The sequence below is a fragment of the Bradysia coprophila genome, chromosome II, assembly GCF_014529535.1.
Source record: "Bradysia coprophila strain Holo2 chromosome II, BU_Bcop_v1, whole genome shotgun sequence".
Taxonomy (NCBI): Eukaryota; Metazoa; Arthropoda; class Insecta; order Diptera; family Sciaridae; genus Bradysia; species Bradysia coprophila.
This window is the reverse complement of record NC_050735.1, coordinates 12,815,758-13,097,784: the sequence shown is the minus strand read 5'-3', so window position 1 is coordinate 13,097,784 and position 282,027 is coordinate 12,815,758. Positions and strand designations below refer to the sequence as shown.

Sequence of the window (282,027 nt, the reverse complement as noted above, 5' to 3'; positions counted from 1 at the left end):
AAAAAGAGAGAGATGTTGCAATAACGTGTTAGAAAATCAATAAAAGCTCGAAGACAACGTACATGCAAAATTCTTTTTGCCATCGTAAGACTTCACTGTGACGATGATCGATAAATAAAATAAACATTTTTTAACCTTTTTTTCTAGTTAATTTATTAATAAAACTAAACATGTGAAAAAACGTAGTTTACAAAGGGGTAACTATTCCTTTACTCTGATAGCGAATCTGGAGTTGTCGCATTGCAGCAGTGTTCACTTAAGCAGATTTTCTAAAAATTCTAACAGACTGGGAATATCCGGGTTTTCGGGAGCTGCCTGATTATCAGGAGTATTTAGATTTGTAGGATCTGCCGGTGTTACTGGAGTCGCTGGCGTTGCAGGAGTTGCTGGCGTTGCAGGAGTTGCAGGAGTTGCTGGCGTTGCAGCAGTTGCAGCAGTTGCTTCTTGAGCAGATCTTTTCACTTTTGCTGCAGGTGTAGCCGGAGTTGCTGGGGTGGCTGGAGTTGCTGCAGTGGCTGGTGTTGCAGCTGGTCAACGTATGTTCAATTAAATTACTTTGGTTTGAACCCATTGCAAAAAATTCGGACTTACCATGCACCACAGATACCAAAAAGTATCACGGCAGCGAACATTATTATTGTTGTATTCATTTTGAAGAGCTTTGGAATTTGGTTTTCCTTTTAGACGTTGTCGTTTCACAGTTAACAAATTTCTTAAAGTTTGGCATCGTTGCAGCCAGCTTTTATACAAAAACTGAACCTCTGGTTTGTGCTGTAGTATTAGTAAACAATTTTACAAAAAAATAAAAAATTTACATTGCAGTCTTTTAACTTTTGAACAACAACAACATATTTGTCACGGTACTAATATAACGTACAATGATACATTTTCCACAATTATTTCTAGTAGTGGTTACAATAGTTTAGGGGCCGTACACAAATTACGTCACGCTATTTTATTGAATTTCAAATTGGAATTTCTTATTCTATCCCTGAGCTGGAACTTTTTGTCAATTCTTTACAAAATGTTTTTTTGGTAAACGTTTTTGTTTGCTGAATGAATCATCAGTTATATCAGTTACTATGCTAATAACCTATATATTTGTTTCTCAATTTGTTATTTGAAGAAAGTTTACAGTTTAAATTAAACCTGATAATTGTAATTGTAACGGTCTGACATTATTCAAAACAAAACTAATGACGAGGTGAACCCGGGATGAAAATGGGCGCAAATCGAATATTTTGGGAAGTTATGTAAAATATTTTCGTTTTCCAAATTTTCCATCAGACCATGAGACACGCGTATCTTTGTTTGCAATTTTAATCCAATTTATGCAAAAACAAGTGTAAGAAAAATTGTTACACATTAGCATAGTCCACTGCTTAAGTGCAATATATGTTGATTCACTCAGCCAAACAATACTTTTTCTAAAAAAACACCCATTCTTTGCAAAATATCCCCAGCTTTTTGATCATTTTTGTTGATGACACAATTGGAAAATGTATCATTCCACGTTGTATGCTAAAGTACCGTAACAAATGTGTTGTTGTTGAAAAGTTAAAAAGCAGCAATGTTTGGATTTTTTTGTGAAATTGTTTACTAATACTACAGGCACAAACCAGAGTTATAAAAGCAGGCTGCAGAGATGCCAAACTTTAAGTAATTTATTATCTGTGAAACGACAAAGTGTTAAAAAATAGGTCTTCAAAATGAATACAACAATAATGATGTTCGCTGTCGTGATAATTTTGGTATCTGTGGTCCATGGTAAGTCTGAATTTTTTGGAATTCGAAAGAAAATAAATTTAATTGAACATGAAACGATTGTTTTGAATAGCTGCAACTCCAGCCACAGCTGCAACTGCAGCAACTCCAGCCACCGCAGCACCCGCAGCGAAGTTAAACGATCTGCTCAAGCTCCTCCAGCCGCACCAGCAGCTCCTGCAAATCCGGCAAACCCTGCAAATCCAGCTACTCCAGGATTGTTAGGATTGTAAGAAATCTGCTCATATAGGCATTGCAGCAACTCTGTTCTCGCTATAAGAGTTCAGAATATTTATATTTATGCCTCTGTAAACTACGCTTTTTCATATGTTTAAAAAACAGACCCTACTCCGACTGTTTTATTAATATATAAACTAGAAGAAAATTTTTTATTTTATTTATCGACATCGATCATCGTCATTATGAAATTTAACAATTGTCAAAACAACTATTTGTTTTTACCTTAAATTCGCCGTAACTTCGTCACACTCATACTTTAAGGTTGTTGAGAATTGTATCTCACAATCACTCGTGGAAATACTAATCTAGACGGCCATTAGAATGAATCACATCAGAGTACACACGAACGGAGGAAAGAAAGTAAAAGGTCAGTTACAATTGTACGATCGATCAATAAAAGTGAATTCACGGGGACAGTATCCCCAATCGATAGTGTTTCAATTCATTAGTGAAGTAGAATTCCCAACAAGTGGCGCAGCCTGAAAACAACAGTAAAATAATCCTGTCAGTGAAGCTCCGAACAACTACAATTTGTGAATGTTTAGTGAATATTTAGTTGTGTGTCGAGGACGATTTACACTAAAGCGTCGCGCCGATGAAAAAATTTGGTCGCCATCATCGCTTGTGAATACCGAAGCAAGATGAATATTTCTATGGACGAAGCACCAGGATACAATTTTTGAAATGGATTTGTTGAAAAAAAAAAAAGAAAAGAATTACGCGAAAGCTTAAGCCAATGGTGGATAAGGCGTCAGCATTTTGACGGAAAATATAAGGAACGTCATTACAGCTAGTACAGAAAGAGCCTTCCCCAATGTGGTTACATCAGTCGTTGGTTTGTTGGTTGCTTAAAATCCAGTCGTTGGTCGCAACAAAGTGGAATCGGTGATTCGACCGTATACGTTGGTTGGTGGCTTATTTCGAATCAGTCGTTGGTTCGTTGATTGCTGAAAATCCAATCTTTACAATATGGGTTGAGCGTCGCACTATGCATTTGTTGGCCATGATACAGCATAGAAGCAATCTACATTATTGGCTGCAGGATAAGTTGTGCTCGGAGGTTCGCTGAATAGTTCATTTTCGACCAGGTGAGTGACTCTAGGACGTTATTGGATTTAGTTTGTGGCTACGGTTGAGTGAGATGTTCCTGTTGAGTAGAGTCTGGGTGTTGAGGTCGGGCTTTGAGAGACGTGGAGCTGCTTGCTGTTTGAGTTAGATTGCTGTTTTTCAGTTGCTTTCAGAGAAATGGAAAAGTTCATGCTCACTTCACAGCGGTTTTTTTTGTAATTTTGCTGAGCTCATTTATGTTCCGTGGATATTGTTTTACAAATCTGTAACTTGAGCGTGAACGATTTAGACATTTCTTAGGTGGAGGGTTTGAGTAGGGGAAATCGGTAGAGAGGATGAGATGTAGACAGCTTGCAGTTGATGAGGACGACGTTTTCGTGTGGGAGTTAGCGCCTAGGAGGCTGGGGAGTGGACGTTGTTAAGGAGAGGTGTTGCTGTGATTTAGATTGACAGTGGACAAAGACAAGCGGTCGAGAATGAACTGTTTTAGCGTTGTGGCAACGCGTACAGTGATTATGAACATTAACTGGTGCGAGAAAGATTGTATGCGGAAAACAGAGCCACTGCAATGAGATAAGTTTGTAACACACAATGGTTACAAGCGGCAACGGACACGAAAAGTAGCAACTAGTGCATCAATGTGATTGAGAAAGGCAAATTGGTAAAGTTCTTGAAGGCCTGACCATTGATACCTTGGAAGTCGAACAATGTTTGATAAGAGTAGAGGTGATAATATTTACTGGGGATGTGGCCGGAGTCAGCTCACCAGAGTGTGGATTGGACACAGGCAGTAAATATTCTCTCAAGAAGCCTTGAAATTTATCTTAGCAGATCAAGCGTGGATTCCAATGACAAATAATTTTGAAGCTGAAAATCGATAGCAGAGAATGCTCAGTAAATCAATGATTCCGTTATGCATAATCGACATAGTTGAGCGGCACTTATTAAAGCAAAGATTGCCACTTGAGCTGGAAGATGACGAGCTAAGGTGTGGAGGTGACAGCTGTTTTGAGAGAACTGTTTATGGCTACAGTCAACTACACAACTAATGTAACGTAAAGGACGGACGTTCAAATGGTTATCGCTGCTGAGTAGTTGTTGTTGTATTGAACGACTAGTAATGAAAATGGAACGACGGAGGCTTACAAAACATCAAGTCCAGATGGTCTCAACGAGATTCGTAGTGAACGACAGCTGCAGGAGTTACGACTAGGTCGTTCGTGGCGGACTTTTCAATGCATTGGGTGGAGTTTGCTAGAAAACCAGTCGGCGGTTGCAACAACTTGAGCGTTTGTGTCATACATTTCGGTACAATGGATGGTCGAGCCGTAGTGGTCGACGTCGAGTGACAGCGCAAGTTTTCACAGAAATGTATCAAGCCGTAGTGGTCGACATCGAATCACAACCCAAATTCACACGGTAATGATGATCAAGCTGTAGCGGTCGATATCGAAATTCCTTAGTCAGTGGAGACTAGCGACATCCGATAATGGCAAGCCAGTGGAAATGTGGATAGTTTACCAGTGGTTAATTCTGTCCTGACAGAATACCAAGTGATTTCTCAAATTGCTAAAATTTTTGAAGATACTTCATCTGAAATTGGTTTGGTCAGTAGCGGTCTGACAACATGCAGAGCGAAATCGACGATGTCTATGTCTCACGACGAGAAGAATGGTGATACTAAATCAAGTTGGATGGTGGGAGCGACTGAGTCAGCGAGAGAGAAAATGCAACGAAACTCGAAATTCGTTAGTAGCGTACTGGCAGCATGTAATGATTAGAACGAGCAACGTACCCGTAAGAAATGACTTAAGTTAACACCATGGTCGGTCAAACTGTAGAGGTACATAACATATGAGAGAGCAGAGAAACAATTCACGTGATAATGTAAGGTCGAGCCGTAGGTCGGCAGCGAAAGATGGCGCAGAGGTACATTGCGCACAGTAATGGCCTGCTGGTCAAGCAGTAGTGAACAGTAGCGGACTGGGAACATCTGACGGTAGAAAGGAGTTGGCATCAACAGTGGGCTGAACTGACAGCATTCAGTCATGCAGAGAAACACAACGTCGAAATAAGTTCAGACAGTGGTGGACTGTCAAAGAGTGGCAACATTCAAAGCAGAAATAAATCGACAGTATACAACGATCACAACGATGAAGAGAAGCGCAACACCAGGAGTAGTAACAGTGACTAGAACAACTTTAAACCTGAATTGGTCAGTGGCAGACTGACAACATGCAATAACAAACAAGCCGAGAAATTGCTCAGTGGAGTAGTGGCAGCAGAGATGAGATAAAAGCAACATGTAAGTGTACTGGACGACATCGAAATGGAAACGCGCTGATGCAATCCACACCATGTATGATCGAGACGTAGCGGTCGACGACGAATACTCACAGATACGAAATTCACGTGGTAATACATGGTCGAGTCGCAGTGGTCGACAGCAAGAGAAAGTGTAACGATACACAACGCACGGTAAATGATGGTCAAATCGTAGTGGTTGCCATCAAATTGGAAGCGCGAATTCACGCAATGGGTGAATGGTCGAGCCGCAGTGGTCGACATCGAATGAACACAACACATTCAACGAAAAAAGCTAGTAAATTTCATGAATTGGTTGGTCAATGGCGGACTGAGATGGTGTTGATGAACAAAATTCAACACCGAAACTGGCTCGGTCAGTAGCGAACTAACTGGCAACTGTGACGAGGGAAGCTCCCAATTGGTCAGTATCGGACTGGCAGTAATATCGACAAGAAATCTTGGCAGCATGCAATTACAGAAAGAAATCATGATTGTTTTGGTCAGTGCAACATTCAATGAAGACAGTACCGCAGTGGGAACAACGAAAAAGCGAGGAACATGGAAGTATGTTGAGTAGGTGAACATTTTGGAATCAGATTTTCTCGTACCCCTGGTGAAATGAACAATTTGGTTGACCTCAATAACAAGGTTATGGAAGGTCAAGGTGGGAGTATGTTGAGAATTGTATCTCACAATCACTCGTGGAAATACTAATCTAGACGGCCATTAGAATGAATCACATCAGAGTACACACGAACGGAGGAAAGAAAGTAAAAGGTCAGTTACAATTGTACGATCGATCAATAAAAGTGAATTCACGGGGACAGCATCCCCAATCGATAGTGTTTCAATTCATTAGTGAAGTAGAATTCCCAACAAAGGTCATACCCTAATGATATACGTTAACTGCAGAAAACGACATTATTCAGTGTACCCATCTTCACAAATACCGTCTAACTTCTTGCCAAACATGATGATCAAGCTTTCTGACTATACTGCGAAAATGTTGTCATAAGTCATATTTAATAATGAAAGTATAAAACAGGTGTGGCTGATCAGTTTCTTCATGTTCAACACCCTCAATGAGTGTGTTCAAAAAATCGCTATGTCCTGCGTACCAACATTATACCATATCTGTTTTATACGTTCATTGATATTTAATAAATATTATGCACGTATGACAAAGCGGTCGAGACGGCTTGTCATACGTGCATATGGGTAATTCCAGCTAATTTGTGCCTGTTCGAAATATTTTCACCAATTGAAATGCGATTTCGGCAAACTTTTTAGCCCCGTACGAAGTACGAAGGGGCTTATAGGATTACGATGCCGTGTGTAATTGACGGAATTCGAAGCAGACGGTAAGGGCAAAGTGTTTGCCTATGTTCATAGATGACGAATCCGCAATAAAAATTTGGGCCGTCTGTCCGTCTGTCTGTCACGTCGATATCTTGAGTAAATCAAATCCGATTTCAAAAATTTTTTTTCCCTGAAAGATAGTCAAAATAGTGAGGCTAAGTTCGAAGATGGGCATATTCGGGTCGGCCCTTCGTGAGTTAGGGCCACCTAAGTGATTTAAGGTCTTTTGGTGATATTTATGGCAAAATAAACGATGGAAATGATAGGTATTGTCAATACCAATCCAGGAAAAAAAGTTTTTTTAAATCGGGTGAGTGGACCGTGAGTTAGGGCCTTAGAAGTGAAAAGCTACTAGGGCCCTATGTGTATTTTACATAGAACTCAAGTAAATTTAATCCGTTTTTCGTAATTTTTGTTTCATTTGAAAGATAATCGAACACCGAATAGAATGTTGTTGAAAAAAAAAAAAATTTGGGTCCTTGGACTAAGGCCGTTACTAGGGCCCTATGTGTATTTTACATATAACTCGAGCAAATTTCATCCGTTTTTCGTAATTTTTGTTTCATTTGGAAGGTAATCAAAGGCCGAATAGAATGTTGTTGAAAAAAAATTAAATTTGGGTCCTCGGACTAAGGCCGCTACTAGGGCCCTATGTGTATTTTACATATAACTCGAGCAAATTTCATCCGTTTTTCGTAATTTTTGTTTCATTTGGAAGGTAATCAAAGGCCGAATAGAATGTTGTTGAAAAAAAATTAAATTTGGGTCCTCGGACTAAGGCCGCTACTAGGGCCCTATGTGTATTTTACATATAACTCGAGCAAATTTCATCCGTTTTTCGTAATTTTTGTTTCATTTGGAAGGTAATCAAAGGCCGAATAGAATGTTGTTGAAAAAAAATTAAATTTGGGTCCTCGGACTAAGGCCGCTACTAGGGCCCTATGTGTATTTTACATATAACTCGAGCAAATTTTATCCGTTTTTCGTATTTTTTGTTTCATTTGGAAGGTAATCAAAGGCCGAATAGACGATTTTATACCCATTAATACTAATCAAACGCTTCTTACCACTAGACAATCAACGAATGTGAATATAACTGTAACAAATTACACAGGATCAAAATAAGTAAGTTATGCCACGACCAGAAATATTAATTAAATTAAACATTTTAATGTAGACGTATTCGTAAATTGATCAAATACGTGCAGCTGTTTTTGTTTGAGTATTATGTAAGAATCTACGACTTACATCAATTCTGGAGAAATATTTTTGGATCTGTTAAAATCACTTGGTTAAACATTTGAAGAATTTTCTGACAAAAACAATAACTTTGTGGTTTCAAAAGATTAAATTAGATTAGATTAGCGATGTCCATTGAGAATTATTTTTTAATTCATTTGCTCATTCTTTGATTCACCCAAAGATTTCCACTTCCAAGGTTTTTCACTTGAGATAACTTTCGATTACACCGAACTTTCTTAATCACGAGTAAGCGAGCAACTTTCTTGTAAACTGCCTTTAACGCCCAATGTCCAAGAGGTGTCCGCTTGTAAATTTCATTAGACTTCTAAAGAAACGAAAGCCAGAGGAAAGCTATAGGCCTCATAAGTTTGTAAGCAATGTTATGCTAGAAAGCTGCCTTGGTCCCAGCGATTGGCGTAACCTTTCAACACACAACCTTCAATCTGACAATACTCTTTGATATTACAATAGCACCCCATTTTCTTAAAACTTTCGCATAATTAAGTAGTATCCAGGCACCTTCAAAAAATATTGGCGATTTTGACATGACCAAAACTTAAGAGAATATACCTCAAAGTGTGTTCCAATCAATTTAGAATCTCATTTAATGTTATGTTACAATAATATAATTTTTTGTCAATTATTTAACCAAATCGAATGTGAATTACTTTTGTCACGACTTGGTTGTGAGCCTGGGTTGGCTATGATGATGTAAAATCAAAGAAAAATTAAAATTGTTTTCAATTAAGAGGCATTGTTGCTTGCTGAAAAGCATACATTTGGGCGATTTTTAAATACTGGATTTTAGTTTACTTTTGATGATATCTTTCCATCAGTATCCTTTTTGAAAAATGTACGACCGCAATTCCGACCACGAATTTGGTAGCTTTCAACAGAAAATACATTTTCGTCGTCTGCTCCTGCCTGGTTTACGTTACTCTGTCGTGCCAAATGTATACAAGTTCGAAGCAGGCAAAACAAATAATTTTCAATAAATTTTCCGCCGACCAGCAATACAACGAATAACAAATAAACTAAAGTGCTTCCGTAATTTTTAAGATTGCTGCCGACATTTATGTAAAATGTAAAAATGTAAAACGTTGAACACTTCTTGAATTTGATTCTGTAAACGATTCCTTTCCGAATCATCATCTTTGTTATGTTACATCTGTTATTGTATGCTGTTCTCTCATCATGTTGTGTGGTATATTACCTATCTTTCACTTTGAACAAAGCTTGTTATTTTCTGGCTATAGATGGTTTTGTATTTGTTTCGTATTTGCAGATGTCTGGTATGGTCTTAGCCCTTGTTTGCATCTATTTTCGTACGAGTGTTGTGTAATAACTAACTAGCACTTTGCTTAGACCGATTTTGTCATGTTGTTTTCTTTCAATGTTGCGTGTAATATTATCTAATTCCAGGAACGGACTGACCATCCTGTGAATTGGGGCGACTCCCCAAGGACCTTCAGGATTTTCGCATGTAAAATTTTAATTAACTTTTAATTTTTGGGCATTTTACAAATGTTTGAGAGACTTTTTCGTGTTAGTCAGGCCATTCCTGATTCTTTAGCTTGAATAAGTTTGTTCTTTTGTACCGTAGTTTGTGCAATGCAGCAGGTTGCACATATCGTTGATTTGCTGACATGTGTGAGGTGTAAAAATGTCTATTGACTAGAGTTAATAGCTGAATAATGTAGCTTTAAAATGGCACTAGCAAGTTGGAAATCGACCGAGAAATCATGTTATGGACCCGTAGACTGTATACAAATTAAAAGACGGATGATTTGCTTCGTGTGTTTACCATTAATTTTAAATCATGACTAAAGCTGTGGACTGTAATAACCAATACTAAATGCCTGAATAGAATCCACGCATTAGGAACACGATGGCGTAAAATTAGGAAACCTTCCGTAGAAGCCGATTTTTGGTATATTCCGCCGAAATTATTCAACTCCGGCGATTGCTAAAACGCTCATTCCAAAGTTGGAGTGGCATTTATATTAACTAGCGCACGGCTCAACAGCATCGGCAGAAAAAGTCATCTTCTCACACTTCTTGAACAAACCGCATCCGACCGATGTACATCCAACCGTACATTTCAAGATGCAAGTTTTTTGACCAGTAATCAATTTGCCATGAGCATCGCAAGACAGTAACTCACTAGCATCACTGTTGGCCAATTGAATGTGAAGCCAATGCAACCACAAGTAGGAGGTAAACAATCTTTACTGAGAACATTTTTTTTCACTAAACAAAGCTCAATGTACTGAATCACATGGATGCAAGATAATGGGTAATGACCTTTCTGCATCTAAATTAGCCATTTTAATGTATTCTTTAGTTGATAAAGATGGTCAATTGCTTCAATTTTTCGAATAAATATATTAAACAAATGATAGCAATTACATAAGTATACCTACGACCTACATCAATACCAGAGAAATGTATTTGCATCGTTAAAAATCATCTGATTAAATATTTGAAAAACAAGTGTGTGATCAAATGTAAATCATTTAAAATGCTTTTTTGCGTTTTGTCTTTGATTTTAGAACTTCCGAAGATTCAGAAATAGGACAGATTAAGACACCCAAAAAAGCTGGCCGAGTGTCTAGTTTCATTGTCATGTACGTACATAGAACAGGTATTCAAATTTTTATTTTGACGATGGGCGAGGTTATAGGCCGACCCTAATAATATAAATTTGGAAGCCCGTACGTACTGTATTTTAGGTGATTAAATATGAGCAAAACCAACGCACTGTCTAGCACCGAAGCTGACTTTGACGTCACTCAAATAGAGGACTGAACCGATCAAAGTTGGCCATTCTTTTTCATACAATGGCTATCAAAAATTTAAAAAAAATAGTCAACAGGTGTGTTTTTGGCCTTCTAATTGAGTGATGTCAAAGTCAGCTTCGGTGCTTGACAGTGCTTTGGCAAAACGAATGTAAAAAGCATCTACCTATATATGATTTATAACATGCAATGGTTATTTGGATCACAAGGGACGAAAGTAAAAAAATTCAACCGTGTGCGAAGTTTGCAGCCCGTGGCCGAAGGCCTGGTAAAAGAAATAGTTATTTGTGTATCTGTTTTGGACGATTGTTTTTAGGCAATTTCGTGAGTTGTAGCCCGAACGAAGTGAGGGCTACATGCGAAAGTGCCTAAAAACAATCGTCCAAAACAGATACTCAAAAAATTTTTCATGTAAGGGGTCGAAAACCAGAGAAAAATCTCAAAACTCCCTCATTTTCGGCCCCGACACATGAAAAATTTATAAATTATTGGCAACGTTCTTTTCTATCACAACAATCACAGTGATCACAACGACACCAGACGGAACACATGTTGTTGCTGTCATTTACTTTCGCATCCTCGTTTGAGGGGCGAAAGTACTTTCGCTCCTCTGTTGGGAGGCGAAAGTATTTTCGCACCTCTTGTGATGTCGTGGCTAACTGAGAGCTGAATTTTCTCATTCGGGAAGCGAAAATTACAACTTTCGTAGTTGGTGTAATGAAAACATGATTGATCCACTAGTCAACGCTTCAAGGACGCTAAGACGGACGTAAATACGTAGGTTTATCGCACTGCTCACATATATCATTTTACAATCATAAGTCGACGTTTTTCGTCACTGCACCTACGATCGAAAAATTAAATTTTTCAGTACTTCTCAGTTATGCAACCGAGGTGCCAAGTCATCGGGAATACGATATTTCTATTGTTTAAATTAGCTAAAATCGTTCAAAACCGGTTTTAACAATAGAAATATCATATTCCCAACTGACGCTAGATGCTAGTGTTTGTTGGCCTTCATCACTGGCCAATTTAATGGATTCAGAATTTTTTGAAAGCTTTCCGATTCCGAACCTTCAAGTAATTATATCGTTAAGCTTATTCCCTTGACTGAAAGTCAGGGTCTTACGCCAGAAAATACCGAAAAATGTCTGTAACCATACATGTACACTTTGATTGAAAATGTATGAAATGTTATGAAAAACGTTAATGTCTGTAACCGTTTTTTTCTTGTGGGCAGGATAACTCGAGTAATTCTTAACCAATTTCAACAATTTTTTTTTTAATCGATGTGGAATTAAATTCTCGAGGCTAAGTTCGAAGATGAGCCATGTGGGATTAAGAATCTGGAAGTTATTCCAGAAAAACCTGATTTTACACTGTTGATAACTTCTCTATTAAATACGATACGATTACTTTGATGAAATTTGATTTTTTTTGGATGTGTGTGTAAATCATGTGAATTTGTTTTCGCCAACGATTGATATTAGAATTTATGGTAGACTATCAACTTGATAGTTGACTATCAACTTGTGAAATGTTATGAAAAACGTTAAATGTCTGTAACCGTTTTTTCTTGTGGGCAGGATAACTCGAGTAATTCTTAACCAATTTCAACAAATTTTTTTTTATCGATGTGGAATTAAATTGTCGAGGCTAAGTTCGAAGATGAGCCATGTGGGATTAAGAATCTGGAAGTTATTCCAGGAAAACCTGATTTTACACTGTTGATAATTTCTCTATTAAATACGATACGATTGCTTTGGTGAAATTTGATTTTTTTAGGGTGTGTGTAAATCATTTGAATTTGTTTTCGCCAACGAATTATATTAGAATTGATGGTATACAATCAACTTGATAATTGACTATCAAATTTGACAGTTGACTATCAACTTGCTTGATAGTTGACTATCAAATTCGACAGTTGACTATCAAATTTGATAGTTGGCTATTTGAATATCAATTATGAATTTATGTATAAAAAGAACGCATTAGCTATGTCTTTTGTCACTCCAGAATCATCTTATAAAGAGTACACATCGATCTAATGATCTATGATCTAATACCATAAAATGTTTGTCGCCTAACAATGTACAATTATCAAAAATTAAAAAGTATCACATTTTTGTTTTATGTGTGTTTTACCTATTGAAAACGAAAATGTGATACTTTTTAATTTTTGATAATTGTATGAAATGTGAAGAAAAACGTAATTGTTTGTAACCTATTTTTTTTTTGTCACCACGATAACTTGAGTAATTCATAACCGATTTTGATGATTTTTTTTTAATCGACGAGGAATGGGATTCCTGAGGCTAAGTTCGACGATAAGCTATGTGTGATCAACGCTTCGGAAGTTATGCCAAAAAATAGAAATGTAATAAATGAACAATATAGTTGATTTTCGATAATTGGTATTTGATAATTGCTATTTTATATTTTATTAATTAACAAGCAGCATATACCTAAAATTACATATACACTACAGTGAGTATATAGTATTACAAAAGTCAAGCAATTCTAACATTAGACAACTTCGACGAGTTACGGTATCGTAATGCAATATTAGACAGCTCGGACGAGCGATAAGTTTGATATTAGATCAAACCTAATATTGGACAACTCTGACGAGTGTGAAGTTTGCGGCCCGAGCGAAGCGAGGGTCGTAATTCACACGAGTTGCAGTATCGTATTGCAATATTAGACAGCTCGGACGAACGTTAAGTTTGCGGCCAAAGCAAACCAAACATTAGACAACTACGACGACTGAAGTTTGCGGAGCGAAGCCTGGGTTGTAATTCACACGAGTTGCGGTATCGTATTGCAATATTAGACAGCTCGGACGAGCGAGAAGTTTGCGATTAGACTAAAACTTATTATTAGACAACTCTGACGAGTGTGAAGTAATTCACAAGAGTTGCAGTGTCGTATTGCAATATTAGACAGCTCGGACGAGCGATAAGTTTGCGGCCAAAGCAAACCAAACATTAGACAACTACGACGACTAAAGTTTGTGGAGCGAAGCGAGGGTTGTAATTCACACGAGCTGCGGTTATTCCCTTGACTGAAAGTCAGGGTCTTACACCAGAAAATACCGAAATATGTGGGTAACAAAAAAGTTTACTGTGCTTGAAAATGTATGAAATGGCATGAAAAACGTTTAATCTGGGTAACAAAAAATCGTTCAAGGCACGATTTTTTTTTAAATATATGGAAGTAAAATACCAACGCTAAGTTCGAAGATGGGCTATGTGGGACGAAGGATCTGGAAGCTATGCCATAAAAACAGGATTTTACACTGTTGATTATAGCCTCAATCGAAAAAGATTACTTTGATGAAATTTGAATTTGTTGCGTAGTGTGTGTAAATCGTATAAGTATGTTTTCGATGATGTGCATGAAACAAATAGGAAGAAAAATTTCGTCAGTACATGCCCAGCCTCTAACCGGTAAACATCTCTTGTTAGTGAACTGCTAACAACTTGATAGTTGACTAACAAATTTGATAGTTGACTAACAAATCTGATAGTTGACTAACAAATCTGATAGTTGACTAACAAATCTGATAGTTGACTAACAAATCTGATAGTTGACTAACAAATCAGATAGTTGACTAACAAAAATCCGTCTACTAAATACCAAAGAAAGATGTTTTTACTGTCTTACGGCAGAAAAATGCCTGCTTTCAAATGAAATGTGGTACATGTCGCGAGAAGGCGTTTTGTTCGTTCCTAGGGAATTCATCCTTCTACGAAATGTAATGAGAAGGCGTTTTGTTCGTTCCCAGGGAATTCATCCTTCTACGAAATGGGTTTTTTTTAAATTTTTTACCAAAGTGAAAAGGCCTCTCATCGTTCCATATTCGTTAAACTTCGCATCTACTCTGATTCAATTCGACAAAATGGCAATCAAACAGAATAATACATAGCTCATACGAGTTTGATTGGTTGATTGAAAATCTTGCTGCAAATTTATAAGAAACATAAGAACTCAAAGATCATTCGGTCTTACGTTCAAAGATTTTTTGAAGAATTTTGTTGTAATGTATAGAGTAATCGATATATTAATGTTCTAAATTTGACAATTTTTTTAGGAATACAGCATATGTAAAAATAAATTAGGATCAAATGTAGGCATTTGTATCAGTGATGCTTCGGAAGTTCAACAATGAAAATGATCAAAAAGATATTGAAAAAAATTATCAGTCAAGGGACCTGACCCGCCCAAAAGGTGGGACCTAGTTTGATAATATATTTCTGAAACATTTGATTGATTTTTCAATAGAAAAAATGTTAGAACGCTCAACCATCTTGACACTATCAAAATTGTTTGAAGCTATTAGTATTTGAGTACTGTTGCAAAACGTGTTAGAATCAATAAAAGTCTCGAAGACTACATGCAAAATTCTTTTTGCCATCGTAAGACTTCACTGTGACGATGATCGATAAATAAAATAAACATTTTTTAACCTTTTTTTCTAGTTAATTTATTAATAAAACTAAACATGTGAAAAAACGTAGTTTACAAAGGGGTAACTATTCCTTTACTCTGATAGCGAATCTGGAGTTGTCGCATTGCAGCAGTGTTCACTTAAGCAGATTTTCTAAAAATTCTAACAGACTGGGAATATCCGGGTTTTCGGGAGCTGCCTGATTATCAGGAGTATTTAGATTTGTAGGATCTGCCGGTGTTACTGGAGTCGCTGGCGTTGCAGGAGTTGCTGGCGTTGCAGGAGTTGCAGGAGTTGCTGGCGTTGCAGCAGTTGCAGCAGTTGCTTCTTGAGCAGATCTTTTCACTTTTGCTGCAGGTGTAGCCGGAGTTGCTGGGGTGGCTGGAGTTGCTGCAGTGGCTGGTGTTGCAGCTGGTCAACGTATGTTCAATTAAATTACTTTGGTTTGAACCCATTGCAAAAAATTCGGACTTACCATGCACCACAGATACCAAAAGTATCACGGCAGCGAACATTATTATTGTTGTATTCATTTTGAAGAGCTTTGGAATTTGGTTTTCCTTTTAGACGTTGTCGTTTCACAGTTAACAAATTTCTTAAAGTTTGGCATCGTTGCAGCCAGCTTTTATACAAAAACTGAACCTCTGGTTTGTGCTGTAGTATTAGTAAACAATTTTACAAAAAATAAAAAATTTACATTGCAGTCTTTTAACTTTTGAACAACAACAACATATTTGTCACGGTACTAATATAACGTACAATGATACATTTTCCACAATTATTTCTAGTAGTGGTTACAATAGTTTAGGGGCCGTACACAAATTACGTCACGCTATTTTATTGAATTTCAAATTGGAATTTCTTATTCTATCCCTGAGCTGGAACTTTTTGTCAATTCTTTACAAAATGTTTTTTTGGTAAACGTTTTTGTTTGCTGAATGAATCATCAGTTATATCAGTTACTATGCTAATAACCTATATATTTGTTTCTCAATTTGTTATTTGAAGAAAGTTTACAGTTTAAATTAAACCTGATAATTGTAATTGTAACGGTCTGACATTATTCAAAACAAAAACTAATGACGAGGTGAACCCGGGATGAAAATGGGCGCAAATCGAATATTTTGGGAAGTTATGTAAAATATTTTCGTTTTCCAAATTTTCCATCAGACCATGAGACACGCGTATCTTTGTTTGCAATTTTAATCCAATTTATGCAAAAACAAGTGTAAGAAAAATTGTTACACATTAGCATAGTCCACTGCTTAAGTGGCAATATATGTTGATTCACTCAGCAAACAATACTTTTTCTAAAAAAACACCCATTCTTTGCAAAATATCCCCAGCTTTTTGATCATTTTTGTTGATGACACAATTGGAAAATGTATCATTCCACGTTGTATGCTAAAGTACCGTAACAAATGTGTTGTTGTTGAAAAGTTAAAAAGCAGCAATGTTTGGATTTTTTGTGAAATTGTTTACTAATACTACAGCACAAACCAGAGTTATAAAAGCAGGCTGCAGAGATGCCAAACTTTAAGTAATTTATTATCTGTGAAACGACAAAGTGTTAAAAAATAGGTCTTCAAAATGAATACAACAATAATGATGTTCGCTGTCGTGATAATTTTGGTATCTGTGGTCCATGGTAAGTCTGAATTTTTTGGAATTCGAAAGAAAATAAATTTAATTGAACATGAAACGATTGTTTTGAATAGCTGCAACTCCAGCCACAGCTGCAACTGCAGCAACTCCAGCCACCGCAGCACCCGCAGCGAAAGTTAAACGATCTGCTCAAGCTCCTCCAGCCGCACCAGCAGCTCCTGCAAATCCGGCAAACCCTGCAAATCCAGCTACTCCAGGATTGTTAGGATTGTAAGAAATCTGCTCATATAGGCATTGCAGCAACTCTGTTCTCGCTATAAGAGTTCAGAATATTTATATTTATGCCTCTGTAAACTACGCTTTTTCATATGTTTAAAAAACAGACCCTACTCCGACTGTTTTATTAATATATAAACTAGAAGAAAATTTTTTATTTTATTTATCGACATCGATCATCGTCATTATGAAATTTAACAATTGTCAAAACAACTATTTGTTTTTACCTTAAATTCGCCGTAACTTCGTCACACTCATACTTTAAGGTTGTTGAGAATTGTATCTCACAATCACTCGTGGAAATACTAATCTAGACGGCCATTAGAATGAATCACATCAGAGTACACACGAACGGAGGAAAGAAAGTAAAAGGTCAGTTACAATTGTACGATCGATCAATAAAAGTGAATTCACGGGGACAGTATCCCCAATCGATAGTGTTTCAATTCATTAGTGAAGTAGAATTCCCAACAAGTGGCGCAGCCTGAAAACAACAGTAAAATAATCCTGTCAGTGAAGCTCCGAACAACTACAATTTGTGAATGTTTAGTGAATATTTAGTTGTGTGTCGAGGACGATTTACACTAAAGCGTCGCGCCGATGAAAAAATTTGGTCGCCATCATCGCTTGTGAATACCGAAGCAAGATGAATATTTCTATGGACGAAGCACCAGGATACAATTTTTGAAATGGATTTGTTGAAAAAAAAAAAGAAAAGAATTACGCGAAAGCTTAAGCCAATGGTGGATAAGGCGTCAGCATTTTGACGGAAAATATAAGGAACGTCATTACAGCTAGTACAGAAAGAGCCTTCCCCAATGTGGTTACATCAGTCGTTGGTTTGTTGGTTGCTTAAAATCCAGTCGTTGGTCGCAACAAAGTGGAATCGGTGATTCGACCGTATACGTTGGTTGGTGGCTTATTTCGAATCAGTCGTTGGTTCGTTGATTGCTGAAAATCCAATCTTTACAATATGGGTTGAGCGTCGCACTATGCATTTGTTGGCCATGATACAGCATAGAAGCAATCTACATTATTGGCTGCAGGATAAGTTGTGCTCGGAGGTTCGCTGAATAGTTCATTTTCGACCAGGTGAGTGACTCTAGGACGTTATTGGATTTAGTTTGTGGCTACGGTTGAGTGAGATGTTCCTGTTGAGTAGAGTCTGGGTGTTGAGGTCGGGCTTTGAGAGACGTGGAGCTGCTTGCTGTTTGAGTTAGATTGCTGTTTTTCAGTTGCTTTCAGAGAAATGGAAAAGTTCATGCTCACTTCACAGCGGTTTTTTTGTAATTTTGCTGAGCTCATTTATGTTCCGTGGATATTGTTTTACAAATCTGTAACTTGAGCGTGAACGATTTAGACATTTCTTAGGTGGAGGGTTTGAGTAGGGGAAATCGGTAGAGAGGATGAGATGTAGACAGCTTGCAGTTGATGAGGACGACGTTTTCGTGTGGGAGTTAGCGCCTAGGAGGCTGGGGAGTGGACGTTGTTAAGGAGAGGTGTTGCTGTGATTTAGATTGACAGTGGACAAAGACAAGCGGTCGAGAATGAACTGTTTTAGCGTTGTGGCAACGCGTACAGTGATTATGAACATTAACTGGTGCGAGAAAGATTGTATGCGGAAAACAGAGCCACTGCAATGAGATAAGTTTGTAACACACAATGGTTACAAGCGGCAACGGACACGAAAAGTAGCAACTAGTGCATCAATGTGATTGAGAAAGGCAAATTGGTAAAGTTCTTGAAGGCCTGACCATTGATACCTTGGAAGTCGAACAATGTTTGATAAGAGTAGAGGTGATAATATTTACTGGGGATGTGGCCGGAGTCAGCTCACCAGAGTGTGGATTGGACACAGGCAGTAAATATTCTCTCAAGAAGCCTTGAAATTTATCTTAGCAGATCAAGCGTGGATTCCAATGACAAATAATTTTGAAGCTGAAAATCGATAGCAGAGAATGCTCAGTAAATCAATGATTCCGTTATGCATAATCGACATAGTTGAGCGGCACTTATTAAAGCAAAGATTGCCACTTGAGCTGGAAGATGACGAGCTAAGGTGTGGAGGTGACAGCTGTTTTGAGAGAACTGTTTATGGCTACAGTCAACTACACAACTAATGTAACGTAAAGGACGGACGTTCAAATGGTTATCGCTGCTGAGTAGTTGTTGTTGTATTGAACGACTAGTAATGAAAATGGAACGACGGAGGCTTACAAAACATCAAGTCCAGATGGTCTCAACGAGATTCGTAGTGAACGACAGCTGCAGGAGTTACGACTAGGTCGTTCGTGGCGGACTTTTCAATGCATTGGGTGGAGTTTGCTAGAAAACCAGTCGGCGGTTGCAACAACTTGAGCGTTTGTGTCATACATTTCGGTACAATGGATGGTCGAGCCGTAGTGGTCGACGTCGAGTGACAGCGCAAGTTTTCACAGAAATGTATCAAGCCGTAGTGGTCGACATCGAATCACAACCCAAATTCACACGGTAATGATGATCAAGCTGTAGCGGTCGATATCGAAATTCCTTAGTCAGTGGAGACTAGCGACATCCGATAATGGCAAGCCAGTGGAAATGTGGATAGTTTACCAGTGGTTAATTCTGTCCTGACAGAATACCAAGTGATTTCTCAAATTGCTAAAATTTTTGAAGATACTTCATCTGAAATTGGTTTGGTCAGTAGCGGTCTGACAACATGCAGAGCGAAATCGACGATGTCTATGTCTCACGACGAGAAGAATGGTGATACTAAATCAAGTTGGATGGTGGGAGCGACTGAGTCAGCGAGAGAGAAAATGCAACGAAACTCGAAATTCGTTAGTAGCGTACTGGCAGCATGTAATGATTAGAACGAGCAACGTACCCGTAAGAAATGACTTAAGTTAACACCATGGTCGGTCAAACTGTAGAGGTACATAACATATGAGAGAGCAGAGAAACAATTCACGTGATAATGTAAGGTCGAGCCGTAGGTCGGCAGCGAAAGATGGCGCAGAGGTACATTGCGCACAGTAATGGCCTGCTGGTCAAGCAGTAGTGAACAGTAGCGGACTGGGAACATCTGACGGTAGAAAGGAGTTGGCATCAACAGTGGGCTGAACTGACAGCATTCAGTCATGCAGAGAAACACAACGTCGAAATAAGTTCAGACAGTGGTGGACTGTCAAAGAGTGGCAACATTCAAAGCAGAAATAAATCGACAGTATACAACGATCACAACGATGAAGAGAAGCGCAACACCAGGAGTAGTAACAGTGACTAGAACAACTTTAAACCTGAATTGGTCAGTGGCAGACTGACAACATGCAATAACAAACAAGCCGAGAAATTGCTCAGTGGAGTAGTGGCAGCAGAGATGAGATAAAAGCAACATGTAAGTGTACTGGACGACATCGAAATGGAAACGCGCTGATGCAATCCACACCATGTATGATCGAGACGTAGCGGTCGACGACGAATACTCACAGATACGAAATTCACGTGGTAATACATGGTCGAGTCGCAGTGGTCGACAGCAAGAGAAAGTGTAACGATACACAACGCACGGTAAATGATGGTCAAATCGTAGTGGTTGCCATCAAATTGGAAGCGCGAATTCACGCAATGGGTGAATGGTCGAGCCGCAGTGGTCGACATCGAATGAACACAACACATTCAACGAAAAAAGCTAGTAAATTTCATGAATTGGTTGGTCAATGGCGGACTGAGATGGTGTTGATGAACAAAATTCAACACCGAAACTGGCTCGGTCAGTAGCGAACTAACTGGCAACTGTGACGAGGGAAGCTCCCAATTGGTCAGTATCGGACTGGCAGTAATATCGACAAGAAATCTTGGCAGCATGCAATTACAGAAAGAAATCATGATTGTTTTGGTCAGTGCAACATTCAATGAAGACAGTACCGCAGTGGGAACAACGAAAAAGCGAGGAACATGGAAGTATGTTGAGTAGGTGAACATTTTGGAATCAGATTTTCTCGTACCCCTGGTGAAATGAACAATTTGGTTGACCTCAATAACAAGGTTATGGAAGGTCAAGGTGGGAGTATGTTGAGAATTGTATCTCACAATCACTCGTGGAAATACTAATCTAGACGGCCATTAGAATGAATCACATCAGAGTACACACGAACGGAGGAAAGAAAGTAAAAGGTCAGTTACAATTGTACGATCGATCAATAAAAGTGAATTCACGGGGACAGCATCCCCAATCGATAGTGTTTCAATTCATTAGTGAAGTAGAATTCCCAACAAAGGTCATACCCTAATGATATACGTTAACTGCAGAAAACGACATTATTCAGTGTACCCATCTTCACAAATACCGTCTAACTTCTTGCCAAACATGATGATCAAGCTTTCTGACTATACTGCGAAAATGTTGTCATAAGTCATATTTAATAATGAAAGTATAAAACAGGTGTGGCTGATCAGTTTCTTCATGTTCAACACCCTCAATGAGTGTGTTCAAAAAATCGCTATGTCCTGCGTACCAACATTATACCATATCTGTTTTATACGTTCATTGATATTTAATAAATATTATGCACGTATGACAAAGCGGTCGAGACGGCTTGTCATACGTGCATATGGGTAATTCCAGCTAATTTGTGCCTGTTCGAAATATTTTCACCAATTGAAATGCGATTTCGGCAAACTTTTTAGCCCCGTACGAAGTACGAAGGGGCTTATAGGATTACGATGCCGTGTGTAATTGACGGAATTCGAAGCAGACGGTAAGGGCAAAGTGTTTGCCTATGTTCATAGATGACGAATCCGCAATAAAAATTTGGGCCGTCTGTCCGTCTGTCTGTCACGTCGATATCTTGAGTAAATCAAATCCGATTTCAAAAATTTTTTTTCCCTGAAAGATAGTCAAAATAGTGAGGCTAAGTTCGAAGATGGGCATATTCGGGTCGGCCCTTCGTGAGTTAGGGCCACCTAAGTGATTTAAGGTCTTTTGGTGATATTTATGGCAAAATAAACGATGGAAATGATAGGTATTGTCAATACCAATCCAGGAAAAAAAGTTTTTTTAAATCGGGTGAGTGGACCGTGAGTTAGGGCCTTAGAAGTGAAAAGCTACTAGGGCCCTATGTGTATTTTACATAGAACTCAAGTAAATTTAATCCGTTTTTCGTAATTTTTGTTTCATTTGAAAGATAATCGAACACCGAATAGAATGTTGTTGAAAAAAAAAAAAATTTGGGTCCTTGGACTAAGGCCGTTACTAGGGCCCTATGTGTATTTTACATATAACTCGAGCAAATTTCATCCGTTTTTCGTAATTTTTGTTTCATTTGGAAGGTAATCAAAGGCCGAATAGAATGTTGTTGAAAAAAAATTAAATTTGGGTCCTCGGACTAAGGCCGCTACTAGGGCCCTATGTGTATTTTACATATAACTCGAGCAAATTTCATCCGTTTTTCGTAATTTTTGTTTCATTTGGAAGGTAATCAAAGGCCGAATAGAATGTTGTTGAAAAAAAATTAAATTTGGGTCCTCGGACTAAGGCCGCTACTAGGGCCCTATGTGTATTTTACATATAACTCGAGCAAATTTCATCCGTTTTTCGTAATTTTTGTTTCATTTGGAAGGTAATCAAAGGCCGAATAGAATGTTGTTGAAAAAAAATTAAATTTGGGTCCTCGGACTAAGGCCGCTACTAGGGCCCTATGTGTATTTTACATATAACTCGAGCAAATTTTATCCGTTTTTCGTATTTTTTGTTTCATTTGGAAGGTAATCAAAGGCCGAATAGAATGTAGTTGAAAAAAAAAATTGGATCCTCGGACTGAGGCCGATACTAGGCCCTATGTGTATTTATACTCAATAAATTAAAATTTTAGGGCTATTTGAAATTTTTGTTTTATTTGAAAGGAACGTCGTACGGGGCTTCGTAATTGCGCTATGCGCAAAACTGAAAATCGGTGTCATTCGAAAGCTACAGCATATGACTTCACGACAAAAATAACTTTGAGTCAATCAGGTTAGTTGGGTGACTAAAGTAGGTGAAAACAGCTTTCCAGCGGTGATAAAAGTCATCCTCGAATTTTAATTCGTCGAGGTTATCTCGAAAAATTTTGTAACAGCTTTTTTTAACCGGTTTTGAGCCAAAGCAACATTTTCTGTGGGGTAACAACCACCAATTGTAAAAACAAAAATTGCTGGCTATTTATGACCTCCGAAAAATATCACTTTTTTTAGACATATCTCTCCCAAATTTTGGGTTACCAACCTCATATTGAGCTTAAACTGCGCGTCTTGACCATAGCTTTCAGGAAAAAAAAAAGTTTACTTAAGTTTTTATTTGGTGAAAATATGTCGAAAAGTCACAAACGTGTAACGCAACTAACCACCGACTTTTGCGATCACACAAGTCACACTTCGCAGGCTAAAAATTCCAATTCTTGTTGGTATGAAAGCCCTATGTCTCCTGAGTATTAGAAAATTTATAGACTGCTTTGTTACCGCAAAACATAGCCAACACAATTAACTTTATGACTCACAGATAACGAAATTTGTAACGCAACTAACCATGGAATTACCCATATACTTTTTTATCGCATAAGCGAAAACGAGACAACAAGATATGCGAATGACACTTTGACAATTTACAGAAGTATAATGTTTGTTTATATATCATAGGTGAATAATTTTTTTGGGGAATCACACCGCGTATGCGATAAAAAAGAATATGCACGTATGACAAGCCGTCTCGGCAAGCTTCGACCGCTTTGTCATACGTGCATAATATTTAATAACTTTTTGAATAAGGGTTTATCTAAGACTTAATTAATAAAAGTCGCAATAACATGTATCCGAAATCCAGTTTCACGGCTACTTACATACATTTTCGATTATCTGAAAACTACCATATTTTTCCCAGTTCGCATATTTTCGCAAATGTTGGGTTATCAAAATGAAGTAATATTTCAGTGGAAAACGATTTACACTCAACTAAAAGTTCTTAGCAATATTCATGCGACTCTATGATTTTCTTAGTTCCACTGGATATTTTTTCAAGTGCACAGTGGTTGACGGCTCGCAAATCGATCTATAGCTTGTTCATTGTAATCAGAATTGCACAAATAAAAAAAAAACGGGAAGTACTTCGTGTGAGCAGACAAATATAAGACAGCGGAAGAGACAGTAACCTACGAAATATGCTCAATGCGTCAAAAAATTTCCTCAAAAGATACTCGTGAATTTGATGGTGTTGAATAATTTATTTCGTGCTCGGCCCAGAGTCTGAGCTCAGTAAAACACTGTTTTAGATCATTTGTGAATCGTGATTATACTAAAAAAGGTTGTTTCTTGTTTAAGTTACAGCACCTTCCAATATTTCTGATGCATGTTCTTACTGACATCCCCCACTTGAGTGTCAAACAAGCGATATATAAAGTATGTCTGACGCATTTATGACGAATTTAAGGCAAAAACAAATAGTCGTTTCAACAATTGATATTATTCTTTTCATTTTAAAACTTCCTAATGACGATGGTCAATTTAAAAAAAACTTTATTCTTCTCGTTTATTTATTAATAAAACTGTACAGGTGGAAAACATAGTTTACAAAGGCATAAATATTCTTTACCGTTATGGCGAGGACAGAGTTGTCGGATTATAGAACTCCTATTTTAGCAAATTTCCTAACAATTCTAACAAACCAGGAGTAGCCGGATTTGCAGGAACAGCTGGATTTGCAGGAACAGCCGGATTTGCTGGAACAGCCGGATTTGCAGGAGCGGCTGCTGGAGCTTCTTGAGCAGATCGTTTCACCTTCGGCGCAGCAGTTGCAGCAGTGGCTGGAGTTGCTGCAGTTGCAGCTGTGGCTGGTGCAGCTGTTCAAAATAATGGTTTTATGTTCAATTAAATTTCTTTTTCGCAATAAGTAACGAAAAGTATGACTTTATGTTGTCTTTATTGCGAATGTTGTGTACAACTCGATGATAAATGCTTTTTTAGGCATACGATGTGTATTGTCACACACGGGCTACGGCCTCGATTGACAACCTACAAATCTAGTGCCTAAAAAAGCATTTATCACTCGGTTGTATAAATAACTATTTCCTAAGTGGTGTTGAAATATCGTGACTTCGTCGCTTATTACCCACGTCGTTTAGGAAAAAAGTTGTTCCTAACTTATGCTAAAAGGCTTTTTTAGCGAATTCGATTTCACGAATTCCAAAAAACCACACTTACCATGCACCAAAGATACCAAAAGTATCACGACAGCGAACATCATTATTGTTGTATTCATTTTGAAGAGCTTTGGAATTTGGTTTTCTTTTTAGACTTTGTCGTTTCACAGTTAACAAATTACTTAAAGTTTGGCATGTTTGCAGCCAGCTTTTATACAAAAACTATAACTCTGGTTTGTGTTTCGCTGAATTAGTAAACAATTTTCCAAAAATTTACATTGTGGTCTTACATTTTCGACAACAACATTTGTCAATGTACTTTAATATACAGCGTGCAATGATACATTTTCCAGCTGTGTATTGTTTGCTAAGTGAATTTTATTTTATTTTCATGAATCAACATGTGTGTTTTTAAAAGTATAAAATTTTCTAAAACAGCATACACTCTACTTTCTTACCACCCTAATTTTCCCAAGGTTCTGAAAGTACAGGTTAAGACACTTACGAAGTTTTACGAAGTCATTTGAAATGAATGAAAAAAAAAACGTCGTCGAAAACTACCACTAGAATAGAGACCTATTGAATAAGTATTTCATTTTTTTTTATTTCTGTCAGATGTGAAACTTCGTAAGTGTCTTAACCTGTACTTTCAGAACCTTGGGAAAATTAGGGTGGTAAGAAAGTAGAGTGTTTCTACAGTGGGTTTTCTTGCGTTCTGAACATATTTGAGATTTTTTAGAGATTTAAAAGTCATCGATGAAAGTCGATTAACCGTGGATTTACATAGCAACGTAAAAGTGACAGATGCAATGTTTTTTAAATACTGCAACCCGAAATTTCATTCATAAAATTAAAATTATGAATGAAATTTCGAGTTGCCGTATGAGAAAATTTTTGCATCTGTCACTTTTACGTTGCTATGTAAATCCACAGTAAGTGTTTCCAGTTTGTGATATTTTGGCGCAAAATTTGAATGCGCCTATTTTCGATTTCCTATTTTCATCACATCATTTAACAGGCCTTGACGATATCAGTCTAACGAGCATTCATTTGCAAAAAACTGAATAGTTTCTTACGAAATATTAGGATACTTTCGTAGTTTTCTTTAATCACTTTTAGCGCTTTTTTTCAATTTTTTCGCTAATTTCCTTTTATTTGATCTTATGTCCTAGAATTCGACAAGACCTTTCCAAACAACCCGCATTTGTTGAAATTAAACCAGTATTAGATGAAGTTTGAAATGGTTAGATTTTATCCTTCGGCTCGGATATGCAATCTCTACAAAAAACTATTGACGAGGTGAACCCGCGATGAAAACGGGCGCAAAACGAATATTTATGGGAATTTATATAAAATCTTGTCGGTTTTAAAATTTTCCGTCAAACCATGTGACACGCGCATCTTTGTTTGTAATTTCAAACAAATTTATGCGACGACAAATGTGAGAAAAATTGTTATTAGCATAGTCCATTGCATAAGTAATAAAATGTTGATTCATATAGCAGACAATACATTTAAAAAAACACCCATTCTTTGCAAAATATCCCCAGCTTTTTAATAGTTTTGACACAACTGGAAAATGTACCGTTGCACGTTGTATGTTAAACTACCGTGACAAATGTGTTGTTTTGTTGTTGAAAAGTCAAAAATCCACAATGTAAATTTGTTTTTCGGAAAATTGTTTACTAATTCAGCGAAACACAAAACAGAGTTAAAGTTTTTGTATAAAAGCTGGCTGCAGAGATGCCAAACTTTAAGTAATTTGTTAACTGTGAAACGACAAAGTCTGAAAAGAAAACCAAATTCCAAAGCTCTTTAAAATGAATACAACAATAATGATGTTCGCTGCCGTGATACTTTTGGTATCTGTGGTGCATGGTAAGTTTGAGTTTTTTCAAAATCAGAGAAATTTAATTGAACTTAAAACGTTGATTTTTCATAGCCGCAACTCCAGCCACAGCTGCAACTGCAGCAACTCCAGCCACAGCTGCCACTGCAGCACCTGCAGCGAAAGTAAAAAGATCAGCTCAAGTAGCTCTCCCAGCCGCTCCAGAAGCTCCTGCAAATCCTGCCAATCCGGCTGTTCCTGCCAATCCGGCTACTCCTGGAATCCTAGGATTATTAGGAAATTTGCTTAAGTAGGATTTCTGCAATCCGACAACTCTATCCTCGTCATAAGAGTAAAGCATATTCATGCCTTTGTAAACTAAGTTTTCTCACCCGTCTAGATTTAATAATAAATAAACGAGAAGAAAAAAGGTTAAACAATTTTTATTTTATGATTCAATCGAATTAAACGAAGCTTTTACCTTAAATTTGTCGTAACTGCGTCTTATTATCCTTACGTCGCATCGAGAGACACATTTCGACTTGAAATCTGATATGAGTGTGATGTTTATGTGACATCACAGATGGCACTGTAAGTTACAATTGTGATTGTATATGCATGATTTTCATGCATGAGAAATTGCTATGATTTCTTATTGTTTTTACGACTTTATTACGGTCGAAAGAGCCTATTGGCATTGCTATTGCAATAAATAATTACACTTTGATTAGAAAATACAGTATGAGCAAGTTTACTCCGGGACCCATTATGAATCCATGCTCTCAAGGGGTAAACGACTGGCTAAAATAGTCAGCAATTTGAAGAACTCATTGTTGCTGAAAACAGTGAAATCTACGGAAAAGATAAATGCGGTAAAATCTTTTTCCGGGGTGTATGGCGTGGAGCTACTTTTGAAAATTCGGCAATTGTCTCCGATCGGATTTTAGAGAAAGTTAAGAGAATGAAAAACATGTGCAGTGCATAAGTGGGAGCTTTGCGCATTACGTGTGAAAGCAAAAGTTGAGACATAAATGAGTAAAAAAATCTTCAGTATGAATTTGCTCCACCTGTTTTTTCAGCTGATCAACACAAACAATCAAACCTGTTTATTACTATGTTGCTGTTTTTCACGGTAGAATTGCATCGTTTTTTGAACTCGTATATCAATGTTCACCGTTCAAATTCTCATCATTCAATTGACATAATTTTTAGTCACTCTTTCAACGGTAAAATTTGCAAATTTCATACCTACCACTTAGTGTCATTACTCGTTGTTATAATTCGACAGAGAGTTTAATTGTCTCACAACTAGACATTTTTATCGTACTGCTCATTGGTGGAATAATATGGCAAAAAGAATTATGATCGATAAGTGTGTGACCAGCAAGAATAACAATCGAATCAACAGCAACGTTATGTTCAAAAATTTTTAATTATTTAATTTCAATTCGATCTGTTGGATTTGGTATTTCGAGTAAAATTACTTTTTCATACCTAGGACCCGAAAAGTGCGACTTCCTCCCACTTTTTCTCCGTCCAATATGAAAAATACTATACGTACCACGGACTAGAAGTCTTATTTAGCGTATTCGATTCCAGACCTCGCCTTCGGCTCTGTCTGGAAACTTCTCACACGCTAAAAAAGACTTTTAGTCCTAGGTATGAAATGTATTATTATAACCGGAGTAAATGTTCAATGTTCATGTTCTTCACGTAATATTGGCGTTTGTTTCGCTAGGACTTTACTTGCATTTCACTTTATGCAGTTTATATAAACTGGCCGACACATAAAAAAATACCAAGTAGTTGACAGCTCGCAAACCGATTTATAGCTTGTTAGGTGTCCGTAAGAATTACACAAATAAAAAAACGGGAAGTGTGGCGTGTGAACGCTTAGCGACAAATATAAGACCGTAGAAAGTAGTCTCCGAAATATTTTCAAGACGTCGAAATTTTTTCCTCAATACTTGTGAATTTGATGGTGTTGAATATTATATTTCGTGCTCTGAGGCTCAGAGTTTGGGCTCAGTAGAACACTCTTTTAGATTAAACATTTTTTAATGTTTTTTCTTCTCGTTTATTTATTAATAAAACATAGTTTACAAAGGCATAAATATTCTTTACCGTTGTGGCGAGGATAGAGTTGTCGGATTGTAGGTAGGACTTCTACTTAAGCAAATTTCCTAACAATTCTAACAATCCTGGAGTAGCCGGATTTGCTGGAACAGCCGGATTTGCAGGAACAGCTGGATTCGCTGGAACAGCTGGATTTGCAGGCGCGGCTGCAGGAGCTTCTGGGGCAGCTGGAGCTTCTGGGGCTGCGGGTGCTTCTTGAGCAGATCGTTTGACTTTTGGTGCCGCAGTTGCAGCAGTGGCTGGAGTTGCTGCAGTTGCAGCTGTGGCTGGAGCAGCTATTCAAAAAAATCGTTTTATGTTCAATTAAATGTATTTTACTATACGTGCGAGAGTGTATGATGTGAATGTAATGGCGATACATAATAAGGAATGAACATCACATAAGTAGGTAATGAATATTAGTTGTCGGTTGCACCAACATACACTCGCTTTTCTAATAAAATATAACACAGCTAATGATAGTATATAACTCGAAATGTAGTACCACTCGGGTAAGTCCTCGTGTGCTTGCTTATATGTCTCGTTACATACTTCATGTAGCTGTAACATACGATTCTTTTTTAAGCGAATTCCAAAAAATTCAAACTTACCATGCACCACTGATACCAAAAGTATCACGGCAGCGAACATCATTATTGTTGTATTCATTTTGAAGAGCTTTGGAATTTGGTTTTCTTTTCAGACTTTGTCGCTTTACTGTTAACAAATTACTTAAAGTTTGGCATCTCTGCAGCCAGCTTTTATACAAAAACTATAACTCTGGTTTGTGCTGTAGTATTAGTAAACTATTTTACACAAAAAAAATTACATTGCAGTCTTTTAACTTGTCAAAACAACAACAACATATTTGTCACGGTACTTTAGATACAACGTGCAATGATACATTTTCCAGTTCTGTCATCAACAAAAGTTATTAAAAAGCTGGGGATATTTAGCAAAGAATGGGTGTTTTTTTAGAAAAAAGTATTGTTTGCTGAGTGAATCAACATTCGTAGATATATTATTAGTTTTGCAGTGGACTATGCTAATGTGTAACAATTTTTCTTATATTTGTTTTTGCATAAATTTGTTTAAAATTGCAAATTGTCAATGAATTTTCCATACTAGTTTTCGGTTAAGTATTACCATAGTTTATGTTGCAAACTTAAGAGCAATCTTCACTTGGCAAATTTGTAGCCTAAATTTGGACACAAAAATGTTACATTTTTGACGATAATTTTGCCCTCGCATCCTTTCTGGAAAAAGAAAAAACATCATTTGGTGTTGAAATGTGTTAGCTTTGAATAAAAAATAGAAATGTTTGTGGTGATGTAACTTAAGTCCGAGGAAACTCAAAATTTGTGTCAATTTTCGTGAACTATTGAGTTTTCTCTTATTTAGGTTACATCATCACAAACCTTTCTATTTTTTATTAAAACCTAACGCATTTCAACACCAAACTATGGTTTTTCTTTTTCCAAAAAGCACGCGAGGACAAATATATCATCAACAAAAAAAACATTTTTGTGCCCAAATGTAGGCTACAAATTTGCCAAGTGAAGATTGCTCTTAATATGTGTACCTTATGAGGTATTTGGATGGAAAATGGGAGCAAATCAAGTATTTTCGTAATAGAATGTACGGTCAATCACAAAGTATTTATATTATAAATTTCTTATTAATCTTATTTCTCTTCGAGGGGTCACCGATACTTCTTTTTAAGATTATTTGGGAATATTATGATGTGACACATTAATTACATCACAAACCTGTATGTGATTCTTATGAACGTTGACGGGAGATTGTCCAAATAAGCTTTCGTGGATCAGTCTGATTATACTATACAAGACCTAGAGAATAACCGATGAAGAATTACATATTGACTGTATTGAGGGAAGTGTATGAGGTCTGAGGAATAGTATCAAAATCGTGCTATTTAATGGATTTTCATATATAGATTGCCGCCATATTGCCGGCAATTGACATTTTTAAAAAAGAAGATCCCACTGCTGTACATAAAATCTTAATCCTAACTTGTTCCTTATTCCTTCACTGGAATTTTATGCATACGATGTGTTTCACATCTTTCACGCATACTTTTTCATGAGGGCACAAGTTAGAAAATAGCTATTACGCACTATTGGAGTGAATTTTTTTATTTACTCCTGAAATTTAAGTAGCACAACAAATTGTGACCTGACATGTTGCGAATGTAGCCTTTTTTTCTCTCTGGTCTCTCTGGTTTCTAATTTCATAGCCAGGTGTTAATTGATCATATTATCAAGTTAACTGTCCAAAAGTTGAACAAATCTGCGTGTAAGGCGTCGAAAAAGTTAAAAGGCTTTTGAAAAAACCACATTTTCGGCCCCGAAACACGGAAACTGTTTTACACGCTTTATGTCCATCGGTGGGACGTTAATCGACTTACTATTTCATTAAATACACAACAAAGGTGTAAGGTGAAAATTGCATCCTTTCGCATAATTCGTTTATTGGAATTATTATGCGACTATTTTCCGACATTTCTCCATATATTCGTTATGCTCAAAACAAACGAGGCATTGAAAACGTGTTTTGGTCCTAGTTTTCATTGACAGATGCAGCAGTCGCGATTTTGAATAGAAAAAATTCTAACTTCATTTGACAGTTTTGAAAATTTCGTCATGAAAAATAGGACCAAAACACGTTTTCAATGCCTCGTTTGTTTTGAGCATTATGGACTGTAAAATCGTATCGGTTTCAACATATTCCGTCAAACTATGAGACACGCGCATCTTCGCAATTTTAAACAAATTTATGCAAAAACAAATGTTAGAAAAATTGTTACACATTAGCATAGTCCATAGTCCATTGCATAAGTAATAAATGGTTGTAACTGTTGATTCATTTAGCAAACAATACATTTTCTAAAAAAACACCCATTCTTTGCAAAATATCCCCAGCTTTTTAATAATATTTGTTGATACCACAAGCGGAAAATGTATCGTTGCACGTTGTATGCTAAAGTACCGAGACAGATGTGTTTTTGTTGTTGTTAACTTTTAAGCCGCAATGTAAATTTGTTTTTCGGAAAATTGTTTACTAATTCAGCGAAACACAAAAATGAGTTAAAGTTTTTGTATAAAAGCTGGCTGCAGAGATGCCAAACTTTAAGTAATTTGTTAACTGTGAAACGACAAAGTCTGAAAAGAAAACCAAAGCTCTTCAAAATGAATACAACAATAATGATGGTCGCTGCAGTGATACTTTTGGTATCTGTGCATGGTAAGTCTGAATTTTTTACAATGTGTTCAAACCAAATAAATTTAATTAAACTCACAACGTTGCTTTTGAATAGCTGCAACTCCAGCCACAGCTGCAACTCCAGCCACTGCAGCAACGCCAGCCACTGCTGCAACTGCTGCGCCAATTGTTAAACGATCTGCTCAAGCTCCCCCAGCCGCACCAGCAGCTCCTGCAAATCCAGCAAATGCCGCTGCTCCTGCAAATCCGGCTGCTCCTGCAAATCCGGCTACTCCAGGGTTGGGATTGTTGGGATTGTAAGAAAATATGAATGTGCCTCCAGCAACTTCAGCTGCGCTGTGAGAGTAAAGAATATTGATGCCTTGTAAACTACATTTTTACACCTGTTCAGTTATATTAATAAATGAGAAGGTAAAAGGTTAAAAAAAATTATTTAATCAATCAATCATCGTAATGTTGAAGCTCATAAGATTATGAGCTTTGTGGGCGAAAAATCTACGCCTTGAAAAACTTTCCGATAATACGTTCTGTTCCTCTGTCTTATATTCAAATGTTTGTAAAAAATCCACTACGATCTTTCGGAAAATTCTTAATATATTGTCAGGCCTGCATGGTGATCGTACAAAATCCGGAGAGTTAAAATCCGGAATTACAAAATTCAGACAAAAAAAATTCGGAAGCCTCATAATCTGGAAACTTCAAAATCAGGAAGCTTCAAAATCCTGATCGATGTAAAGCTTTACGGATTTCGTCCGGATAACTTTGACGAAGATGTTGGCTTGGTGAAGATGTTGGAACTTTGTAAAGTTCTGAAAATTGCTATTAGTGATGGTATTGAAACTACAGTGTCACATAATTGGCACATGGCAGTGAAAATTCAAAAGTCGTCGGAGGCAATTAATTCTCTGTGGATGACGATTGACATTTCCAACGACCTTGGAACAACCCTATTGCAATTTTTTAGAATCATATTTGTCAATGTACATAATGATTTAATTAATTCGGTGTATACTCTAGGCTTACGGATACCGTTCAACAATTTTTTAAAGAACTGTCACTCTTCGATCTTCACGTAGAGATCATTTTGATAGTATAACTGTCGAGAAAAGAGAGAGCTATTTCCACCTCGGAAATTTTTCTAAAAGTTCTAAAAAATGGCGTCCAAAACTGTAAATCCTCATCCACCTTAGTAGGACCCGCCATTTCTAGATATTTGTTTGATAAACGAGCCATCAGAACAATCGGAGCGTTTGCTGCGACTGAGCCCCGTACAAACCCGTATATCTATTGCGTACGTGACCCTAGTGCGTCTGTCACCCTACTTTGACCGTAAGCCTATGCGCCGGTTAAAGTAGTTAAAGTAAAATTATTATGTAATGTGTACATCTTAGAAATTGCGCATAGCGCAATTACGAAGCCCCGTACGACGTTCCTTTCAAATAAAACAAAAATTTCAAATAGCCCTAAAATTTTAATTTATTGAGTATAAATACACATAGGGCCTAGTATCGGCCTCAGTCCGAGGATCCAAATTTTTTTTTTTCAACTACATTCTATTCGGCCTTTGATTACCTTCCAAATGAAACAAAAAATACGAAAAACGGATGAAATTTGCTCGAGTTATATGTAAAATACACATAGCGCCCTAGTAGCGGCCTTAGTCCGAGGACCCAAATTTAATTTTTTTTCAACAACATTCTATTCGGCCTTTGATTACCTTCCAAATGAAACAAAAATTACGAAAAACGGATGAAATTTGCTCGAGTTATATGTAAAATACACATAGGGCCCTAGTAGCGGCCTTAGTCCAAGGACCCAAATTTAATTTTTTTTTCAACAACATTCTATTCGGTGTTCGATTATCTTTCAAATGAAACAAAAATTACGAAAAACGGATGAAATTTACTCGAGTTGTATGTAAAATACGCATAGGGCCCTAGTAGCTTTTCACTTCTAAGGCCCTAACTCACGGTCCACTCACCCGATTTTAAAAAACTTTTTTTTCCTGGATTGGTATTGACAATACCTATCATTTGCTGTGTCATTTACATTTCCATCGTTTATTTTTCCATAAATATCACCAAAAGACCTTAAATCACTTAGGTGGCCCTAACTCACGAAGGGCCGACCCGAATATGCCCATCTTCGAACTTAGCCTCACTATTTTGACTATCTTTCAGGGAAAAAAATTTTTTTGAAATCGGATTTGATTTACTTAAGATATCGACGTGACGGACAGACGGACAGACGGCCCAAATTTTTATTGCAGATTCGTCATCTATAAACATAGGCAAACACTTTGCCCTTACCGTCTGCTTCGAATTCCATCAATTACACACGGCATCGTAATCCTATAAGCCCCTTCGTACTTCGTACGGGGCTAAAAATTATAGATTTTTCTTTGCTGAGATATGGTTTTCGCTGCAGGAAAAAAAACGTACTAAAACGTGAAATGCTGTCAAGAATTGACAGAAGGGATAAGCAAAATAAATACAGAAAAGACATAAAATATGGACGCTACCGAATGTAATTGACACAGTTGCATTGAAAATTGAATATTGCTGCAATATCAAGTGTGAAAATATAAGAGGTTGTTTCTGGTTATTCTTGAAACATATTTTTTAATTGCTAGGTTTGGCTTAGTAGTTACCGTGTGATATCAGCGCCGCAGGCCTTGGGGTGTTTTTGATGTGTCTGAAGTCAGCTTAGTACAGATTTTTTATGATGAATTAGGTACAACTAGAGACAAATTTTATACTTGTCACAACTATATGGACTTATTCTATTTCTATAAAGAATAGTATGTTGTGTTACAAGTATAGATTAAGATTGGCTCATCTAGTATGCGTATATTACGTAGATGGAAGCACGGGGTTTCAGTGGGTTTCGAACATTTAGTTTTTTCATGTTGCAGATATTGCAGTGTCCAAGATGTGACATATTTGCAAGGTATTGGGCTTTTTCACAAAGTATAATCAGCGTAACCTTCGTAAAAACAATCTTGAAACAAATTCCATAACCTATTGTAATGTTGATTTTTTCAGCACTAGACCCAAGTTTTCCTTACGAGCGGAGCGAGTAAGGAAAATTGGGTCGTGTGCTGCAACAATCTCATTACTATACGTGTAACACATCATGCTTTGTGCCAACCGAGAATTGAAATAGACAAATGCCCAAAAAATCATAATTTTCATTGTAAACAATCACTCTTCAAATTTGATCGATCACATTGCTTTGCATTTTCTCAAACGAATGCTGTAACAACTCATACAAATTCCATATCAACACTGCTTTGAGTGTTGTAATATCACATCAAACGGGCGCTGAAATAAGTCACTTTACAACACTAAAATGAGTGTTGAAAAGAGTCGTATTTCAATTCTCGGTGGCACAAAAGAGTTGTACCACACGGTACAGCTTTTTCCTTCCATCTTGATTGTTGTCTAGTCGTTACAGCTGCCATTTCTTTTAAGAAAGGAGTATTACCTACTCGGTACAGCTTTTTCCTTCCATCCTGATCTTTGTACCGAGTCGGTGCAGGCACATGTGCTTTTGCACCAAATTTAACCTGGATTTTGTAATTTGGTATTTTGAAGCATCTGGATTTTGGAGTTTCCGGATTCTGAGGCTTCCGGATTTTGAAGCCTACGGATTTTTTTGTCTTAATTTTGTAATTCCGGATTTTAGTTCTCCGGATTTTGTATGGGACTTTTTGCAGCTTTTATTAATCAAGTGTTCGGAATTGAATTTGCTAAAGAAACCTTTAAGCATAAGTTAGGCAAATGTTACCGCTACTTTGACTATGGTTTTTTGACCTGTACCATGTACCATAGATGAAAGAGTGACGCATATAATCTCTCATTCATGTATGCCTCTTCTCTGTTTCTAAAGAGCACACTTTAAACGAAAAGTGGACCTTTTGAATGATTACCTCTAGTTTATGAAACATATGGTGTGGTGAAGTACGTCAACATATTGGAAAATTTATGGGATTATGTCGGAAACATTCATTTAGGTCTCCACCAGTAAAGCAGTTGAAAGATAACATTTTTGGATTTGTTTTGTAATTTTTATTGAATAAATCAACTGATACTCTGGATCGTAACTAAAAAAAAACATCAATACAAAAAAGCCCACTCACGATAACTTTGAGTATGTGAAGACACGTAACGTTTAGACATTCTGAAGTGCACTCATTCCAAAGTTGCAATGGCATTTGTATTGGCTAGCGTACGGCTCTACTGAATCGTCAGAGAAGGTCATCTTTTCACACTTTTTGAATAAGCCGCAACTAACCGATGTACATCCAATCGTACACTTCAAGATGCAAGTTTTCTGGCCAGTAATCAATTTGCCGTGAGCATCACACGACATCAGCTCCGTGAAATCACCGCTGGACAGTTGAATGAAATCTTGAGAATCCATTCCTGCAGCCAATGCAACCGTTACTACGAGGAAAAAGACCTTTACTGACAACATTTTTCGCAAAAATTTAAAGTTTTCACTAAATGGAACGTGTAAGCGACAGAGTCAAAATGTTATTGTACAGTCGTGTCGATTGTCACAAGGTTTTATACCCTGTGGCGTGGCTACATGTCGCAAATACTTTTTATCGTTTAAATAAAGTAAAACAATGTAATAAGAGATAGGAACGCTTAAGTAAAGATGACCTTTTCCAGATCAATTAAATTAGAAAATTGGTTACTATATTGTTGCCATTTAGTCAGTGTGTATCTCTTTCGTTTGCTTATTTACTAAGAGAACGATAACGAATAATATTTTGTACCTACTAAATCTACGTACGTCAATTCGATCGTTAAAGAACTGGAGTGCTTTCAACAAACATTCCCGTGAGATATCGTCAAAGTCAAATCGACAAAAAATAATAAATCGCAAAAGTGTGAAGAAACGCCCAGAAACATAAAGAATGGAAATTGGGTCTTAAGAGCGTACGAGGGTTTAACTTCGGACAAGAACCAAAATTGCGCGAAAAATAGGGCATGTTTAGGAACATAATTCTCAGGATGCAATTGATGGAATACAACAAAAAATGGATGAACAGTTCATTTGAATCTTACTTAACAAAAATGTGTTTTTACATTTATAATATTGTTTCATTTTCGCGAATATTTTTCACAATTAAAACACATCTGCAAGGCAAAATGTTTTTCCACTTTAGGTAAATTTTTTCGGCAGTACATACATCGAGAATAATCACATAAGGTACTATATCAAAACCGTTTCTTATGTTACGAACCACGAAATTATGTTTTCAATTTTTTGAAATAAGTTTTTATTTCTAAGAAATTAACCAAAATAGTTATTTACGTATCGATTGAGGAGGTCGAAAGAGTTACGTATTAAGTTTTTCGCAATTCCGGGCCATAATCATCACCTTTCCATGCATCCATTTAATGTCGTTTTGAAGGTATTTATTTCACAGTGCGTTTTTGATTATTTTTTCGCACTTGGGCTTTTTCACATTTTTTCGCACGCTACATAGCTCAGTACCTTTAAGAAAGACTAAATTTTATAAATAAAAACTTTGCACAGACCAGGATTTGAACATCCAACACCAAAATTCTTCCAAACACCAAGCAACGACCATAGCCATTCGGCTACAGAGTCACACAATCATACAGAACATATTGTTGAAGCATTGATTACTTGATTTTATTTAGCGCGTCTCTATACATCACATTGCAATGTGTATATAGTGCAGGTTGCTTGATCGTTCAAATGAATTCATGTTTGCATGTGAATGTTTGGTAGAAATTTTGGTAATATTTTGCATTGGAAAGGTGATTATGGCCCGAAATTGCGAAAAACGTTGTATCTACCACGGTAGGTATGAAGGTATTTTTTCGCACACGACGTCTTGTCGACCCCGGCTTCGCCTCGGATCGACAATCGACATCTAGTGCGAAAAAATACCTTCATACCTACCTTGGTAGATAAATAACTATTATATGCTGCCTACTGGGGACGAAAGTTGAAAAATGTAAGCCCAAGGGCCGAAAGTGACAGAAAAATGTAAGCGAAGCTTTCGCCGCGTGGGCTAACATATCTGTCACTTTCGGCCCGTGGGTTTACATTTTTTCTTTCGTCCCGCAGTAGGAAGCATATAAACAATTTTGTTTCTATCACGGCGGCCATTTTGTTTTCACTATATTTCTATGATGGGTGTCTTCGATGTTCGATTTTCTACTGTTATTGAAGACACAATATGAGTTTCATTTCAATTAAAAGAGATGACGCTATAGTATAAGTATTTGGTTTTTGTCCGAAGCTAAACCCTTGTACGCTCTTAATGGCGTTTCTTTACACTTTGACGTTTTTTCTTAGCGTTTCTTCACACTATGCTGATTTTTCTTTGCGTTTCTTCACACTCTATCGATATTCCGTTGTGATTTAACAAATCAACGAAAAATGAAGATCCCAACAAAAATCTCTTCGAGAAAAGTGTGATACAGTCTTTGAAGTACAATTTCTAAAATGAATGATATCGCTAGAGTTGACGCTTTCAGCTTCGTTACTCAAGAATTAAATTTTACACCCAATTTTAGTTCAAACAAGCTGGCTTAGTTTTTCTCATCATGTACCAAATAATTTTTACCAAAAAAAAATTGACTGGAAACAACCAAAATTTTACCAAAAAAATCTGCGTCGCATGTGGCAGATAAATTTTCTTGCTGATAATCTGCCACTTTGCGACATAGATTTCTTTGTCCTTTTTTTGGAAGTTAGACTGCGTCAAGTCTTCCGCTATCGCTCCGGACATGATCTTAGTGAATTTATCATTATACGAAAGGTAACGCACGTTATGTTCGATGGTAGCGAATCATTTTTTTTTACAAGAAGTGACGAAAAGTTGTTTTGTTCGGTCCAAAGAAAATGATACTTTAAAGAAAAGTTACGTTAAAGTGTCATGTTCGATGCAAGGGAAACTATCCTTTTACGAGAGGTAACGTAAAGGCGTTCGATCTCATATACAAAATGTAAGAAATGTAAGAAGTTTTAAACGATTTTTTAGTGATTCATATCTTTCGAATCATTAACAAATCGGTTAAAACTTCTTACGCATACTTCAGTCTTTGTCAAGCAATCAAAAGCGTATTTTCACTATGGCGTTTCTTCACACTCTCCAAATTTAATCAACCAAGAAAAATAGCAAGAGTTTGAAGGCACGCCAAAATGCGAAGAATCACCAAAAAAAAAATCCGATTCGACCTTACAACGGCTGTTCAACAAACCAACATCCAATCAATTTCACCATTTGACTAGGTCTGTCTCTCGCCTCTTCGTTTGCTATGTATCTGTATCGGGTCAGTACGAATAAAATGGGTATTTACTGGTAAAGTCCGTATATAAACTGTTCACCGAATGCATTTACTTGTCTGTACCAGTAAAAAACTCAATTAAAGTCGTTGGAAAAGAAATTCACATCGTAGATGCGCTCAAGCAGCCTTGACATAAATTTTTTGTGACCTTCAAAGTTCATTATTTACCAAGTTCAAACTCTACACTTGTCAAAATAACACTCTCCACAGCTTGTTGCTCAAACCCCAGGAAATATTTTTGGGAAATCATTTTCCAATATTTTCCTAAGTCTTTCGAAATGTTGCTACATTTTGCAATTCACGAAACCTGGGAGAATCTAGGAAAATTGGGGAATGTTCAAGAAAATGTGGGGAAAGGTTTTCCAAAAAATATTCCCTGTTAAAACCACACTCGTGACTTCGGCTCCTATCACAAAATTGATCCTTAATGCAATACATCAACGCACTGCTACTAGCATGAACACTCATTTGACATACGTCAAATTTGGAGGCTTTAGTGATACGAGCTACAGTGTTTATAATTCGTGATGAGAGTCAAAAGTAATTTGAATGAGAGTCGGCATTAGGCGCATTTTTTCAAATTAAATAATTTTCTATTTTATTTTCAACTAAATCGAAACAGTACCTGATTCTTATGAGCGATTTATGTGCGTATAGAAATGAATTAAATGAGATTAAACATGGTTGTTTTGGGATTAAATTGGAAGTGTTGGTCCGGAAATAAAAAGACGAGAATGATTAGGGGTTTTTAATTTATTTTCTTGTAAACACTGGCTTTTCTGTTCATTTTTGAGCAGTTTACAATATTTTTCTTTTGTTTTTTGTTATCAACAACAACAACATCATCATCAACAACGTCACATTTTCTTTTATTATTTATTTTAGGATTTACTTTCTCAGTTGGAATGTTATTGCTTGAGTTAGTTTTTTTTCAGTTTTGGCCTTCTATTTATTAAATTTTTGTAGGGCATTGAAATCGTTAATTTTTTTTCTGTAATTGTTCAGCAAAATGTTAGCATATGAAGACAATAGTGGAGAAAACAAATCAGAATACTTTTTGCCGCACAGGCATTCATCATCCCAGTCAACAACGAAACTCCTACTTTCAGAAATTGCTTGTGTTGTTAGCGATATCAAAATATTGCTCGGCTCGTGACTGAGTTGAAATTTTCTCCGTTTATCAACGTCTGACTTCAGTTTCTCAAAGAGAGCATTCATATGAAAGAGGATCATAACACAATTCTCAGTAGGAACCATCAAGCCTCCTCGTTGCAGATAGTCAAAATAATCGGTTTCTGATGATTCTCCCTTCGACGTTGCGATTAGATCACAGCACAATTGACATTCCAACTTTCCAATTTCTTTGAACACTGCGTAGCCACAAACATATAAGAACGAACTGTGGTCGAAGTCTTTGAAAACTTGCAGGTAGTCCGTGTAGATTAAATCGGTAAATTCTGAGATGCATGTAGTCTTTGAATCGGGGATACTACTTTTGCTGCGCTTTAATTCATGTGGGTTATTCGAAATTAGACTTTTAAGTCTCAATTTCTTCTCTGATTCAAAAATTTGTTTCACTGAGACATTATAATTGCATCCACTGAGTCCACGGTAACGTCCAAAACGTAGCTCGAGATCGTTTGTCTGAAATCTGCCAGGCAAAAAAAACTCAATTCGGCATGACATAAATGATTCAAATATGATCTGAATAATGCCTTTGGTGCAAACAATTGCTGCTGTCGATGTGTCTTTGGTCAATCCGCCGACGTGTACTTCTTCTGTAATATTGCTCCAAGCTTTTAACCACTGCACAAATTTTTTCAAAAATTCAACTTGATACGCATCTGAAGACTTTATTGGTTCTGCCCACCGATTTCTTTCTTTTGTTCATCTTTCTGATTCACCCAATTGTTCCGTATATTTTTGAAAACGTGGATTGAGTCATAAATGAGATGAATCGTCCGCTCCTCGTACGACGGATTTTGAAAACGATACGATCCATCGGGAGCAAGCAATGAAAACAAATTCTGGTTTACACGATTGTTGTCTGTTATCACCGATAGAACAATCAATTCTAAAGTTGAAGAAGAGAGTTGGGGCGTAATTAGCGTAAGACTTTCAATAATTACGAATTTTTGTATTCTACTTACCAATTGATTGAAGACTGTTGACAACTTCCTTCACGTAGCGTTCCAAATCTACTCCTAATGGATCTTTTGTAGGTATTAGGTTGACAACCTCTTTCATTCGACCGAAGCTGGAACTAACTAGAACCCCCATTACAGTTGTCGCCACTTCATCCTTGTTTTCTGCAAAGCCAGTTAATTCGTGCCAGAAGTCTACTACAGGATTGCTGTAGATCTCATCAATTTGGACCACAACATACTTTTCTTGTTCTGGTAAATTTGCAGCCACCGTTTTTATATAGTTCAAATTGGAAGACTTATTATTTGGGTTTAAATCTTGATAGTTCGCAATTCGTCGCAAGTGAACAGGGTGAGGTAAAATCAGCATACTGGAATCGCGAATCAAGTCATACGTTTTACTGGACTGTATAAATATAGTGTAGGCGTTCAACAACGTGTTCATATTGTATTTTCTTCGTTTCGACGTCAGTTGTACTAGCTGATCATGAATCATTTTCACACAATTGACATACTCAAAATCATCTTGAGTCTCAATCACTGAAAGAGCGGATGTTATATTATTCAACGCCTGTTTGAACAATATCACTATATCCTGTTTTGCCGGTTGAATTTCACTTGCTAATTTAACTAAGATCTGGTTCAACTGCGTGAATAACGTTACATGTCCATGTTGAGGTAACAGATCGCCATATCCTTCAAGATTTATCAGTCCATTATCATTGAAACTTTTTATGCTCAAATCACTCTCAACAGTAACGCTTATTTCCACTATTAAATTATTATCTGCCTGTCGTTTCAACTTATAAAATGTTAAGCAAGTCTCGGAAATCAATGTCAGCCATTCTTGTAGATAAATGTGGTTCGAGTAGTTGTCCTTCAAGTTTGTGAAATTTCGTATTAGATCTTCATTGTGGTCTTCAATATTTTCGATAATTTCTGGATCATACACGAACATATCTGGAATACCGTCGACTGCAAAATTAAATATTCTTGGAATCGCATCCTTCGTCAACCGTGGTGTTTCCAATAGGATTCCAAGTTTATTACGCGTAACGATATATTTTCTCTCAAAATGTAAAATACAGACGCCAGAGTACTCGGTGTTGAATGTATCGTCTCTAGGGATTGCTTTAATCCATTCCTCTTTTCTTTGATCATCAGATGGGAATCGGAAACAACTTCCAGTTGTCTTTGAGCTTGAATTAGTCGTACACCACGGAACGCAACATTTTCTCACCATCTATGTTGTGTAAACACAAAGACAAATTTTCGATTTTACAACTTATTTAAAAAACTTTCGCTATATGGACGCGAAATATATACTTACTATGATAGTTTTTCATTTATTTTCATGAATATTAAATGACAAAATTGAATTGAAACAAAAATTATTGAAAAAATTACGTTCGATGTAGAGTAGATTTTAGACAGATTGCTCCTATCTCTAAAATATTTGGATTTGTCAATTTAACAAATGAAGTACATAGACTACTCGATTTCATCAGCCTCCGAATATTTCTTGTGTTCATGCTAGTAGCAGTGCGTTGAATACATACTTCCGCAGCACCACCCACTCACAATTCAAATTTTGAGGTGAATATGACGAATTTATGTAGGGTCTTATTACTTATTCGCAATTTCTTATTGCATCCACTGGAGGTGTTATTTTATTCCAGAAATGATAATCTGATGATATAAATCCATGCAAGATCCCCAGCAACAAAGAAGAGGAAAAAATGATTTGTTTTTGTTTTTATTACAATTATCTTCTGTTTACGAAAATAAAAATAGCCGAACCGACTTTCATAAAATTAATCATCGAAAGTGTGTGCGTGAAATGGAAATGTTCAATTTAATTAATCCAAAAAGGTCAAGTGGTACTCACTTACTTGCTTTCATTTGATTTGTTACATTGAGTCATATTTTTTCTTGCGGTTAATTATTAGTGATAAGAAGTGTTCGCACGATGAATGCAAGGGATATAAAATCCTGTCACAACCAAACCGACAGCACAGAAAGATTTTGATTCTTGAAGCGTCAACAAAAAACCTAAACTCTCGTAAAAATGTTGTCAGTAAAGATTGTTTTTCTCCTATTCGCGGTTGCAATGGCTGCAGATACATCGGAAAATCGAGACTTTATTCAATTGGCCAGCGGTGATGCAACTGAATTACTATCTTGCGATGCTCATGGTAAATTGATTACTGGCCAGAAAACTTGCATCTTGAAGTGTACGATTGGATGCACGTCGGTTGGTTGCGGTCTGTTCAAGAAGTGTGAGAAGATGACTTTCGCCGCAGATGCAGTAGAGCCGTACGCCAGTCAATATAAATGTCACTGCAACTTTGGAATGAGTGCGTTTGCATTCGCTGCCGGTAATGTGTAATTTCGGTGGAAAGTCTTTTAGACGATAAATCGGCTACTACGGGAGTGTGCTATCGTGTTCATATGAATTAAATGTATACACTTTGAAGTTTGGGTAGTTGAATAAAAAAGCAATAAAAAATATAAATTTTTTCTTCTAATATTTTCTGATTTAGTGATTTTATGGCATCTCATAACCCTACTTTCTAAAATCTGAATCACTTTCCGGTCTTCCAGAAAAAAGAAATTCTTCGCATCACAACTCCTATTATAGCACGGTTTTTGCTGCTTCGTTTAGCAAAACTCTCGCTCGATAAAAAGTCTGCATTTTTATTCGCTTACTCTGGAGCATCCGCTATAAATAATTTTTATAGGGATATTACGACGAATTGGACGACTTTTAGCTTCGCATCATTTTAGACCAGCCAGCGTCCGATGGCATAGAACTGAAATTAATCATTCGCGATTTCACGATTTTGAAAAACTTCCATTGAGCTTTAGTTTCCGCTCACTGGGCGGAAATTTTAAATGGTACAGCTCAAAAGTTCTTAAAATCGTCATAGTCTCACGTTAAAAATTATTTTACTATGCTGGTGCATGTAATAAGGCTATTACATGTATAGGCAATAACCTTTACATCACTCGCATAGTAAAACGTCGTACTACACACGGGAAATAAAGTGATATCTCGTATCACGATGAGTAAAAGTACCTCGGGCTGCCGCCCTCGGATACTTTTTCTCATCTGGATACGAGATATCACTTTACTTCCCTTGCATAGTAATGTACTATGAACTATCGACAGGCGAACCAATCACTTTTCAAAGCTCACACGATATTCAATGAGGGACGAGGGATCGTAATGATTTTCCGAACAGTATACAATGACGAAAATTGGCTTGTGAAACAACTTAGCCATAATTATCTAGCTACCAGAGGATACAATAATTGTTGCAGGTACATACAACCAGAAGCGAGTTCAGTTTTATGGGTTAATACTCGCACAATAAGTTGTCATTATTGTTTTATTCAAAGTTTATGCTTCTTGACAAAATGCAGTTGGAAAAAATTCAAAATATTTGTCAATACACTTGAGTCCTTCTTGACAGTCAATGTCTTCATTACAAAAATCGTCCCTCATTCGCGATCGAATTTCTGATCGACATCTTCCTTCAATGCAAGTCTGTTCACCCTCACACACAATTGTTATGCCTTCTGTGGTTCCACAAGGTGCATCGAAATTGGTCATACAGTTGCCATTCGAAACACGTACTGGATAGTCTGGTGCATCCTGAATTAAGCGCAATGGTTTTTCACACTGACATTTTCCTTGTTTGCATGCTATTTGAATTTGATCTCGGACCTTCGCATTTGATGAGTATCTACAATCGTAGTCACTAGTACATGATCTTTCGAATGTTACTGTCGCTCTAGTTGAATCGATTTCAGTCGCTTCTATTGTTGCAGACGACACACATTCTTTACACAAAATACTTAACACAGCGAAAGTTAAAACACTCCCTCTGAAGCAGTTCATCCTTTAAGACCCTATCCTGTGTGGGAAACACTTTTAATATAGAATTGAATTCGGAATACCCATTATTACCTCTCCAGAAAGCAACAAGAGTGTCCAATTTAATAAAACTATAAATTGATGGTGCAGTAACTAGCTGCAACAAAACTGACTGTTTATATCGACGGAAATGATTGTAGATGTTTCTTCTCTTATAACATATCTAACAGCGAATACTAGTCCTTTCTTTGTTGGTTTAAGAATGTCACATAATATCAATGACATTATTTATGTTGAAATGATTGGTGACGTTCATAAAAGAAGTCGGCTGCACGAAAAGCTTTACGTCAAAGCCGAGTTAAGTAAACCAGTCGGGAACGCTTGATTTGACTAGGGACCTGAATTATCTAGAAGCTGTTGTGTTTTGGCAAGAAAATTTTTCAATTTATGTCATTGTTCATCCGAGTTCATTTTCATACTAATACACTGTTTGATGTTTCGAAAATGAACCTCTTCTGCCTGGTTTATTTTACTCTGCCGTGTCTACGTTCTTCTTATCATATTCAAATACCTTAAGTGTGGCATATCACAATCTCACTCTATAAGGCAAGTGCAGGTAGCTAGTGTAAATAAGCAATCAAATCAACAACATCATTTGCCATACAAGAGAGAAATTTCCCGTTTTTGCACTTGCCTTGTTCCAAGGCCATACGAATTGTATATTATATCCATAGAGATATAACCTCGTCAATTATATGAAAACCGAGATGAAATCGTGTTCGTTCGGTCCGGTCAGTGAAAATTCGTGTTTACTTATGGGAAACCTATTGTGAATGAGAACTGGAATTGCAAGTTCATTTCGAAAGATAATTGACTGTGATGGAAGAGTATCGAAAGAGTGAACTTATTTTGTAACGTAAGTATTATACGAACATGCCCAGTAACGTACGTATTAACACTCGACAGAGATATGTTCGTTTTTTTTATTACTAATAACCATCAAAACTCGTTTTCTAGCTTTGATAAATATGTTAATATGCTAAGAAACGATCGACCAATGTACAATGTGGGAAGTTTCCTCTCGTAAAATCTGCACCGAAAAAACACATCCAAATCGTTAACAACAACACAATAACGGAGACCTTAGGAACAAAAACACGTTTCTTAATTGATCCTATTTTTAAACTGATGTGACCACGCAAATTCAATTTTCATACGTGAGGCGTGAATGCCTTTATTTTCTTCCCTCAAATTCGGTTATTTTTTCGTAGATAAAAACTGTTATCCTCGGTATCCACGCCACACGCGTATAAAAAATTATCACCTCGGGAAGAAGTGGGAAGTTCCAACTCGACCGAATTAAGACCGTCTCTTCGCTCTGGTTGAATACTTTTGATCTTGCTCGATTTTCCCATTTTCTCTCCCTGGTAAACAAATAACGATCGATAATTGTGACTTTTCTGCTTCTTCTTGATTTTAAGTCTATATTGTATCCACTGCTGGATATAGGCCACGAATTCAGTCTTAAAACACCACGCTAGCTGGATATGGCGGGTTGTTGAGTGGATTCTTAACGTGACTTCTGAATAGGGTGTAGCCGAGGGGTGACGCACTTCCATTTAATCCATTTAATCCACTAAATCCATTTAATCCATTTAATCCAAAAAAAATTTAATAATTAGGCTACACACCTGAAAAATTTGTAAATTAATTACGAAAATTAGATTTGCACGATCCCCAGGTCGTTTAAGTACTCGTGAGGTATAGGAAAATTTTTTTTGTTAAAAATGGTATTAAATTTATTTAATCCATTTAATCCATTTAATCCACTTTACACCAAAAACTCCTAAAAGTGGATTTTTTCGCTTTTTAACATTGTAGTATGAGTTGTAGTACGTGGTTCGATCAAAATCAACCATTTTTAAGACTTTTACAGTATTTGGTAAAATGAACTTTTTTCCTATTTAATCCATTTAATCCAATTTTTATTCCATTTAATCCATTAAATCCATTTAATCCATTTAATCCATTTAATACCATTTAATCCATTTAATCCATTTAATCCATTTAATCTAGAAGTGAGTCACCCCTCGGGTGTAGCGGTTTTTACAAAATGTCTTATTTCTTTTAAGGATCAGCCGAAAATCCACCCAGCTGGTCCATCTGATCATTTTATGAAAAAAAAACAAACTTTAATTTTGCTCTGCCGCCAGATCGATTTTTGAAAATTTCGTCGGTTTTGGTCCACTTCACATATGGATTTTTTACGGCTCAGTGTACATAAAAAGTTGGGTCCATTTGGTAATCAATCTCTAGACTTCACAGATTATTTTATAGAAAAGATCGAGTCTAAAAAATATTTTTTGAGTTCGTGACTGATTGTCAAAGTTCCCCGATGGTGATTTGGAGACTTTAATCTCGCTGCAAAATTTGATGAAAAGGTGCAAAAGTGTAAATTGAACGTTAAACATGCTAAATGGACCGCTGTGAGTCAAACAAAACATCTGATTTGATTTGGGATATGTAAATTTGATATTTATCTGATAAAAAGTTGTGATTTTGGTACATGGAATATTGGCAACGAAAGTCGGATTACCTCAAATCAATAGTTTTTAGCTTAGAATGTATCATGGCCCTACGTTAGTGAAGGGCCGTGACGCAAGTCCGTTCACACTGAAAAATTTCACAAAAAAGTTTTTCCGCAGGACTGAGGAACATATATACACGAACTTTTTGACTTTTCCCCCTTTGCTCCTACTACCCCCAAAGTATTTTATTCGTAATCTGGGCGTCCATACGAGTTCAACGAGCTATCACACGCCTCATAAGGTTAAAATTTGGCCGAGATATTAAATTTCAAAACTTGGAAATTTGCAGAAATTTGTATGAAGAAATTCATTTTCATACATTTTGAAATTGATGAATTTTACCAACCTTTGTCACTCTGTCACTTTGTCACTTTGTTAACCGAAACTTTTGAATTTAATGGCGGATTTGGCTGAAATTTTCAGGGTATGTTAAGGACGTAATTCTAAGAAACTAATTTGTAGGAATTTTTATAAAAGCTTATAATTTCGGAGTTATGAGCGTGTTAAGCTATTGAGCTATGGAACCTATAACTCGGAAAATATGGCAGATATAAAGTTCTTTTAAAAGACAAATTTATAGTTTCAGATTTCATTCGACACGTGTTTCATGGTTTTCCTAAAAAGTCGTCTATTTGGGAGCTATGAGCGTTTTAAGTGCGAGCTATGTCAGCCATAACTCGGAAAATACTGCGGATAGAAAGTTCGTGTAAAAGACAAAGTTATAGAGTTTTAGATTCTAGTCGATACGTGTTTCATGGTTTTCCTAAAAAGTCTTCTATTTGGGAGCTATGAGCGTTTTAAGTGCGAACTATGTCATCCATAACTCGGAAAATACGGCAGGTGGAAACTTCGTGTAAACGACAAAGTTATAGAGTTTTAGATTCTAGTCGATGCGTGTTTTATGGTTTCCCTAAAAAGTCGCTTATTTTGGAGATATGGGCGTTTTAAGTGCGAGCTATGTCAGCCATAACTCGGAAAATACTGCAGATAGAAAGTTCGTTTAAAAGACAAATTGATAGAGTTTCACATTCTATTCGACACGTGTTTCATGGTTTACCTAAAAAGACGTCTATTTGGAAGCTATGAGCGTTTTAAGTGCGAGCTATGTCAGCCATAACTCGGAAAATACAGCAGATGGAAACTTCGTGTAAAAGACAAAGTTATAGAGTTTTAGATTCTAGTCGATGCTTGTTTCATGGTTTCCCTAAAAAGTCGCTTGTTTTGGAGATATGGGCGTTTTAAGTGCGAGCTATGTCAGCCATAACTCGGAAAATACAGCAGATGGAAACTTCGTGTTAAAGACAAAGTTATAGATTTTTAGATTCTAGTCGATGCGTGCTTCATGGTTTCCCTAAAAAGTCGCTTATTTTGGAGATATGGGCGTTTTAAGTGCGAGCTATGTCAGCCATAACTCGGAAAATACAACAGATGGAAACTTCGTAAAAAAGACAAATTTATAGAGTTTTAGATTCTAGTCGATGCGTGTTTCACGGTTTACCTAAAAAGTCGCTTATTTTGGAGATATGGGCGTTTTAAGTGCGAGCTATGTCAGCCATAACTCGGAAAATACAGCAGATAGAAAGTTCGTTTAAAAGACAAATTGATAGAGTTTTACATTCTAGTCGACACGTGTTTCATGGTTTTCTTAAAAAGTCGCTTATTTGGGAGCTATGAGCGTTTTAAGTGCCTCAAATTTTCGATTTTGGTCAAATTTTCGATATTCGTGAATTTTTCGATTTTAGACTTTTCGATTTTCATCAAATTTTTGAATTCCGTAAAATTTTCGATTTTCGTCAAATGAAAGCTGGAAGGTTGAGATCAAAGAGGAAGTTATACAGTTTTCTAAGAAGAATATTTTCGTTCAAACTGCATAGTATAACTGTCTATTATCTTCGACCCAATTCTAAAAAATCACAACTTACAAAGGAGCTGATATCGCCCAAAACCACACGCAAAAAGATATGCGTCACAAATGGCAGCTGATGAGCAAAGTACGCGAAAGTCTTATCAACAAAAATCTTACCAGAAAAATTTTAGGAAGAAAATTATAATAAAAAAGTTTGCGTCACAAGTGGCAGATGTTGAGGAAGGAAAATTTTTAAAATTGTGAAATACATTCCTTTAAAAAATGGAATTCAAACGGAAGAAAGCCGAATCATCTGCCACTTGTGACGCAAACGTTTTTATTATAATTTTCTTCCTAAAATTTTTCTGGTAAGATTTTTGTTGATAAAACTTTCGCGTACTTTGCTCATCAGCTGCCATTTGTGACGCATATCTTTTTGCGTGTAGAATCTGTAAGCGTCACCTACACCGATATCAGTTCTTTTGTAAGTGGATAACAGGACTTGCGTCACACCTCCACTGCAAGTGGTTTTGGGCGATTCCCAGGTTCTGACAATACGATACCTTTAATTTCAAACGTTTTGAGCCTTAAAAGAAATAAGACATTTTGTAAAAGCCAATACACCCTACTTCTGAGCCACTCCGATAGGCTGGCAGGCTTTTAGGATTTTTGTCTAGTACTAATGTCACCGGGATTTTTTGATTTTCATGATACCACTGAGCCACTGAGTTATAAAAATCTGTGTATCAACATACATTCAGAAAACTGATGACCAGAGGTGTACTCTTCCATTGTGTCAATGAATTTTGTATTGATTTAGTCAAGACAATTCGGTGTTCGGGTTTTGATTTTAGGTCCTGTATATATTCTTTGGCATCTTAGACAAATCATGCCTGTCTATGTATGCACCTAGCAGGGTAAAAGAGGTTTTTACTCGTCAACCACTTAGATCATCGAAGTTACAATAATGATTGCAGGTACCTGAAGCCAGTTCAGTTTTATGGGTTAATTAATGCTCGAACGATAAGCAGTCATCGTTGCTTTATTCAAAGTTTATGCTTATTCACAATATGTAATCGGATAAAATTCAAAATCTTTTTGAATACATTTCAGTCCTTCTTGACAGTCAATGTCTTCAAAACAAAAACCGCCCTTCGTTTGCGATCGAATTTCTGATCGACATCTTCCTTCAATGCAAGTTCCAGCCTCACACACAATTGTTATACCATCTGTTGTTCCACAAGGTGCATCCAAACTAGACATACAGTTGCCTTTCACAACACGTACTGGATAGTCTCTTGTATCCTGAGCTATGTGATATGGCTTTTCACAGTGACATTTTCCTTGTTTGCATGCTATTTGAATTTCATCAGTCGCACTTGATGTGTATCTACAATCATATTGACTAGTACATGATCTTTCAAATGTTATTTTCGCTTCAGTTGAATGGAGTTCGGTCGCTTTTCCTGTTGCACACGGCACACATTGTTTACACAAAATACTTAACACAGCGAAAATTAAAACACTCCTTCTGAAGCAGCCCATCGTTTAAGACCCTATTTTGTATAGGAAACACTTTTAATATATAAAATTAATTCGGAATATCTTCGTACAGAAACAACGGTGTCCAATGTAAATACATCTAAATTGAAGGTAGTGTTAACCGACTGTTTATATCGACACTTTGTCTGGAAATGATTGTAGATATTGCAGATCTCTTATATATAACAGTGAATGCCAGTCCTTTCCTCACGTAGTTTCACTGACAATAGCGAACATTATTTATGTTGTAATGTTTGGTGACGTTCATAAAAAAAGTAGGCAGCACGAAAAGCTCTACATTCTTCCATCCAGATTTTAATTTCGCTCTGTAGATATGAAAAATTACACATAAAAACGGAGTTCCATGAAAAGTACTCCTAAATTTTGCTTACGAAGTGCCTCCGCTTCGTCTAAATCGAAAGGTGAATTCGGGTTCAACGATTTGTTTTTTTGTTCAGTGATAGATTTAGAAAGTTGAAAATCATGAATTAGCAAAGAGAATCTTAGTTTATAAGGCAAGTAGTGCAGATTGCAAAAGATAGTAAGCAATCCAATCAAACAACGTCATTATTGTCATACAGGAGAGAGTTTAAGCAAATCACCGTTTGGTGATAGCTTGATTTTCGTTGCTTGATTACATTTCTTTTTATCTTTTTGCTTTGTGATCTGTTTTCTTGCATTTAATTGATAATTTTGTTATGTAATGCTTTTTCCTTTATTTTATTGAATTTATTTTTATATCCTTGATTTACTCATGTCTGCCTTACACTCCTGTTTTTACACTTGCCTTATTGTGAATGAGAAAAGGAATTGCAAGATCATTTGCATAATATTATGCATTGTGATGGAAGAGTATCGAAAGAGTGATTTGGAACGTATTATACGAACATCCCCAGTAACGCCCGTATGAATACTGGACAGAGAAATGTTCTTTTTTATTACTCATTACCATCAGAACTCGTTTTCCAGCTCTGATAAATATGTTAATGTTTTTAGAAACGATCGACCAATATGCAATGTGGGAAGTTTCCTCGCGTTGCACTGAAGAAATACATCAAAATCGTTAACAACAAACACAGAGACACGTTTCTCAATTGATCCTATTTTTACACTGATGAGAGAGCATTGAAGTTTAATGATTGAAGAGCTAACTCTTAATTCCATTTAAAGTTTAAGATAAAATATTTCGCTCTAGTGACGCAATCAAATAAATTTGAACGATTGATATTGGGTCTTTGGTCTTCTCACTCACATCATAACGAACATATTGAAAGAGAAGGAAATGCTTTGACAAGTTCCACAAGGCAAATTATAATTAGCTGGTCTTCAGTTTTCTCGCTCTGACCATAACACTCTATGAAAAGCTTGTCAAAATTCACTGTTTAAACCGTTTAAACTTAACGAAGTACGGTAAAAATTATTTTTGATAAGCCGAAAACGAACGACAGCATCCACAGAGCCATGACCTCAACGCTTTTGCGAACAATTTGTCAACAATATTTAATTTTTTGGTTATATGGCTCTATGGATGACGCTTTGACCAATGCTGTAAACTTTGGGGTGGTCACGCAGATACAGATACGCGGGTCACACCAAGGCTGTACACTTTGGGGAGGTCACGCAGATACAGATACGCGGGTTACACACCACAGTTGATGATAAAATGGCCGATTTCATACAAAAATTCACCTACTCTGATGATTCTCGTCGTCTTGATGATGTGGTGAATTTTTTTACATGTAAAATCATCAGAAGTGGTGTGTTCCCGCGTATCTAATAAAATGGCGGTCTGCGTGACCTCCCCAAAGTATACAGCCTTGGGTCACACCACAGATGACGATAAAATGGCGGATTTCATGCAAAAATTCACCTACTTTGACGATTCTCGTCCCCGTGACGATGTGGTAAATTCTTTTTGTATGTAAAATCTTCAGAAGAGGTGTGTTCCCGCGCATCTAATAAAATGGAAATCTGCGTGACCTCTACAAAGTTTACAGCCTTGTCTTTGACAGCTTAAATAACCTTGGAACAGGCCTATTACTGCACGAGCTCTTGGTACATAACATGAATGTTATCATTTTCATTGTGCAAATGAATTTTGTGTTGATTTAATGAAGACCATTTGGTGTTTGAATCTTGTGTTTTGTTTTTCGTGAGTAAGATTTCGATTTTAGTTCATGTTAAGAGTCATATCGCCAAGACTTCAGGTGATTGGGGAACAAGCTGTCTCCGATTTTAATGAGTGATAGCTCGTTGGATTCGTCTTTCAATTCTAGGAAACACGTATCTTTCACTTTTTCTAAAAAAAATTTGTTTTCTGTGAAAAGTGTTTAAAAGTGATCACATGTCAGAGGGTACCGAAAACAGTTTTTCGACAATAACTCAAGAAAAAATTATTTTAAATTATTGTAATGTTGTACGAATGTCGGCCTTGGAAAGACCTACAGATAGAGTATACGCACTGCTTGGTGCGTGTTTATCCACGAGAGTTATGACTAAAAATATAGTGAATGTTCGGAGAGTACTCCTTCTCTGCAGCTTCGTTGTTCCGCGGAACTGAGTATGGGGTGTTGTAGTTGGCGTCACCCACTATCGTTCCACATATAAATGAACCCAGTACTTTTGTGCTGCAAGCCCACAGAAGTGTTGGAAAAAAAGTTGGTGCCAAAATGCAAATTTTTTCCTTCTTTCCGAGGGCTCTAGAGCTGGAATAGCATCAGGAACGGCACTATGGCAGTCATTTTTTATCGTCTACTATGCTTTTACGTTATCAATACAAAAACGCGTCGCTATGTCACGAATATATCTGATTCCGTGTTAGTAATATCAAGAAAAAAATTATCAAATTTTTCTCGGAGGATTTTAGTCAAATAAAGTGTTAGCGTATAGCAAATGACCTCAGGACTCCGGAACAGTAATCAGTTTTTCAATCGGACCAATATTTGCTACGTGATAGGAGTTTGGAAAACCGTTCGCTCCCACTTGATCATATCGTTTTTCCAAACTCTGTCACGTAGCAAATATTGGTCCAATTGAAAAACTAATTACTGTTCCGGAGTCCTGAGGTCATTTGCTATACGCTAACATTTTATTTGACTAAAATCCTCCGAGAAAAATTTGATAATTTTTTTCTTGATATTACTAACACGGAATCAGATATATTCGTGACATAGCGACGCGTCGCTCCATCCCTGGACGTTTTCACCACCGTGGTCTAAAACACACCTTTTTGATCCGTGGTATGTATACTATTTTTCTTCCTGGAGTACCAAAGTCACATTCCGAACAAAACAACATACAAAAATTTAATGTCGTTGTTTTCATTTGTTGACCGTACAGCATTTTTCGTTCAGCGCGTAGCAATACCAATTAATGCATACGCGCGTAGCATTATCATTTAGTGCATTCTTTATAACAAGAAAATCATATTTAATACTCTTCGAAATTCGAAATGTAGTGAAGCAACGCTTAATATTAATACAGAATGAATATTGAACATAAATTAGTGTATGTTATTGCAGTTCACACAATAAATTGCTGGATTTGAGTTTAAATTGACTTCATTATATCACATGACACATTTGGGAAAGAATAAAGATAGGATCGAAAATGACATAAGCGGGAATGAAAATTGAGAGAAAAAAGTGTCGGAGAATGTAGCTCTTTCGGTACTAAATTTGGTGAGTGAATGTGACGGTTTTGGTACTTCAGGAAGAAAAATAATTTTTTCTTGAGTTATTGTCGAAAAACTGTTTTCGGTACCCTCTGACATGTGATCACTTTTAAACACTTTTCACAGAAAACAAATTTTTTTTAGAAAAAGTGGAAGATACGTGTTTCCTAGAATTGAAAGACGAATCCAACGAGCTATCACTCATTAAAATCGGAGACGGCTTGTTCCCAAAGTTAAAAAAATCACCTGAAGTTTTGGCGATATGACTCTTAATATTTGTGAGTTTGCATTTATCACAAAACTCTTTCCCTAAGTAATGAAATACTTTCACAGCATCCAATGTAATCTACTATTAATAGGATATTTAGACCACGAATTGAACAATAAAGTATGGTTTCCACTCAACAAAAAGTATTCTGTGTGAGAGCTAGCTGTCAAGTAAACAAAGCAAAAATTGAAGAAAATCAATTTTGTCTCTCACACGAAGTACTTTTGGTAAGTGGAAATCAAGCATGCTCATGAAAGATTTCACTATTTTAAAAAATTTCACAACAAGAAAGTCCTCAATAATTTTTAGTCTGTTCTCACCGTTAAACAGATGTGGCAAAATGTATTTGAGATACATACAACCGGAAACGAGGTCAGTTTTATCAATGAAAGTATAAACCAGGAATGGTCTGTTTATACAAACCAGAGGACATAGAGATTTCGTATAAACAAACTCATCTCTAATGAGTGCTATACATACAAAGTGTGACATTCAACCATACCTTGTGTTGTCGTTCATTGAGCTTTATGGGTTAATTAATACTCGCACAATAAGTAAGTTGTCATCATTGTTTTATTCAAAGTTTATGCTTCTTGACAAAATGCAGTTGGAAAAAATTCAAAATATTTGTCAATACACTTTAGTCCTTCTTGACAGTCAATGTCTTCATTACACAAATCGTTCTTCGTTCGTGATCGAATTTCTGATCGACATCTTCCTTCGATGCACGTTTTTACACCCTCACACACAATTGTTATGCCATCTGTTGTTCCACAAGGTGCATCAAAACTAGCCATACACTTACCATCCGAAAAATGTACTGGAAAGTCTGTTGCATCCTGAAGTAAGCGCAATGGTTTTTCACAATGACATTTTCCTTGTTTGCATGCTATTTGAATTTGATCTCGGACCTTCGCATTTGATGAGAATCTACAATCGGAGTCACTAGTACATGATCTTTCGAATGTTATTGTCGCTTCAGTTGAATGGGATTCGGTCGCTTTTCCTGTTGCACACGGCACACATTGTTTACACAAAATACTTAATACAGCTAAAATTAAAACACTCCCTACGAAGCAGCGCATCGTTTAAGACCCTGTCCTGTGTGGGAAACACTTTTAATGTAGAATTGAATTCGGAATATATCTATTATTCCATCATTATTTACCTCTTTGTAAAGCAACAACGGTGCCCAATGTAAATAAAACAAAATTGAAGGTGTGTAGTAACTAGCAACAACAAAAGCGACTGTTTACGTCTGGAAATGATTGTAGATGGTCTCCACTCTTTATACTTATAACAGCTAATTCTAGTCATTTATTCGTTCAGTTAGTTTAAGAATGTCACATAGTTTCACAGACATTAGCGAACATTATTTATGTTGAAATGTATGGGGACCATGGGGACGTTCATAAAAGAAGTAGGCAGCTCATGAGAGCTCTACATTCTTCCATTGCGTTTATCAGATTTTCCAGGTCTGGAAAAAGAATTCAGAATCCAAGTTTATTGTAAATGAAAAATTAAACTGAAAGTTCATTTCTATAGTAGGTCCTGTATTATTCTGTTGTGACTGGAGGAGTATCAAAAGAATGAGATTATTTTGTAATGTAATATACGAACATACTCAGGTAGATGGTTTGCCGGAGAAATGTTTGTTTTTTTATTAATCAGAACCAGTCCTCGGTTTTCTATCTCTGATGTTAATGTGTTTAGAAATGATCGACCAATATGCAATGTGCTACATTAAACAGTCAAGTGGTAAGTTTCCGCGCGTAAAACCTGCAGCGAAGAAACACATCAAAATCGTAAACAACAACACACCAACGGTACCTTATGCACAGAAAAAAATAGTATTTTTCGTCATAAGTGACGAAAAGTAGAATTTTTCAGGCTTCGCCTCGTTAGGACAAGCTTAAGACGTGTCCTGAAAAAATTGTGCTTTCGTCACGAGTCACGAACTACGTTTTCTGTGCCGTAAGGATCATAATGAGACGAAAAACAAAATAAAAACATTACAACAATTTCAGCTTTTCTTAGCAATCACTTTTCGATCGTAGGTGCAGTGACGAAATACGTCGAATTATGATTCTAAGGCACAGAAAAACATTTTTCCATTGCTCATATTTTATGCTGAACAGCTCGATCTTAATTCCATTTCTAGTCTAAGATTATATTTCCATCTGTTTACGCATTCAAATTCGAATTCGCCTTACTTTGAATGTTATTTCGAATAAACAAATACCGGTAGCCGGAATAGTCTTAACTGACATTTGGGGAAGCAAAAAGATGTTCCAGATGCTTTCTAGACTAGGAGGTTTTTCCATATTCTTGAACAGTATAAATTTACGATAAAAACATCTTCATATACGTGGAACCTCGCGTGGAACTTACAAGCTGTGATTTCCCAAATAAATTCTCTTGTTTTCCCTAATGTAATAAGCCATTTTCGATCCTAGGGAAATTAAAAACAAGTAGATTTCTATTATTTATCAAGTAGCTTGGTTCAAGCTGATCGTGAGCGAATAAATCAGATATTGATATTGGTCAGAAACCTTTCGGTCTATGTCTCGAAGAGAAATTCCATACATAATAGAAAATTGGGTGTAACTATTGAGATGGTCATGAATCAAACGAAGGCTGCAATCTCAATGCTTACTAATATCAACCGACGTCAATCCTTCGGTCAATTTCATAATGTTATTGTTTGCATGGTTTCTTTCTTCGCAAAAATTATCAAACTGGTTATAATAATGTGGATTCGGTTGAGTTGTTTGTTATGAAAACACAAAGTTGCGAATCTCTGAGCTTATTTTTGAAAAACACATCATCTTTTATAAAGTTAAATTATCTGACTGGTTTATTTGTGTACACAAATTGAAATGTTCTAATTGAGTTGACTGCAAAAGGTCATCTTTACCTCCTTCTTATCTTGCTTTCACTTCGATTTAGAACATTGAGCTGTTCTTTGTGCTCTCTCTGTGATAAGAACCTCGTTGTATATGGTGTCATTGGTCGGGTCATTATATAAAAAACCAAACCAAAAAAAATCGAAATTATCTCACCTTTTCAACGGAATAAGGTATTTATAGAATAGTGGGGCAAGAGATCGCTCAATGAGCATCAGAATGCTTTGTCTCAGTCATTTCCGGACGAAAAAAAATCTGATGCTCATCGAGGGATTTGACGGTGGGATTTAGGTGTTACAGATCATGTGGGTGTACAACAACAAAAAATGAAAGGCGTGCTATGGCAAAGATTTTTTTGTGACACCCACACCTTTAAAAATTCATGAAGAAGTGAAAATAAAATGTATTTGCGGTGAATATAGAATTTTCCGGTGGTTTGATGGGTATAATTCCATCACAAAACTTCATAGCAAACCACTTTAAAACTACCAACATTGATAAATATCAGTGGCGTGGCGTATACACACATATGCCCACCTGCGACATGAATCCCGAATCGTAAATCGTTATTTGGCAGGATGATATGAGATAATTTCCAGTTTATACTTGTCAAAAATTGATATGAGAAAATTTCCGTTGTGTATTGGCAAAGCAGATCTCTACGCAAACACTTTGTATACAAAATCGGACAGTGTAATAAAATAAATTGATGTCCTCAAAATAGGAAAATACTTTGTGGTCGGTCAATGATCCAGATTTTTATTTTAGCTAATCAGAACTTTGTAGTCCGAGCCAATGATAACGTACTATTGCTGTTTACTTCGAACTAAGATTTATCTTTGCTTTTAGAAAACAAACAATTTCTTTTTTGCGGTGATCATCTTGCGGGGTTATCAAAACCATTATTGGTGATGTTACCTTCCTATTTAGAGTATTTATTGACAATTAAAGGGGCCATCAAAATATTTTTTTGGGGTTATCACTTTAATCTATTCCCGTTCAGAACGCTTTTCTTGTGCCTACACAAATTACTAGCTAGTCATGTTGTTCCAACTTAACCTACATGGGTTGTTCGTTATGTAGGTAGACAACGCACTAAATGAGTGGTACTTTAAATAATAGTATTTTAACGACAGGCAACCGGTACGTTGAATTAACATCTAATATGCAATGCACTCCCATGTCCAATTTACATTGTCTCTGCAGTAATCTACTATTACTTAACTAGGGAGATAATGTGCCTTTTCTCTCACTGAGAAAAAGTTTTTTGTTTACCGGTGGAAGAAAATAGGAAATTCCAACACGAGCGATGTTTGCCTCAATTTTCCTCGAGTTGGAATCTACTATTTTCTGCAGAGGTGAGCACAACGTTTTTCATGCGTGCATGTTGTGTTTTGTCGTTTTTCTCCACGAAAAGAAAACATCGATTCGTCATACCATTTACGATAACATAAACGAAGTGACAGTTCGAATGAGAAAAGTTTTATATTCTCCCCACGGTAGAGAAAGTGCTGGACTTTTCTGACTACAAATGTCATTCGAGCATTCGTCAAGAAAACGCAATTTCCTCATAGCCTATTGAGCGACTTTCTCTCGCTCGTAAAGTGAAACACCGTACTATGCACGTGAAATAATTTGATATCTCGATGAGTAAACGTATGTCGGGCTAAAGCCCTTGGTTTTTTTTTGCATGAATTTTGTTGGGTAGCCGAGTACTCTATTTGACAGCTGTTGACTACGATCACTTTTGCTTGAAGTGTGTTGATGTAGATTATATGTAACAAAATTGTCATTGTTTGCCTAATAAAGCAACAATTTACTTACGAATAAGAAGAAATGAAAATTTAATTGCAAAAGGTCAGTTCATATTTATCTTGTTTTCATTAAAATTGCAACATTGAAGGATTGTTTTCGGAGAGAGTTTTGCGATAATCAGTCTTCGCGTTATATGGTGTCAGAAGGTATAAAACCTTGTGACAATCAACTGAACAGTACAGTAAGATTTTGACACTATCACTTGAAGACCATTATTTTTACAATTTTGAAAAATGTTGTCAATTAGGATCGCCTTCATCCTATTCTCCATTGGATTGGTAGTTGCCGACCGGGACTTCGTACAACTGCAAACTGATGATGTTGCTGAAACATTTGCGTGCAGTGCTCATGGTAAAATAATTACGGGTCAAAAAACGTGCATTTTGAAGTGTACGATGGGCTGCTCAACGGTCGGCTGTGGTCTATTTAAGAAATGCGAAAAACTTGCCTACTCAGAAACGGACGGCTCAGCAAGATCTGTAGAACCATACGCTAGTAAATATAAATGTCATTGTAACTTTGGCTACAGTGCCCTGATTTATGGTTTACATTAAAATGAAAAATATTTGAGATCGACTACTGATTAATTTTGTTTTACTTAGGTTTGTTTTCACTAGGTTTGAAAATGGCTTATTAAAACCCTAGGGAAAGCAAGAAAATTGGTTTAAGTTTCAAAAGCATTACATAACTCGGGATAAAAATGAAAAGTCTCGGCTTCGCCTCGGATCAACAAAATTCACACTAAAACTTTACTTTTCATCTTTTTATCCCTTTTTATGTAAAATACTAACTTTCATGATTATGTGATTTTGTTGGATTTTATTTTTGCGAAATAAATGTAGCATTAGACACTCATACTGTATGCACACTTTACCTAGTTGATCTAGAATCAATAAAAAAAAATATTTCACCATAAATCACAATATCATTTTTGTTTGTTTGATTTTCGTTCTTCTACAGCTCGGTGAGCTTTGGTATCAGCTTGGCTCTTGAAATCAGGACTGGAATTTATTCTCAATCATCGTTTCAACACAAATTTTTCCACTGAAAGTAAATAATTTCCATTGCATTTCAACTAGCCCTCAGACGAAATCAAATCTCGAATAGGTGCCGAGTTTCTTAGGCGATAACATATTTCAGAAAATGCAATTAGCCGAGACAAAAATTAAGTTGGTAGCGACATCTAGGACATAGTTCATACAAATCTTTGATGACTTCGGTTTTTGTATTGGCTTGGGTGGGTTATATATAGTTTTATGTACAGAGAAGAAAAGCTACGAGAAACTTACATGTAGTCGGTGGTGTAGTGGAACAAATTTATGCATCATGTAACAGCTAAGCTAGAACCTTGGAGCAAATCTTTTATTGGGTATGAAGGAACTTATAACGATTTTATAAAGAAACCTTTACCGAAGTTTTATCATCTTCAGTAAGTGGGTGCCATCTTCTAAGGACAAACGAGGAAATAACCTCCATTCAAGAAAATTACAATCTCTTCGGGGAATAAGAGCAAAGCGTTGAAAAATATGTCAAAATGGCACGCTACTTAGCAAGAACATAGAAAATATTCGAATGCTTTCGTAAAAATAGATAACTTGGTCTCTTGCCTATATCATCATAGATGACCTTTTCGTTGTATGAGTTAAAACATGATTCTAGGTAGAAAATTGTTTTGCGTTATGCACCTAAAATCTTTGGTTTTATTTTTAAAACTGACGTGAAGTACCGAAGCGCGTGCCAAAATTTAGGACTAAGTTGTCGGTATAAATAAAATCACACACCGCAAGGCACACAGTAGAACGATTTTTCACATTAGAGTCATGTTGTCCATCGATTAAAAATAAAGAGACGATTGTCTGGAAAATTTCAAAAATGTATGGAGATGACTCGTTTTTGTCAATTATTTTTAAAATTTACCGTTGACATTGCCTTGTCCCGGAACGAAAAAGTTCTGTCTCGACCCCACCCCACAAACATTTTTGCAAATAGTGGGAAATACTAGGCTGGGAAATACACTAGGATCGTGCAAATTGAGGTAAAATTGATTTTATGATTTTATTATGATCTGTATGGAATGCTGATTCCAAAATCATCAGGGGCAACTGCAACAGCTCACTCCTTCCGTCTGGAGCGGCCGTTGTCACTTTAGCTTCACTGAATTTTCTTGCCCATTTCCAAACAGATATCGATGTGGAATAAGCTGAGAAAATATTCTTAAATGTTCAAAGTTTTTTTAGAATTATTTTATTGTTGACAAAAAAAATTCAAAATGATCGAAAAAAAATGGCGGAAGTTTAAGGTTAATTTTTTTTCTGCTTAAAACCTTGAAATCCTATCGAAATACTAAAAATCCCGAAAACTTTCTTCGGAAGTTTGCAGTTAATTCAAAATCCTATACTTTACGCGTTAAAAAAATTTCAATCGGTCAAAAACTTCAAGAGATATCCCGCCTAGAGTGCACTTTTTCATAGGGTATTTAAAAAGTGTCAAAAATAATTTGTCAATTTTTTTAGTTATTTGGTTTTTAAATGACATGTAATGGTAACATAAGTATCTCCTGCAATTTTTTTTTTTATTTTCGAAAAATGTTTAGGTACCCAGAATACGAAAAAACCGAAATATCTCGGCGAACTTTGAACCACCCTGTAGCGCACTCAATTTATTTTACTGCCCAAAATTTAATTTTATCTGAAACTGTATTTCATCACCTTTGCAACGATACACCACACGACGTATTTGAACATGAATTGGTTTTTTGGCTGAACCTGAAACGACCCAGAGTCGTGCTACTCGAAAGGAGAAAGCACCTCAATAGTAATCCTTGCGGAAGACGCAATTCCTGTTCAAAAATGTGCAGTTTTGTATTGTTTTGAAGGAAGTGGATTAGGCTGTAAGGAAAAAGATAAAAAAAAGTGGTTGAGTGATCAATTCAGGGCGGCACAGGACCCTCAAAACTTCGGTATAATTTTGATTTCATGAATCCTCAGAAAGAATGTGCCTGAGGTGTGGAAAATACAAGACACACGAAATCGAGTTTGTAGTGAATATGTATATGCAGGACCAGACAGTGCAATATATCCCTATAGGGACAAAATACAGTCGCCCTGTTTTAGAAAAAGTCATAAAAATATTTTTTTTTGTACGCGCCTGTAATTTTTCTTTATTGCCCAGTCTGGTCCCTACTCTAGGCGGGATACGTATTGAAGTTTTTGACCGATTTAATTTTTTTTAAAAGGATTTATAGGATTTTGAATTGGCTGCAAACTTCCCGAAAAAAATGAACCTCCAACTTCCGCCATTTTTTCGGCAATTTTGGATTTTTTTTGTCAACAAAAAAATTATTCTAAAAAAAATTTGAACATTTAAGAATATTTTACAGCTTATTCCACATCGATATCTGTTTGGAAATAGGCAAGAAAATTCAGTGAAGCCAAGGTGACATAACGGCCGCTCCAGGCGGAACGAGTGAGCTGCCGGAGTTGCCCCTGATGATTTTGGAATCAGCATTCCATACAGATCATAATAAAATCATAAAATCAATTTTACTTCAATATGCACAATCTTTTGCCTTAGCGGACACACTAACAGGAAAAGTGAATTTGCAAGAGCTTTTTTATTTAAAATTTTGTCAAGCTCACCGTTTTCAAAAATACAAAAATTGTCTTGGTCATTATTCGCCAATAAGATAATGTGCTGTTGTTGAATGGAGGGTGTTTAGCACGAGTTCTTTTACTTTACAGCAGGATGAATGAAATGATGTTTCTCGTGGGTGAAACTAGTAATAAAAACAGGCCGTCTCCCCTTATTAATCACCTCTCAAAGACATTACTTGCTCCAATGCTCATTTTGTAGTTTACCTCATCATCTGCCATTTCTGACGAATCTTTTTGAACGATGCTAATACACCTGATAAGTCGAAGTACGTCTACTATCAACGTGATTCAAGCAAAAGAGATCATAGTCTACACTTGCGATATAGAGTGTATGCAATGGTTTTTTTTACATTGTTTTAAAGTTGGGTTTCGCACTGCCAAGTTTCAGTACCCCATTCAGAGTACCACACATTCATGAAGTGCGTTGGTACTATGTATTTGTATTTGAAGTTGCGTCACACTTTAATTTTCCAACGGGCAGTCATCCATATATATCAAAAACGAAAGCTCAATTTTCGGATGACATGAGAAACTCAGTATTTACTCAAAGAGGGAAAAACCAGTCATACTTCAACAAAAGGACGACTTAGCGGCCCTTCATTTTATTTTTCTCTTAAACTTAAAAATCAATAAATGCACGTTGTGTGTGTGTTCGAAATGGAAGATGTAGGCAGCCAGCAAAAAAAATCGAATTTACTTCATTGTTGGCATAGCTACAGCCGCATCGGAGTGTGTAACGTCACCCTCTCGCCACAATTGCGTAACAGTCTTGGTTTGTGTATAAAATTTGATTCCCTGCTTGCCATAGAAATGATTGTCGCCCAAGAAACTGCCACGTGATCCAGTAAACGAGAACATCGGCAATGGAACTGGAATCGGTACGTTGATGCCCACTTGGCCCACATCGATTTGATTGACGAATTTTCTAGCTGTGGCACCATTGTTTGTGAAGATGGCCGTTCCATTACCATACGGATTGTTGTTGATCATTTCAATGGCCTCATCGAATGTGTCCACGGTTAAGCATACGAGCACCGGGCCGAAAATTTCCTCTGTGTAACATTCCATACTGGGTTGAACATCGGTGAGAATGGTCGGACCTACGAAGTTGCCTTTCTCAAATCCAGACACTTTAATGCCACGACCATCCAGCACCAATTTTGCGCCTTGTTTCACTCCTGATTCAATCAATTTGTAAATTCGCTCTTTCGATTGTGGACTGATAACCGGTCCAATATCTGTGCCGGGCACATGACCAGCATTCACCTTCAATTTGCGCGCTCGTTCAACGAGATCTGGAATCCATTTCTTAGCATCACCAACGAAAATTGCTGTTGACAATGCCATGCATCTCTGGCCAGCCGCACCAAAAGCAGCGCCAGCCAATTGATTGAGCGTATGTTCTTTGTTCGCATCAGCCATTATAACACCATGATTCTTTGCTCCCATGTTACTTTGGACTCGTTTTCCATTTCGGCCGGCTCTTTCGTAAATGTATTTGCCTGCTGTGTCGGAGCCAACAAACGATACCGCTTTGATGGCGGGATGATCGCAGATGAAGTTTACGGAATCGTGTGCTCCATGAATGACCTGGGAGAATTGAATAGAAAATGGATTAGTTTTGTTCCATGGCAAGAGTTGGGGTACGCAAGCACCAAGTAGACGCTAATTGTATGAATATCATTTGTATATAGCCGGAGGCAGTGACCGAAGCAACAGTTACGGAAGCAAGAGTTACCGAAGCAACAGTCAGAGAAGCTACAGTTACCGAAGCAACAGTTACTGAAGCAACAGTTACTGAAGCAACAGTTACTGAAGCAACAGTTACTGAAGCAACAGTTACTGAAGCAACAGTTACTGAAGCAACAGTTACTGAAGCAACAGTTACTGAAGCAACAGTTACTGAAGCAACAGTTACTGAAGCAACAGTTACTGAAGCAACAGTTACTGTTACAAGTGCAAGCTGCTCAAAACACATGAGTGTTTCCGAAGTAATGAATTACGAAGCAGCCTGCAGCATGTGAAAGGAATTCACGTAAAATAAACCGAAAATATTCTTCATGTAATGAAGCCTTTTCGCTATGTTTTGGTCGCCTTCCGCAGCGCATTGGGCAGCCAAAAAGATATTTTTTAGTAGCTTACGGAACCCCACAATGAAACTAATTTTCTGACGAATTTTAACTGTCAGTAATGCCTCTATCTCTCTTTCTCTTAGTGTAGCACAGCAAAGCTTCAAGATATTTTTCTACTGCAAATTTGCACGACCCTACCCTTAAGCCTAGCCTTATAACTCGTTGCAGTCTTATAGTTTCATTCTTTTGCTTTAATTATCGAATGTGACCAGCAACATCTCGTCGGATTTGGTCAAGCGAATTTTCAACATCAGGGCGCTTACTCTAATACGTTCCCCGATAGCAAGTCTAATCACACTTGACCCTCAAATTGATAAAAAATAAAATATTTTTTTCGAATATCTACGCAAAGCACACATGTGGTATTGGATTACGAGATGATAAGAGAACATTTTCGTTTAAAACAAATCCGTTTTTATGTAACTGCCGACTGTTTTCTTTTTCTCATACTCCAGCGACATGGAGATACCGACAAGATGCTTACAGTAAATGCATAAATGATTTGGCATCTTAACTGGAGCCATACGAAATTAATTCTTCCATTAAACTCACATTCACAACACCCGGTGGACAACCAGCTTGATTCAACATTTCCATTAACATCATTGTCGCACCTGGATCCCGTTCCGATGGCTTAATAATGCTGGTGTTGCCGCATGTAATGGCAACGGGGAACATCCATAACGGAATCATTGCTGGGAAATTGAATGGAGTAATTCCGGCAGTTACACCTATAAGAGTCAAAGGGAAGAAAATGTGTCACAGACTTCCACCGTTTGAATTGACCGATAGAAATTTCGAATGACTAACATACCTAATGGCAGCGTGTGTGAGTATGTGTCCATGTCTTTGGCGATGTTTGGCACAACTTCTCCCATTTGCAGACTTGTTATGCTGCACATATGCTCGACGACCTCTACATATTTGTTAATTGATCTGTGTTAATGCGGATGGTGGATTGAGACTAAAATTCCGTTAATTGAACTTACGTAGTCCACGCAGTACGTCTCCTTCAGCATCGATTAACGTTTTTCCCTGTTCGGATGTTATGCTCTTCGCCAGTTCACCCATATTGGCTCGAATAATTTGTTGCAACTTAAACATTACTTGTTGGCGCGTCAGAATCGATGTTTGACTCCATGACTGAAAAAGAAATTAGAAATTGGATTGCAAACAGTATCGAACCATCCGATTGAGTGAATCTCACCTTGTAAGCCTTTTTCGATGACTCGACGGCCTGTTCCATTTCGCCTTGTGTGCATTTTGGTACGCGAGTGATCACATCGTTTGTGGCCGGATCATGAAGATCAATCCATTCTGTGGCTTTGGATTCGACGAATTTACCATCGATGAACATTTTCGTTGTGGGAGCCGTTGAACTGGAATAGTTCCGTTGGATGGCATGGCGAAGCTGTAAAAAATTCGCATTGCATTTGATGAATGCATTTTCATTCAGGTCTTTTTACAAAACGATTGTGACGGTTGCAGGTCAGCTGCAAGATATATTGAACGACTCTTTCTAATTGGGATAGGAATGAGGTCAGGTGGAATTGAACCTGAACCAGAATTTGACCTAAATAGATCTGAATCCTGTCAATAATATGGGAATCAACTGAAACCAGGGCAGGATTACCTGGCAAATTTCATCGAAATCTCACGAATTTCTGTCACCTAACCTGGCAGGCTTTTCAAGAATCAGTCAGGTGATGAAAGGTTCTTATTTCTAGAAATCTGATCTCGAGAGGAACTGAATCAGATAAGTCATTTGAGGTTCAAGTCAGATCCAGTCGACCTATTTCCATTCAGAACTCGAGTTTTTCGAGCGCCATTCTCATACAAAAGTTAAAGTGTTCCCATAGTAAGGTGCGGACTCGCTGAACATATTCGCAAATGTTCTTGATTCCAATAAATTGGCAATTATTTCATTAATAGCATTTGCGCTGTATGTAGCCTTGGAGGTTTATTCTACAACAAATTGTAGTTAAACTTGAATTGTTGATTGAAATGACGACGATGCGACAAATAAAGAGCAATATAAATCTGTTTCGCGTGGTATGTAGTGGTGTACGTGGATATATCAGTCGAGACATCGTTTTATGATAAAAAGGAAATTGAAAACAGGAAACTATATTTTGCAGTTTTCCAACGAACCACACAATACAGGCTGATACTCGTGAGTATGGCGTGTGTGTAAACACATTACATAATTCCGGTAAATTACATCCATATCATCAATACTCATCAGAAACACCTCATTCCACCACAAAAACGTATTATCTAAACCAGCTGAAGTGATAAGACGCAGGCTATTTATAGATCTGTTTTGTTGGTAAAATTGAATGGTAACACGAGATATTGTTGCCAACTCGCCGTTTAATTTATTCGATTCGAGTTATTTGTTCGAGAATTTTTAATACTCAAAAGTTCTTTTATAATGCTTTGATGTGGCTAAATCGAGAATATAATCATGGTAATATTGTCTAGTCACTCACCTCACTGCTTACGATACGTAAAAGTGACATTTTGTTTAGTTAAATTTGAATTGAAATTTTTTTACAAAATGCAAAACAACTCTGCGACGTTTATAAAACTAAATAAAATTTAATTGGACGAATCCACACTATACAATTTATACGTACAGCACAGCGAACGACCGAACATACAATAAATTGAAATGATAAATGTAATGACTACACTACACACTGCCGGCGGACGATATCGTTTTTGAATGTGTGTGGATAATAAGAACAAGCAAAACAAGCCTCCAAATCCACAAAAATGCAAGTGTTCGTTTTTCTTCACGACGACGACGCGACGTAGTGTTAGTTAAGCTACACCGAGAAACATCAAGTCTTAAAGAAAACTTTGTAGTATTAGTAAGTGTAGCGCTCACAGTTAGTTAGTATTATAATGTAAATGAATTTAATCGCTCAAACTAAAAACTTATACGCAGATTGTGTAAAATATGATTGAAAGTTCATCTATACATATAAAACCCAACGTCGGTGCACCACGACGCCCCTTGGCGCACCTCGGAGCACCTCGGAGCACCACGGAGCACCTCGGCGCACCTCGGAGCACCTGGGGGCACCCAGCCTCCGAGAAGTCAGCCAGTCAGTCCTACGAGGCCATTTTTTTAAATCAACCTCTGAGGGGTCGGCCGGTCAGCCCTCAGAGGTCGTTTTTCAAAATCGACCTCCGACGGATCAGCCGGTCAGCCCTACGAGGTCGTTTTTCAAAATAGACGTCAGACGGATCAGCCGGTCAGCCTTCCGAGGCCGTTTTTTAAAATCGACCTCCGACGGACCAGCCGGAGAGCCCTACGAGGCCGTTTTGCAAAATAGACGTCCGACGGATCAGCCAGTCAGCCTTCCGAGGCCGTTTTTTAAAAACGACATCCGACGGACCAGCCGGACAGCCCTACGAAGCCATTTTGCAAAATAGACGTCCGACGGATCAGCCGCTCAGCCTTCCAAGGCCGTTTTTTTTAAATCGACCTCCGATGTATCACCGATCAGCCCTCTGAGACCGTTTTCCAAAATCAGAGAATTCAACCGGTCAGCCCTCCGAAGTCGTTTTTTAAAAACGGTATCCGACGGCACACCTTGTTACGCCGCCGAGGACGATTTTGAAAAACGCTCTCCAATGCCATTTTTCGAAAACAGTATCTGGACCTCATTCGGTTTGTCAAAATTGACCTCAAATAAATTAGCTGGCAAGACATCAGAGTGCGTTTTTCAAAAAGTTTTCAGGACATAAATATCTTTTCTCCAAAGTGTGCTTCATAGAGGGATAAATTACTAAAACTCTATCAAACATTAAAATTCAATTCAAAGTAACTGAATAAAACAAACCTTAAAAATCAAATTCTTAAGCTGTGAATCATTGTGTGCATCTCTTACCCTTTAGCATTAATTTATTACAGAATTTTCGGAAATTTTGTCTGAAAGAGTGAGGAGAAGTAAGATGAAGGAAACCGTCTTTTCGTGAGAAATTTCTTGACCCGAGGATTAGTCGAAGTCAAAAATCAAACAATAACTTACGATGAGTTTTATAACAGATTTATATGCTTCGCCTCGGTACGTAAAGTTCGAAAGGCAGCATACGTAATTCTCGCACGCGTCAAAACAAAATCTAAAATTATTGCTAAATGTTTGTCCAACGTCAGATATTACTATAAGTAATAAAAATATCTAAGCATTTTAAGGGGTCATTCAAATAGTGCCCAAACTGCAAAGGCCCCTTATGTAACGATTGTCTTGAATTGAACGTTGTGTTTGGTTAAGCTTTGACACATTTAGCTATGAATATTTAAATGAAATTATGGCGCTTATTTGTAGCGCCCGATTGAAGGATTTAAATCATGTCAAAGATACCTGTCCCGTCTTAAAAAATCTTTGTTTAAAACTTTTATTGAACATCTTATGCAGAAAACCAACAATCTCTGCAAACTATTACATAAGAAAAAATAACTTAAAAACGAAAAAGTAAACTAAATCAGTTTTCAGAAAAAGTGTACAATTTTTTGAACAATTTCATGTAGACATTGATTGATGATTTTGGTATCAGTAAAATTAAGAATAACAGAACGATTGCTGGTAATTACAGGAATCGGAATGTTAACGCTACCTAAAGTATTAGTACTATTTTAAATACCAGTTGAGTTATATCAAAATAAATACGGTTGAAACAGTGCATATATCAAGCGAGAAAACAGTGCAGTACGACCCGGCCGAATGTAGTGCGGGTAATTGTCAGATATAAGAGGTGAAAAGGAAAGCCGATGTGAGGGAAAAAGTTTTATTTCATTTTATGACAAATGCTATAGCTAACTGCAAAATCAAACATGGCGTCCTTGTACATTTTAATCGATGAAACTTTGTTTAGTCTAGAATTTACTTAAAGAAACGATTGTTGATAATTTTCGTTTGTGTGATTAAAAAGAGCAAAAAAGAAAGTAAGAGAGTGATAATTAATGAAAATTATGATTTTGAAAGAGAAACGAAATTAAGGATTGAGATTATGATTACATTAAAAATGTAGAATTCAAATTCGAAGTTTGGAAAACTGGAAGCGTAGAGTTGAATCTCTGAATGCAAGAACTTTGAGTTGAATCCCGGAAAGCTGGAAGTGTAGAGTTAAATATCGAAACACGATAAGCGTAGAATTAAATTTCAGAACGCGAAGCCAGAATTGTAAAGATAATTTCTAAATACGACACGTAGGGTTGATAACCAAGTAAGTAAACTTTATTTTGATAAATAACCCTGGGAACAGTACGACCCGGCCGAAGGCCGGGAAACAGTGCTAGTTTGGTTATAAGGCAAAAAATGATTGGAATATCTCAGAAATTGCACACTATAGCGCTATCATCATATAAATTCGCTTTAATTTTCGAGAGGGATTTTATTACCGTTTGTATAAATAAAAACCTACCTCGTCTCGTGCACTCTATGAATGCACCGTAGCATCCAGGACGAGGGCATATTAGTAATTTATTTTAGGAATTTTTTACAGATTTTAGGAACTTCAATAATTTTTAAAGAATTTCAGCTATTTTTGGAATATCTTAAAGAGTTTGGAAAATTGAGGTCTTTGGAAAAAAATGTTTTCAAGAAGTCATGTCTTTGAAGATTTGTCAATAGTTTACAAAACAAAATCCAATCGACGCTATTCATTCAAATGCATTACCAACGTTACGACATTTACGTATGGAATGAATAACGTCGATGGGTTTTGATGAAAGTGCATGGTTTGACCGTCGAAACTGATCGCCAGCACCAATGTCAACATTTTCTTTTTGATTTTTCACTTCAATGATCTATTGAAATTGAGATATAGACTCAATAAACCAATTTATTCAACGTATACTACATGCCTGAAACATTGATAGTTTCACAAATTGTGTATTTACTGAGCGTCATAGACCTGAAACGTCATTCTTCTCCCTCTTAAAATGGCGAAAATCACAACCCACAGTTCGTGATGAAAAATGCATGCAAAATCGACCTCTGCAAAATGCTTGCAAAATATGACACAAAATGTATGAGCTATCTGTCAAATATTTTGCAAGCACAGAGTAAGCGTCAGGTTTACACCGAGCTTGCAAAATATTTGACAGATAGCTCATACACAAAATGTATGAGCTATCTGTCAAATATTTTGCAAGCACAGAGTAAACATCAGGTTTACACCGAGCTTGCAAAATATTTGACAGATAGCTCATACATTTTGTGTCATATTTTGCAAGCATTTTGCAGAGGTCGATTTTGCATGCATTTTTCACGAACTGTGTACTAGCCTGTATTGTAATTGTTGAAAATGAAACTTCTTATATTTCTTCCACCGTATATGAAAATATGATTAATTAGATGTAGGTCACGGTACATTTTATGCCCAAGTCAGTGTTTAAACTGTTTTACAAATCTTAAAATTTCCAAAATTTGAGAATTTTTAGAAATTTTAAGAATTTAGATTCTTTAAAAATTCTCAAACAAAATGCGACTAATAAGACCAAGTCGAAGACGATTGTAAACAAGAACTCTATTGTCAGAAAGCGACCGCTTACAGAATTTTTTTTTTTTCGTCAGAAAACATTTACGTGCGTACGATATCCAACATTGTCGCCCTCATAAATCTGAATAAAAATACAGCAACTACACAACACTTTATTATATCGTAACCTAATTGATTTCTTAAAATACTGCATGTTGATTTGCTATGATATACGCTAGTAAAGGTTCTTGTTTTATACATAATTAAAGTTGCTGCGCTACATGCTTGGACGTTGAATTGTGGTATTACAAAAGGGCATTCTAAGCGGTTCAATCTGTCTCCTGATTTGTAAGCTAAAGTCATTCCATGGGAAGACATTTTGGCCTTAGGAAAATGTCAGGATTCAGCCCATCCCAAGTTAATGCGTTGTCATGTTTCAATTCAACACAACACAATCATAGCAGCTCTCAAGCACTGACCCAAAACAAATATATTTTTTCACTTAGAAGTCTTGATATAATTTTTGTGTTGTGTCGATGCTAGATAGCTGCTATGATACAACATGTCGGACTACAACACATGTTGCTGAGTACTATTTTGTGTCAATTCAGCGCAGAAAGCTAAACGATAAATAGAGTAATACAGTTGGCAGGCCAGTCCACACACTAATTTTCTCAGCTATTCATATACCGCGTCTTAATGGTTGTCTTAGCATATTTGGTAATAGTATATTACTTCCGAGGTTCCAAGTTGTGTATTTGATAAGTGGGGTGTTACAGCCCGACCCGAAGGGGAGGGCTGTATTCCCCACTTGTCAAATAACAACTTGGAACCTCGTAAGTACAATGCTTTACGTGATTAGGCAATGTAAATGAAAATGAAACATGCCGTAACGCGTAAAAATAATTTTACTCATCGTGATCGTAGTGTTTCCCTAGGGAGATAAACAGGGCATTATTTTATGCTGTCAAAGTTGACTTTTCTTTGTCGAGTAAAACATATCTGATTCACTCGGTGATTGTGTTCCTTGCTGGGCTCAGTAACCTTAACCATACAAATTTGAACTCCATCACAGATTTTGTTGTGTGGATAATCTGTGGACTGTTGATATTCGATTCCACAACCGAAAACAATATAAAATTCACAGTACAAAAATTGACTTGCAAGAGTGTTGTGATAGACTTATTTCGGTGAAAAATAATACCAAAATCTGTGCTTACATAATAAATTGTAAGTTGAGTGTGAGTCACGCATTGCTGGTTTAGGCAATATTCCTTTGATCATTTAATATTTATGGCCATTGAACAACTGCAACAATATTCGGTCAAATTGACACCATTCATAAAATATAGTCAATAGAATTTATTAGAATAGGACAGTCGAAAATAATGGAAAATGAAAAGAATTTTTCCACGTCCAAACAATAGGCAAAACGGAAAATGTTTCGAGTAAAATCAATTAATTAATAATAGATAGTCAACCGTTGAAGTATTGTCTTGTTACCGGTCAGTGAATGGATGTTAAATGCTTAGCGAAAAGCTATCGTTGCCTAAAAATCTGAATAGAAAAGGCATCGTAACTTTAAGATCAGTTCAATAGTGAAAAAGCTTTTGTAATGGCTTTGAAAATTTTATGCTTTTTTCATTTATGGCTGGTCTGTGCATTCTCTTTTATGGTAGAAGAAAATTTGCATTTAATTGAGCAACATACTGCAACGACCATAATGCTTTCTAGACTAATTGAAGAAAGCAAGAGAACGACATTGCTTGTAATTAAGTTGGACAGTGAAATTCTGGATTATTTTGTTAGATCTCACAATCTACAATTAACAGTGATAGTGCACGACCTGAAGACACCATTGAATTTGGAGGAACGTAAAATCGACGTATCAATTTTGCATTGCGGAAGTTTCGTTGAATTTGAGAAGTTTTTTGTCCAAATCCAACCGGAACTCTTCTTGTACGACGGACATTTTATTATCATTTATGATGTGATTGATGCACAAGAACTTGAAAGTGTGTTCTCAACATTCTGGAAAGCATACATCTACAACGTAAATGTTCTGGTTGCCAGTCCGAATTCGTCAAACTTGGTGTCGCTTTTCACTTACAAACCTTTTTCCAATGGATCGTGCAACAACACAAATCCCATTCGGGTCAATCAATTCGATAAAACCATAATGAATTGGACAACAAACGAATTTTTTCCGAAAAAGTTTAAGCAACTGAATCGTTGTCCGCTACGGTTCGGATGCTATGAGAACAGTCCCGGCGTTTTAGTTAATAACAGTGAGAGTGGATTGAACAGATTTACCGGAATGAATATCGATTTCTGTGTAATGTTCAGCGGTATATTGAACTTTACTTTAAACATTTTCGAGTACGAAAAGGCTACCGGTGTAATTTACCCGAACAAAACCGCAACGGCGATGCTTAAGAGAGTGATAGAGAATGAGATTGATTTTATTTTCGGATCATTGCAACGAACGAGAGTCGAAGCGATGAGCGCTACCCGAATCGTTCATTCCGATAAACTTATTCTCGTTGTGCCACCGCCGTTTTTGATTGATCCGATGACGAAAATATTTCTTCCATTCACGTTCGCTTCGTGGATATCAATCGGAGCGGTTGCATTGCTAGCGTGTTCCATTGTGAAACTGTTGGAATTTACGCCGAAGGTCGTTCATGACTATGTGATTGGTAGTAATGTAAAGGGCAGCGTGTTAAATGTGTTCAACGTTTTCCTGGGTGGAACGCAAAAAATCTTACCGCGGAGTAACTTTCCTCGATTTCTGCTGGCCAAGTTTTTGATCTTTACGCTGATCATGAGAAGTTTGTATCAGGGAGAAGTGTTTGATATACTGAAAAGGGACGTGAGGACGGTGGAACTGACAACGATTGACGAATTTATCGAACATAAGTTCACCTTCTACATTTATCAATCATTGGCCATGAGACTGGAAGGATCGAAAATTATGCAGAGGTTCGATGAAAATCTCCATATCAAATCGACCTAAGGCAATAAAATTAATCGCCATTAAATTCCACAGGCACGCAGTCATAAGTGAGCCTGCAATGATCGCATATAAAATGAAGACCCTAAATTCGTCGTTCAAAGGCATTGTCTTCGACTACATGGGTACCGTAACCTACGAGAATTTTATCAATCGTAAGAACTTCACATTAAGGATTTGCCGAGAAGTCCTAAACACAAATTCCTTCGTGTTTTATTTCACGAAACATTTTTACTTAGTCGACGAATTCAATGAACTGATACACAATTTCGAAGCTGCTGGCATCATCGATTTCGTTACGTCGAAATATATCGATGTGAATTTGGTGGAGACGAGTCAGTCGAGTCTTCCATCCGCATTAAGTTATCAAAATATCGAAGGATTTTTTACGCTATTTTACTACGGATGTGTGTTAGCGCTTGTGAGTTTCATTTGTGAAATTGTCTTCGTTTATGTGAGAGAACGAACAAACATCCAACGGCAATGGCAGCAATCAGCTGATGTCTGATGTGCCTTAATGGGACAGGCGATGGAATCATTTTAGAACTGTGAATACTTGTGTCATTAGGTTCAGAACTTGAATCTCATCAACTACAGAACGAATCGAAGGCAGAAAACGCACGATTTGGCGTTGCTGAGATGATCGACTTCCAACTTATGCTACAAATCGGATTACATTGTAAAACGTAGGAAAATTGTCGATTCCATCAAGTGCAAAATTGCCCATGTGTTTTGAGCTTAAGGCAACAGAAAAGACAGCATAATTGTCGATCCCAGCAACGCAAAATTGCTCGTGTGTTTTCGGTCTTACCGAATTTCAAAGCTAAACTAAATGTTGGAAAATTAAAGGCGTTGTCACCCTAACTCTGTGACATTTGTTGTCACCCTAACAGTGTGACATTTTGAAATAGTTGGTAATAGTGTCTCAAAGGCTATGTCTCAGTGGCCTGGAAGTTGGTCCCAGCGAATATCAAAACTCCTCTGCTATTAAGTGGTCTAGCCAATTTTTAATGTTTTTTCTCGTCGCCTTTCAATTTCCCATCGTTCAATCACTTCCGACACATGATAGATGCAATAGGAACAGAAACTTAAGCTAACATAAGTGCCACAATTTCCCGTCAAATATGTCCGTTTCACAAACACATTCCCCACATCAACGCCAGCGAAAAAATAGAAATTCGATATCACCGCCGGAATGAATATCTGCGTACCGAGCACTGCTTTGATTCGATGCCGATTCGATGGACTAAAGTGTCGTTCAAATCGATCCCGTTGCGTTCGGCCCATGTACCGTCCCAGTTGTTCCAATTGCAGGCACACGAAATTCATCATCGCCCAGATGAACACAAATTGGTAGACACCGTGCCAGAGGTAGATGAATGCGAATGTTACAAAACTAGCGAATACTTTTCGGTACACAGGTGATGTCTTCTGGCAGAGTGATGTGTATATGTAACTGAAAATATAAATAAGAAAAATTCCAATCTCAAATATGTTTCCTTCTTCTGATGATGATCGGAAGACTCAACTAGAACAGAAACTCGTACAGTCCCTGATCGAAATACTTCCACATGTTCGAATACAAATGTATCCTTCCGATACATTTCGGCAGTCCCGGCGCATCTATGTTTTCGTACCTTGCGATCGCCATCGGTAGGCCGTAAAAGACCACGTACTTGTTGTGGAAAAATTGACCCATCAAGTAACCGAATGTGTACAGGGACCAAGGGCTCAAGATTTTCACGACCTTGAAGAAGTCTGTTTATTATTATCAACCTCAAATCGAGAGTTGCAGATGATTTCGATTAGCAGAGTCGGACTGACTCCAAAAAGCGCTTCGGGCGTTGTATGAAAGAACAAATGCAAAAAAACCTTCATTGCCCTTCTCGCTCACACAAAAACCTTACCGCCGTCGAGCATCGCCCGAATGCCCATAGAGGGCCAATCCGAACCTATTGATCAGTACTTACGTCAGTATTATGCTGAAGATTACCCAGATAGATGAAGTGTAAAGCGAAATCGGTGAATAGTAGCCAAAAACATGCCCTGCTCAAGTCAACGATCAGTCGCATCAATCTGGCGATGGCGTTTTTACCATTCCACATCGGAGCATTGTTCATCATTCCGTTGTACCGACCGAATATTATAAATGGTCCGAGTAATAGATTCGGAAAGTATAGGACATATCCATAAATATTGACCAAACCGAACACATCTGTGGTTTGTTTATTCTTGTTGCTGATGTAGTCGACTGAAAAGCTGATTGACTTCAAAACGTTCCACGATAGGATGATAACGAGCTCGTAACACTGGGACTCATTTAAATCGAGCAATTTTCCTATTTGATCGTGTTGCTCCCAGTACTTAAATAGGATGATCACAAGCAGCCAAAATGTTGCACACAACCAGACAACGCGTTTTCGATTGAAATGCATCAGCAGAATGAAGGAGAATGTTTTCGCCAAAAGAATCGTTAGAACCTTCAGATTAAAATGTACGAGAATGAAACAAGCACCGATGCCCATATGAGCTCTGGATACAAACTGAAAATGCATCCATTCTATTACACATAAGGCCCATCCAACTGCCTCTAATGAAAATTACCTTCGGCGCAATCCATCGTACCGTTTCCGTCAATATCAAATGGAAACTGAACCATAGGCAATTGTCCCAAACAAAATACTTCCATGATTCCCACTCAAAGTCCAGGTCGTCTCTCTTACGGCCTAGCAATTTCCAACCGTTCGTAAAGCCAATGTACTTTGATTTACTGGAAATAACTGGAGGTATTTGGGAATTTGAGTGGTTAGTGCAATATGGAATGACTTTGTAAATGCTCTGTTGTAACTTAATAGGCTGCGTCAACAGGAGGGCAAGGGTCGTGACATAGGTCATTTATTATGCTGATCTAAGAAGTTCGTTGATTTTATTGATTTTTGATTAGCTAATGCAGCGTTGAATTATTATCGACATTCAAGATATTTGACGACAACGACTCGTTGAAGTTTCATTTTCTGCCTTGTTTTCTATTAATTTTGAATTGGTTAATAAAGTTAATGTGTCACATGCGGCTATTCATCTGTTATCGACAAAAATACGACGATAAAAATAACGACAAGCTTTAGGTAATATGGTCTTGTATAAATAGTAAAATGCATGTAAAATGAAGTACAAGATTTGAAATCAACAGAATAAAAATATTTTGATCGATGGAAGTAATAATTGTTTGTTGTGTATCTTTGCCGTTGGTTTCAAAACGATGGACGTAATAGACCAGATAATAATACTGGTCGTATGTTTGCCGTCGTACGTACTTCTTCCCGTTAATGTACTAGGTCCTTTCACTTCTTTTCTTAGCCTTTTACCGACTGTAACTGAGAACCTCGAATCTTTTACTTCATTTGTTTAAGATAACGATAGCTCCATCTCTAATAATGGTTCAATTATTATAGTACGATGACAAACAGATTATTACAATAGCCTATATAAAGGGTGGAAAGACGAACTTACCATCCGATAGCATGTAAATCTGATAAATGCCATATAACAGAAACAAAACATAAACAATCAAATACACTGCAATTTCCGGTTTCGGTAAATACATTTCGATTGTCTACACCAAATTTTCTCCACATAGGAAAACGCTCTCTTTACACACACAGCCTTGCTCAAAACGAATATCTTACACTAAAAAAGACACACTCGCTGTCTCGTTCTCGGTATATTTATTGTGTGTGATGTCACAGTTGAGATGTTTGTAAATATTGCAGCCGGCAACAAACTGATAAGGAACGGTTCAATTTAATTAACTAAAGAGAAGTTTTTATTAGCTTAAAGCGCACTTTTAATTCTATGGTTGCAGTGTGTTAATTATGTGAGCCATTAATTAAGAACAATTTAAATCCACCGAACGATGTCCATGCTCGGTGTACGGAATATATTGTAATACTAAATAACACTGTAAACATACAACACACACATACTGCTTAGGAATAATAAATTCAAATTATACGCAGAAGACATTCAACATTCTTAGCCTGTGTGCTAAGCAAGAGATGGAGTCACACATGCTTTATGTTTGAAAATAAAAAATTGAGTATTTGTCTTCTTCATTTTAATTTGGAAGGCGGTATGACAAATTAGAATGAGGAAGTATGTTCAGAAGTCACCATGTTATGGCCAGTAATCGTAATACGACCAATGACATAAAAATATAGAAGACCGGTATTTCATACACTAAAAAATGACAAAAATTTTAGTGTAAAATTAAAGGTAGTTTTAAGGTCATCAGCTGGTATCTTCGAAAAAATGAAGATGTTTTTTTGAAGTGAATAGAAGAATATTTATTGAAACAATAAATGAGCTGCCCACTTAAGGTAGGCTGCTTACATACACAGCATATCGATCGGTCATAAAGATATTTGAATTGATAACAATAAGTCGAATTTAGATTTTCTTCTTCTATAAATTAGTTAAATGTGGTTATGGATTATATGATTTGTGCTACTTAAAATTTCTTCGGTTATTGACTTTAATTTTGACTTGTTAAGTTTGAAATGGTCGAAAAATTGTAAAAAACTCTTTCCAAACGTTCCTCTGCTACCGAACCATAATCCTTTCACGGTCCAGTCGTCATAATCATAATCGCCTTTGTATTTTTCCTTATAAAACGGAATACACTTTTCGTAAATCACACGCTTCTCTTCGACAATTTTTGAATCTTGATCGGGATCATTGATTTCGTATCGGATTGTTGGGTCGATGATATATGCTTTTCTTGCTTTTGTATCGAATGCGATCATGTCACTAAATCTCAACTAATTCTAAACTAATTTGAGTTAAAATGTCTTGTCTCGGTAACACGGCCACGACCCCAACAAAGTATGTAAACACTGAAGGTAATGCAAATACAAGAAAACAAACGGGACCCTACTTTGTGGTGAATTTATTGTATATAGATACATATACGTCCAGCGTGTTGCAAATAAATGTATTGACATCGTAGGAAATTCACCCGAAGTTGGGTCGCGTAATTTCTGTGATCCACTGAGCACTGGCATTACCTTCAGCGTTTAAATACATACTTTAGACCCACGACAAAGAGAGTTTGAAACTCTTTGAATGGCGATATTGGTAGAGCATTACATGCTTCAAAAGTTGTCTCATTTAGAATATGAAAAAAAGGAAGAGGTGATGTCGTGACCTCATTTAAGTTATTTTCAAACCCATTGTGTGGAAGACCCTTGGAAGATTTATTATTGACCACTAGCTCTGAACTGAAATTTTAAGGATTATAGCAATGACTTGAGACTACTTCATCAAAAAGTATTAAATAGACAAAGATGTAACCCAGCAACGCGCAGCAAATAGCAACACTCTGTGCTTGTCATACATGCAACATCTTACACTACACAGGTATTCATTGAAATTATCTCATCAGATACATTATGGTCTAAAAATCCATACAAACTGTTGGTTAATTTTCCTCTTGTCCATCGTCGGTCATTCCTCTTTCGTTTTGTTTTCATTTTCATTGACCATACGAAATATAAAAACGCAACAGCCAACGACACATTTGCACATTCAATCTTGAGTTCTTCAGTGGTGAACAACTAAGAATAAGTGAAGAATAGTCGGGGAAAAGAAATCAATTTCAAAAGATATTGACATCCACAAAATTAGCACTATGCTAAGAATCGTTTTATGTGAGTAAGAAAGTGTTAATTAAGAAAAAGAATTTTTAGTAGTGAAACGTGACTACTTGGAGTTATTTGTGAACAGTTATTCATGTTCACTGTAAGAGTGTTACTTTTACAGTGCAAAGTCACATTTCGAAGACTTAAGTATTTATCTATTCAAACCAATGTGAATTTAGAGATTGAATTTGGATAAAACTTCAGTTATTGATATGTCGATTTTGAAATATTTGTCGATAAGATCCATCGATAAGTTAGTTCATTTAAAGCACCCTTACAATAAATACGCAGAGTCTCATATACCCAAGCTAATTCTTGGAAAGTTCAGAATTGTCATCAGTAAGATCAGATGATATTTGTGCAAAGTAATTTTTGTCTCATTCAAGAAACTACTTTTGCTCAAACATCTTACTGCATAATTTAAGAATTCCAGCACTTGAGTTCTAGCGGGATTGAATAAGTTCTGAGTAGACGTAACGGACTGCTTTTATTCCACATAAGTACGTTGAACTTCGGATGGAAAATTTTGAAATCTCAACAACACTGATGGTGCATTTTTATCCATCCTTGCGATAAATGGCAAAAAAGCATCAGCCGTTCCTTAGTTTTCAGAACTTTTTTTTAGGACTTACGAAATCTCGTTATCAGTAACTTCCGGTCAAAGCTCAGCCTATAAACTATAAGCTGAACCTATAAACTTCCAAAGTTTGAAATTTACGAATCGTCCCCTTACTGAAACTGTAAAATGGTATGTCCTGTAGAGGCACCACAATTTTTCTCAGTACTTCATTCTTTGCTATGTATCTTCTGGCAAAATAACTTCACTCTGGTTAATATCCACGAAATGTCACAGAAGTGAATTAGGTTCACATAAAGTTGAGCGCTGAGCTTCTGCTTCAAAACAACATTTCCCTATCTCATATCGATTAAGAGTTTACCGCATCATGATCCGAGATAACCATTTTTAAGAGTAGAGTGACTAATACTGCACTATGCACTATGCATGCCAGACAATTCCGTTTAAGTCGGAAAAGTCCAGAAGGGACACAAAATAGTCATGTTCGGGACCGTTTATTTCGGAAAGTTTTCTCTTCTGTTTTTAATCTACTACCAAATGTAAGTTTAGATGAATCTATTACCAATCTTCGCTTCAGAATACTAATACAAATTCTAGAAAGCTCTAACGCTTTCTAATCGCATATCATGCCAATAATCTACAAATTTGCTGCAACGATCTTATTACTTTACTCATAAGCTTCAGAAACCGAATCCAACCCAATTCGTCGTCTATAATTCTTTTATTCTGCAACCAAGACCAACCTATAACACTAAACCAAAGCGATCAAGAATATTATGTATAATAACGGTACATTATCAAGATGGTCCAAATTAATATAGCGACCCGTTTTTATATAGCTACTCTTCGGTGTATTTTAGCTTTAAATAAATAAATAATTCAAGTAAAAAAGAGTCTATAATCGTTCACAACATTTTATGCCGGAGATATATAACATTCTCAAACGCATTAGCATAATACCGACAGAGTCGCATACACAGTTTCTGACATTGGTGATGAAGGAAATTGAACAACAACAGCAAAAAGAATACATTAGTCGATTGATGGTTCTACTCTTAAATTATCAAGATTTTAACGGTACATTTACCTTTATATTATATATACACACAGTCTCTCACGGTTAATTAATAAAATTGTGATTGTCAATTCGTTTTTTCTTTTTATTTTGTTTTGATTATAGTTCGGTTGGACTACAAAATCTGAATTTAATTGGAACGAAATTGATAAATGAACCGTTTCTAGACAGCTTATTGTCGGTTAGTTACTATATTGGCAGACGTTTGTTATTTTTAGACAATAATGCAAGAAGTAGAAGTGATTTCATGCGATGGAGTTGAAGGACGTCACCTTAAAATGATGATAATAGGGAAATCCTGTTTGAAAACTATAGCTCAAATGGAATAGATTTTTGTTAATTCTACTACATACATTTCGTCATAAAATTATTGATGTCAGAGCTCAATTTTTGTGTACCTCCTTGACTCTATGATGGCTTGTCCTTGTCCTTTATAGGAAACGTCGGTTGGTCTGTAGAGGCGCCACAATTTTTTTCAGTACTTCATTCTTTGTGCTCTGTTTTCAGGTGAAATAACTTCACTTTGGTAAATTTCCATGAAATGTCATTGCAGTGAAGTTAGTTCACAAAAAAATAGATCTCTGACATCAGTAATTTTATGACGAAACGTACTAGAAATGTAGTAGAAACTTACGAAAATCTATTACATTTAAGCGTCAGTTTCCAAACATAATTTCCTTATGATATTTCATGGTCTAACTCTTGGGCTAACTGTTTATCTCGATATATCGGTTCTCGACAGATTAAATAGTGTATACACTTCCGTCCTAAATGTTTATTTTGACGATTTGGATTATGTACCACGTCTTCGGCTCAATACATAACTTCCAATTCGACAAAAATAAACATTTAGGACTGAGTTGCATAATCTAATATTAATCACTCTCTAAAAGTGGGAAGAACTCGTTCCTGACTCCATCTGAATTTAAACCGTACCAATGTTCTCCAATATGAGAATATCGATAATGTGTGCAATTAACCGATTCGTTGATTCGCCCGTTGATTTTGAATTTTAATTCTCTTTTGCAGACCTAGTGCTCACTTCCCTGGCACAATTTTCATATGCACATCCGAACAATCGGCATGAACGAGACACGTCCCAAAAAAATATCATCGCCACTGCCACAAATATATTGACAACAAATGTGCTAAAGGTTCGAGAATGTTAAAGAAATTTGGTTTTGCATGAAAATTGGAAATTTTTTCTATTCTGTAGGGTAATGCGGACCACAACAGAAACTTTGTCGTTTCACCCCTAGGATATGCATCGATTTTGGCAATTTTAAGCGAGGGGGCCAAAGGCGACACTCTGGTAGACATTTCTTCAATGCTGAAACATCCGGAAGAGCGTAGTCGAGGTTGGTGAAACAATAAGTTTTTGTACGATATTAACTGATCTGAAAATCTGGATTCACACAGTACGGTTGGCCTATAAAAATTTCCTGAATGGTCTACAGGGCGACAATCCATCGATTGCTCCTCAATTTAAGACATGGTTCTACATATACAAAAACAATACCGTCGAAGATGACTTCAGAAAAAGCATTCACGACAACTACTTCGTTGAAGTGAAGGATATCGATCGACAAAATGACGATGAAGAGGAATCCATCTCAACAGTGACCGAAACTGAAAACTCTGATCTAGCTTACGTGGAAGATGCAAAACAGAATGAAAAAGAACGGGAAATAAAAGTTTCGGTAACAATAGCAGCAACAAACGACACAACGAACAGCAAAGACATTCCCGATTTCGAAACATTGAAGAAAACCCATCCGGCCGAGACACCGGACGAGACAAGATTGATTGATGAGCAAGAGGACAGCTCTAAATTCGATGAGGTGGTCGAGGATCGACAGTATGTGGAGGTGCCAGTAATTAAGGAAGAGATTTTAAAGAAAACACCGGCAGTAGAAGATGTTAAAATTGTGGCGAAAGAAGCTGAAGTTGTTGAAGATAAAAAGGAAATCTTTGTGAAAGAAACCGAAAAACTTGAGATCATGCAAGCTGAAGCTAGAAATTTGGGACAAAGACAGGTACTGTATGGACGTGTAATATTGTTCTAATTCACACTGAACAATTCTCACCAAACAGTTCGGCTCAACCAACACCGGTGAGGTTGCGTCAGCATTAAGTGGAAACTCAATTGTTGGAAGAAAAACCAACTCACGTCAGCCAGACAAAGAAAATGAGTCGAAAATGTTGCTGTTCAACGGACTGTATTATAAAGGAAATTGGGCGATTCCTTTCCAAGTAGACCGACACACACATAATTAGTATAAAAATTCGTTACTGACCGTATCTATGTCTGTTACAGCAACTACGATCCGATACGGAAAGCGTTTTTTACACATCGGATTCGGAAAAGATTCCAGTCAAGATGATGAGAGCTCGTGGATTTTACAGAATTGCCGAGTGTAAAAATCTGAAAGCAACAGCCATTGATCTGCCGTACGACGTGAGTTATGACTGAATTAATCTTAAAGCTAACGGAGTGTGTGAATCGAATCCGGTTTTCCCTTTCTCTCTCTCTCCCTCTCTCTTTGCAGAATGAACGCTACTCTTTCTTGGTGCTATTACCGAACACACGTGATGGCCTTAAAACATTGTTAGATGATCTGTCCACGGACGCTATACCTGACGTCATTGCACAACTTCAAGAAGAGTCTATCGATATTTCCATTCCGAAATTTTCCATCGATACAACCGGTGGAATAGAGAAAAACCTGGCCAAAAATGGACTGGCCTCAATATTCACATCGAAGGCTGATCTGAGTGGCATCACAACCGAACAGAAACTGCATATCGAAGAAGTGCAGCAACATGTTGCGTTACGCGTCGACGAGGGATCGAGCAGCGAAAACTTCTTAACCGCCACGAATGCTCTGCGCTCAAACGCACAGCCCGAACAATCGATCGTCGTAAATAGACCGTTTGTGTTCTTTGTGCGTGATGTGACCGATGGCGTTATCATTATGGCTGGTAAGGTCACATCACCACCAACCATGGACGAACCGATCATCTAGAGGAAAATGGATTCTGTTTTCCCAATTAATTTATTTTCTTTGGATTAAGATTGCAGTTGATTGTGATAATTTGTTACAGAGGATGACATTTAAGGACTTTTTCAATTAAAATTAATTTTACAATTAAATTGGTGAAGTTTTTGTTTTACAATGGGCCATGGATCTTGTTGGCGTTGTTGTCACCACTTGTCAGCAAATCTTCTGTGACTGAATATGGCGATGTTGTAGTTTTCAGGCGATAAAAATTTAAGAAACGACCGTTTTCAGCTAAAACAAACAAGGATGACTCTTTTGTAGTTTTTAGGGTGCAATAGAACGTTGGGTTTGCATCACAGAATCCTTTAATCTATCTCTCTCAACAACAATAGGTTAGAAAACGTTTAAAATTAAAGGTATCGTATTGTCAGAACCTGGGAATACATTCTAAGCTAAAAACTATTGATTTGAGGTAATTTTCTTCCATAAATTGATCAGATGGACCAGCTGAGTGGATTTTTCCGGCTGAGCCGTAAAAGAAGTAAGACATTTTGTAAAAACCGCTACACCCTATTGTAGAAGAGAGTGATGCTTACTTCTACAAAGTGTATGTAGAAGATAGTTAGACTCTCTTTTACAGAACGTTTGTAGAAGAAAGTGTTTGTGGAAGAGAGTTATTCTTCCTTTTACAAAGTATTTGCAGAAGAGTGTGACGCTTCCTTTGACAAAGTATTTGTAGAAGAACATTATGTTTCCTTTTAGAAAGTGTTTGTAGAAGAGACTGACACTGGACTTTTACAAATGGTTTTTTTTAGAAGGGGGTGATGTCAAAACTTAACCTTGATTTCTACTTACGCCGTTTACGCTCCGTTTGTTTTCCGTTTACTCTTTAAACAATTAAAAAGAATCGTGGCTTAGCTAAACGGAGGAAAAACGACGTAAGTGAAAATTAAGCATTAAGCACAAAATTGAACATCGTGACCGTAACATATCAACAGCTGGTGCCTGTGCACATACCCAGTAGAGTTTGAACGTTGAACGATTGAACCACTGCATGGCCGGACTGGCTACCAAAAGGCGAATTGGCTGAAAAAGACTCAGAGGCGCCTAAATAAACTTTATTGGTCTGAGGAGCGCCAAAAAGCAAAAGGCGCATCGGGCATCGCCCGATTGCTCAGTATAACCAGTTCGGGCCTGAGCCACTGACAGTATGAGTTGTCCAATTGGAGCCCCCTCTTTACTCTCCGGTTCATAGTATATTAAACAAATCACGTTTACCGTGAACAGCGCTGGATCGCTACTCGAGGTTTGTTGAAACTTAATCTAACAACAATTACCGTCGCTCGACAAAGTGATCGGAGTAGCTACTAAATGCGGATGCAACTTAATTTTTGTCTTTTGTCAATTACCTCTTGTCTGGCCGCGGCGATGAATTACCTGTTTATTTGTATCTCACTCATTTTCACATTTCTTTATTTTACTCCATCCTCATGCAATCAGCCAATCACACGAGCACAATAGCACAATACCAAAAACAATACATTTTGATTCACTGGCTTTTGTTAAATTGTCATCTATAAGGATGAAACGTTTTCTAAATGGAGACAGTGTGATTTGTTTTTTAATAGCACGAATAGCACCTACCAATTTTAGAGCCTTAAATATAGAAATTAGGTCGACCTGTGAGGTCAGATTTCAGGTTGATCTGAAAATTTTTACGATTATGTAAGTAAATTTCGAGGTCAACTTGAAACTTGACCTGCAATTTTATTGGGGTAAAATTTAAAGAGAAATTCTAAAGGAAAGACTTTAAAATGTATATCGTTGTTGAGTAGTTTCAAGGTACACATTATATTCCTACGGGCTTCTCATGTTTCTTCTTGGCAACCGCTTTAGCTAATTTCATTACGCTGCATTTATATGCTAATAAGCTGAACCAAACATTGCAGACGCTCGACTTAAGTATAATGCACTTTAAACCATATAGGGCATATAGGCTGAAGTACTTGGTAAATTGTCTGGCACTCCTAATCATCATCGTTGTCGATAAAAAATTTTTCTCAGTCAAACGGATGCATCGTCAGTGAAATCATATTGATATACGCGTCTTAATCATCAATTCATTTTATCTTATGCTCTTCATCAGCTTATTCATGCCCCATAATTCGCGATTATTGTTTTACAACACAACTACTACTCTTTCATCAATTAACCGCAAATAAAATATCTTATGAATCCCATCAGAGCAGAGCCGAATACAATTTCATTTATCGTACACGCTACTGTGTACGGATGTGTCCATATGGTTTCATGTGCGTACTCAACATGAAAAGCATAAGTGTGTTAGCTGCCAAAAGAAAAACAAATTAAATTTTATAAATCCCGATGCGCAAATAAAACCGAAACGAAAAGTGATTCCTAGTTTTAATTTTGCGGCTTTGCACTGCACTTGGATTTGATCATTCATTCGTCGGTCTGAAGAAAATTTATATTTTTAGATTAGTTTTTTCTTTCTGTTATTGAAAATGGAAAATTTAGTGCGTTCAAATTACTAACAGTGTGTGGTGTTGACGCAGTGAAATTGTTGAAATGCGTTTTCAATTTAATCGAGTAATTGATACCAAAACAATTACGTCACCATTGTTCAGTGTTGTAACAACGATTTTAATTTAAATATTTGTGACCGCAGATCGTTGGTCTGCTAACTACAAATTCGGAGTATAAATACCACTAGCGGTGCGTCTCCGCATATGTGGATCTAAAAAAATCAATCAATAATTTCACGATATGACTATGAGTAATTGGTTTAACCTGTTCTAGTCGGATTTCAATTGATTTATCCACGTTTTCAATCAATTTTTGTGAAAACGTGATGTACGCAGAAACTATAGGTTTCTTTATCGCAAAACAAAATAAATCTTTCGAATGCCAAGATGAGCACTGATAACTAATCGTAAAGTGACAAAAATAAACCCAATCATTATTTGCAGTTTGAAAAGTGTACTTATTACCACAAGATAGATGGTATCGAAACGACGAGTATCTTATCATCGGTTTTTGAGAGTCAATATTATAAATCAAAATGAATTTTATCTAATCCGTGGAGGTATATTATATCTTTTTGCATAAAAATCAAACATTCAATGAACTTGAATAGCCGGTCAGCCGGCCAAAAAGAAGTCTATGTGAGAGGCTTTAGAAGAATTCTAGGTGCCGACATTAAAGACGTTACAGCATTGGATATTTGCAGGTGACATTACCTGTGAAGAGAATAGACGGTCTTCGCAGGCAATGGTGCAGATATGCGTCTCAATTATGTTTTGCGTTTTTGATTTTGTTCTATTTTCGAGTTGAAGAATTTCAAGAATTTTTTTTTCCATTGAACAGCATTGATGTTCTATGTATGCCACACATTTCGGTTGGCGCTGAACGAGTCTGATGTATTACATATGGGATCATTAATAAATTACGAAACGTTTCTTCAGTGCTGCCATCAAAATTAATTGTCAAATAACTCGACAAATACAAGCTCTGCGAAGTTAGGACTATGTTAAACCCCTGAAATGGGAGTGAAGGTGCAGACGAAAGTGTTAAATTCGCAGAGCACGTATTTCTCGAGTTAATTTAAGATTTTGTTTAGATGACAGCACTGAAAAAACGTTTCGTAATTTATGACTGAATCCAATGCCACTCGTCAGTGAACAAAACCTGTGTTGAATGGTGATTTGTTACTTTTTGATCCATCTGTTCAATCTACTGATCTATCAAAATTAAAATTTTTTCTCCAATTGTGCAGTTCTAGCCGCGGATGACAATTCTATATTAGAATTGTTGTTTTGATAAATTTGAAGAAAGAAAAAAATCGGAAAATTTTGGTAAACTTGAAGATTTGAAAAACCGATTTCTCAAAATAGTCCCTGACTCATTCTGTAGCTAGTCGTACTTTCGAAGCCTAGTCCTTTTATTTCTCCTACATAATTCTGTTCAATTAAAAACCCATACAACTGCAAAAGCTACACTCTGGTAACCTTTTCTTTTATCACGGATCATCACGCTACGAAAAGTTATCATGAACACACATCCAGACCTGTGCGCCATTTATTACAAGCACGAACCCGTTCGATACTCAAAAATAAAATAAATTTGCAATTTAATCACCGAAAATCGTTTATATGAGGGCAATAATGTCTATAGGGAGATGAAAATATAAACGCGTTCAATGCGATAAAAATGAAATAAAATATGACTGTGCCACGAAGAGAAGAACAATTTTTCTTATTTTTACTTCTTCCTATAAAATTTATAGTTATCCACTGCCTAAACGGATATCCATACGAAAAGGGTCACCATCACCATGCAAACCAGAAAATATTTCCTCTTCTCCGTATACCTTTACAATCGTCGATTTCACGTCGATATTATTTTGCAATGAAACATCGGTCAGCACTAGGAATTATCCTAATATCATAGTGCTTTCAACACAATACCATAAATGGCTCCGGGGTGCATCATTACGTTTCGTATTCGGCTTTGTGATAATACCACTTATTACTTATGAGAGTTATTTATAATGCTTAGAACAGAGGAGCAGTTAAAATAATATTAAAACGGCAAATAGCACAACAGTAAAACGATTCAACCATGGGTCTGATTGTATTTACTTTTAAGCACGTACGTGTTAGGTGTGCTTTAAATTGATTTGTGATTTAAAAATTAACTTAAAGTTTTCTGAGTGAAATGGAGATGAAATAGTCATTTACATAACTAGGGATGAAGAGATGGATTTTAAATGCTGATAGCGTCGATAGTAGTGCTTGAAACTTGAAAAGTACGGTTTTCGACATATGTAGCTTGCAAATAAGCATTACCTTCCTCTACATGAAAGGTAGCCGTAATCCGTACTTTTCATGTTTTTAGAACTACTTTGAGCATGTACAATCCATAACTCGAGATAAAAAGTTGAAAAGTCTCGTTTTCGTACGGTTGTTGACCTCGGTTTCGTCTCTGATCAACACAATTCACACAAAGACTTGACTTTTCAACTTTTCATCGCTCGTTATGTAAAATACTATTCAGAAGACACATCCACGTTCCACATTCCACAATCTTATCAGTCTGTACAATCTGTGAAAACTCAGACAAATTCCAACTCCAACTATTTCAACTACTTGGTCAGTTGATACCGCTATGCCGTGCACTTGAAACTTTAGCGATTTTTACCGATGAACATTGCGTTAAAACTTGCCTTCTACTCGTAGCACAGATGCCTAATTTAATTGGGAGCTGTAACCGCGCACATGTCTGTCTATTACTCTCCCAAATTTTTGTTGTTTTTCATTTGAACGTAATATGTTTTTATAAAATACACTGATTAGGTGAAGTAAGTATATGAGTTGCCATAGATTATATATATATATATGTGTATGGCTGCGTTGTGGGTAAAAACGCAGTTACAGAACGTTTCACAGCCAAATCATTTTCAGTAGGTGAACAAAGTGCTACTGAAAATAAAGTAAACAAAATTATTAAATAAAGAAAAAATAAAAAAAAATATTTAAAAATAAAAAGTGTGTTCTACCGTTCTACGTGTTGATACGAGACTTCCATTCGATGATTTCATTAAAAAGATATGTGAATAAATAAGACAATCAAGACGAATATACACCAGGGACAATATCAGTTGAGTTAAGACGGTTTTAGTTTTATGTAAAAGTGCTTACCAAAAACACTTGATTGTTTTGATCATGACAACTACAGAAATGACAACTTCAGCAGAAAGGCGAGAGGCGTTTTCGAGACGAGCGGAAAGCTTAGTGGAGAGGGTGAGAATTACAATGAGAACTATCTAATGTGGAATCAATATAACCAATACTATTATATTCCGTTTGTCAATGCGTTTACGGATTACTTCAGTTAACTCACGGCAGAGTAAAGTTAACCAGGCAGGAGTGGACGTCTGACTAGGGACCTGAATAATCTAGTAGCCCTATATTTTTTGCGAATAAAATTTTTCAATTTATGTCAGTGTTCATTTGAGTTCATTTTCATACAGTGTACCTATATTTGACGTTTCGAAAATGAACCGCTACTGCCTGGTTTATTTTACTCTGCCGTGGTTAACTGCATGACTAATATTGCAGTGTGCAATTTTATTGGGACATTTTGTTAAGACAAAAAATGCGATCAAATGTGTGTAATTCTTAAATCGTCTTTATCGCCAAGCGATAATTTGTGTGCAACCAAACTCACTTCGCTCGGCAAGTGCATGCACACTATATATGCATTTACCATCGGAAAGATGATCTTCTTTCATACTCATTTTATTTCCGTTTGTTCTGAGATTCATAAATATAATTTCGGAATGCGCGCATGACTTTTCGAGAATACGTTAGTAATGTGATGTACATTTCCCCGAAATAATTTCAATTGTCATTGAATATGCATATAAAACCTCGCATTAACTTGGTGTAATGTAAACAATTAAACATATTTTGCTCGAGAACTTGTACAATTGAACAGTACAAATTGTGGATTGTGGCAGTGGTCACAATTGATTTTTTCATTAGAGTTAAAATTTAAGTCACATTTCTATACAAATTGACGAAATCATATTGTACAGTATCAGTACTCGTGGCTTACGGCCATAAAAACAGCAGCAATATAATCTGTATCGTACGTTTCACGAAGTAGTCAGTAGTACTAGCTTGTTAATTATTATTGATGGATTTGTCTGGTTGGGAAAAACAGATTTTATCATTAACGCGTGACGGTTGCTAAGAAGTTCATATGGTGTGACGTCATTTCTTTTTATCTAGTCTAGAGAGATAAATCCATAATTATTCCTCACTTTTTTGTTTATTGTCTCATTACACTTTCATGATAAAGTGGGTATCAGACCGAATCTTGGCACAGTCTAGCATATGTAAATAATCTAGTATTATGATCTCTTGCTGCAGAACTAATTGTTCGACCTATTTTATCTTGAAAACCTTAACTTTGGTTTACCTTGCAATGAAATTCGGTTAATCCATTATAGAAAACAAAATGTCCCTGCCTGTTCGATGAGTGACGAACTTCTAGAATTTATAGATTATATGAAACAAATGGTATAAATGAAGTGCGCGATCCCTCGTCCTGAATAAATAAAAGATTCAATGATTTGATATATAGCTCCACAAAGCATTAAAAACTTTTTGTGAAGGTGAGGGAGTAAGTTTATGACAAAATTGTGTATATCTTTGGTACAAAGTGTTTTATACGTTGTTGGGCAGCAGTGTGGTATATCACATTGAAATTAATTGCGGCTTGCCAACTTTCGGCACCCTGGACTTTACTTAAATAGTCGTGGAATGCCTCCAAATAAATTTCTAAAAATTCAAAACTAAATTCTAAATTTTTAGAAATTTATTTGGAGGCATTCCACGACTATTTAAGAGTGATTTCGCCAAAACTTGAACCAATTTGAAAACAAGGGTTCGGCGATCCGGGCGAGCTATAGCGCGTTGGATTCGTCTTTCAATTCTAGACAATACGTATCTTTTTTTTATTAATTGTGTACTCTTGGTGTAAATTGGTAAAATGCAGGCACATGCCATAGGGTAGGGAAAACACTTTTTTAGTATTTACTCGAGGTAGACGATTTTTTAAAAGTTGAAATGTTGTGTGAGTGTGCGCCTCTAAAAGACCTATCATTAGAGTATAGGCACGAGTCGGTACCACTGTACGTTAGGGAGTAAACAATGAAAGTATGGTCGATTTTCGCACAGTACTGCTGGCCTGCAACAGAACGTTTCCGTGAAACCGACTATGGGGTGTTGTAGCTGGACACACTCACTATCATCCCACGTAAACTAAACCTCAGAAAAATTGTGTTGCAGGCCAGGAAGTTGCACGAAGTAAAAAGTAGCCCAATCTTAAGTAAAGTCCAGGGTGCCGAAAGTTGACAAGCCGCAATTATTTTGAATGTGATATCATAGAGTTTTTGTTACTTTGTTAGTTGTAAATAGAGTGTTTGTTAAGAGGCATCGGTGCTTTGCTGAAACGCATACATTAGGGTGATTTTTCAATACAGGATTTTTGTTTACTTTTGACGATATCTTTCCATCAGAATACTTTTTCAAAAATGTACGACCGCAATTCCGACCACGAATGTGTTAGCTTTCAACAGATAATACATTTGGTTGTAGTCGTTTGACCAGCTCTGAGAGAAGTGAGCAGTTTAACGAAATTTTCACGTTTTTGAAAAAAGTATTCTGATGGAAAGATATCATCAAAAATGAGATACACATGTAGTCTACAATTTTAGCTAGTACCGAGGCCTCTTAAAAATAAAATCCCCAAAAGGTCGAAATGAGCAAACTCACTCCTGGTATTCTATTATGTTTTGTGGAGGTTGCTTATTTCACATTTTGAGATTATTTTTTTTCACTAGGGATCGGAATTATCTGAAGTGAATCCCAAATTCAATGTGTAGATACTATTTGTACTCGGGTGTATTTAAGTATTCTTTCCAACGCTATTCATACAACTCGTTGTTTCAATCGTTTAGTATTTCCAACGCTAAAAAGCGAAGGGCTGGATATTACAATATCATTGCGACTATTTGCACCAGGGTACTAATAGCATTTACAATAACACCGACACTTTTTGCACCTGGGATGCAAACAGTCCCTTCGAATTTAATGAACTACGAATCAGAAAATAAAAAAGAAGTATTTGTCGGGTCTGAAACCGGGCTATCGTCTTTTATAGGAATCTGAAAGGTGACCTTCCCGTTTTGCAATATTTACCCAACTCGCAAACTGTTCAAATAGTACAAAAATATGGTCTGAGATGATGGAACAGAGACGTTCATTGCAGACTGTAACCAATTATTCGTAATTAAAACTCAATTCATATTAATTTAGTTCAATTAAATGTTTATCCATAAACACATCTAATAGCGATTGCTGCAGACAGTGATATGTGTGTGTGGAACATCAATGAATGCGATAAACAAAATGTTTCAATTCAACGGCAGTTATTATGATTTGAAAAAATTTAATCAACCGTCAATGCGATATATAATTCTCAATTTGTTGATGTTGTTGTTATCATACATTTCACGTTTGCATAACACTCAGTTTATTTATGCAAAATTCAACAAAAGAAAATGGAAAGAATAATCGAACATCTTCGACTGTGGCAATATATTATTACGTGCTACAATCTGATCCCCCCCGGTCCCATTAAATATTTGCGTATTTTTGTTTACCTTCCCGAATGTGTCTTTTGCTCTTTAGTTTGAAGGGTTGAGTCTGTTATTTATTTACCGAATATTTTGTTTACTCCTTTGATTTGAACAGAACTAGGTATGTCTGTCATGCGAGCGACACCAGTGCAAATAATGGTCAAGTGTTTTCAGTTAGTTCTTTCGAAGTTTGGATATTCCACAGAAAATCATTCATCTTGAGAATTCCATTTGTCAGAAATGTTTCAGCTCATACGAATGCGAATATTTACGAATCTCAAACCTTCATCTCCCTGTCCACGATATTTTGAGAAAATTTCGAAAATGTGTGAAACGTACGGCTTTTGTCAGAATAGCCCTCTCCTCAGAGCCGGTCTAGTAGAGCGTGTATTTTAGTTGGTGTATTGTCAGTTTATTACTAACTGGACAAATGTAAGGACAATCATGGAATCTTCACCACCGAGTATGTGCAGTGAATAGCGAGGAATCTCACTTTAAAATCTTGGAATCTTGGAAATGGTATATGAGTACGATTAGTGTGATTATTGAGATTCCATTGTGATTCTCTTGCCAAGATTGGGATTCTATAGTGATGACTGGGATTCTCTTGCTAAGAATGGGATTCTATTGTGATGATCTAAAAATTGACCAGAGTCGGAAAACGGACGTCATGGCTCAGTGGTTATAAGTCTAGCCTACACCAGAAAGGATTCGAGTTCGATTCCTGTGTCAAACAATTCCACGTATGCGCATATGTCCGGCCTTGGTGAGACATTAATTAAGCACCTAACTTCACATGTGTAGAAGTAAAACGGTAGATGGAAACGAGATGGTATTTATAATTACGGAGGTAGTTTCATAGTTCTAGCAATTTCTGGAAAGAATTTCCACCGAGGCGTTATAGTTGAAACGAGTCGCAGACGCAGCAAAATCTCGAAAATCCTCTTTTACAATTATTTAGTTTTCCATTCATTATTTAACGAAAGAATTTTACACAACAGTTTGGTCAATCAGTTCAAAATGCTGCAATCAGAATTTTCATCTTACTGAATTCGCTTGCAATTCCCCCGATCTCCGGACGTCTTCACTTTGCGCTACTTCTACTCTCGATTGAAAAATCTGGGCTCGTCCGTGCCGAAATAGTTTTTTTTATTTAGAATTTTGTAGTCAAGACAGCCTCAAAATTAATTTGATTTTTTGATTTTAATTTTTGAATTATTCGCTAATTGGAATGCTTCTCAACGCACTGTACGTCTCCAACCAGTGCAATAACTTCTATCTCCAGTTTAGCATCCAATGCCAGTTTTGCTACTTGCACCATAGAACGGGCTGGTGGGTGCTTCTTGAAAACTGAAACAACGGAAAAATGTATGACTATCATCATCGCTAACACTGGGAAAAAAGATTTGAAAATCTTTTGGTTCAAACTGGGAGAGGATCAAACAAGGTGTAGAGGAAAAATGCTGCTCAAATTGCATGTGAAACCTAGGTGAAAATAGATAATCAAATTGACGAAACGAATTTTTAGTGAGGTTCGACATTTCGACACTTTCGTTGGTCTCTTTTTCACTGGGGAATAAAAGGAAAATTTCTCGACGTCTGACTGCCACTTCACTATCAACAAAGAAAACATTTCGATTTACAAACCTTTGGCATACTCCTCGTTGATAATTGCGGATTCCTTCAAATCAGTTATAAATATTGTCGCCTTAACGACATTGTCCACACTGGAACCAGCTGCTTCCAAACAGAAAACCATATTTTCAAGAGCTCTACGCATTTCAGGACCAGCACCTCCTGGGACCAACTTTATGTTTTTGTCGATACCAAGACATCCCGATACGTAGACCGTACGGTCGGCTATAACTGCTTGGCTAGCAGTGAGCAAATCGATTTTTTTCCGTTTATTTCTGTTGGAAAAACGAAACGAAAAATGTTTACCTCATAAAAGGCGGAAGCTTTACAGCCTTTTCGGAAATCACAACTGTTTTCTTCAATGAACTCATTTTTCAATAATTGCGTAGACTATTTTCAAATGCGGCTTTTCAGTCGAATAGATTTTTCTGAACTAATCAGAGTAAAGTAAAGAAATGCAGTCGATTGCTACGATTCGAGTATTTGATTTTATTTTACGCGCGGATTACTTCGTTTACCAATGCTTGTTCGAGCCAACATAAAAAAGAAATTGTGAAATTTGACCATCAACAACGCACTTCAAGCAAAAGTGGTACTCTAAATAGGGTACTGAAACTTGACAGTGCTCCATACAAAATTTTACACGGTAAAAAGAGTGGGGATAAAATTTCATACAAAATAGTACTCTATTTGGCAGCTGTCATTAATAGCACTTTTGCGTGAAGTGCGTTGCCATCAATCATGTTCTGTAATACACGCCGAGTGAAATATTAATTTATTATTTTTAGGCAATTTTCGAGACCGCACGGCGACAACACACATAACATATCAAACTTGCGAGTTTTACTTTTAAAAAAATATTTTGGTCCAGAGAGATCATCAAAAAACGAATAATTTTCTGAATCTAGGCTCTTAACAATTGCTCTTAACTCTGTACCGACAAAGGGTGCGATACAAAAAAGTCAATGTCTGTATTGTTCATGAAAAGCACGATGAAGTGAGCACACAATTTTGAGTAGTCGTTGAGACCCATCGAATAATAGTGAAGAAGTCTCTCTCACTACATTTTACCGAGAACTTGCGTCACAGTTCCATTCACCATGGCCCATGGGCATGAGTTTCAATCGTTTCTTATAGTTTATGAATTTTCTAATCTTACCCTGAAAAGTCTTCATTCTTCACAAACGCACACACAATGACAATTTCAAGCGATCACAATAATTTCTCTATTATACCTAACCGGAGGCATTTTATTACCATCGTCTGTATACCATAGCGAAACGTATACAAAGACAAAAACATTTATATTTATCGACACAAAAAAATCCCTTTTTGAATCTGCGACGTCGCCATCAGTACCATTATCTTCAGAGCGAGCGGTTACTATAGCAATCGGGAGCCAGAAGAGTAAAATAAAGCGCAATAGAAGGAAGGAAAATTTGCAACTGAATGTAATATCTCCGATGTAGAGCGGGTTCAGTTCATTTCAATAAATTGTGACAAAACGTTGCATTGATTTTCTCGTGTGTTGTATATTCAATCGGAATTGTTTTAATACCGCGCCTAAAATTGAATCGAATAATTGATAAACAATAATTTGGTGCTTTTCCATTCGAAATAACAGTTAACATTGTTGCATAAAAACGGTAAAGAAAGAACCAACCGAAATGGATAGCAAAAAGCTCAGTCCAATTTCCAATCATTCGCATCAAAGTGAAACTATTAAAGTTAGTATTTCGACGAAAAGGACTTTTCGTCTTAATTTTTTCCCGTAATAATATGCGTAGCTAGAATGGAACTGGGTATATATATATGTTTTCGCATAAATGAAGCCTCAGTGTGGTATAGTGAGACAATGTTGTTGTCATTTACTGTTGTGTAAAAGGATTTGATAATTTTTTACGTTTCATTTGATTTTTTTTTAAAGACGTCCATTGTAGTCGATTATGGATTATGCAACCAGTACTGCAGGTACCCTATGTATGAAGCGTTGCATTATCCAGCATCGATTCCGGTGAACATTTTTTAGAAATTTAAAATTTGTTGAAAAAATTAGCGAAATTCAATAGCGAAAGCCATCTACTTTACAGCTCAATTAACTCTTTCAGCGATTGATTTCTCTTGTAATTCCCAATTAATAGGAAATTAAGTGATCTGCTTCCGCAAGTTGTTATATAAATCGATGTAACATCAGCCTGCATTTTTTCTTCAAATATTTCTATAAATTCCGTAGAATCTGTGTCCATTAGTGAAACGTGATGCCATTGGCAAAATTCAATGAAATTTCGCTCGCTCAAATAAATCAGAGCATCCCTTTTCGATGCGAAGCCAAAAGGATAAAATAATAAGATTTGTGCTTCATAAAACATTTATACATTCAGTTAAAATGATTCAATTCAAAAGCATTGTCGCGAATAAAGTTTGAATAAACAAGGAAACGCTTGCGGCACTTAGGGATATACTTGGAAAAGTTTATGGACTTTAACGAGATCAAAAGAACCGTAAACTAAATATGGGTGTTCATTGTTCGTGCCAATTTAAATAAAACGAAATTTATTGTGTCATTAGTGGAGTGGGTCGTTGTTTTTTATTGATATATTTTCATCGGTTAAGTTGTATTTGTTGCATTTTTGATTATAACGTTAAATGAAAGAGAGATTTTTTAACGGTTTATGCGACCTTTTATGACCTTTGTGTACAAAAAGTGAGAGAAAGAACTTAAGAAAGGATAAGAAAATTAGCTTCGACACCTTTGCATAATGGGAAAAGTTCAATCAATCACACATTACTATCTCTAAATGTGAGAAGTGTCAAGTTCGATAACCAATCCTTATAGAAATGGCTAGGAATCAACAACAACGACGACAACATATTAGGGATGAGCTCTGGAAGATTTATAGATAGTGAAATGTATGATAAAAACATTGAAGTAATAGATTCTGTAAAACCAACTAGGACATAGTTTACACAAATGAAGTACCTAACTGATTTTTTTTTTTGCAATACACTTGCAGTTTCTAAAAGGTTAATAGTCAGGACGTTATAACTTAACACATTCAAAATAATTGCGGCTTGTCAACTTTCGGCACCCTGGACTTTACTTAATTAGTCGAGGAATGCATCCAAATAAATTTCTAAAAATCTAGAATTCAGTTTTGGATTTTTAGAATTTTATTTGGAGGCATTCCTCGACTATTTAAGTAAAGTCCAGGGTGCCGAAAGTTGGCAAGATGCAATTAATTTCAATGTGTTAAGTTGCTCGAAACATATCGTTATAAACATTTCTATTACAGTCGAAGAAAAATAGATTTCGTAACATTGGTAATGCATGTGGGATAAATATCGGGGTAGGGTAATCTCGCACACCACACAAATTCATGGTGTGCGAGATTCACCTCTAAGTGGTGAATCTCGCACAGTCATGACTTTTCGTTACATGTCGTAAAAGGACGCATACTATGATCGCGTGTGCGAGATTCCCCGACACCTAAATATCATTGATTGGATTGTATTGCCAGTTTCTTATTTTTCTTCGACTGTAGAGCTAACGTGTGAGCCTTTTTCTCGTAGCATAAGTAGCTTTTACCTTGTGATATGATAAAAATATTAATCTTACGATGGCACGTTAAGATGTGAGTTATCAATGTCCTTTCCCAGCGACTATTTTTGGGAAAGCATTCTCCAAATAATGTGAAAATTTTCCTCTTGTTTCCCAAGTTCCTCAAAACCACTTTTCAGGAAAATATGGGTCTTGAAAAATTTCGGAAAACTTTTGGGAAAAATTGTGAAAACGATTTCCGAAGAATAAGTTCCTTAGAATGAATTTTTTGCAATTTTCGAAATTTCCGTTGACATTTGCGATAATTTTTCGCAGGGCTTCGCAAGTAAAATACCTTACGTAATTGTTTGAAGATTGATATTTTGTCAATAGGAATTATAACCCTTGCCTTCGGTTCAGGCTGCAACACTCCCTCTCGGCGGAATAAAAATCTATAAACAAGGACGTAACGTCAATGAAATTTATACAGTAATTTGTGTCACCTGTTTTTCAGCTGGTCCACTCATAAAAACAAAACGCTTGATAGTACGTCTTTATACCAGCTGAGTGGAACCAGCAGAAAAACAGCTGAAGTAATATCGTGTCTAAATCTAACTGACGTCGACTGTACTCGATCCAATCATGAATCGAGTGATTTGAATCTGGATAAAGTTAAATTGTTTCGTCTGAACAATTTGTATAAATACACTCAAGGACATGCGTTGATAAAGTTAAAAACATTCATTTCAGCCACCAGAAAACATGAAAAGCTTTATCTTTGCTCGAAGTCAAATGGAATATTAAAATTAGAGCTGATTTCAGTTAACGAATAGCACATGACTTGCGGGATGTCTTCGAGTCAATTTTTCATTCCTTTTTTTCCGGCGAAATTGAGAAGTGTCCTTTAATGTAAATTTTATGTGATAATAATATTTGCAATGCTTTAGCGTTTGGTGAAGAAAATTCAAATCGAAACACAAATTGCGAACGACGCGAGAATAATTTTTCGATCAATAACACCGGCTCTGTATAGCAACTAAATAATTTAAGAAACATGAAATTCTTAGTTGAAACAATGTTAAGTAATGAAATGTCGAGAATAGGAGATAGTGAATAGACAATCTGCATATTTATAGAATCACTTCAAACCATTTTTAGACGAAAACTAACATAGAAATAAATAACATTCACCATTACGCATAATCAAAATATTGCTCCTATTTTTTTTAAATTAATTAAAAAGATTACTAAAGGAGTAAAGTGTGACGTCATACTCTAACGAGCATTTATTTGTAATATATCCACTAACACATCGGTAAATCATCAATGACGTCATTGTTTCTTAGTTTATCAGTCTACCAACTTTAAAAATCAAAAAGTAAACAAACGAATGTCATGTAAATGTGTAATAGTAGGTTACAGTGCATGCTGCGAAAATGATTCATTACATGGGGGAACAATTTTGAGATACGAGCAACTCACAAGTGTGTGTTTAAGCGCCAAGGTTTGAAAACTGTTATTTTGACAAGGGTATAGTTTGCATATCCGAGCCGAAGGCGAGGTATGTAACTACCCGCGTGAGTTGCGAGTTTCAAAATTGTTTCCCCAAGTAATGAATCATGGCAGCAGCTTGCACTGTATTCTATTTTATTGCTTGTCCAAGCGAAAATTGATTCTTACATATCAATTCCTTAACGCAGTAACAACGAATCTAGTATACCGCCGAACCCTCCGAAATTGGCTCACACGTCTACGAAGAAAAAAATCCCGAAAACAACACTAATGTTATGTTGGTATTGTTACAGCAGTAATCTCAATACACGTCACAACGGTCACAACAGTCGGCTTGTCACTGAATTGTTTTTCCGTTTCAGGATAATGCATTAATTTTGTTGTTTTCGTTATTTAGAATAAAAATTTTGCAGTGAAGTGAAGTGAATAATGTCTAACATAAGCAAAGTGTTTAGTGTTCTCGAATATAAGTGAAAAATACGCAACTAAAAGTGTTTGCCATGTGTTCATTACAAACATTGAATTTATTGCTGGAGCAAAAAATGGCTGACACTTTCAGTTTTGTGATTTTCTTTTCGAAATAATTCAAATGCTTTTGCGACATTCAACTCACGCCACTGGAAAATTTGTGTTCAAAAACACAAAACATCAATAATTATTTTCTTTTTTTCTGTTGGAAGGCATTAAATATTTCAGATGATGCATTCTCCTTCATCTGGCTGCACCCCGCGAAAACTCGTTTTACGTGAATGACTGTGCACCCCGCGAAAACAGAGATTCCTTGACGATAGTGTCACACAAATATCCCTCATGTAATCGACCATTTTCGCAGGGGCCAAATTGATATGTAAGAATCAATTTTCGCTTGGGGCAAGCAATAAAATTACTTAATGCCGGTTGTGTAATCGTTTTTAAAAATGAGCAACGTGCAACAATTTACCAGAAGTAGATTTTGAAATGTTTATGGATTTCATAGCAAACTCAGTGAACACAAGATTGGAAACTCAAGGCTGGAAAATGCAAAAATCACACCTTCCGGACTTTTAGAATGAATCGATCCATTGCTTTTTGAAACGAACGACGTGAATGAAACAATGTTGGGTGAAAGATTGTCCAGACGTTTTAAGCACGGAATGACACCATTTTTGAGTTTGGATTTCGATGATGGATCTGGATTATCCTCGAGGTCTTCATCGATCTGTAAGGGATAAAAGGATTTAATAATCTTTTCGTGTTGATCGATGAGACTTGAGGTTATGTTTTTACATTGAAATGATCTTCGCAGCAATAGGCCCTTGAGTTAATATCCATACTTTTTACATTGCGTCCAACTGAAATACACCAATTTGTTCTTGTAGATACATTTCTCGGCACGTTAAAAAAAGTTTATCTGGATTTTTATTTGAATTATATCTGCATGAAAGCACAAAACAGTATTTCGGTGACATTTTGTTTAAGTTTTCGTTTTTTTGTGTTACGTTGGTGGTACTGATTTTAACATATTTCATTTTAGTCAAGTGTTACAGGTCGAATATTTTTTTGATTAAAAAAAAGGGAAATTTGAGTTATAAATTTAATTTTTTTTGTTGTTTTCTTAATATTGTTAATATTTGATATTTCATAGTGAAACATTGTATATCAAAAAGGCAGATGTGACTAAGTCATATGAAAATATGTACCGTTTGAGGTACCCAACTATAACTTATTCATGTCCACTAACACTTTCAAACAAATCCAACTACAACTTTGCGAAAATGATGACGTCAGTGACTCGCGAAAACTTTAACAGCTAATTAAAAATATTAATTAACATCATTGAGCTATAAAACTTCGTATCTATGGGTTTTGAGACCTAAACTATCAGAATAAAATAGTTTCAAAAACTCATGCAGATTGTCTATTTAATCAAAGAATTGATATGTTAAGTATATAGCTCTGCTGCCGTATAAACTAAACATAGGGTCTATAGTTATGCAGTACCTATTCACTGGAATTATCAGTGAAGTTTTAAACTTTCTCAATGTTTTGTACTGTTAACAATAGCAATCTCGTCGGTTATGAAGAGTTGAGAAAAAAGGGGGATACATGAGGGATACAAAATTGAAAGTAGTAGAGTTTTTGTGTGTATTTTATTGATCCGAGGCGAAGCTGACTTTTCAACTGTTGTCACGAGTTTTGTGACGACTTTTCATCATTTATGCGCTCCTTTCGACCTTCCTAGTATGTCTACTTCATTACATAACAAGAGATAAAAAGTTGAAAAGTCGAGTTTTTGTGTGATTATTGACCTCTGCTTCGCCTCGAATCAACAGAATTCGCACGAAAACTAGAATTTTCAACTTTTTATCATATGTTATGAAAATAACTAACAATAACACAATGAGTTGATTAGCTATCCGATGCCGAACGACAGAGTAAAGTTAACCTGACCTTTGGCATGCGTATGTGAGCTTAAGTTTTTGTCTGAATTTGTGATTTTTGCTTGAATTATTGTTTTCGCTGCTTTTTTTGGGTTGAATTTCTTAGCAGTTTTCCCACAACTTTCCAAAGTTTCCATCAGTAGATGGCAATTTTTAGTGAGTTTTTCAGCAACTCGTTCAACGTTGCAGACTCACGGCTGTCTTGGGAAGGGATCAGTGGAAGCAACTGATGATGGCTTGATCACGCTAGCCTCAGACCGCCACTGAATCCCGTGGTCGAAACAGCGTCTTTGCTTCATTGTTTTCACTTTACGTGATCCATGTGAGCTTTCTTAAGAGCTTTCTTGCTCTGTTGGTTTTTGGATTTGTAAGGACTGTAACTGTTGGCTCTTTGAATTTGTAGACATTTTTCTTTTAAATTTGTAGACCTTTAAATTTGTAGTCATTTTGCCTTTGAATTCTTGTATACCTGTTTCACTTTTTATTTGTAAGCGTTTCGGCTGTGAATTCTTAAGACTTGATTCGTAGGCATTTCAGCTTAAGTTGTTTAAATTTATAGGCATTTCAGCTCCTTTCAGTACCTCTTTGTAGACATTTCAGCTCTGTTATTTTGTTCAAATCTATTCAAAAATTCTTTTAATATTTTTAGTCTAATAGCTTCGCGCTGTGGATGAGTTCTACTGTTGCATTTAGTCCGTTGCTAAATCGCAACGTAAAAAAACCCGGCGCGCCCGTTTCAGTCGGTTTATTTTACTCTGCCGTGGATGCTGTCATAGATTACCGAATGATAAAACGGAAAGAAAATCCAACTCAAAAAGGAAACGTTTGTAGATCAGTGAAAACTATTTCACTTCTTCTCACTATAAAATTCATCTGACGTTGCGTGGTTCACTCTATGGAGATATTTTCCCTAATCGAACCCACATATTTCACTGGTCATTAATTTTCGGGAAAGTAACCCAATACAAAGAATGATTAGATAACACTGTATCTGATAACTAAATCGGCCATATAACAACCACTCTCTTTCCAAATCAGTGCCACACAAACTAGGTCCCACCTTTTGGGCGGGTCAGGTCCCTTGACTGATAATTTTTTTCAATATCTTTTTGATCATTTTCATTGTTGAACTTCCGAAGCATCACTGATACAAATGCCTACATTTGATCCTAATTTATTTTTACATATGCTGTATTCCTAAAAAAATTGTCAAATTTAGAACATTAATATATCGATTACTCTATACATTACAACAAAATTCTTCAAAAAATCTTTGAACGTAAGACCGAATGATCTTTGAGTTCTTATGTTTCTTATAAATTTGCAGCAAGATTTTCAATCAACCAATCAAACTCGTATGAGCTATGTATTATTCTGTTTGATTGCCATTTTGTCGAATTGAATCAGAGTAGATGCGAAGTTTAACGAATATGGAACGATGAGAGGCCTTTTCACTTTGGTAAAAAATGTAAAAAAAACCCATTTCGTAGAAGGATGAATTCCCTGGGAACGAACAAAACGCCTTCTCATTACATTTCGTAGAAGGATGAATTCCCTAGGAACGAACAAAACGCCTTCTCGCGACATGTACCACATTTCATTTGAAAGCAGGCATTTTTCTGCCGTAAGACAGTAAAAACATCTTTCTTTGGTATTTAGTAGACGGATTTTTGTTAGTCAACAATCAGATTTGTTAGTCAACTATCAGATTTGTTAGTCAACTATCAGATTTGTTAGTCAACTATCAAATTTGTTAGTCAACTATCAAGTTGTTAGCAGTTCACTAACAAGAGATGTTTACCGGTTAGAGGCTGGGCATGTACTGACGAAATTTTTCTTCCTATTTGTTTCATGCACATCATCGAAAACATACTTATACGATTTACACACACTACGCAACAAATTCAAATTTCATCAAAGTAATCTTTTTCGATTGAGGCTATAATCAACAGTGTAAAATCCTGTTTTTATGGCATAGCTTCCAGATCCTTCGTCCCACATAGCCCATCTTCGAACTTAGCGTTGGTATTTTACTTCCATATATTTAAAAAAAAATCGTGCCTTGAACGATTTTTTGTTACCCAGATTAAACGTTTTTCATGCCATTTCATACATTTTCAAGCACAGTAAACTTTTTTGTTACCCACATATTTCGGTATTTTCTGGTGTAAGACCCTGACTTTCAGTCAAGGGAATAACCGCAGCTCGTGTGAATTACAACCCTCGCTTCGCTCCACAAACTTTAGTCGTCGTAGTTGTCTAATGTTTGGTTTGCTTTGGCCGCAAACTTATCGCTCGTCCGAGCTGTCTAATATTGCAATACGACACTGCAACTCTTGTGAATTACGACCCTCGCTTCGCTCGGGCCGCAAACTTCACACTCGTCAGAGTTGTCTAATAATAAGTTTTAGTCTAATCGCAAACTTCTCGCTCGTCCGAGCTGTCTAATATTGCAATACGATACCGCAACTCGTGTGAATTACAACCCAGGTTTCGATCCGCAAACTTCAGTCGTCGTAGTTGTCTAATGTTTGGTTTGCTTTGGCCGCAAACTTAACGTTCGTCCGAGCTGTCTAATATTGCAATACGATACTGCAACTCGTGTGAATTACGACCCTCGCTTCGCTCGGGCCGCAAACTTCACACTCGTCAGAGTTGTCCAATATTAGGTTTGATCTAATATCAAACTTATCGCTCGTCCGAGCTGTCTAATATTGCATTACGATACCGTAACTCGTCGAAGTTGTCTAATGTTAGAATTGCTTGACTTTTGTAATACTATATACTCACTGTAGTGTACTCACGGCGATTCTGCAGAGTGTTTTTAGGAAGTTAAACTGGAGTAAAATGGGAATAAAGATAAATGGAGAGTACCTGAGCAATCTCCGCTTCGCTGATGACATTGTACCGATAGCAGCGAATATAGGTCAGGCTCAGCTTATGCTACAACAGTTAAGTGAAGAGGCAATCAAAGTTGGCCTCAAGATGAACTTATCGAAAACAAAAGTCATGACCAACATCAGGGACGATAGAGAAATCGAAATTGGTGACACTGTCATTGAACGAGTCGACAGCTATGTATATCTAGGACATAAACTGAAGTTAGGTCTGGACAACCAGACTGCAGAAATAAGACGTAGGATTGGTCTTGCATGGGCAGCGTTCGGAAAACTCAGACTAATTTTCAAAAGCAAAATGAATAATAGTCTGAAACGCAAAGTTTTCGACACTTGTGTCCTTCCAGTGCTCACTTATGGAGCGGAAACGTTAACTTTAACGAAAGCATCCGAAGATAAATTGAGAGTGACACAAAGAGCCATGGAACGGAGTATGCTTGGAATAACACTCAGAGACAGAATGACGAATCAATGGATTCGACAACAAACCAGGGTCGTTGATGTCATGGAAAGAATAGCATCTCTGAAATGGAGCTGGGCGGGACATATTGCAAGAAGGACAGACGAACGTTGGACCAAAAAGATCATGAACTGGCGACCATATAAAAGACGAGCTATAGGTAGACCACCAGAGAGATGGACAAACGGAATTAAGAATATTGCAGGTACAAACTGGCAGCAAATGGCAATGGATCGTACGAAATGGAAAGAAGTTGGAGAGGCCTACATCCAGCAGTGGATAGAAACAGGCTGAAAAAGAAGAAGAAGAAGAAGAAGAAGTAGTGTATATGTAATTTTAGGTATATGTTGCTTGTTAATTAATAAAATATAAAATAGCAATTATCAAATACCAATTATCGAAAATCAACTATATTGTTCATTTATTACATTTCTATTTTTTGGCATAACTTCCGAAGCGTTGATCACACATAGCTTATCGTCGAACTTAGCCTCAGGAATCCCATTCCTCGTCGATTAAAAAAAATCATCAAAATCGGTTATGAATTACTCAAGTTATCGTGGTGACAAAAAAAAATAGGTTACAAACAATTACGTTTTTCTTCACATTTCATACAATTATCAAAAATTAAAAAGTATCACATTTTCGTTTTCAATAGGTAAAACACACATAAAACAAAAATGTGATACTTTTTAATTTTTGATAATTGTACATTGTTAGGCGACAAACATTTTATGGTATTAGATCATAGATCATTAGATCGATGTGTACTCTTTATAAGATGATTCTGGAGTGACAAAAGACATAGCTAATGCGTTCTTTTTATACATAAATTCATAATTGATATTCAAATAGCCAACTATCAAATTTGATAGTCAACTGTCGAATTTGATAGTCAACTATCAAGCAAGTTGATAGTCAACTGTCAAATTTGATAGTCAATTATCAAGTTGATTGTATACCATCAATTCTAATATAATTCGTTGGCGAAAACAAATTCAAATGATTTACACACACCCTAAAAAAATCAAATTTCACCAAAGCAATCGTATCGTATTTAATAGAGAAATTATCAACAGTGTAAAATCAGGTTTTCCTGGAATAACTTCCAGATTCTTAATCCCACATGGCTCATCTTCGAACTTAGCCTCGACAATTTAATTCCACATCGATAAAAAAAAATTTGTTGAAATTGGTTAAGAATTACTCGAGTTATCCTGCCCACAAGAAAAAACGGTTACAGACATTTAACGTTTTTCATAACATTTCACAAGTTGATAGTCAACTATCAAGTTGATAGTCTACCATAAATTCTAATATCAATCGTTGGCGAAAACAAATTCACATGATTTACACACACATCCAAAAAAAATCAAATTTCATCAAAGTAATCGTATCGTATTTAATAGAGAAGTTATCAACAGTGTAAAATCAGGTTTTTCTGGAATAACTTCCAGATTCTTAATCCCACATGGCTCATCTTCGAACTTAGCCTCGAGAATTTAATTCCACATCGATTAAAAAAAAATTGTTGAAATTGGTTAAGAATTACTCGAGTTATCCTGCCCACAAGAAAAAAACGGTTACAGACATTAACGTTTTTCATAACATTTCATACATTTTCAATCAAAGTGTACATGTATGGTTACAGACATTTTTCGGTATTTTCTGGCGTAAGACCCTGACTTTCAGTCAAGGGAATAAATTCCTCCCATTTATCAGCATAAAGCTTTAACCAAAAAGGTCAAGAGCAACACCGCATTATTTTTGGTATTTTGATATTGATTGTAATCATAATTTTGGATCGAAATAGTTCGCATTGAGTACTTTCAAAACAGACACATAACATTCGATAAAACCATAAACATTTTTCACTAAAATATTTCACCTCAATTTTACAGAAATATGTTGTGAACACGGACCAAAGTGGCGAAATTCATGTCGTAGTACAGGTAGGTTGAAGATTTTTTTTTCTTGGTTTTGTTAAACGGTAATCGTCAAATTGCTTCGTATATAATTCAAGGGTGACCTGACCCAGCAAGAGAAAAGGGCTGTATTCATGACCGTTCACGATTTGGGCTGCAATCACAACTCATTTCAAGAATTCGTCAACAGTCCGTGCATGACCGAAATCAAGGAGCGTTCATGTTTCATTCACATCGATGTAACGGGCCATGCGGACAATGCTGAAAGTCTACCCGATACGTAACTATCCTGAACATAATTTCCCCTACAAATGTTACGAATGGTACTAAACTAAAATTTCGATTTCCAGCTTTCAATTTCCGTCGCTGAAGACACTCGGTGAAGATCTGGTAACTGTTCTCGATTTTTTGCATGTAAAATATGTCATTGGATTGGGAGAAGGAGCTGGAGCCAATGTTTTGGCTCGTTTCGGTATTGCCCATCCTACGAGATCTCTTGGACTAATACTAATTAATTGCACCGGAAGTGCGGCTAGTGTGGTCGAGACATTTAAAACAAAGGTAACAGAGTTCAAGCATCAAAGGGAATAGAATTTAGGTTGGTCAAGAACGATTTCAATATTTTCAGTTCATCAATTGGAAAGGAGATGAAGTTGCTTCGTCGGCGGAAAGTTTCTTGGTTTTCCATAAATTTGGACATGTAAGTGAATGGTACAAGTAGGCAGTTTCTTATAAGGGACTCCTCCTTCAGTGGTGATTGAATTGGTCGCAAAATTAATTCAAATTATTTTACAGCAAATATCTAGCGAAAACAGTCCGGACAAGGAGAAGATTATGGCGGAGTATCAGTCTCGTTTGCGCACAAATCTGAACAGCAAAAATGTCGGGCTCTATTTTAAGTCATTTATGAGGTAAGATCATCCAATGCTAAAAACTATTTGTTGACCCGTAAGTGCTTTGTTTCCCAAATACTCAGTCGCAAAGATCTATCACTGAAAGAGTGCAAAGTTGATACGCTACTGATCACGGGCATGCTGAGCCCATATGCATCGATGGTTGAGAAACTGCACCGTGACGTGGAAAAGGAGAAAATCACCATGTTAAAAATTGAACGCGCTGGTGACGTACTCACGGATGCTGTACGTTTCATTCTTTAAAAATCGCAATTTTTTTGTTGAAATATTTTTTTTCCGTTTCACCAGCCATCGAAGGTTGCCCAGTCAGTGTTACTATTCTGCAAAGGACAAGGTCTTCTCACATCCGTAGCTATGCCCGGCGTAGATCGTGGTCGTGCGTATTCAACCAGTTCGGGAGGATCAACGGATGGACAGTTAGCGAATCGATTGTCGCGTGGAATGTCGATGGAAGAGTATGATAAGCCTAATATTCGACGGCTCAGTATCAACGATGTTAGCCGTAAATGAGATTTGTATTTTTAAATTCATTTTTGATTTGCGGAAAGTTATCGCTTTTGTAGATGAAGTAGTCAATAATAAGGACCGTGTAACCGTATTGCAGTAGAAACTATCCACAAATCAACATTATTATCCCAACGGCTCTGTATGGATGTTAGAACTGTGCACAGGGCCCTGTCAGTATTTTTTGTTCATCCGGATTTTCATTGGTCCGTATTTTATCAAACATTCAATTTTGTCTCTTTTCCTACAATCGCCATTGCTGCATCTCAAACCACCGTCTTAGTTAACTCCCTTGTCTCCCTTCATCTTCCTTCGTTTTTTTTAAAGATCCCTGATGCACATACATTTATACAGAGCCTCATAATTTTATTTAAATAAACTCGAGTCTCTTTGATTTATTTGCAATGACATGCTACACTCAAAGATTCGAAACCAAACAACAAAACAAAAAAAAAGCAATTGGCAATAGGCCAAAAACAATGTTATAAGACTTACTCTATCGTATAATATCTGTTGCTAAATGACACCTTACATAATACATGTTATAAACACATCGTCGATAAATCTCTGAACCAAAGCTCTAACGTTTTCAGAATTACATAGTTTCTGGGAATTAGCTTTTGAGATCAACCAATTTTTATAATTAGAAATTGAGCTCGGCATGCAACATAAAGTGGTATGTAGTTTCAACAGAAAATGTGTTGACCTTTTTTTTGTTTTAATCAAACACTGTTTGAGTGATTTTAAAGTCCATCTAACTTCGGCTTTGTATGCACAAGGTGTGTCCGCTCCGATCGCCTCTGTTTAAAGTTCCGACAACCGGAAAAGAGTTGAGGTGTCCGTAAACCTTCTATGTTTGTGTGTCCTGGTGAAGACAATCTGTGAACGATACGTTTCGTAATGTAGACATTCTTACCCGCGGATGATTGTGTATGATATTGGCGACCGTAAATTCTTTTTAAGAACAGTTATGTATGCGCTGCTGTTTTTCCACCAATTTTCGCACAATTTTTGTTGGGTAAGATTTCTGGCTTCCAGGGCAGAATGCGTCACAAAAATTGATATCACATCTTTTGGAAGTTGGACAGGATCCAATATGCGTCCCCTTATTCCTCTTTTTAGGTTTTTGTGTGATATCCGTCATTTTGGAAGTTTCGAGGATGGCTTAGTGTTCAACAAATGTACGGTTTTTGATTTAAGACATGCGTTAGATAATGGACAATTCAATACAAAATTCATAAAAGGAACACAGGAAATTCTCTAAAATTCCTTAAATTGTCACTCTGCGAAGATGGTTTCATACAACTTTTTCCGCAGCTCTGATACCTTAAACAATTCTTAGTACAGGGACTCTTCTAAGTCGGGCGGAGATGGAGGAGAATGGAGAAACTAGAAAAGTTTACTGATACTACTTTCGCAACAAACATAGGCAGTCTACCTCTATGCACACACATTAAGGTCAAACTAGAACTTCCAGTGTGAACAAACAGACCAAAGATTTTTTTGTGTGAAAAATTCATTTCGCTTTATGTTCTATGCCGAGTTACTACTGAGGAAAAAAAGAGGAAATGTTTTCGTTATATTTATCCATGTAACGATGGAATCAGAGACATTTAACATAAGTTTTTTAAGGATTCTTTTAGAGAAATATTTTTACACTCAAAACTAACATATTTCTTGTCGCATATACACTACAAATGGAACACACAACTTTTTCTACAACGTATATATACAAATTGATTTCTATCAAATTTACAAAAGAAAAAATTAAATTAAAAAAAATAGTAGAAATTAGAAACAGTAGAATAATAATCGAAAGCAAAAAAACATTCACCTCAATGTCGATCTTTATGTTTATTATATCACACATAATCACGAACGTAAATACTTCATTCTATTACCTGCATTAATGGCTCTACTCGAGATGCTACAACAGTACTGGTCACCTCTGGAGCTCGAGTGAAACCCTAAGTAAATAACAACAGTCCAGGCCATAATTTTATGCATAGTTTCACAGGCCGAATACATAACAAAGTGATCTTCACATGACCATTACGTGATAATATAACCTAAAAGTGATAATAAACCGAAAGACCACATGCATATCTGACCCTCGTAAGGCCACTGTTTGAGACCTATGTCATAATGTTACATTACCCGATACGAAAAACATTTCTTTTTATGACTTTGTTTTGAGTGCAAGGGGGACTCTAATGATGGTAGACCTAGTGAAAAATTACACGGGCAAACATGTTTGAAAATGACAGTGGCACCATGTTATGCAGTGTAACTCTATGACTGACACACTCGTTAAGACTCTTTCTTTCAGCGTTCAACACTGAGATTCAAAAATCAAAGATTTTTTGTTGTATCGGGTAAAGTAACAATATGCTTTCAAACCGCTGCCTTAGAAGAGAGTGATAGTGATATGCATGTGGACTATCAGTATCTAACGATTATCACAGATTAAAAAATGACCCCTTGACGGGGCACAGATTACACTCAAGGAAATAACGTCTAAAAATCACCAATTCACCAATCAACGACATTCAGTTAAAAAAACTCGAAATTTATTCATCAGCTGATTTGTCAATTCATGCGAATATTTCAAGAAATACAATTCCGCATCAGTTTTATTAACAGAGGCTCAGTATTCAGTACATATTGGTTGTGTGTCAATTATACGTAGCTTAATATACGGATATTTCATGAAGTAAAGGACTACACACACAACTAGCGCCATCTTTAGCTATGAGAAAATTGCTGACAATAAAAGAAGTGGTGAAAAGAAGCACACTTCCACAACCAATAATTATTATGCTGAATAGAAATGTGACATTGGATTGACTTTGTTGCTACACATCAAAAACGTTTTAAGCTCACCTCGTAACGATAGTTAACTCGCAATTGTCGCGTGATTATGAAAACACAGTCTGAAATTTTGGAATGGTATTCCTTTTTTGTGGAAAACTGATGGAAAAACATTGTCAATTTTCGGAAAGGAAAAATTGTGTTCAGTCGAATGAACTTCGTTTTTCTTTTACTTTAAATCTGGATAATCCCAACTAACTGTCATATCATCTGTCTATTGAAAGCGTTAAAGGTACGAAAATCAGAAGTTTTGTGTTTGACCAATAAATTTACAAATTTGGCTTCGATTCTAAAAAAATATATTTGTAGAAAGTCATCGTTGAAATTTCTAGTTAAATAATACAATTTTAAAAAATAAATTTGAAAAAACAAAATTATATAAAAAATGAAACCTAAAATTAATATTTTATTTAAAATAAATATTTGTAATTGCAAAATATATTCGCGTAGAGTTTAAACTTTTAACAGTTATTTATCTTACAAAATAAAAATAATCAATTGAACGAATCGATGTTTTTCTTCAGCAGCTGTTAGAAATTTTATTATAATTTCACAGACGGCTATCATATCGCAACAAGTTGATGTACAAAATCTATTACTTCGTTTTGAATACAGTAATTGATACGAAATCTATTACTTCAATAATTGTACCATCCAAATCGCTTTAAAAAAGACCACTCAGGGTGGCTTATAAACGCGCTTGTTAGTTGGAAATTGAAAGCGAGAAGCACATAGTTATGAGGAGGGTCTACCTGACGCAACGTTGAATTAGCCAAATCCTTAATTCAGGATATTCTGTATAATCGAGGGGCCACAGAACATCCTGTGACCATGAAATGGGAGGAGAATCTGTTGGTCGTTTTCGGTGCAGTTTGGTGCACTGATTACGAAAAGTTCGGGTGCTAGGCTGAGTTCCTGGTCATTCTCGAGATATCAGTCAGTTTTTGGTCCAAATTGGTTTTTTTTTTCAGTCTTTGCTGTATCGACCCATGAAGATCAAACTTTAGACTAAAACGGTCTTTGAGAAAATTATAGGATATTAAATTCTTCTCTTTGGACGAAAATTTTGTAGGAATTGAAGTAACGGTCGAAAAAATCGATCGAAAATGAGGTAAAAATCGTTAAAAATGAACAATTTTGCTCTAAAATCTAAGAAATGTGTATTTTTCAAGTTTTTCACCAAAAAAAAAGTGTTTAAAGAAAAGTAGGTCGACTTAATGAACAAAAATAGTACATTACTATGCAAGGGAAGTAAAGTGATATCTCGTATCCAGATGAGAAAAAGTATCCGAGGGCGGCAGCCCGAGGTACTTTTACTCATCGTGATACGAGATATCACTTTATTTTCCGTGTGTAGTACGACGTTTTACTATGCGAGTGATGTAAAGGTTATTGCCTATACATGTAATAGCCTTATTACATGCACCAGCATAGTAAAATATATTTCAAACCTGATAGCATGATTCCCGAACCGTGTTTAGCCGAGCACTGCAATTCGAAGTCTGTGATATGGCAATTCAGATTTTTTTTAATGAACTTTCTTGCATCACAATCAAAGATCGTTTTAGTCTAATGTTTGATCTTCATGGGGCGATACAGCAAAGACTGAAAAAAGCCCGAATTTGGGTCAAAAACTGACTGATATCTCGAGAATGACCAGGAACTCAGCCTGGCATCCGAACTTTTCGTAATCAGTGCACCAAACTACACCAAAAACGACCAACGATTCTCCTCCCCTTTCATGGTCACAGGATGTTCTGTGGCCCCCTGGACTAATAAGGTGAAAGTACTTACAGTTAATAGCAACTGAATCATGTCTCTCGAAACTAATCTAATGGCTGAAGTGTTATTTTCAATAATTTCAGTTAAGTAGAAAGTGATTGCAGAGATAATTCATTCAAAGCAACGCCGACGGTGTTGCAAAGCGGTAAACTTGGGGATGCCAAGCGAGCCACTATATTTTATTAGATGAGTAGGATCACACCTTTAAGGATCACAAGGCTCACAAGGAATATTATTTTACATGACTACTAGTCATTGACTAGGGATAAAAGTATGAAAAGTCTCGTTTTCGTGTGAATTTTTTTGATCCGAGGCATATCTGAGACATATCTGGAAACGAGACTTTTCATTTTAATACCGAGTTATGTAATGGATTTTACCAAGGTAAATATATGGGCGGAGGTAATGCCATTTAGAGGATCGGTCTAGCACAATAATTCGATGCTAATGATACCTTTTTTCGAAATGATTGACTATGATTTACTTGTGTTTCACAAAATGTTGTGCTTATCACAAAACAAATGGCTCAGGTTTCTAAGCAATTTTGTGTTTTTAAAGAAAACGTCGCATTACCCCTGCCCATATATCTACCTTGGATTTTACATTCTTCTGAAGCCTAAACCAATTTTCCCTAGGTTTGTAATAAGCCACTTTCGACACTAGGGAAAACGAAAGCATGTAAAAGCACTTTAATACCTGTGTGGAACGGATAAAAAAATTAACAAAAGATTCCAGCCGACCTGTTTCATACAAAACAACGTATCTAGCAGTGTGCTCTAAAGCTCAAGGTCAATAGCGGATCGTTCCCTTCCGATCTTCATCTTTTTAGACACATATAAATATTCAGAAAATGTCCGCGTAAATACCATAATTCACCATCTATTCATCAGCCTATAGCCTTGAAAAGCCTTATATTACCACAAGACTTATTTTCTTAGTTATCTTTAGTTAATAGCTTGAGGTCGACATATAACTTGTATGCCCTACTAAAGTAAAACAACAAGTGAGCTCTGAGTACCATACGGAGGCTAAGAATCACTCGCAGAGTCGGCACAAAAATTGTTATTTGACATACTAAAGTTTGTCAATTTCAATCGCCCTCCTTATATTGTAAATCGAAGAACGTGAACGCCGCTTATATTTCTTTAGTCGATGAACGCACCTTCTCTCGGTTCGCTCGGTTCTCTCACGTTTCCATTCACATGGCTCTCTCACACACACACATATTCCAATATGTCAAACATAATATCTCTTCAATAACATAACCGCAACTTTGTCGTGTTTATTTTTTGAGTTGTTTCCATTCGGATTTCGTTACCTCTTGTCATATTTTTGGACTTAACAGTCAACACCATGACTTCAACCATCAACATACGACTTGCATCCAACAGGGTGAATACGTCTCTAATGACGGAAGATAAAATTCCAAGATTATTTACACCAGGGGAGGTGATCACATCACAACAAAATTTTATGAGGTAGGACTTGTTGAATCGTGTCTGACCAAACTTTGTGATCTGACTCTTAAGTTATTGTCATCCAGGGGTCATGGAACGTATGGCGACGACGATAACATAAAAGCATCGTTGGCTGGTTGCTTGGAACAGGTGAATAAATTGATTTCCATAAAGCCACTGAAGAGCCGGTATGTGGGTGAAGTGGGTGACGTTGTTGTGGCTAGGATAATTGATGTGCAACAAAAACGCTGGAAAGTAGACACCAACTCTCGCTTGGACTCGGTGTTGTTATTGTCATCAGTTAATTTGCCAGGAGGTAAGTGTAGTGTGTGGGAAACAGTCGGACGTGGAATTTTCTCTATTGAAATGGCACGTTTTAGGTGAGCTGAGGAGACGATCCGTTGAGGATGAACACATGATGAGAAAATATTTACAAGAAGGTGATCTGATCTCAGCCGAAGTTCAGAGCATATACGATGACGGTAGCGTCTCACTTCATACACGAAGTTTGAAATATGGAAAAGTAGGTCGAAAGCTAACCATCCGGCCTGCATTACAAACGTAATCACCATTATTCTTACCATTTCACAGTTGTCACAAGGAATCTTGGTCAAAGTATTCCCATCACTGGTCAAACGACGCAAAACCCATTTTCACAATTTAACCTGCGGAGCGTCGGTTATTCTCGGTAACAACGGTTTCATATGGATATCACCGACCGTGAACAGTGAAGTGGAAGGCGATGGTGGCTTTACACAGAATTTGACCGAACCAGTTTCGCAAACGGAACGTCAGGTCATTGTACGATTGAGAAACTGCATTTTGGCGCTGGCAAATTGTAAAATGATGCTGTACGATACGAGCATATTGTACGCCTACGAGGAGTCCATGAAATATGAAGTGAATGAATTGTTACATCAGGAGGCAATTTTCGATGTTGCTTTCTTAACGCAACATCGTTTACGATTACATGATGAATGAGTGGATATGAGTTTTGCGTTTTTTTTTTTAGTTATTCGTTACTGTTGTTCGATAATCGATGTGAGATAAGAAGATCCTAGATGGGGAGTTGTCAATGTTCCCCATCGCGCTAGTAGCTTTAGTTAAAGTCTCAAGGAAAACTGTGAAGACATTGCATTTTGGCTATGTTGTACAAGCTTGTCCTCTAAAATATTTCGATAAAAGTACGTTTAGCCCTTCATGTCTATTAAGAGCAAATGTAAATTTCTATATATTGGTTGGGAGTAGCAACCCAAATTGACCAAATTCAGACAAATTCACAAATTGTAGTACTGCATTCCAAAAGAACAGAATTCATGGAATTGCATCTAATCAACCAAATGAACTAAATTCGGAAGATTCCGAGGTGCTCTAAGATAAGTCTGATGGATTTCGAGCTATTAATTTGAATTTGCTCTCTCGAAATTCATTTCTCATTTCAGAAATTTTTTTATTCTGAGACTCAATGTTTCTGGAAACTCGGCGTGGTTCAATGTACTTTAATTAAAAAATTGAAGATTTTTGGACATATCAGCTCATCATCCGGATTCAGCATATGACAATTTTCATACAAAAATACTATACTGTTCGAACCATTGTTTCGCTCGTACAGATCACTTACAGTTTGTAAACCAAAGGCTTATGCAGAATCAGCAACAGCTGAACATCTCCAGCTGGTCTACAAAGACAATACCTTTGTATCGAAAACAATTCAAAGGCAAAGCGTATCACTGTTGTAAGCTCGTTGTTTAGAATTTGTTTTGATTGTACATTATACAGAGTGTTTAGTGTATATGGTAGAGTGTGTCAGCTGGTGAAAATCAGCTGTTGCTGATTCTGCATAAGCCTTCGGTTTACAAACTGTAATTTCTTTTCTTTGATTATCTGAAGACTCAATACTAAACGTGTTACTCACGACTATCTTCCGAAAATTGTAATTTCTAACCATCAGTTTTCCTTCAATCAATCCACTGCATCCGACTGTACGGATGAAATTCAAAAAAAATTTTGTGGAGCCTGGTTCAAGGTTCTGATCAGATCGATGTCTGAAAACCTCAAATTAGCCTAAAATGTGCAATTCATCACCTAAAATCGAAAATACCCTTCTCTTTTGCCTATTGATGGCCTTCTTTTAAGAAATGATTTCAAGAAATTCAAAAGAAACTCGGGAAATTTTAAGGAATTCGAGAAAATTTAAGAAATTCACGAAAGTTCGAGAAACTTGATACAGCCTGGGACAGTCAAAAAAGTGCATTTTTATTCTATACGTGTTTCATCGATTTCAGCTGTTTTGCCATTGTAATTTGTATTGTTAAAACAGCTGAAATCGATAAACACGAAAATCATAAAAATGCCCTTTTTTGACTGTCCTTGGCTGTAAATTTGCGAAAAAAAATTCTCAAGAGAAGGCCCTGGTTTGATGATTATGCTACGATACAACGGAACAATTGACATTCAACAACGCACAGTATGTTGTATGATTTTCTACTAACCTTTTCTATAGTAGTCGATAAGGTCAAACGTTAACAAGACATCAACTGATTCAATTTCTTTCAAGAGATTGATGCAGCTGATGCCTTGAAAACGAGAAATCATGTTATAATGTAGGTCGATTTGACCATCCATCGGATTTCGTAGGCTGACAATTTTGTTCTAAACCATAGTGTCATCGATCAAAATTAGAGCTACACTCAGAGCTATTACATCTTTCTAGTGTATATTGTATATGGTAGGTGTGGTGTAGAGATGCTATTTTACCTATTTTAATAATACATTGCGGTCAAATAAATCCAAGTCTCTGTCTACACTTCCCACTTGAATCGAAACGAAGTCCGACTGACTATAAAATCAGAAAATAGTTGTTGTACAGTAAAGTTTTCCTTTGATTTTACATCAAAAATATCTCGTTCGTTTTGTTGTGTTTGAAATAAATTATAATGAAGACACCTGTGCAACACCTGCGTTACATATATCAATGAAATGGAATGTCTCGATGGAGGATTTTATTTATCTTCTTATTTTCATCGAGTTATTTTCTTCGGGGAATTGTTTTGGCTTCTTACCACTCAGATGAATGAGAATAGGTTTTCAGACTCATTTCGTGTCAAAATTTGTATATTTACCACAATCTCTACCCGAAGCGATATCATTTTCCTGTGTCAATTTGACGAATTGTTGACATGGTGGCGGAGAATATTTTGGTAATCGTAAGGAATCTCCAAATAAACATGTACCGTTTATACGATGGAAAATCTCCTCATATAACAGTTTTCATGGAGGGACTGGGACATCATATACACATCGTACATACATATTGCTATATTGGCATGTAAATGCGCTGTAGTGGGGATCGCTACGATTCGTGCCAGCGAAACGAAAAACCGACATAATACAAATATGCAGGAGAGGATTGTAAATGCCATTAGTTTTATATATAAAAGAGTCGGAAGACGATATTGTCGTCTTATTACGAGAAAAGCCAGCATCAAATGAAGGATAATAACATTTCGATATCGGGTTCTTAATTGCGGTACATGTATAATGTGCACAGTGTTATTGATTTGCGGTTCGTCGTGATAAGTAGATTTTTCTCTTAAACCAATAAACACATTCATTTGTTTGTATATACTAAAGATCGTGATCCAGACGATGTTAACGCATCGGTGAATTCTATTATAAAGCATACACAGTGAATTTACAAAACTTTGTTTATTTTAAGAAATAAAAAATTATAAAAAAACAGAAACGAACAATGAAAGCGATTTCCGATGCATCATGTGCAACAGGCGTAGCATCCGTACCATCCACACATACTGGTCGGATCGGCCGGCAACGGGTCGGCGAAAATGCTGAAATTCAAATGTACCTGTCCAAACTGAAAGATCTAGTGCCATATATGCCAAAGAATAAGAAATTGTCGAAATTGGAAGTGATAGAGAATGTCATCGATTACATCTGCGAACTACAAAGTGCATTACAGAAAAACACAAATTCGGCAGGCATTGATTTCGATGCGAGTGCGGCAGCAACATCGTTTGTTACACGACAACCTCTGGGTGTAGTGAATGGTAAGTTAAATTGAAATCAGTTCATCAGGTCTTAATAGTTCAGTGGTTATTAAGAATCTAATCGGCAGTTGAGATGTATACGTGACCGTCACTATTTTGATAATTTTTCTGGGGGAACAGATATTCTAAATAAATTTCTGTAGGACAGACGATGTCACTAGATTCTTTGAGTATTTAGATTAGACGCAGAATTTCCTTTGCTGACTTATTAATGCAGTTGAAGCATTTTTGTCTTGTTGAGTGGATTAGTGCAATCATTTCATTACAAATATCGGTCTATACTGCTCTACTACTATAATGTATTTAACGAATAATGAATATGTACACAAAGTGTTCGTCTGTCTTCTATTTTGTAATCTAAACTAAAAATACAAAATAAGAAACGAAATTCACACACAAAATGTATAAATAAAAATAACAAAAAAAAATATCTGAACATTGAAAAGCACACCTGCATCGCACTCATTATAAATGCTTTGTAAAGAGAGGTTTTTCGTTGAGTTTCTGTGTTGTGATATATTCATTTTGCAACAGAAACTGATTTCGAGGCGTGTCAGAGTGTGTATGAGAACAGCGATTATATTAATACGAGAACGGACTGTGTCTGTGTATAACTGCAAAAGTAATTAGAAACATTTTGAATATTTATATGAAGGCTTTTGTGCGGAACACCTGTGCGTGTTATTTTAAAACTATTCGAAATATGTGGCAACAATATATCGAATTTGATTCTTGTAATGTGTGAAGCATCACATACGAAGAGTCACACTCGATGAGTTTGATTTTGACGAATAAATTGTGTGAAATTTTTTGGTATTGTCAATAGATGTATAATCAACCGAGGATCAAATAAAATCCACAGAAAATCCTTCAAAATACGAAATAGAATCCTTAAATTCACAGAAAACCCTCAAAATTGTAAAAAATTCTTTAAAAAGCTAAAGAAAATAAAATAAAAGGAAGAAAACCCTTGAAAATTGAAAAAAAAATCTTTGAAAATCCGTCCAGATCCGTCTGAAATTTCTTAGAAAACGAAATCCTTGAAAATCCACAGAGAGTTGTCTTTTTGAAAAATTTTTGTCATCGAAATTTACAAATATCTTCTTCCCAACTCTTCGTCCTCAACTCACTCTCGTATTTCAATGTTTTCAATTTGGTTGATAAAAATCAATACAGTCAAAGGCAGTCAATTTTCAGCATAAATTTGCTTCAGCTGTTTTTCAGCTGATCCACACATACAATCAAAACTGGTTTTCCTTGTTCATACGGTTGAAGCTGCTACACGCACGCGCATGATAGTGGTAAAACCGTATAAAGACGTATAAACGGTTGTGATTGTTTGTATGGATCAGCTGAAAAACAGCTGAAGCTAATTTATGCTGAAAATTGACTGCCTTCGACTGTATGAAAAACTGTTTTCGTTAAACCAACACGAACCGTTTCAGTTCCCTTTCCAATATTCAGAAGGAATTTAGAATCGGGTTTTGAATTTAATTGGAAAAGATATTCATTGTACGAGTCGTCAGGCTTTTGAAGAATTAGAGAAATCAAGAACCAAACGAATTCGGCATAACCCTGACCTTTAACCTAAGTTTTATCTGATCTGACATATATCTGAGTTGACCTGAAATGAAATATTGTAATTAGGTAAATCTGTAAGGTCAGGTTTCAAGTTGGTTTTTAAAAATTTGTAAATTTGCCCAAATTTCAGATCAACCCTGACAGGTTTAAAAAATTCAGTTTTCCTGATTTAATCAGGTGACCTGAAATTTCGGTTCAGGAATTTTTTTACCATAGTTCCATTTGCAGGACCTGTCCCTAGCCTTAATTCGGCAAGTGACTTCGATAGGTGAATCTTAGTTTTTTTCCCAGGTGAGAATTAAACCTGAGGAAGCTGCGGGAATTTGCTCACAGATATAGTCTAACAGTTAAAACAATTTCGTGAGTGTGAAAATCAACTGATTCGATAACACAAACTGTTTCGACGACAATAAAAACAATGAATTTGGTTTTGGAGACCGAAATGACGCTCACTTTATGAGCAGATATTTGTCCATAATTTTCGTCAACAACGTTTGGAAACTTTGGGAACACTTTGACTCTAATAAATACCTCTTTTGAGGTAATTTTACAGAAAATGAATAATGTTTAACTGAGGATGTCACTTCAAAATTTTCCAGGACTAATGAACACTTCATTTTAATTCACATACGTACGTTACATTTCTATTCATACAATCTTTCTTTATTTCTTTTCAGGTTGCGGTGAATCTTTAAATAATAATTGTTGATTACGCAGCGCAACAACGTCATCAATGTACGACAATATTTCTGGTCGGAGATTTTAACCGGACAATTTCCGGAGAGAATTTTAGATTTTATTTTCATGAATGGAGTCACAACAAAATAATTATTTACAAGGAAAATGTAATTTATTCATCTTATCTGAGTCCTTTAGATCAACTGCTCAACCCGAAATATTTTATTTTTGTTTGTTTTAATATTCTGTGATCTGTAGAATTAATTTTTGTACAAAATGTGTCAATTGAATCTTGTCAATCTTGTATTGGAGAAATCGACACAAAATAGATGTAAAGAGTGCAGAGTGCATATTATGTGTAATTTTGTTAATTTTAACCATAAAACTATTGTAACAGACGTAATACCTAACCAATCACAAACAATTGCTTTTAATTAAAAACATTTTTGATTGAACAAAATAATCTCATTGTTTTACAATATGCATGGCTGACCACCGAGATCTAAAAGAGCGACAAGATAAAAAGCTACTTTGAACCGTAACAACTGTTTTCAACAAAGCAATTAGGTCAATCAGAAATCAGAACGTTGAATAGTGAGTAGTGAATAAGTACTAAACACTCACACTGTTAGGCATTCTTAGGCTTTTTGCGAAGAAAAAGAGAATCTATAGACATCAATACATTCGCGGTTACAGACGTCGTTTATATTATGGCTATTTCTTGGAGTTGGGACGGGTTGTCCCTGTCATAATTGTACGGTTTCCCATGTTAGAGTCCCTCGTCCATAACCGGACATTCAAAAAGAAAAAAGGAATTCCATTTCCGGGATAACTTGAAATGAAAATTCAGAACTCTGCCAACTGAATTGAAAAAATTGTCTTCGAATGACGCTTACAATCTTCGTTGTTGTGTACCAAAATTTCGACACTATCCAACTCGGTAACCGTATCCATATATTACCTCATTCTACGTCGTTTTATCTCACTAAGTCAATTTACAAAGCTGCAACTCGATCATACCACATTTTGAACGTAACTTATAGAGCGTGAATTGTGTAGATGTAACACCAACACAGATCAGGCTTTTACGGGCCGAGTTACCTTTTACGGGCCTAAGCAAATTCATGTCTAAATTTCACTCATGTCTGCTGTAACCTTTAGTCCTTAAGTAGCCAAAAGTTAAAAATAAGTCAAATTAGTGAGAAAATCTGATACTGAGAAGACAGAAGAGAACGAAACTAGAACGATCGTATAAAACCTGATGATTAGAGACGCAGGCAAAACCAATACAATAATTCGGGCAGGTAACATCTAACGTCTCCTAATTTTAATTTAAAATGCAGTTCATGTCCTAAGTCTATGTTTGATGTAACTCTTTTAAGAACTGGTGACATCACACAGCTTATATGCGTACTTATATGGTTTGTCTACTTCCACGCGTGTGACGATGGAGCTAGTATTAAAGACCATCTGGTAGAAGAGCTAAAGCAAATTTCGACATTTGGTATGAAGTTAAGTGAAAATCGTTCAAAGAAATTACAGCTGAGTCATTAGTGACCCTAATTAAGGCTTCAATCAACTAATTACATACTTCAAGTGGTAATTTTCCTTGGAAATCGAAATTACTATCAATGTAGAGCTGTCAACTGTGAAGTCAGCTGAAGGATACACATAACAACGCGAAGGAGACCTAATTCAAATATTTCTTTTGTTAATTGGTCAAAACTGAGAGAACAAAAATTTTAATTAGGTCTCCTCCGCGTCGTCATGTAGCTAGTGTTACGCATTTAATAAAAACTCAAATGAAATCTGTAAACAAAGCTCTCGTAAAACAATTTGCGCCTCTTCAATTTGAATGACAATTGAAAACGTTTGAGCAACAAAATTAAATTAATTTGCCGCACAGAAAACGAACCATACGACTAATTAACGAGAAAAACAAACTGCGCCTCTTATGGGAATTTTGGAATTTCCTTTCGTCATTTTCATTAATAAATTCTATCTCGACACGTGCTCAAATAAGTTGATTGCTTGTTTTATATCCCCCCTTGGTCTATACGATATTAGAATTTTATCCGTGGGTACGAATATTACGCTGGTTGTGTGTGCATATATACACACAATGCTTGTATAATATGATACCAATATAGCCGGAACGAGGGTCGTGGATTAAAATGTGTACAACAATAATGCTACGAACATTATATATGCTGCCATGTGATAGGTAATGTAAGTTGGTTCATTGTGGGGTGTATGTGTTCGAAAGTTAAAATAGATTTCGTTGCATGGCTTCATTTTATTAAAAATATTTTCCTTAATTGCAACAAAAGTCGGAACGTCTGTCGTCCACGTGTCTGCGGAGTTATTAATAACATGGGAAAGTTGTATTTACATCGACTATTTATTTCGATTGTACAGTTTTATGGGAAAATATGCTTTATGGCAGTGATGGTAATCTCAAAATCCTAGTATAATGAGTGAAGCAGAAGCTGTTCTTTTCGATTTGGATGAAGGGCAGTACACAATTGATATTGTCGTGTGTAGTATGCAACGGTTATATCGATACTACATTATCATGTCCTTCCCGAATAAAAGTCTCAAAGGTTCGAAAAGGAGACGTCTCCAGGTCTCAAATCCTTTGTATTGTGAGACGTCTCTTTTCGAACCTTTGAGACTTTTATTTTTACTCGGGTTAACCATACAAGAACGTTTATAGTCCAAGTATATAACAGAACTTCCTTTGACCATCTTCACATTTTATTCGAAAATCTCTTTGTCGTCGTATTTTTCTTTCCACCCAAATATTTGTTTCCTTCCGAAAATAAATGCTCGACACGCGTAATAACGAACAGAGAAAGAAAAGCACCTTCGACAACATACACCGCTGAATAACGTACAACAAATTCCAATAAAACATTTGGTGTATTTCATTTCATTCCATTCCATCAACTTAATGAAGTGTACGAATAACATATAGGACAGGGTTGTACATCGACTTATATTGTGGTGCAAAGGGATTTATTTCCTTTCAAAGAAATTACAAATTTTTTTTATTTATGAAACGTTTCGGGTGCGTTCTATTTTTCTTGTTGACGACATGGTAGTATAGAGACATATTTTGGAGGGTATACCTCCGTCTGTCTAAATTACCGTAAGATGTATACGTGCAGTTATACATTTAAGAGTAAAATATGTGCAGATGTTGAACCGAACATATTGTAGAGAGGGATGACTCTTACGAAAAGTTTAGTAATATTGCAGGAGATGAATACTTTAGTCCCCAAGGAGCAAGGCAGTCAATGGATAATTCGTGCTGTTCATTTTGTTTAATATTTATACATTTTTATGGACACCTTCATTGTTGTGAATGAAGACTTCCTCCCCAATCTGACTACTTTTCATACTCAAAATTAAAGGTCCAAATTGGTGCTTCAATTGGTGTTACATTTTTCACATCAAAGAGAAACTTCCTGAACATAAGGTCTAGGAAGTATTTTGCTTCTCACTGACAAAGCGTGTTCAATAATTTCAAAGTAAAAACTTGTTGACGTTGCTGCGTTCAATTCAGGTAAATGAAGACTTGGCTAATTGTTGTCTAAATGAGGGGTCTGAACTTCTATAAAATTGCTTCTTTGTCCAAAACACAATACTTATTTGTTAAACGATACAGAAGGAAAAGTGGGACCGAAGTTACAGCTGAGGTGAGAAAATGACCAGCGGCATAAAAATTGTTATTTGTGCAACAGGGAAGAAAAGTTGGGAATTGTATGTGTTGTCTTCACACTTCACTCGAGAAAATACAATTTCCAACTTTTTTTTTCGAGTTAACGACGCTTTTCACATCAAAGGCTTCTGAAGTTTCAGCGAAGGACGAAGGAGAAAAAAAACGATTTTCTAACATGCGTTGTGAAAAACCCTATTTTCCCCACTCATATGAAAGTGACGTTTTGTCTGATGACATTTAGGCATTTTCTCTAGTGACTGTCACTTTGAAAATAGAGTAACAAATTGATGCGTTCGTTTCGTGGAGAAAAATGCCTTGCACAAATGAAAAACGTTGTGTTCACTACTTCACTCTGGCCGCAAAACTTTTCTCTTGTTGGGATTTCCAGTGGTCCCACTAAAATTTTCGTGTCCTACCGCAGGACATGAAGACATTTTTTTGAGATTTAATAAAGAAAATAACAGACATTCCAACTATGGTTCAAAGTAAGTATTTATGCCACTACAAACTTTAGATGCCTCTGTGGCATAAAGTGTTGTATTTGACTCAATGCAAAGTTTATTATGCTCACGATGTGTATTATGACAAAAGCCCTATTTTAAATTCTAAAATATCAACTAGATAGGCCTAAGCCCTTTAATAAAGTACTTTGCACCTCGATTGCATAAATAACAATTTTTCTATTTACGGTTTCGGTTTTTTCAATTCTTCGATTTTCGTCTTCGTTCGCTGGATTGCAGCTGTTATAACTGCATGTGCCTTAATCAATTCACTTATTTCCACGGTTCCGTTCGAATTTACAAACGTCAGAGTAAAGTAAACCAGGCAGGAGCTCTTGATTTGACTAGGGACCTGAATAATATAGTTGTCTTACTTTTATGTCAGTGTCCATTTGAGTTCATTTTTATACAGTGTAATTAGATGCTTGCTTGCTTGCTTATTTGACGTTTTAAAAATGAACCGCTCCTGCCTGGTTTATTTTACTCTGCCGTGAATTTACAGCTTTGCTCAAACATTTGTTACTGTCGATCAACAATTTTTCCGCCACATTTAGCGTTAATTCCTGAATCCTGACCAATCGATCTATCGATTTCCCTTACATTGTCTTCCTTTAGAATTTTTGAAGGTCTAACTAAATAAACCTGATAGTTTACGACAAAATGACAGCAGACGATCCGTTATGGGAATATTTATAACACCCTTATATGCATCAATAGCATCCTTGACTGGCTGTTGTTCCTTGTATCGACTCTTTATTTTGCAGAAGGTTTGTGCTGAATACAGAATTTGCGTAGCTCAAACAAAAACACGCTTTTGCAAGTAGTGCAAAATAGGAAAGTAGGACACTGTGGCAGGCCTCTCACTCTAAATTTGGACTCCTTATAAAGGAATTAAGGAGGTTTTAGCACAAAAATAAGGAGAAATAAGGAAATTGTTAGTTGAAAATAAGGAAAAATGAGGAGACATTTTTCGATAAAAATCGAAATTATTCTAAGATACAGCAATTAACATCGGAAGTCCGCTTCAACTTTAAAATAAAACGCATTATTGTTTATTTTGACGTATCGCTTTTTTAAAGTTGTATCGTAAAATTCACTTTTATCACGATGCAAATTTGAATATTCTGGGCGGGTTTAAGGTTTGAATTAGATTTTAAGCAAAGCTTAGCTTCACCAATTATCACTGTAAGTGCGCTTCAAAATTCGAAATAAAACGCATCATTGTTTATTTTGACGTACCTATCGTTTTTTTAGGGTAGCAGTTTTCAATCAGTTTTCGATGCGACAAAATTTTTGAAATTTAAAACGTACTTACGGAATGAATTCTTACTTGACCTCACCCTCAAGTTTAAAAGCTTGCTGGATTAGATTTTGATCTCGTTAACTGTAAATAATGCTAAAACCTTGAATTGTTTGTAATAAGGACGCATGCCTAAGACAATGTTAAGGGTGATTTACATGTTAAATCAAATAGTTCTACTCGAGACTCTCGAGACGAGAGGCGACGTGGAACCACAAAAATATATGTTAAACCGGTCATTAATTATCTAACGATTAGCCGTTGACATCTGAAGTATAAATGCTCAAATCTATCAAAAAATAAGAAAAATTCGATTTTGGTACTGACCACCCTGAAGAAACTATAATTTAATTTGTATTTTGTAAAAAATACAATTTTTGAGGTTAGGATGCCCATAACCCGAGAATTTCCAAAAATCAAGCCTATCACCCAAACTATTCTTTATCAGTGACCTATTTGCCATAGATTCCAGCAATAACATTTTGTCGACCTACCCGTTCCCACACCTTGTTTCATAGTGAGTGTACTATTAGAGTTCTTTGTGTTGAATACACACAATTTTTATTTTTGCCGCGCAGCGAATTTTTTTTTCTTAATTTTGATTTCCGTCTATGAAATATGCGAAAAATAAGCAAAATAAGGATTTGTTAATAAAATAAGGAGGAATAAGGAGGTTTTTATAAAAATAAGGAAAAATAAGGAAATAAGGAGGTGTGAGAGGCCTGCACTGTGGGAGCGCTTGATTTCCTTTTATCTACCATAGGTTAACAAATTACTATTTTTCTTCGTTCTTTTGTATAGTTGTTTAAAATACTCTTGTAAAAAGACAAGTCTTACCATTTTCACCATGACATGTAAAACTTCTTCACCTTAAAAATGATGTGACAACAATTTATGAAAATACTCTGTCGTTTGACTCAACTATCCTGAACAACAAACTCTGAATCTGGAATATATTTTAAGCCTTTACAGCTCCTGGCTTCTATTATATTTTTCTGACCTAGGTTAGTGTTGGTCCTGTATATAAGTCTGTTTACTTCATAAGTCGCTCACAAGTCCCCCGAGTTTCTCACAAGTCCCCCGAGTTTCTCAAAAGTCACCCGAGTTTTTCACAAGAAAGGCTCACGAAGTTTCAGCTGAGGTTTGAAAATGACATTTTCCTCGCCTGCGTTGTAAAAAAAAACTACCTACCCTGACGATCACCAATGCTGTGATGAGGCGATGAATTTGTGTGTATGTAAAATGACGTTACCTTCTAGTCGGTATATAGCATTATTAGTCCCAATCGATGGCAGAGTTTTAATTACTTTTTTTTAGTGAAAAGAGTTTTTGGTTTTCTTTGTTCTTAGAAAAAGTTTTGTGAATTTTATTGACAAAAAAAGTTTTTTTGTTTTACATTGTAAGTTCTTAAGTCAAGAGTGAAACACCATTATTTAAATAATAAAAAAAAACATTACCGGTAATTGTGGTCTAGTTGTTGTTGGCAGAGATATTATTAATCACCCCCTGCAAACGATAAAACAAAAATCCATTACTCTAACTGTAATCATCACTCAACATCACGAAACTCATTTCCATCAATATTCAAATTGAATGCAAAATCAGTTCAATGTTGTTAAATCAAAGTTCAATTCATAGACCTTAACCTATTTGAATTTTCATTGAATTGTCATCATTTAAATCGAACGGAATTTATTTACTCGACCGAAAGCATTCTTAACAGATGATGCGTGTAGTTGGTAAGCAGTTGATGTGCCTGAATCTGAATTTTTGAGTCTACGATTTGCTTAGGAGTATAGAAAAATGGAAGGGAATCAACGTTCAGACTCAATTTCATTGCTTAGAAAGACAAGCAATCAACGTAAGGAATCGCTGCAAGGACGGATGCATATTAAAGGTTTAGAAAAACGGGCAATCATAGTTTGAAGTCACTACACGGACTTTATACCAATAGTCAAAATCGGAAAGGTGATTTGTGTGGGTTGAGTTAGACTCATAACGGACAGACGGACGGTAGAAGAAATATTGATCTTCCCACTATAGTGATGTATGATGTAAATAAATCTAGTGAATCACTGTTTGCTTCGTACTGGGTTCAAATTTGTAAATTAAAATGGTTGCAGAATTTTATAATTGTACGAATGGTGTACACGCATCACACAGTACAAATGCAATGGGAAGGTTCTTCAAAATATAATCCAAAAGGTCTTATTGTTTACCTGTTATTAACGCAGGGTCATCTCTTGTCGTCACAACATCATATAAACGGTGGACGCGCACAGAACTTCCTGTAAAACCGGAACAAAAGAGAAATGTTAGTCGACTGGTTCTGATGATAAATTGGTGAAGAATTTTGTTTTGTTTTTAAATTCAGATTTAAGTTTGGAATCACAGTGGTCATAGTCTAACATGTGTAAAAAAGGTAGGTTCATCACTATGTATCAGATTACCGGATGATGTGGAAGAGGCAGTCAAGTAGGTTGATAGATTGACTTTCGCATCCCAAGCATTGGAATCGATCAACCTAACCTTCTACCACATCATCAATTGCCACTAAAATCGACTCAAAAATTACCTTTTAAATTACTGGTTGTGTTGGATGTACAAAGTTCAGTTGTTTTGGAGAAGAAAAAATCACATCTGTAAAGAGAGAGGAAAACATTTCTCGTTAGCGATCGAACGGTTAGCTCAGGTCAATTTAGTATAAACGTGAACGTTTCAGATTATTGAGTAATATCACTTGACGTCAAAAGTGTCCCAAGGCATAGGTAAATATCATCATGAAAATACAACTCGGAATGGCATGAGTGTCAATGGAAACGGGTTCCGACTTACCTTATAAATTAGAACGCATATCGGGTACGAATGTCTTCCAGCTTTTTGGCCACTTCGTTCGGTGTACGTCCCAGATCGGTGGCAATTGTTTTCTGTTTGCCAATATCCAGCGAAGTGAATTGTTCGCATAGATCACCGTCCATTACGTTCTGCAAGAATAAAAAATTTGGAAATTAGTTTTCGTTCATCCCGATTCGGTCATCAATTAGGTTTCGATCGAAGCGAAAAATGTCGCATGAACCCGTTCGAAAATAGATCACCATTTTGGTGTGAAATATTTTACAATCGACGAGCGCATTCGTTGCTTTAGCATATCGTACCCCCAATTTAAAATATTGATTGAATTTTGAAATTGGTCAACTAAAAGATATGCCTACAGTCAGGTCACACAAATAACAAAAGAATCGCTCACCTTAATCGGATAGTAATAACTCCGGTAACTGATGTGATCTCGTCCACACAACGGTGGATTCTCGTTTCGCATATGCATTTCCAGATGCTGAAAGAAGTCATAATCTTCGCGACTTGAGAACGGAACCAATGCACCGACTGCACCACTGAGTGTTGTGTACAACAAAGCTTCCGAACCACCCGGAATCAACGTTGCCTTTTGCAGCGACATGACAATTTCGCCAATGTGTACAGTTGCAATGTTTTCGGCCTTTTGGGATGCACCGCTGAGCAGACCACGATCCCACAGTGATTTTGTGCCGGTAGGATCTTCATCGACATCGTCGGTTACGGAATGCGGCAATCGGAGAATGGAAACGTTTCCGAATTTGTCGGCCGTTGCAATAGTATCGTAGTCCAGAAGTGTCGTGGCGGTGATCCATCGTGGGTGTGTGTCATCGGCGAAAATTATTATTTGATTTTCAGGTCGTTTGTATCGGACGAAGAATACCGATTCTTGCACGTCAGATACGTAGATGCGCTGGCCCATCGTTTGTATGTTAACAATTTGATTGGGAATGTGTTTGTTTTCGCACTTTCGCAGCAGCTTCTTCTTTCCCAAATCGTATATTCTTAGAATCCTACCAATGCCGGCAATTAATCGTCCCTGGAAACCACACAATGCACCGGGAACCTCATCCATTTCAGTTCGATGAATAAATTCCAGACTTGAACACGTTGGATCAACTCTGTACACATCAATTGCTCCACCACCATTCTGTCGTGGATTCAAATGGAAATCTTTGGCAACACCGACCGCTAGATACCAGCGACCATCCATTACAGCGTGAAATTTCAGCAAAGCCATCGACATAATGGCGTCATTTTGAGCCAATCTGTATTTGTTCAGTGTATGGCCGTGTACTGGATCCATAATTCGAATGTGACTGGCCCACATTGCATTGCCGGCTTTGGGAGCGGAAAACACATCCTCGGGAAGAATTTCATTGATAAAGGCGTCAGCCATTTCATTGGCCAATTCTTGTTCATCTTCACCGGCAGCCTCTCGCATTTCATCAGCCATTTGAGCCTTACGTACTGTCTTAGTCTCTTCCGTGTATGCGTTGTGATCCGTTTCAGCTATGATTAACCTTGCCGTATCTTGATGCACCAACATACGTCTCGGAGTGTATTCCAACGGAAATGTAATCTGATTGAATACGGCGCCCAATTTTTCCAGTGCCAAAATTCTCAGAGTGTTTGTCGAGATGGCAACAATACCTTCGGCACACTGTTCACTCGAAAATCCGGACGCATATTCCAATGTTTCATAGGACAATGGCGTCAAATGGAATCGATTTTGGTAATAGTAACTCAACCACGTACGACTAGACATTGCCAAAACTGCTTCTGCCCCTTGCATTTTGATTCGAAACAGTTTCACCGGTCGCGAGCCAAGATATCGCGTTCGTGTGTCAGCCAAATCACCGGATACTGGATCTAATACTGTTCGCAGCAGGACACCGTTGTTCAGACCAATGTTCAAATACAACGAACCGATGCTGTGCGTTTTTCCCTCTTCATTGCTGTCAGACGTACCCATCTCGACCAAACACAACGATTCGGCACACGACGGTAACGCTTGCATCGATCGTGGTGCCAAACAATCAGATGGATCCAACGATATGATTCGAACGGTGTTGTCAGACAATCCTACGGCGAGGAACCATGAACGTTGTTCGCCAGATGGCACGGTTCCCAATGCCATACACATCACATCTGATGGCATCTTTTTCCGTTCGGTATATTCGTTCAGTTGACCCGTCTGGAAGGAATAAAATGTGACTCGTTAAGTATCGGCTTTTAGTGTGGAAACGATCAGAGTTTTTGGGTAGTTAAATCAGTACTGCAGGACACAAGGTCCGTCTTCATAAATTATTCTAGTGACATTTTTCCTCATTTTATGAATCGAATTTCTTCTTGAGTGTAAACTGCTGGTGTGAAGCCGTTGAATGACTCTTCGTGGTACAGTAAAGGACTACAACTTTACGGAAAGTCATGGCTTACTTTCCAGCAATTCACATTGCGTACAATTGAGAAACTGTTCGAACTTACCGGATCCATTTCGAAATAAACCAATTCTCTGCCAGATAAAGCAACCACAACTTGACGCTGATTGACAGCACATTTGGTAATCGTCTTCTTCCCAGGTGCCTTCCATTCGTTGACACGCTTGTCAGCTCGGATATGACGAATACCATCCGGATAGACCTACCAACACAGAACAAATCGGTTTTTCTCTCTTGTTAGCACAAAACACGGATGTGATAAGCACATCCAGATTCGACTCCGATCCAGAACGAATCGGTGATTTCGCAAACGAAAAGGTCGCAAATCTTTCAAAGTAAGCCCCATTGAGTTAGTGTATCCTAATCATGTCTATATGTCTGGCCGATTTGCATGACATTCATCTTTCTAGCAGATCAGCCACAAAACCCTTTCGGGCCCCGATGACCTCACATCCGAAAAACGAGACAATCAAGCAATAGATGCATAACGCATTGATACTTTCTATCCTAGGCCCGGGGACTTTTCCCAGGGTAAATGTGAGTTACCAGGAACTCGTATGTGACCCCGTGAATTAGGCTTGAAAGATTCGCTAAATGGATTCTCGTGCAACACAAGACTCCATGACGCAATTCAATTTGTTGTCACCGGACGTTGCATTTTTTGGTTTGAATTGACAAATTAAAATACCTGAACAAGAGCATCGTCTCCCAATGACGAACAGCATAGTGTCGGTGTTGTGCCTAAGAAACCACTATCCGTCACTTCTTCGACCGTGTCGCCGATACTCAGTACTAAAGTCGCATTGACGAACGATACGATAATGTAAGCGTCGAACTCATCTGCAAAGAAAGAGAGAAACCTCGTTAAAGCAGAAAGTGATCTGTGTGCGCCGAATGACGTAATTGTTTTGGACGGGGCATATTTTCAGATAATAAATTCTGGTTGTAATCACAGTATATCAGTTGAAACACGGATATAAGTAACATCATTAAAAATGCACAGCGCGAGAGCTACCGTCTCGGTTTAACTTTGTCGAGTTGCATTATTCGGAGTCGGAACGTTTGTCGCTTACCTTAGCCTCCCCCGGGGTTCAATTTTTTATCAAATCCGATTTACATTTTGTCATCGCAACAATTTATTAGCCAGATTTAATCTGAAAATAGAAAAACTGGTGTTTGATACATCATTTTAAATCAATGGGCACCAGTTTTGATTAGTACTGTTTGACTGATTGTTTGGGTTCAATTCAAATGGGAGTGACCCGTGTCACGTCACATTTCTGATTCTTTCTTGATTCTATCTAGTTTGTCAGATAATGTTAGCATACGAAGGGCTTAAGGGTAGTTAGACTCCTCTGAACAAAAATGTCGCTTCCGAATTCAACACGATTTTCAAAAATAAATTCAAATTTAATAAAGGACAAATCGAACCGCGCTGGTCGTTAAAATCTTCGTTAATTTAAATCACTCAGAACCCTGAGTCAGGCTTTCCATATTTTTCATCGTTTTTCTCCGGTTAAATCAAACTGTCGCTTGTTTGTGTGGCACCCCAATAAAATCGATGTTTGTTGAAGTGGATATTGTAAGCATTTTCTCTTCTTTCATCATTGTTAGGCACCGACTGTTACATCATCCATTAACAGCCAGTGTGGTTAAGAAAGGGAAGTGAGAAAAACAATGAACACCAGCCAGGTCACGGTAATAATGAACAACAATTTACAGTACTCCAGACGCAAAAGGCGCAAAAAGAACAACCGGACTTTCGTCGTGGGTCTTAATCCTATGTCATCAATCTACCAAACAAACTATTGACTCTCATTTCGAACGCAACAACGGCTTCGATAGTGTGTACCTACCATCAATTCTTTTCTTCACTGTCCACACAGCATTGGGGTTGCCGGGCAATTCTGAGACAGCCATTTCGGATACTTCCAAACCGTGACGCAAAACACGTACCGATGATCGGGGTCCACGACCGCATAACAGATACACTTGCGGTGTGTCTTCATTGGCCAAATCGGCGACATGGGATCCTGAAATAGATAAGAATTTTTCGTTAGACGATGCGACAATAACTTGGCAAATTGATCGTTGAAAGACGTTTTAGTTGTAGCTTCTTCTTGGCACCCCATATGAAATGGAGTTTCTATTGGGGCTTCCTATGTCCAAAGCATTTTCTATTCCCTTAACAAAAAAAATGTTCTTTTTTTTTGGCACTGATCACCCCATCAAAAGTAGGCATCAGCGTGGCGGAAAGGGGTAGTCTGTCTTTTCATCAAAAAATTCAAAAATGATGTGAAACCTACCCAAAATTGGCGCGTACGAATGTAGCTCATCGACCATGACCAAATTTTTCAGTGCTCTTGGTGCGAAGAAAAATGTATCGCCTTCTTCCAATGGCATAGCGGAACTGAACTCGGGTTCATCGTCGTCATCACCGAGATGGGCGATTTGATACAAGTAACTGAAGTGAAAATTCGATTAATAGAAAACAGAGGCCGCAGCGAAAACATTCATTTGAGACTCACTGGTTGCCGAAATCCGAAGCGACAAACAGGAAACCCGTTTTCATCACACACATTGCTGTGGCTGGCGGAACCGTATCGAAGTACTTTAATTTGATTTCCGACACCACTTCATCGTCCGTTTCCAGCGTCACCTTGAATATGTCACCCTGTTCGGTCTGCACCAAAAAGAAATACATCGATTTGGTGCGATGCGTAGCCGACGCAATGAATATCATTCCACGCTCGGGATCGTCCAGATCGTTACGTCGCCGAGGAATCGGGCAACGAATGTCGTGCTGATCGCCGAGATTTTTGTAGGTCAGATAATTTTCGGAGCAAATTAGCACGCCGGATGGTCCATCATTTCCACCAGGTACGGAGATCAGAAAATTGGCGTGCTCTTCCAATGGTTCGAAATATTTGCGCACGACGTGATTCAGACCCAGATCGAGTTCGTAGAACGTTAACGTCTGTTGTGTTCGTTGAGCTGCTTCGCCTATTGAAAGAAGGTAAAAAAGAAATTTAATTCCATGTTTGTCAAGCGGACCAAACTAGGTTTGGATTGGAGGAAAATGTCGTACTTCGATCAGTGAGGCACACCTATGGAAAAGGTGAATCAATGGTTCAAAGACTTTTATCTGGCACATCAATGAAAAAATTTCGGAATTTATTTCAACAACGAAACAGTGAAGTGTGCCACACACCATCCCAACTCTCAAGCAACACATTCGAATCTCACCTGTAGGATCTGCATCGGCTTTCTCGTAGTCAATCTCCAAGCACGCAAACATTGGATTCTCGAAGCCAACATCGACGCCAACCATGTGATAAGTCAACGTACTGGATTTGTGAGCTTCCAGTGGCGACGAAATGGTCAACCGAGCCTCGTTGTCTCTGTTCAGAATGTAGACCAATTTCTGCTTTTCGATCGCTCCAATCATAACAGCACGACCCTTCGGATCGATGGCCAAATATTGACCCGGCACGATGCGACGACATCCGGATTTGCCGAACGTTTCCTGATGGACTTTTTCCAGAATATTTTTTGCCGGAATATATTCCAATATGACAATACGACCGGAATCGGAACCGACGACAGCATAATCTAGAAATTGAAATTTGTTTTCGAAATTTTAATCTAGCGATTCGGATTCGTTTTTTTGTGAATTTAATTTGGCGGAGGAAATCTAAGTGTTGTTGCTTCTTCATGGCACCCCATATAAAATGGTTGTTGTTTATTGGGGCTTCCTATATCCAAAGCATTTACTCTTCCTTCGGTACAATAACTTGTATTGGCACTCATCGTTAAATTGGATCAACAACAAGCGTGGCGAAAAGGAATTGGTGTGTGCAGCTGTTACTTCATTTTAACAGTATTTTATCAGTCAGGGAGGGAGGGTACTATTCGAGGATATAAAATCCTGTTTTTTCAATTTCCTCTTCGTATCCAAGTCATCAGCAATTGAGCTGCTCTTTGACGTGTGTTCCTGACTATTTTGTCAGACACAGGTCATCGATCTGTCCATGCCCAACAGGTTTGTTCCAAGTAACTGTAAACACGAACTTTGACAACCCGAACAACGACAATTTCATCCATAGCAACGTCGCTTACGTGATATTTCATACAAATCAACCAACGTCGCCTACGCGATTTACACAGAGGTATTATTGAGGTTATGGTTATATGGATGAAATTTGACAATTCATATGGCCTTGGAACAAACCTACCCCTTTAATTGCGGTTGCCTTGCCGATATCTTGATATTCAAGTCGATTGTTCAAAATTCTCTAAAATTAGTCTTGGTGACTAGAGGGAGATTTACTGGTGGAAAGCACATGGCTTGAAAGTGACGGAAAAAATTTTGCTCGAAGTTCCAAAAGTCCTGACAGAAATGTTAAGTGGACACACCGAAAGCATTATTGAGCATTCATTGGTCTATTAGTTTCCTTTACTACAATGGCTCGGTAATATTGAGTCCTTAAGACTTGATCGGAATGATCAGAAAATAAATTTTGAAACGAGTTGACCACACAAAGCGATCGTGTCGTCAACGTGGCTACTATCAAACATCCGGTTGTGCAATCGTAACAGCACCATTTTGTGCCGTCTTCGGATCACGTGTTTCTCTCTAGTTTCAATTCGTTCAAAAATGAGATTGTGAACGAATGCGACTAAAGGAATTACAAATTGTTCCTCTTTGCACTCGTTACAAAATGTAAATTCATCAATTCGTCATGGATAATGGGCGAGCTGATGTTACCACAGAGTGCAATCAAATTGTCAAATCAATCAATCAAAAAATGCTCACCTTTCGATCCGCCCGACAATCGGAATGACATCAACGATCGGATGACGCCAAATATTTCGGTGGTGAGCAGTGTGTACACTTTGCCGGTATTTGGATCGGGTCGTAGCAGTTCCAAGCTTTTGCCTCGTGATATGAGTATTTCCTGGGACTTTGTCCCAGAGAAACTACCGTGGACGGCATGTGTGATGGTGGTGGAACGCTGAAGAGTGAGATTATATAAGAACATGATTTGATAGCTTTTTGTGTATGTTTTTACTTCATCTGGAAATAGAGAGAGAATGCAATGAAAATTGAGGTTATGTTTCACGAAAAATGCAAAAGTTTGACTATCGTGGAATTGGCGGATTGTGTACTGTTCGGAATACCATGGTCACAGTGTGGTGCTTAGTGTGACCAAACGATGAATGAACAGAACTCAATCTAAGCATTACTACGAGCAGTAACCTGAATTGAATATCAAGCTCTGAAGATACCTGAATGCTCAATAAATTCGTTTGCCGAAATGAAAAATTCTACGATCAAATTGAAGTTTACATCAATGCTACTTACTTTTCACTATTATTACTAGGTTTTACTAGCGGATGATGTCGAATAAAACGAATTTTCAAGAGAGCGAAATTGTTATACAAATTTTCCGTCTGCTTGCAAGCGGCTTTTTAGCGGAAATGGAAGACATGACTTGTGTACGGTTTTACCAACCCAATAAAACTAACAGAGAATGTCACCGCCATTACGATTATGTGGACCGACAACCAGATGGCGGTATTTGGTTTTTGGAGGGAAACAGCAGCATTTTGCAATAACCATGTTTAAAAGACATTTTTTAAATGTTAGAAACTTGGTTATTACAAAATGGTGTTGTTAATCATTTACGACCGACATTATTATAAAAATTCAAGTGTTGATAAGGAAATGATATTTCGATACTAAATTTCGTCTACTTAGAGCCAAACCACATCGAAATTTTCTGTCGTGAAGTGACAGTCTTGATATTGACATTTTTGACGTTTTCATTTTTGACATCTGAAAAATTTCGTCATAACCTCAATTGCAAACGTAAACTGAACACTTGTCTTTAAACAATTTATTTTGAACAATATAACAGTATTATAGTAGCCTTATTGTAGTATTTACGATAATACTGTAATATTATTCAAAATTAATTGTTTAAAGACAAGTTTTGTGTTCAGTTCACGTTTTCAATTGAGGTTACGACGAAATTTTTTAGATGTCAAAAATGAAAACGTCAAAAATGTCAATGTCAAAACTGTCACTTCACGCCCAGAAAATTGCGACGTGGTTTGGCACTTAAATTTACGATGTATTTTCTTGTGAACTGACTTCACTGCTATGACATTTTATGAATATTTACCAGAGTGAAGTTATTTCACGTGAAAATAGAGCGCAAAGACCGCAGTACTGAAAAAAAAAAATGTGACGCCTCTATAGGCCAACGAGGCGAACCGAGGAATCCTATAGAGGATGAGCACATCTTGACGATGAACAACATAAGCAACTTTCAACAATGAATGCAAAATACTTGGTATATGAAACCTCCGTTGACCTACAGATGCACCACCCTTTTTTAAGTACTTCATTCTATGCGCTCTATTTTCTGATATAAAAACTTCACTTTGGCAAATATCAACGAAATGTCATAGGCTATGACCAGCTGTTTCACAAAAAATATCGCTAACATTAGCAAAGTTATGATGGAATGTAATATAATTATACAAAAACTATTACTAGTTTCCAAACAGCATTTTCCTATGGCAAAATGACAAAATTTAATCTGGCAAGATCAGATTAAGTAGAACGTACTCGAAATTGTACTCGTTGGACGAATTTTCAACATAACTTTCAGTGAGTACATTCGATTCGAAGCAAAAACAAGCACAATCCGTGTGTGTATGGTTTGGTAATACTTATTGTTTTATATTCAATTCATTGACCGATTTATCTTCAACGCACTTGGAATTTATGTCAAAATAATATGTAATTGAGTGCTTTTCATGTCCTCTGGATCAACAGTAGCCCATACCTGTTTCATGCTTTCGTTGACCTTCACTTTGATAGAAAGTGTTTTTGTGTTATCTAATGTTACCACGGAGGACCGAAATTGGTCAAAATTCATCGCTTTTCCCAATGTTCTGAAAGAACAGGTTAACACACTTTCGAGTTGATCACGAAGGCGGTGGAATCAAAATTTTCCTGTGGCGCCAACTAGGTTTGAGAAACGTAATATGACAATTTCAGCTTAATATAATTTTTTTTTTCAAGTTGACTTTTCACACAACTTGTAATGAGTGCGTTTGACAAATTTAATTTCACCCGCCTTCGTGAGTGTCTCAACCTGTTCTTTCAGAACCTTGGGTTTTGCTTGTATACAAACAGCAAAATTTGTTAAAGTGGCCATGACTGTTTTATAAGTTCATTGATCTGAGTATATCACGAAGGCGACAGCAATCAAATACTGTTCTGTTAGAACTTTGTAGTGTGCCACGTAGTGTGCCAATATGAATAAATTCTGCGTCCTTAAATTTTGATAAAAAATGACCTAGTCGCGCATGTTTCCGTATTCCTAATGGTCTTGTAATTCTAAAACCCTGACAGTTTCCAATTGTTATTTTCTTGATGATGAGTTTTGTTTATATTTCGCACTCCATTCGAATTTCAAATATTCCCGCTCAAAAGACTCAAAAGTAAAGTAGTCCACACTCTCAACGCATTCTTGATTATTGGCGCTGCAGTTGCTCATACTCATAGTTGTCATAGTTCTTCTGTCTGTCACTCTGACATACACATTCTAATTTTGCTACACTTGTAATACGACTTTGGTAGCCATAACTTCTAATTGACATTTTGTCAAACATTTTGTATATTTTCATATCACTAATCGAATTCGGTGCAGGTGTCAATACTTTAGAAGCTCGCTTCAGTGAAACGCATTCCGGCATTCTTTCCCATAACATAAAACAAGTCATGAGCTCTCCGTTACCAAAAGGTAGCGACAAACAACGTAAAATGAAAGCTACACCAAAATCAACAACAAACAATTCGGATTCGCGCACAGAGCTTGCCGAACTGGTGAAACGAAAAGCTGAAATATCGGTGAGTTCAATCAACTGTTGATCGGAAATTCATTTCATTTCATCGGCTGAATGAACCGGTAATTGGAGAAACAATGAGATTTTAACTGAAAATTGCACGTTTTTAGGAGACGCTGGCCAATCTCGAGCGTCAAATTTATGCTTTCGAAGGTTCGTACCTGGAAGATACTCAACTATACGGCAACATAATTCGTGGATGGGACCGATATTTGGCATCAAACAAAAGCATCATATCGAAAGCGGACAAACGTAACCGGAAATTCAAGGAAGCCGAACGTTTGTTCTCGAAATCATCGATAACATCGTCAGCTGTGAGTTCAAATCAATGTGTTTCTGTTGTGATTCGCCCTTATAAATCCTTAATTCATTTCTCAGGCCGTGACGGAAATGAATGATGGACACGAAGTAAAAAGTGAGTTAGTCGACGAGCCGTTCATTTAGATCAAAATGTGACAAAATGAATTCATTTCACAGATGAGCGCAGCGAATCCGAATCGTTAAACGAAGACTCCAGCGATAATACCATTGGCGGTAACAATAACGTTACAACGTCGCACGATTTACCGATGTCATCGCTGCCACTGAGTAGACTTGCTGGAAAGAATCTCACATCTACTCCAGATATGCGAACCTGTAAGGCCTTTGGATATATTTTTCCAATCGTTGACATTATTGAAACAACAAAAAACTTAAATTTCCAGCTCGTCCGAGTACGCCCACATCCAAAGAATTGAGCAAAGAGTCGACTACCACCCCGCTCAGTTCGGTCAAACATAAGCTGGCTGTGAATTCGACAAAGAAAGCTAGTGCCAACAAAAAGATACGCCATCGATAGGCGAAACGATAGTAGATTATCTCCTTGTTTGAAACTTTCTATTTTGTCAACAACAGTGTGGTTACCACGCCAGGCAAAATACAAAGTTTCAAACAAATACTTAAGTTATTTTACGCACTAAGCCCCCGGGAAATGGGTTCTAACATTCATGTCAATGCAATAATGACTGATTTACCAGGGGCTTAGTGAGTAAATATTTTTGAATTTAATTGTGTAGGATGTGTGAATTTATGAAATTGTATTTGTATTATGAGTTTTGTTCGGAAATAAAATGTACAAAAAAAAACAACAATCGTGAGCTATTTTGGTACATCAATTGAGCTGCGTTAAATTACGACATCTAAATGAACAAAAATGGCTTGGAATATAACTTGTGACGTTACTCAGCATAAAATTTTCTATTTAATACGGCTATTTCAACATCGTCGATGCTGAACATTATTCTATTTAACAAAAAGTTGGATGGGTGCACCAGTCTCCGGACATGTACTTCAAGATATTTAAATAGTTTTCTCTAAAATATATTTTCATCCGTCAAAAATGTTAACGCGTTCCCATTTTTAAGAATGCATCCGCGACGTAAACGGACAAAAAAATATCCCGAATGAAAATGGATAAAAAATTTCATAGACTGGTGCGCCCACCCTACAGTCATAATAATTCGTAATAATATTACACCCAACACAGCTTTAGGGTAGGTACATTTTCAATTAAGGGATAAATCACAAGAGTGACGTCATTTTCCAGGGAGATTTATCTCCCATAATTGAAAATAGCAGGCCTCCCACTAAATTTTGCCTTGTCCGAAATTCGGACATTTCGGACAATTTTTCAGAAAAATTTCGGACATTTACTGTAAAGATTTCGAACAATTTTTTTTTAATTTTCACAAAAAAATCGCAAACCGAGGTGCTCTCAAGTCATTTGAAACCATTCAATCAACAAAAACCAAGGTTTTAAATGAAATGAGCAGGATATACACAAAATTTGCTGAAGTTTTTTTTAAAGTAGAAGATTTTCTCAACGTGAGACCAGAATAGGGACCCGAAATCTAACAGCTTTCTACAAAAGTTAGTGTTAAATTCTTTAATTAACTGAAGCCTGGCCGAACATATTCAAGATTGTCCAGTGCCGAACTGGCTACCAAAAGGAGCTTCGGGGAAAACATGAAAAAGCCCGTCATACCGGGATAATAATAGTTTCTGCCGAAAGCATAAAGCGTATTTTATGTACGATTTTCAATTCTTTGATCAAAACATATTTTCTCTGAAATTTTTCGCAAGAGTTTGCTTCGTTTAGTCAAAAATTATTAAGAGGCACCGGTCCTTTTTGAAAAATGTACGACCGCAATTCTGACCACGAATTAGTTAGCTTTAAATAAAAATTAGTTTTGGTTGTAGTCGTTTGACCAGCTCTGAGAAAAGTGAGCAGTTTAACGAAATTTTCATAAACAGCTAATTGTTCTCAGAGCTGGTCAAACTGCTACAACCAAATCTATTTTCTGTTGAAAGCTAACACATTCGTGGTCGGAATTGCGGTCGTACATTTTTGAAAAAGGAATCTCGTGGAAAGATATCATCAAAAGTAAACTAAATTCCAGTATTTAAAAATCGCCCAAATGTATGCTTTTCAGCAAAGTACCGGTTCCTCTTAAGGAAGTCACTTATTAGTCACTGAAAAAAAATGTGAAATAACAAGTACGAGCGAAGCGAGCAAAACTTATTTAGATCCAGAAATTTTCTCATTGTAAAAGAAAGTATGTCTCGTACTTAAAACTTCAAGGAAAAGATTTCAAAAAAGAACAAATCAAGAACTTGGTAGAATTTTAGATGTATTTAGTAGTTTGACAACTTTTAATATTAAAAAAGTCAGCCAAAATTTGATGCAGGAGCAGGGTTTCCTCAATGTTACTGTTTTCAGAAATTGATGCAAAATATTTATTCAAATATTTATTACGATGAAAAGTTCGGTAGAAAATATTGTTAGATTGAAAGTACAATTAAAAGTTTGTGTAGCGCGCCGCAGGCGATTTTTTTTTTTGTATAGACGGTTTTATAAATTTTAATATGTCATTCCGGTCAAATCTTGAAGAAAATTTCGGACATTTCGGACATTTCGAACAATTTCGGACAAATGTGTAAAATTTCGGACATTTCGGACAAGTGGGACGCCTGGAAAATAGGTACCCAGAGGACTTTCTTTTAAGAAACACTTCATAATTGGCCAAAATTACAAAATTGTTCTTTAGCCTGGATGTATTGATCAATCTAGGGATGGTGTACTCTAACATAGGCTTATGACAATTCGTCAGTAATTCTTAACAGAGCTGTTGCTCTTCCCTTTCCCACCTTTCTTATTGTAGAGATCATTTTGATAGTTAAACTATCGAGCAAAGAGAGAGCTGTTTCGGCCTCGGAAATTTCTTTGTACTGGCGGCTCATCAGTTGTTCCAATACTTTTCCTTTACAAGACAGCAACACGATGAAATAAATCAATTTGTCATGCGATGCATGAAAAGGGCTACGCATTAACACTAGAAAGCATTTTGAATTTTGAAACCCAAAATTTATAAGCAACTCAAAAGTAAAAACAAAATAAAATAAAAAATGTTCAAGTAAATTAAACTAAAATCAAGGGAATATAAAGCTTTAAGTTCTCATTCACACGCACCTTACCAGAACCGGGAGGCATTCTCTCGTGAATTCCAATAGCACCTTCATTCCCATTAACAAATCAGTAAACTCGATGACAATTTCTTTATCCATGCAGAAAACTTTCCGACAAAGAAAAACATCGTTTTCAGGGGCACTACATATGCCTGGGTAACATAACGGCACTTAATTCTGCTGTACGTACGGGGTAACATTAAAGGCACTTAATTCCGCTGTATGCACGTTTCAAATCGACGGCCTTCATATACTGAAACACATCTCCAGGTCTTTTAGTGATTTCAAGGCCGGGATACTGTTTCACATGCGTTGACATTTCCGATCCTGGATTCAGTAAAACGTGTTTAATTGATCGTTCCACATCAAGATTGAACGTGCGATAATACTCTTTGAAGTCTCAATGGCCACAACCTCAACTATGTCAATTTTATGTCAGCCGAATTTTATGTTAACCAAACTATTTTCTTCCTCCGTAACTGAGTAAATGCAATTCCTATTTGATTTGATTGTCTTCGGAACCACCTGACATCTCACATTGTGACATTTCGCCCTTCCATAAATTGCTTTATTATCACACGGAAAAGAGACGACCCGACAGTCCGGAATATCTTCGGACCATTGAAACCGCGCTTCACAGAAATCTCGTTCTTCTTATCGGCTATAATTCTGGACCTTATTGCAATTTCCGCATCAAAATCAAAATTTTTGTCAATGAAATTTATTAATATCCGTCCCACAACCTCAACCCTGCTGTGTGTATGCTTGCTTCATTCTTACTGAGTCGTCAGAACAAAGCTAAACGGAAAGAGTTGAAGGAAATTTTTTCAAGCGAAAATCGCCTGAGTCAGACATTTTTTTGTCTTCTATCCGCCTGGGTCAGAGCAATAGCTGGATCCGCCCATGGAATTGGATAACAACAATTGTTGCAATTCAATTGTAACGTCTGTATCGAAAAAAATGGCCCATGACCTTCGTTCAGTGCAGATTTAAGCGAATGTATAGATTAACCAAAGCCCTGACAGTGCGTTGGATTAACCCAAGATGGGCTTAGATGGTTGCTAGGAATCTCGCGCCGCGTCATTCACAATAATTCACATTTTGACACATTTTGTATAAGGAAGATGTCACTTTGTGAGTTATTGTGAATGACGCGGCGCGAGATTCCCTCACACCGCTTAGATACGAAAGTGGACCTTTGGATTTTTTTAATTAGCTTTAGAACGATGACTGGTGAGACATCTTGTGATGAAATTCTTTCTGTGAATGGAATATTGGAGTACTCACCAGGCCTAACTTTGAAAAATGACCCCGCCTCGTCACACATCATTCCTTTATAAATTTCTGTTTATAAACAATAAAGAATCTACTCATCACATCGAATCTTTCCTTCCATTCTTGTCATCGTATTGTGGATAAATGTTTGCAATAACCGTCAATGGTTTCATGTCACTTAACTTGGACGACGATTTATTCCAATGTTGCTCCTCAGACGATCCGAACAACAAATAGACTATCCATGTTCTAAGGACATAGCATATGATATGAAAACACGTACCTCGGCACCTCCATTGCTGAACAGTTTGCTGGACAGAAGGAATTTCCATTGTTAATATTTTTTGATTCTTACATAGACGGTAAACAATCAATACCATCTCTAGCAAAGAAACTTCGTTTTGATGCTACCTGCGTATAGGCATGGGCGATAATGAAAATGATTATCGATAATTATCAATTATCGATAATCGATAATTATCGACTTTTTTTATCGAAAATTATCAAAAAAAATATCGATAATCGATAATTATTGATATTTTGATAATTATCAAGATATCGATAATTCGATATATCGATATTTCGGTCCGAAAATCCGATATTTATCGATATATTCCGATATATCGGTATATTATCATGAATTTTCAGATAAATATCAAAATATTGATATTTTGATAATTATCGAATTTCGATATTTTGATAATTATCGATAATTATTAAATTATCGATAACGATATGATTAATCGATTATCGATAATTTCTTTCGATTGATATTATCGATAATTTTGAACGCCTCCCATCCCTACCTGCGTATGCAACCCTATAATTATAAAAGATGAGAGTTTGCGATGTACTATATTTTGGACACACATGCTCCAGTTGTTGACAGTATTTTGGTTTCGAGATAATTAAATTAATGAATAATGATTGTTTATTGACAAATGTCCATTTAAGAATATTATTTGTGTGAGATTTCTACAAATCTGTTTGAAATGACCTATACTTGTCTACGTTCTAAAGTGAACTAAATTTTTTAAATGTGTGCCACTTTAGAGCTCTCATTAAATTTATACTTGTGGTGGTTCAAAAAATGTTTCTTATTTTGTGGCGGATCATATTAGAGAGGCTAAAATTTAGTTTAATCTAACAGGTTTGTTCCAAGGTCATTTCGAAATGTCAAATTTCATCCATAGAAAGCAACATAACCTCAACTTTCAGGTTGACGTAAATTTTAACGAAAAATTTACAAAGAAATTTGTTGACATTTAGGTTATGTTCATCTCTGTGGATGAAATCTTCGACGTTCGTGTTGTCAAAGTTCGGGTTTACAGTTATTCGGAACAAACCTATATCCGTTAAAAAAATCTGTTCAGTGCCATGATATAATACGTTAAAACATATTTAATTAATTTGACTCTTATCACTAAATATATCTACATTTTAAAAAGTACTGCGTATGTGAAGCTGTTCCACAATTTGTGACTACATTTACAATCTCTATTACTGCGCTGTGCTTTTCAAAATATTGAACATACTGTAAGCTGAATGTGAAATCTGCAACAAGGGTTACATAATAAACAAAAATCTGTTCAATTAACGCTCGATCCTAACCCTATTAAAAGTTTCCAAAGTCAACGGAAACAGTTTACCAATCAACAGCTCATGTGGTTGCTTTAAATATTCACCAAAAATGATAATGTACTTGTTGGTCGATTGTGGTTGATCGAACCAATTCGATTCAAACAAACTATAGGAGACAGAAGAGCTCGACAGCATCATCTCGTTCCCGAAGTACGTAATCATGAACAATTCGGCAATATTGTACGCAAACATATAGACGTTAATGAAGCGTTGTATCATGTTGTCACTGCTATCCTAGAAATAATTGAATGTAAGCGACAACAAAATCCTTATCAATTCAGGTCCCATTTTTTTTTAGAAATAGACCCGACGGCTGATTGAATTCATATACAAATGCCAGGTTATAAGTTGATATGCAGATGCATACACCACTGGTACAAAATTGAAGAAAAAACATATTCGATGACAATGATCCGAATTCGTCGATTAGTCTTTACAGAAATGAAAATTTGAAATATTTATGGAATTGCATTGATTCGACATGAGTATACTATACCCTCTCAAGTTTAGGTGAGCAGTAATCAATTCCTTCAAGTCCTGCATATAAACGTTGTGTAATTCCTTCTCTGTCATTGTCTCGTTTTTTTGTACGGTTATTCGTCCCATGATTCGTGCATCTCCTGCTAGACCTTCATATCTTAACGAGCATTGCATCAATAAATACCAAATTATGATCGTAAATAGTACAATCACGATCGTTAGGTACGTTTGACTTATAATAAAAGCATTTGCCAAAAAAAGGCAAAGTTATCGTTTTTCCAATCCAAAGGGAATGCAAAACGGAAAATAAACATTCTCTCTTTTGCAAGAAATGGTACCACAAAGCTGGCGAAAGTTGCGGTAACGAAAGTGGCACCATAGAATAAAACCGCAAATTTTATGAAACTTTCTAGCTTGTTACTGCAGATGAGGAAAGTTTCGGTGTTTCGAATCGAATAAACACTAATGCGTTTCAACAATCCCAGAAAAATCTCTTGCTTCCATAAAAGAATGTTAAGTTTGACTTGCAAAACTGCAATGATAACCGTCACAGACACCGTAAACGTGGACTCGTGTATGGCGTTAGAAGTGGAAATGATTCCGCACAACAATGAAACGAAGAACATAGAATAATAGATGAGGTAGAACCACTTGATACCAAGTTCTCCAACTGTCGGTCTATCGCTACGATGCCAAAGCCCGATGCGATAAAAGAAAGAAATCAACAGATTTATTGCTTTATGGACTTGAATTTTATGCATTCTCGAACGTTACTTCTACTTCACTAAACGTTATGCGACTAAATGATTCGGTAAGGAAAATGCACTGCATTTGATTTTGATAATAAAAGTTGTTAACATGTTCATTGTCAATAAAAGCGACAAGGACAATTTCAATTGTTATCGTCGTTCTTCGCCGGAAAAATTGATATATTGATTACTCGGTCGCAAGTACAATCCTTATTGCTAAGGTAACACCTCAAGAAAGGCAAAGCATCGCATTATTTATTGAATGGATATACATAAATGTCACAAATTACAACATAAGTCCTGAAAATTTTAAATAACTCTTCCATACAGAGTATATGGTGGGTCAACTTAGATTTTCAAGTTTTCACGTCAAATTTTAATTGTAAGCAACGCACTTCAAGCAAAAGTGATCATAGTCGACAGCTGCCATATATAGTACTATTTTGTAAGGATTGGTTTTTTACAATGTTTTGCAGTTGCGTGACACAGTGTCACTGACACACTGTCAAGTTTCAGAGTCCTCTTTGCAGTACCACTTATGCTTGAAGTGCGTTGCTGTAAGTGGAAATCGGAGTCTCCCTACTGTATGACAACTGTTTTACATTACTTACGTATTTCTTTATTGATTTTCAAATGTTAGAGATAATAAGTGCAATTACTCTAAATCACTTCGATGCATTTTTTATCATTTTCAGCTATAAAATTGTTTTCAAAAACGATGTGGCACGAGTTATTTATTTATTTATTGATCATTAAGCAGGTCCTTCGACATATTCATTCCAAAATTTAGTACAAATATAAAACAAGAGAAAAATCACCAAAGTGTGTAGAGACGCCAATTAACCCAAGGTTCTGAAAGATTGTTTTAGAATTGGTTTTACTTGCAAACATCGTTCCTCAGATACTGATACATTCCCAGCATTTTAAGCGTTAGACACATTTTGAATACCGGTATTACTCCGCCAGCGTTACGATGAAAACAAGAAAATCTTGTTGAGAGAAATTCACTGAAGTTCACCGAGCAAGTATTATACTTGTCATCTTCTGTTGCAAGATTCCAAATTAATACTTGATTGACACTTGATTGAGGATCCTGTGTAGATCAAACGTTGCATCCTTCCCCATACAGGACGTTTGGAATATCTAAATTAGATGTGTTAGCACCCTTCATCAATTTGGTGATGAATCCAGACAATCATGTTTCACGAAAAAGAAAATAAAATAAATCGAAAGGTCAATTCTTTTGTCATGGTCAAGACAAGTTAAAATAGCAACAAAAACATAATTTGTCATAGTCACATTATCCCTAAAGTATCTAAAGATTCCGTTTCGTCCCGCAAGTTTCAAAAACCTCGAAGTTCATCTTTACAACTCCCGTGAATTGTAAAGTGAAGACAAACACATTGGGGGAACTCATCTTTCAGAACTTTGAATTAACCGTCTTTTTTTACATTTCTTCACACTTTGACCGCTTCTTGGCGCCTTTTTGTACTTTGGCGATTTTTTCTGGTAAACAAAAGCTTAAAATTTTGTTAGTAGAATTGTAAATGGCCCGAAGCAGGGTCGATAATGGCTGCTAGGAATTTCGCGCCGCGTCATTCACAATAATTCAAAGAATGACACATTTTGTATAAGGAAAATGTCACTTTGGGGGTTATTGTGAATGGCGCGACGCGAAATTCCTCAACACCAGAATTCTCAATAGCTCATTCGTGAATCATAAATTATGAAACGTTTTATACCGAGTAGAGTTTTCAATTTTTTACATGCTTATGCAATGTAAAGTGCACTTAGCGTCACTTTTTGCGACAATGAAATGCGCTTACCGTACACAAGCATGTAACAGTAGATTACATACTTGTGCGGAAAATCGTTGTTTTGAAGAGTGTGGAGTTTGTATGCTGAGCCGAAGGCGAAATGAATGAATTTTCGCAGCATAAGATGCACATTTCGTATAATTTTACACCAATACATGTATGCGTTGACGCTTTTTCGCTTTTGATAATTCAATTTGCCCTCTTAACTAAGAGGGTAAACACACATACCAATAAACATTTCGTATTTCATGTTGGGACTACATATTTTACGTAATTTTGTTCGAAATTTCCTCTCTAGGTATAATTACTCTTAGGTTTTCGCTTGTGATTACTCCAGTCGACTTCGGATCGTTCCGCAAAGCTCACACTTGCCAACCCAAAACAACAAACTAACAAGCCTTACAAGAAAGAGAAAAGGAAATATTATGCACCTGTGCCCAATTGTTTATTTTGACGAGTTGGTGATTGTGATCCTAAGGCGAAGTCGCACACTTTCACACTTTAGGGATTTTTCTTAGCGATTCTAACACTTTGAAGATTTTTCTTGGCGTTTCTTTGGCGATTCTTTTCGTTTGCCAGAAGATATACGGTTAGCCAGAAGATATCCGGCTTGTCTACGTCGATGAAGAGTGAAATCCACAAATCCCAACTTTGCAATGAGCGGTTCGATCGGGCCCTAAAATTTGGAAATTCTACTAAATCCACCAAAAAATTCCCCAAATCTCCTTAAAATTCCAAGACTTCTTAATTAAATATTTCTGAATAAAATCATGAATTAACACAAGATTGGATGGTGAAATATCTTTCGATCAAATCAACTTCCGCGTGCACGGAAGTCGCAAGAAAAATTACTCCACTTCGTTACACTATATTCTTTTATAAATTTCTGTTTATAAACAAACAACAATCTACTCATCACATCGAATCTTTCCTTCCATTGTTGTCATCGTATTGTGGATAAATGTTTGCAATAACCGTCAATGGTTTCATCTCCCTCTCCTTGGACGACGATTTATTCCAACGTTGTTCCTCCGACGATCCGAACAGCAAATAGATTATCCCTGTGCCAAGTGACATAGCAGATGATATGAGGAACACGTACTTCCATTGCTGAATAGTTTGCTAGACATAGGGAATTTTCATTGAAAATATTTTTTGATTCTTACATAGCCGCATGGCTGTACCAACTAACATTGTTCAATGTCAATATTCCAACGATGTACGATGAAAATGTTCCAGTTAGAACACATACTGTAGCGGAAATTCCAAATGAAATTGAAGAAAAATTCGATGCCAAATCTACGAAGCTTGACAGTGGACCGCAAGCTTGAGCACCTAACATTGCCATGGCCAATGAAACGGAGATAATAGCAATGATATGATCACAACCGGCATATGCCAAAATAATTGTGAATATTCCGCAAATAATGCAATTGCAGAACACGGCAAGCTTCCGAACATTAGTCCTAGTCATTTTTTTAGACCGTAATAAGTAGTCCAAAAATATGGACAAAACATACGAAAATATCATGCGAAGGATATGAGGAAGACCGGACAAAAACCCTGACATTCGATAGTCCAATCCGTGAATGAACTTGAAGTAAGTGGGCAATTGAGTCATCAGTGTGAATAGCACCCAGACGCCACCTGTTGAAGGGAGACAACCTTCTCATTATTTAAAAATTAATCAGAAAACATTTTTAGCCCGACCCCATTGAGCAACAACAGTTAACCAAAATGGTATGCTGGTCAGAATGGCTATCCAAGGAATTTTGTCCTGAAATTGGTGTTCCAAATAATTGAACATTTCTTCTCTTCATGAAACTATTACTTTGCTGTCATTATGACCCGAATGGCCCAGCGACTCAGTGATGAATTGAAGCTCATCAGAATCGATGCGAGGATGTTGGGATGGTTTGTCGTAGACTAAATATTGCCAAAAAATGAACCAAATTATCGCAGCGACAGTGGAGAAATGAAATATCCATTCCCACGACGATATCGATATAATGAATCCAAACAGTGGATAACAAACAGCTAGCCCAACGGAACCTCCCATATATGCGCTGACAAATTGACTTCATAGGAAAAGTAATGATTAGATGAGAGTAATAAAGAAACGTTACGATTGTGGAACGGACCTTCTTTCATTTGGTGGTATCCATTCGGAAATAATATTGTGCATAGCTGGCCAACTGAAACCCTAATACAAAGGGTTGACGGATCATTTATAAAGCATGTCACGCACAACGACTATTTGCATCTCTTTCTATCACATTTTCAACCAATCTAAGAATAGAGAAAGTAAAAATGTAAAGACTTACATTCAAGAATCCCTGCATCGTTCTCAAAAATAGAAGTGCGTTAAGGTCCAAGTAGGCACTAAACGGTATCAGAAAACTGGTGGCGCAAGATAGAAAATTGGACCAACCAAATATAAGCTTGGTGCCGTATCTCTTCGCCAAGAAGCCACCTGGAATATGCGTTATCCAATACAACCAATAAAACGATCCAAGAACTAAGCTTTGCTGATATTCGTTCCACTGGAATCCAGCCCTATTATAGTCTATCTGCCATTATAGATACGGATATTACCATTCCTCTCTGTATTTCATTACTAAAAAGTGAAAGTGAACATTACGCCTAAATGATCCATCATATTTCGTTCGATTCGGAACGTTTTGTCGTCTTCGTCACTCATCACAGAAGATGTGTTTCGCAATAAGGCCACTGTAGAATGGTTAAAACATTCCGACACTTTAACATCAGTTTTGTTCGTAGTTATTCTCGGTATGACCATTGAAACGATGGCCATATTGATGTTGCATCTGACCATATAATTTATAATGAATCCCCAAAACGTAACGTGCCATAGAACCGAACGACATTTGATGGTTTTTTTAGTTGTTGGCTTCGCGTTGACGATTTCTGGTTGAGGTTGATTACCATTTAATAGGTTGTCTTCTTCGGTAACATATGTCGACATATTTCCTTGTGGATTTTCTGGATTAATGGAATAATGTGTAGGAATAGAAAGGAACGGACGATTTGGGTAATGGGGGCTCAAAAGCAGGTGAATCTAATATATAATGGATTAAGTAGTGTACGATATTATCCAACTGCTATCCCGACTTCACTATACCGAGCGAGCGATGTATTTCAATCGTTATGCTCCTCATTGGATGGAGGATTTTGTGTACGAGATAATATGTGCCAAATTATTTGAAAGTGGAATGTGTGTGGTAAAAGTGGAATGCGTCTGCTAACTACTAAAAATAGCATGCCAAATGTTGAAAAGTGTGCCAATTAACTATCAACTATGCGCCAACTTTGTGATAATGAACTTTTGCGTGGGATAGGTAATAAACCAAAATACATTCGATGCTGCTAAGTAATTCATTAATTCGGAAATAGCTTTGTGATTCTCCTAAATTCACTCGTGTATTTTTGTTACCCCATGTAATGGATTACTTTCGGAGCATCCAATGCACTATTACTATTGGCAAACAAATTCTACTTTTTGGCTGTGGCAAATTCAACATTTTTTTAATTGAAATCTTGAATACACGTAGCCCTGTGCACCTTTCTACGGCTCAATAAAATCTAGAATTCTATGTCGTAGAGATTCTGTGCAAAATAGAAATATTTTTTGGCTGACTTCAATATACAGCTTCCTTCGAAAACTCGCACATTTTTCGTATAGTAGATCCTGCGGGTCGTGCTAACATTTAGTTTTTTTTTAAAGAATTTTGCCGTCGATTATTTCTCGTCGAATGCCTCGAATGCACAGAACGAGGGATCAATTCAAGAAAACGTCGATACCGTCACATCCCAATGTCTCCTCTCACACACTTTTCAATAGTTGGCATAGTTGCAGTGAATAGAGTGGGTGAGTCAAAATTGGTCCTCGCATTAAATTCTAATTTGCTGTTACTAAAATTAAACAAACCGAACCACTTACAATCACTTAAAATCTAGACTGTTGTGTGCCTCTTTTTAAGCTAAACTAAAGTTAATGTAAACTAATTTGTGACAGAGACAATCCAAATGTTTGCTCTGAAGAACTTATCTCGACGGTTAATGCAATTTTCGATAAACAGAAACAAAACTTTAAAAAAACCTCGCAGACACAAGTGAAGAGATTAGTGTAATATACGATGTCTTGTATTTCTCGTTGACATTATTCGAAAATGTTTCAGATTTTTGTGCGCTAAAACATTCACCGTAAGTAGACACATTAGTTTAACCATATGGAATTTTTAGAGGCGAAGATCATGTTTCAAAAAATTGTTGTACATTAATTTGCTGCACGTTTTGGAGCAATATTTTCTTCAGATTCCATTCCTCTATCTGCATTTGAAGACAAGAGACAAAAACCAGTTTTTGAAATGATAAGACGAGTCTATGACTCCACGATCAGGAGAGGTATTACGGCATCAGTTCTCTTTTCTCAATTCTATTTTAACTCCACCGATAGAGTACGATTCACTATTTCACTGAAAGATGTCGCTGCAACGAAGAGAATGTCAAAAATAATTGGTTCTTTACTCCATGATTTTAGTCAAATAAAATGCCTTCGTAAAGCAAATATGATCTCAGGACTCTGGACCATAGTAATTAGTTTTTAAATCGGCCCTGTATCAGCTTTGCCACAAGAGGCAGAAGAGTCTTAAAAAGCGATGAAACAATAGCAAACGTTTTCTCAAACCCTTATCTCCAAGGAAACATAAGGCCGATTGAAAAAGTAACTACTGTTTCAGAGTCCTGAAGTCATGCGCTGTACTATGGCATTTTATTTAACTAAAATCCGTCGAATAAAAATTAATTATTTTTCTGTTGAAATTGTCTTCGTTGCAGCGACATCTTTCAGTGAAATAGTAAATCGTAGAGTTGACATAGAATAGAGGAGAATCTCAAGGTTCTGAAAGAACAGGTTAAGACACTTACGAAGGCAGGTGAAACACATTTATTGACAATTTAGACATGCATATTGTTCGAAAAGTCAACTTGAAAACAATTTTTTTTTGTTGAGTTGAAATCGTCATATAAAATTTTCCAAACCTAGTTGGCGCTACAGGAAAATTTTGATCACACTGCCTTCGTGATCAACTCGAAAGTGTCTGAACCTGTTCTTTCAGAAACTTGGAAAATCTTATGAAAATTACGGCAGAGTAAGTTCAAAGAACTGTCACACATCAATTTCAGTGCACATGTAACATAGCCGAGATATAGATATTGTAGTTATTTTATAGTTTGCCAGCAGATATGAGCCTACGACGAGGTTGCTAGGAATCTCGCGCCGCGTTATTCACAATAATTCACTTTTTGACACATTTTGTATAAGGAAGATGTCACTTTGTGAATTATTGTGAATGACGCGGCGCGAGATTCCTTAACACCTACGACGAGTGTAGGTCTAGGTCATCCATAAATTCTAACTTTTCGATGAGTGATGCAATCGGGCTCTAACATTGGGAATCTAGTTCTACACAAATAAACAGGTTAGTACAACCACGGAGGCGGGTGACACCACATTTTATAAACGCACTCACTACAGATAGTGTGAGAAATCCAAGAGTCTGAAAGAACAGGTTAAGACAACCCTGAATTGATCACGAAGGCTATTGACACACAATAGCGTCAACGGGTGCGAAGTTTATATGTAAAATGGAACTTAACAAAAACAAAATTCTGAATTTTCGAGAAAAATATTTTCTTCAAGTTGATTTCTCCCAATAACTGTTTATAAAATTTGGTGTCAACCGCCCTCGTGGTTGTCTTAACCTGTTCTCTCAGAACTTTGGAGAAATCCGCTTAAATATTTTTTTTAGAAAATTTAGAATTTTGTTTTTATTAAGTTGCATTTTTCATATAAACTTCGCAGCCGTTGACGCTAATTGTGTGTCACCGCCTTCGTGATCAATTTAAGTTGTCTTAACACATTCAAAATAATTGCGGCTTGTCAACTTTCGGCACCCTGGACTTTACTTAAATAGTCGTGGAATACCTCCAAATAAATTTCTAAAAATCTAGAATTCAGTTTTGGATTTTTAGAAATTTATTTGGAGGCATTCCTCGACTATTTAAGTAAAGTCCAGGGTGCCGAAAGTTGACAAGCCGCAATTATTTTGAATGTGTTAAGACAACTTAAATTGATCACGAAGGCGGTGACACACAATTAGCGTCAACGGCTGCGAAGTTTATATGAAAAATGCAACTTAATAAAAACAAAATTCTAAATTTTCTAAAAAAATATTTAAGCGGATTTCTCCAAAGTTCTGAGAGAACAGGTTAAGACAACCACGAGGGCGGTTGACACCAAATTTTATAAACAGTTATTGGGAGAAATCAACTTAAAGAAAATATTTTTCTCGAAAATTCAGAATTTTGTTTTTGTTAAGTTCCATTTTACATATAAACTTCGCAGCCGTTGTCGCAATTGTGTGTCACCGCCTTCGTGATCAACTCAGAGTTGTCTTAACCTGTTCTTTCAGAACCTTGGTCTTAACCGGTTCTTTCAGATCCTTGGTTCCACAAACTCCTGTACCCCAAATCTCCTTAAAATTCCTAAAATTTATAAAAATCCTTATACCAAATCCCCAAACTTAGAGTCGCGGCGGAGTGCAATGATGACCTTTTTTTGATTTTTTTTGAAAGTGTGGTACTAACATACTGTCTTCATGGCTGAATTCTTTTTTCCTTACATTTATTCAATACAAAAGCGCCTCAAGCAAAATTGCGTCAATTTTGAAAAGTTTTGCTTTTTGTGGTGTGCGTGATATGTAAGTGTGGCGTTCTTAGCGACAGTAACGACTCCCTGTGTATGGGCTACTGACAGGTGACGCAATTGAGAACTAGAGCCAATATATTAAATGTATTTGACATTAAAGGTGTTCGACGTGCCGCAAATAAAATATTTACGAAAAAATTGCACAATTCGGTGAAATCTTCGAATAATAGAAATAACAACAAAGATGCAACCATTTACTTGCTTCATGGTGAATATCAATTTGGTATTTTATGATTGCTTGCGGATTTTAGCCCGCGTAATCAAACCTATTTAACCTCAAACGTTATGTGACATTAAATTGGGATTTTTCACAATTTATCCGAAAATATTACTGATTTTCGTGGTCAAACAACCATCGTTGAGGCTTGTTTCAATTAGTACGATAACGAACGTTCAGAACTATCCAGTGATATGATAGCCATTCGCGTCGATTTGATCCGTTTCACTATACCCACCGATCAAATTTTTGTATGCAAATTTATGCCCTTATTTGATTACAGGACGTTGAAAACTCTAGATCGTATGTGGATGTTTTATACAGTGCTGACTATGTGGAAATACAGGACGCATTGATAACGTTGAAAAATCAAGTTATTGGCAGCAATAAACAAAAGGGATCGGTCATATCACAAGGACTTTTGCCGAAATTAATTTCATTCATTACCTTAGACGAGGTGCCACTCAGTGTTAAACTGGATGCAGCAATTGTTATTGGTGAATATAGAACACAAACAAGATAGTGTAACGATTGTGTGACAATTATGTGTTGTGTTGCTCCCACAGGATCACTTGCTAAAGGAACAGAGTCTCATGTTAGTGCGTTAATTGACTGTCGAATCGTTGATATTATGCTGGCAATAGTTTCAAATCCGAGCACTGACAAGCGACTGGTTGAAATTGCATTATCCGTGCTCAGGTCAATATTTCAGCATCCTCTTGCACCGATCGTCGAAATAAATACAAACACCAACTTCCTCAAAGACATAATTGGTAATATCGACAAGCGGCAGTGTCAGGCAATCCACTCGTAATTAATATTAACAAAAATTGTCTCTCCAGGCATTGCAGCGTCAGACAACTCCATTCATTGTCAGTCCTGTGTGGCGAATATTTTGGTGCCGTTGTGTCACTCGTTCAACGAACAAATGATTTTGTGTCACACCGGAGCGATTCCATTTCTGGCCAGGCTAATCACAACCGACTATTCAATTCTACAAATTCCCGCCTTAAAATGTCTTGCCGCAATGTGTTTTACAAATCGATCGGTTTCGGATGTTGTGTGCGGATTTACGTAAGTGTTTTGGGCTTTAAACATCTAGCGATTGACGTTGATTCCTCTTAACGAATAATCTATAATCAGTAGATCAGAAGATCGAAATGTTGATAGGTCGAAAGTTCCGAAGAACCAAGTGTTCAAAGGACTAAGAAATTATGGCAAAATCAAAAGGCCGCATTCGAATGACGGAATATGAAAAAAAAAACGTGAAAGACAAGAATCAGACTCATGAACCTCGCAAAACTTGTGTTCTGCTTTGGCCTAATCTGTCTGACCGATTTGTGTGCCTAAATTTCTATTTATTTTTCAGCTATGAGAACAAGCAATTACCGGACATTTTAACCGCTCTACTGTCTCGGGTTAAGTTATCTGATATTCAGTTAGCTGCCGCCAGATGTAATTGCAATGTCTAATCCTCAAATTTTTCAGTTTGTTTAATTTTCACGTTTTCTTTTCACCCACAACAAACGAAGGTCTGACCTACATCCATCGTTCTGATTCGCTGACATCAACCGATCCACGAATAGTTTATCGCACGCTTCCATGTCTTGCTCGACTTTGTACAAATGAGTTCGATGAAGAAACTAGAGCAACGGCCGCCGAAACGCTTGCCTACTTAGCAGAGGTACTGTAATCCATTCGTTTGGCTGGCATATGCCATAACAACCAACGCAATTTTTTCCAGATCGATTCCGAACTGCAAAGGCTAGCTGCAATATCCAATCATTTGATCAGTTCGTTATTTGAATTACTGAAAATTAAATCGTCGCCTCTTCCACGCGTCGGTGCCTTTCGATGTTTTGCGTCGTTAGGCGCGAATGACGAAGACATCCGTAAACGTATCATTGAAACGAAAGGTCTAATGGAAGAAGTTTTGTTTGGACTAGGAGATCCCAGTGCAGACGTTAGTTGATTTTTTTTAGAAATTTTGGTGGATCTTTGCTAACTAAAATGTTTCGTTTTAGGTTCGTCTAGCGGCCGTTCGATGTTTGCACTCGTTATCAAGATCTGTACAGCAACTTCGAACGACTTTTCAAGTAAGTGATCAAAGCCTCCGAATACAGGTAGAAAATTTCAATTGATTCGCCTGTACAGGACCACTCAGTCTGGCGACCGTTAATGACATTATTGCAAGGAACACCATCGAATGAACTGTTGACCGTTGTAACATCAACCATTTGTAATTTACTACTGGAGTTCAGTCCTTCCAAAGAGCCAATGGTTGAGTCCGGCTGTTGTGAACTACTCTGCGAACTAACTAAAAGTCCGGACGCGGCGCTTCGACTAAATGGGAGCTGGGCTCTGATGAATATGGCTTTTCAGGTTTTTATAAAAAAATTGCCAGCCCAAGCAAAAGAATGGTTCGCTTTCAAGTTACTTCATTTACAGGCGGACGAAATTATAAAAGACAAAATCATAAACACGTTAGGCACGGACCGAGTATTGAAATTGCTGAGCGATTCCGATTCACGGGTCATAATGAAAACGTTAGGATTGCTACGAAATTTGCTGAGCAAATCAATGGACATTGAAAACATAATGAAGAAACATTCGTCGCAACTTATGCAAGCGGTAAGAAGAGGCGGACCAATTGTTAGGGAAGATTGAGAAACATGCTCGGTGTCAAAAATGTTTTTTGTGATTACAGGTTAGTTTGGTGCTGGACTCCACTCATTCGTCGGAAGTGAAAGAACAAGCGCTTTGCATAATTGGCAATATTGCCCATGCAGCCATTTCCACTGACTATATTATGGAAGATGAAAGTATTTTGAAGAAAGTGTTGGATTTTGTCGTAAGTACAATCAGTCATTTGTTTCTGAATTGATTTGATCAGACCCCAAGCACCCCTTTGAGACCTCAGTAAAAACAATCACTAGCATCTTCGATTTACTCTTCATTTTATCAGCAAATTTTCCTAGACCTGAGGGTAGTTGGCATTTATTTGATTGCAATGACACGAAAAACTAGTTCGTCTTTTATCGAACGTCGTGGACGTGTGAAACCATCTTAAAGCTTATTCAACTCCTTATAGGAGCCAACATGCATGTCTGTCCCTTCTAAGGCTAAGGTTCAAAACCTGTGCTAAATCGTTACATTAACCCATACGAAAAGCACTTAAAAGGACCCACTAGGACCCTAACGAGAGTAGTCATAACACCATCATCGCAGAAAGTCCAAATTCGGACAAAATAAAGAATTCAATCGGTAGGTCTGGAGTGCCTGATACGTCAACTTGATGCTGATTCATATTCACAGTTTATATGTACTGGTCGACAGAACCGGGCTTATTTGCCGGTTCGTGATGCAATATTGTATATTGCTCTGGCATCCTGATCACCTACACTTCACTTGCATGGCTTGTCTGTCAATGTTTCATAACATATTCTTTCACTCTCACTTCACTCCAGTATCAAGTCCATACTACCGAGTCCGTCGCCTGCCATTCACCGTCAACACTAATCCATGCCCACATAACATTGTTGTAATTTGTTGTTCATTGTTTCTCTTCCAGACCCACAAAGACTGCAAACTCCAAAAGGGAGCCGTTATTGCCATCAAAAATCTCATAGACAAAAATGATTTAAACACATCCCGTCGATTGATGGTCTTGAACGATTTAGGAGCCGTTGACAAATTGGAAGCTTATTTAAGTATGGCGACCCATTTGTCTGAAGAGTATGATGTTTTGCGTTACATAATCAATTAAATCGAAACCAAAAATCCTCTTTTCTTCTTCGTTGTAGCGTCAGTAATGTCCGAAGTCTAATTCGAAGACTGGTTGGCTACACATAAAGTTTTTGTAAAATGAGGAATTTTAAAGAAAAGAAAAATGAAGAAGAAAGAATAATAGAAAAAATTGTACGATAAACGCTGGCTCAGTGCTGCAAAATTAATTGACGACACACTTCCCCCGATGATTGCAAATTAACAAAATTATTATGATGAATGTAATGAGAGAAAGAGAGTGAGAGAGAGAGAGAGAGAGAGAAACTGTGAACCGAGAGAAGTACTTGGAAAAAATTGTTATTGGTTTTTGTTTTTTGTTTTTTATTTTATTTTTAAATTGCCGTTCCTTCAATCAATCAATCGATCAATTTATTGAATAATGTGAAGAAAAAAATCAGAACCGAAACGCAATCGAAACACACACAAAAAAAAAGTTGAAACAAAATACTCGTATTATCAAATAGAAAATTTTCATTTTCGTTTCGCATGCTTGAAATAATGTCAAATCCATTCATTACAAAATCAAAGACACACACATAGAAATAATGACCGATGGAGATCAATTTCTGATGCTCCCTAAATGATTTAATCGTAAAATTCAATTCATTTGTAAAGACAAAAATTTATAAAACAAAAAAAACAACAACAAAAAAAAGTTTAAAAGTTTACAGCAGATCAATAAAATTCTTGCGACATTTTAGCTGGTATTTTGTCTAAATTAATCCTAAGATTTCAAGTTATAGATTTGTGAAGATAGAATCAAGACAGCTTTAAGAAGACGACATCCGAAGGGGAAAGAGTGGAGAGAGAATGGTGGTGAATAAAATGGCAAACAAAACATGAGAAGATACCTCAATCAGTCAAAGTTTAAAGCGATATTCGTTCTATCGGAAAGCAGCCGAATTGATAAAAGGAAACTGAACTATACTGCAGATCGAAGTACAAGAAGGAACTGCAGTCAATCTCAGGACCATACAGAACGCTGGTACAACCAATTGCAGCTTATAGATCCGAAGCCAGGGCTTCTAAAGTCGCAGAATTATGTGAAATAGTCGCCAAAATAGGAATTTCAATAGACCCGATATGGCCAGTCCAGCTTGGAGGCTTGATGCATGACCCAACGACATGAACAAACACTTCGGGTGCTTGAAAGAAGAATGAAGAATTCGTCAGTCAATGGAGGCGTGAAAGTGGGATTACACTTAAGGAAGAAGATTGAATCATGAAGCATTCAGCCTTACGAATAGCCCGATATAGTCATTTATGAAGAATGCAGAGCGGTCGTGCTCTAATTAAACTGCTAAATACAAATCCCAATGGAAGCCCAGGCAGACCAAAAATGAGATGGAAAGACGCCATTGATTCGGATATGAAAGCACTGACTAAGAGGAAATGATTGGAGAGCGTTGACGAAGAATAGGTCTGGTTAGAAGAGGATACTGAATTCCAGCAACTGAAAGGCCAGAACCAAAAATATGCTGTGGATTCCACTTAAAAGTAAGTAACTTGAGGTATGATAAAATCCAGTGTAAAACGTTCTTGCTCTGTGCGGAACATTTACTTCACCTCATATTGTATTTGAAATTAAAACGAACGAATTTGTAATAATTGACGATCAACGGAAGAAATTGATCATCAATTTACAAAATCTGCATAATTGGTGAACTCTCGCAGCGAACTGGTGTGCAGCGAACTGACAAAAAGGTCATTGTCAGATATAATTTTACTTTGATGACAAAAAACAGTTTCGCGTTAATCACTTTAAAATTATTGAAATTCGCAAAATTCTTAAAAATTATAAAATCTAAGAATTTTTAGGAATTTTTTAAAATTTTGCCGAATCAATTTCTAGTAAAAAATGCAGTGAACAATGTCAAGTCAATGTTCACGGAAGAGCTCAGTTTGTTATTTACACAGATAGAGCAGAAAATACGTACAAAAGGATCCGATCCAGTGTTAGTAGCGTGAAACAAGTAGTGAGTCTGAACAATTACCCAAACTTTAAAACGCTTTTCCATAAATGATTTAGCGTCGTACGCATGTGTGTCGAGAGCTATTAACTTATCACAAACGGCAAGCATTTTAACAGTTTTACTAATCTGATCTATTACTTCATTTGATCGAAGATTTTCAGGGATTAATTTCAGAAATCTTTTACTTCATTTGTTACGAACAATCTTTTTGCTATATAAGACCTAATAAGTCAGAGCTTGTCGTTTATTATTGCTGTCGTTGTCGATAACAGGTGACAGCCGTAGCCGTCTGTAACAGGTTAATTCCTTTTTATCACAAATTTTACATAAAATCAAAGTAAAGATTTTCAGGTCGGTCTGGTCGGTCTCGTCGAGAACAAAAACCAAATGGACCGTTTCCAGCACATGATTGTAATTATGCTGGCAGCTGTTGAATATGTTCGAAGGCATAACGGCGATAATTCCAATTGAAGAGTTTCGTAATGTTTTGAATCATTTCATTGAATCACAGGTACGCTCGAGCTTATTAAGTTGCTAAGTTTTTTTTTTTTTTAGATTTCGTCAGTTTGGGCTGATCATTTCTGATCAATGCACACAGGTCACGTACGGACCCTTTGTACTACCCAGTCATCATTAAAATCTAGAAGCCCTTTTTAGGACCTCTTCTCCACCTAACCCATACACACAGGCCTATTTGAGGGAATTGACTTTTAGAAAATTGATTTTCTTTACTCGCCAGAATTCTCTCAAAAATAGGCCCAGTCCACGTCGCAAGCCTAGCAAAAGAGCCTGCTAACGGGTACTACCAGGTCTAGTCGCATTCTCTACATTTTATAGAAGCATATGACTTTCCTGTGGGTTTCCGACCTCATCGCTAGCCTCATACCATAGCCAGCAGTCGGATAATATCCGGCGGATATTGAATTCAATCCAGGTCTAGTCGCTTTATAATTTACAAAACAAAAGACTTTCCTGCTTGCACCTCGACCAAAACACTACAGAGCCACGAGTCATTCATTCTCTGCGGCCTGTCATTACTTATCTACTCGTCGCTCTCGGCCGCCCTATAGCCCGAAGTTGCTAAGTTACAAGTGCTTATTAAAACTGACGAGAATTTGTTTTTACTTGCGCCATGTTACGAAACCATCGGCTTTTAGAAGTGTCAATAATTTTACTAGTACGAACTAACAGCCCAAGAACCGAAAGCGTATGACGAAGTTGAATAGAGCTGAGCCAATGACTTTGACTTTACATGTATTTGTATAGTGATTTTTCTGGGCCGTGCACCAATACTTTCCGGAGCAGCTTTCCCCTCGGAACAAACACAAACTCACACAGTTACGTAAGAATGATTTTCCTGGTTTACAAATTCACGCGCAGTCTGTCATTGCGTGGTTTCTCTCCTTGTGATGTAAATATACCTTTTGGTTCTATCACTTTATCGTTGTACGTTGCAGTGGTTTGTAATAAGACTTTTTCGTTTCTGCCAACTTGGCCATTAAGTGCCTCTTGATTAAGTAAACATTTCAAATGAAATCAGATCCGTTTTACTTCACTTTTGTTACATAAATTATGAAAAAAAATTAATTTAAACTTTTAAAGTTCTTACCGCCAATTCGACCTGAAGTTGAATGAGCTCAACATGCTGGTCATAAATTTCACGTCCCAACAGATTCTTTTTCTTCTCCAGCAACGAATTCTTCTTCAACAGATACACTACCACTTCATCGTCCGATGACGATATCAATTCATTAACAGCGTCCTCTTTCAAATTCGGTTCAACCGCCAGATTACATTTCTTTAACATTTCTTGCAGCAAAACCATTTCATTTCGTTCGCCAATGAGACGCGATTGAAGTTGAGCCTTCCATTTAGCCAGCTCGAGATTTTCCAGTTGAAGGCGTACGAGTGTTTCGAATTCGGGATGATTTTCCGGTAACATTAGTAAACCGGATTCATTCACGTACATTTGATCGGAATTCGGATGACTTTCTGACGATTGTAGCCGCTTAACCGGTCGCTCCATCGTATTGCTTTTATTGGTTGTGACCTGAAGAAAAGTGTGTCGGTTGCGTTAAATGAGTTGGATGAGGGTGGCTGACTTACCTGAACGGTGGTTTTGGTTTCATTTGATTCCGTAGGCAATACTGTTATTGTCTTAACAGACTCATCATCTGAACATACTGATTTTGGTTTTTGCATTTCCAATTGAATTTCACCGTCCGTTGTGTCGTCCAAGCTCTTATGAACGGGATCGTTTTTCTTTTCAAAAGTACGCAGTTTTCTCTGCAAAATTAAACGTTAGGTCAGTTCGCATATAAAACATAGGACTGGGAGTAGGCGGTTTCTAGTGGTGACACTTAAAGAATATTATAGAGGAATCACGAACGTAATGCTTGGGTGAGACAATGAAAAGTCTAACTTGCTATAACAACACAGAGACCAGACACTTTCATCACATCATAAGGCCCGACTTCAAACCTATACCATATTATTGCACAACCAGGTCCGGAATGGTCGATCAGGTGTCGCCAGCATTTCGACTTCAGTTCGGTCCTGTACCCATCATGATTTTTTTTTCTACGACGTACTGTTTTGAGCCCTAGAAGCACCCTAATCAGTAAAGGCCTATTGTAAATCTCGGCTGTCATAGAAAATCAAAATTGTTGGCAAAATGAAGGAATTGGTCCCAGCACCGAACTGGCTCGAAAAAGTCAATCGGATGCTGTACGAAGAAAATTTGTAAACAGGCATTCATACATACAAGAATCGAAAAAACCCTTCCGGCATCGCCCGGCTACCCATGGTTCGCGTGTAAATTGAAAAACAAAAAATTTTCTTGGGCATTAGCCCTACTCACGTTAAAAAAATTTGGTTCATATCTCTCGGAGGAATGTCGATTTCGTTTTATCGGACACAACACAATTCTCTAGAACATCATAATTGACAAAAAATTGTTTCTGAGTCGCGCAACGCATTTAAAGTTTACATGACAACGCATAGAAACGCATGCGATTGCGTTGCTCGACTCAGAAACAATTCTTTGTCAATTATGATGTTCTAGCGAATTGTTTAGTGTCCGATAATGAAACGAAATCGACATTCCTCCAAAGGATCTGAACCAAATTTTTTTTAGCGTGAGTAAGGCTATTGGACAAGTCGAAAATTAAAAAAAAAAATTGCCAGGTACACCTGCCAATGAAAATATTATTTTTAAAATTCATTATTTTAATTGGCCCTTAATTTTGTCATCAATTTGAAATTTCTACGATGTGTGATATATACACTAGGTCGACCCTCGTCACCCACGCAGACTTGTCGTTACATTTAATAGAGTTATAAAGACTTAGCCTTCAATCATTGACAAAATTGATAGTTTTCTCTCATGTTCGTATCGAATACATTAAACCCGATCAATGTCATATAATATTGGAACTGAAATAGTTGTGACACTCCCCCATTTTTCTCGATAAAATTTCAAATAAATTATACCAATGGGTATTTCCCTGGTGCAAGTTTTGATTCAGTCACCATAGTCAACATTTTCAACAAAATCTAGTATCAGTTCCATCGATATTCGAAAATTCGATGAAAATTCAATTAACACCAAAAAAAGGTGAAACCAAGCGCTAATCAGGTACTTTTCACTTTATGACACTGCCTCGGAAAAGTATTCTCAAGGATCAACATATTTTTTTTCAAATTTATGGGTGGAGAGGTGAATGCGGAAGCACCAATGGCACTACTGTCACACAAATGACGGATTGAACTTATCGAATCATTTTATCCGAATCTACTAGACCAGTAACATATCCTCCAAACACAACACCGCAATCATCTAAACACCTACCTTCAATTGTGTTATAATTCGCTGCACTTCCCAGAGTTGTTCTTCCCTTTTCTTTGTGACAAATCCAGCATTCATTTCGGCATGAATCTGATTCAGCAAACTGTCTTGTTTCCGTAGCTCTGCATTAATTTCATCTGGTGTTTCTGGTATTGGGCTGGTTGACGTTATCGGCGGCACATATCTACAAAACAGAAATGTATTTGAATTGATAAGCACCGACAGACATTTCAATTTTCGCAATAAATTAGAAATGAGACACCGCCGGTATCGGTTGTTTTTTTCTACTATTTTTTTGTTAACCTTTTCGAAAACGATCGAGATAATTTCCACAGATTGCACGACATTGTCCAATATAATTATGAAGATGAAATGTTTACGAATAAAATTCTGAACTCGCTGGAACCTATTTTATTCGTGCGTTTCCAATTTGTATAAACAGTGAAATATATTTTTTGTAAACCGACCGAAAGTCAAAACACTTGAGTCAACAATAAAAAAGAACCTCTCTATGCTGGTTTATTGTTTATTAAAATATTTCGTAGGTACGCGACGAAAGGTATACTAAACTCATAAGCTCTGGTTATAAGTATTTTAATGTGTATATTAAAACTGAGATATGTAGAAACTGTTCGGTTGCATTGCATTGTGATGTCGTCGTAATGAAAAAACAATTTACAATTGTTATTATTTCAACTGAAATTTACGTAAAATAAATCTGCTTATCTGTTTCGTTGAGCAAATATTAGTAACAGTTTTTTTTTGCGCAATGTATCACAAACATTTAACATTCCACTGCGAACAGGTATTGTCGGTGCGAAAGAAATAGAAGTTGATCGCGTGCACTATTCTCAATGCTAATCACATAAAATTATTATCGGGTCTGAAAAAGTGCATTAGAATGCAGATTAGACTATTTATGAGCAAAGTCGGTATTGGAAACCGGTTTCCGATAATACTGAGTTTTACAGTTTTGAAATGCAGCTTTAGCAGTTTAAAAGGAAGTAAATGAAGAAAGCTTTTTCACTAATAAAATACTTACGAACAATTTGGAAGCAGGTAAGTAAAGTGTGTTATGTGATAAGTGAATCTGAGAGATGTTGACGTTGAACGAGGGCCTATTTTAAGGGAATTAAGAGTGAATTCGCCAAAACTTCGAACATTCGGGATTCAAGCCGATGGCGATCCGATCGAGGTATGGCTCAAATGAATCGTCGTTCAATTCTGAGAATATCGTGGAACAACTTTTTTAAATAATATTAATCAATAATATTCAGCTTCAGCTCATTGACCTTCATAAACGTGCACAATTTGACATTATTCACATTTCGCATGTTGGAGTAATTAATAAAAAACGATTTTCGCGACCACTTCGGAGAAAATTTTTCTAAGGGCCATGACAGCCCAACAAAGTTTTTTCGGGAAAAAAACATGTTCCACGATATTCTCAGAATTGAACGACGATTCATTTGAGCCATACCTCGATCGGATCGCAGTCGGCTTGAATCCCGATTCCATATAAGCTGTTCGAAGTTTTGGCGAATTGACTCTTAAATTCTTGAAAATTCTTTGATGTTACAGGCGCTTTTTCGCTGTATTCGCTATAGTTAATTTACAATTGTTATCGTTTCAACTGAAATTTACGTAAAATAAATCTGGCTATCTGTTTCGTTGAGCAAATATTAGTAACAGTTTTTTTTTGCGCAATGTATCACAAACATTTAACATTCCACTGCGAACAGGTATTGTCGGTGCGAAAGAAATAGAAGTTGATCGCGTGCACTATTCTCAATGCTAATCACATAAAATTATTATCGGGTCTGAAAAAGTGCATTAGAATGCAGATTAGACTATTTATGAGCAAAGTCGGTATTGGAAACCGGTTTCCGATAATACTGAGTTTTACAGTTTTGAAATGCAGCTTTAGCAGTTTAAAAGGAAGTAAATGAAGAAAGCTTTTTCACTAATAAAATACTTACGAACAATTTGGAAGCAGGTAAGTAAAGTGTGTTATGTGATAAGTGAATCTGAGAGATGTTGACGTTGAACGAGGGCCTATTTTAAGGGAATTAAGAGTGAATTCGCCAAAACTTCGAACATTCGGGATTCAAGCCGATGGCGATCCGATCGAGGTATGGCTCAAATGAATCGTCGTTCAATTCTGAGAATATCGTGGAACAACTTTTTTAAATAATATTAATCAATAATATTCAGCTTCAGCTCATTGACCTTCATAAACGTGCACAATTTGACATTATTCACATTTCGCATGTTGGAGTAATTAATAAAAAACGATTTTCGCGACCACTTCGGAGAAAATTTTTCTAAGGGCCATGACAGCCCAACAAAGTTTTTTCGGGAAAAAAACATGTTCCACGATATTCTCAGAATTGAACGACGATTCATTTGAGCCATACCTCGATCGGATCGCAGTCGGCTTGAATCCCGATTCCATATAAGCTGTTCGAAGTTTTGGCGAATTGACTCTTAAATTCTTGAAAATTCTTTGATGTTACAGGCGCTTTTTCGCTGTATTCGCTATAGTTAATTTACAATTGTTATCGTTTCAACTGAAATTTACGTAAAATAAATCTGGCTATCTGTTTCGTTGAGCAAATATTAGTAACAGTTTTTAGAACCGTACGAAGTACTGGGGTCTTATAGGTTTACGCATACGTTTGTTTATATTGCCTCCGGCAATTTATTTGTGTATGATAACAAGAAAAAGAATGGATAATGTAAGTGATTTTAAAGGGCAAATAGCTTTTCAGTGGAGAAGAGTATCAAGAAGAAGATATAAAGAGTTTCACACTAAAGGCTTTTGATACGAATAGGTGTTTCGTACGGGTCGGCGTTAGCTATGTTTTTTTGCGCAATAACGCGACTTGACTTTTGTAAAAACAAACTTGCCCCTGTGGGAGCATGAATCCATGAGATTATCGGACGTGAGGACGTGAGTGATATATATTTGATCACCCTAAATACCTAAAACCTGAAATACCTTAAAAAAAATTAAAAAAAAAAAAAATTCCACAAAAATCATTTGCGTTTTCAAAAATTTCGCGCACAATAAAAATCCATATCACCTTCATTCATTTGTTGTCATTGTATAAACGGCGGATGTAAGGAACGAATCCAACGTTTAAAAATCGGTCAACTTTTGCCTGGTATAGAGCCTTTGGTACGATGAACTTTGTCAGTGATGGGGCCACTACTTGCATTACTTTGACTTATATACCAAGGATGAACCAAGGCAACTAACTCAACCACCGTCGTTCGATCTATGTGGACGGACTAACTAATTTGATAACATTATCGTTCTTCGTTCAATATCAATTATCTGCTTACTGGCACATACGTTATCTGGTGTCGGAACAGTGCCGGATTGACTCAAAAAAGCCCTTCGGGTGTTGTATGAAGACATTTTTCATTCATTGTCATTTATCCATAAAAAAATTAAAAGGCCATTCGGGAATCGCCCGAACGCCCATAGGACGAGTCCGGCACTGTGTCGGAATTACATTCGTTGGACATTTTACTTCTTGTGTTTGTACTTGTTTCATCTTGTCCTACCCGTACATTCAGACTCACCGATATTTCATCGTAGGACCATTTTCACACGTTGTTGGTAATCATTCTTTTGATTTTCGTATCATTCGAAAAAGCTTCCTCCAATAAGCTATTAGCGCGTGAAACAGGAGAGATAACATTAAGATCAGATAAGATCTTTAGCGGAAGACAACACAGCCAAATTAAAAAAAAAAAAACTCGTTTACACTATCGCTAGTCAAAGAAACGAGAATGCTCCTGTCAAGAAACGCCCGAGAAAAACTGGAATCAAATGAACTACCTGTTATTCCGACAGACACCGCGAAATGGGAACGCTCTTTTCAACGATTCGTAATACGCTCCATATGTGTTGGTCACACCACGTAAATAACGACACATACGTGCAAAGGATACGCTCCTTTTAGGAAACGCGCAAGAAATGCAGAGGCAGCTAAACTCTTTAACGTTACCTAAAGAATATTTTCTCCAAACGAGGCAAATGTACCCTTCAAGAAACGCTATAGGAAAACTGAAGGTTAACGAATCACAACTTTGACTTGACAGACGTCGACAACAATTAAAACCTACAACAAACTGCAGCTTGGATTGAGCAACATCACGGAAAGAAGAGGACACTAGAGCAATCACGAACAATTGCAAACCAATTGCACTTGCACACGTATGAAGAGCGAAAACAAGACTGGGGCTTCTAATCGTACCTGATTATCAGTTAAGGATCTGATTAAAAAAAACTGGGAAAGCGGCACATCCAAACCAACAGCGTATATATATTCCTTATAAGAAATATGATAAAGAAAAAATTGTGAGACACATTGACACCAGGTCCAGAGCCTTCGTTCATCATCGAGTTTCACTGGTTGACCTGGATGCAGGTCCGTTTGATATCCCTCCTGTTAGTTTCCGCATTGACATTCGGCCTCTATTTCTCGGCATTTTTCCTCAAATTCATGAGTTCCATGAATTCCATTTTACAACTTGCCGAGCAAAAATGTTGGTAACCGTCCCGTTTCACCGTCGTAATTTTATTCAGGAAAAACAATAATCGCTCGCGAAAACAATAGGACCCAACTGTGAACAACTTTAAAAACAAACAAACCACAAAAACCAAGAAATAACTTGAAAAACTAAGACAAATTCGACGAAGGAAGTTGAAGAGTATTTTACGCGGTTTTATTTATTCGCCATCTGAATGCCCATCAGTTCAAATGATTTTTTTTACCTTTGTACCTCATTGTAAAACATTCGATTGGTCAACAAAAACTCGGTAGATAATTTTTCTAACATCTAGCATCTAGCTTGTTTTTAAAGAAGATTTCAAAGATTGCTTTGCTTTGTGATGCCTGTTCCAACGTCATTTAGAAGCAAATTTATTCTTCGAGTTTAGTTAATTTACAGAATACACCATTCTTCGGTGATAAAGTTGCGTACAATTCCTTAGTCTCAATCTTTTTTTCCGTTGATGGTCCAGGTTCCAATCGATACATCAAGATTAGTTTTGCGATAGTCAATTGAAGCTCCATATAAGCAAATCGCAATCCAAGGCAATTTTTTGGTCTTGGTAAATGGACAAAAAATATTAAAGAAAGTTGAAACCAATACGGAGCACTCCACTTACCCAATGCCAAATGCCAAATACGACATTTTATCGAAAGAACTTTCAAATCTTTCCGGTCGAAATTCTTCGGGATCTGGCCACAATGTCGGATCATTGTGGATTGAAGAAACGGCTATACTTACGGGCATTCCTTTCGGTATGACTGTACCTTGATATTCGTAATTCTCATTGGCTACTCTTGTCACAAACGGTGATGCCGGTGGAAACATCCTAAGCGTCTCCATGACTATGCGATTGAGCAGTGGGACTTTAGAAACAGTAGATAAACTGACGGTTCCATTGTCCACAGCTTTTCGAAGTTGAGTTCTCAATTCTTCTTGAATGTTTTGATGATTCACCAAATTGTGCAAACAAAATTGAAAAGTTACTGCTGTTGTTTCATAAGAAGCGAGAAGAAGAACCATTGCATTTGTCACAATCTCTTCGTTTGACACATTTTCACCATGCAATACTCGGCTCATTAAATTATTATTTGACTTAACATCTAAGGATGTCATCTCTAAATCCGTATGACCAGATGCCTTAATTCTCTTTGTTTTCATCAATAATTGCAAAAAATCAACAGACTGAATTTTTGTAACATTTCGTTTTTGGATTATCTTTTTTGTGAAATCGTAGACAAAGCCTTCTGGTGACCACAGCATATAAAACCGAAATTGTTCCCACAAAACCCTCAGCGGATAAGCTATAAATGACAGCGGTGGATACAGGATCATTATGCTTGCTAATATTGATCTATCAAAGCGTGGACTAGAAGCTTCGAAGAAGTTTTTAGTTTCATGTTTTAATTTAAGATCAAGCCCAAAAACGCATTTAGTCGAACAGGAAAACATGAACTCATAAATCAAAGACTTCAAATTTAACTCTTCGCCACTGTTCGCCTTATCACCAATTTTGCTGACGAATTTGTCTATTGACTCCATAATCAATGGCTCCATAGCTTTCAGTTTAGAGGGTGAAAACGATGGTGTTATCGCGGCACGTATATTTTTCCAAGCGTTGTAATTAGACCAAATAATCATATTTTTTAATACTGGAACCGGATGAATACCGCCCTTTTATAGTAAAATCAAAGTTATATGTTAACCAATTCTTCTAGAATTGAATTTGTTCATTGAACTGATATGTATTTACCGGTATGACCTGATTTCTATCGGTGAATTTGTGGAAATCTTTAATCAACACAGAACGAATCAATTCAATGTCGCTGACCAATATTTGAGGTCGCCCGCCAAAAAAGAATCCGACGATAGGTCCATATTTCTTACTCCACTTGGGAAATATAGAGTAGGACCCTTCACGACTAATATCAATTAAATTACCCAAAAAAAAATTTGGTTCCGGACCGGGAATGCGCAATCTTTTAAATATTGTCAATTGTCGTTGCCGCTGGTAAAACAAAACAAACAGCAGAACAAACGCCAAAGTTAAAATCAACATGTTGCACAAATGATATTACTTTCAGATGTTAAGCTTAAGCAGCTATTACACGTAACGAACCGAGCGGCAAACTGAACTTATTATTAAATGACTAGTATAATATATACAATCATTGGCAAGTATTTTCAAGAAAAATTCACATTTTCTCTTAGACTAACAACTGTTCATAAACATTGCGCGTCAATCTTGCTTCCATTATAGAGTAAAAAGTCATTTGTGAACGCATGCGGCCTCTACTGCCAATCAACACATCCTGGTGCCTAAAAGGTATTTAATTGGGTGTAATTTACTTATTATGCACCGTTGCGTTGTTGAGAACTATAATATTAATCATTAATCAACTCAAGATTATATAAGGGCCCATTCATAAAGTGCGCATGCTAAAAATGAGGAATTTTCGACCACCTTCCCAGTTACACTCAAAAATGTTTTTAATTATTTTTTTTCGAAAATATACGCTTTTGTCTAAAAACCGCCTCTTCATCTCTGAAGCGTGCTTTCTTTGTGAATGACCCCTAACAAGAAATTATTTTTTTTGCGCGAGTAATTTAAATTAATTTTTAAGTAACTAGGTCCCACCTGTTGAGTGGGTCAGATCCCTTGACTGTTTGTCTGAGCTTCTCAATAGTATTTTCATTGGCAATGATTTATTGATTTATTTCAATGAAATTTAACTTTGTTCGTTGATGGCCACAAAAAGGCATTTAGAAGAAGAACTAGTAGAACGGTCTAATAAATCTCTCATCGATGATTTAATTCTGTTTAGTTTCACTTAATAATCTTTGAAACTTTGTATATAAAATGTCCCTGGAAAAAATTGACGGAAATTGAAGAAAAGGCTTCTTTCGAGAACTACTACCTGATGGTTGAAACGATACCGCCCATTTTCGAACTTGACCTAGGGATTTCAATACTTCGTCGATTAAAAAAAAGTTTTTGAAAATCGGTTGAGATTTACTCAAGGGCACAAAGGGCACAAAATTTTAACATTTAACGTTTTATCATCACATTTCCATACAATTTTAATCATAGTGAACGTGTTACGTACGGTGTATTTTCTTTTGTAAAACCCATGACTTACAGTCAAGGGAATTAAAGTAATTTGGAAACTGCTTGTCTTCTTAAGCTGGTTATGCAAACCGCTTTACTGTGTAAATCACCGTTAGATTGCAGTATAAAATTACTAGGCCCCACTGTTTGTGGGTCGGGTCCCTTGACTGCCTTTTTAAATTTAGGGAAATTAAAATAAATTGATTTTTTTTATTGAAATGAGGAAAGTTAGCAATGACCAGTGATAAACACACGGGATTCTTAATTGTACAATGCTAACTGTAGCCCCGACAGAACCGACCAGTGATAAGCTCACAGAATGTTTACTTTTACAATGGGCTTTAGCACAAACTAGTGCACTCTTACATTTACAATGCTCACTTCATCACCAATGTTATAGGTTTCGCCTCATTCCGAACAATATTTTTTGGAATTACTTCAGAAATACTCAAGTTATCGTGCTATCAAGCGTTTCATACATTTCAGTATTTTCCGTTTTTTGCTAACATTTCATACATTTTCAGGTACATTTTACAAAATCGATCATAGTGAACGTATTTTATGATATATGACCCTTGACTTAACAGGGAATAAAATGGAAATTTTCTAGTGGACGGATAAAATAACATAATTCATTGCATACACACACAATAGACGAGATGAGTAGCATGTTCAATCATGAACTAACAATTAGATTATTAATTATAAAAATGTGCATACGAAACTGATTTAATGATAATTACTTGACTATTTAATTTGCATACTGTCTGGTCATATATTCGGATCATCCTATCAAACAATTAAAATACATCTTGAAATCGTTGCGCTAATTGATGATCGAGCTTAATTATGTTGGAGTTAACCTCTGTGACAGAAACAAAAAACCTGTGACTTTCAAATAAGACATGCATTTTGTTTCAGCTGTTTTGCAGCTGATCCACTCTGCAATCGTATACATTTGAAAATTTGGAAGCTATTTGACGTTGCAAAAATATAAACAAATTTGCTAATGCTTGTTTATAGGGGTGAACAAAGTACACGCATTCGTGTGGTAATGGTAAAACCGTTTAAAGGCGTAAAACCATATTTGATTGTATGAGTGGGATCAGCTGAAACGGAATACGTCACTTATTTCAAAGTTGTCAACTGAACTATTGGAAAATTGTATTTAACTTCTCCATTATACTGGCAATCAAACTGCCATTTTTCTTATCCTCAGCAAAAGATGTTCTACTATTTTAATCAGTTTTTTTAAGTTGTAAACCTGCCGATTAAGCAGTTCGCAACACATTTCTGACATTTCGAGATACTTTTCCCAAATCTGTACTGATTTCAGTAATTTGTTTCCTCTGCAACCGCGTAAGACGCACAGTTTGAGATCTATATGAGGTCGATATTCCAAAATCTCAGGAAGGCATGATCATAAAAGTTGTTTTATGGTACCCAGCTATAAAAAACTTTTCGAAACCGAATGCTGTTACCCCACACAAAAACTATCGTTCTGATTATAATCACTCGAAAAGTTGTTTAGAATCGAGATAGATGCGACGATTACCTCATCTTTTGGCTCATGTGGGGCTCAAACTAAGCTCACAGAGACTTTTTTTTACCAAAATCGGTTCAGATTTAATAAAAATAGCTCGGAATGTCACAATTTAGCTGAACTATTCCGTATGACTGGAGATTAAACTTGTAATTTTCAAGTTGTGTGTCAACTTAGAACTATAGGTAAAAATCGTAATCTCCCTATTATTTGTGGTGTTTTACTTTCTGTTATATGTTGACGTTTAATCATCAACAAAGAAAATAGAGTTTGTCTCAAATACTATCGTGGCTGATGTTATCTGAGCAAAACTTATTCTCAAAACTAAAAAGATAATTTTCTGCTCAAACTGCTCGAATTTTCTGTATTTTCAAAAAAGTTCGAGAAAATTCAAGAAAACACATTCCCTCAATAAGGCTATGTATAAAGAATAGTCCAGCTGCTAAAACAGCTGCAAATTTGATTGACATTAGGTATAATCAAAATTGATATGAAAGGTTCGCGCGTTAGAGAATGGAAAAACAGGTTGACGAAGCGCAGGAAATTGAAAAAAAAAATTGCCGAACATTTAGGAACGTGGATGAAGCACCCATTCACACCTTTAAAGGTTCAGGTCAAGCCATTTTTATTATAGAAATCAATAAAGTGTTGAATGAACATTCCTGATTTTATATAGCATGTTAGCATCATACATTCACTTCTACCGCTTCTACCTCTCCTGACTTTTCTTTGCTGTTGCTCAATCTTTTATTAATTAAAACAAAGAGAGATTCATAGTGGCTTAGAGGCTCTCAGTTTGAAGGATTTCTGACTTTCTTCGACATATTTGAGAGGTCAATATTTTGATCAATAAGTATTGTGATCTAAGGCTTGAAAGAGGTCGAATTCATTTCATCTAATATGATACGGACAATAGATCGAATCCTGAGCCTGATAGGTCTGGATGTTTAATCTTGAATAGGTTCTCTACTACAGCAAATATAATATGCTTCGGAAAACTAGTGCGGTTTACTAGTTCGAGCTCATTGATATATAGAGAAACTACAATATTCTACAAGTGAACTTTACATTTAAAGGATCGTACTCACTTGTCTAAAACAGTGTCGCCGAACAGGCGCTTGCAATGACTCAATATAGCCGATAGCAAACGTGGTGTCATCTGCATTGTTGGACCCAACAATATTGCCACATTCTGTACGCTCATTTTGTTCGCTTTTTCGTGCTGCGTAACTGCATCCAGATGCATCACCATCCACGATAATAACGTTCTGTTCGCAGTGGGCAGTTGATTGATGAGATTATTCAATTCACGATCTTGCTGGCCGACTGGCAAAGATGCGGCTTCTTCAAATCGGCTAGTTAGATCTGTGGTTAGTATCGGTTCAGGAAGTTCCCTGAAAACAAAAAATAGTTTGTCTCGTTACTGTCACACAGTTCAAACGTTCCAACAATAGAGGAACTTACTTGAAAAACAGTTTCAAAAGAGAACATGCGGTGACCACATCAAAGTCGTCTATACTGCTCGTCTCTCTGTTGTTGTAAAGCGCTTTCAAATGCTGGACCCTTGTTTTGATTGCATCGCCTTTGTAAATTTGATCACTAGACAAACCGTGCTCCTGCAGATAGTCGATACAATCCCGAACAACTAACGGTAATGGCACGTCATCATGACAACGATTTCGCTGGACAGACAACCCAATGGATACGCCGAATATTGGTTGTGCATCTTGACGAAGGAGTAAATGAAAATTTAATATCCCAACAGATGTGTTACAATGTCCCGCGCACTTACCACCCAGCTCTAAGATTTCCTCGTTGACGCTGGATTGTTTCGACTTTTTGTCCTTTTTCTCTTTTTCTTTTGATTTTTCCTTTTTCTCCTTCTTTTCTTTGTCCTTTTTCTTGTCCTTGACGTCGCTACAATCTTTCTCCTTCACTTCGACTTTTTCTCGAGATTTTTCCCGTTTCTCTTTGCTTTTTGATGGAAATTTGAATGCTTTCGACTTCTTAATTGACTTAGACGGACTTCTTGCACAAGGAAACAAAGCATTAAAATCCGATCGAAAGTGAAGTGAAATTGTTAAAAACTTACTTCGTATCTAGGTCCTCCTCTTGTGAACTTTCACCATCTAAGGCAGCGTAACCCTTGTCCTTCTTATCTTTTTTCTCTTTCCGTCGTCCCAAAAGTATTTCTTTTTTGCTAATCTTCTCATGGTCACCTTCACTAACTAGAATATGGTTTAACGAAAAGGGTGTTAAGTACAACACAAAAGAGAAACCAGAAATTGAGTCACAATTCTCACAATCTTCATCATCTCTTTTTCGACTTCCACCCGAATCTGATCCATATAAGCCGGGAAATTCTTTTTCTACGTCGGGATCGGGACTGTCAAAGTCCATTTTGTATATCACAATTGAATGTATTTACTTTGTAACTTTTATTTATTTAAACAAAAACTGAGATGTTTGTTATTGCGGGTAGTAAAAACTGTCAAAATCAATTAATGTTGTACAGCCGTCTTGCTTTCAAGCAACGTTCAAAAGTACACCAGAGTAAAAGTTTAATGTCATAAAAACCAAGGCTGTACACTTTGGGGAGTCACCGGAGTCACGCAGATCAATGAAAGTATAAACCAGGTATGGTCTGTTCATACAAACCGGAGGACATGGCGATTTCATATAAACAAACTCACCTCTCATGAGAGGTGAGTTTGTTTAAATCACCATGTCCTCCGCTCCATACACAGTTTGACATTCGACCATACCTTGTGTTGATGTTCATTGACGCAGATCGGCATTTTATTAGATACGCGCAAACACACCACTTCTGATGATTTTACATATAAACAAATTCACCACATCAACAAGACGACGAGAATCATCACAAGATTCACCATCGGCCATTTTATCATCATTTGTGGTGTGTAACCGGCGTATCTGTATCTGCCTGACCTCCCTAAAGTATACAGCCTTGATAATAAACACTGCTCTCATTGCGCTGCATGCCGTAAACGAATTCAGGCTCTGATAGATCAATTCAGTTGGCGAAAGTAATGGCAGAGATGTGTACAAATTTAATGAAACAAGGGTGGATTTGGGCATTATTTCACAGGACTGTCAATGATTGAAGTTACCGGCAAGTCGGTCTTCTGTCACTTCATTCAAACAATGGACAATGTGATCGAAAATCTATATGTTTTAACAAATGTTTTTTTTTTTAAATTTTGGAGCTCAGAAGCCCGACTCGCAGGCTGAGCCATCGCTGAAATTTGCGGTTGTCAGGATGACAATTCCCACAATCATCGAAATGAGTTGAAGTCCATGGGATTGAAGTTGGTTGTGTAAGGTTTGTACCAAAAGTGAATAAGCAATCACAGCAAGGTTATAAAAGAACAAATTCAGACACCTACGAAGGCAACTGAAAGATTTTATTTTATTTGAAATCGTCTTAGAAACTTATGTTTCTAGTGGCGTATGTTCTTCAACCTAGTAAAGAACAATTTTGGGAAACTGTCTTACTGAGATGGTCTCTCAAAGTTATCACAAATTTTTCGGATTATTCATTTTGCTAAAGCTAGAGGAATTATTAACATAAAAGTTTTGTCATATCTGTTAAATCAATAATATACAGAAGGACATAGTAGCGCTCTCAGTCGATCAAAGGGAGCCAATAAGATGACAACGTTGACATGATACCTCTCGAATGTAATTCTATGATAAAAACCTACCAACCGATTCGAAAAAGGTAAGTATGTACTTCTATACATACACATTGTAACCTTCAGTCTAGGTTCTGCAAGAACAGGTTAAAACACTTACAAATGTAGTCAACACCCAAATTTTAACGGTTCAATGAATATTTTCCATTAGAGATTTTGAGTACACATAAAAATCACTTCCAAAATCTTGGAGGCATTACTAGAAAATTTGGGCACCATTGTCATTGGTAGTAGACTATGAGACCTCTTAACCTGTTATTTTAGAACCTAGTTTTCAGTGGCCGCAAAATTGTCTAGTGGTTCCTCGAACTACCCAGATTGTCTGCTAAACATTTTATATGCGGAAAAAATCCACTGAAGTTCGAATCCCGCTGCCTTCAGAACTTAACTCACTCAACTACAATATTATTGTCGGAAAAGATCACTTCAAAAGTGTAGTTGGTGTATTAGTTAGTGTAGGTCTGTTCCATCGTACTATAAAAACGATTTTTGACAGGCCGAAATCGAACAAGAGCATCTACAGAGCCATAACATCAACGCTCTTGCGAATATTTCGTCAACAATAATAATTTTTGGTTATTAGGTCTCCCAGATGTAGATACGCGGATGACTCACAGAAATTTAACAATTTCATAGTAGGTGCATTCTGTTTTGTGTGTCCCCGCGTATCTAATAAAATAACGGTCTGCCTGACCTCCCCAACCGTCTATAGGTTTGTTCCAAGTAACTGTAAACCCGAACTTTGACAACCCGAACAACGACAATTTCATCCATAGCAACGTCGCTTAAGTGATATTTCATACAAATCGACCAACGTCGCCTATGCGATCTACACGGAGGTATTATTGAGATTATGGTTATATGGATGAAATTTGACAATTCATATGGCCTTGGAACAAACCTATAGCCTTGTGAAATATAACCTTGAGACCTTTACAGCGATTGACAGCAATGACGTACACGGCTATTAATTTTATATGCCTCCTCTCGAAGCAATTTGACAATTCAGAACTGTCACTGGTTTAAACTTTCGAAATTCGATTTAATTATAAATAAAAATGTCGTGAGAGAGTGTATCCACCTCTAATATTAAAGAACTTATTCAAATTATCAATAATTTTCGGTCTGTTATTTTTGTGTGAAAACCTTCCAACCGACGACGGATAGTGATACGCGACTGCATTGAATTGCACAACAAAGTCAAGGAAAAATTCCGAAAAGACAGCCTTGTGTATTGATCCAGACACCCACAACCTACAACAACAATACGATAGATATTGATTTTATGGAAAATTGAAGACGGTAAGATTGTGAATTTTCAGTGTTGTTTGTTGTTTTCATTCCTTTTATCAACGAAATATTCGGTTGTCGTAATTTGTTGCATTGTTTCGTTCCCTAACACACATTCAGAGACATTTTGTCGAAACAGGTGAAATATTACCTTCGACTTGACCTAGTTTTCATTGTCCAGAGGGCGGGGAAATATAGAGTTCACGTTGACGGGTCATCACGTATGTAAATGTAAAATGAATCAAAGAAACGTGACTTCCGGAATCAATAACAATATTTTCATAATTAACTGACTAATCGCCTGTACACGGGCCTGTAATATTCGCTCTTTCGTGCGTATAGATTTCCCAATAATAGTGAGGCTCAATTTTATTTGGACGTGTATCAAAGACCGGTTTTGAAAAAAATTGAGTGGATCGGTGTTCCCTTACATTCGCATAGTAGAAATTTAGATATAATACTGCGGAACAATGGAACGTCTGGATGTACTTTTATTGTTTTGTTGCACCAAGGCAAAAGTAGACGTAGCGCCGTAGAAGAAGAGTTTAAGTTTACATTAAAGATGAGCGTATTATAGGGACGTGAGTGCAATTTAAATATGAATTTTCTTCAGCTGTATTTCAGCTGGTCTACTCATACAAACAAAGGTGCTTAAACGAGTGAAATATTTACACACACGCGCGTGTTAGTGGTATAACCTTATGCAGTGAAAATAATGTTTAAACAAACGAAGTAAAAGATTTTGTACCAACAAAAGAAGTAGCAGATTCAGGCTCCGAATCAACTATCAAATGTTTGTATGAGTGTACCAGTTGAAAAATAGCTGAAGCGCACTTATGTCTAAGTATTCCACAAAATAGAAAAGACCTCGACAGAGTAAAGTAAATAACTATGTCGTGAAAAGACAATTATGTCATTTCTCGAACTCATTATGTTGGTCCGTGGGATGAATAGAACTCTTTTCTAACAAACCTATTCAGGATCTTATTCCCCCAATTCATACGGTTTTATTTTAATCGAATTCCAAATAAAAAATCTCACGAATGTGGGCACCCATAAGAAAGTTTTTTTAAATTTAAAAAAAAAAATGAAAAAAAATCCCTCCCAATTTCTTGATATGTTAAATGGGATGTGCTAGCCTTTATTTTAAGCCAATAAAATGAAAAATCGGTTGGGGTGCTCATTGACAAAACCATAAAATTGTACACTGAGCGAAATTTCTTACTTGCTATGCGTATATCATTCGTGCCACCTGTTAAAAAGTGTGGTAAGGTAGTTATACAGCGGGCTCGAATATAATACGTGGGAGACGTATTTCGCTTTGACAGAGATTTAAAAATATGAATTTTATTGAATTTACCTACGATTTACACTATATTAACCAGTTTATAGTAGTTTTTATGTATTTTAGCAGCTATTGGTAACAAATATCTCAAATTAAAAATTGACTTCTTTGGGAATTGAACCGGGGACCTCTTAATCATGAGCCAACGATCTTTCTGATGTAGAAGTACAGTAGTGTTGGTGGACATTTCGTATTGTTGAAGCGTACTTTGAAAGCCATAAACGTGTGTGGCGTATAAGTTACGCAGAGCACGTTATAACGTTGCGCACACAAATGGTGATATGTCGTTTTTTAACATAATTGAATTGCAGTTCATATAGCACGCATAATTAGCTACGACTTGATGACAAGATAGCTATGGACACTTGTTATCAAAATGAAATTATTTAATAAAAAATGAAAGTATTTTAACGAGAATTTTTCTAATTTACTGAAATATTTTTTTTGTCGTTTATCTTCAACGTGTTAAGAAATATAAATATGATCCAAATTTAATGTCTGAGACCAGCATCCACTATATACGTTTAGCATACTTGATGTGCGTTTAGCTTCCGTCCCACTCGTAAGTTATTCATATTCCACGTGTATCACCACAATACGTAACACATGAATATTCTAATCTGACAATCGAAATACGTAACTACGTTTTCAACGTGTTCCGCGTATAGAAGACATTGACCATGTATCATATACATTAATGAAGTATATTCCACCTTTCCGTAGAATTTTACACATACCCGGAGTATTGTATGAATTTTCTTTTTCTGGGTGTACTTTAATGCCTCACCCTAACACACAGCTACAACCTTTCGACTCGACGATACTTTTATTAGAATCGTCTGTCAATTCTCTACAAACTACCATTAGATCAAAACCGGCCGGGTCGTTTCATTTCGGAGAAAATTTTTCTGAAAAAGTCATGATTTTGAAATATTCAAATTTTCTTAGAGTCGCCCCGAGAGGAGAGGTCGTTTAAAAAAAAACTTCTTCTACGAAATAATCACCTTGAAACTCCCTATCGATAGCACCATAAACGTCCGAAAACAAAAATGGTGTGTCCGATTCAAAAAAAAATTCACCATATTCTTGATTTTTGTATGCACTGCAAGTGCAAAAGCATGTCAGTAATTTTATCTTTTATTTTTTTGGATACTTGTTATGCGATACGGAAGCCTCACAATTCCCAGGTTAACCACACAATTGTCGTTATTTCTACCCAATAAAAATAAATCTTTTCCCTATGACCCTCATATTCATATTTTCTCTTATGTTTGTGGTCGAGGTGTTAATAAACTATCAGATTTCAAAGAAATTCTGTTATGCAAAAAAATATCTTTTTTTGCCAAAACAAATTATTTTCTCAAGTAAAAAAAAAATCATTTGGCACGACAGTATGTCTATGTCTATAAAAGGATAAATGTTTCCACTATGAAATCGAATACTATGCGCAAGTAACCAATTTCCTATGCGTTTTTCTTTTATTTTCCAGTTTAATTCACTGGTGCTGTTATATACATTCCATAAAAAAATATTTTTGTTCTAAGTCGACCGACTGTGGTTTCGGCTTTGACGCGGCATTGTCTCATCTTCACTCCGGGTGAATAGTTGTGGGATTTTAACAAAATTGCGTCGTTCGTTTTAATTTGTTAACCATAAAGTGCAGACCAGGATAATATTGTAATATGAAAAGATAGTTGACGTCTGTTTGCACAAACATAATTCTAATTAGATATTCATCGAAATTCTTTTAAAGTCTTCTTCAATTAATAATCATTTAAAGTTGATTGTGAACATAAACAATGTGCTTACACTTCAGATATCACGTCATCATCAATAAACCGAAGCACAGTGCTGTAGAATGTAAATGTTGAAGAAATGATTGTTTATAAAAAGTTGACTTTGAAATATCAATGCAAATTGAAGAGGTCATATTTCGTGCAAAATTTATTGATCCGGAGCGGATCCGGGGTGAATACATGAAAAGTCAATTTTTTCAGTTTTCTTTCAATACCTACAGTAAATAGCACGTTCAAACGGTGCCGAACGTAGTGATTGCATGATGAAATTTCTGACCAAAATGAGGTGTGCAGACCGCCGAAAACATAGTGCCCGATCCGGCACGGTCGTAGACTGAGTTCGGATTTTTCAAGACTCAAGTTAATTCGGGCGGTTCAAAAAATCAAATTTAAATCCGATCTGATTTATTGTGCTTGATCTAACCTGTAAAAGTTGAACCTTTCTGTACCGGATTAGCCAGCCCGGATATACTTTTGATGAACTTTTCGTTAGAGTAAAAACATAAGTTCGGGCTGGGTCGTTTTCTTTTAAATATTTTTTTTTCTGGTTTGTTGGGATCCTAGTTGCCAAGGGCGGGCTGGGTGGTTAAAACATCGATTCCAAACAGTTGCATTGATCCGCTTTCCAATCGATGACTGATAGCGCGGTAATAGATCGATAAACAGAGAATTATTAAAAGAGTAAAGGAGAAGGTGTCTATTGATGTAAGACTAGGAATTTTGAAACCAGGGTGTTGGTCTCATTCTCTGACAGTGTTCAATGGAAAATTAACCAAGACAGCGAATTAAATAAAATATTCAGGGGAACTGAGCGAATCCTTTATTGTAATGCATCGAGAGTGGCGCCACCAGTTACCTAACTTGTATCATTAGTCGAACACCTATTATTATTTTCTTCATAAAAAAGTTTATCGTTGAAGAAAAATAAGTGTTCGACTACTGGTACATGTCGGGAGACTGGTGCGCACACCCTATACTATGTTTTAGTTTATGCAACAAAAACAAAACAAATTTGTGAAAATTTTTGAGAACTATACAAGACTGTGAAAAATGCGTCTGCCCACATCAGATATACAAGAATGACTAATACTCGCATATTATACTGAGTGCCTCTTATAATGTTTTAAGAAAACATTGAAGAACGAGACAGTTTTGCATTTTTCTTGATTTGTTTTATTTGTCTTGCGTCTTTGAATCGATGAGATATGATTCTCCAAACAGCGAAGAATTTCGAATTCTGTCATAGAAATCCCTTGTTTCCATCGGTCATTTTATTTTGATGACAAATCTTTTGGGTCAACCCACAGTGTCCATAATTTAGTGCTAAGAAAAGATTTTATCGGTCCACAAAAATGAGAATAAAGTGAACCACTTTCAGTGTATATAATCTGCACAAAACTATATCCGTTTAAGAAGAAAGTGGGTCTCGTGCACACGCAATAACATTAGTTCGACATTAAATAGACGACGTGAAAAGGAGGATACACGCAGAGACGTCATGGATAATGTAAATAATAATAAAAACACAAGATATTCGTTTCTTCAACGAACATATTGGATGAAGCACGCAGGTTACATAAATAAATCTTGCTATATCCTTTACATGAGGTAATACCTCATCGAGGTATGCATGATTGTAAATAGCACAGCAATTAAAAATATTTATTATCCGACAGTAATGAACGTAATGAAGATGAAATGGGGGAAATTAGTTAATAAAACTTCTTTTTGCATCAATGAATTAAATTGCGATAGTAATTTTGAATTTAGAAGTATAGTTGATTCGCCTTTCGATTGTTAATTGTCAGCCTTTCAGAAACGGCTTGTGTATGTTATCATACAATTTTTGAATCTACTACTTCTATTGTTCAATTATCTTCTTTTACTTCATTTTGAACTACTTTCCCCTCTGGACGACCACATTAACCGGAGGTCATCGTTAATTTTGTTGTTACTGTCGACAACAACTTATGTATTCGATTTAGATTACAGTCAGAGGCCGTAAAATTTCAGAATAGATTTGATGTTTTTCAGCTGATCCAAACATGCAATCAAAACTGTTTATACAGTTTAAGCTGCTACAGCTACACGCACACGCCGTACAATAAGTTTTGATTGTTTGTGTGAATCAGCTGAAAAACAACTGAAGGAAATTCATGCTGAAATTTTACTGCCTCTAACTATGAGGGACCAAAGCATATACATATGAATCGTATACACGATTCATATTAACACTTCATACACATACACTATCTTTCCACGAAATCGATGACGTATGTAGAGTAACTATCGATTGCGAGTTGGCAAGTACGAGAATGCAATCGCAATTTTTTAGTTTCTTCACATTGATAATAAAGCAGGTACTGAAAATGCAAATTCGTTTTTAAGGAACCCAATAATATCTTTGTTGTCAAAAATACCGGTTTTCTTACTCAAATGTTATTTATTACGTTCCTGCATTTAACATTTGAGGAAGTGATTTGAACGCCTTTTCATGTGTGCGGTGTGATTAACCTAATTTCCTCCACTCAAATGAGAATCAGAATTTAATGTTTTATTGACGCTTTGTCTGATGACAGAGCAGGGGCGATCTTGTTTTGACAGTGGAGAAAATAGAAATATTCTACCCCGAAGTGTCACATTTGATTTTATTTGGAAAAATGGTGTAACTAACGCACTTCAGACATGGTACTCTAAATGGGGTACTAAAGCTGGACAGTTATCAAACAAATGTAAAAATTAATTTCCTACAAAAAGATCTCACTTTGGCAGCTGTCGACAATTATCACTTTTGCTTGAATTGCAGTGGTGTAACAAATTGATGTTTTTGTTTCGTGGAGAAAAACGGTAAATCACTTGTCGAACATATGAAAAACGTTGTGTTCACCTCAGGAAGAAAATAGGAAACTCCAACTCGAGTGTACTTCGCTCTTAAACTCTTGTTGGAATTTCCTGTTCTCTTCCCTAGGTACACAAATAACTATTATTATTCACGCCCGTCCCCATAACGATATGTAGTAACCTAAAGAATTACTTCCTTGAGCTTACATCATTTCAGAAGACTTTTAAATATGTCTTGAGATGTTAAGATTAACAGTCACACAATGCGCAGCTTTTCTCACGAGTTTACGACCCGGCAAAGCACGAAGATACGCAAAAGAAATAAAAACAATAAAAAAAAGTCACGAGAACAAGGCAAAATTGTCTCGATTTTAAATATTTTTTTAAAAATAACCATTCAGTATAAACTGCACGTTCATCGGTTAAAAGACGCCTTCTGTTGAGTGTATTCGTCATTTTTATACTTTACTATCTCATATCTAATGTAGTGGGCAGACGCATTTTTTTAACTATCCTCTGTTGTTCACCAAATTCTTCTCAAAATTACTTTGTTTTTGTTGCTTAAACTGAAATATTATGTCAGCTAGTCTAGTCGGGAAGACAATCTCGATTATATCGATTCACATGTTCCCTCTGTGTAACCAATTAATAAAACATCAAATTGACTCATTTTTGATTCTTTGAAAAGAACTGAATCGTTTGTATAATTCATTAAGTGTTAAAAGAACGAATTCATTGATCCATGAACTGAGTGTGATAAAGATATGAAAAGATAAATAAAAATTTCGGTGTTAGCTGCATAAACGTTCGTTAGGTGAAAGTGTGTGTTGTGTTCATTTTTTGTTTGATATAAATAGACATCGTGAGGGATACACAAGTATTACGGAAACCCGGGAAATCATGGATAATGTAAATAACAATAAAAGTACAAGATATTCGTTCCTTCAACGAATATTGGATGAAGCACGCAGGTAAATAAATCTTACATTAGAGATACGTGTATATTTAAACATGAGACCAATTAAGATATTTATTTAACCGAATTAAAAGGAAAAGAATTCGGAAGAAATTAATTTATAACAGCGCCGAATAGGAGGAGTCTTGTGTTTGATCAACGCCGTATTTAATTCAAAAAGACAATTATTACGGTCGCAGGAGACTCTTTAATTCCTAAAAGATCGAATGCATAGAAATCACAATCTTCACCGTGACAATATAGCTTAGAATTTCAAAACTTCGCTACATTTATTTGCCTGGAACTGCGGGTTGAGATACAGCTGGTTGTGGAGCTGGGTATGGTTGCACAGCTGGTTGTTGTGGTGGATATTGTTGTTGAGGTGGATATTGTTGTTGTGGTGGATATTGTTGTGGTGGGTATTGTTGTGGTGGATATTGTTGTGGTGGGTATTGTTGTGGTGGATATTGTTGTTGTGGTGGATATTGTTGGCCTGGGTATGGTTGTTGTGGACGTGGTTGAGGGAATGGTGCAGGTAAAATGTTTGGATATAGTGGATAACGGTATTCATCCGAACGATCCCAGCTTTCTACGGAATATCTGCTATCCGATTCCGATGAGTGACACTGTACGGCCTAAAATTTGATTGACAAATTTTATTTAAAAAAAATCTCAAATTTATCTGAAACAAAAGATTTACCGCAACCGAAACTATCAAACCAATCAAGAGGGAGAAGTTCTTCATTTTGAATTTTACTTTTACAACGAATGTCGTCTAAGCAACTGATACTTTACTCAACGAAGCTTGATCTTTTATACTGTCTGGATGGAGTGAATTTTATGCTTGCGTTAATTGCGTCAATCGTGTCTGGTGAAGTTTTTTTCAATTTACAAAAATTGCAATTTAAATTGGTAATTTGAGTGTTTATTTCTCGTAATTTTGATGGGAAAAAATTCCGTTCAAATTAATTAACTTTTTCCGCGTGCAAATATTTTTCTCATTTTGGCCGATTTCTATTAATACGTCACGTGGTGGCTGTATTTAAACAGTTCGAACTTGGTGACGTATCGCGGTGGATGAATCATTTGATTTTTCCATTGAGAATTCATTACGCGAGTACGAGAGGTATTGCTTTCAGTTACTACGAGTCATTGCGTGGAAAAAATTGAGAATATTTTCCCCTTGAACTTCACATAATCCGCTGAAATTGAGTTTGGTTTCAGGTGTTTCGACAAATTGCCTCACAATTTTACTGGAATTAACACATTAGTGACATTAATACAGGACGTCCGCCATTCAGTGTTGCCATACAGGTCTTAAATCATTGATAACTCCATAAATACGAACTTCTGAGGTGTCAATTCGTATGACTGACCCTCCTAAATTCCCCCTAATAGGATGTAAAGGATGTAATAAACTTCCAAAAATCCATACTTCTCTGTCTGACAGCACTGAATTGCGGACCACCTTTATAAATGTCCCCATTTAACAATCACTTTCTCTTGTGTGTATAACTTTATCGCTGCATGCCTCTGTAGTGCACCAACAAATGATATCTTTTCCAAATTGATTACAGTAAATTTGTAACTTCCTCACCAACCGAATGCACAACAGTCAACATGGAGCTATCGCATAGTTTAACATTAAACGAAGAAGCGTTCAAACAAATTCCCGAGCATAAAAAGCCCGTTTTTGTGTTTGAATGGCTTCGATTTTTAGACAAAGTTTTGGTGGCTGCTCACAAGGTATGACGAGAACACACATTGGAACGAAAACTCAGTTCTCCCATTCTAATCAATCCACTCAAATTTAGTCCGACATAAAGGAATGCCAAAAGAAACTGGTCGAACAATTAACTACACACATTCAAGGCTCTCCTGGCCCACCGACGAGAAAATTGATCGCAAGCTGCTTAGCAACTTTGTTCTCAGTTGGTGACACCTTTCTGCTGTTTGATACGGTCAATAAATGCAACGATATATTGAAGAATAGGGATGATTCGCCGAGCTTTCTGCCGACAAAACTGTAAGTTGAAAATGTTGTTGTCAACCGCTTGATCCATAATTTCGATTTTTGTCTGATCAGTTCGGCCATCTGTTGTGTTGGTTCCATGTACGAGAAACTCGGACGCATGATGGGCCGATCGTACGAAGAGACCGTTCAGATATTGATTCGGTCATTGAAAGGGGCCGAATCTCAGATGAGAATTGAGATAATGATTACGCTGGAGAAGGTGTGTGCTGGCATGGGAACGGCTATATCGAATGTGCACAAAGACATTTATAAAGCCACAAAATTGTGCTTAACCGATCGGGTTATGGCTGTACGTGTAGCTGCTGCGAAATGCTTGCTAGAAATGGTCAATCATGCGCCATTTTTGTACACAACCGAAGTGGAAAGTGTGGCGACTCTGTGTTTCCGAGCGTTCGATGGCAGCAACTACGAAGTTCGTTGTGCTGTTGCTAATTTATTGGGTAACCTAATTGCTTGTACGCAAAAACCTGCAAGACCAGGTCAACCGTTACAATCGTCAAAAACATTTCGACCAACATCACTGGACGAAGCATTTGGTCTTTTAATGTCCGGATTTCTGAGAGGCGGTGTGTCGTTCTTAAAAGGCACCGGCGAAATGATTAAAGGAAGTTCGGGAGTCAACCGCGAAGTTAGGGTTGGAGTTACACACGTAAATACAACGACAAAGCCACAATGTGATCAGTCGATTAAGTATCGTTTCTTTGCAGGCATACGTGATTTTCGTTCGTGTTATGGGCGGGGCATGGTTGGAGCGAAATCTTCAAGCCTTTCTTGTTCACGTCTTGGATTTGGTTGCTAATCCGAAAGCAGCATCATCACACGTAGACGCAGTGTATTCACGGAAATGCATAAACTTTATCTTACGTTCTGTGATCGGTAAAATGCTTGGCGAGAAGGCACAGACATCGGCATGCAAGGAATTGGTCTTGATAATAGCGAAACAAATGAACACAATTGACTTCAATCCGGAAAATGCCAAGGATTCCAATCAGGAAACATTGTTCAGCCAGCATTTATTGGTCTGTGCGCTACAAGAGTTGGGTAGTCTCATACTTAGCTTAGGTACGACGGCACAAGTTTTATTGACCGATCAATCTCTGAATATGATCGATGCAACGTGTGCGGTTCTCGTGCACCTGTGTTCGGCAGCTCGATTGTCGGCCGCTTGGTGTTTGAGGTAATACTTTTCTGTGTGAATATCCGAACGCAAAGACTAATCAAGAACGTATATCGCGACAGATGTATTTGCGTAGCGTGTCCCAGTCAAATAACATTGTTGATTGATCGTTTTGTCGATGCGATTGAAACCATGCGTGCATCACCGGAAGCAATTTCTGGATATAGTAGTGCTTTGGCAGCTGTGCTTGGTAGTGTCAGCCAGTCTCCGCTGGGAATACCACACACAAAAGGAAAGGTTGTGTTCAATACTGCCGAGGAATTGCTTCGATCGGCCAGTCAAAATTCGAGGCTTTCTTTGAATCGCATACAGGCCGGATGGCTGTTGATCGGTGCAATAATGACATTAGGTACAAAAGCCACTCTCCAAATTATTTCCATTCAAAAAATATTTTCCATTCCTTGTCGCCAGGCGTTCCCGTTTGCAAAGGATTGCTGCCGAGAATGTTGCTACTGTGGAGGTATTCGTTCCCACAATCGGAAAAAGAACTGAGATCAGAAAAAGCCCGTGGAGATGCTTTCACCTGGCAAGTTACGCTTGAAGGAAGAGCTGGTGCATTGTCGGTGATGCACAGTTTTCTGTTGCATTGTTCGGAGCTTTTGACGGAAGACATCACGAAACGCTTTCTGAAACCATTGGATAGTGCTTTAACAATGCTCGTCGAGTAAGTTCAACACTGGATGTGTTATGGTCACGGTTCTGATTGTTGGGTCTGTTCTTTTCAGCCTTTCAGTTGTGCTAAAGACCTACGGACAACACCTAAAAGCTCCAGCAGCAATGGTGCGTCTTCGACTGTACGAAACGTTGTCATTGCTGCCGCCAAACATTTTGGAATTTTTCTTCACTCATCTTCCAAACATTTGCCAAGGCGACACGAAGAAATACAACAAGTTCACGCATCTTTTGCAGATGTTAGTCGCTGAATTTACGCTGGCCGACAATCCAGCAAACACCACCAATTCGTTGCTAAGGAATTTATGTCATGCAGACGATTCGGTTATACTCGGGACATGGTTGCAGGAAAACGATCACAAAACTATTGAAGATCAGGTGGGTCATTACTTTAAGTTTACTCTTTTTATATGTCTGTGAGTAGTATACTGTCCAAACCGACTAAAAAAAACCTAAACTTGATGAGACCTTGATCTTCATTGATTTTACGTTTTTTTCAAAATTATCCTTTTTCGTTCAAGATGGAACCAAATCGAAAACCCAGCGGGGAACACGTAAGTTGGGAGTGACCAATTTAACACACCAACTATTTGTAGCATTTGTTCAGTTTCTGCTTTTTGATTTTAGATTGATTTCGCGTTTTATAATTTCATTTCGTGCTCAGCCACGAAGCGCTCTTGAATTTAGATTGATGCACAGACTGACCTTGAAACCGGAGCTAAATTTGTTTTCTTTCTGCATGTTACAGCTTCAGCCCAACAGTGCCGCTGGTTCGGGTGCACTGGAACACGATCACTGTTGTCTGTATCGGCCTCTGCCGAAAACCGAATTATTTCCCGGTCCACTTCCACTCGGCGTTGCTGTCATCGACATGTCAGTAACATTGTTCGGCCAAATATTCTCCCGTTCGGCCAACAAACACCGAGTCACCATGTTCAACCATTTCGCCGACTGCATTCGACAGTCGAAGAGTTCACGGCAGGAGGCCGTTCAAATGAACATATTCGCCGCACTTCTGTGCGGTCTGAAGGGATTGAACGAAACAAAATCTTCCATTGGACAGGAAGACGTTCAAAAATCGGCCACGAGTCTGATTTTAGCAGCTTTGGTCAGTCCGAATTCCATACTGAAATGTGCAGCTGGCGAAGCATCCGGACGCATGGCTCAAGTTATTTCCGATTCGAAATTCACGGCGGAATTATCACAGACCAGTTTCGATAGGTTGAAATCGGCTCGAGATGTCATAACTAGAACAGGTCATTCGCTTGCGCTGGGGTGTTTGCACAAAAATGTTGGTGGAATGGGATCGTCACAGCATCTCAACACCAGCGTATCAATTCTACTTGCGTTAGCACAGGACGGAACGTCTGGAAGTTCGCCAATCGTTCAAGTTTGGGCATTGTATGCGCTTTCGTTGATAGCTGAATCGGGTGGACCGATGTTCCGGAGTTACATAGAGCCAACATTGTCTCTATCCATCAAATTGCTACTGACTGTGCCACAATCGTTCGTCGATGTTCACCAGTGCATTGGACGAGTTTTGTCTGCGGTTTTGACCACAATGGGACCCGAACTGCAAGGAAACACAACTTCCATAACAACGATGAGATCTTCGTTTCTATGTGCCTGTGCAATTATGCAATCACACTTCGATCCGCTAGTACAAGCAGAAGCTACTGGTTGTTTACAACAATTACATCTATTCGCTCCCCGGCACGTCAATTTGTCTTCATTGGTGCCGTCTCTGTGTAAAACATTGTCGAGTAACTATTTGGTGCTACGTAAAGCAGCTGTTTCCTGTCTTCGCCAGTTGGCCCAACGTGAAGCGAAAGAAGTGTGCGAACACGCTTTGACATTAAGTTCGGATGAAGATAGTCGATTTGTGATGACTGATGCAGGCCTGCCCGGCGTTTTGTTCGGAATGCTCGATACAGAAACGGACAGTGAAATGATCAAAAACATTCACGACACGTTGACGTCAATGCTTCAAATGTTGGCTTCAGACAATCTGTCTCAGTGGTTGGGATTGTGCAAGAATGTATTGACGGTGACTACCGACAATATCGGTGAAGAGGCTGTCGTTAAAGAAACTGTGAACCTAAATGATGACGACGACGACGATAATGACAATGACGACGATGTGGAAGATTTCCACATTGAGGAGAAAGAAACCACCCATCCGGCTGTACAACCACGCTGGCCGACACGTGTATTCGCTGCCGAATGCATTCGCAAAATTATTTCAACGTGTGAATCGGCCAATCCCATCCATTTCGATTTGATTCAAGCGAAGGAAATGCAAATGACCAAGTCCAAGTCGAGTGACTATTTGATTTTGCATCTGTCCGATTTGATTCGGATGGCTTTTATGGCGGCAACAAGTCATTCCGATCAGCTGCGATTGGAAGGGTTGAAAACATTGCAGGAAGTAATCGATAAATTTGCTCGGGTGCCAGAACCAGAGTTTCCCGGACATTTGCTGCTGGAACAATTCCAGGCACAGGTACGAAGTAGTGGTGTCCTGGCATTTTAGTTTAAAAAAAAAATTTAAAAAAAATTCTCAAAATAGGTGGGAGCTGCGCTACGTCCAGCATTTTCAGTTGATACTCCATCACATGTTACTGCTGCTGCTTGCGAAGTCTGTTCAGCATGGATTGGGTCGGGTGTTGCAAGAGATTTGAATGACCTAAGGTAAACTTATTGTCCTATCAATGGAGCGTTTTTCGTCGGTATGCGCACTATGTTCCAGAGTTACTCATTTTCTCAAACCTTTTCAGGCGTGTCCATCAATTGCTTGTTGTCAGTTTGTCCAAACTGCAATCGAAAACGAACAGCACTCAACTGTATAACGAAAGCATGGCGACGCTAGAAAAGCTCAGCATCTTAAAAGCATGGGCTGAAGTGTACATTGTAGCCATGATTGGTGAGTTCGGATCGAGCGAATCAATTAACTCGAAATGTGTTTTGCATTCAACCATTCATTTACAGGCAACGGTTCGTCTCCTGCAAGTCTAATATCGAAGAAATTGTCCACATCAACCACTACGTACACAACCACAACGACGGCATCAACGTCCAGTCCAATTAACACAGACAATGATAATGGTGATTTCGGTGATTTCGAGAGCCAGGGTGAAAGTCTTCTGTCATTGGTAAAACCTGAACTCGACAACTTGTCTCAGAATTGGTTGGCTGCTTTAAAGGATCATGCCTTGCTGTTGCTTCCATCCGAATTTGCTAATCAATTACCGCATGGCGGTTCGTTCTACACAAATGAGACAATGAATTCGTCCAAGCCGCACTATTTAACCTCATGGCCACAAATACTGTACGCTGCAGCATTATGGTTGAACGACGGTGGATTCGATACGTCAGACACTTCAGATGACGTCAAAAATGGCAATGCTGAATCAGATGGTGGCAATGTCATAAGTCATGGCAGCTTGAGTGCGGATCGTTTCCATTTGATATTTGGAATTTGCATGGAAGCACTGTGCAGTACACGGTCGAGCGAGAAACACGAATCGGTTGTGTCATGCCTCCGAGGAGTTTATACGATACTAAGTAGTCCATGGTCTCGTCGAATGCTATTCAAGGACAAAACTTTGGCTGTCGAACTGTGCAATGTCCTTCACCGGTTGATATTAACGCGTGACTGTCTGGAGATCCAATTACTGTGCATTGAAACGTTGAAGGAAACTATTTCCGGGGCAAAGGAATGTCTTGAGAATGAGAAAGCAGCCAAGCTAAAAGATATCGATGACAACGAACAGAAGACCGAACTTTCGACAGAGTTGGATTTATTGGGTGAGGGCGGAGAATCGGGTGAAATAATCCCTGGACAATCACATGTGTACGCTGTAATGGAAGTCTGCCTCTGCCTATTCGTTCGTCAAATCCCCACAATGAATCCGTCAACGAACACTCGAATTACTTCCGATCAACTGCAATTGAAATGCAATGCAAACGGTACGTTTTCATTGGGCGAAGACAATGGAATGCTGGTGGCATCAACCCTACAATGTCTTGAGGGATTGACTCAACTGTGTTCACCGCAAGGAGCCGCACAAATACTTCCGACATTGCTTTACCTCACTACCAGCGTCATCAAAGAAATCGCTACCAAATCCTCTGACGATCAAACGATCATTGCCAACACTGGACCCATTAAAGCGGCTCTGCATTGCCTGAAATCAATCGCAACGGATCGTTATGCCTCCAATGATCGTACCGCCGCACAATGGAAGAAACTATTGCAGTCCGCATTAGCTTCCATAATTGACCTGACCAAAACCGGTTGTGATAACACTAAAGTGGACGAGGTGACAATGATGTACGCAATTGCTGTGTTCATTCGTCATACGCCAGCCAATCTGGTATCAACTCCAAGCTTGAAGTTTCCGTGCATCAATCATTTCCGTCATTGCTTGCAACATGAAAATTTGATCGTGAAAATGAAGTGCATTCAAACAATGCGATCGATCTTCCTTGGTACGGATTTGAAGGTTGCTACTCCATACATACATGCGCTGGCACCACGGGTCATTGAAGGACTATACACGGAGAAAGCCAAGAATCCAACAACGGAACTCGAATTGGCAATCACTTTGGAGAGTGTGACAACTGTCGAGTCTTTGATATCGTTAGCAGAGCCACAGAATCGTAAGTGCATTAAATTTCAATTGATTTTGTCCTTGACTGTAGCACAGCAAAGAAATGCAATCCCTGCGTATAAAATATGGAAAATGGTTACAAAGGACTACAGCGCTAGCGCAGGGATCGTATTTGAACTTTTGCCATTTTATTGGTCGTGTCATGTCACTTTTGACCCTACTTAATTCACCTTTCCTCGAAGGAAAGTCGAAAATACCAATGCGTTCTCCCTTGCTCTAATTTGTCTATCAAAAATTAATGTAAATCTCTTCCGCACTAACCATGCCAATCGCAGGAAACTTGATGCAAGGTAATTTGTCGCATGTGTGCCTTCTACATAACATCGTCTCGATCAACATATTTACATTCCCTTCTAAAAACTTGCAATTTTTTCACAGGAATTCAGATGCTGACGCTATTGGTTCCGATTTTGATCAACTATCTGCTGGAAGCTCATCAGCTAAAAAGTGCACCCAAATTCCGAACACAATTGCACGATCAGTCACTGAAATGGTTGATGAAAATCGGTCCTAAATATCCGCAAGAATTCAAATCGTTGATGAGTCAGTTGCCGGAACTACGGGCTACATTAGAGACAGCCATACGTAACAATCAAGTGGTCAGCGATCAGAAGCAGAGAATCGAATATGAGAGCAACAGCAATAAATCGAATGTAAATCAAGCGAAGCCTACGATTCAATTGAAAACCGATTTTAGTAATTTTTCGTAGATTCTTCGTCCGTGAGTAGAATATTGGAATTATAAAAAAAAAGAAAAATTTGTAAATTGTTGTTAGATTGTTATTTATAATGTATGTGGTGGCTGATGCACCCAGATTCAATTTATTATTTACGTATTAAACAGTAGTGGAACAACCAACTCCATTATTGTATAGAATGGTCTGTGGATCCAGCATTTAGTTTTATTTTCATTTTTAATTAAAATAATTTCCGCTGAAAGTTTTGTAACCGAAGTTAATTCTGTAATTAGGAAAAATGAAATGTAATCAATTACAATTGTACGATCTAACGCCACACTTTTAATTTGAATAAATTGGAACTTTTTTTAACAATTTTATTTCGATAGAAAATGTCTTTTTTCGTTGTGATCTCTCACTCTGACACCTTTTAATTGGAATAACTGAATTTTACAGATGTCGAACTCGCTTCGCTCGTATCTCACGGTGAGCTCGAAAAATTATTTATTCGACCTCTCGTGGACATGAAATGGTTTTAGTGGTTTTTGTAGAGTAAGAATAACATAACAAGAAAATATTTCGATGGGAAAATTATTTAATTAGATCGATTTTTCGTTTTTGTGGGACCTGCAAGAAGCTTCGAAGACTGTGTGGACTGGTGACTTGTTTGATCACAAAAATATAGTTACTGTTTAGCCTGAGGTCTAAGGGGTCTAAGCTTTACAGCGTTACCAACCATGACATTCATGACTACCAACAAACATCTTTTATGTGGGAAAGTCATTCAACTAGGTCGCTGTGAATTTTAAAGGCTGTATCATACGTAGATTACTTTTATTTTCTCTTATAAAGTATTTTTAGTTATTTTACATAATTTAAGGCGTTAATAAAGGTCGAGAGAGGATTTTTGACTCGAAATAGGTTTTTTTATAAATCGGACCCACGAGTAAATTGCACTATCTCGAGTCAAAAATTAACAACCCTTCCTTTTGGTTCGTTTGTCGTTTCTCTAATAGCCTTTCTAAGCTAATTCTGCAACATTATAGTTGTTTCAATAAAAAATGAGACATTATACGTAGAAAATTGGAATACAAACTCATCCTTCGACCTTTTATTAACCCCTTACATTATATAAATTAACTAAAAATACTTTTTGACAGAAAATAAAAGTAATCCACGTATGATACAGCCTTTAAAATTCACATCGATCTAGTTGAATGACTTTCCTTCATAAAAGATGTTTTTTTGTAGTCATGAATGTCATGATTGGTATCGCTGTAAAGCGTAGACCTCAGGCTAAACAGCTGCTATACAGGTGCCGCACTCTACAAAAACCACTAAAAACATTTCATGTCCACGAGAGGTCGCATAAAAAAAAATTCAAGCTCACCGTGATCTGCAAAGTCAAATCTATTGGGTCGTGTGCTGAAATAGTATTTTACATGCTACATACGTCGAAAACCGTACTTTTCATATTTTCATATTTTAAGTCTTTCGACGCCCTTAGCATGTAAAATTCATTACATAACTCGGAATAAAAAGTGAAAAGTCTCGTTTCCGTGTGTTTATTGACCTCGGCTTCGCCTCGGAGCAACATAATTCACACGAAAACTCTACTTTTCATCTTTTTATCCCTAGTCATGTAAAATACTATTGTGCGACCGGGAATTGAAATACGACTTTTTCAGCACTCATTTTAGTGTTGTAAAGTGACTTATTTGTATGAGTTATTACAGCATTCGTTTTAGAAAATGCAAAGCAATTTGATCGATCAAATTTGAAGAGTGATTGTTTACCATGAAAATTACTCGAAAATTTTGAGTTTTTGCTACCTACCACAACGGACCAGACTATGAAAAGTTGTTTTTCAGGGTCTCACGACCACTTCAACTTTTTCTGGACTGGTCTCTGTCGCGTTCGTCAAAATCAACCACACCGATTCCTAATCCATAAATTTGTGCTTGTTATTGGGCATTTAAATTTACATTGGGTGCTGCGAAAGTCTATCATTACATTAGGGTATAGAGATTATATATTGGAGGTGAAGGCGACACATACAACAATATTTTTCGAAAAACAGTTATCGAAGCAATCTGCTCAAAAACGCAAGAGTGAGTTCACGAGTATCACAATGTTGTTTCCGAATTAATGAAGTACGTAGCAGCCTCCACTGTATTCTGGTTTATTGCCTAACGTATGGTTGGTTGACAAATGAATTCACGTCAAATGAAACAAACCAACGCACTTCAAGCAAAAGTTCTATTAATGACAGCTGCCAAATAGAGTACTATTTTGTATGAAATTTTATCCCCACTCTTTTTACAGTGTAAAATTTTGTATGGAGCACTGTCAAGTTTCAGTACCCTATTTAGAGTACCACTTTTGCTTGAAGTGCGTTGAACAAACACATTCTTCATTTTAATTCGAAGGGAGGATGTTGTGGTATTCGATGTTGTGTCACTGATGTTGTGTCACTGATGTTGTGTCACATTCTTCATGTAATGGATCATTTCCGCAAGGGTCAAACTGCCATGTAATGATCAACTTTCGCAAGGGACTGCCCTACGGCTGGTAATAAAATATTTCTCAGTGTTTTCTCCAATCTGACGTTTAGCATTATAGGCTTCAAGTAGATTTGAAATAGAAATGCATATCGAACTAAGTAAGAACAACGCCTTACAACACCACAACTTCCATTACCAAACTTTTGGCTCAATTTTTTAACTTTTACAAGAACGTGCAACTCACTTCACGTTCCATTCCAGCCCATCATCAGCTGTCAATGTCAAAAGTTTTGTTTTCATGGAAAAACAAATACGTGGGACTGACATTGAGAAACTATAAATTTGTTGAATCTTTTCTCGTCTAATGTGAAGTGTTTGAGTGTGCATTATGTCTTGGTTCACCGATCTAGCCGGAAAGGCGGAAAATATTCTCAATAAAATAGATCAGAATGCAGCTACAGTGTTACACCAAACGACTAACACAAAGTCCACCACATATCCGGTCGAAAGTCTCAGTGACGTTCGACATGAAATATCCCATACATTGACTCCAACTAAACGAATTGTGCCAATATCATCATCAAAGAAATTAGCATTAAAATTGGATCCTGGTGATCCTGATGTAGACGTAACAACTGAAATTGACAACGCTGCAGCAGATGATCGACAGAGCGTAGGTTCGTTGTCTCGGCGGAGTTCGTCCAGTCGGGCTGGAGATGAGAGTACTGTGATCGAAGTGAAACAGACGAGCGTTAGTCCGTCGTTGTTATCGTCTATGAAGGGAACCGTTGGCTTTGAACAAGAGTTGGCTGCAATGAAAATCGTTCTTTCTGAAGTGAAGACGGAAAGAGATGAATTGAAGGTCGAACTGGAATCAGCATTGACACAATTAAAGGTATTGAACAAACAATCGTTGATCGCAGAACTAGACGCTAAATGCGAACATTTAGAGCGAGAAAAGGAACTCTTTGCAGATCAAGTTGACAATCTGAAACGATCCAATGAAAATTACATAAAATCAATTTCTGAATTGGAATCGAGACTGTCGAAAAGTCAGCAAAGCGAGAGCGATCTGCACAAAAAACTCGACTGGGCGAAACGCGAATCAGAACAAACGACAGTCGAACTGCAACAATACAGATCTCGCGCCCAAACCACACTCCAAATGAAAGATAAAATCATCGAACAATTGAAAGAGAAAGACAACGGCGACGATGGAACAAAGTCGACACATCGGATAAACTCGTTCGAAGTGGAGAATCTGAAAGCGGAAAACAGCGGGTTGTTGGAAGAAATTCGAGTGCAGAGCGAACAGTTGGAACAAATCCGACGCTATGTTGAGAAATTGGAAAATCTTCAGCGACATCAGGAATTGGAGTTTGATAGGAAGGTGAAAGCGTTGAATGGCGATCTGCGATCGGAAGAGACAAAGTGGATGCAGTTTGAGACGGACAGCAAAGCGCAAATGAAGGAACTTGCGTCGGTGAAAAATGAAATGAATCGGCTGCAAATCGAGTATTCTAATAAGATTAGAGACAAGTAAGTCGGTTTTGTTTGTTACACCTAATCTTCTAAGTAGTTCTCGCTTCCGTTAACTAAATTAGCCCACTTTTTCAACGAAGTCATTCAGAAACTCAGTTCAGACTCTGAACAGAGGTTCTAGATGACTTCATACTCATTCCCCTTACTACACCATACGACCTTTCCATACATTTAATTGTTCATTCCTCCCCTTTCCTTCCAGAGAATCAGAACTCTATCAACTGCGAACGAAATTAGCCCAACGCTCCTCATCCCCTCAACCGTCATTCGGCTTGGAAGAACGTGTACAGTCATTGACACAGTCACTGGTTCAAAAACAAACTTCGTTGGAAAATATAACCGCCGACCGTAACGCTCTACGGATTCAACTGGAAAAGCTGGAAACACAACACCGCAGCACGATGGTCCAATTGCGACAACAGCGGCCGGAAATCATTAGCATCAACGACACGGACGATGCAAAGGCACAGGTGCCGAATTTTCTGCAAGAAAATCCATTCGATACGGGTGTGGCGAGGCGAGTGAAACGAGCCTATTCAAATTTGGATTCGATGGGAATACGGCTGGGTGTGTTTCTGCGGCGATATCCGTTGATACGGATTTTGGCAATATTTTACGTAGCTTTGTTACATTTATGGGTACTGTTTGTGCTGGTTACGTCGACACCTAGTTTGTAAGGTCGCAGCAATTGAATTGTATTTATTGTACCGATGGTCAATTAAAACCCATTTGTTAAGTCACTGGAGCAGTTTTCTTAACAGAGGAAGTACACTGCGGGCACTCGTCGTATCCTAATGCAGCAACCCGCAGTATTGCAACAGTTTCATCGTAGACATAATAATCGAACAATGAACAAATAGCGGCTGGCCTGACCCCTCAAAATTTCAAAAATCAGTTTTACCAGCGGAACTTGAGTATCCAGTCCGGTCTTGCCTTTCGAAGTATAAATACAAAACGGCTATGATAACACAGTCCCTGACATTTATTTACTAGATTTTTTCATCTTCATTCGGCTGAGTGTGCGCTCTTTACCCAAAATCTCCATCATCTCAGCGACAGGCGGTCCCTCCTGAAATAATTTATTTTCAATAAAAATTGCCAAACGATCAAATAATCGAAACCGTTACCTCCAGTCCGCTCAGAACAATTCGCAGTGACTTCATCAGTTCAATGAACCTAACGTTTTCGCTTTTCGAAAAGTCTTTCAGAATAGGATTCAACTTTTGCTTCCCGAAACTGTCCACGTCAGATAATATCTTCACTAGTTTGTCCAGCGTATCTGTGAACGTACATGTTATAAGTGTCGATAGACCGTAGCATTCAGTTAGAATAATCTTTACCTTTAGGCAAGTCGTGTTTTCGCTTCTGTGGCGCGATCCACAAGTAAGAATATTCCTCTTTGGCTAGTTCATTCAGATTGGATATGCGATCCATCGACCATTCGAGAATCATTTTTATGTGATCGTCACTAAAATCTAAGTTCTTAACGTCATTCGGATATGCAGCTTTCACCAACGCCTTCACTTCTTCAATTAGTCTGGCTTGTTCTGATGGTTGCTTCAATTGTTCTATCAATGCCAAATGATTGCATTGGTCCAGCCATTCCGGATTCAGTTGACACGAATGTGTGTTGATCTTTTGCACGTCGAACTGCGAAATGGAGAAATCGAAAGTATATTTTCGGTCGGAATGTTACATGACTGTCTTGCGCCTACAGAGTCTATCAGTTCGGCCATTGTGTATATTCGAGGTTTCTCGCCTCGTTTTCGTTCAAATCCGCCACCGGATAGCGAGATATAGTTCACCAATGCTTGTGGACTCACACCAGATGTCCTGTTGGGAAATTGTTGACATTAAACTTGTTGTCTCAGGACAGTTTATGTGGAAGATACCACAACACACGCACCTATAGTGTTCGATATTTACATTTCCCTGTCTTTTACTCAGCTTCGTCCCGTCAGCATTCATAAGCAATGGCAAATGTCCGTATTGTGGTGGTACCCATTTAAATGCTCTGCAAAGATTGAAAAACAAAACTGATCAGCCACAGACTAGAGATTGGTTTGGATCTGCTTTACCTGTACAAAAGTAAATGTTTTGTCGTCGATATTTGCCATTCAACGCCTCGCAAGACGTGCGTAATTTTCATCAAGTGATCGTCGACAACATTCGCGAAATGATAGGTGGGATAGCCATCCGATTTAATGATGACTGGGTCGCCCTCATTCCCTGCAGCATCGTACACCATTTTGCCATAAATCAGGTCTTTGTAATCGTCCAGATATGGATCTAATTTGAATCTGATGACGAACGAGACAGAGACGATTAACGAGAGTCAGTCGATCAAATCGGCGACTGTCTACCTGATACAAAATGTGTCCTTGTTGGCCAATTTCTCAGCAATTTGAACTGGTGTCAAGTGTCTACACCGATTGTCGTATCTCGTTGTTTCGCGTGCCTTCAGCTGTTCTTTTCGCAGTAACTCCAATCTCCGCTCTGTGCAGAAACAATAGTATGCTGTGCCATTTTCCAGCAATGTTTTCACCTCTCGTCTGTAAATGTCCAATCGTTCACTCTGTATGTATGGCCCGTACTGTCCGCCAACCAGCGGACCTTCGTCGATCTCGATTCCAGCCCAGCTAAGATCTTTGCATAGTTGTTCCGTTGCCCCGTCAACCAAACGCTTCTGATCGGTATCTTCAATTCTCAAGACCATTTTGCCATTGTTGGCTTTCGCAAACAAATAATTGAAGAAAGCTGTTCTCAAGCCACCCAAATGCAAGTAGCCTGTGAGAGAAGATGTCGGTGAGAAATTTTGTTTGGAAATAATTATTTTATTGATGAAAACAACCTGTCGGACTCGGGGCAAAACGAACGCGCACAGTAGTTGGTGTTCTGGGTGGATTCGGTTCGGTCTGACATAATCTCTTGCTCAATTTTACTTGACTTAATGCAAAACAGTTTCTGAACCCATTCGACAATTTAAACATTTTAAAAAATTCATTTAATTCGGTAAATTGTTTTGCTTTCCCTTTGTGATTATTGCTCGTATTTATCTGATTAAATACCGACCGAACTGGTGAAATTTCTTCAGGTTGATTTTACATGCAGGTGATAAAATTGACAGTTTTCTGAGCCGTCAATAGTGAAAGCCGAGAGCACTTTTGAAATGTCGATGTGATACGAATTGTCAAATTACTGTCAAATTTCATCAATGACGTAACCTTATCAATATTTATATGAAACCCGATCTCTCTGAGGTTAAGACACTTCTGAGTTGATCACGAAGGCGGTGAAACATAAATCTTGACAATTTAGGTTTTGTTAAACACACTTATAGTTATATGTATCGGATTCTATACATTTCTCTCAGCGAACCCAAAACAAAAACAAAATTTGATTAGGGGCTTGCTCTCCAGTAGTCAGAATTTTTCTACTTTAAGTTTTTAAGGTTGGTATAATGTCGGATATGTTTCATAAAAAGGTTAAATTGCCGTTGATGTGTTCTGGTGCGTGGTTTGCAGAGAGTAAGGTAGTACCACTCTCGTAGGAATGTTTACACCAAAAGTATTTTTAGGTTCCGCTTAAAAACCTCCTTCTTTGGTCCCAGACGAATTTATGGGGCTTTATGTTTCATAGATCAGCAATGACAACAACGGTTACAGCTGAATTTTTTGATAGAGATATTTCAGACAGTCGTACGAAAATCCAACCGTTTTTTCGTTGATTAGATTTTCATAAAAACCAAACTATCAGAAATATTTTTAAAAACATTCAGCTGTACTGATGATTTATTTTTATCAATGAACGTATGACCAAGGTTATGAAAAAACAGGTTAAGACACCAACGAAGGCGGTATACATCAAATTTGTTAAACACACTTATAACATTGATTGAAAAGTCAATTAAATTGAAGATCTACTTTACCACTAATATCAAAATTCAAATTTATTGTCAGCATTTAAACATAAAATTTGCAATGAACATTCATAAATTAAAGTACTCATTACCGATTTGATTGTATGAAAAGTAAGTCTGAACTCACAGTCGTTCGTTTTCCCATTGTTTAAAATGTCAACTGTCATGAACACGGAGACAAAACGGATTGAAAACACATGACTGCCAGGTCATCTTACACTTGAAGAAAAATTATTTTTATCAAGTTGAAATTTCACCCATTTCACACGGTCTGTAATGAGTGTGTTTAACAAAACATGTTTAACCTGCGACAGACGGCAATCATATGACCAGAATTATTATCGGGTCTATTACTTCAATCGATCAACATATTTTTAATCTGTTGATTTCAAATCTTGTACTTCAAATTTTTAACATACATTTTGCTATAAAAAGAACTATATTACCCAGAGCTTGTCATTATTTTTGTCGTCGCTATCGATAACAGATAAATAGCCGTATGTGACAGGTTAAAGTGTTAAAATATGTGTTTCAGCGCCTTCATGATCAAATCAGAAGCGTCTTAACCTGTTCTTTCAGAATCTTGCTAATGTCGGCCCGGATGATAGATTAAATGTATTAGCTATTATTTCGTAAACGGACTCACCTTGACATAAATTCTCATTATTGTCAATGTAACTATAAACCGGTTTGGACTATTCATACAAATCGGAGGACATAGCAATTTCATATAAACAAACTCACCTCTCATGAGAGGTCCTCCGCTCCATACAAAGTTTGACATTCCGAGAACCGAAGATAGTTAATTATAACTTGCCTTGTGGTACTTGTCAAAATGTTGCTTTCTCTTTCATGATAACACTCTCTACTTTCATTACATGAGGTTGCATGGCTTATCACTAAACTATAGCTCCTGCTGTAAATTTGTGACTAACTTCATTTCTATTATTATCTGCTTACTCGCCTGCCAGTTCATAATATTGTTTTTGTTTACAAAAATGCTGTAACCAAGAGACTTCGGGGAATATAATCAAAAATAAATTATGGATAAATCGAAATCATATGCAGAAATTACCACTCCGAACAATTACCAAAACGTTGTGAATGATTGGCCAGAATTAAAAAATCAGTCGAAAAGTCAAATCAAACAAAAAGAACCAGTCAACAGTGCCAACCAATCGGATCCAGAAAATCAAGAAGTGAATACTCTTACAAATGCTATACAACGTTTGAGCACCGTCGATAGGCTGCAAACCACTGAAGTAGTTGGTGAGCAAAAATCTAGGGATGACATCAGAGCTGAAAGACGAATTCGTCGTAAAAATGATAAATTAAAAAAGAAGGACGAACATCTACAGCAGAAGATAACTCAAATCAGAGAACCAAAATCGCAAAAAATTCAAATCGTCGATAAAGCAGCATTGGATACTTATGTGAATAGCCGTAAACTAAGCCCAGTTAGAGATCGACAGCGTAAATTCAAAAGCCATTCCACCGTGAAAATTGATCTACTCGATTTGATAAACACGAAAATTGTGAGGCCGATAGACAGGTCATCCATCCAAAGTAGACAGACCGGAAAATTAACCAGCAGCACGCAACGTCACAAGGGAAAGAAAAGTGAAGTTCTGAAAAAGAAGTATGTGTCGCCGCTTAAGAGGAGCATTCTGTCGTCCAGATTATTGCGAAATCAATTGAAATCAGAGGCAACAAGTCAGCCGCATGATGTTGACTCCGATTTGAAAGATACGGATTCGAATAACGTCGATCCAAAAAGATTAGACGACAAACCAACCACACTCAACGAACTACCTTCGATTGAACCTACGGGTTTTCAATTCAGTCGTAAATTCAGACCGTGAGTATTGCAAGTATTATCCTCGACAGTAACAACAGTTCCAACTTCCTTCAGCAGATATTGTGATAACCTAACGAGTACCGAACTTCTATCGATCACAAAAGCTCTGCTAAGTGATATTTTCCGTTTCCAAGACCGTGCCTACAACAAAAACGAAGTCAAAGCACGAAGTCAACGACGATTCGTGGTTGGCTTCAAAGAGTCAATGCGACAGTTGGACATTGGAAAAGTGAAACTGCTGATAATAGCACCGGACCTGGAAACTGGTTAGATCATTTGCTATTCAGTTTGTCAATGAATTTGTAATTTCGTTGGTGTTTCTTTGTCCTCTTTGTGCTACAGGTGGCGACATAGCCGAGACAATCGAAGAAATGAAAACGAAATGCCAGAAATTGGAAATTCCTTATGTCTTTTCGCTGAAACGCCGCCAGTTGGGATATGTTCTGTTGAAAAAGGTTCCAATCAGTTGTGTGGGCATCTTAAACTACCAAGGATCTGAAGAAAATTCGCAGAAGCTGCTACTGTTAATACAAGAAGAAAGGTTGCGTTTTCGAGCGGCCGTGTCCAGTAGAAAATAAATAGTCGATGCATTTGATTGAAGTCATTTGATTGGGCAGAGCTTTCATCGGTAGGTAAAATCAACTTCTACACCTGCTATATTTACGATCAAGCGAGCCGATTTTCATAGGTTGTTTATGAGTCCTCACTTAGCGGAGTAGGGAACAAAGGTTGATTTAGTTTCCACTTCTCTTGCAGCCTCCCAAACTCTTATCTAATCTAGTACTTCAAAATCATTTAAAATCAAATTTACTACTGAGGAAACTCGATCGAAAAGGGAAACAAATTGAATTGAAACTATGTTGAGTAAAATAAGCTGACTGCCAATACTTCATCATATCCATCTACGTCTGTGTAGAATTGCTCATGGTCTCGTTAAAACCCGTTGGTTTCTTCCTATTTGACGCCAAATTGAACTGAATCAAAATAATCAGGTAGCTGGTTATCGCTCCGGTTATCTATAAATTGCACAGAAATGTATAAGAGACGAAAGTAGCGGAAATGTTAGGAAACGTACAGCATACAATGTTGTCATATCCAAGTCAAAAAATCCACAAGCTGTGAAATTAAGCGAATGATTTAGCAGCTTCAGTGACAAGTGGTTGACCACTTGGTAACAGTGATCTTCGTCAATTGCATTGGCCAATTTATGGATTTGAACTCCAGTTTTCTGTGCATCGATCTTAGTTTTCCAGCTGATGAAAATGATGAAGACACATTTCGAGGCCGTGTATACAATGAAAATGATGGAAATTAGTAGACTCTCGGCCGATCGGAATAAAACCGGAATATTCTGTTGATTGAGAGTTCAAAGTTTTCATATAAAATATTTAAAGAAAACATTTGAAATTATGTTACTTGGTCCACTCGGCCACAATAAACGAAAAAGAATTGGGCCGTCAGATTCATAAAACCATTTGCCATCAAAATTAACATTTGAAAACTGAACATTGAGTTGATAGTTTTACCTTTCAGTGACAAATTAAAAATGTTTAGTCAGGACATCTCTATACATAATCACCTAAAGTTACCAATTTCACAGATCTCGTCATGCAGCTGACACAAATTCGTTAATTTCTTATCCATTTTATCGTCAATTTGAAACTGATTCGTCATTCTGATAATTGGATTTCCTAGAAGGAAACATTTTCTATGAAGGGCAGAACGAAACATCAAGGCCGAAATACGGGGGAAGTCAGTGAAATTTAGACATTACTTGGCCTTTGCTGTTTTTTAGCTGATCCACTCATACAACCAAAGCTTCTTGATACTATTTTTCCACTACTACACGCGTGAAGTAAGTATTCCACCCGTATAAGCAGTTTTGTTTATGTGTGGACCAGCTGAAAAACAGCTGATTCAAATTCCTATCGAAATTTCACTGGCGTCCACTGTAAGTGCATTTATATTTCTAACATAATTTCTGATGTCGTAGCAATTTTGACACCCTATGGATCTTTGGATCTCCTCAAAAAACGTCTCTTCAAAGTGTTTTAGCGCCTCACCTGTTAAGTCATTTTCGACACGTCCTGATATGCTTATTTCGTCTACTCGGTGAATTTTGCGATTCCTTTTCATTGGTCTGGCCAATATTTCTTTATGTAAATAACCCGGCAGGTCATTATCGTCGTCATCACGTTCATTCGTCGATTTCAACAGCGAAGCGATAACTTTTTCCTTCTTGGAAAGGTCGAAAAATTTTCTCGTATTTTCGAAGTGGTCGTTGATTGCCGCGAACTTTTGCTTTACATTGTACACCAGAGCGACGTACCACACCTTCGATATGGTGCTCAGAAAAATGGGAATACCCGTGCAGATCCAATACAACGAGTCTAGTCGGAACTCTTGGAACAGCAATAAGTTATACGTAACGAGACTAAACTCCAGTATCGTTATGACCGCTACCAAAATGATTGTCACACGTTTCAGTCGGAAGTAGTCGAATTCAATGTTTTCTTTCAACAGTTTTTCATCGATTTTGTGCATTTGATCGATGCAAGCGATTATCTTCTTCTGATTGAACAAGAGTCCGATGACATCAATCGAATACCTTTTGGTAAAATTGAAAATTATTTTCAATGGAAATGTCTGATTCCATCGTAACGTATAGAGGCACATTCATATTCTGAGAACTATGCCGAGATTGTCTGAGTCGATCACAAAGTTCCCAGAGGATTCAAAGTCTTCTATACGATAACTAAGGAAAAACAAATAATGAATTCGTCCCTAAACATACATTACGGGCTCCAAATACATAATAACCAAACCGATGATGTTGGTCAATGTGCCAGTTTCCTGTTTATCACTTAGTATAAATCTCGTCGAGGACAAATGGTGCTCAAGAACATTGTGAGCAACGTTCACTAGCGCATAAATGTTACCGAAAATTGATAGTTTTAGTATCTTATGCTTATAGTATGCCACTCCTGAAAAGGGTACAACGCCAAAGATAATAGTGAAATATAACAGGAAACTTAGAGCAGATTTCAATTGTAGACGTTGCTTTTCGATTGCCATTGGTAGAATTCGTTCTTTATGACCTTTTGGACCTTTTGATGTCGCATATACCAAAAAGTATACGTGGTATTCGTCGAGAGAAAGGATTCTATAAGTTAAGGCCGAAGCAATAATGCACTTTCAGTTAAACTAATATCCTTAATGTACACTAAAATGCCCACCTACCTGTTCCGTCAAGTAATTCCCTTCAACTACTAAAACAGACCGAAGCCGCAATCATATTAATTGTATGATTAATGCTCATTAGAATGATTGAATGTTGCATTATTAATTGTGTGTGTAATTGTTGGTTTAATTTTAATTATTTTCGAATCGACAGTCACCCTTTTATACTCATTGTACGTTATACTCATTATGAAGACGGACTGGTATGTTTGATCGAATGATAAGTTTTGCATTTTAACGATTTTAGGAATTTTGTAATTAAAGCCGAAGACTCGGCACAGTCCTTAATCAAATTGGTTGTAGAGGAGTTTCCATGTTTTAAAGATGAAGGAATTTATAGTGAAGGTTTACAAGAGGGTGCAAATATTAGTTGGAGATATTTGACCACGTTTTTTTGGTGAAGGTCTCGGACGATTTGATGACATTCAAACAGTCACAATGTTTGCTGATTTAGTGACCCTCCAGTTCTAGTCCATTTGGTGCAATTAAGTACGGGATATTATATTCGACCGATAAATTAATTCAATGCTACCGATAAAAAGTAATAAATGACCGATAAATATGGTACCGATAGAAAATAATAAATGATCGATAGGAAATCCACAAGTACCGATAAAAATATTCAAAACTACCGATAATTTTTTACCGATAAAAAGTACTAAAATACCGATAAGTTGGGAACTTTATCGATCGTTAATCACTTTTTATCGGTAATCTACTATTTTTTATCGATCATTCATTATATTCTATCGGTAGTTCAATATATTCTATCGGTAATTTATTATTTGTTATCGGTAGTCTATTATATTCCATCGGTAATTTATTATTTTTTATCGGTACTTCCGAGTATTAAGTACTCTGACGAACTACTTGATTTATTAAACAAGGGTGAGTTGTTATTTTACCTGTCTTAGATATATTTAAATAACGTTGCATCCACAGACACAATTTTCGTCAATAGATCTACAGAAGAAGTGGAGATTCGTGGTCAATTTACGTTGTTGATCAATTGAAGGATCTGGTACAGTAAGTTAACATCACCACATACATTTAAATTTTTGCTGAAAACTAACACAATTTTACACCAAACGATACTTCGTACTTTTTCCAAAAAGGGTGCGAATCCAAAATTATCATCAAAATAATAATAATTTTGCACCGAAATGTAGGCAACAATTTAGCCATGTCATTCATCTAAAGAGGTACCGGCACTTTGCTGAAAAGCCTACATTAGGGCGACTTTTAAATACTGGATTTTCGTTTAGTTTTGATGATATCTTTCCACCAGAATCCTTTTTTCAAGATGTACGACCGCAATTCCGACCACGAATGTGTTAGCTTTCAACAGAAAATAGATTTGGTTGTAGCAGTTTGACCAGCTATGAGAACAATGAGCAGTTTCTGAAAATTTCGTTAAACTGCTCAAGTTTCTCAGAGCAGGTCAAACGACTACAACCAAAACTAATTTTGATTTAAAGCTAACACATTCGTGGTCGGAATTGCGGATTGCGGAAAAAGGATTCTGATAAAAAGATATAAAAAATGAAATACGAGGCACACGAATGTAGGCTACAAATTTAGCTAAGTACCGGTGCCTCTTAATGAAAAGTTATAACAATGACGAAAAAGAGTGTGCATCGGAACCCCACAGACCCGTGTCTTTCATAAATAGTTTCTTTATTTGTTACCTAATCACTGACACTGTTACTGCGATTTTTTTACAAGAATAATAATAAATATTACAATAATGAAAAATCCGATAAAATAGGCCGTAATGTGATTACCATCCTCTTCTTTACTTTGTTTCTTTATAACTTTCTGGAAATAAGATTAAATTAATGGTCATTTTCCAGAAAGACAATTTGATAACGTACAAATGCAATTGCTGCAGCAGTACATAACAATTGTTCTTCGGTAGTTATTGCAGATTCTGTGTGAAATATAACTGTTCCCGAGAAGTCGTTTTCATCAATATCTTCACCAACGGGAATTTGTATGTTGCATAATTGAGTTTCTGAATTGACTCTAAATATCTGTACATTTAAGAGAGATCATTTAGTTGCATGACAATTGAATTTGCATATCTGTGGTGTAGCGAAAAGTAGATGTGACATGGACAAAATGATTTTCATTTACAGAGATCTATTAACTAACAAAATGATGTAGCAGCTTAATTTTTCAATTGTACCTGCTTGGTCCTCATAAACAAAAATTACAAAATCACTTAGATGGAAGCAACCATCCAAGGTAAGGAAACAAATGACGTTTTTATCAGAGTTTCGTGGCTTGAGGTCACAACTTACAGCAAATTGTCCTATTTGGAAAGACCTGACAGTAATATCATTGTTGACACAGCTATTAATGATTTGTAGGCTTGTTTCGACAGGTGCTGTAACTCCTACGTTTACAATTCCAATCGCCACACTTTTATAGAATATGTCGAATTTGTGAAATGTGTGTCCCTGCAAATAAGGAATTAGACACTTTTCAAATATCCAATTCTTATCGCCTAAACGTTTTATTACATTCAATTCCACCGTTTCTATTTTGTTAATACTCATCAATGGAGTTCCGTTCATGTTTTGCACTGATATATCAAAATTGAAACCATATCCTTTCGCTTGTAGAGATCCATTTTCGTCACGAATGAAAAATGAATAGCCTTAAAGGTGATCAATGAGTTTCTCAACATAACATTTTAGTAAGTGTGTACCAGCATCATCCGAAGAATTATATTCAAATCGGACTCTTTTAGATGAATTAAATATACTCAAAGAAAATTCGTCTGTGAATGGAGCACTAGGACCACTAGCAACATGAGCCATTCCCATAACTTCATTGTATGATGGTGGTGGTTGCTCTCCAACCTCAGTATTGTTCGAATATGCTGGTAATCCATTTTGAGTGTTTGACACTACGAACAACAGTTTCAAAGTAATTCTCGTTCAATTAAGTGAGACTTACGGGCAGTCAGCATTGAAAACTTTCAATTTAATGATGTCATCTGAAGGCTAGTCGTTTCAATATTATACTATTACTATTACTAATAAAAAAGCATCAGAAAAAATAGTAGATTATTCACCTCTGTCCAAATGTTTATTTAGACACTTGGGGAATTGTTGCATGAGCCGAAGGCGAATGTTATATCCCCAAGTGTCTAAATAAACATGTGTACAGAGGTGAATACGCTATTTTATCTACCGACAGCGAAATAATAGCACTTTTTCACTGCTATTATTTCACCTAGGTAGATAAAAACTATTTACTCTACTATAGTGCCTAAACCACCAGTAAGGTGGTGTAACTATCACTATATGTTCACTATCCTAGGAGCATTGAATATAACAGTTGTCAAATTGTATGCTTAAGAGCCGCTAGCGTAGTTGGCGCGAACTGTTGAAAATGTAACTGGTGATTTGTGCACTTATAGATGTCATTCCTCTTAATGTTCAGTTCACGACTGAAAGCATGACATGGCTCAGAGTTATGAATTCTAAGACATGCCATTATTCGTACAGGTAGTTGACGCGCTTGTTAGGTCGTTGAATTATAACCACAATGTATGTTGCATTATAGAAGGACGAAGAGGAGTAGGACGCTCTAAAGTGTGATGGATAGATGGCGTCGAATCAGATAGTCGGGCGCTTGGAATAAGAGGGAATAAGAGGTTGGCAAAGTGCAGCAAACGACTGGACACGCAGGAACCGGATTCTCGACCAGGCCAAGGCCCACAAGTGGCTGTAGTGATGGAAAAGTGAAAGTAAGTATATATTGAATTCGGTAAATAATTGCATTTTCCAAGAGTAAATTTTCATTGAGGTAGCTGTAGTTTCATTTATTGTACAATGTATATTGTATGGAGATTAAAATAATTTCACATTCCTTTGACGATCAGGAATCCAGTAGACGATATTTAATTCAACATATTCTGTTGCGATAACCCGCATAACCTTGTGCTTTTTTGTGTTCGCATCCCCATTTTTCCAGGCCGAACCAGGATATGATCATTATTACAATGAGGACAGTTACACAAAGACATCCACCAACGTAACCTTGCCAACCACCATCCTCTCTTTTACTCACTTGTTTCACTAAAACTTTCTGGAAGTTGGATCCATATTAAATAGATATTAAACATGAACAAAAAATTATAAACGTACAAAAGCAATTCCGGCAGCAGTACACAATAGTTGCTCGTAGCTTGTGATTCCTGTTTCCGGATGAAATATAATTTTACCGGTAAAATCATTTTCTCCAACAGACATTTGTATGTTGCATAATGGAGTTACCGATGAACTGTCACGAAATATCTGTGGATTGAAATTCTATTGGTAAATTAAGTTCAAATCAGTCAAAATGTTAAAAAACAAGGTGTTATGGTGACTGTTTTAAAATTCGTAGTGACTATTCGCAGGCGCCTGCCAATATCCAAATTATTACTAAAGATGCTATTGGCAGGCGCCTGCCAATCAATAGCATCTCCCTTGTACAAATTGCTATTGGCAGGCGAACTTGCCTGCGAATAGTCTTTTCCCTTTTACGGAGGCTATTGGCAGGCGCCTTCACAAAGACTATTTGCAGGTGAAATGGCCTGCCAATAGCATCTACGTTTAAAATTAGTAGTTTTCAAAAAAGTCTGAAAAACATTAGCTCTTCGGCTCTAAATGAAAATTGTTCAAAAAAATTGGTGTATTTCCACCCTCTGTTACCACCTCTATACATATCAATTTTAATGTAGGTTGAGGAGCTAAATTAAAATACAAGTCAATAATTTTATGTGAAACAAAATCCCTTCTAAAAGCGATGAAATAATGAAAGTCAAATACATTAAAGTCTAAGCGATAAAATTATGAACTCAGCAAGTGCTCAGCGTTTTGAATGATACAAGCTTGCCATCGTCAGAAATTCAACCAAAATAACTTACATTGATAAATTAACCCTCGACGAGACATTAAATTAGCTTTCGTTCCTAGGACTGAGGACTAATTTCTTATGATCTGTGTCAAAAATGTTTTGTCCCGGTAAATGTTAACTTACAGCAAATTCGCCTAATTTGAAAGACCTGACGATGATTTGTGAATTGGCACTTTTATTAATGATTCGAAGACACTCTTGTACGTTTGATTTTTCGGCTACAATCACATGACCAATGACCACACCTTCATGTAATATGTCGAACTTGTGTGAAATATTTCCCTGCAAATAAAAAGTAGTAAGACACTGTCCAAAATGATAACGAACTGTATCGCATTCTAATTTGCTCCAAGTCTTCTCACATATAATTCATTCGACTCTTTTTTGTTGATTTTCATCATTTGCATTCCGTTTATATTTTGTACCGAAGTATCAAGATCGTGTACATCTCCTTTGGCTTGAAGAGATCCAGCACTGTCACGAATGAAAAATGAATAGCCTTAAAGATATCAAATAAGTGGCTCAGTAACTGGATAATATTTCAATAAGTACCGAAAACATCTGAAGAATTAAATTCAAACAGGACACTTTGTGATGCACCAAATATACTCGAAGAAAATGCTTCTTCCATTAATGGAACACTTGCAAAATTATTCATTTCGATAACCTGATTGTATGAGGGTGGTTGTCCACCATTAGAATTGTTGGAAAGAAGTTGAAGATCCATGTCGATTGCCTGAAGCTGTAAAATAACTATTTTAAGCCAATTCTCATTTAAAGAATAGATACTTACGATAATGTAAAGAATATTTATTTATTAACCGATTTGATTGATGTCACTTAAAGATCGCGATATATATCGGGCTAATCATTGAAAGATTCAGGGGGTTACTGCCACAGTTCACAATATTCGACCGAGTCAGAGTTGATAATCAAATCAAAATGTTTGTATATCGTAGGAGTAATGAATAGTTGTCATGTGAAATCAAGAGCCGCTAACATATGTCTTAAGTGTCGGGATCAGTGATCAATTCGCACGAACTTTTAAAAATGATTTTTCAGTGTTCGAATATTCTATTCAAATTTAGTTAAAAATACCGAATGCATCATCCAAATGTTTGAAAGCAAACAAACTTAAACGGTCATAAGTTCTTATACCTTTATCATTTCGACCGAATTTGTACTTTAATACTTTTCATACAACTTGTTGCTGAATAATCAGATATTACGAAATTTGAATGATGAAACATTCAGCTATCTTCTATTGGCATAATTTTGTTAACCTACCAGCAGGCCCGGACTGGCCATACTGGGCGTTCGGACGATTCCCGAAGGGCCTTTTTTGAATTTCAACAATTTAATGTTCAAACAAATGAAGCTCATTTTAGCGAACATAGACAAAATCTTTAATTTCCTATCGAAATGTTTCTACTGAGGCCTTTCAGTTAATTCTTTCTTCAATTTCCAATCAAAATTTTCTTAATGAATCCTTTTTCTCTATTTTTTCTTTGTTTCCCAATCGAAATTTTTCCACTGAAGCCTTTCTGTTTGTTTTCTAGAAATGTCTCAGTAGGAAAATTTCGATTGTAAATCAAAGAAAAATTAACAGAAAGGCCTCAGTAGGAAATCTAAGAAAAAATTAACAGAAAAGCTTCAGTAGGAAATCGATAAAAAATTGAGAGAAATGCCTCAGTAGAAAAATTTCGATTGGAATCACACAAAAAAACAGGAAAATTTTGATTGGAAATCGAAAAAAATGAACGAAAAGCCCTCTCCTAATCAAAATTTATGTACTTTCACTAGCGAGCGAAGTGAGCGAAATTTTTAAAATAAATTTTTCGTTAGTTGAACATTTTTATTTCTTTTAAAATTTTGCACCGCCAAATCGCTGCGCCCTAGGTAAATGTCTCAATTGTCCATGTGATGTGGCGGAACTGTGTGATTCACTTTCACTGTGGAAATTATACAATATTAATCAGTCATATGAATCGAGGGCCTAATTGGAAAAAGTCGCCCGAAGGCTAGGGCCTTTTGACTTTCTCCCCGAAGGGCTTTTCGAGCCAGTCGGGGCCTGCCTACCAGTGAATTAAACTGAAATAAATAGATTGTTTTTGTGAGTAATTGTTTTGTGTGAAGTAATTGGCGTTGCAATGAACGAGTTTATCCCTAAGAAGTGTTTTACTGGCAAGAGCCATTTATCACGACATTTGAGGGACTGCATTGCAGAGAAAAAGATATTGAGGAGGACATACTTTCGTCGAAAACTCAATGATACAGGGTTGAAAATGGAAATTGATCGTTTGCACGTGTACACAAGGGCTAGGATGCTAGGATAAGGGATGCCGGGGTTCCCATATGCTTATGAATAAACTGAAGCAAGTCAGACCCGATAGTAAAATGTTCAAAAATATAAATAAGCTTTTGAAACGCCTGCCAAAAAGAGTTGTACACTACAGTTGTACTAGTGTTAACTACTGGTGATAGTATAAAAACTGTGCCCGAACTGAAGGCAAGGGATGGCTCTCTGATGAGTAATCCATTTGATAAAGCTAACGCCATTGCTAAAGTATATAGCGACGTTCACTGACAGAATAGAGAAATGGGTGATCCCAATACTCTCCCTAGCAACCAAACTACAATTATTAAGGTGGTAACTACGTTTATGAATCACTGCTACTTTGTTCGCTCGTGTTGTTGTTGTTGTTGTTTTTAAGCCATATTAAAAATCAGCGTTTCTCAAACCAAAGCACTGACAGTGCGTTGCTCAAACTTATTTTCCTCCCTAAATCGATTTTTTGAGAGAGTTTGGATGCTAGATGCTAGGGAGAGTATTGGTGATCCTGATTTTGATGCAGTCGTTTGTCTGAGGTAAATTCGTTCTCTCAGTTGACTGCGCAACATTTATTTGAACCTCGTTTGACAGATGCTGAACAAATCACATTTATTCTTAAAGGTATTAAAAATAAAAACTCCAGTAGACCTGATGATATCCCGAACGTTGTCCTGAAGAAACTTCCTGTTTCAGCACACGGATTTCTGGCTAAGTTACTTAATTGTATTCTGAGTTTGGGATACTACCCCAGTTCATGGAAGACTGCCCAAGTAGACTAGAAATGCGATTTCCAAGTTTTATTCGCGTTGCCCACACTATTTTTCACAACAAAGACAACTTAACTTTGAAAAACAGTGCGAAAATGTTACTTTCATTATATATTGAATTTAATAATGATATTGTTAGGGATTCTGTTGCAACACAACCTGCTGAGTACGCAGGTATTTTTTTTAAACAGTTTTTTTGATTGTTTCTTGAGACTATCTTAAAACTAATTCCCCTGCCGATTCCCCCACAAATAGTACCGTTTGAATCACACATGCAGTATCATGTGTTCAAGTTCAAGCGCCAAGATAATATATTACTTCCAATAAATTTCTAATGTATCGCCGTTACAAAATCGTTATTTTGTTAATTTCAACATAAATTTTTCTATCCAATCTCATCCCTTGTTTTTGTCTTTGCTATCCACTACAAACCTAGTTTTCTAAAGAACAGTTTAAGACACTTATTAAGAAGGCCTGTCAGTTTCCTCCGAACAAACTCTTCTAAGTGGATGGAAATCAATCGACTGAATATATACTCATTTTACACCTGCTAAAGACAACTGTTCATTTTCATTCTTAATTGTATTTGATATTTAAAACCACACCACCTCAACGACGTCATGTTATTAGGCTCTTATAAATACAAAATCTTTGCAATTTACAAATTGCTCAAAAAAACCCCGCGCTACCACTTTTCTGCTTAAAGACACATTCTGTCGCCTGTGCCATCTACGCATACAGTGTTTGAAAGTTGTGTAAATGTCATGACTGACATTTAGCTCATCCAGCTGTTCCCGGTGTGAGTTCTCCTCATTTTTTCTTAGATTTTTATTTGAAAAAATAATTATTGTTATGTGCTTGCGCAACCAGTGTTGTTTTGACTAAAGTTAAGCTAACCGACACGTATTGCATTCACGATGAATTTCATTAAAAGTGCGCTAACTTTAACCCGCAATTTGGCCACAAACTTCACTCAAAGTTTACCAGCAAAAACAAACTACTTGACAAGCAGTTCTGGATTGAGTGTCCGCAATTTCGCCACTGTCTTCACTCAAAGTTTACCAGCAAAATTAAACAATTTCACAAGAAATCCTGTACTGAGTGGTGAGTCTTCTATGTTATCGTTATTATGAACTAAAATAATTGAGTTGTCCAGCCGAGCAATCAATACAACGTGACTCATCCTGATATATTCCAATATTTCTTCGGATTGAGAATGTCTTTTATTGAGATGTCTAACAATAGCGAACTAATATTCACCACCTGCATCTAATAAGACTTTCATACTTCAACGCGTTCCCAACATTCCTCTGTATGGAATGAAAGAAAATCAATTTAAACTTAAAGAAAAGGGATTCAATCAGCACAAATTTAAGTGATTTGTACAATGTCCGAATCCAATACGATTCTGTTTATTTTTGATGTTTGCCTTATTTGCATATCTATACAGACCAGTGGGTCACACAGAACGGTGTGAATACCAGTTGACACAAAAGAAAATTTATTTAAAAGAAAATAAGGTGTCAAAACCGGCGTTATAATCTCCAGTTGAATGAGAATCATTTTCGGTTAAATCCTTTTCTCGCCTTTTACAGTTTCTTATTGATAATATGGAAAAATTTGGTTGACGTCTTTGAAATTTAATTGATTTTTTGATGCAGGTGTGCGAAAAGGAATGTCCATTTGAATTAGTTTCTTTGATTTCTGTCTTTCTATGTTAGATTTAGCCAGTGTGACTCATACCACATAATTGCATGTAGCTCAATAACATGGGAATTCTAAATAGAAATCTGTTGAATTTTCCCCTAAAAGTCTATCGAAATTTGATCATTCGAACAACAGTTACTTGTTCACAGAGGGACAAAACAAATAGGAAATTATAGTGCTACGAGCGCTACACTCTGGTCACAAGTCGCCGTGCTTCGAATGGTGTGATATCCTAGATATTACAGTGATTTTTTTTTCACTTCCTTCGTGCTACAACTGGCAATATTGCCTAAAGACAATAGATACGTAAATAACCATTTCATGCCCGCAAGTCACACGAGACAAATGTAATTTCCTACTTTTTCCCGATGTTTAAAAAAAGAATTTTCACAACAAAGGCTCCCGAAGCTTCAGCTGAGAAAATGACCAGTTTCTCGGCTGTGTTGTGAAAAACATTTTACTGCATGTCCTATGAGAAAGTAGACTTTTACATAGCAATTTGCCTCTGCAAAAATGATCCAATACATGATGTCACACAAATTCAAATCACTGCCCCTCTGACGTCACGTAATTAATACATTCTGGGACAAAAAAAAAACCTTTCATCTCACACTCATTGCAAAATAATGTTATATTACATGCTCCGTGTGAAAGTCGATCTTTACATAGTAGTGTACCCCGTGCGAATCCATTTGACCCATTACAAGAAGATTATTTCCGGTTCATGTTACGTGAATTATTTTGTGACATTCAACTATAACATGGGGAACGTAATGAACCAAAATATATTGGATGATGTTACCCAACTATTTTCATATACTCGGAAACATTACTCTCGTCTGTTTTCGGGCGACTAGCTTCGGTAGCTTCGACAAGTGTAACGTTTGATTATCCGAGCCAAAGGGGAAGGCTACAAAAACACGCTTGTGAGTTTAGTTTTATCACAAAACTTTCACTTCATGTAATGAATTACTTTCGCAGCATCCAAAGTAATCTATTATTTCGTTCATCATTACTACTACAGTTTCATAGTGATGGCATATCTTGCATATTGCAGTGATAATACAGCCATAGGTTCGTTCTCAATATTTCTGAATAATTGGAAAAATCTAATTTGAATGTTGAAGATCTTGCCTTTTAGTGAGAAAATTAAGGTTACATTTAAATGATTTGTACGACCAGGAGCAGTCGGTGCAATAAACGGATCTATTGCAACAGAAAAATAATTAAGTTTTTACTCGACTGATTTGAGACAATTGTCTAACATCGGGTTTATTGCAATGCCATCTTTCACGAATCATTTATCACTACACTACCTCCAAGTGATATATGTAGATAAGATAGTAATCGGATGATGTGAAATTCAAAAAATTCCTTTTTATTAGAATCTCTTTGGACATTTGACTTAACTATACGTGTAGCATCCCTGCACATTACACCTTTGGTTGGAAATAATAAATACGAAAAAATTGATGAATGCTCTCAACAAAATTGTCAATGTCTGCAACAGTATTATGGGCATGAAAGCAAATTCTTATGCGCTCTTCACCTTTAGGAACAATAGGGAAACCGACCGCCTTCACACGAAATCCCCTTCCGTTAAGATATTCCTCAAACGTCTTAATTGCAGCAGCACCACTCAATATTATTCCTTGTATAGCACTTGTAGACGGTATCAGTTTGCCAACAGATGGTAACGAAATAGTTTCACGAAAGTGTCGTATAAGGTCATTTAAGTGTTTTTGAGCCTGGTCAAATCGTCCAAAATTGTTACATCCGCTGCAATAAGTACAGAGTCTAATCATTTACCTTAACTGTCTCTTCTGACTCTAATTGTTTATATGCAGTCTTCACCAATGCTAGGCCACTAAATGGCATGTACGTAGAGAACATGAACGGCCTCGCATAGTTAATTAAATACAGTCGAAGTGTCTCTGATCCAAGAATGACCGCTGTGTATGGAAAGTAACACGCATAACTCAATCAAATCTCATTAGAACGGATTGTTGCTATACCGCCATTACTAGCCAACGCCTTGCTAAATGTGTGAAGCCGGGCAAAGATCTTGTCCTGTAAATTTAGTTGTTGTACCACACCACGCCCATGGTCACCAAAGACACCCGTTCCGTGAGCCTATTAAATCGATGACGAATCAGTCGTTGGCCTCATTGTTGGCCCTTTCTTGTGTCACTTTATATCTTACTTCGTCGACAATTAAATGTCCATTTTCTCCATTTGGCCAATACGAACGCAGTAGCGTTACAATTTCTGTTAACGGTGCCACATCACCATCCATCGAATATACCGTTTCGACGGAAACGAATATATTCTGTTGGGTGTTCTTCAACATATCAATGTGCCGTTTCAGATCGGAAATATTCGAATGGGCAAATGGTATCAGATGACCGGCACGAGAATGTTGCATTCCGTCATGAACACTGTATATTGAAGACGAAACAAACAATTCTCTGAGGACGAAATACGTAAACACTGAAATGTTGTTTGTATACCTGGCATGGATGCATTCATCATAAAGAATTATGTCGCCTTGTTGTGGTATTGTACTGAATAAACTGTAATTAGCATCGAATCCCGAATTGAATATTAACGCTGATGGTGCCTGATAAAAAGTGGCCAGATATTGTTCCAAATCTTCGACATATTTAGAATTTGCCGTTAGAATTCTAGATCCCGTCGATCCCAATATTTGTGGCATCGAATTCAGTTCGTTTAAGTAATCATTTCGCATTTTTGCACTACGAGATAAACCCAGAAAATCGTTTGAACTAAAGTCAATCGTATCGGGATCATCTATCACCAAACGACGCAGCCTCGAATCTTTTTCTCTTACACAGAGCGAATCATTTAATTGTTGTTCCAGATGCGACATGATTACACTGGGTAGAGACGCTTGAAACTGAAGAGCAACACAATCTAACTGAATCCATAATTGTTGGAACCTGATACTTATACCCGCTCTTTGAGCTTAACAATAGTTAATTTCTCAACTCGGTGACGAAAAGTAAAACTTTCTTTGCCTTAATTACCCGATGCCACATACACAGATTTTCTCAAAAAACGTTTTGTTTTTCGTCACTGAGTTATTTATGCAACCAAGTACCTAAAAATGACGATTTTCATACGACGTTTTGTTCTAAAAAGCTAGCGAAGGTTTTCTTCTCACCACTGAATTGAGAAAAACATCCTCTCTCGCAAAAAAAAACAACGTAGCCGAAGAAACCAATGAAAGTGTAAAACAGGTATGGTGTATCGTCCAATGAAAGTGTAAAACAGGTATGGTCTATTACCCGCCCAGAGGACATAACAATTTGATTTCCGTCATGAAACGCACTCATTTACATATTATTTTGACACAATTTGTGAGTGCGTTTAAGATGAATTTTTCGATTGGCCATACCTGTTCTGTACTTTCATTGGTATCGTCCGCCCCAAGGGTAAAAAATTTGATTTACACAGTCAAACGCATTCATTTTCATATTATTTTGACATAAATTATGAAAACGTTTAAGACGAATTGGCTGTACTCAGTACAGCAGGGCCTTTTTTTTAGAAACTTTTAGAGAAAATCGAGAAATTCAAGAAACTTTGAGAAATTCAAGAAACTTCGAGAAATTCAAGAAATTTCGAGAAATATTTCTTGAATTTCTCAAAGTTTCTTGAATTTCTCGAATTCAAGAAATTTCAAGAAATTCCAGAAAATTCAAGAAATTCGAGAAACTTCGAGAAATTCAAGAAATTTCAAGAAACTAATTTCTCAAGTTTCTTGAAGTTTCTCGAATTTCTCGAATTCGAGAAAATTCAAGAAATTCGAGAAATTTCGAGAAATTCAAGAAATAAGTTTCCAAAAAGTAGGCACTGCAGTACAGTGTACTGTACTTTCATTAAATCTTCGAAATATACTATTATTTAATAATTGTATTGTATAACGACCTTTATTGACACTGCTCTTGAACGAAAGTAGACTCATTCCACTCGACACACATGGGAAAGATTAAAATTCAAAGGAAATAAATACAAATTCGATCAAACAATAATCGTTCGACGAGACAAATGTTGGTTACATATTAAACTACTCCACTTCAAGATTACTGAAACAACCGTATTAACAATTGGTACTTAAAGTACTTAAAAAAAATCAATAAAACTCTTGATAATCGTTCCTCTACCACCTATGTTACACACCCATGAACTCAATATTCAAAATGCCTAATTTAGATCGGAAGTATGTCAAGCACGGTTCGCAAATTTCCTGTTTCTCACGATTAACTGAAATTGATTGATAGATAAGTCATGGTAAGCTTTTACTCATTGCACCCACGCTAATGTGTCACTACTTTATGAACTTGAGCGTTAAAACTCATTTCCGAGGACGAAGTTAGTAATTTAGCTTATTACATCCGAGGCGTTACTCACTCGTCAAAATAAAAATTTAGAACCACTGGTGTACTGTGCTTTACGTGATTAGGCAATGTAAATACATATTTTATATGATCAAAGCGCCATTTACATTGCCGTTACGCAAGGACTTTATCTGATGTAATTGGTCTCAACAGATTTTTTTTCAGATTCACAATGTTTGCTATGAACCCTGTGCAAATTTGGAGCCTCTATTTGGGCGGAAAAATATTCGTTTTTTGATGATTTCCTTGAATCAATTTTTTTTAAAGTAAAACCATTGAAGCACTCAAAAAAGTGTTGTTTTTAAAGAAAAATTTGGTTTGTGGGTGATAACTTAACCCTTTGAGAAACCTTTGTAGATTGTGTTGATTTATATAATCAGCACAGATTTCTCCAAGTGGATTTCCTTTAAAAGAAACTTATTTTTCCGTGTATTAATGGTTTTACTTTTTCAAAAAAAGATTTTGGTTCAGAGAAATAATCAAACAAAAAACGGATATTTTTCCGCCCAAATATAGGCTACAAATTTGCAAAGGGTTCATCACTCTTAATATGGTGACTATTCATATTCATTTATGATGTTTAGAACATTAAATATTTTTAACCTTACGTTTTTGCAACAGACCATTGGAGTACATAAAGGTAAATCAAATTAAAATGATAGATTCTGAGGACTGCGCTTTTTGTTATGATTTTTTTAGAATTTACAAGAATTTCACGAAAATAGACTTTGTCTGAGGATTTTGAGTATTTATCATGATTTGAGCCAAGTATAGACTTATACAGCGAACTTTTTTATCACATTAGCACGGTATAAACGTGTGCTCGCCCAAGCTTGATTACGCTGAGTGCAATAAAACAGTTCAAATGCTATGTAATACTGGTTTTCGAAGCAAGTTACACTCAAAATGATCAGAAACGATCAATTTAATTTGATTTACCTGTATTAGTGTAAATGATGGAATATAGTGTGCTAGTGGACATGTAACTTGAAATGAAAAATGAAGTTTGTTTTTTGCTTTCCCTAATCCTAAAAATGTTTGTACTGTACCTGTTACCATACAATTACCACCACAAACTATCATTGCTTTATTCGGCACATAAAAGTCGCCTTAAGTTATTGATATCACAGCAGAAAAATAAAAAATAAATAATTCCCACCAAAGTTATGAGAACACCTATATCAGCAATTCCCACCATTTATCGCCAAAGTTGTCACAAAATTGGAACCCTTTCCTTTCCGTAAAAGGTAACAAATAAAATAATTGAAAAATATTTTCGAAAAACAACAATTCAATTGGTGCCTAAAATTGTGTGAGCTGAACCCATTTAGTTTCTGATTCATGAAATTTCGCCCATTATTATTGGAAAAATCAAGACATTTTCGTTCAAAGAACAATGTGTAAAAGCATTAAGCTGAGTTTGTATCGGTTGACCAGAAGAGTTATTCGTTTGATTCTATTTTTTTCCCTTTACTGACCAAACAATGGAATATTTTTGAATTAGCCAAATATTAGAATTATCAATAGAGCACTGTTGTTGTATGGGTTACAACATTGGTACATACATCTGTCCATCAAAGAGGACAGAGAGCAAAAAAAAAATAAAGCTGTCAGTTGTCAGTGTTGCGGACCAGGAATCATCCAATACTTTTACGAAATATATCAAAACTCATGTACGGTCCTTCAGGTTATTAAATTACAAAATATGTTAGATAAAGAGAGAATGACGGAAAAGGATTCATGGAAAATATCTCTGTTATGAAAAAAAGCAGGTGCCTGCCTATGCCTATATACCTATAGTTGTGTTCATGAACATGAAATATAGAAACTATGAGACACAATAGAAACGGTGAAAAATATTGAAAATAATTTTGTTTTGTTGAACTTGAAACTATTTCTAAAATATGAATAATATTGCAAACTTGAAATTATGCGATGCGATATGCGTATTATGGCTTATATAGAAAAGGGTAAGAAAAAGTAGCCTTCATTGCATTAGATGGTCGGTCGTGGGTGGGTCAGGTCCCTTGACTGACTGATATTTTCTCAATAGATTTTTGTAATTTTTACAAAAATATCGTAGATTGATCTTGACCAAAGTAGCTCTTTGTCTTGTTTTGTCATAAATAGTTTGCTCCTTTAATTTTATTGAAAATCAAATTTCAATTGTATTTCTACATTTTCAAACAAAAGATGCTGCTAAAAGACGCTGTAAAAACGACGTATTTCTTGCTAAACTCTTGAATAAATTTAAACTCGTGTGAATACGCAAAGTTCACACTCTTTCATTTTTTTTCTAGCATAGGCAGTACGTTTTTTCGGAATAAATCACAGATTATTACTCCAATATTGTCCATTAACGAACTTAGCCCGAGTAATTTCAGTACAAAAGTTTTTGGAAAGTTCCACTCACGAATTTCATTCTTAGTCGAACAATATTTTTCTTAAATCTGTTGATTGTTACTCAAGTTATCGTACTATCAATTGTTTCTTATAACCTATCTTCGATCTTAACCTCAGGAATTTAATTCCTCGTCGGATAAAAAAACTTTTTGGAAATCCGTTGAGAATTACTCGAGTTATCGTGTTATCAAGGAATGAACAAAGTGCGACATCCGTTTAGAATTGCTCAAAATATCGTGGCATCAAGGAATGAACCAAGTGTGACAAAAATTTTCTGTATTTAAGATTTTTGGTCATACATTCCATGTATTTTCAATCATAGTAGTGAACGAAGTGTGACAAACATTTTAGAGTGTTTATCATTTGTAAGACCCATGACTTTCAGTCAAGGGAATAGCGTTCGCCAGTTGTGCATTTAAATATTTATCATTCTGATGGTCGAAACAACTGGGACAATAACACATTGACCGGGGATTTGTGACCATTTTCCATAGAATTGTTTTGTGTAATTTTTTTGAGCAAAAACAGAAAATATGAAAAAATTATGATCTAAGATCCATTTATCAGATATGCATAACACGACGTGATGTTAAGAGAATTTAGGTTTTTACATTTTCTTTTTTATTGTTTATTGCCACATCTGTTTATTTCCCTTCGACCATTATGTTTAAATTGTGACAGATAGCCTATCTGCAATAGAGGAAAGGATTAAGAGTTTATTGCCCGTAGAGTGGTTTTTGCAGAATTTTGAAACGAGTGGTCTTTCTGAAATGAATCAAGTTGTGTCTCATCTTCTCCGAGTCCTTCGAACCATATAAATTATCTGATGACGAATTCATTAAACATTCACTAAACAAAAGCAAATTATGTGAGAGTGAGAATGTATGATCTATTAGTGAAGGGCTACATGTTAAGTTTTTTGAGTAAAGTCATCGAGATTTTGCATATTTGAGTTGCTACGTCTGAAAATCAAACAATATATTATAAAGGCTTGAAGTATGAAACCGGAAACTACAGGAAATTGCAAAAGCTTTGTGGTTGTTATTCATTATTAAGAAACTGTAGAACCATTTTAACATTGAGCTTTTACTACTGTAGTAAAGATACTTAAAGAGGGATTTTATTGAAGATGAACTTCTAAACATTCGACCATTGTACGGCATCGTTTATATGCCTGAGGTCTTGAGCCCCCGGCGTCGATACCAAACCACAAAGATGGTTTACCTCTAATAGGTATTCAGTCGAAAATGACATTTACGGCTATGGATACCGTTATGGAAGTGAATGAAGAGCATGGATATGCGTTTATTGGAAAGCAATATAGGCTAGGGTACTTCCCGGGCACAAAATTCCTAGATTTTTCAATATTTTTATTAATTTTACCAAAAAAATTTCTAGGAAAAATTTGAGGAAATCTAGGAAAATTCGGAAAAATGTTGGAAAATTCAAGAAAATAGTGGAAAATGTTTTTCCAAAAATAATACCTGCTTATATATGAAGTAGGAAAAATGTTAAGAAACTAGTTTTTCTAGGAATAATCAGTCCCACTTATGTTTTATGTAGTTGCATCTTATCAAAGTTACATAAAAATGAGGAACGTGTAATTAGGCGACAAAATGCAACTTTGATGAGACGCTAGAAATTACTAATGATGGCCATTAGCAATTATTTTTTACTTAACACGTAGGGGATAATGCTCGAGTAAAAGTCAAATTTTTGATTTTTAGAAATTTATTTGGAGGTATTCCTTGACTCCCTTAGCACTTTCCGGTGTGCCTAAAGTTGACGAGTCGCAATAACCGGCAACATGGCCCGATAGGCCCGATAAGGCCCGATAGTGGGATCTGATATGACGATTTCCCGAAAATGTGTGGGAAATTTTCTAACAAAAATTCGCCTAAAAAAGTTAAGGAAACTCACCTTTCATACTTTCCAATCTGTTGGCGCATAGTCTTTTCACATCACCAAGGCATGACTGACCCAATAGTAGAATATGCACCTCTTTCTGGAATGTTTTTTTTGTCGCCTTTGCAGTTATGTACCGAGCCGAAAACGTGGTGCATAATCCAAATCGTCAAAATAAACATTTAGGACAGAGGTGCATACGCTATTTTATCTGCCGAGAACAGATATATCCAGATAAACAAATTTGCCCTAGAGGCATAACATCGAGATTATCGTTCTAGGTAGATGAAAGTTTGTTGTTGTTTTGTCGCGGCAAAAGCACAGAAAATATTTCGACATAACTGTGACGCCTGTGTCACTCAACTATTGCAACTTCTCCGGAAAACTAGTTTAATTCAAATTAGTGTCGGAAATTTCAAGAAAATCTTTTTGAAAACAATTGTTGTGTAACACAATCCTAAAAAGTTATAAAAAATGTATTTTCCTAATTAGTGTTGAAATATCGCGATCTCGTCTTTTCCATCGTCTTTTAGGAAAAACATTGTTCCTAATTTATGCTAAAAGGCTTTTTTAGCGAATTTTACCATGCGTTACGAAAATAACAATTGTTGAGCTCTAGCAGCAGTGCTAAACATACTGAGGTATAACATTTAACTACTGTACTGCCGTAAAGCAGAGACCCTCCTCCTTTTCAAAAATGATCTTATTGAGCAGACGTAATAATATTCTTAACGACAGCGTAATCAAGTCTAATAATTCATAACAATGTACCTGAAACACCTGTTGCAATTTCCATTATTTGATACGTGCTTATGAAATCGATTTCAGTTCTTCATTTTGGTCCATCGTTACTCATAACTGGAGATTCATACAGTAATTGAGCGTGTGCCGCCTGCATGTTTCAAAGTATCAAATATCTGTGTATTTACAACTGTCGCCAATCTCTTAACCGCCGTACAATCTCTGACATTAAATCAAAAGAAAAAGGCTAACATTTCCTTTGCGGATGTTTATGTCTAAATGAAACCGTAAAACAAACAGCAATCCATCTAATCAGGTTGTATATCGAATTTGTAATTTCGTGTTTCGTTTTACTCGAATTGTAATACTTTAATTTAGGCCATATTGCCGAGAGTATAATGTGTATCTGAACCTGAACAATCAGTGGTATACAAGAGAAACATAGTAGATATTTGGACCGTGCCATATGTCCGATTATTATTGAGTCTGATGAATATCTTTTGTTAACCTTTCTTAATGTAAATAAAAGAAAAGTAAAATAATACACCTCAAATGGGTATATGCCACATTATACACGACGAATCCTTTAACATCTAACTGAGATGTGTGTTTCGTTTCGTTATACAAAGAATAAGACAAGAAAAGAATGGAAGAATGGCCCCAGAAGAATGCAGAGACAAATATGGCATTTTGTTTTTCTTGACATTGAATACGATTCAATAAAAAAAAGAATTTTGTTCAGGTTTTATCATGTTCTCTGTCAAAATTTCTGTTCAAAAAATATGACTGATTGGTGGCTCAATTTTCAGAATTCGATAAATTTAACGTGAACTGAGCGATGGTAAAACTCAATAATTTTTTGTTTCTCATCTTTTCTTTACAGCCCTCAACCAAATCCAAATTCGTAATGCATCGTCTCTATATCAGATGCATAGAAGGGGACCACACTTTAAGATTCGACCGCCGCGTAAACCATTGGGTGGTGCACCGTTCGCCAAAGGTGTTGTGCTGAAGACATTGATCAAGAAACCGAAGAAACCGAATTCGGCTAACCGAAAATGTGTCCTGGTGAGACTGTCCACTGGCAAGGAAATGGTTGCATATATACCCGGTATCGGACACAATTTGCAAGAGCACAATATTGTACTGGTGCGATGCGGACGATTGCGAGATGTGCCCGGTGTGAAACTAAAGTGTGTTCGAGGTGCTTACGATCTTCCGCACGTTATTAGAAAGCCGCATTATACAAAGAAATAGGACAATTGTGCGTTGGAGAAATGAGGGTGTCAGAAGCTAGATTGTCTTTTGATTGGTTCATCGGTAGACATAAAATAAAATAAATTCAGTTTTCATTTAAAAAATCATTCTGCATTTTGATGTAGAAATCTTTTTGCTTCCAAGAAAAGGTCACACCAAACAGAGCTTCCAGAAGCAGCCTTTTTTTCACAGACAGGCTTGCAAAACGTACTTTAGTTCTATCGAAATGTGGATCAGAAAAGTAACGAATTCAATTGATAACATCATAATCAGATCAATCAGTGTCCCATTTGTTGTCTGGACGTGCAGTATCATCATCAACTTAAAAAAAAACTTCGATAAGGCTATGTAAGTGTCAGGTGAGTAATTGACTTTTTTCCTTGTTCCCACATGAAATACTTTCATCGACTTACACAATTCGGAAGTAGATGCAGGGATTCCACGCACTTACTTTTCTCACTTTTTCCAACTAATTTCAACATGTGAAAAAGTGAGCAACTATTTGCTCGATTTCTCACTTTTTTCAACTATTTTAGGTCCATTTACTCACTTTTTTCAAAACCACTTAAAATAGGTTGGAAACCTTGATCGATTTGTGAAATTTCGAATGCGGCGCTCCTAAATCACTAGTCTTGTACATTAGCATTTAGAAATGTCCCTTCTAGAGTTGGTGTACGCAGAAACTTTGGGTCGATTCCAATCTACTTCCCCACCACGAGCTTGTCACTTGAATCATTTAAACATAAGTCACGCTTATTATAATGGAGGGATCTGATCAGAGTTTCAAACCTGTCAGGTGAGTTACAGGTAACCTGCAACTTTCACACGAACTTTCCTGGCAACTATCCGTGTTTAAGATCAGGTATGGATTAAGTCTCAATGAAAGAAATGAAAACGGAAGACACAAGAACAAGGTTTAAAACAACGTTTAGCTCTAAAACAGTTAGTTTATGGAAATCCTGATGAAGGACGATGAAAGTCTGTTTGATTTACCATAAAAATTACAGTAAAGTTCGTCACACGCAACCTCTATTAAAGTTCTGTGTAGCGCTTTAATTGGTCTATCAGTTTCCAACAGAAATGTTTTCTTCTATGTATATCGGGTCCATACTCTCAACAGAAATCGGTGCAAAAATAAAGTTCTGCTTTTTAGTCAATTCTATCTGCCGATTTCTGAGTTACACGAAATTTAAGATGGAGGTATCGGATTTCACCAGCTCTCTCTGTTTCCGAAGCCTCAATCATTAAATTCTCAATGTCTTCCACACAACAACATGCCGAATCCTAGATTCTTTCTGAATTTACAACCATTTTCTTAAAATCACATTCATGAAAAACCAAAAGAAATCAGGAAAAATGAAAAAAAAAAATTATTTAGCGAAAGTAAGACCCAAACGTAACTGAGAGGTGTTCATATCATACGCAGACATAATAGCTTGCCAATATATGCAATACCTAGAGGGATTCTTTTGAAAAACAGCAGACCGAAATCGGACGCATTTTCCAGTGAACTTTTTTGTATGTGCGCAGAAAGGAACTCGAACCTAGATGCCAAAACCACTTTCAACAAAATTCTTCGAAGCTTATGTGGCTGTTCCTCCAGTTACACGTGCCGTACAAAATCGTGTGGGGTGTCATTATAAAGGTAATTGCATGTACTTCCGGGGCAAACAGGGTCTTATTTGGATTAAAATTCATCCACACTGAGATATGTGCAGTTGTAGTTTTCAACCGTAAAAAGACTTAAAACTTACTCTTTTTCTAATATTCCAAATTTCTCGAGGAACCCCAGCCGTACAAGATCGTGTGGGGGTTGTCATTTGAAATGTAATTTTATGTTGTTTCAGGACAAGTAGAGCATTATGGGGGGTTGGGAAGCATCTACGATGAAATATGAGAAGTTGAAATGCTTAATTGCTGATTCCCATTCGTAGATTCAAAGAATTGCAAAGATTTCTGATTTTTTTTTTGTGGTTTCCTCTTGGACTTTCGGGATTATTGAAGTGGCAATGTGTTAGTTCCCACGATTCGAACATGGCACATGATTATCCATCATCTTCCCAATTGTAGAATTCAAAGAATTTGAAGAATTTGTGAGTGTTTTTTTGGGTTCCCTTCTGGACTTTTCAGATTTTAAAGGTGACAATGTGTTGGTTCCCAACATTCGATAATGATGGCACATGATTATCCACCATCTTCTCAATTCTAGAATTGGAAGAATCTGTGAGGTTTTTTGTGTAATCTTCCGGACTTTCAGATGGTTGAGGTGGTAGTATGTGTTTGTTCTCAAAATTCCAGCAGATTGGTTCCGAAGATCCTATCATAATTTTATGGCCTTAAGTAATTTATGCTAAATTTTATTCTTACGGGATTCCATCTCCATCATTGCTATATGCGAATACTTTCTGTAAAGTTGTACCCACTCAATAAATGCCACATGTTGCTCTGTCGTACGCACACTCTTGAAATGGAATATTCCGAAAAGCTTAACGAGTCCGTACATTTAAAATTAAATAAAACCGACGAAGCCTAATCAAAAGTATACTCAACTCTTCTCCCATTGGACATCTGGACGTAGTTTTTCCAGCGACAACTGTTCCATAAAATTGAATCGTGTTGTACACTGGTTTCTCATGATTATGAAAAGAATATAAAAATTCTGCTCCAATAGCAGTAATTGTGAAGGACAACATAATGTTCACCATACCGACAATGAAATAGAAATTATGAAATATTGACCGCATTAGTAAATGTTAAGTGGTGGGACAATTCACATTGTCTACCTCATATTGCTCAAAAAAATAAAGAGAACGATCCGGACGAACATAAAAGAATTTCTGCTTCTGAATTCGAATAGGATTTACGCACATTTTAATCTGAAAATTATGAAAGTTATTGGTTATAGTAATAATAACTTGCGGAAGAAGGCTAATTACGTTGGATATAGATATGACATGAGGAAGAAGAAATAAAAAAAAAAAAAAATTTCGGTTATTTCTTTTCCCATTGAATAACTCAAGTTACCATTCTATGTCTTTGCGGTCTAATATCTAAGAATTCCTATGAGAAATTATTATTTTATGCAAATTTACATTTCTACGGAATGGACTTTATCTTTTCATGTCATTTGACCATGCAACCAATGTGGCATGAAGTATATATCTTAGTTGCGACACAATGCATTTTCTATTGGTTGTTCGTTACATTTTTTTTCCATGTCAAAAAAAGAACTTATTCAATAAGCAAATAATATGGATTTGTGTAAGGATTAACCGAAGAAGCAGCAAAAAAACGCAATTCATGTTCCTGTGCTCGAATTGATGCACATGCAAAACCAGAAAAAAGGCTAAACGTTTTTTGCTGAGTCAACTTGTTTTGTCCATTAAAACGGCATTTAAATGAACGAAATGGCTTTCAATATTAAGGAACCATAAAATACGAATAGAATACCGACAATGTAATGTTTCTTGACACCGTCGCTAATATTAATAAAAGATATTCAAAACTTGCAATCTGCTCGCTGCATTTTTCGTAATATTTTAAACAAAGATCTGATTTTCATGGTTCTGAATGCGTCGTATTTTTGCTGCAGTTACAAAAAGTATTGTACCGATTACGGCTTATGCCTTAAATCAATATACTAGTCTGAATGAAGCCAATAGAATCAAATCACATAAAGATAATCACTTCATAGATTTGGGAAAATTTCAAACCTCAGTCAAGTGGGTAACAGCATCGAAATAGAGATTGTCGTTTAATAATAAACAAATCGTAGGAAAACGAAATAATAGTGGGACATAACATATCAAACATAAGGATATTCAAATCAGTCCATAATATTTTAGAAGCGACAATAGTCATTTGTCATCGACAACGGTCACGGAAATAATAGATATGATATCTAGCTATACTTCTCTTATATAGCAAAATTTACAGTAAAACAAAAGAAGTAAAAGATTTTCCATCAAACACTAAGTGATACTTTAGAACTAACAGACATTTATTAAAAGGTTAAATGGCTTAGTGTATTGCCACAACCACAAAAAAAGTATTGTTTACGAGTCATCTTATAGTTATATAGCCAGACAGACATATTCAACAAATGGTGAAAATTGCAAAATAGCTACAGTGACGATGGAAGATCACTATTAAAAAAGGGGTTCTTCGCATCAAAAATTGCTCACACAGACTATCTAGAATGATTCTGGCATCTTAAAATAAAATGAAAAGTTCAAAATGCAACATCAAGGGATAAACGATTCAGAAGCATTTAAAAGCATTCTCACTGGTGTATTATTGCTACTTAGTCGTTTTTACCAGGATTTCCTTCACATTTACCCAAATTTAATCGGTATAGGCATAGATTTACAAGATCTTGATGATTTGAATCTACCCGCTTAAATGACAAGATATTTATTTTAGTGTTCGCTTAACACGCTTAACACGGTCGCTTGCTCATTTTTTTGTTTTTTCTATGTGTTAAACGCCTTTCCATATAGTTAGGACCTACTTTTAAGAATTTCTTGGAATTTTCGAGAATCTCCAAAATGAAAGTTCTTGAAAGTGTTTTCAAAATTGAAATTCTTTAAATCAGGAATTACGAGATTTTCAAGTATTTCAAAAAGTTGAAGAATGTCTAGAAGTTTCAAGAACTTCAAGAATATTCCATGAAGAATTCGAGAATTTTCAAGAATTGCGAAAATCTTGAAGAATTGTGAGAATCTCTAAGAATTTTTGGGACTTCGAGAATCCTCAAGAATTTCGAGAATTGGCAAAGAAACATAACAATTGACGCGTTGTTCGAGCAGAATACAAGGAATCCAATTGTAATTAATTAGAAATAAAAATTTACAAAATTTGTGAAAAAAAATTCTCCTGATTTCCATCACCCATGATTCTCCCAGTTCCATCCCTGGTCTGATCTGCAGAAACTTTTACTTAATTATTATTCAAATGGTCAAATCTAGATAAGCCCCAGATAATTCCCCGAATCCTTTTTATCTCTGCATCACATATTATAATGTGAAATCTCTTGCGACATGTGCGGTAAGACCGAAGACGAACGAGAAGAAGGAGGAAAAAAATATGTGAACGGTTCTCTCTTGGGCAACGATTACATTAGGTACAAGGGATTAACTAAATTTTACATACTTTATGCTAATATTTTTGCATATTGTTCCTGAGCAAATATTTTGTGTTGTCGAACAAGGCATACATATTTTGCAATGATGTGCCTGCCTCATAATACGTTCGGTAAATATGGAATGCATTTTTTTTTTCGTTTGTCGAACTCATGCCAGCCACAAAATATAATGTGAAAACATATTTGCAGAGGAAGAAAGGAAAAAGAAACTGGTTAAAAAATCGTATTAATATTTATATTTTTTTAGGACACAGCAGACGATGAGATTAAAATATGGTTATTATATATTGTTTACTACTTAATTTTTTGGTAGATGCACTTGAATTGTAAAGGATTATATTTTCTTTGTTCAGCATTTTGAAGATTTACTCAATGCAAGCAAATAGGAGACGACGAGATGTTGATTTTGTTGCAGAAAAATACGTTATTACGAGTAATTTCATGTAAAAATTGAATGAATTTGTAACAAAATTTGAATGGAAAACTGTTTGAATATTCCGTGAATAAAGAACAACAACAACCTAATTCCATAAACTTTCATTCATAAAATATTTTACAAATTTATTGCAAATTCCATAGTATTAAATGGCTTTCACCAAATCCAATGCTCATAACACTAATATGCAACCATGTATGATCCGAGGCATGTATCGATATGGCCAGAAAATATTACATTTCAATTAAAAAATAGGAAATTACACATCACCTTTTCAGAGACCTCAAATACTTCAATTTCTCTTTGAATTCCAATTGATTTTCCAATAAAATGTAGCGCAATGTCCGTTCTACATAAATATGTTTTCGGTCCCAAAAATGCAATCCACCTAACGGACACTTTTACCGCATATACATGAACTCGTAATTTAAATTACATTCAAATATGTTCGCATTGCACATTTAAATGCATTGCAAATTAATGCTTTACTACCTCGGCCAGCCTATTAGTGCACACGAGAACACTTTCATTAAATTTCATTGGAGTAATTAAGCAATATGTGTTCGATTGTCAGAAGACATTTTTGGCCATTTAACCGTTAATTGATATAGGTTTGATTGCTTTTTCGAAAAATAATTTCAAACGAAAGGTATTCAGAGCCGATTGATTTTTGGTTTATTTTGGAATTGGAATGCAATTTAGGCCACCGAAATTGAGGTACGATGTAATTAAGAGAAACAAAATCATAACCCGAAATTGGTTCAGAGATTTAATTTGAACGATACAATCGTATATGGACTGATCGATCTTACAATCGATTTCCAAACAAATTATGAAGGTCTTACGTCATGTCACTTGTCTCTCTTTGTTGTTTTACAGGATTTCCGGGAGTATTTTTCAGATACTGCTTTGCACACGTAAAAAATCTCACTTTCTTTTCTGCTGTCCCTGGCTGGTTCTCTGATTTCTTTCATTTCATATGCTATTTCAACTATAGCAAATGAAGGAAATCAGAGCCACCAAGAAGAACAGGACAGTTTAGTTAGGAAAAGGGGATTTTTTAAGTGTGCAAAACAGCAATGAAAATCAGGGAAATGTGGAGAAAGTATCGTGGTCGGGAGATCTCTTAGGAAAGGTGTAGTGAATGCTGCTCAAATTGGAAGGGAAAAATCGTTATGTGAAACTGAATATGTAATTTGTAGAAAGAGAATAACAAAATATTTTGAACAAAATTTCCTTTAAAGGGTTGCGTAAAATACTCGGAAGGTAACAAATCCATCAGGTAATTTTCGACTGCAAGTTGATTGAAGCGCTTAGTTGTCTGCAAAAATATTTTTACTGTCGTCGTTTTGTGTATCGTTATGTCACATTTTTGCTTCATGATCCCTTAACATATTTACTCTGCTGTAAAAAACTTATTTGATTGCATCCGATAAACTAATTTGGAGTAGATCGCATCTGAAAACTCATAAACTTTTCATTTCCTTTTTTAGTTCCAATTCTTTTTATGAACATGCACCACCGGAATCGATTGATTATAATCATTTCTAGATTTACTAAGCAAGATTAAACGCACATTAAAAATGTATAGTTATAGGTACGTTCATATAAAGAAAATGATACTGTACCCTAAAGTGTTAGTATCGACTCAATCTTCTCAACTTCCAACACGCCGAAAATGATATTCAAGCTTGCCAGTTTGTGGATTGTAGCATTGATTCTGATAGTATGTTCTATCGGTGGTACCTGTGGTCAAACGGAGAGTAAGTGTACAATGGTGTTCTCATTCACGTTTAAGATCAATAGTTATTAGCAATTTTTCAGATGAAAAGTGTACAGCGTTAGAAGTTTCAAATACAAAATTTGTATGCAAGAGCGAATGTGGAGCTGGTGTCGAATCACTCGTTGGAACGTGTGGCGCTGGATATAAGTGTTGTTTCACTGGTCACTTACAGATCCAGTTTCATATTTTGTAGCCGGTTCGGGGCAAATTCGTAGCCCAGTCAAATATTGAAAATTGAAATTGATTGATTTGAAAAATTATTAAAAGTTGGCAAGTGTTCAGTTCAGACATGACTCTTCCGACCTATGTTTTTGGATTCGGCCTAGGCTTCGACGTTAAGGCTATCGACGGAGAAAGGTAGTGAAATTGAAAGTCTTTGATCGGCTCGCACCAGTTTCGCGTGGTGCGAAAAGCTGTTCACAAAGTTTTGTTAAGATAATCAAAAAGAGGGTGCTCAAATATTAGAAAAAGGTTTACATACAGTCTTAATTGAACGAAATGAATGTTGCGCAAATGTATCTTAGCCGAAAATTGGCGAGGCGACATTTCCACACGGTCGATATCGTCAGGAACGTCCATAAAACGATAATAGTCCAGAACGTTTAGGTGACAAATTTTCGAACGATAATATCGTTTTTTGACCGTAATATCGTTCCAGACAATATTGACCCGCCACCCAAAAAATTTGCTGCTTATAATCAGTCGTACTTTCTGAACAATCCCGTCGTCGTACCGTGTCATCGAATTTAAATGCTTTGATTTGTTGATAGTTACGTAACAAGCATAACAAGTTTAAGTCGTATGCTCTTTTATGCTTTAGATATTTCTGGAGAGTAAAAGCTAGCAATCACTCACTAGTTAACATCTGTTACAATGCCCTGATTTATTTCTCTAATTTAGGTACAAGTAGTGAGACTTTAAATGTAACGATCTCAAGCACTTTAACTTTATTACGAATCTTACCTCAGAATCACACTCTGAGCACTCTGAGGTAAGATTCGTAATAAAGTTAAGTCTTCAAACGATGTACTTTAATATGTCCGGAGTATAATCAAAGTCAGTTATAAGCACAGCCCAATCAGCAAATAAAAAAAAATCAGAATCGCTTTCTTATGTCAAAAAAAGCGTTCTGCTCGATTCAGAACTTTTTTGATTTTTGACGATTGGATATGATTAAGGATTAAGGATTAAGTGAGCTTCCATCAGTTTTTTCGACTTGTTTTTAAGGATAGTTGAAGCCTAAGAGGTCAGTTTTACACTAAAACCGGTTTTTACCGGTATTTACCGATTCAAAACACCAAAAAAAAAATTTAGTTAGGAAAATCTGGCCCAATCATATCCAATCGGCAAAGATCAAAAAAGTTCTGAATCGAGGAGGATGACATAAGAACCCGGACTATGAATTGAAAGAGTTAATTTTGATTTTCCAACAAAAGTACGGTTTGGATTTTTAGACCCGTACGAAGTACTGGGGTCTGTCCGTCTGTCTGTCTGCACGATAACTTGAGTAAAACGCATCCGATTTTGAAAATTCTTTTTTTTCCCGTTTGGTAATGTCAAAAGACAGGCTAAGTTCGAAGATGAGTGATTTTGGATCGACCCCTCCCGAGCTGTGGCCCAATAAGTGCTTTACGGTTTTTCGAAGATATCTCCGGACATTTAAACGTTAAACTTGTAAGTGATACGTCAAATAAAAGGTATTTACAATACCGATCGACAAAAAAAAAGTTTATGGAAATCGGATGACCTGTGAGTTAGACCCCTTGGTGTGAAACAGGCACAGGGCGGCAAGCAGTTTTTGCTTGTAGGTCGGCCAAATTTGAACATATTTCGTTCGTTTTACCTTTATTAGATAGGTATTGACCGTACCAATCAGGGGAAAAAAAAATTATGAAATTATGTTCTCCGGAGCGTGAGCTAGGTCTCTTGGAGTGAGCTCTTATCTGGCTACTCGGCCGTACAGTGAACGTGGAGTATTTTGTCAATATCTCGAGTAAATTTTGACCGAATTTCATGAATTTTTTTTTGTTTGAAAGGTATTAACGAATGTAAAGCGTCTGTACTATTTCCGGTCTCCTAACAAAATGGCTGCCGGCGGCCATATTGGATTTTATTAAAAGTGAAACATCTTGGGAAAAATGGTACTAAGAGAGTTTCTGTTAACATGGAAATAATGTGTTATGTGTGTGGGGTTTCAGGGATTCCATATATGGACATCTATATATACCTATATACAGCTATATTGAGCTATATACAGGCATATAGAGCTATATAATAGCATATATTTATCTGTGAAATGTTTATTTATAGCGAAATATAGTTAAATATAGCGGTATATAGCTGTTTAAATAGGAATTTATGAAATTTGTCTTCGTACGGGGCTGTCTATATTGCCTCCGGCAATTTAGTTGTATATGATAACAAGGCAGAGAGTGGATAATGTAAGTGATTTTAAAGGGAGAATAGTTTTTCAGCAGAGAAGAAAATGAAGTAAGAAAAATGAAGAGTTTCACATTAAAGGCTTTTGATACGAATAGGTGTTTCGTACGGGTCGGCGTTAGCTATGTTTTTTGTTTAAATTGATATTATGAACTGGAAACTATTTTTAGGCACACATTTTCTCAATAGTAATTTTAGTTCGAAAGAGCTTTCGGTGAAGCTGTGTAGCAATCAAAGCTTATTCGAGAATTGAGTCGTAATTGATGAAAATATGCCTTATACTCTTACATATAAATAGTGCAGGTTTACAACTTCTATTCCATGCCATTCTTCAATCTTCATGCGGTCAGAATTCGCATTCTGAGTACCAAAGCCTAATAATGTTTACCCCATCCTTCCTCGCTTACCAGAGTATTCATGTAATTTATTCTTATCTTTTTTGATTCAATTGTTAATCATATTCTGTTACGACAACTATTATTGACTCCACACAGATAACATTCGATTTGCATATCATTATCGATAACGTGAAAGAAACTTCGTTTATATTTGTTTCCATATTTAGACTGGATTAGACTAGACATGTTGATAAACAAAATGTTATCTAAATAGTTGTAAAGAATGGACAGATGACATACGATGACCATGACGAGAAATTGCACATTTTTGTGATAGGCGATCTTGTAAATTCATTTCAAGATATTGGTTGCTCAGCTCGAGCACTAAGATTCAACTGATGACCTTATGATCTAATGATCTTATCTGGAATATGATATTACATAGCACATTAGTGCTATAAGGATAATAAAGAGATTTGGAGGCTGATGAGATCATACTATTGTCTGCGCTTCTTTTATAAAGAAAGATGAACCGCTTTTGTTGTATAAGTTGAAACAATCTTAAGCTCTCGATGACGCGTTTCGAACACAGTAGAGTAAAGTAAACCAGGTAGGAGCAGAGGAAGCAAATACATTCAAAGGAGGGACATAAATCTCGTTAAAATCGCTTACGTATTCGTTTCATTCATTTGTATAATGCATTAAACTCACTCGCTCTTGCCTGGTTAACTTCAAGCAAGTGGTTTCGAATCACTAAAAACTTGCGAAACCAGTGGTAATACTTGACGCACTAAATTATGATGGATATTGTCAAATCAGAGCTGGACCTGAGTTGTACTGAACATCGTGTAATCTGACATAATATGACGCAAGCAAAGTTTTAACATAAAATCCATCTAAGGTCTAAATCTTCATACAAATCATGATGAAAACTGCTTCGTCCTAGATTGAAATTTAAAGAAAAAACTTTTTTTGACTGAGTAAGTTGACTACTTAATAGAGTGGCTTAGGTCCGGACTGAACCCCTAGGCAATGTATGAAAAAGAAACGTAAGACCCGAAAAACTGAAAATTGTAAACAAAAATTGAACCCGATAGCCTAGTTGGCCAGTCCGGGTCTAACAGTGCTTCAGATCAACACACTCCAAAAACAAGCAAAGGAACAGATTTTATTAGCTTTCATTTGGCCTCTTATTTTGTATGAATTCAAATTCTGTTCTTTTGCCTGTTCTTGGAGTGCATTTTTCAGATCCAAGAATTTTCAAAATTTTCGACAAATTAAGTTAGGGCATGCAGACCAGTTAGTCTTAATCGACGTGAAACAATATTCTAAGCGGCGTCTCCAGAATGCCCCGATTTTTTTATAAGTTCATCATCTAGACATCGAAACGTACAGCCAACCTTAAAAAAATTACGAAAGGCCAACATTTTTGATTTTACACTGTTGTAAGATATTTCTATAAATCGAATATATGGTTCTAGCTAACGGTCAGCTCAAGCCAATTTATATTTATGGCGGCTATAAACGGCCTCAGTCCAGTTTATTATTTTAACAAAACTAATTTTATATGAAAATATCTTCGTATTTTTGAAACATACCGTAGACCAACTTTTTGCTTAGAATAACGTTCTGCATCGAAAAAGTTGAAATACCCATACCCCCGGTCGTACCTAATTATATTTTAGTATAATCGGATCATCATTTGTCTTAGCAAATTACTTTCGTAACTATTTATGACCGTCTTAACATCATAACTGGTTTCCCAATAAAAATAAGTTGTAAAACACAAAAATACAGACGCATTTTCGCCGTTATAAAAAACGTAAAAGTCGGAAATAAGAGATCATCGGATGCACTTTCTAAGATATAGTTATAATAATCGTGTCAATGAGAAAGCAACAGTGAACTCTTCCAACTCATTCTAATTCATTTCCTTAAAAACTATCTAATCACAAGAAAGTACCTCCCCCATAAACACAAATCAACGTCAATTCGCCTAACATTGTCATCATATGCATCAACCTAAAATATGCAAGACTCTGACCTACGCACCATGTAATCGAATACCCTTTTCGCACAACATATAGAATAACATAGAAATAATAGAAATAGAAAAACGAAATGAAAATTTTGCGACGACCTCATTGGCTGAAATTTTTGCTCAACATTTTTATAAATGAGTGGGTCATTGCAAAATTTTGGTCAGTTTGGTGCAAAATTTATTACCTGTCGCATACAGTGTGCACTTAGAGGTCGTCGAAGAAAGTTGTAATTCGTAGTACGAATTGTTTTTTTTGGGCAAAAGACGAAAAATTTGGGAAAATCTCAAAGTTTTTAAAAGTTTTGAAAAAAAAAAGTTTTTGTGTTTAATTTTGGGTGGAATCGACAATGAAAATTAAGGATCGCAAATATTTTGTGGATATTAAAACTGGTAAGCAATTTTTTTGAATTTTTCGCAATTTTTTGAATTTTCGCAATTTTTTGAATTTTTTATTTTTGAATTTTCTGAATTGTGATTTTGTCGAGTTACGAGTTTTGTTGATCTGTGCCGAAAGATTTTTTGTAATTTTAAGAATTTTAGGCTCTTTGCTTAACAAGTGTAGGAAAAGACTGTGCCACGAAGACTGTTTTTGCGTTTACTCTCACAGTATTATAAAAAACCTTTAACTTGTCCACAAAAATAGTAATTTACCTAAAAAGGGCTCAAATAGTAGAATCTCCGTGTTGTTGGTCCAAGGCGAAGCCGAGGTCAATAAACACACTAAGACGAGTCTTTTCGTATTTCCATCTTAAGTTGTGTAATGTTGAGAGCGTCGAAAAGTACGCTTTTCGACGCATGGAGCATAAAAAAATATTTGTCGAGTACACTCACACACGAGTACGTGCAAAAAACAAAAATCAGAATCCTATCGAATCAGTGACGATCCGCTTGTCAAAAGAACAGTACGTAACCCAATTTCTTAATCTGTTAATTTATATGTGACGTCGATAAAGTAATTGAGGTCGTTGATAAACGTAGTCGTACAGTTCAGAGGTAATAGTCCGAGGTCCTAATATTTTAATTTGAAGAGTTATAAATTAGTGAAATAAAATTCTGATGAAAAATTCAATTTTGTGGATCACATTTTTTTCATAATTTTTCATAATTGAAAGGTCAATTTAGTATAACCTTTATCTGTCGCACAACATCTTCGCTAGAACAATTCTATGAAAATTTCAAACTTTTTTTGCATTCGATTTGACTTACCAATTTTCTTCTTTTCAATTACAGAAACCATGACAGATACCACATCATACTCTCATCCAATGAAAAAATCTTACCAACCTCTGGACCTATCAGTTCGATGTGATTCCGTCGATACGTATAAAACATTGTCACCGTACAGTACCGGCAGCGGTTCACCGCCTATGGAAACTTCGCCAGACAAAAACAATCATGATCGTTCTGCCACGTATTCCGATCATTCTCTACAAGAATCTTCATATCCACCGTTTCTGAAAGATTTTACCAATACGTATCCATGCCAGAAACGCGACTCACCATCACCGGATCAATTATATTATACTAAGCAACACAATCAGCCAACATGCAATATAGCGCCGTACATGTTACAAGCAGCAGCGCTACAGCAACGTCTTTCACAGCATACCCCGCCAGCTGAAGATGATTCGTCGGAGACATTGAACAAGCAAATGGGCAATTCGTATCCGTACCAAATGATCGTCGGACGGGATGGAAAATTATCCCGACCGTTTAAAGCTTATCCGAGAGATCCATTTAGTATGGCTTCGTTGTCGCTTGTGAACAGCCAGTCAGCGGAGAAATTCGAAATGTTTCGTATGAAAATGTTGAAGCACATACACGCTGCAAATGGTGGTCAGCCGACCGTATCAAATCCGAAAATGCGACGAACATCATCGAGAGCTGAAAGTACCAGTAATTTGGACATTGAGACAATCACAAATAACAATAACTCCGACTCATCGACCAGTGGTGTTAAGGATAGCGCATACTATGAACGACGAAAAAAGAACAATGCTGCGGCTAAGAAGTCAAGAGATCGCCGAAGGATCAAAGAAGACGAAATAGCGATCCGAGCAACGTTTTTGGAAAATGAAAACCGCGAATTGCAAGCTGAACTCATTTCGTCCAGAAATCAGATCACCGAAATGAAAATGGAAATAGCTACACTTCATAAGAAAATGGCTATGCAAGGTGCGGGACAGTGATTTCCAAAGAAATATATATTTGGTTTGTCGATGTGTCGGTCGAGATTGTGATTTAGTCTTAAAAATAATTAGGTTTTAACTTTTAACCCGATGATTAATGGTTTTAATTTTTAATTCACTTTGATCGGGCGTGTGATTCTTATTCTTGTCGATTTTCAAATTGTATACATTAATGCAGGTAAAAATCGAACGAATAACTGTAATTTTGGTCTGTACAAATAAATATTTTATTTTGACGCTTTAAAGCTTTGTTGCTCCATATTTCAATTATCTGTTCCAGCGACTATATTCTATCGCAAAAATGAGATACGAAATTATAAAATGACGGAACCTTTGGTGAGTATAATTAAGTCATAGCCCATATAAGAAACATGAGTTGAATAGTCATCGAATAAAAGAAAAATCAAGAGATCAAAAGGTAAATAAACTTAGGTTAAGCGCTGTCAACTGGTTCTTGAGTCACATTTTCAAACAGTCTAAGATAGGGGTTCGGTTTAGCTTCCGGGTCATTGTTCATGTTCCTTTGGTTCGGTCCACGATAACCAGACTCTCCATCTACTTCATGAGACATAGCGTTGACCAACGGTTAACAATCTTCGTTCAGATGTTAATGCTTTGGACTAAATAGCCTCAATGCAACTTAAGTTTAAAATTGCTAAACATTCCATAATGCAATTGAAAATCATTTAATTGCGAAGAACCACAAGAAAATTCAACTGTAGATTCGACAGTCCATGAGATTATCTACTTTTACATGCTTCCATGCATGCTTCGAATTTCATCAACTTTCGACGGCCTTAACATGTAATAGTATATTACTTCCGAGGTTCCAAGTTGTTTATTTGATAAGTGGGGTGTATTCCCAACTTGTCAAATAACAACTTGGAACCTCGTAAGTACAATGCTTTACGTGATTAGGAAATGTAAATGAAAATGAAACATGCCGTAAAATTAATTACATAACTCGGGTTGAAAGTGAAAAGTCATGTTTTTAGGTCTTTTTTCCATAGGAAAAAATACCCTATTGTGGACACTTTGTCTGTCTGTCTGTCGGGTGTTCCAACTTTATGAAAATTTTGGAACATATTATTTGATAATGCAATGTCACTACAGTGAACGACATCTCAAATGTCTCACTGTCATTTTTTTCAGAGAATGTCATTGTGAATTTGCAATGACACAATAAAATTCTCAGAAAAATTTGACAGTGAGACATTTGAGATGTCGTTCACTGTATGAGCAAATCAACACCAGGCAAATAATAATTATTTGTTATCTGATAATTGATAGCTGATAGTTGGCATTGCAATTCGAAAACTTGGTATTTGGTAGTTGACTACAAAACGTAATTTTCGGCAGAGACGTTTACTATTCGAGAGCTGATCACCGACTGATGAAAGTATTCTGCCTGCTTGTCTATTTAGATTCGAGTAGTTGGTAGTTGGTAGTTGTCAGCTGGATTGACATTGAAAATTGCAATGTCACTATGAGGAAATCAACACCAGGCAAATAATAATTATTTGTTATCTGATAATTGATAGCTGATAGTTGGCATTGCAATTCGAAAACTTGGTATTTGGTAGTTGACTACAAAACGTAATTTTCGGCAGAGACGTTTACTATTCGAGAGCTGATCACCGACTGATGAAAGTATTCTGCCTGCTTGTCTATTTAGATTCGAGTATTTGGTAGTTGGTAGTTGTCAGCTGGATTGACATTGAAAATTGCAATGAAACCATGAGGAAATCAACACCAGGCAAATAATAATTATTTGTTATCTGATAATTGATAGCTGATAGTTGGCATTGCAATTCGAAAACTTGGTATTTGGTAGTTGACTACAAAACGTAATTTTCGGCAGAGACGTTTACTATTCGAGAGCTGATCACCGACTGATGAAAGTATTCTGCCTGCTTGTCTATTTAGATTCGAGTATTTGGTAGTTGGTAGCTGTCAGCTGGATTGACATTGAAAATTGCAATGAAACCATGAGGAAATCAACACCAGGCAAATAATAATTATTTGTTATCTGATAATTGATAGCTGATAGTTGGCATTGCAATTCGAAAACTTGGTATTTGGTAGTTGACTACAAAACGTAATTTTCGGCAGAGACGTTTACTATTCGAGAGCTGCTCACCGACTGATGAAATTATTCTGCCTGCTTGTCTATTTAGATTCGAGTATTTGGTAGTTGTCAGCTGGATTGACATTGAAAATTGCAATGTCATTATGTGGAAATCAACACCAGGCAAATAATAATTATTTGTTATCTGATAATTGATAGCTGATAGTTGGCATTGCAATTCGAAAACTTGGTATTTGGTAGTTGACTACAAAACGTAATTTTCGGCAGAGACGTTTACTAGTCGAGAGCTGATCACCGACTGATGAAAGTATTCTGCCTGCTTGTCTATTTAGATTCGAGTATTTGGTAGTTGGTAGCTGTCAGCTGGATTGACATTGAAAATTGCAATGTCACTATGAGGAAATCAACACCAGGCAAATAATAATTATTTGTTATCTGATAATTGATAGCTGATAGTTGGCATTGCAATTCGAAAACTTGGTATTTGGTAGTTGACTACAAAACGTAATTTTCGGCAGAGACGTTTACTATTCGAGAGCTGATCACCGACTGATGAAATTATTCTGCCTGCTTGCCTATTTATAATTTGATAATTTGATAGTTGACTACCAAACTGGTAGTTGAATACCAAGATGATTGTTGAATAGTTGAGTTTGGTAGTTGAATACAAAATTGGTAGTTGACTACGAAACTGATAGAACGATGGTGGCGATGTTAACTGTTCAACAGCTGGATATCGACTGAAGAAACTATTCTTCCTGCTTGCCTATTTGTAACTCACGTATTTGGTAGTTGGTATCTCGAGAAGTGAGAAAATTGAGAGAAAGAAAAAAGACCTCACTAGGCTTATAGCCGGTCTATTCTTGTTGTGCTTTTATTGACTTCGACTTCGCCTCAGATCAACAATATTCACATGACAACTGGACTTTTTAGCTTTTTATCCTTTGTTATGTCTCTTAAATTACCAGAGTCGAAAAACAATTATTATAAATTCGAGGTGTGATCTGAGAGTGTATTGTAACCAGAGACCTGCATTTTGACAAAAAGACTGCTCATTCGGTTCGGGCTCATTAACTGAGTCAGCAAATTATGTATGTACCAGCTCAGAAGATAGTTCAGGTTTGCACGAGTTTGGGAAAGATTATTGATATGTTTTGAGTTTGAGTGTAGGAACGTACTTGTGCTCGCTCGATCGATCTGATATTTAATAGACTTGTTCAAACCCGATCAGTTCTGGACAAGCTTAACTTAGATTGTTTAGAAGCAATTGGATTTGGGCGAGCTTAGTTAGATTGATCGTGAGCTTGATACTAAACTACTTCAGTTATTTTAAGGAAGGACAGTTTTCATTTAATTATGAAAGCTAAAATGAAAAATTCTCTTGAGCGGACTAAGGATTAGAGCACAACATAAAAGTCAAAATGAACGATTTATTAAAATTCAAGAATGAAAGTTAACAAAACAAGGATGAAAGCGTAAATGTACAAAACAATCCAGGCAATAACTGGAATTAGGAATTAAATATCTCCCTAAAAGTCGTCGCATATGTCGGTCATGTTGCTGCGGATGAACATAAAGTTGTCCAAACATTTAAGATCTAGTTTCGCTTTCAATTGAATTTCGGTGTCTTTGCAACATGCCGGAAGGTGGAGCCTTGTTTTTACCAGTTGAAATAATTTCGGAAGTTTCTTTGCATGTGATTTCCAAAAACATTTTATAACATCGGCTTCTGAATCAAAATCATTACTTTTCGTCGATGGTAACTTGAGATAAATGTCACACTCATCATTTTCTGTTCCATCTGAAGAAGTTGCTTCATACTTCTTGAATCTGTCTCCTTTATCACTGGATTTCGGCTTGTTCAATAATCGATATTGATTTACATCAGATTTGTTGCTTTCATAGACAGACGCTCTGGCTTTCTTATTCGGTGGCACTTGCTCCGGCTGTTCATCACCGTTATCATTGACATCGCATTGAATGGATTTCAATAAATTCTGCACAGCCAACACAACCTCAGCGCGCTCGGTGTCGCTCAACATTTTCAAAAATTTATAGCGCGGGTCAAGGAAACAGTTGATTTTGTCGTCCATTGTTGGTTGAAAGTTTGATGAAATGGAAAGTCGGGCATTGATTAAAATTTTCTTCAATTCAAGAGAATAACATTCCGATTTTTTGAGGTGATCGTTCAAAATCGCCCACCACAAAATAATTCTGTTAGCAGTAGGATATGAGAATTCTGAAAGGTCTGATGCAGCTTCCATAAATGGTTCCAAAAATTGTAGGAGCTCTTCGGCTTTTCTTTTGATAAATTTTATATTGGATTTGTTTTCGGTGTCCAAAAATTCCATAATCGCATCATATTGTTCGATAATTGATTGCAACATTAGAATTTTTCCCTTCCACGTACCACTGTCCTGACTAGCAATATTCAATGGCTGCACATCTTTGTTTTCGATAAGACGAACGATGCTTTGGCAATTCGAGAAAATTTCCTCAAAGTCTTTAGTAGAAGATTGCGCGATCGATTCGTTCAGTATTTGGCTGATTTTACTGGCCGCACAGTCTATTCTTCGAAATGGAAATTGCAGCGCCTGTTTAAAAAGATCCGTGTTCGGTGTGACTACAGTTAAACGATGTAGATCATCTTCCTCGCCACCAAAGACGTTAAAATTATGTACTATCTGACGCACCACATCTTCTGCATTTCTTTCGTCAATGTTGGTGGTGAAAATGATTTTTTTTGCCAGTACAAAATGTTTATCGAAATAGTGCAGGCTCATAGTAACGACGACATGATTGGTTCCTCCTGATCCAATGACTTCTAGTGACGCAGAGCAGCATTCATTTTTAAGTGATTCTCGGAAATTTTCCAAAATTTTTCGTAAGCCATCGTCTTTGAAATTTCTAACATAACGATCAATAGCACTAGCGCTAGGATAGACATCCTCGACATTAATATTACCATGTTTGCTAGCCAGTATTACAAACGATTGTAAAAATGATTTGAAACCGAGTCCGGAAGTCATGCCAATTGGAACGAAGTCAGTGGCACAGAATTTTATGATGTTCCGAGTGACTGATTCTTTTATTGATGCGACTGTGTCAGATGCAAGAATTTTAAATGCGGGTCCTTCTGTTTGATTATCGTTGCATTTATGACGGTTAAGGTGAGATGTACCACTGCCTTCTTTAAAATACAGAAGGGCTTTACATTCAGTACATTGTACGAAACTGCACAACTTCTTATTTTCCGCATTTCTTATTTTAACGAACTTTTTCCAAGCAAAGGAGTGTCCAGTAGTAAAAGTAAAACGTTCGAGAGTACCACTCTTTATATCTTTTAAAATCTGCTTCTTATCCTCGTTCTTATCGTTAATTTTGTCTTCTTTTTTGGTGTCCATTTTTTCGACAAGGGTAACAAATGAACTACTACGATTTTCTTGGGTTTTCAAACAGACGCAGCCAACTAATTCTTATGAATTTTACGCTGTAATATTTTTCTATGATACGGTCAAATCCTTGTATAGCTAATAAAAACTGTATATTTAAACAAAACACTGAAAAGAGTACAGAAAACAAAACTTGTTTTCAACATATACGTACATGCTAAGAGAATTGTAGAATAATATTCAAACTCTCGTGATTGATGTGTTTTGACAGTTACGTATTCTCTTTTAAGTTCTTTATGTTGGTATCACGGGTTTCATACCTAAAATACAGAGATTTTTACAACGAATTAAATGCACAATACACATACTGTTTTGGAGTAAGAAACAAAGTAATCGAGTATAAAATGAAAGGGTAGACGAAATTTTTACATTAAAGGTCCAATCTAGATTTGCCAATGTTCAATTGTAAACATTTGATATATAAATGGTTGTAATTTTGAACTTTTTATTTTCATTACTTATAAGATCAATGTGAAACATCCTTTACAATAATATTACCATGTTTGCTACCAGTATACAAATCTATGCTATCATTGTAAAAAATTTTAAAGTCCGGTTCGTTAGTCATTTCTATTGTCTACACATGTAGACTAACGTTAACAATAAATCGACTGATAATAATCGAAGTGCAGTTATTGAAGTTATTCTACGAGACAATTTTTCATTTTAGCTTTCATAATTAAATGAAAACTGTCCGTCCTTAAAATAACTGAAGTAGTCTAGTATCAAGCTCACGATCAATCTAACTAAGCTCGTCCAAATCCAATTGCTTCTAAACAATCTAAGTTAAGCTTGTCCAGAACTGATCGGGTTTGAACAAGTCTATTAAATATCAGATCGATCGAGCGAGCACAAGTACGTTCCTACACTCAAACTCAAAACATATCAATAATCTTTCCCAAACTCGTGCAAATAACTATATTCAGAGCTGGTACATACATAATTTGCTGACTCAGTTAATGAGCCCGAACCGAATGAGCAGTCTTTTTGTCAAAATGCAGGTCTCTGATTGTAACAGGAGAATATCTGTTTGTGAACCGAGATTCATTCCCTTCCATTAAAAAAAAATAGTGAACCAAATTTCTGTAAAATAGATTAGGCGTTGTGCTAGCACACAATTATGTTTCTTTATCTCTTTAACACAGATGAGCAAAAATTTTTAGAGGAATTCGATTGCCATTTTAGATAAACTTTGGTAAATATATCGAAAAGTAGACAACACCATCACTAAATGGACAAGGTTATTTCTTGAATTTTTGTTCATTTGTTGAAACATATGTATATATGTATGTATATAAGGAATTATGTGAATGTTGGCACAGACCAACGTACTTCAAGATCCTTTTGCTTGAAGTGCGTTGCACAGACTGATTTTAATTTTGGAAATATAACGAAATTTTAAAATTATAGAGTGATTAAGGAAAGCGAAAACCAATTAAAATTAACTTGTCACGGGGGTCATCTGTCAAAAATTCATGAATGAACAAAAAACAGTTAAAATAGGTCCAGTCACGACAGAGTAAAGTTAACCAGGCAGGAGCCTGAATAATCCAGTAGCCCTATATTTTTTGCGAATAAAATTTTTCAATTTTTGTCAGTGGCCATTTTTGTTCATTTTCATGAAGTGTATTAGGTCCCTTATTTGACGTTTCGAAAATGAACCGCTAATGCCTGGTTTATTTTACTCTGCCGTGGTCCAGTTCAAATTTGTATGTGATTTTTCTCATTTTGATGTGTGACCCCGAGACCAGTTGTAATCAACTAGTCAGAAATCGTTCTCCTTAAACACTCCTTTACGAAAATCGTATCATAGGCCATCCCCTTGAAATTTTAACCGACTTTCGTGAACGAGGAAGGTTTTACTTTGATTTTGAGAAGAGAAAACCTGTGTGATTGGTAGCATACTTCGTACACAGTTGATTTTTTTTACTATTCTTTTTGTGCTCTGTGATCAAATCAACTCTTTTAATCAATGAATGCTAAACGATTATATGAAGCTGTTGGTATTTAATGGGTTTTTTGAAAGGTATTTTAGGTATTGAATGGAATTTTCGATGGAATTCTTTTAAGTTCGGAACATATTTGAGATTTTCCAGAGTTTGAAAATTTGAAAATCCGTTAGCGAATTCAAATCCTCCGTAAAAATAACATATACTGGGAATCACTTAATTGACTGGGAATATCGATGACTTTTGAAACTCTGATAAATCTAAAATTGTGTTTTCTAAGGGTGAACAAACTACAGTAATTTTTTGTCAGTTACTTTAACTCATCGTAATTATGTTAAGAGTGAATTGGCCAAAATTATTTTCCTGATTAGTTCCTGTTTCACCAACTCACATAAAGGCAGGGTAAATTGAAATGATTGATTATTAAGATTTTTAGCGTATTGTGATTTGAAAACGAGTATAGATCTAAATAACAAACTTTCGGCCGATTTGCATAACATTCAGAATGTGTTTTCGGTGTATTGAGCTTGCGCGCTCATGTTTATACTTCGAACTCGTGCTTATGCGTATGCATTGGAACTGTTTACAGATAAAAAACCTAACAAATGCACCATAAACAGTTTAAATGGGCGGTATGCAAGACTATACTGGCTTTCAAATCTATATACACTCAGAATCGATCATTTCATTTTGCTTCCACTTTATGTATAGAAAATTGCAGTTCTCAATATAAGTGGATATAGTGCCTGGATGCAATGTATCGAGAAATTCCAATTTCTATAATTCACGTATTTTGGTTAGATAAATAATAAAATTCGCTCAAACAAACTTTATTTGGGGAGCTTTAAGGTTCGATGATTTTCCAAAATTTGATGGGTTGAGATACATTGTGAAAAATCAACTCCATTTCTATCTGGGACGGTGGGTATTGTCGAGTCGGGTGTGAATGGATAGAGCTTGAAGTAAGCTACAAAACTCCGGGTTATAGCTTCCTACTACTAACTTTCCCAGCCGCCCAGAGCCCTTCAAAAATTTCTTTTTTCTCGAGGTTTTTCACTTGGTGCGGCGGCTGGGTGGGCCGAACATCGGCGTTTGTTGGTCATTTGAGTCATAGCTCGATTGGATCGCCGTCGGCTTGAATCACGATTCCATATAAGCTGTTCGAAGTTTTGGCGAATTGACTCTTAAGGACTGATTTGAATTTTTCATTTCCTATACATATTTCAACAAAGTTTCCATAAATCATCGATTTTTGTTTTTAATACTACAAATTCTCCTAACCCTAACGCAATTTGGCGTGAATGATGAATGTCACATTATGAGTCCATATCGCCATGGTTCCTTTAACAAATTTTGGGACCAAAAATATTGTTCGAAATTTCTTTCAATGTTTGTTGTCCAACAATTAGTTGTGTATTCCACATTTAACATACATACGCCTAAGAAGTCAAGAAGTAAAATTGTACATTAAGTCCGTAAACAGTCGTATATCCTTTAAATCCAATATTACAGAAGTGAAGTCATCAATCATTTTGAGAGTTTTCAGAAAGTGTTGTGTACATACTGTACGCGTTATACGTTTTTGCATACATGGCAACGATTAATACCGGAAGAAGACATCATTAGACTATTGATGCATCGTTAACAATAATAATATATGAGAGTAAAAGCAGGCCACCATGCAACCAATATGATGATGTTTCTTATGAATAGACGTTAGTCCGGTAATATTTTATTCAAAATTCAGCCGCTCCAGCAAATAGAGCACGCATGGAGGCCTCTGTTTGGATAATCTGGTAATAGTAGATTACGTCCTTGATTAAAAGTTTTTATTTTGCTGAGGGTGGGGGCTACAGCCCAATGGCTGCAATAACACAAAGTAAAATTCAAAGTTCCAAACAATTACGTCAGTTGCTTTACTCATTAAGCCCTCCGGAAATGAGTTTCAGTAATGTAATGACTCATAATCCGGGGGTGCAGTGACGATGACACTCTGTTACAATCAAAGACAACATCAATTTTTCTCTATCGATTTACCCATCGAAAAACTCATTACACAAACATTTTTAATCAAAATTTGAAACCGAACAACAAAAGCTTTGAGTGCAGAAAATCTAATAGTTGGTCACACGTCACATTGCCCCTATAAAAATTCATTTGGTATGGGCTGCTGCTGCATATATATATATATGGGATAATACTGCATGCTATATGCGATAACATTGCAATGCGGAAGGGTTACATCTCAATCAACAATATTGTATAGAGACCGATGCATTAATCAAATCCCGGAATTATTTATTATATTGAATATGCGGTGACCGCAACTCGGAATTAAGTTACCAAAAGAAAAGGGGTAAATAGCTGCACAAACATTCATCTTTTTCAATAAATTGTGCTTTATTATACGGACGTACACAATGCACAATGGTGCGTCATCCTCCCCCATATTACATTTTTCTTTCGCACTATCTATTGTTCCGTCCTCTTGACAATAAAATAAACAAATAACACAGTTCGTGTGTGCCGTTATATATCTAGGTATATAGAGGAGATAGTTACAATGAGTTCCGCAAGCTCATAATTGATGGAAAATAAAGTTGCTTGTATGTTTTATGGGCAGATGGTTTCGAAGGGATGTTATGTAGGTTAGATGTTTAAAAGGACTGTGCAGAGTTAGAATTTTATCCTTTTTTCGTGTTGATTAACATGCAAAATCGGCAGTCGTATCCAGCTGAATCGTATTTTGTCGTGGACTTATAACACACATGCATCAGCTGGATATAACTGAACAATACGGAAGTTGGGTCTTCTTCAAGTTTAATGGAAAAACAGTTATTTTCTCACAACACAGTGATGAAAAGTAAAATTTTCGTCGTACGTATTAAGAAAAACGTTTAAGCCAACGCTGAGCTAATAGTATTTTTTGTCACGAGCTACGAACGACGTTTGTGATGGGAAAAAGAAAAACAAAAACTTTACAACCATTTTACTTTTTCTTAGCAATCATTTTTCGATTGTAGGTATGAAAAAGCATTTAATACAACGCTTTTCTCAAAACAGGAAGCAAAAGTTTCACGTTGCGTCACAGAGTTTAAAAGACATTTTGCATGTGATGCCCCAGACATAGAAGTAGACTACCTAGAGGAATTATGACCCGCAATTCGTTGAAAAATTATGTCACACACACCACTGACGTTATGAGTCCCTTTACTTTTGACATTTAAAGTCACTTTTTACTGTCTGTACACGAAGACCATATTTCTTAAAATTAGGTACTTTCACAGCATTGCTCCTGGCATGAACACTGAATTGACAATTGTTAAATTTGGTAGTTTTAGGATAAAAGCTACCGCTTGGGATTGTGTGTATTCAATAGCAAACAAACTATCCCAAAAAATCACATTCACGCCATAAGTCCGCTAAAAATTTAAAAATTTACAACTGACAGTTAGACAAAATAACGCTGACGTCATGTAATTAATGTCAAAAACTAAACGTTAAAATGAACTGGTGTGCGGTATATTTTAAAATTGAAGGCGCACTTACGGCGTGAATTAGGGTGTAAAATAAGTTTGAGAAACTTTGCTTCTTCATAAGGCTTAAAGTTAACCGACCTACAAATCGTAAATAAGTAGCAGAGTTTGACAAACGTCTTTACCAGCTTAATAACTGTAGTTTGTTTGCTAGAAAGGGTATTGTTGTATTGCATCTTTAACTCATACAACGAAAACAAGCCATCTATCTTGATGAAAGAAAAGCAGTGCATATTTTCTATGTTCATGCTGGGAGCAGTGCTGTGTCAGTTCATGGGAAAATAAAATGCAATCGATGCAAAGTTTTTAGTCCGAGTTGGGGACTCGAAAGAAGAGGTCAATTAAAAGAAAATCAAAGTGAAAATTGAGTGGTTTGCGTGGATTTAGACCACAAATAGTAATGATCCTAGACCGCAGAACACTGTTATCTCACATGTCTCAACCTTTTAATAATTGTACAGAAATAGGATTTAATATGCTTCTCTAAATTTAACCAAATTTATTGAATTTTGGTGAAATTTAGTGCAATAATTCTCAATATTAGGTTGATTGAAGGTTGATGAACTGTACGAGAGACCTGGATTCGATCCAGTCAACTCCTGAAAATACGTATAGATCAAAAGAGCTAAGAAACTTATTGTGCTTACCGTCTGTGAAAGATTAGAACATAGAACTGCAAACGAAACGAAAATATATTTCTTGAACAAATCATTCTGAAACAACAAAATTAACTGAAGAATTAACGGTTTATGCTTGGTTTTAAGCTGAATGAGTCGACTCTAACCATATATATACGATTCCTGTGACACTTATAAAAATTTGCATGCTAAAGAGATGTTTATCGACTTTCTACCTGTGAACTGCTGGGTCAGTCATTTCTGTGTCCCTTACTCCGATGACTGGTGATTCCACCGAGGTCCGAACATGCACTGACGTAGACAATATGTCATCATAAACAAATCGAAAACAATTTCTTTTTATGATTTCATTATGCAAAATATATGCTTTCGCCTATTCATTGTTGTGAATAATATTTGCTAGTTCGTGTCACAAAATATTACATAGAAAGGATTAAGTTTTATTGGGGAATGCAATTTTACAGTTATTTTGCGAAGAAATTTTGCGTATTCAGTGGTCATGCTGTGAGAGAAGGTAAAATCCTCAGTAAATTTTCTGATCTTTTTGTTTGTTCAAATGCAATAGGGTGACATAAATTTCGCGACCTTCAAAATGTAAGGATAATTGTAGCATTGATCCAAGAGTGTTCTGTAGCAGACATACGACTAATACTCAGAGCATTGATACGACCGAAGAACGAGACCCGAATAGGGAAAGGAAACCGGAAGGCTTTTGGCAATACCGGTTTTCGGTAATACCGGACCCTGTAATACCGGTATTACCGGTATTTCATCGAATTTCTATTTCTCGTTAAATGCCAAATATAATCGAAGAAATTAATTTGTAGAATCATTTCAAACAGTTTTTCATGTTTGTTATGGGAACCGAAAGTAAAAAAAATGTCAATTTTGAGGGGCGAAACTTCATACGTCACGCGAAAGTGAACGGTACTTGTGACGTAAATAACCATTTCATGTGTCGGGGCCGAAAATGAGGGAGTTTCGAGATTTTTCTCGGGTTTTCGACCCCTTACATGAAAACTTTTTTGAGTATGTTTTGGACGATTGATTTTAGGCACTTGGCAAACAGATACACAAATAACTAACAGATTACTATTTTGTATACGTAGTTTAGTTTGAAAATGGATTTCATTACTTCATTAGGACACTTTCTATAAATACAGAGAGGAAATAAATTCATTCTATAATATCTTCGTGTTGGGTCAAGGTCCTCATTTTCTTCTTACAAAAAAATTAACGAGAGAATATCTCATGTAATCTTCAATGAAAAGAGACCTCTATCTGACATAGTTCCATTTTGTATCACTGCTTGAGAGACGCTTGGTGTAAAATCAATAGTGTTGACTTTTCCGAAAGTCTCCATTATTGCTTACAAACATTCCATATCCGGACAAAATTCTTAATATGCTTTAATACTTGTGGATAAAAAGAACCGATCGGTCTTTCCCTATACCCAGAACTGTTTTAATCTTCCACCGGAATTTCTTCTGGCTTCGATGTGATCATGTATAGATAACCAGACATTACTCACTAACCCATACATTCTTTTTTATGTTTGCCATTGCGGAACCAGATTTTTATGTTCTGTTTTCTGATAAAAACTGTGAACTGGAAATAGTGGCTCACTTTTAACAAGCAGGGAAATTTTAGTGAAAGTGAGAAATAGATTTACATTTTGTAAATGACGGCACTATAAAAGTATGTCCGTTTAGGAGATCTCTTAACACGTTTATCATGAGAATCAGTTATATCATTAACAAATATCTAGAGATCACTTCCTTTTAGTCTAGAATTTATAAGACGAAGTATTTTAGGTTGAAATCTACATGATCAGAACGCAAATTCTTAGACAACCTAAGATTTTGTGTGTATTGATTTGAAAGAAGCAAAGGGCTGAAATAATGTAATACAGGTACTTCTAGCAAATTTGAAAGGCAAAGTTATTCGCTTTCATCTGTCTATCTACTTTATTGATATTTTTTCAAGAAAGTTGCATTGGTTTCGACACCTTTTTCTATTTCTGTAGAAAACCGGTATTCAAACTAGTAAAACCGGTATTCGGGATCCCGGGATTAGCGGTTTTACCAGTAATAACCGGTTTCAGAGAAAATCAGAGAAAATATATTTTTTTTTTTTAATAGCACCCTGTTGTCGGCTTATTGTTTCAAAATTTTATGAAACAGTTTAGTGTGGATATGAATATCATAAAAATAAAGAGTCCGAGTCTATATATAGCACACAACTAGTAATAGGGATTAATGCAGGTATGCAAATAGTAATGGTTGATGTAAACCTTTCTTTTTTTCGCGTAAACTGACTATTATACTTAACTATAAACTATGCTCTAAGAAAAAACTGTTAATTAAGATAAGAGTTCACCTTGTGTCCGATTTTATTTTTAAAAAAACTTGCAGTCAGAGGCAGGGAGATTTCAGCATGAATTTGCTTCAGTTCAGCTGCTCTTCAGCTGATCCACACAAACAATCAAAACTGTCTGTACGTCTTTATAGGTTGAAAACTGCCACACGTGTGCGTGTAGCGCAGCTTCAACTGTATGAATTAGTAAATATAAACAATTTGTTCATACCGAAATTTCACTGCCTCTGACTGTATGCGGAAGAAAAAAAAAAGAAAAATCTTATTAATGGCAAAAATGACACTGTTTGTGTGAAATTAGCCGATCGAGGCGTGGCGAATTTGGTACCCTTGAAGTAAAGTTAATTTTACTTTACGTTTTTGAGTAAAATAGTATATGCAAGTGTTTGAAACTTTATATATTGGCTTGTGTGTCTGCAGCCCTTACCTTCAGCTCGAGATGTATTTTTTAACGTATCAAACTGTACATTGGTACATTGGTCAAAGTTTTGTGACATCATTAAGTCATTCCCTCGGCAATTACGCTTCTCTTTCACAACATTTACTCGTATTTAACGGTCCTTGATATTTACCCGTTACATTTGACAATATCACCTTACATTCGCTTTCAGCCTACGATACTAGTTTTCTAGTCGGTTATCTCTCATAAAAATGTAAAAAGTTCCCTCTACCCTCTAGTGTAACCTCTACCAAACACAGACGGAGCGCTAAATTTTGCAACTATAATTCAAGCCAACTAATTTTACCCAAACCGTCAGTGTTATTCAAATTTTACCAGTTTGATCAAACATGTAAGACTAAGAATTAAACGACAACGCAAAAAAATCATCTACATTTCCTATCCAAAAAAGCCAGTTTTCATAATTCCGCTTCTCGATTTCACACGAAAAATATTCCAGATCGAGACAAACAGCCGACCTAATATCGAAAATTATGCAAACGAGTATGAACGAACATACGTTTTGTTGCGTTGTTAATTGAAAATTCATTTTGTGCCTCGGTATTTGCTATAAACCGAAAATTGGTAAGTGACAAAATGTTATACAACAGCGTTGTCATTGAACACTATGAACATGCTGCCTTCAAAAATGCTGGAAGCCAAATTGTAATGACAAAATTACGTTTATATTTAACTGTTGATTACATAAACTATACAATAATTAGACGTTGTTGGAGAGTTACATACCCCGTCTCGCGTACACACATTGAATATTATATATACCTTTCTATAACCCACGATTCATTTTACACAATTTTACCATCTTCCTGAACCAAGGTAATAATTCTCACCTGTTAATTAACATAATTGGATTCATCTAGCCAAAACGTTTTGTAATGAGTCAATTTCATCGTTTGGCTGTGATTTATGATTTTGTCCATTAGGTAATGCGAATTTAATGAAGACATTGTGCATGCATGATTGCAATTCCAAAAATTTGCTCTGGGAATTTTTTTTTTTTTTGTAATATACTTAATGTGAGGTGGAATCTGGAATCCGGAATCTGTAATTAGTGCAATTCGATTTTTTGCGGAGTTGTAAAACAAACAATTTACCTGATTGGAGAGATTGCTATGAAAATTGGAAATTCCTAGAGGTCAATTCTTATGGGTTTATTGAGTCTTAAAAAACTACCAAAAAGTCGAGACATTAAATTGTCATAATCTCGTTTGACAGATTTTTGAGTAGAGTGAGTTGAGTCAGTGAACTACTTCGACCGTGCGTGTAGCAGCTTCAACCGTATAATATACATGCTTGTGTATAGTAAGTGCATTTTCACTGTCACGAACAGTGACGGTAACCGCATTTTACCGTTCATAAGCACGTAGACCGTTTTGATTGAATGTGTGGATCAGCTGAAGCAAATTCATACTGAAATTTAACTGCCTCTGACTGTAATTTGTTGGATATTATAATGAACCGGCTGGTGGTGACCACTAAATAAAATTGGTCAGTAAGATAAAATGTTGCTTTATTATGTAAAGTAAAGTTCGTATTACGAGAGCTTCGTATAGTAATTCGGTTTTCGTAGGCAGAAGAAAAATAAACTAGTTAGCTGGACCGGATGATCCCAAATTTTCTTTGTAAAACCTACTTTGGTTGCCCAAAATAAGCTTTTTTTTCTGCTACGAAACAAGTGGAAGTCAGCGCAATCCACGCCATTAGTCGTATAAATTTATAAGTCAGAGAGAGCTTTTTTCTCCTTTGTTACGATCTGTCTGTTTTTTTATTTTGCGATTTTGTATGGAAATGAAAACTAAAATTGAAATATCTTTGCTGTTTTAAGTGGTTTTTCATATTTTTTTGGACCAAAATGTTTTAAAATGTGTTTGGAATCGATTGGCATTAACAAAATATAAAATAGAAAAAAATATTTTCACACAATCTGCGAGACAATCTGTTAATGACAATCGATTCCAAACACATTTTAAAACATTTTGGTCCAAAAAAATATGAAAAACCACTTAAAACAGCAAAGATATTTCAATTTTAGTTTTCATTTCCATACTAAATCGCAAAATAGAAAAACTGACAGATCGTAACAAAGGAGAAAAAAGCTCTCTCTCTGACTTATTAATTTATACGACTAATGGCGTGGATTGCTGTCAAATCGTAGATTAGGTAATTTATACAACTAATGGCGTGGATTGTTTGGAACTTTTTATTTTGCCAAGTGTTTGCAGCTCGGGCCAACTGCCATTTTTTGAGTTATTTAGTGAGATAGTGAATAGCCACCGGAAATTAGTTTTAACGCTCAATGTCAATGAAGTAATGACTCATTTCCCGGTGGTGAGGTGTTAATATTTATAATTTTGCCTGTATTTCTCTCCATGTCTTTTGAATATCATATAGACTAGGAGAGACGTACGGTCAAAGTTATAAATTTTGACGTAAATCTAGAAATTTAATAAGAAACACATACACCGTGTTCTTCCTCATTCTCAGAATTCTGGCCTATTTCCTTTAGAAATTTGTTTTCAATAACTCGTTACTTAAATAACAGTTTTTCTCTAGTTCCTTGATGGCCTCGGTATCGGTTCATGAGCGAGGATACCTTATACCTTAAAAATTCACTTCGCTTTGGGAACAGTTTATATTCGGATCATGCAAAATAACGAAATTACTTTGTAGACGACGTAGACAGAGATCTCAATGAGCTGTAGCTTTGCGTTGAACATGTAAGTGCTACAGCAGTAAACGAATTCTAATCTACAAATGGGTCAACTCAGATACGCTACATCCTCTTAACGTTTTGACATAATTTTTCCTTTATATCTCAAAATTTTTGAACAGAACTTTTCTTTACATTCGTATTACTGTATACCTCAACCACAAACCCCGTAACTGACAATCAGTGAGTCTTTCCTAATTTAAAATTTTTCTCACCAACATTCGTTTAATATTTCCAATGTAAAACTGTAAACCACTTCCTCAACAAACGGCATCAAATGCGGATCATTACAGTCATTTGCGAATAAAGAATGAAAATTTTATGAATATTTCTGCAACAATTGAACAATGATCTGAAGGGTGGTTGTTATACACATCCATACGTTTGTTAAATGAACAGTTGAACAGTTGCAATATTTTTGGTTTTCGCATAAAAAAAAGTGATGAAAAGGTTCTATTGATCGGTTCGCAACAAGAAATACATAAAATGCAATGCAACCCTTCTGCAAACGTTTCGGATCTCTCAACATTATTCACCCACACAAATTCAGATTAATTGGGTTTCTAACACCGTATTTTCCCACCACATTATTATCAAGCTTAACAGCTCATAATCTTTTCATACGAATGCTGTGTGTACCATTGTTAGAAATCTTTCACAAAGCATAATATCCACAGAATGTTTGAGTGACAATCCGTCATAATCGGAACTGAAAATTTGACATAGAAGACTGAATTTAAATTGTCTCGGTGAAAAGGGAATCAGTCGATAGAAATTTTTTATTTTTCATTTTTTTCCCCTTGATCTTTTGTTGGTCGGACGGTAGTTTTACCTTTTGACATCATTATATTGTCCTTGGTAAAAAAAGAGTAACGGTGTATGTGACAGGTGTATTGAATAAAGTTATCGGATTTTTTTATATTATTTGTTGACAATTTAAGTGATAACTAAATTCTGAAACCCACTTGTCTTAGCGGTGAGGTCAAGTATGAAAAAGTATGATTCTGTTTTCGCAATGGGCTGCCATGTGTAGGAATCGTTTTTTGAAGCTTTTTTCCCCAGTACGTCATTGAGATATGTAACAAATTAGCTTTCTAACGCACTGAGTGATAATATGTCTCACAAGAGCAATTTTGAGTTAATGGGATCGACATTTATGCTGCGTTTCTTATTGTTTAGCGTGTGGTGAATATCGGATTACAAAATTATAGTCGATCATCCAACGGTATCGGATAATCTGGCACACGGTGCTAAAAGAACGCACTTTTAAACTACGTAAAAGGTTACCTCGAACAAGCAAGTTTATTGCTGCAAATGCTTTTTAGCCATGTCATCGACTTAATGACTTCTTTTACAAAATTTTGGTATCAAAAAATCGTGTGCGAGTTCACCTTTTACGTAGTTGAAAAATGCGTTGTTTCTACACCATGTGCCAAATTACCCTACGCCCATCCAACGTAAAATTGCTCGTGTGTTTTCAGCCTAAAATTTAAGGACCTTTCTAGAGAGCAATGTTCATTTTGCAAATTTGTAGCCTTCATTTAGGCGGAAGAATATTCGTTTTTTGATGAGATTTTCCTGAACCAATTTTTTATTAAGTAAAAACATTAAAGTACGCAAAAATGTGTTACTTCTAACGGACAAGTTGGTCTGTAAGTCATATCTTATTCCACTTGGAGAAACCTGCAGATTGTGTAAATTTATGTAATCTAAGGTTTCTCCTAGTAAGCTAATTTAAGACTCACAGACCAATTTTTCCTTTAAAAGTAACACATTTTTGCTTGCTTAAATGGTTTTACTTAAAAAAAAATGGATCAGGAAAATCGCATCGAAAAACGAATATTTTCCCGCCTAAATGTAGGCTACAAATTTGCAAAGGGTCCATTGCTCTTAAGATCCAGAATTTCAGGTTTTTTCGAATCAAATCAAAAGAGGACTGGCCATCTTTTTGCCATAAATTTATGCTTGCTAATCCTACTCGACCAGAAAAACGCCAGTCCAACCGAAATAAAACTACGAAATACCAAATACGACAATAGTGTAATCTCGATTCAACAGCTCCTTGGAGGTCATATTGATTAATGGTTTTGCTTTGGTTGCGCTTAACACTTTTCAGAGTTTAGTCGCAGAGTGTAGAGGTTTTGATTCTTAAAATATGGTACCAAAATTAGCTCAAGAGCTATGGTTTGGAGCTAGATAACTAATAACTACTTTTGCTGCATATGGTTCTAGTCTTCGGGACTCTTTCATCACCGAATTTTACTGTGTACTAGAAGCGAAGCAGTTTTGAACTTTCACACTGACAACTAAATCGAGCAGTGGAAATTAGACAAGTTAAACACTACACTATCTTCATTGACATAGTTAAGGCTAAAAGTAGGAAAATTAGCATTGTTACAGTAAGTGATGATCAACATTTTGAGAACAATATGTATAGAGCTCAAATGAAAGGTAAAAATTTTCCGCGATTTTCCAATTTTCCTAGAGATTTTTCAGTTCTTCTCGAAAGTCGACTCTCATTTTTAAGTTTAACGTTAAATATTTTTTGAACTGAAATTTTTGGAGTCAAACTTTGTTCACCAATAATGTTCTACGTTTCATTCTGTCTGTTATTCTAGAACCTATTTTCTCGATGCCCCCAAAAATTTACAATCACTAGATTTACCCAACCCGCACGGTAAACGTTCTGTCTTTACCGACTCGACAACTTTTTGGTGATTTTCCGATGTAACTTGTATCGAAATGTTAAAGTGAATAACCTGCCACGCATTGTCCATACGTAAAACGAGAGCAAATCGACCAGAAAAAAAAAACAATTTTATTGAATAAACAAAATAAGAAACACTTACACGGCACGTCGCACATCTAGAATATCGTCAACTTAGACTTATCCTTCCGGAATATTTGTTCACTTGTCACATTTTTCTCTGATTTCTTCAACTCAGTCAATTCCGAATGCTTTGAACTCAACTTTGCACTTAATTTGCTATATACAGGTGTTCCGCGTTGTTGTCGCGCCATGGAATCCTTCACACTTTGGATGTCCTTCTCCAGCTTTTTAATGTCTTCGCCCAACTTAAACGCGGCAACATTCAAATTTTTGGTCGAATGCGTTTTAAGCTCAACAGGCTTCGGCTGAGTTTGGGCCTGCGGTGTCGGGACTGCGTCACGACCACCATCCATAGTGGCAAGGATACTATCGTTTAGGAAATTGAAGACGTTGCTACTTTGACGATTCCGTTCGTATGCGCGAGCATTCACTAGTTCCTGTTTCTTTTGCTGCTTTTTCCACTTTCTATCAACGTTAAACAAGTCCTTGTCACCGTTGGCTCGTTCCCTTAGCTCCATGCAATAATCCAAACTCTTGCCCGCCGGTAGAATTTGTATCTGTACTGGATCGACAATGCCTTCGCCATTATTGCCCAGGCCAGTTCCGAGAATGTAGCCGAATTTCTGCATCATTTTCGAACCGAAGCCCTTGGTGTGTTTCTCCCATTCGCCCAGAACTCCGTCTGTTGATGGATTCAATAGTGTTCTGTCAACTAGAATTTGTTTGTGGCGCTCCTCGCCGTAGCTATTAGAATCGGATGATTCATCTTCTGATGTTGGACTGTCTGTGGTTTGAACAAATTTTACACTTATTGGTCTAACAACAGTTACGACAATTGACTTACCACAATGCATAGGTAAGACATCCGGAAATTCACAACAGATCTCTTTATTGTTTTGCTCCAATTTTACTGTGCAACGCTGCTCGTCGAAATTGCTCGACGTCACTCTACCTCTGTGCCAAATACGATCACTCTGTTTCACAAGCACTGGACATTTCATTTGTTGCAGCAGTTGAAAATTCGGCTCTTTATAATCCTGTAACTCTTTGTACAATACGAGTTCGCCATGGGAATAGTGACATCGGTCTGAATCGAATTTGCAGCTACCGTCCAAGAAGTACGAACATGGTACCATGTCTCGATGTGTCGGATTGATGAACAGAACTTTAATTTTGATGTTGTCCAAAGTAACAGTTTCATCGTAATCGGTCGTGTCGTCCAAACTGCATACGAATGCGTTGTGAAATGCCTTGCCGTTCCATGAGTTGTAAGGCGCCAGGAATTTCTTTCCCACAATTTCGGTCAATTGAGTCTGTGGCAATGGAAACGAGAACAAAAAGCGGAATCAGAAATCGAAAAACCGGGCATTTTCAGGTCACGTACCTTGATGGTTTCAATTCTCGCTTCAAAATTTTCATCGACGTCTTCCGCGACGTCTTCCGATTGTTCAACGCTACGAATTTCCGATAAAAATAGTTTCATTTCATCTTCGAACGGATCTGTTGATTGGCCACTACCAAGCTCATTCAGTTGCTCCTTGGTTAGATCCAACAATTCGGTCAGATCCTTTCTCAGATTCTCCAATGAATCACGTTGTGTCGGGTCGGTACATAATGCAATTGTTTTCTCTACTTGAATGAGCTAATTGTTTCGAGAGCAGGAAAGGTAAGTTCAATTAAAAGTTTCTCGTTTTGTTGCATCCATTCAAATTACTTGGGTTTGATATTCGTCTATCGACGTTAAGAGTTCTGCTTCAGACATTACGATCACTCATTTAGTTTTGTTTCGAGTTTGAAAAGTGATTTGATTCGAATTGATACACATTGGACAACAAAAGCAATGATAACAAATTCACAGACCGTAAATATTGTGGTCCATTAAGAAAATTGTTTGTAAATTGGACCTTTTGTAGTCCTTATTTACAATAAAACATTTTCCTTTTAGTAAATAAATAAAAAAAAAAACTACAACTGATGCGCCAGACAGAGTTGACAGATCAACCTTGGCGTTTTTGGCGACATCTGTCAAACCTGTCATGCACTAACGCAACAATAAATAAAATTGGCGGCTTTTAGAGAAGTTTAAATAGAAGTTTGGTGTAGACGTTATGTAAATTAACGATTTAAAGTGTTAACTTGTATGAAGGAACCGGATGCAAAAACTTTTGCAAAAATAAAGCTAACCGATAGTATTATTACGTAATATTACGTTATAGGTCCAGGTAGCTCAATCGGTAGAGCATAGGACTCATACCCAAGAGGTCCCGGGTTCGACTCCCGGTGCAAAAATGCTTGCCTGGTTTTATTCTAATCACTTGGTGATTAAGCACTCGCTATTAGTTATCTAATGGCTGTACGACCGTAACAAAGTCGCAAATTTCAAAGAAATCCAATATTCGATTTCTTCGCAACAATCACGCCATATTGACATAATGTCAATGACACAATTCACAATATACAACAGACTGCAGGATAAGCGCCATCTATTATCGACTAGTCGCTCATTGGGAAAATGCATGAGTCATTAGTGATGGTTGTGGTCTTCGCATACTACTCGTGGCTCAGAGAATTCACAACGTATGGGACGTTTACACGGTCGATTTGTGAGCTATCTGAGTCCGAAGAGATATGATGAAAAATCACAATTAATATGATCAGGTGACTTGTGCAATAGCACAACAGGCCCACTAGAGGCTTAGGTGCTGGGCTAACCCCCTTCCCATCTAATCCAATCCAATCCAATTATTACGTAAACTGTTCGTCTCAAGCTGCAGGTCGTTTCGTGCCGTTTCTAAAAGGTTAACGATCAATTGAGTCGATTAGCATCTAGTTCTTGCATCAAAGACAGTAAAAAGAACATAACCAAATACACAGATCCAAGAGGAAGTGATCCACAAATGATCGGTATTTCTAACCTCTCTGTGGGACATTCGATTTCCACATTGCACTGAACCAAGTATATTCGAACAGAATGACAGTGTTTTATACGAAGGTCCCTCTTGAAAAATCTGTTCTAGTGCTTCGTTCAGTGCTATGGAGCCAATAATGTGGATTTACTGGCTAAAAATACGATACAATCAAAGGCATAGATTGCGAGAAAATATCAATGAAAAAATTGGTAATTCTTACCACTCTGTGGAACGTTAAATTTTCACATTGAGCCAAAAATATGGATTTATTCATAGTTCTGAAAGAACAGGTAATAGGTTCAGACACCCACGTTGACGGGTGACACCAACATTCACACTTATGTGTGAAAAATCAACTTGAAGAAGAACAAATAATTTTCGGTAAGTTGAAAACCACCACGTGGTCAACTCAGAAGTGTCTCAATCTGTTATTTCAGAACCTTGGATTTGATGGCGTAAATTCATAACAAGCAGCGGCACTCTGGTCTGAGCCTTAACACTTGAAGCATCAACATTAAAGGTGGTATCAATACTCTCTCTCTAGCAATCAACCTACTATTTTTGAGGTTGTGAAAGTGTCAATTAGCCTTTGGAATTTACATGTAAATTACAGCGAAGTCAGTCAAACATAGAAATGATAAGCGCGGCCCCTCACGGCTGGGATAGACTGCTTTTTTCTGAAAAATTTGAAGACGATGCGACCAGAACGTCAATCATATAGTCAAGCTATAAATGTGCGTTAACGAAAATGAGATATATCGTTATTAAAACCAAACTGTCAAAATTTTACATACAAACGATACAAATGTAAAAAAGTTTGACAGTTCAACCCTTCTATAAAAAATGCAGTCAGGCGTGTTCTATCCCAGCCGTGAGGCGCCGTGCTTATCATTTCTCTGCAGTCAAAATATAGAATAGTGATTGTAGAATACAATGAAATAAGGTGTTAATTTGACACAGAGAGCTGAGAGTTTGTTTGCTAGAGAGAGTATTGGTGGTACAGATAATTGTCGGGGTCTGTATGGAACCGGATAAACAACTTGAATAAAAAATGCTTTATCAAGGTAACATCAAAGAAAGTGGTATAACAATTCAATTCATTTTTATTTTATTTTATTTTGTTATTTCATTTTACTTCATTTAATGCAAAGCATAAATTGGTAAAGTTACAATAGTAATTATGTTTTACATTGATCAATTGGATTCGAAAATAAAAACGGTTTTGTGCAATTTAGAAATTCCTATTTCCAATATGCAAATTTTTCTTTTGTTGTATTGTTTTTTCAGCGTAAACTTAATCATGATTTGGACAGTCATTGTCAGTTTGTACGTGTTTTTATCTGGTTCTATTTTAGCGGTTTCATGAGTTTAGTCACTTTTATGTTTATGATTTCCCAAAATAGAGTCGATTCTCATAAATCGATTTTCCACTCAGGTGCGGATCTATGGTCATTTGAGCGATGCCCAATAGGTTTCTTGATATTTGTATGAACTAAGGGCAACGAAGGGCTTTTTAGATCCAGTCTTGTCAATTATATCTCAGAATCGACACAAAACTTTTATTAAGGTTGATTGATCCGGATTGACCATCGAGGATTGATGGAAATCCTCGCACAAAAACCCATAAAAATATCACAAGATATTCCCTAAAATCCTTCAGAATCACCAAAGTAATGCCTCAACTACTCGAAGATTATTCGTCACACTGGATTAAGATTTAGACAGCTAGTTGAATAAAGTGCGGCAAAACAGTGATAGAATAGACTGTGATCTAGAATTCAACAAGTAATCTTTAAAAAAATTGATCAGATGAAAGCCCTAACTTGGTATATCGACGTAATCATCAGTACATTATCGGCTTACGTCAAAGTAATCATATGATCTTTCGATGAATTCGCATCATAATCTTGAATATTGTTTGACATAAGCCGACGACTCTCTAATGGTGTGGATTATACATTTGGAGGCTCTTCTAATTCTTTTCATCCCTTCATTCATCATATGTTTTCACTTTATTTAGATATATTTTCCACTTTTTATCTTAATTTATCGAGCGCCAGAGTGAAAATTTTAAATGAAAGTCTCAAAAGTTCGAAATCCGTATGCTCACACCTCAAAAAAGACAACGTATTTGAGACCATGTATTGTAATTAAGCTGTTGAACGTTGCTTTTTCAGTAGGGTACCCAATTGTCCTGGTCTGTTCTATGAACATTTCACAGCAATGTCTTTAAATTTTTCTTTATTCAAATGAATTAAAATCGTTCCAAATCATGATCAGTTTCCATCATTTCCTTTATGTATTTTAATTTCTGTTGCCGCAGTAACTAAAGAATATTTTCTAATATTGTTTCACTAATAGTCTGACTACACGAGTTGGTTGTCAAGTAAGAAATCTGAACATATTTTTTTTGTTGTTTTATTTTTGTAAATTTAAGTTTTTTTTTATTGATAACAGCTCCTAATCTACGATTTACTCTTAGCATCTTACTTAACAATTTAAATATTTTTTTTAAATTTAATTTTAATTTTTTCAATATAAGTACGCTATTATTATCATTCACTCTCAATATTTTTCTTTGTCATTTTCTTTTGTATCCAGGGAACATCCAGAAATCTCGTCCCATTATCGTCGAGAATAATTTTTTTTTCGAAACCTCTTTTTCCTATCTTCATACAAAAAATAGAATTTTGTATCAACCCGTCCTATCAACTCGTCCTCTAAAGGGACGAAATTTTTGAATAATTCTCTAAAGCCTCACGTGCATTTTCAATGTTGTTAAGAGTTATTAGACGCAATGCGAATATAAACTCACATTGAGTTTGCACGAAGTATCATAAAACAGCTTCTGAATAAACGTTTTGCTGTCTCATTCTCACCGCTTCGAATGTGAATATCCCTTAACAATCATAGTCCAAAAGATTTTTTGCAGTCAGGATTCAGAAATTTATAATATTTTGTTAAGGAGACTGTGAAAGGTTTGTGTAACCTCCATGTCTTATTCTATTGAATTAAATCCACGCCATTAGTCGTATAAATTTATACGTCAGAGAGAGCTTTTTTCTCCTTTGTTACGATCTGTCAATTTTTCTGTTTTGCGATTTTGTATGGAAATGAAAACTAAAATTGAGATATCTTTGCAGTTTTAAGTGATTTTTCATATTTTTTCGGACCAAAATGTTTTAAAGTGTGTTTGGAATCGATTGACATTAACAAAATAATAAAATAGAAAAAAAAATTTTCACACAATCTGTTAATGACAATCCATTCCAAACACAGTTTAAAACATTTCGGTCCAAAAAAATATGAAAAACCACTTAAAACTGCAAAGATATCTCAATTTTAGTTTTCATTTCAATACAAAATCGGAAAATAAAAAAACTGACAGATCGTAACAAAGGAGAAAAAAGCTCTCTCTGACGTATAAATTTATACGACTAATGGCGTGGATTGAAAAAAAAAATGTTGAAGCAACACTTTGAATTTCAAGATCATTTTTCACTTTTGGGGGCTTAATTTGATTCATTCATTCTGTTCGTTCCATTCCACACGTATATTAAGTTTCTTTTTGTGACAACACGTGGAACGTTGTGGAACAAAAAAAAAATTTAGAACGTCAATCACGTGAAATTTGTAAATAATGAAAGAGAGCTTTCCTACCGAACGTCAGAACCAAGTGCATAAAACTCGTATAAAATTTTATGAATGTGATACGAACGGCCACAGAAGATTTTTAAATGACTTTTGATACACAAATCCAATGATTTTATGTGTTTATGCTTCAACTTTATATAAATATCCTGCGCAAGGTAAGAAATAGTTGGATATCTAAATGCAGAAACGGGACATGTCCAATTAGCGAATTATAATCAAAATGAAATTTCATTGATTTAACTTCGTTGCAAATAGTCTGACGATGTCAATAGAAGTTTTTTGATACTTCAGAAGAAAGAACATCGAAATTTCATTTTTTTATAATTCGCTAAATGGACAGGGTACACGTGCATGTAAATATTCGGCTGAAAAAATTTCATAGTTTTTCGAAATTGATTTTCTATGGTCTGGGTCTGACAATCAAGATGATATTTCTTTTGGACTGTGGCCGAGTTAACAACAACGATGGAAAGCTTTGTCGCCGACAACATAAAGCTTCGTACATGTGAAAATTTAAAATATTTTTTTTCTCGGTTCATCTTAGCTTCTTCCACATTTTTTTTTGTTTTATTTCCGAATTCAGTCTGCCAGTCTGCATTTCTAATACTTTGGTCTTACACAATTTGATGCTGATTAACATTAAAAAAGAACTGAAAATGTTTTTTTCTTTTGTACAAGAAGCTGAGTAGCCGCAATAATTTTGGTCATTTCTCCAACACCTTTCAGGAAATTCAATTGAATGTCTTTGTGTTTAAACAATCGAAATGGATTTCCAGTGGAAAATTATTCATTGGAGTCTTATTTATCTGTACGGTAAGTCGTTCATTTTGATTCATTCAAAAATTTCATTTCTTACAACGGAAGTACACAAAGAACTACAATTTTTTTCACTAAATTATCAACATTCTCTCACACCTAAACCTGTAGACCAATTCTAGTGGGTGGAGAGATTTGACGTGACTAACCTGAATACTGTAGGACAACGGGAAATCTAGTCAAGTGGGTCATAATAAGTTTTCTAGCTAGGTGAAGGAATTGGAATCGGACAATGCTTCATGAGCCTAGCGAACTTACAGCTCAACATAGGCAACATAAATATTTATCTGTGTACAACACAGCTCAATCGCTAATTCTGCGAGTTGTTTGAACGAAGAGCTTTTCACAAACATCTGTCATTTAGTTGCCGAAGTACCGTTGGGTGGTCAGGCCGGACCTGCTTCGAGGATACATATGAATGACAGTGGTATTGTATGTTGTAATTCGGAGAGGCTGAGCCCAGCTTGTATGGATTTTCGAGAAAATTCTCTCTCTCTCTCTCCTCGCAGAATCGACTCGTCAGCTGTTTTTATCATTTCTCTGGTGTACAAGGAAGATGTTCAATGTGACCGTAAGAATACTTTTATATTTGCTTGCTAACACTACTAAAAGGTTAAAGCCGACTAATAACTCGCAAGTAAAACGAACAATGCAAATGAAAAAAATAATTTGAAAGAAACAAAACGTCCAAATGCAATTATTTACGAAAAGCTGTGATAGCCGCACACTAATCTTCTTCTTTTTTAGAAACGAGAATCTACATTTAACGAAAATCTATATTTAACGAAAACCTACATTTAACGAAAACCTACATTTAACGAAAATCTACATTTTTTCCTGAATTAAAACTTTTTTTTGTACAATTTCCGTCATCTTGAAATGTTTTGTCACATTTGGTTTCATGTAATGTGATTCGGGTCTTTAAAAAAAAGGAATTTTCTCAAATTTTACTTAGTGCGCTCCCCCATCATAATAATAATATAAACTTGGTCTTCACTTCATTGTGAATATCATTTTTGGTGTTGGGCTAATTTACAGCTTCTTATACCAATACAGATAGTGTTCACCGTCTTCCACCATCAATTCGTCAACGCCGACCGGTGCGATCAATTGATTTCCTGGTGGATTACTCGGATCGGGAAGTTCGGGCAAACGATACAGCAGCCAATAGTTGTATCTATGCAAGCAAAATATCTCCATTTTTCACAACGAAATTTTCATCAAAATATGGCGACCGTGCTGGTCAAATGGTAAATCACAACCTACCCTCTAGGTTCTTCCTTTTTGCCAGCCAACGTATGCACATAATGTCCATTCGGCCATTCTCGAGCCTCAAAGCCGAATCGCGGGTCTATGTCAGCTGCTTGAGTCATAGCTCGGAAGAAGCTCGTATTTTTGGGTGATATTAACGATAGTGAGTATGCTTCGGTCACATTTGTTCCCACCCATAGAGTGTATGTGTAAGATATGTTACGGCCTTCAGATTCTTCAGCTGATGATGCAAGTCCAACGGGAGCAGCCAGTTTCGGTTCACCATTTTCTGAAAACATTTTGTTGTTTCATTTCTCTATCATTGAGGATCTCCGTGTTCGTATCCTTATTTGATTTTAAACTCACCCGATGGATTGTCATTAGTTTCTCGGATCACATGGTCACATTGCAGCGCTCTGACAGCACCCAAACCTTTCCATCCAAGAGCTAAAATTATATCAGCCGTTAACCCGATTCCAATGCTCGCATCCTGGCCATCTTTCAATGGCTCCTCAGTCCATCCTCCATCCGGTCGTTGTCGTGCTAGAATCCACTTCGATGCAGCAGATCGATTCCACGGACCAGCGGGATCGGATTCTAAATCTTGTAGAGCCTGCATTGCTAATGCCGTACTACGTAACGATCCGAAGCTACCGCGTGGACCTTGAAGGCCAGCTAAACCTCTAGCAGGCCGACGAACAAAATGTTGTAAATGACGATGACGGTGATCGGTTACTATGCACCTTAGTGCCAGTATGACCATTGCTATAGTGTCTAGTTTTGACAAAACCATCATCAGTTGAGGCCACAAATACGAAATTTCTATAAATTAATCTTACCAACACTTTGATCCGTTACGCCGCTCGCAATGTCTAGCAATCTGCGGATCTGTCGTTTCCGAACATGTGCCGCAGAACTACAAGCCGCCAGAGTAGTTAATGCAAATTCTTGATCCTGCAATTCCGAACTTGGATTTCTTATCTGTGTCGATTGGTTTGGTTCAGATTTGTTGTATACCTGAACGGGTTCATGATGTTGCAACAATGCCACCATATCATGACCATTGAATCGCTTCGGATCTTTGCACAACGAACCCAAGGCTAACACATATCGAGCAAGTTTATCAGGATTGATTGGTTTCGGTAGCGTATGGTGTCGATCCAACAAGGAAAGAATCTCAATTTCCATCTGTTTTACTGATAGCAAGTCTTCAAGACCTTGAATTACTTGCAGATGCCCGTCGGCGTCAGGAGAATCCCATACGCCAGATAGCTGAAATGATTTTTTATAACCGGATTGGTTTGTCTCGTTTGATTGAAGCCGTTCGCCCCAACCTTGGTACATTATTAACTTACCTCTTTAGCCAATATTACCATGTGGGTATCATTTTCCCAACCATAGTCCGACGAACGTTTTTCTTTTAACCAGTCTAATGCTCTCTGTATGCCTTCGCTTTCTTTTTTGTCTGGGCCTGCCGATCCAATAATTTCGTGCTCAATTAGAGTTGTTTCGGATGGCGCTTCTACAATATCCGACTGAGGTGCAGTTGAAATGGACACCGTCGATGGTTGTGATGGAGATAGACTTATTGCAAGTGAATCTAATGTTGTGCCAGGTAGTGTGGTGGTATTTTGATGTTGAGTTGTCGACTGCTGCACTGTTGTTGATGATGTAATTGATGAGGATAATGCGGATGACGATGATGGATACGTCGCTGCTGTCGTTGTTGTGGTAGTGGTTGAGGGTGTTGACTGTTTCTCCGTTGAAGCAAATACTGTTCGTGGAGTTAGGGAATTAGTGAATTCGAATTGCTATTCTTTAAGGATTCAAAATTACTGGTCGAGAAAATTGATACATGTTCTGCTGCTAATGATCCAGTTATACACAGAACAGAGACTACTGTAAGAGTTATACGGTTTCTATGCTCCATTGTAATTTATCTGCAAACAAGAAATAATCGTTAAACCATGGGAAAGGTCGTCTTTTAAGGCAAGCTGAAGTTTACAAAAAATTGTTTTATTTCGTATTCAACCCGAACCCGAGTTAAAACCTGAAATTTTCGGTAAGGCAAGTTAGGTTCGGGTGAAGACCGAAATTGAAAATATATTTTCAGGTCGGGTTCGGATTGAACCATTTCCGGTTAAGGTTGAACCCGAAATTGAAAATTCAGGATTAGGTTCCGTCTATTACTTATAAAATTAGGTAAGTTTCTGAAGTCCCATAACAGTTTCGAGGTGTCGTCAAATATTGACCAGTTCCACGGATCACATGCGGGTACCACTTCTTACCAAAAATTTTTGTTTAAACGAAAATGAGCTGCAGTAAGATGAAAGATGTACGTAACCGAGAAATTTCGATATTTGACTGGAATCGATGCACGATGGTTTTGCTTTAAAAAAATCCCTAAAAAGAAGTTCAGTCCAAACCTACCACAACCAGCTACCAAAGTTATTTGAAAGTAAAATGAATTATTTTGTTAAATCGATTGGAAATAACGTCTGATGAATCAGTTCTGGCAAATACTTAGTTCCGACACTACGTATTTGAGTGGAAGACCCAGCCAAAGCACGTTCCCACAAAATATATTTTACTATATTTAGAAGTAACGAAGAGTAAAGTTCACCTGCAGCACATTTCTAAAAATAGCTGAGCAATAAATCTAGCTTTTCCCATGCATTTATGTCAACATGTAGAACGACATCAAAATTATATTTCCAAATGTACTTGAAATTGATTTCGTGATAAAGCTTTTACGTTTGCATTGCAAATTCAGCATTCAATCGATAATTTTATGATAATAATTACATCCTATATTTTCTTCATCAGCTGTTTAATCATTTCAACAGAAATCACTTTTCAGACAAAAAAAAATTGAAACCAATAGTCCATGGTAGGATGAACACGAAAGAGCTTTGACCTCTCGTAAACAGCAAGCATATCACCAACAGAATTATATCGTCTATTCCTTCTTTTGGTATAAGTATTTTCAATAGGGAATAGGAATAGTAGATTACATTGGATGCTGCGAAAGTTATTCATTCCATCAGGTAACAGTTTTGTGATAAAAGCCAATTCACAAGTGTTTTTGTACAACAAGCTCTAGTGTCTTTTCGACAAGTGTATAGTTTGTATATCCCACCCGAAGGCGGTGTATAATGGATCATAATGGATCACTATAAAATGGTCAATTTCGCATGGGACACACAAAAAAATCTTTTACTTCAATTGCTTTAACAAAAAAATTGTCTATATAAGATCACAACAGCCAGAGTTTTTCTATAATTTTGGTCATTTCACTGTCGATAACAGATGACACGTTCAGTAGATTTTGAGCTAACTCTAACTTATTTCTATTGTCGATCGACAAAAAATCCACTGCTTTTCCTTTGTTCATAATCTATAGACAAGTACGTTTGTTTGGCGCCGACAACAGCGGTGCAAAGAAATTAATTTTAATCACATTCTAAAATGTCTCTCTGTGGTGTTGTCTATACAATATATTATTACCTAAACCACCAGTCAGGCGTTCAACTACCGTGAACCCGAATGTTGCGTCAAAAATCAATAAAATAAAATATTATAAAACCACAATATCATATTGTGTGCGTCGTCGGCGAATCCGTTTTGTGTATACATCGTAAATATAAATAAATTTAAAAAGCAATCCCCAAACTAATCGATTTCAATTCATGTAACATGCGATATGCTAGTGATAGATTTGGTTAAAATGAATGGCTACATACTATGGTATATGTATATGTCCAACAGTATAGAATGTGGAAACGGTAGACAATAAAAAAAGACAATAACAATGAAGTAGAGGTAAGTTACCCGTTCCATTTTTCATTCTTTTAAATTCGATTTTCTTTCCTGGTAAACAAAATACCACGATGACCGTTTCACGTTACATTTAAAGATTTAGATCAATGTTTGAAATTTACAAAAAGAAACAAAGAAATGAACAGCGAAAACGTAGGCAATTAGTCTAAAAATCCACCCACAGAAGACAAAATCGTTTCCTTGATGTGACGGTATATTTTCCGGAAGCGGAAACGGTAGACTCTACTCAAATATTTGATGAATTTGGAAAATTATTAAATTTTTCGGAAGAGAATGTTAACAAATAGGAATGTTACATTCAATTAAAAAGCGGCCATGGTCCATTTAGACATTACATAATATTTTGGAAACATCCTTGACAAAAGGAACGGATCGACAAAAAAAAACCAATTAAGCGAACTTACATCAATCGACTGAGGTGTGAAACAATAGACTCAGTGTCGTCTAAATAGTAGTCCCAATTACTTTTCACAAGCACAGTGTATGCACCTAAAGTTTCTTTGTACCAGTGTCCGACTGCCGTAAGTCCTCCGGTTAAGAAAAATTCGGAACAAAAAGTCAAAATAAAAACTATCACCAAATTCTAGCTACCAACACCGTATGTTTTTCCTTCTACTGTTTATGTAACACTTAATATTACAATGTCAAATCAACATTGTCCAAAGAAAAGTTATTTCCACAACACCAGCCGTTAGAACACACAATTGGAAAATGTTACCAATTTTTTTTACATTGAAACAAACGGACAGGAAATTTTAATTTGTTTTTATATTGAAAATAAAATAATTTGCCTCAATCACGACCGCACACACACTGATTGCATAAATTTTATTTGTCACTCGGTAGTTGAAAGGCGACTGTTTGTCGAAGACACTGATGGTTGCATATTTTTACCCTTTACGTATAATATGGGGATTTTCTAAAAAAATGTGTTGCAACCACGGAAATAGTAGATTATCAGACTGACTGGTTCCGATGTTATTTTGTCATTTTTAAGCTTTCACATTAAAATTATTCATTACTCAACCCAGTGACACCGAATATATATGGGGCGAGGGGAGCGATTCCCCATCAGAAAGTTTATGGAGAGCAACGCCCCCTATGATATTAGACGACAACTGCAACATTTCTTTGTGGAGTATATATCAAAACAGATATCTCACATTGACGTTCGTTAGGTGGAGATCAGAAAATTAATCTTACCTCGCTATGAGCATAACGAAAGTCCGCCTCTGACTCAACAAGAGTTATAACTTTTAATAAATTAGAAGAGGTTAGTAAGGCATACTTTCACTTCCACTTCGATGAAAATACTTTGTAAACTGAATTGAAGCTCAAAAACATGTAAAATCCATTACATAACTCAGGATAAAAATGAAATGTTGACTCGGATCAACAACAACTTTTCATCCCATGTAGATGACCATAATATAGGTTCTCGTTCATGCTTCTAAATCGTTTTACTGTCCTAACAATTGCTTAGAATCGTTAATTCGCTTGCTCCCTAATGGTAGTCTTGCTTTGACGGGACAAGAGATTTCTAATGCTATTTTCTCCAGCAAATTCTTTCTTGAAGTCCTTTCCTGCACTTTCTTCGCTGTGTTGGGTTATTTTAGTCAACTTTTCTATGTGACGAATTTCCTCTTACATTTCCCGGTGAATTTACAATCCTTTCAATATCCCCATATTCATTTTTGCACATATTGAATTCGAACATGCGCAGAACTGATCGATTTCTTTGTAGACGTAATTGGCCAATACACTGTGCACTTCAGCACACAATGGATGAGAATAATGTATCGGTTAGAACTAGCAAAAAAAGAAAGAAAAACATAAGAAAAAGAAACATTAAGCCCCCCCAAATGGATATTTATAGATGTAAATAAAAATGTCCTATGTATACAGTGGTTGATAGAGATTTGTTGAGTTTTACAATACACAGAGTCAGGACGAAAACAGAGATAATGATCAATCGAAAAAATTAAAATGAAATTAAAGAGAGCGAGAGAAATATAGGACAACAATATTGTGAACATAGCAACAACACTGATAAATACCGCTTTTCACATCCATCCAGCCAGAAGCAACAGAAAACGACAGTTCTGCTATGCAAAACATATGTAATGCGGGGATGAGGAACATAAGATTAAAAGCTTTTGAACCCATCCCCCTCCCGAAATTGTACCGAGATTGTCTTACATGTGGAAGCAATGTTTTATTTATGATGGTCTTTAGGTGTGCGTACATAATATACATGATGCTATTTCAAGTTAAACAAAATCAATCGATTGGGAAAGGATATAAATTTTCGTGATTGGAATTTGCCTGCTGTGCAAATGGAGCATGGATAAAATTATCACGACTCATAAAATATTATGATCCGATAAATAGCATTCGCATCTAATGCCATGAAGTAAATCCCATAATTCCGGCACCACATAAATGGTAATCTGATGAGGTATTATAGGCTTGTGCGTTAAGCTCATTATATGGTTATTAATATGTGTGAACACGTTCTAAATGTTTCGCAATTAAACATTTGACCGAAATTATGACATTTTTGAAACATTGTCACATTATGGTTCACATTTGTGATGATGGTTCGTTGTTCACTATGTAGCAGAGGGACATTTCGTCAAAAAAAAGTGATATGCGTTCCTATTGAGTTCATTATAAAAACTTTAAAGGGATAATTTTAGGAATGATCAGTAGCCAAAAACAGTAATTATATATGTTTAAGGCCGGGGATCAACAAACTTTTTTAACAAACAAAATATTGAGCGCCAATAAAAAATCAGTGGTACAACGTAAACATTTCATTTCTTTACATAGGGTACAGAAACTTGACAGTGTGTCACATCTA

The 282,027-nt window shown here is 36.6% G+C and overlaps 27 protein-coding genes, 5 long non-coding RNA genes and 1 pseudogene across 48 annotated transcripts; 14 read left to right on the top strand and 19 right to left on the bottom strand.

Annotated features, from left to right (window-relative positions):
• The first annotated feature begins 26,961 nt into the window (after positions 1-26,961).
• On the top strand, positions 26,962-32,887 carry LOC119079177 (NADH-quinone oxidoreductase subunit I 2-like). Of its 3 annotated transcripts, none has more exons than XR_005088154.1 (2): positions 26,962-27,134; positions 27,199-27,358. XR_005088154.1 is itself a non-coding variant. In XM_037187007.1 (2 exons), exons 1-2 carry the CDS (start codon positions 27,077-27,079, stop codon positions 32,740-32,742), a joined length of 264 nt encoding a protein of 87 aa, XP_037042902.1. In that variant the 5' UTR covers positions 26,985-27,076; the 3' UTR covers positions 32,743-32,887. The 3 variants fall into 3 exon arrangements, 2 of the variants coding, with proteins under 2 accessions (XP_037042902.1, XP_037042969.1); XM_037187007.1 differs by lacking the exon at positions 27,199-27,358 and adding an exon at positions 32,537-32,887 and having other exon boundaries at positions 26,985-27,134; XM_037187074.1 differs by lacking the exons at positions 26,962-27,134; positions 27,199-27,358 and adding exons at positions 32,379-32,463; positions 32,537-32,887.
• Positions 32,888-45,378: 12,491 nt separating this feature from the next.
• LOC119083828 lies at positions 45,379-46,011 on the bottom strand. The gene is made up of 2 exons (XR_005088962.1): positions 45,900-46,011; positions 45,379-45,846 (listed from the first exon to the last, which is right to left on the bottom strand). It is a non-coding gene; the product is annotated as an uncharacterized LOC119083828 (long non-coding RNA).
• Positions 46,012-56,278: 10,267 nt separating this feature from the next.
• LOC119083771 lies at positions 56,279-57,010 on the bottom strand. Its single transcript, XR_005088936.1, has 2 exons — positions 56,892-57,010; positions 56,279-56,824 (listed from the first exon to the last, which is right to left on the bottom strand). It is a non-coding gene; the product is annotated as an uncharacterized LOC119083771 (long non-coding RNA).
• A 7,700-nt stretch (positions 57,011-64,710) lies between these two features.
• Positions 64,711-68,928, bottom strand: LOC119083591 (probable methylmalonate-semialdehyde dehydrogenase [acylating], mitochondrial). The gene is made up of 6 exons (XM_037193363.1): positions 68,722-68,928; positions 67,437-67,640; positions 67,219-67,372; positions 67,044-67,145; positions 66,782-66,960; positions 64,711-65,687 (listed from the first exon to the last, which is right to left on the bottom strand). Exons 1-6 carry the CDS (start codon positions 68,749-68,751, stop codon positions 64,791-64,793), a joined length of 1,566 nt encoding a protein of 521 aa, XP_037049258.1. The 5' UTR covers positions 68,752-68,928; the 3' UTR covers positions 64,711-64,790.
• Positions 68,929-74,447: 5,519 nt separating this feature from the next.
• LOC119083410 lies at positions 74,448-75,740 on the top strand. The gene has a single exon (XM_037193162.1). It carries the CDS (start codon positions 74,448-74,450, stop codon positions 75,738-75,740), a length of 1,293 nt encoding a protein of 430 aa, XP_037049057.1.
• Positions 75,741-76,702: 962 nt separating this feature from the next.
• On the bottom strand, positions 76,703-79,704 carry LOC119083669 (protein-cysteine N-palmitoyltransferase Rasp). Its single transcript, XM_037193490.1, has 5 exons — positions 79,248-79,704; positions 78,342-78,517; positions 77,708-78,280; positions 77,267-77,484; positions 76,703-77,193 (listed from the first exon to the last, which is right to left on the bottom strand). The coding sequence occupies exons 1-5, from the start codon at positions 79,339-79,341 to the stop codon at positions 76,734-76,736; spliced, it is 1,521 nt and encodes a 506-aa protein (XP_037049385.1). The 5' UTR covers positions 79,342-79,704; the 3' UTR covers positions 76,703-76,733.
• A 1,610-nt stretch (positions 79,705-81,314) lies between these two features.
• On the top strand, positions 81,315-86,244 carry LOC119083503 (serpin I2). Its single transcript, XM_037193257.1, has 7 exons — positions 81,315-81,442; positions 84,115-84,239; positions 84,302-84,443; positions 84,505-85,121; positions 85,180-85,338; positions 85,403-85,543; positions 85,635-86,244. The coding sequence occupies exons 1-7, from the start codon at positions 81,424-81,426 to the stop codon at positions 86,109-86,111; spliced, it is 1,680 nt and encodes a 559-aa protein (XP_037049152.1). The 5' UTR covers positions 81,315-81,423; the 3' UTR covers positions 86,112-86,244.
• A 2,264-nt stretch (positions 86,245-88,508) lies between these two features.
• Positions 88,509-114,495, top strand: LOC119074150 (uncharacterized protein ZK1073.1). Of its 3 annotated transcripts, XM_037180162.1 has the most exons (9): positions 88,509-88,560; positions 91,571-91,909; positions 109,680-109,730; positions 109,802-109,983; positions 110,054-110,264; positions 110,332-110,403; positions 110,499-110,614; positions 110,680-110,842; positions 110,906-114,495. In XM_037180162.1, the coding sequence occupies exons 2-9, from the start codon at positions 91,832-91,834 to the stop codon at positions 111,125-111,127; spliced, it is 1,095 nt and encodes a 364-aa protein (XP_037036057.1). In that variant the 5' UTR covers positions 88,509-88,560; positions 91,571-91,831; the 3' UTR covers positions 111,128-114,495. The 3 variants fall into 3 exon arrangements, with proteins under 3 accessions (XP_037036057.1, XP_037036049.1, XP_037036065.1); XM_037180154.1 differs by lacking the exon at positions 88,509-88,560 and having other exon boundaries at positions 91,480-91,909; XM_037180170.1 differs by lacking the exons at positions 88,509-88,560; positions 91,571-91,909 and adding an exon at positions 98,391-98,678.
• On the bottom strand, positions 96,478-97,430 carry LOC119074184 (rutC family protein UK114-like). Its single transcript, XM_037180179.1, has 3 exons — positions 97,258-97,430; positions 96,964-97,190; positions 96,478-96,666 (listed from the first exon to the last, which is right to left on the bottom strand). Exons 1-3 carry the CDS (start codon positions 97,320-97,322, stop codon positions 96,539-96,541), a joined length of 420 nt encoding a protein of 139 aa, XP_037036074.1. The 5' UTR covers positions 97,323-97,430; the 3' UTR covers positions 96,478-96,538.
• On the bottom strand, positions 102,665-103,448 carry LOC119074197. The gene is made up of 2 exons (XR_005087156.1): positions 103,268-103,448; positions 102,665-103,199 (listed from the first exon to the last, which is right to left on the bottom strand). It is a non-coding gene; the product is annotated as an uncharacterized LOC119074197 (long non-coding RNA).
• A 2,518-nt stretch (positions 114,496-117,013) lies between the features above and the next one.
• Positions 117,014-118,222, top strand: LOC119074172 (exosome complex component RRP4). The gene is made up of 4 exons (XM_037180172.1): positions 117,014-117,252; positions 117,318-117,547; positions 117,612-117,754; positions 117,823-118,222. Exons 1-4 carry the CDS (start codon positions 117,128-117,130, stop codon positions 118,210-118,212), a joined length of 888 nt encoding a protein of 295 aa, XP_037036067.1. The 5' UTR covers positions 117,014-117,127; the 3' UTR covers positions 118,213-118,222.
• Positions 118,223-120,651: 2,429 nt separating this feature from the next.
• On the top strand, positions 120,652-124,012 carry LOC119074191. Its single transcript, XR_005087155.1, has 2 exons — positions 120,652-121,298; positions 123,557-124,012. It is a non-coding gene; the product is annotated as an uncharacterized LOC119074191 (long non-coding RNA).
• A 6,402-nt stretch (positions 124,013-130,414) lies between these two features.
• LOC119074129 (splicing factor 3B subunit 3) lies at positions 130,415-139,880 on the bottom strand. Of its 4 annotated transcripts, none has more exons than XM_037180141.1 (14): positions 139,741-139,880; positions 139,192-139,452; positions 137,622-137,987; positions 136,904-137,378; positions 136,682-136,839; positions 136,232-136,408; positions 135,449-135,529; positions 135,064-135,215; positions 134,422-134,577; positions 132,329-134,131; positions 131,917-132,065; positions 131,657-131,721; positions 131,301-131,369; positions 130,415-130,587 (listed from the first exon to the last, which is right to left on the bottom strand). In XM_037180141.1, the coding sequence occupies exons 2-7, from the start codon at positions 139,415-139,417 to the stop codon at positions 135,525-135,527; spliced, it is 1,407 nt and encodes a 468-aa protein (XP_037036036.1). In that variant the 5' UTR covers positions 139,418-139,452; positions 139,741-139,880; the 3' UTR covers positions 130,415-130,587; positions 131,301-131,369; positions 131,657-131,721; positions 131,917-132,065; positions 132,329-134,131; positions 134,422-134,577; positions 135,064-135,215; positions 135,449-135,524. The 4 variants fall into 4 exon arrangements, with proteins under 4 accessions (XP_037036036.1, XP_037036019.1, XP_037036011.1 ...); XM_037180124.1 differs by lacking the exon at positions 135,449-135,529 and having other exon boundaries at positions 139,192-139,390; positions 139,448-139,452; XM_037180116.1 differs by lacking the exon at positions 135,449-135,529.
• A 2,123-nt stretch (positions 139,881-142,003) lies between these two features.
• LOC119074120 (chromatin modification-related protein MEAF6) lies at positions 142,004-143,415 on the top strand. The gene is made up of 5 exons (XM_037180104.1): positions 142,004-142,302; positions 142,409-142,612; positions 142,677-142,713; positions 142,776-142,934; positions 143,003-143,415. The coding sequence occupies exons 1-5, from the start codon at positions 142,174-142,176 to the stop codon at positions 143,134-143,136; spliced, it is 663 nt and encodes a 220-aa protein (XP_037035999.1). The 5' UTR covers positions 142,004-142,173; the 3' UTR covers positions 143,137-143,415.
• Positions 143,416-148,548: 5,133 nt separating this feature from the next.
• LOC119074118 lies at positions 148,549-149,959 on the bottom strand (annotated as a pseudogene).
• A 2,657-nt stretch (positions 149,960-152,616) lies between these two features.
• LOC119074109 (sialin-like) lies at positions 152,617-155,930 on the bottom strand. Its single transcript, XM_037180077.1, has 8 exons — positions 155,725-155,930; positions 154,406-154,766; positions 154,089-154,334; positions 153,906-153,967; positions 153,596-153,842; positions 153,475-153,541; positions 152,957-153,411; positions 152,617-152,886 (listed from the first exon to the last, which is right to left on the bottom strand). The coding sequence occupies exons 2-8, from the start codon at positions 154,748-154,750 to the stop codon at positions 152,680-152,682; spliced, it is 1,629 nt and encodes a 542-aa protein (XP_037035972.1). The 5' UTR covers positions 154,751-154,766; positions 155,725-155,930; the 3' UTR covers positions 152,617-152,679.
• Positions 155,931-158,386: 2,456 nt separating this feature from the next.
• On the top strand, positions 158,387-162,803 carry LOC119074099 (armadillo repeat-containing protein 8-like). Its single transcript, XM_037180068.1, has 13 exons — positions 158,387-158,762; positions 159,055-159,268; positions 159,338-159,544; positions 159,614-159,845; positions 160,141-160,226; positions 160,304-160,455; positions 160,516-160,734; positions 160,796-160,867; positions 160,926-161,153; positions 161,220-161,402; positions 161,479-161,622; positions 162,343-162,506; positions 162,575-162,803. The coding sequence occupies exons 1-13, from the start codon at positions 158,739-158,741 to the stop codon at positions 162,621-162,623; spliced, it is 1,974 nt and encodes a 657-aa protein (XP_037035963.1). The 5' UTR covers positions 158,387-158,738; the 3' UTR covers positions 162,624-162,803.
• Positions 162,804-166,061: 3,258 nt separating this feature from the next.
• LOC119074060 (ralA-binding protein 1) lies at positions 166,062-180,106 on the bottom strand. 2 transcript variants are annotated; one of them, XM_037180013.1, is made up of 8 exons: positions 179,899-180,106; positions 179,688-179,823; positions 179,388-179,623; positions 179,060-179,321; positions 178,684-178,989; positions 168,381-168,561; positions 166,637-166,816; positions 166,062-166,580 (listed from the first exon to the last, which is right to left on the bottom strand). In XM_037180013.1, exons 1-8 carry the CDS (start codon positions 179,993-179,995, stop codon positions 166,119-166,121), a joined length of 1,860 nt encoding a protein of 619 aa, XP_037035908.1. In that variant the 5' UTR covers positions 179,996-180,106; the 3' UTR covers positions 166,062-166,118. The 2 variants fall into 2 exon arrangements, with proteins under 2 accessions (XP_037035908.1, XP_037035910.1); XM_037180015.1 differs by having other exon boundaries at positions 179,388-179,620; positions 179,899-180,105.
• LOC119074017 (HEAT repeat-containing protein 5B) lies at positions 170,354-199,147 on the top strand. 7 transcript variants are annotated; one of them, XM_037179996.1, is made up of 15 exons: positions 170,354-170,373; positions 191,119-191,287; positions 191,356-191,567; positions 191,628-192,225; positions 192,284-192,753; positions 192,816-193,102; positions 193,165-193,417; positions 193,479-193,803; positions 193,947-193,979; positions 194,174-195,928; positions 195,995-196,116; positions 196,203-196,348; positions 196,414-198,087; positions 198,374-198,388; positions 198,477-199,147. In XM_037179996.1, the coding sequence occupies exons 2-15, from the start codon at positions 191,162-191,164 to the stop codon at positions 198,806-198,808; spliced, it is 6,348 nt and encodes a 2,115-aa protein (XP_037035891.1). In that variant the 5' UTR covers positions 170,354-170,373; positions 191,119-191,161; the 3' UTR covers positions 198,809-199,147. The 7 variants fall into 7 exon arrangements, with proteins under 7 accessions (XP_037035891.1, XP_037035883.1, XP_037035899.1 ...); XM_037179988.1 differs by lacking the exon at positions 170,354-170,373 and adding an exon at positions 182,329-182,616; XM_037180004.1 differs by lacking the exon at positions 170,354-170,373 and adding an exon at positions 187,299-187,316.
• Positions 173,260-175,081, bottom strand: LOC119074078 (cytochrome P450 3A11-like). The gene is made up of 3 exons (XM_037180029.1): positions 174,697-175,081; positions 173,563-174,617; positions 173,260-173,501 (listed from the first exon to the last, which is right to left on the bottom strand). The coding sequence occupies exons 1-3, from the start codon at positions 175,000-175,002 to the stop codon at positions 173,315-173,317; spliced, it is 1,548 nt and encodes a 515-aa protein (XP_037035924.1). The 5' UTR covers positions 175,003-175,081; the 3' UTR covers positions 173,260-173,314.
• On the bottom strand, positions 189,730-190,399 carry LOC119074083 (cell death-inducing p53-target protein 1 homolog). The gene is made up of 2 exons (XM_037180043.1): positions 190,242-190,399; positions 189,730-190,176 (listed from the first exon to the last, which is right to left on the bottom strand). Exons 1-2 carry the CDS (start codon positions 190,284-190,286, stop codon positions 189,832-189,834), a joined length of 390 nt encoding a protein of 129 aa, XP_037035938.1. The 5' UTR covers positions 190,287-190,399; the 3' UTR covers positions 189,730-189,831.
• Positions 199,148-201,555: 2,408 nt separating the features above from the next.
• LOC119074092 (golgin-84) lies at positions 201,556-203,559 on the top strand. Its single transcript, XM_037180055.1, has 2 exons — positions 201,556-202,818; positions 203,024-203,559. The coding sequence occupies exons 1-2, from the start codon at positions 201,668-201,670 to the stop codon at positions 203,496-203,498; spliced, it is 1,626 nt and encodes a 541-aa protein (XP_037035950.1). The 5' UTR covers positions 201,556-201,667; the 3' UTR covers positions 203,499-203,559.
• Positions 203,560-203,791: 232 nt separating this feature from the next.
• LOC119074007 (probable glutamate--tRNA ligase, mitochondrial) lies at positions 203,792-205,979 on the bottom strand. The gene is made up of 8 exons (XM_037179944.1): positions 205,673-205,979; positions 205,185-205,608; positions 204,900-205,121; positions 204,728-204,835; positions 204,537-204,654; positions 204,162-204,471; positions 203,949-204,100; positions 203,792-203,890 (listed from the first exon to the last, which is right to left on the bottom strand). The coding sequence occupies exons 1-8, from the start codon at positions 205,809-205,811 to the stop codon at positions 203,804-203,806; spliced, it is 1,560 nt and encodes a 519-aa protein (XP_037035839.1). The 5' UTR covers positions 205,812-205,979; the 3' UTR covers positions 203,792-203,803.
• Positions 205,980-207,668: 1,689 nt separating this feature from the next.
• On the top strand, positions 207,669-209,211 carry LOC119073999 (selenocysteine insertion sequence-binding protein 2). The gene is made up of 3 exons (XM_037179932.1): positions 207,669-208,598; positions 208,656-208,864; positions 208,941-209,211. The coding sequence occupies exons 1-3, from the start codon at positions 207,784-207,786 to the stop codon at positions 209,174-209,176; spliced, it is 1,260 nt and encodes a 419-aa protein (XP_037035827.1). The 5' UTR covers positions 207,669-207,783; the 3' UTR covers positions 209,177-209,211.
• A 127-nt stretch (positions 209,212-209,338) lies between these two features.
• LOC119083334 (gustatory receptor for bitter taste 66a) lies at positions 209,339-211,673 on the bottom strand. The gene is made up of 6 exons (XM_037193060.1): positions 211,393-211,673; positions 210,662-211,206; positions 210,188-210,289; positions 210,015-210,124; positions 209,674-209,949; positions 209,339-209,614 (listed from the first exon to the last, which is right to left on the bottom strand). The coding sequence occupies exons 1-6, from the start codon at positions 211,671-211,673 to the stop codon at positions 209,501-209,503; spliced, it is 1,428 nt and encodes a 475-aa protein (XP_037048955.1). The 3' UTR covers positions 209,339-209,500.
• A 1,830-nt stretch (positions 211,674-213,503) lies between these two features.
• On the bottom strand, positions 213,504-214,910 carry LOC119073992. The gene is made up of 6 exons (XM_037179920.1): positions 214,803-214,910; positions 214,552-214,752; positions 214,364-214,500; positions 214,142-214,300; positions 213,713-213,871; positions 213,504-213,656 (listed from the first exon to the last, which is right to left on the bottom strand). The coding sequence occupies exons 1-6, from the start codon at positions 214,813-214,815 to the stop codon at positions 213,543-213,545; spliced, it is 783 nt and encodes a 260-aa protein (XP_037035815.1). The 5' UTR covers positions 214,816-214,910; the 3' UTR covers positions 213,504-213,542.
• Positions 214,911-215,620: 710 nt separating this feature from the next.
• On the bottom strand, positions 215,621-217,717 carry LOC119073979. Its single transcript, XM_037179892.1, has 6 exons — positions 217,546-217,717; positions 217,305-217,494; positions 217,115-217,251; positions 216,876-217,034; positions 215,999-216,148; positions 215,621-215,939 (listed from the first exon to the last, which is right to left on the bottom strand). The coding sequence occupies exons 2-6, from the start codon at positions 217,477-217,479 to the stop codon at positions 215,757-215,759; spliced, it is 804 nt and encodes a 267-aa protein (XP_037035787.1). The 5' UTR covers positions 217,480-217,494; positions 217,546-217,717; the 3' UTR covers positions 215,621-215,756.
• A 2,896-nt stretch (positions 217,718-220,613) lies between these two features.
• LOC119073988 (40S ribosomal protein S12, mitochondrial) lies at positions 220,614-232,392 on the top strand. Its single transcript, XM_037179905.1, has 2 exons — positions 220,614-220,955; positions 231,912-232,392. The coding sequence occupies exons 1-2, from the start codon at positions 220,769-220,771 to the stop codon at positions 232,283-232,285; spliced, it is 561 nt and encodes a 186-aa protein (XP_037035800.1). The 5' UTR covers positions 220,614-220,768; the 3' UTR covers positions 232,286-232,392.
• LOC119073970 (8-amino-7-oxononanoate synthase-like) lies at positions 222,914-224,514 on the bottom strand. The gene is made up of 5 exons (XM_037179880.1): positions 224,069-224,514; positions 223,762-223,996; positions 223,574-223,691; positions 223,368-223,510; positions 222,914-223,306 (listed from the first exon to the last, which is right to left on the bottom strand). The coding sequence occupies exons 1-5, from the start codon at positions 224,446-224,448 to the stop codon at positions 222,992-222,994; spliced, it is 1,191 nt and encodes a 396-aa protein (XP_037035775.1). The 5' UTR covers positions 224,449-224,514; the 3' UTR covers positions 222,914-222,991.
• Positions 232,393-239,478: 7,086 nt separating the features above from the next.
• On the top strand, positions 239,479-239,940 carry LOC119073965. Its single transcript, XR_005087124.1, has 2 exons — positions 239,479-239,627; positions 239,689-239,940. It is a non-coding gene; the product is annotated as an uncharacterized LOC119073965 (long non-coding RNA).
• A 4,677-nt stretch (positions 239,941-244,617) lies between these two features.
• LOC119073958 (protein giant) lies at positions 244,618-246,899 on the top strand. 2 transcript variants are annotated; one of them, XM_037179850.1, is made up of 2 exons: positions 244,618-244,855; positions 245,696-246,899. In XM_037179850.1, the coding sequence occupies exons 1-2, from the start codon at positions 244,813-244,815 to the stop codon at positions 246,652-246,654; spliced, it is 1,002 nt and encodes a 333-aa protein (XP_037035745.1). In that variant the 5' UTR covers positions 244,618-244,812; the 3' UTR covers positions 246,655-246,899. The 2 variants fall into 2 exon arrangements, with proteins under 2 accessions (XP_037035745.1, XP_037035756.1); XM_037179861.1 differs by lacking the exon at positions 244,618-244,855 and adding an exon at positions 245,334-245,458 and having other exon boundaries at positions 245,696-246,893.
• Positions 246,900-266,659: 19,760 nt separating this feature from the next.
• LOC119073948 (zinc finger CCCH-type with G patch domain-containing protein) lies at positions 266,660-268,699 on the bottom strand. The gene is made up of 4 exons (XM_037179838.1): positions 268,409-268,699; positions 268,079-268,336; positions 267,539-268,007; positions 266,660-267,478 (listed from the first exon to the last, which is right to left on the bottom strand). The coding sequence occupies exons 1-4, from the start codon at positions 268,454-268,456 to the stop codon at positions 266,730-266,732; spliced, it is 1,524 nt and encodes a 507-aa protein (XP_037035733.1). The 5' UTR covers positions 268,457-268,699; the 3' UTR covers positions 266,660-266,729.
• Positions 268,700-274,895: 6,196 nt separating this feature from the next.
• LOC119073938 (uncharacterized protein CG3556) lies at positions 274,896-280,050 on the bottom strand. Of its 2 annotated transcripts, XM_037179824.1 has the most exons (8): positions 279,569-280,050; positions 277,161-277,264; positions 276,680-277,098; positions 276,342-276,596; positions 276,164-276,278; positions 275,691-276,098; positions 275,340-275,613; positions 274,896-275,250 (listed from the first exon to the last, which is right to left on the bottom strand). In XM_037179824.1, the coding sequence occupies exons 2-8, from the start codon at positions 277,252-277,254 to the stop codon at positions 275,106-275,108; spliced, it is 1,710 nt and encodes a 569-aa protein (XP_037035719.1). In that variant the 5' UTR covers positions 277,255-277,264; positions 279,569-280,050; the 3' UTR covers positions 274,896-275,105. The 2 variants fall into 2 exon arrangements, with proteins under 2 accessions (XP_037035719.1, XP_037035711.1); XM_037179816.1 differs by having other exon boundaries at positions 276,164-276,596; positions 279,569-280,025.
• Between the last annotated feature and the right edge of the window lie 1,977 nt (positions 280,051-282,027).

What these genes read in the sequence shown, in the direction of transcription:
- LOC119074007 (XM_037179944.1), bottom strand. Translation starts at nt 205,811, where the DNA reads ATGTTTAAATTGTCGAATGGGTTCAGAAACTGTTTTGCATTAAGTCAA. An exon ending in GTAAATATCGAACACTATAG is followed by an intron (nt 204,655 to 204,727) that starts GTGCGTGTGTTG and finishes ATTTCCCAACAG; the next exon opens with GACATCTGGTGTGAGTCCAC. An exon ending in TGGCCGAACTGATAGACTCT is followed by an intron (nt 204,472 to 204,536) that starts GTAGGCGCAAGA and finishes TCCATTTCGCAG; the next exon opens with TTCGACGTGCAAAAGATCAA.
- LOC119083591 (XM_037193363.1), bottom strand. Translation starts at nt 68,751, where the DNA reads ATGTCACTTTTACGTATCGTAAGCAGTGAG. An exon ending in AGACGTACTGCGTGGACTAC is followed by an intron (nt 67,146 to 67,218) that starts GTAAGTTCAATT and finishes ACAAATATGTAG; the next exon opens with AGGTCGTCGAGCATATGTGC. An exon ending in GTCCACCGGGTGTTGTGAAT is followed by an intron (nt 65,688 to 66,781) that starts GTGAGTTTAATG and finishes CAATTCTCCCAG; the next exon opens with GTCATTCATGGAGCACACGA.
- LOC119074184 (XM_037180179.1), bottom strand. Translation starts at nt 97,322, where the DNA reads ATGAGTTCATTGAAGAAAACAGTTGTGATTTCCGAAAAGGCTGTAAAG. An exon ending in AAGCTTCCGCCTTTTATGAG is followed by an intron (nt 97,191 to 97,257) that starts GTAAACATTTTT and finishes GCTCACTGCTAG; the next exon opens with CCAAGCAGTTATAGCCGACC. An exon ending in CAACGAGGAGTATGCCAAAG is followed by an intron (nt 96,667 to 96,963) that starts GTTTGTAAATCG and finishes CCGTTGTTTCAG; the next exon opens with TTTTCAAGAAGCACCCACCA.
- LOC119074099 (XM_037180068.1), top strand. Translation starts at nt 158,739, where the DNA reads ATGCAACCATTTACTTGCTTCATG. An exon ending in CTTCCTCAAAGACATAATTG is followed by an intron (nt 159,545 to 159,613) that starts GTAATATCGACA and finishes TTGTCTCTCCAG; the next exon opens with GCATTGCAGCGTCAGACAAC. An exon ending in CGCTTGCCTACTTAGCAGAG is followed by an intron (nt 160,456 to 160,515) that starts GTACTGTAATCC and finishes AATTTTTTCCAG; the next exon opens with ATCGATTCCGAACTGCAAAG.
- LOC119074083 (XM_037180043.1), bottom strand. Translation starts at nt 190,286, where the DNA reads ATGAAGAACTTCTCCCTCTTGATTGGTTTGATAGTTTCGGTTGCG. An exon ending in GTTTGATAGTTTCGGTTGCG is followed by an intron (nt 190,177 to 190,241) that starts GTAAATCTTTTG and finishes ATCAAATTTTAG; the next exon opens with GCCGTACAGTGTCACTCATC.
- LOC119074078 (XM_037180029.1), bottom strand. Translation starts at nt 175,002, where the DNA reads ATGTTGATTTTAACTTTGGCGTTTGTTCTGCTGTTTGTTTTGTTTTAC. An exon ending in ATAGAAATCAGGTCATACCG is followed by an intron (nt 174,618 to 174,696) that starts GTAAATACATAT and finishes TTACTATAAAAG; the next exon opens with GGCGGTATTCATCCGGTTCC. An exon ending in TATTTGGCATTTGGCATTGG is followed by an intron (nt 173,502 to 173,562) that starts GTAAGTGGAGTG and finishes CCATTTACCAAG; the next exon opens with ACCAAAAAATTGCCTTGGAT.
- LOC119073970 (XM_037179880.1), bottom strand. Translation starts at nt 224,448, where the DNA reads ATGTCGCATCTGGAACAACAATTAAATGATTCGCTCTGTGTAAGAGAA. An exon ending in GATGAATGCATCCATGCCAG is followed by an intron (nt 223,997 to 224,068) that starts GTATACAAACAA and finishes TTCAATATACAG; the next exon opens with TGTTCATGACGGAATGCAAC. An exon ending in AGTCAGAAGAGACAGTTAAG is followed by an intron (nt 223,307 to 223,367) that starts GTAAATGATTAG and finishes CGATTTGACCAG; the next exon opens with GCTCAAAAACACTTAAATGA.
- LOC119083503 (XM_037193257.1), top strand. An exon ending in TGACAACAAATGTGCTAAAG is followed by an intron (nt 84,240 to 84,301) that starts GTTCGAGAATGT and finishes TCTATTCTGTAG; the next exon opens with GGTAATGCGGACCACAACAG. An exon ending in ATTGGGCGATTCCTTTCCAA is followed by an intron (nt 85,339 to 85,402) that starts GTAGACCGACAC and finishes TGTCTGTTACAG; the next exon opens with CAACTACGATCCGATACGGA.
- LOC119073979 (XM_037179892.1), bottom strand. Translation starts at nt 217,479, where the DNA reads ATGGATCTTCAACTTCTTTCCAACAATTCTAATGGTGGACAACCACCC. An exon ending in TAATTCTTCAGATGTTTTCG is followed by an intron (nt 217,252 to 217,304) that starts GTACTTATTGAA and finishes GATATCTTTAAG; the next exon opens with GCTATTCATTTTTCATTCGT. An exon ending in AAGAGTCGAATGAATTATAT is followed by an intron (nt 217,035 to 217,114) that starts GTGAGAAGACTT and finishes TTTTATTTGCAG; the next exon opens with GGAAATATTTCACACAAGTT.
- LOC119073992 (XM_037179920.1), bottom strand. An exon ending in TAATTCTTCGGATGATGCTG is followed by an intron (nt 214,501 to 214,551) that starts GTACACACTTAC and finishes ATCACCTTTAAG; the next exon opens with GCTATTCATTTTTCATTCGT. An exon ending in TCCAAATAGGACAATTTGCT is followed by an intron (nt 213,872 to 214,141) that starts GTAAGTTGTGAC and finishes TTAAATGTACAG; the next exon opens with ATATTTAGAGTCAATTCAGA.
- LOC119073938 (XM_037179816.1), bottom strand. Translation starts at nt 277,254, where the DNA reads ATGGAGCATAGAAACCGTATAACTCTTACAGTAGTCTCTGTTCTGTGT. An exon ending in TGGTAATATTGGCTAAAGAG is followed by an intron (nt 276,597 to 276,679) that starts GTAAGTTAATAA and finishes AAATCATTTCAG; the next exon opens with CTATCTGGCGTATGGGATTC. An exon ending in AACTAATGACAATCCATCGG is followed by an intron (nt 275,614 to 275,690) that starts GTGAGTTTAAAA and finishes AAATGTTTTCAG; the next exon opens with AAAATGGTGAACCGAAACTG.
- LOC119074129 (XM_037180116.1), bottom strand. Translation starts at nt 139,417, where the DNA reads ATGTTCTTATATAATCTCACTCTTCAGCGTTCCACCACCATCACACAT. An exon ending in GCTTCGGATTTCGGCAACCA is followed by an intron (nt 136,840 to 136,903) that starts GTGAGTCTCAAA and finishes TTTTCACTTCAG; the next exon opens with TTACTTGTATCAAATCGCCC. An exon ending in TTCGTACGCGCCAATTTTGG is followed by an intron (nt 136,409 to 136,681) that starts GTAGGTTTCACA and finishes TATCTATTTCAG; the next exon opens with GATCCCATGTCGCCGATTTG.
- LOC119073988 (XM_037179905.1), top strand. Translation starts at nt 220,769, where the DNA reads ATGAATTTCATTAAAAGTGCGCTAACTTTAACCCGCAATTTGGCCACA. An exon ending in AAGAAATCCTGTACTGAGTG is followed by an intron (nt 220,956 to 231,911) that starts GTGAGTCTTCTA and finishes TTTTCTTTACAG; the next exon opens with CCCTCAACCAAATCCAAATT.
- LOC119073958 (XM_037179850.1), top strand. Translation starts at nt 244,813, where the DNA reads ATGAAAATTAAGGATCGCAAATATTTTGTGGATATTAAAACTG. An exon ending in TTTTGTGGATATTAAAACTG is followed by an intron (nt 244,856 to 245,695) that starts GTAAGCAATTTT and finishes TTTCAATTACAG; the next exon opens with AAACCATGACAGATACCACA.
- LOC119083334 (XM_037193060.1), bottom strand. Translation starts at nt 211,673, where the DNA reads ATGGCAATCGAAAAGCAACGTCTACAATTGAAATCTGCTCTAAGTTTC. An exon ending in ATGTATTTGGAGCCCGTAAT is followed by an intron (nt 211,207 to 211,392) that starts GTATGTTTAGGG and finishes TTTTACCAAAAG; the next exon opens with GTATTCGATTGATGTCATCG. An exon ending in ATATGACAACATTGTATGCT is followed by an intron (nt 209,615 to 209,673) that starts GTACGTTTCCTA and finishes TGCAATTTATAG; the next exon opens with ATAACCGGAGCGATAACCAG.
- LOC119074172 (XM_037180172.1), top strand. Translation starts at nt 117,128, where the DNA reads ATGACTTCAACCATCAACATACGACTTGCATCCAACAGGGTGAATACG. An exon ending in ATCAGTTAATTTGCCAGGAG is followed by an intron (nt 117,548 to 117,611) that starts GTAAGTGTAGTG and finishes GGCACGTTTTAG; the next exon opens with GTGAGCTGAGGAGACGATCC. An exon ending in GAAGTTTGAAATATGGAAAA is followed by an intron (nt 117,755 to 117,822) that starts GTAGGTCGAAAG and finishes ACCATTTCACAG; the next exon opens with TTGTCACAAGGAATCTTGGT.
- LOC119083410 (XM_037193162.1), top strand. Translation starts at nt 74,448, where the DNA reads ATGCTTTCTAGACTAATTGAAGAAAGCAAGAGAACGACATTGCTTGTA.
- LOC119083669 (XM_037193490.1), bottom strand. Translation starts at nt 79,341, where the DNA reads ATGTATTTACCGAAACCGGAAATTGCAGTGTATTTGATTGTTTATGTT. An exon ending in GATTTACATGCTATCGGATG is followed by an intron (nt 78,518 to 79,247) that starts GTAAGTTCGTCT and finishes AAATACCTCCAG; the next exon opens with TTATTTCCAGTAAATCAAAG. An exon ending in TACGATGGATTGCGCCGAAG is followed by an intron (nt 78,281 to 78,341) that starts GTAATTTTCATT and finishes ATGCATTTTCAG; the next exon opens with TTTGTATCCAGAGCTCATAT.
- LOC119074017 (XM_037179956.1), top strand. Translation starts at nt 189,487, where the DNA reads ATGGATAATGTAAATAACAATAAAAGTACAAGATATTCGTTCCTTCAA. An exon ending in ATATTGGATGAAGCACGCAG is followed by an intron (nt 189,558 to 191,118) that starts GTAAATAAATCT and finishes AATTGATTACAG; the next exon opens with TAAATTTGTAACTTCCTCAC. An exon ending in TTTTGGTGGCTGCTCACAAG is followed by an intron (nt 191,288 to 191,355) that starts GTATGACGAGAA and finishes ACTCAAATTTAG; the next exon opens with TCCGACATAAAGGAATGCCA.
- LOC119079177 (XM_037187007.1), top strand. Translation starts at nt 27,077, where the DNA reads ATGAATACAACAATAATGATGTTCGCTGCCGTGATACTTTTGGTATCT. An exon ending in TTTGGTATCTGTGGTGCATG is followed by an intron (nt 27,135 to 32,536) that starts GTAAGTTTGAGT and finishes GCTTTTGAATAG; the next exon opens with CTGCAACTCCAGCCACAGCT.
- LOC119074150 (XM_037180162.1), top strand. Translation starts at nt 91,832, where the DNA reads ATGACAACTACAGAAATGACAACTTCAGCAGAAAGGCGAGAGGCGTTT. An exon ending in AAATTCATGTCGTAGTACAG is followed by an intron (nt 109,731 to 109,801) that starts GTAGGTTGAAGA and finishes ATATAATTCAAG; the next exon opens with GGTGACCTGACCCAGCAAGA. An exon ending in GCTGAAAGTCTACCCGATAC is followed by an intron (nt 109,984 to 110,053) that starts GTAACTATCCTG and finishes TTCGATTTCCAG; the next exon opens with CTTTCAATTTCCGTCGCTGA.
- LOC119074092 (XM_037180055.1), top strand. Translation starts at nt 201,668, where the DNA reads ATGTCTTGGTTCACCGATCTAGCCGGAAAGGCGGAAAATATTCTCAAT. An exon ending in TCTAATAAGATTAGAGACAA is followed by an intron (nt 202,819 to 203,023) that starts GTAAGTCGGTTT and finishes CTTTCCTTCCAG; the next exon opens with AGAATCAGAACTCTATCAAC.
- LOC119074120 (XM_037180104.1), top strand. Translation starts at nt 142,174, where the DNA reads ATGAGCTCTCCGTTACCAAAAGGTAGCGACAAACAACGTAAAATGAAA. An exon ending in TGATGGACACGAAGTAAAAA is followed by an intron (nt 142,714 to 142,775) that starts GTGAGTTAGTCG and finishes TTCATTTCACAG; the next exon opens with ATGAGCGCAGCGAATCCGAA. An exon ending in TACTCCAGATATGCGAACCT is followed by an intron (nt 142,935 to 143,002) that starts GTAAGGCCTTTG and finishes TTAAATTTCCAG; the next exon opens with CTCGTCCGAGTACGCCCACA.
- LOC119073948 (XM_037179838.1), bottom strand. Translation starts at nt 268,456, where the DNA reads ATGTCTGAAGCAGAACTCTTAACGTCGATAGACGAATATCAAACCCAA. An exon ending in TAGACGAATATCAAACCCAA is followed by an intron (nt 268,337 to 268,408) that starts GTAATTTGAATG and finishes CGAAACAATTAG; the next exon opens with CTCATTCAAGTAGAGAAAAC. An exon ending in CGAGAATTGAAACCATCAAG is followed by an intron (nt 268,008 to 268,078) that starts GTACGTGACCTG and finishes CCATTGCCACAG; the next exon opens with ACTCAATTGACCGAAATTGT.
- LOC119074060 (XM_037180013.1), bottom strand. Translation starts at nt 179,995, where the DNA reads ATGGACTTTGACAGTCCCGATCCCGACGTAGAAAAAGAATTTCCCGGC. An exon ending in AAAAAGAGATGATGAAGATT is followed by an intron (nt 179,824 to 179,898) that starts GTGAGAATTGTG and finishes ACCATATTCTAG; the next exon opens with TTAGTGAAGGTGACCATGAG. An exon ending in GGCGACACTGTTTTAGACAA is followed by an intron (nt 168,562 to 178,683) that starts GTGAGTACGATC and finishes TCTGTTTTGTAG; the next exon opens with ATATGTGCCGCCGATAACGT.
- LOC119074109 (XM_037180077.1), bottom strand. Translation starts at nt 154,750, where the DNA reads ATGTCGACATATGTTACCGAAGAAGACAACCTATTAAATGGTAATCAA. An exon ending in ATACCACCAAATGAAAGAAG is followed by an intron (nt 153,843 to 153,905) that starts GTCCGTTCCACA and finishes TTTCCTATGAAG; the next exon opens with TCAATTTGTCAGCGCATATA. An exon ending in AACTGTTGTTGCTCAATGGG is followed by an intron (nt 153,412 to 153,474) that starts GTCGGGCTAAAA and finishes TCCCTTCAACAG; the next exon opens with GTGGCGTCTGGGTGCTATTC.
- LOC119073999 (XM_037179932.1), top strand. Translation starts at nt 207,784, where the DNA reads ATGGATAAATCGAAATCATATGCAGAAATTACCACTCCGAACAATTAC. An exon ending in TTCAGTCGTAAATTCAGACC is followed by an intron (nt 208,599 to 208,655) that starts GTGAGTATTGCA and finishes TTCCTTCAGCAG; the next exon opens with ATATTGTGATAACCTAACGA. An exon ending in AGCACCGGACCTGGAAACTG is followed by an intron (nt 208,865 to 208,940) that starts GTTAGATCATTT and finishes TTTGTGCTACAG; the next exon opens with GTGGCGACATAGCCGAGACA.